This window comes from Alnus glutinosa, chromosome 2 (genome assembly GCF_958979055.1).
Source record: "Alnus glutinosa chromosome 2, dhAlnGlut1.1, whole genome shotgun sequence".
Lineage (NCBI taxonomy): Eukaryota > Viridiplantae > Streptophyta > Magnoliopsida > Fagales > Betulaceae > Alnus > Alnus glutinosa.
Window position 1 is genome coordinate 31524419 of NC_084887.1, and position 273480 is coordinate 31797898.

The following is a 273480-nucleotide window of genomic DNA, read 5'->3' on the forward strand; positions in this document are numbered from 1 at the left end:
CCTCCAAATTTTTTTGAAAACTTCATCAATTTGTGGCAGAAACCATCATGGAGTGGAGCAGGAAAGAACTCATAGCATAAGCATTCCCGGACAGGCCCCTCAAAAGAAAAGGGGCTTGGCTTTTTGTTTTTTTATTTTTGGCCCTTTTATAGTACAAACACATCGCCTAATTTCTTCAAGAAACTAGAAATCATCCAAAAAAGAACCTCAATGGCTCAATGTACGTGTTGATGAAAGGGAAAAGATTTATGCCAGCATTTTCATGATTTTCATAGTAATTACCATCATTATCATCTTCATCTTCTGCTTAACAAACATGATCGAGTGGAAAAGGAAGGCCTTAAGAGCTGAGACCGCTCGATCAGTTACCCACGTTGATCCGGTACTGTTTTTCCTTTAAGAACAATAAAATAAATTTTGCTACATTTGGCAGCTTTGTTTGCATAGCATATCTCACTCCCCTCGATTTTCGCCGACTTTTCCTAGTATTTAGCTGTTGCTTGCGTGTAGTTCCTTATTCATAGGCTCTTGCAAATCAAGATTTCCCACTGACTAGCCATTGCACCCACAAATCCAAGACACAGACCCACGAACCTTAGTTATCTCCCTCTCTTTATTCGGTTAGTTTTGGTGTTAATTTGCTGTCCTTTTATGGAGTTGACCTGTGTGAAGTCATATATGTTAATTATCTCTCTATATTTTCAAGAATAGCGTAGAGAAACACGGGGTTTTATATATAAATACCATAAAGATTTAGAAAGCAAAAGCTTCAGTATCAGTAGGGTGGCCGGTATTATTGCTCTAGTGTGCCTGAAAATGGTTCTCGCAATGGGAAGTGGTGGCGGCTCAGGTGATGAACAAGAAGCTTCCAATACTCGCAAGGGGAAGAAGTCCTACCATCGCCACACTTCTCACCAGATAGAGCAACTTGAAACGTAAGAATTAAATGCCGTTGATTCCTTAAGTCACATTTTGTGTTCATACGAAGAAGATATCAAGTTTTTTTTTTTTTGTGCTGGTTTGATCATTTTTCTGATGTGGGTTTTGGCTCTCTCAGCAAGGATGGGGATTGTTTTTTTGTACATAATTAACTTGGTAGAATTGGTCTTTGATGGCTCTAGGGGTTGATATAATTTTCTTTTCTGATCATATATATGAGAAGTACTAGTCTCCTCTCTTATTGTTCTTCCTGTGCTTTCATTATATATGTTCATGTGTAAGCCTCCACCATGTTTCTGATTTCTTTTTCCTGTACCAATATATGTTTTAGTGTATTGATCTTTGACTGAATTAAGGCTTAAGTTAATGCATTTGATATATATATATATATATAATTGTTGGACGGCTCACATGATTGTCTTTTTCCCGTATACTTATGTTTCACTCTGTCTAATGGTAATTAATCGGGTTTTCTATTGCTCGAATGAAGATTCTTCAAAGAATGCCCGCATCCAGACGACAACCAGCGGCGTCAGATGAGCAGGGAGCTTGGGCTTGAAGCCAAACAGATCAAATTCTGGTTTCAAAACAAGAGGACCCAAACAAAGGTTTTTTTTTTTTTTTTTTGGTTTGGATATCTGGCTTTTAATTTGAATAGTTAAAACCTCAGTTATATATGGTGATTCTTCAATATTGTTTATGCTTTTTAGGCTCAAAATGAGCGAGCAGATAACACTGTTCTTCGGGCAGAGAATGAAAGAATCCAATGTGAAGTCGTTGCAATCAGAGAGGCACTGAAGAATGTAATTTGCCCAGCTTGTGGAGGTCCACCCTTTGGAGAAGAAGAACGGCAACGTAGCCTTCAAAAACTGCAGCTGGAAAATTCCCAATTGAAAGAAGAGGCGAGTTTTCATTGTTGGAACTTCACCCATATCTCTTTATTCGACTGCGTTTGTCATTGCGATTCTAAACGAAATCGTAAATAAATGTATCGTTCACGAGTGCGTTCTTAAAAAAAATTATAAAAAATTTCTTAAAAGCTAAACTGCAATTACTAAACGCTTAATTGCGTTTTTAAGAATCGCCTCGACTCGATAGAATCTAATTAAGCATTTTCAAGTGACTTGTTACTTTTTGGAACTTGGAAGATTCACTTCATTGATGTTTGGTTAGGAATGTTTTGCAGCATGAGAAGGTATCCAACCTTCTTGCCAAGTACATTGGAAAACCGATATCACAAATTGAGTCGTTGATGGCTGCCCCAAGATCTTCATGGGATTTTTCCTCAGGAACTTCCCTGAACCAGAGACTGGGAAGTCCTGCTCTTGATCTAGACCTTGGTTCCACTAATTCTGCATCAGCGTACCAATCGAAAGGAATTCCAGACATGGAGAAGGCACTCATGTTGGAGACTGCTGCCACTGCCAAGGAGGAATTAATTCGACTTTTGCGAATCATCGAGCCTCTGTGGATCAAGTCCCCGGCTGATGGGAGATATGTTCTTCATCGTGAAAGCTACGAAAAGATGTTTCCCAGGGCTAATCACTTGAAAAATGCCACTGCTCGTACCGAGTCTTCAAAAGATTCGGGAATGGTGATGATGAGTGGAGTGCATTTAGTTGAGATGATTATAGATTCGGTCAGTGCTCATAACTCTTTTCTTTTCATATATATTTGAAGTTTGAACCCTAACTCTCGGTCTATTAAATCACGAAGCCTAACACGTGAACTATTTAATTGAAATGAGATGTGAATTATGGAAACAGTGCAAATTCATAACCCCTGCTCTGATACCATGTTGAATTACTACTTATCCCAAAAGCTTAAGCGTATAGAAAATGATAAATTTAATCATTTAATCTATATTATAACACAATCACTCAAAAGGGAAGGGTTTGATTTTGCAGGATAAATGGGTAGATCTTTTTCCCACAATTGTTACAAAAGCAAAGACAATTCAAGTGCTCGAAACCGGAATGTTAGGAAATCGGAGTGGTTCCTTGCAGCTGGTAGCTAGTAGCCTTAGAATCCAACTTCATTCAATTTTTTTTTTTAATTTCTTTTAGAGTTTGTTATTATGAGAACGTTGAGAATACAAGTGAAGAAATTAAATGCAGATGTATGAACAAATGCACATTCTTTCACCTCTGGTGCCGCCTAGGGAATTCTATTTTCTTCGCCATTGTCAGCAGATTGAGCTGGGCATGTGGGTGATAGTGGATGTCTCCTATGAGTGCCCGAAAGAGAATGCCTCCCCTTCCAGCTCTTGGAGGCTTCCTTCTGGTTGCATGATTCAGGAAATGCCTAATGGCTGCTCCAAGGTCAGTAACTTCAAATCTCTATAGCCTTATAAATTGGTTTTGCAAATTTATCGAAAATTAAACCATGGAAATTCACACTCTTCATCTCTTTCACTAAAAGAAGGGAAGCTTACTTCATTCTTAATTACCATAATGTGAAACAATGTGCTTTGAACTGGGTGTCATTTGATAGAATATTATTACATTTGGAGGAGCTGATATCATGAATTTTGGTAGTCTAATGAAGACAGATAGCTATTCTGTTAAATGGATGAAATGCTTTCATCACTTGTATGGCAGAAGGCATCTCCCTAGTACAGCATTCTCGATATATTTCAGCCTATTTGCCATTAACAGTTGTGAATTGCTTGGAAGCATTTATGGATTTCCTTGAATTCCAAATACTTTCTGGCTGTCCTTGTGTCATCGGATTAGGATCCTCTCAATCAATCGGACAGGTGATCCTAGAAATTATTTATGGGACCCACCTAACTAAATAAAAATTAGGATGTCCAACCACTTATTCAGTCAGGTAGGTCCCATAAGTGATCTCTCACAATTATCTACCCGAATGCTCTCAAATTCGTGCAGATAATTTGAGAGGATTCTGATTCGTTGTCATTAATAATCGCACACCATCATGATTATCAACATTTGACGCTTCATTAAAACCACTTTCACAAATTCCTACATTTATTTTCAGTTAAAACAATCATGTTTCTATAAACTACTTTTCCCACCAATTTCTCGCATTCATTTTACACCGACTACCGGCTGATGTGACGTGTTTTTAAGTGATTTTTTATTTTATTTTATTTTAAATAGTTAAAACACGTCAAATCAACTAATGTAAAATAGGTGTAAAGAGTAACGGGTATGAAATGTCATACTAAATAAGTTTTGATGTCAAAAAGCTATCTATATATATATTTTATAGGTTACTTGGGTTGAACACGTGGAAGTGGATGATAAAACTCAAACTCACAGGCTCTATAGAGATGTCATATGTAGTAATACTGCTTATGGAGCAGAACGATGGGTTGCTACTCTTAGGAGGATGTGTGAGAGATTTGCTTTCTCCATGGGGGAAACTACACCTAGTCGTGAACTTGGAGGAGGTACTCTGTTTTAGTAACCTTCCCATATGTCTCACATGCCTTTTCTCTCTTGTCCACCTTTAATTAAGGGAACACTTCACTTAGCTTCCAAATATTAATGATTTTGCAATCATAATCTCGAATTATTAATTTTTTGAAATATTGGTATTCTAAGTTTCGGCGCCTTATAATTTCAGCCACCCCTTCGTTAGGATTTTTTATTAAATTCTGACAGAAGATGTCAAAATATTCAAAATACTCATATTTTTTTTTTTAAAAAAAAAAAAATACTAAAAATACCCCTGGTGACCAACCGCCAGGGGTAATTTTTTATTTTTTATTTTTTAAAAAAATAATAATAATTAGGATAAATTTGTATTTTTATAAATTTTAAATAAGTATAAAGAACATTTCACCGGTTTACCGTTTAATTTAATCCTAATGGTAGGGGTGAAATTAGAAATAGCTAAAAAATGGGATACCGAAGAGATTATTATTACAAAATCATACTTCGGAGGTAAGTGAAGTTTTCCCGTTAATTAATTATGAAGGTTTTTATAATGTTTTAATTGCTCAGTGTTTACTTTGCCTGAAGGTAAGAGGAGCATTGTGAAGCTTTCGCATAGGATGGTCAAGAATTTTTGTGGAATCTTGAGCATGTCAGGTAAACTGGATTTTCCTCAATTATCTGAAGTGAACAACAGTGGGGTTCGAGTCTCGGTTCGTAGCAGCACGGAACCAGGCCAGCCATATGGAATGATAGTTAGTGCTGCCACCTCTCTTTGGCTTCCCCTGCCACCTCAGAATGTCTTCAATTTCTTCAGAGATGAGAGAACGCGAGTTCAGGTCCATGAAACTAGCAAATTCGTTCTGTTCATATTTCACATTTTGAAGCAAAATGCGTTAACTTCCAGTATATTTTCATTCTTCTCCAGTGGGATGTTCTCTCCAGTGGAAATCCAGCGCATGAGGTTGCACACATTTCAAATGGAGCTCATCTGGGGAACTGTATTTCCATTATTCGGGTATTTCTTTTTCTTACTTTTTTTATTTGTACGCAAATATGTAGAAACCAAATAAGTCCATTGTCATGAGGCAATTGAATGCTCTTGTTTTAATATTCATCTTAATGGTTTCTGTGAAAGCAGCCTTCTATCCCCACTGAGAACATGTTGATTATTCAAGAGACGTGCATAGACGCATTGGGATCCTTAGTAGTGTATGCCCCCATTGACATGCCGGCCATCAACATAGCTTTGAGCGGCGAGGACCCTTCAGACATACCAATACTTCCGTCAGGGTTCGTAATCTCAGGTGACGGCCGTCCTGAAACTGAAAGTTCTAGCGCTTCAACAAGCAGAAATACTGGAAGGTCAGGTGGTTCACTTCTTACAGTGGCTTTCCAGATATTGGTATCTGGCCCCTTGTCCCCGAAGCAGATGAACATGGAATCTGTGGCAACTGTCAATACTCTTATCAGCTCCACTGTCCAGAGAATAAAGGTTGCTTTGAATTGCTCTGGCTTGGATTGATCATTTTTGGTGGTTTATGGGCTACTGTCATATTTAGAGACCATATATGGTTCTCTGTATTTTTATTTTTATTTTTTTAATTCAATATAAGAGAGGGAAAAAAGGGATATGGTTTTCAATATTTGCTTTCTCAGTTAGTACAGTTAGTAAACTTCATATGATTATTTACACAATGATATCATCCACAGTTTTACAGAATGAAGAACGACATAAAAGAACCGAGAAACCACACTAATTCTTTGCTTCATTCCCCTTTTTGATACTTTGTATTGTCCGTTCCTTTCCACCTGCCGAAGCTTCTTCATTCCTTTTTTTTTTTTTTTTTTTTTGTGAGATAAATGCAAAATTGGTCTCTCTAATGTGGAGTTTTGATAAATAACTCTATGAATTGCAAAAAAATAATTAAACACTCGTGGTAAGTAAAAAAAAAAGGAAGCAAAAAGTTCCATTATATTAGAAAAGTTAACGGAATCCATTAATGTGCCATATTAACAACTCATAGTGTAACACGTCACTTACAATATATTTATATATATATAAAGGCATAAAGTGATTTAATTAACTACTCTCTCTGACCAGCTTGAGAGTGATTGAACAACCTTCATGATGCGAGCTACTCCCAATGGTTATGGGTAGTTCGACCACCTCTCAAAGGCTTTCAAGGATAATCGTCTACTCCTAAAATCGACTTTTAAGTGTAACTCAACCACCCTAAAGATCTTTGGGTATACGATGCCCAAAAACAACTTTCGAAAGTGGCTAAGAGGTTCTTGAAAGTGGTTGAAATACACACCTAGGTCCTCTAGCCAATTCTAGAGTAGTTGATCATCCGAACCAAGTTTTTTTCTCTCTTTATTTTACTTTTTTTTTAAGAATAAAATAATAATGTCATAAGAACTTTATCAAAAAACAACTTAAATTAGTATGGATAGATCATTTTGATAGAGTTGCAGCAGAGGGATTTATTTCAAAAAATAAAAAATTGAAGCCCCATAGATTTATTTGTTACAAGGCCAAATCCCAAAGTCCAATTTTATAATTTTCCCTCATTATCATTCGACCACAGTCAATTAACAGACAATCGCATTTTAGCACAATAATTGCCAAGACTCACTTAATGAACACTTGAACAGAATATCTGTAGCACCTTTTCCATCCGCAATTACTATCATAACAAATCTTACTCGCAATCCCTTTTCACGTTTACACAATTGATAGTTTAAATACATTGATAATTGTGTGACAGTTTAAATAAAATATGAGTGATTCTTTAAAAAAAGAAAATATATATATATTTTCGCTTTACTTCTAAACTTCCCATCAAATTTTCATTCATAAAACAAAAGGGTAAGTTATAACCTGCCCAAAGGCCTTCCACATTTAAAAACACTGCAAACAAAACTGAGCTTGTATTTTACTTATCAGAGTACAAAGAGCATTGCACCAAAAAAAAAAAAAAAAAAAAAGGTCTGCGTGAAGAGCACACTCTCCAATACTTTTCAAAGCAACTTGCTTAGAGATCCTCAGGGCCATTGATTTCCTGGATATGGAAATTAGATACGCTCAGGCCAAATATCGTAAAAAAATATCTCATGGTACCATATAGAAGATCTATATTCTAGCTTTTTACCTTGTTTCCAAGTACAGCTCCATCAGGTATTTCTAACGTCACCCCAGGTTTTGCTATAATATTCACTTTCCCCTTCAAAAATAAAACCGAAATGACAGAAAAGTCAGTTGCCAACAATCAATAAGAAACAATAATCCAAGCAAAAGGTAAGTAAAAGTAATCTGACAAAAACGTAATATGTGATCAAAATACGCCCATGCACGGACCACACCAGCCACTAACAAACTTTTCCGGTGAATTTAAAATTATTTATGCCTATAATGTTTATTAAATAAGTGTTCGCAAATTGATATTTCGGTAATCATTTAGACCAGTAAAAACAAAAGCATTTTGGCAGTGGCAGACTCCTAAAACAAGAGAAAGAAAATCAGATGCACTCATTGTATTAGGAAGTTACACATGCATCTAGTGGGTTTTCACCCCAGGACCTCATCTTCTACCTCATTCTCATAGTTCATTGGCTTGGCTTATAAGTTAAATAAATGAATGAACCTAAGGCGCTGTTTGTTTCAATGTAAAACATTTTTTGACATAAAATATTTTCAGATAAAAACGTTTTCAAAAATATTACTTATTTTACAGTGTTTGACTACCAGCCTGAAAATGTTTAGGCAAAACAAATGGAGCCTTAGAGATGCACAAGAAATATCCGTACTGCCAAATGCATTTAACACCGGCACAACTCCATTGGAAAACCTTGTTACTTTGCTAGTACGATCAGCAAAGCTAACAGGGATTGTAAAACTTTAGTTTGAATAGGTAAAAGCTTTGCACTAAAAATAATCACAAAAAATCATGATGTTATAATTGTCATCATTTAGAAATTACCATCATCATTATCTTTAAAACTTACCATCAAATCTTTTCAAGCAATTTCATTCTTTTTGACAATAGAAGATTAATTTAAAACTTTTTTAACTGGACAAGTCTCTCTCGCAATCAGGTTTTGTTGCATGTATGTTCAGAAATAGCTAAGAGCCAAACTACATCAAACCCCACTGTCCCACCCGCACTAATTGCACATGTCGGTGTATGCAAGCATGAAGTAATCATTTAGAATTTCTACCGAGGTCCATCCCACAACATCACTTTAGCAAATACATTGTCTTTTTATCAGCAAATGCATTATCTTGGAATTTGCAGAAACTTCAACCAATGCTTTTATAACAGCATTATCAATCAGAGAATTAATGTCAAAAGGTTAGATTCTAAGAAGATCAATTAGATTGATAGAGTGATAGAAAATTTGGTTGCCAATCTTATCAAACAAGAAATAACAATAAATTCCTATGGTTTAATTTTTTGCAAAAAATAACAGTTGTCACTCATTCTTTAGGAATAATTTTAATTGGACATGCTTGCATTTTTCAACTATCATCAAGTAAATTAGGAAAAAAAAATACACTTTTAAATCCTCACTGAAGCACCCGCAATGGGTTTTGATAGAGATTCATAGTTTCAGGACTTCTATGAGATGTTTTTGGAACTGATGCAGTTGGAGAAAAGAAAAAAAAGAGGGGTAAAAATTTTGATCCACGACTAGAAATTGTCAAAGGTTTTTATGGCACCAAGTATGTAAGGAGGCAAAATTGCAAATCAATTAGACTGATTTCAGCAATATTAAAAATCAGAATATTATCTGCTAATTGTGAAATAAAATGTATCTGGAAGTCATAGGCAAACTCTTTAAAAAAAAAAAATGGGCAACTGTAAAGCAACAAGAGTACATATAATACCTTGAGAGTAACACCAGTACCAAACCATACATCACCGGCCACTTTAAGGCTGTCAAGCTCAATGATACTAGGTATAGACTTGAATCGACTCAGGAAGTTGCCAACCTATTAAGGAGATGACAAAATCACTATCAATATCAAGAAGCTTCACACATCTAATAAAACAAGATCACTATGATAATTTTCACCTTCTTAAATTCAGGCCCCAATTCAATGGAAGGATTTGCAGGATTTTTCCTAGCTTCATTTCGGGTAACAAAGCCATCTTCTAATGTATAGAGATCAGACTGCTCAAAAGAAGGAAAGGAAACAAAAACAAAACAAAACAAAAATGGACCTGTAAGTCAAACCTCAAATCACCATTCAAGATCCTATTCCTAATGTCAGAGAAGAGGGTAACCTGGACAAGAAGCAAATCCGAAGTTGCCTTCACTGGAAGGAACCGAGATCGAGGTACATTGATACCAATGGCATTATCAAAGAACTGGTTGACCCAAGATGAAAAAAATAACAAGATCAATTTTCCACTTTTAGAAACATCTTAGGAATAAGTTTATGTACAATAAGTACCTTAATTGCTGCACCAGCTGCAGTTTCCAGCTGAAGAACTTTGATTCCATCCACTTCCTACATACACGATTAACTGTTACCAGTTACTTGCCTGTCTAAGCATCAGAAATCCGAGCTAATATAGGAGCATCACCATAAGAACAATCAAATATACCTTTGGGTTTGGTATGATCTCCATCTTTAATGCATCAGTTTCCACAAGCCTCTTAATTGCCTTCAAGTTTACCCACCTGTGTGAAATGTTGTTAGTATTCAATCAATGTTTGCTAATAGCACTTAGGCCAACATGACTTACAAATTGTTTGTGTTGAAAATTTTGAACTTCTCTATTGACTTGAATTCATTGACCTGTTTCAAAGAAAACCACTTCATGTCAACCACAAACTTGCCAAAGACATCTCCACACGAATTTTAGATTATGGCAACCTCATTAGTGCCAAAAGCATTTTGCTTGGATAATCATGGCCACACTTTTCTGATTGATTGGTGGACATGCACACAAAATTCAAAACTTAACTTGCATGATGTCACCTCCCTCGTTAAATTGATACTTCAATTTTTCTCCTTAACATTTTTCTTCTCTATAGGTAAACACAATTCACATACTATTAGGGAATGATTTTGTTATTAGTTTTATAAATAGTTATAAGTACTTGCACCATTTATTTTCGAACATGGATCCTATACACCTTGCAATGAATTAAAACTTGGGTCTTGAAGGTCTTCAACACCCTCAGAAGTGGGCACTGACCCCTTCTTTTGTTGTTTCACCTCCCAGTTCAGGAAATATCAATTATAAAATTATGAAATGCTGAAGAAATGCCTATTTTTCAGAGCAGTTAAACAGTCCATTAAGTTCTTCAATCCATTTTGCATCGTGAGCTTCTTTCGGTGATAAACCACACCAAACATATAGCAAAGAATTAGCTTACCTGATGCCTCACTGGTTGAATTATGTCAATTATTATATCCATATAATGCCAACTTTGTATTACGGTCTTCTTAATTAGTACACTATTTCACGTGTACAACTGCCTAGCTGGGTGTGAATGAGCTTGGCTATATAGGGGACTCTAGCACCTCAGGTGTACCTCTTGCCTTCTATAGAGAGAATTCTGGATACGAAAAGCAGTACTCGATCTACGAAGTGAAATTAAAATGGCAAACGAAACCAACAGAGGAGGAAAGTGTGGAAGAATAGAACAAGAACTTACATGATCATCAGGAACCTGTGCTATTTCCAGTAGCTGCATCACGTAATTAAAGGAAAAATGTCAATAAATGTCATCATTTATAAAGAAAAACTTGAAACTATCATATATCACATTTCTATGTAGACTTTAGAAAATTGCAGTGGATCGGTGGTATCATAAAGCAGATGCTGATTGCCTACAAGTATAATCATCATTCAACTTCTTTTTAGAAACAATAGCCACTAGGTTGCAGGCATTGAAAGCATTCTCAAGTAAGACGTCATTTACAAGAGAGTTTGTAGTTGGGGCCAGCAAAAGTCCACGAATGGAAGATGGGAAGCATTTTCCTTTCCGCTAGCTAAAAACCTAGCGATCACCAGCCTTCTCTTAAAAATTTATGTTCCTTGTACAGGTGACTATATGCTAATACAGTAATACGTTTATATTCCTTTTCAAAAATTGACCAGAATGAGAAATTTTGGAAAGGCAATTAATACTGGCTGTATAATGACTATAATTTTAATATTAGAAAAATTAAATCTATTATATGAGAAATATCATAGACAAAATTTGGCATTCACAATTACTAGCGGTTTCAAATTTTAATATAGTTCCGCAAAAATTATGCAAATCACAAATCATAGTATAGATGAAAAAATCCAAAAAAACACCACCCAAGATTTTTCAAATTAAGAGAGAGAGAGAGAGAGAGAGAGAGAGAGAGACCAAAACACTACAAGAGAACAATTTTTTTAAGAAAGGTTGCATAAGAGAATTGACTTATGAGCCACTATTTGTAATTAAAAATTCCCTGAGTAGCACTTTGTCTCCATCTGCCAGTGAAATATAACAAAAATTTTATAAGGATCTAACCAGCCAGTGGAAGCTGTGGCAGTGGAGTTCTAAAATAAATTTTGTGGCTTTTTCATCTTTATTTGGAGATCAATATGAATATTCTTGCAGTTCCAACCTGCAAAGTCCACTTGCCATTTAACTTCGCGCCATGCTCTCTTTCTATGTGCGCACGCGCACGCGTGGGTGTGCACACGACACCTCTCACATCTAGTAAGGAGAATAACATACATATTTTATGAATCCAACTCTTGGGGAATAGGGATCCAGCATATAAAAAAATTGATCAAATGGATGTGAACCTAGTAGAACTAACTTCGTTCAAGTTTAACTAATAGTAGCTTGGACATTCAGACCATTTTTTGTTGGACACTACATGCTGTTCACATGTCAAACAGCCCCATGAACATGTAGAAATATTGATAGTGTCTTTACCTTGGTATCGCTTACTAAAAAGATTAAGGGTAGTCCTTCCCCCAATCATTTATCATGTGCATGTTAAAACACAGCTACATGTTAGACACAGCAGCTTTATTTCAATAGAAAAACAAAAGGAAGTTTCTAAGGATAAGATGATAAAGATTTCCCATAAACCAAGGAAACAAATTATTTTTCTAGTAGAAGATGTAAGAACATTTGACAAAATGAGGAGCAATTGAAGGAAGAGTCATGTCTTTGCTGTGTCCATGTCTCATCTTCCGAACATTGATCAGCATTCCAATATTGCATCAAATGCATATTGTCTGTTTCTTGCAACTTATAATTCATTCGTTATATTCCACACAACTAAAAGTTTTTGCTGTGTATGAATACTAGCTTTAGTTATTTTTAACTTTCGGTTAATATCCTTTAGTGAGTGCAACTCGTCTAGTCCATAATTTCTAGCACTTATTATTGATCATATGAAAAAAGATATTGAAATGCAGGGGCTATAAAACTAGTAGAAGCCTACAGCAAGGTCACTATAATCACTGTGACCATTGAAAATTTGACGCTAGAGTAGAACAATGCTCTCTTAATTCACCGTCAACTGTATCATTTTTGTTTATTCAAGTTGCCTTCATGTCAACAATATTCTTTCTTTCATACAAACCTAGAAAAAACTGTAAAGCATGCTCCCTAATGTATTGGACATAATGCAGCAGAATACTGATATACCTTGTTGTTGTCTTTTTAGTTCAAAAAGTCTGATCATCCTACTCCTGCCCTACCAAATCAGTGCTTATACAAGATATGCAGAGTTATGGACTGGGCAAAATCTTGAAAATTTTTGTAGGACATAACACGTTTTTCTTATTTGAAAGCTTACTCTGTAGACAGTCTATCCAGAACCCTTACTTCCACAACAATAAATTCAGATGATACTACTCAATGTTGAATATTAAACAATCTCAAATTATTGAAATTTGTTTGTATAGTTTGGTGCACAGCCCATCGCCATTCTATCCTATGACAAAATTACCTTCTTCAGAGAAAATTTGGCTAAAAAAAGCAACTATTACTTAACAGTTAGTTATCTCATACGCCAAGACCATATGCAACATACCCCTAATGCTTTAATTTTATATTTAGATTTATCCCAAGAAATTCACAATTGAGCATCTAGATAAAAACTAACTTCAAAGCCTCTATCATGCTTCTGACAAAACAAATCAGAAGATTGTAATGAAACAACATTAAAAATGGATGAGAATTATATACCTGAACCCTTCCTTCATAAGAAATGAGAGTACCACCCTTCACATCGGCCAAGGTTTTGGGTGTCACTTCCATGCAGTATTCATTCTTGTTGTGGACCAAATGATTTAAGATTTCTAAGAAATCCAGTTAAGAATAGTGGCAGTCAAAAGGATTTTTTCTCCATGCACTATTATAAAAAACGAAGCTAGAAACCAAAAGGTGTCAATGAGAACCAATTTCAGGATACTCAAGTCAACAACAGCACCCAAGTTATCTGAGTTGGCGATAAAAACATACTCCTTACCCTGATTCAGGGACAAAAAGGAAATACAGCAAAGGATAAAGCTTATGAGCATACTGGCGTCTCAGTGAACATTCAGGTGATCATAAAATGTATCATAGTACTGACCTTTGATAACAGTGCATCAAGTTTGCCACTGTTCTTCAAGGATGGGAATACATCACCATGGCCAGGAGGATACCTTCATGTCACATGCATACAGAAGTCATGAGTGGAAAGGCAAAAAATGAAATAAATAAATAAACCACTGAAGGCAAAGGACTCTAGTACTCTTGGTGATCTTTTCTTTTTCTTCCGTCTTCTAGTCAAAGCAGAACTAGAAACGGAAGCCTATAGTCAGTGCAATATGCTTTCTACAAAGGTGAATATACTGAAATAATTTAATTTTTTTTTTTTTTAAGCAATTTTTTACTCCAAGGGGAAGGGAAAGGGAAGATTCAGACTAAAAAAAAAAAAAAGAAAGAAAAGAAAAAGCAAGAAAGATTGATAAATGATGATTCTATCAAAGTGCGGAAAAACGTGACAGATAAAATATAAGACAAACTTCTACTACCTTTCCTTGATGATATTTTTAGAAGTTTTTTTCATACAAAACCAAAAGGCTTAATTTTGGGGGAAACATGTTTTACATACTCTTATTAGATTTGCAAAGCAAAATAATTTGTCGAATTTTTTTCAATATTTTACAATTTTAATGCTTCAGATGAAATCAACTAGAAAAAGAGCAAAACTCAGTTTACAAGGATTAACGGCCGCATATATCTAGCATCTTGCCAACATTTTGGAACAGTCAAAATTATTCAAGTTTTACCATGAGATGATAAAGTGTAAGCCAGATAATGAATTTAAATAAAAAAATACCATCCATCTTTGCCAGTCTGTCCTTTGCTTGGCAGTGGACTAAAGTCTTCAACAACGAGACGAGGATACTGGCTCTGTGTAAATCCAAAGATTCCGGATAAAGCATAAAATTGTTGTTTTAAGTTTTCCGTAATCAGGAAGTAGTTACTAAAGCAGCTAATAGCGAATCAGTATCACAGACCTGATTAAAAGTATGAATTTCAACATTTGAGCTAGAGTATCTTTCCACGATCTGAACTAGACAACAAACTTGTTAGTACATTAGGACAATCTAATAAAAAAATAGATTACAGTATAAGTGAGTAAAAGTAAAGACACACTTTACCTTCAATGTATCATCATGAGTGTTGAAAGAGTTCATTAGAAGCAAGGGAACATTGCACCCGTATTTTGAATTGAGATTCTATAAACAATTGAAAGTTTAGTTGCAAGCCGAGATACAACAACCGAAAGGAAAAAAAAAAAAAAGTGTAGCAGAAAAGACAAAGACCTCAATCTGGATAACAATCAAGTCAAGAAATGTCAACCCATTCCGAACTTCAATGACAGACCTGCATTTCAATTAGATTTATTTGAAACAAATGTATCAATGGAAAGTCAAGGGAAAAAAATGTACACTGAACAGAATGTAAGCATGGCAGGAGCAAAGCAGACCACCAAGTAATAAGCTATACATGGCTGTAAAAAAACTTGAAAACTTACACAATAAGCAAAATACAAAAACAGACTACTGATGTGTAACAAGAAGGGGTGTAAAAAGAATATACAAGCTAATCCTTAGTAATTACTGCACAATTTTACATTGCAATTTAAAAAGTAAAACATAAAAAACCACCGCATAAATAATGGATTTTTTACCCTAAACAAAGTGAACGACTAAGAATTTTTCAGGAGATATACTTGTTTCGCTGACAGCCCATTATGAGATATAGTTATTAATAGCTTAAAATTTTGACACTACTCGCAACATTATTAATAGGATCTGAACTTCTAAAGCAAAGAACTGAACATACTCCACTCTATTATTAAGCTTCAAGTCATTCTTAATCCTTTTCACAGAAGTTCATCTGAAAATAGAAATCACCTAGAGAATCACAATTTTAATGGAGGCTTTCGGCCAGTACACAAGAAAACAAATATATTGGAAGTTAGACTAAATCACATACTTGGGACCAGTACAACCCATAGTTGTCCCCAAACCTCCATTAAGCTTTAGGACAACAAGTTTGTCCAACAGCTTCTTCGTCTCCACGGGATCTGCATCCATTCAGATATTTAATAAGCTGCTGATACTATTCAAAGCGGATCAATTGACATATGTAGATAGAAAATTAAATTGCACTATTTTTTTTCCAAAAGAGAAAATAAAAAGTTCGTGCAAAGGGAGAAACAGTCAAGATCGCTACCATCGGTAGTGGGTGCCAGGCTCTCATAAGGAACCACTATTTCATCAGTAGGCGTCTGGATCTTACTCCATTCCACATGTTGCGCTTCGCCACTTTAACGCACATAATATCACAACCAGACAAAGAATATGTCAGAACAAATCCATTTTCTAATCTTCAATAATATAATAAGTAATTCCGTTCGGTTGCATGGAAAATGTGGGAACAGAAATTCGATTTAAAATCGAAGTCTCAGATCTTTCGTTAACATATCAAGAATCACATCAACAAAATGCATATCATTTCCTTTCCTCTTGCATCGTTTTCTCGACAACCAAACAAACATAATAGGTGTAAAAAAAAAAAAAAAAACCCTTCCGGCAAGCATGGTTTAACATCACATAAAAATCTAAACGAATTCTACAAAAATTCACGCATAGTTCACCTGAGATAGCGAGCGACGAGGTTGATGCATCCTTTTTTCTCATTCTCACTGCAAAACACAAACCGAAACAATCAAAGAACAAACCAAAACTCAGATCTAAGATATAATGCTCCAATGCAGAGAGACAATCCGAATAACAATCAGAAGTCAAGAAATTCACCACAATTCGGTCCGATGCAGAGAAAACTATGAATCAGAGCGTCTTACAGTAAATGAAGGAAAAAGTACCTGATTTGGTTGAGTCCATCGACAGCAGATTTGAGCTTGTTGAGCTTCTCCGTATCAGCAGCGTTCAGAGTCGCGGCAGCCATTGCTGAAGGTACAGAACTCACACAGACAGAAAGAGAGAGAGAGGGAGAAACGTATTATCTGGAAACGAAAAGTGCGTATAGAAGAGAACGTTTGTCTGTATATATGGGGGGCGATTGTTGCGTGCGGTGAAAATGACTGATTTTGGAGGGGGTGTGCGTAAATAATAAAAAACAAACAAACGAAGTCTAATCGTGGCGGAAGCTAACGGGTGTGGTGCTTAGACTCGAGTCCTTGACACCCACACAAAAATAAACGGAAGTCTATTGCGGAGAGAATATGCACCCGAAGAATAATGATTGTTGTACACCAAGTGTACAACAATCATACAACACCCCTTTACAAGGGGTGGACCTCACACACTGTAAGACCCACCCCTTGTGAAGGGGTGTTGTATGATTGTTGTACACATGGTGTACAACAATCACTCCCCGCACCCGAATATGACGACGCTCTCAGCTTTGGCCCGGTCCAATCCTGTAAAAGATTGGCGCCTCTTTTACGCTAAGGTGACACCTCATCCCAAGTTGATGTCGAAGTCTAGGGGCTCGTGTCAGTAGATTTAACAAACTTTCTTCCTTCTAGTGGCGATGGTGCGTTTCACGCTGTTGAATTTTTAAAGTTAGAATTTAATTTTTATTTGATCTACGAATTTTGATATTTGGCTTCTTCTTTTTTTAAGTTGGATAAAATATAATTTATTTAGAAAAAATTAATAAAATATGATTTATTTTAAAAAATTAAATAAAACATTATTTATTTTTAAAAAATATAAAATCAGAATCATATTATTTTTTAGAATTCTTTTACCAAACACACCATAAGGTGGGTCGAGATCCTCCAAGTTTTAGGAATTGCCCGGGATATAATTAGCAATGAAATGTTAATAGGGAGCCACCTTAAAGGAGAGAGAATAAAAAAAAAATCAAAATAAACAAGGTTTAAGGCTAAATGGGTGATCAGATCACCCCTTCATTTTGAGAAGAGGGCTGCCAACACCCTAAAATATATAGAAGGTGGTCGGATTATTTCCAAACATATTTTTAGAATAATTTTGATCACTCCTTGAGGGGTGGTCAGCCAAACTTGTGAATTGATCCCCCTTCGTTTTGAGAAGGGTGGCTAATCACGCTTAAAGACATTTGAAGTAATCGAACTATCTCAAACATGCTTTTAGGGTAATTTGATCACTCATTCACTCACTATCTTGAGAGGACAGTCGGCCATCCCCAAATCATATTGGGGTCGTTGAAACACCTTCCAAAGCATGTTTTGGGTGGTCCGGCTACTATTTACCTATTTTATAATGGTCAACTATTTTCTTGGTGGCCTAACCTTAAAACTACCACTTCTTCTACCAATTTCTTTTATAAATTTATCATTGAATTTGTTGAACCACGTGTTAGTTTCATGTGGTCTCACATATTCAATTTTGAATTTATCCATCTCTTATATGAAGATGGAAAAAAAAAAAAACCAGGAAAAAATTAAAACCAAACATTTTTCTTTCTTATTATTCCTTCTATGTTCGGGGATATTACTCGCTTTTTGCCGCTCATTGCATAGGAAAGGCTGAAGTTGAGATAATTGCAACCCCTTTAATGGTAGGGGATCTCATCTAACTTAAGATTGGGTTTAATATAATTCAATCTTTACTATTCGAACATGATCGATTTAAGTTTAGAAACTTATATTTGTTTTTTTTTTTTTTTTTTTTTTGAAGGGGAAACTTATATTTGTTGGCAACGTGTTAATGTAGTCTTTAAAATTCGAATTGCTCCAATTTTAATCTCTACGCAAGGGAACAAAAAGCATGTGACTATTAGTTTGCCCCGACAACTAACTCATAAAAAAAATTAATCTTTAATTTTTTGTTTTTATTAGGAAAATAAAAATCTGTCTCTCTGTCTCTCTCCACACCATCTTGCCACCTTAATCGACCACGACCAGCTACCTTTCTTTCTTCCGCATCTAATTTCACCCCATTTCACAATCCAAAAATCCTCTTTTCGCCAACCCAATTGCCTCACCAAATCAATTCGCAGTCATATTTTGCTTCCTCGTACTCCATTTCTTTGTTTCGTTTTATTTTTATTATTATTATTATTATTATATTTTTATTTTTTAAGTGATTTTACACCATCAGATAAATAAATTGAGAATGGATATTATGTGATATTTACTGTACGTCGTTGTCAAGATACGCAATTATGTGATCAGATAATGAGTTTTTAATTAATTAATATCACACTCGTACGAGATTAATTTTTTTCTAATCCACCATTAATATCACACTCACACACATTCCAATTGTGTGTACGTCCAAATCCAACATTTTCATAGTTCCAATATGCGGCCCTTTGCCTCCAAGGTAGAGTCACAACAAAAAATCGTCAAGAAAGGAAAATACAACCACACACAACATAAACAATATATATATCATGATTCAAAACTTGAGTTGAGTGTCCTCTAAATCCAAGCTCCCACCAACCATCAGGGGAGGGCAGATGCGGCTAATGATGCATCGCTTGAGCTATGAGGTGAATTGAGTTGGATCCTCTTCCTTTTAATGTTTTAGAATTATTATATATAGTTTTTACATTTTTTAATTGTGATCGACACGTGTCACAATATGATCGGGTGCAGATGCGTTAATATAACGGATTCTGTCATCTTTTTTAACATTAGTGACCTATTTGTTATTTTTGCTTAAAGAAATGATTGTCGTATGTTCAACTCTTGTTCTAGTGCCCCATATTTTAAGACATAAGGCGAGGCGTCACAGTATGATAATTGATAGAATATTAGAATTGCATATGATCAATAATCAGGCGCTATACTTAAAATCTGTGTCAATAAGTAAAAACTTAGAAGTTAAGTTTTCTTTTAATATAAACATTATGCGTAACATAGTTTACAAATTTCAAGGACGAAATTCTATTAAGGGGGAAGGAATGTAGAGCCCAGATTTTAAGAAATAAAATATAACGTTTTAAAATAGAAATTTAAGATACAGTAAAAGGCGGGGCGTTACACTTGTACAATTCCAACAACTTTTTTTTTTTTTCAAACTAACCATTGAATCTATCTGTATACATGTGAGCCATACATATCTAATGGTTGATCTTAAAAAAAATTGTTAGAGTTGTACCAATATCTCTTTTGCTTATCCCATAAAGTATTGATAAAGGGAAGTGATTCATGCTCAACCATCCCACAACCAAGACACATGGGGTGTGACCCATGCACCTAATGTGTCTTGGGGTAGTAGGATAGTTGTGTAAGGGTTGTAATTTTATCATTTCTCAAATTGCTATACAACTATTGACACAACTTTAGTACAATTCCAACAACTTTTTTTCAAACTAACCATTGGATATATATTTTTTACACTTGAGTCCTATATATCAAATGGTTAATTTTTTTTTTTAAAAAAAAAAAGTGGTTGGAGTTGTACAGAAGTTGTAAATGTATAATATTTTTAAAGTATTTAATCACTTTTTAAACTACAGTGAACTATTTGTCAAAACTTCAAATTATATGCGTAGATCAATTTTGTATTTATCCCTTTCAGGGGCGGACCTGCATAGGGGCCTTGCCCCCTCCCGCCCCAAAAGTTTTCACTTTAAAAAAAAAAAATCAAAAAAAAATAATTTTACCCCTAATTTATTTAATTTTTTTAGTTTTGCCCCCTCAAAATTATTATTTTTTTAATTTGGCCCCTCCATTTGTACAAGCCTGGGTCCACCGCTGAACCCTTTAATTAAAAAATATTTTTAAAAAATAAAATAAAATTAGCCACCCAATTTTCCAAAATACTATACATTCTACTTTATAAATTTTTATCTACTCTATTAAAACAATATTTTAATTTTTTTTTTTTAAATTAATCTTCTGTTTCTCTCTCCTCCTTATCTCTCTTATCGGTCGTCCTCGTACATCCTAATGCTGCCCCAAGGGCGGACCCATTAAGGGGCCAGGGGGACCAAGCCCCCCCCGAAGCCTCAAGATTTTTTTTTAAAAAAAAAAAATCTAAAAAAAAATTTAAAATTAAAATTTTACCCCTAATTTTTTTTTTTTATTTTACCCCTCTAAATTTTTCTTTTCAATTTGACCCCTCTAAATTGTCAAGTCTGGTCTGCCGCTGGCTGCCCCACTCGCCATTGTCCCTCTTTGAAGCTCAATCATGCCCATGCTCAACTCAAACTGTTTTTTTTTTTTTTTTTTTTTTTTTTTTTTTGTTGAAGAAGCCCATTCCGTCCCGTGAAGCCGAAAAAGACCTGTTCCATATATATATATATATATGTATAGAGAGAGAGAGAGAGAGAGAGAGAGAGAGTAAATAAAAAAAATGACAAAAATTATTTGGCTTTGCTATCGTTGCTATAGCTATATATATTTATCTAGCAAGTAGCAACTATGTCAAATGAGCTCAAAAAAAAAAAAAAAACTGTAGATAGAGAGAGTCCAATGTAATTTTTTTTTTTATAGATAAGTCCAATGTAATGTTATTTTTATATGGTACTGACTAATTTTTGGCTTTAAAAAAAAAAAAGCTCTTGGATCAGAGTTTAAACTCTGATCCGGTTGAGCTTCAGATACACCATCCCATAAAGAGATCCTGCAACTGTTGTCAAATATTTATCTTAATCTATTTCATTTCTTCGAAAGCTAGTTAGGAGCTAATTCATATGGAGTTCTCTTGGTAGTACTCACAATGGTAATATTCATCATGGCCACAACCATCATTAGATGCATTTTCACTCTACTTTCACCTTTTAAGTCTCTCTCGGAGTCCCTCCAAAATAATGAGGTGCTAGTTGTTTGTCTGGATTGAATTTTTCTAATGATTTTCTTGTAATTGGTTTCTTTTTTTTTTTTTTTAATGATTTTTGCTGCTATTGTTATATGTTTATGATGTATTTAAATATATAAAAGAATAAAAAAGATAGCAACATTAAGATGACAAAAAGAATTAATTATTGTATGATGGGTTATGCTATTTGTTATACTCTTATTTCGTTAGACTGACATTGTTAAAAAAAGAAAATTAAAAGAAAATTACATTGTTAAAAAAATAAAATTAAAAAAAATCACGTCCTCATCTCCTCCTTTTTTTTTCTTTTTTTTTTTTTTTTCTTTTTTTTTATGAATAAAATTACATCCTCATCTTGATCATCTCACTTATGTTCCGTTTGTTTCGACGTAAAATGATTTCCGTCATAAAATAATTTCTTCGAAATCATTTTCAAAAAATATGATTTTCTCAAAAATATTTTTCGGTGTTTGGCTCGCATGAAAAAATTACAAAAATACAAAAATCAGAGTTTGACAAATGTCGCCGGAATCCGGCAACGTCCGGTCGCCGTTGCCGGATTCTGGCGCCGGCAGGATACTGACGACCGGATGTTGTCGGACTCCGGCACCGATTGGATTCCGACGATCGACAATTACTAAATTCTGACAATCGGATATCAAACGTGCATGTAAAAACGAAGAGTTTAATTTCGAAAAACGATTTACGGTTTTAAAAATCGTAAATCGTTTTTCGAAAATTAAAGAAGCTTTTACGGTCAAACTGAAAACGATTTTCGTTGACCATTATTTTCGCTCTTACCAAACACCGTAAAATGCCGAAATCATTTTTCAGAAATCATTTTACATCGAAACAAACGAAGCATTATTTTATTTTATTTTTAAACACCACCACATCAGTTCAATAAATAAATGAAAAAGAGTGATATACAAGAATAACAAGTAGAATCTTATGGTACAGTTGTGTAATACAAACCCGGTGCATTGTATTTGTAGGATAGCTTACGAGTTGCGATTGAGTCTGAGGTAGTCAACTCCAGGGGTTGACTCCAATGGTTTCCGTTGGGTCCAATGGGTAATTAGGGCACGTCTTAGAGTTGGGCCTATGATGAGATGGATAGGAGCTTGGGTTCATCTAATGGGCTAATGAAATATCTTTTGAGCTTGATAAAAAAGAATATATATATATATATATATATATGGGCTTAGAGAAGTACCAGATTTTTTAAATTGAGCTCATTTGAGGTATTAGTATATAAAAAGTTATATATTTTTTTTTAAAGAAAAATGCTAGAAATACTAAATATTTTATTAAGAGATGGGTACTAAGATGATGTAAAGCTTATTAATTGATACCCGTAGCATTTCTTTTTATTAATTGTTTCCATCATCTCCAATGAATAAGCTCTATATCATCTTAGTATCCATCTCTTCGTAAAAGATTTGGTACTTCTAGTATTTCTCATTTTTTAAAGAAAAAAATGTAAAATCAGTTCGTATAGTTTACTTGATTTATAATTAACTCTATATGGTATCAAAATAAAATCATAAGTCCCTGGAGTATGCAAAAAATACAAATTACTTCCTGCAGTCAAATTCCGTTAAAACACTTTACGGATTCCATTAGCACGCCACGTCAATGCCAATAAAATCATAACACCTATTACTGTTAATAAATATATATATATATATATATATATATATATATATATATATATATATAAAACTAAAAAGTTAAATAAATTTAAAAACTTTATAAATTTTTTTTAAAAAAGTTATTAAGGAAAAAACCAAAAAATAGTTGGGAGTGGCCGTGGGCCACTCGAAGGCCACCCCCAGTGGTGGTTCTAGGGTTGCTCGAAGGCCATCCTAGAGGTAATATTTATATCTTTTTATTAATAGTGACATGTATCGTAATTTTATTGGTGTTGATGTGGTACACTAATAGAATCCGTCGAGTGTTTTGACTAGATAGAGTGATTTGTATTCTTAGCATACTCCAAGGACATTTGATTTCATTTTGATATCACATAAAGTTAATCGTAAATCAGGTAAATTACATAGACTGATTTTGCAATTTTATTTATTTATTTATTTTCAAATGGCAACTTTGAAAAATTTATATTAGAAGGAAGATTGTGACGCATGACCGTTTAGATTTGTAGCATTTTTCTTTCCTAGAGCATCAGAGATTTAGATCGAGTTTTCTGCATCTTGGATTCAGAAGGAGAAACGAAAGAGATGGGTTCTGTGTGGAGTGTGACGGAGATTTGGAGAAGGCGAGAGAGCAAGAAAGATAAGAAAATAAATGAATAAAAAAATATAAAAGTAGGAAAGATAAAAAAAAAGAATAAAATAAGAGTGAAAAATAATATTTAATTAATATAGGAAAAATTAAAGAAATCTATTGTGTAATGTTTTTTTATAAGGAATAAAAAGTGGTTTAGTTCTCTAAATTTTTCAGAAAATAATTGGGTGTTTGCTGCTAATGCTCTCAGTATCTTACCTTTTTTTTAAAAAATTTATTTATTATGATTTGACGAGCTGACTTAATGGAAGAGGTTTTTTGCTCAATAAATTATAGTTTAAGAAGATTGAGTGCGAAAAGTAGTAGATTCTAGGAGCAGCATGTAAATAAATAGTAATTTAGGATAGATTAAAATGTAAAGCTCCTCAGCCTAAGGGGTATTAGCAACCGTTTCCAATTGTTATTCTTTTCTCAAGGGTAGGTGCTTATGCGTTATTCACCCATTTGTCACTGGAAACACCACTTTCCTATGTATATATACAGAGAGAGATAAATAAGAGCACTTATAAATAGCTATTTAAATTTAGTTTTTCTCTAAATTTTTAACAAAACACATAAAAACTACAATTTAAAAAGTGACTAGCTAAATAAACAAAAATAACATTTTAAAGTTAAATTTAAAAAAAAAAAAATTTAAAGACCTCGTTGTGATTGCTTTCGTGCCTTAAAAAGTTAAAAGTGACCATCATATATACCTTTTTTTCTTTTTCTTTTGGGGGGGGGGGGGGGGTTTGGACGAGACTATTAAAAGACCATTCCCTTCAAAGAAATTACGTGGCGGATAGACAGCAGGATAACAATTGTCTATCTCCCTAGTTGGATCCTCTTGCAACTGTTGACTTTCACGTCCTTTCCACAAGTACGTAGTATGAACCCAGTTTAACCAAAGTTCTGGTGAGAGACCAAAAGAGACGTAAAGAAAGCATAGAGAGACCAAAAGAGACGTAAAGAACTCATTGAGTGAAGTAAAATATCATTCTTTTTTTTTTTTTATATAGATATTCTTTTGAAGATTATTAAGTACGTATCATGATAATTGATATTCAGGACTCAGGAGTGTTTCATTTTGAGAAATGCTCAATATTATACTTACTTTTATAATTTAGAATACTCTACAAGAGTAGAAGTTTGGATTTATTTGATAATCCTGAACACTGGCAAGCATTAAAACAATAAAAAAAAAAAAAGATATGTAGTCTAATGATTGATTTAAAAATATTAATTTAATAATAATAATTAAAAAAAAAAAAGAATAAAAGAGGTTATCAGGTGACATAATATCTATAGAATATTGCACCAAAAGTAACTTCATAATATCTAAAGACATGTTGCCAGATGTCGAGTTTTTACGCCCCTTGCATTTTGGTTAAGCTACAAGCAAAATGCTATCAGCAATTAATTACAATTCCTAAAAATAGATACAATCATTAATTAGTTTAAAACTCCAACAATTTAATTTGTACATCTACCAAATGTGATTTTGCATAACCATGGCCCTTGCATTTAGATTAAGATTAATTTTTAACTCTCTCTCTCTCTTTATATATATAGGGATGCCATTTAAATTTTTTTTTATAATTTTATATTTAGATTGTAAGGAATTCTATTGTTGGCCGATTACAAGGGACATATTATAAGAGATTATAATCCAAATTTTAAATAATGTAGTCCCATGTCTAAATGAGGTGGCCCTAATGATGGGTTCAAGCTAAATTCATTGGGTCGACGTGAATACTCCATATTGTAAAGAGTACTAACTCAGGCCTACGCAGTTTTTTTGACCAATTCTCTCAATTGCAGCCAATGATGATAATTAGCTGCGCAATACCGGATCGCTTCCCTTAATTAGTAAAGAAAGTGAGCCAATATCATATCAACAGGATCTGAGAATCATCGCATTAATAACGCACACCACTCCCATTTTCGATGAAACATATAAATGATTAAATGTCTCTCTTGCCTTTCTCATTTAAGGAGTAAATTGAGCATTTAATGCCACATAACTTGTGGTAAGGAGGGGCAGAGATACCCCTTTAGCCAAGTAGGTAAGTAATCCATACGCTTGACAAAACGTGGTAGAAGTCAGCTTGGACACCGGTCCATCCCATGGCAAGCCAAGGTATAAAAAAGGTGAACCCATAGATACTTCAAAACATCTATTTATATTACACATTGATTCTTCTGATTCAGAGCGAGATTGCCATTTCATCCTAAGATACCTCCTGACTTAAATATTAGAGGTATCACTCGCCAGCTAACCCCGATATGCCTCTAGGCCTTTTCTTATTTTGTGTAGAAAATGTGGCGTGTTACATAGTTTGAATAGTGAAGCGTATGGAAGTGCAATGAACAAATTTAGGCTCTATCAACTATGTGCACCATTTTTTTTTCTTTTTTTGTAGCCTTTTTCTTCGTTCAATTAGTTCTCTCTTTTTTTTTCTTTCCTAAAAAAGTATGTGCGCCATTAAATTCGTTGTACAGGCTGTACAGCTTTGAAAAGTGACTTGATCATGTGTGAATGTGGTTGAACAACGGAATCATAAATGTTCTATAATTGATCACGTCTACGAAATACAATTAAATTACATCAAATAAATATAACTAAAAAAATAAAAATAAAAACTCACAATTTTCTCTACAAATTCTAGAAGCACGTTATTTTACGCAAGCGTAATTTGTCGGGGACTCTAATATGCCTCCTTAGGGCATTAGCAGTAGATTTCTAACTATTTTTTCTATATTTAGGGAATAAAACTACTTTTTGCTTCCCTATAAAAAAATACCCCACAATAAATTCCCTTATTTTTTCCTATATCAATTAAATATTATTTTTTTTACTTTTATTTTATTCTTTTTATCTCTTTCCTATTTTTTTTCTCTTCCCTATATCAATTAATTATATTTCTTTTATATTAAAATAATACATAGGGAATGAATAGTAGATATGTATACATTGAGAATCACTATTCATTCCCAACCCCCTCATCTAAATATAGGGCATCTGCTGTGAGAAGTTTTTTGATATTTTTTATGAAATTTTCTTTAAATATAGGAAGGGAACCAATATAGAGTAACTGCTACTAGTGCCCTTAGAGCAGCCTAGAGGGCAAATGCGGATAAAACAAGATCTAAAAAAGGCGTATATCCACGCGAAAGACCTTGCGCCGCACGTTTCACTGTTGAGTGGAACCTTCCACGTTCACCGACACCTGGCGCTGCCTGACACCGCTTTATTACCAGAACTAGAAGCGGCCTATCCCCAGTCCACACACCCCTCTAAAGCGCAAACCCTTCTTGTGGTCGGCAAATTTTCACATTTAATTTAACTTTTTTTTTAAAAAAAAAAAAAAATTATTAGAGTCCAAGTCCCATACGAGTGGTCCAAAACCATCCATATCCCTTTCTATCTTGCATTGGCCCAGCACACGTGGCGTGGGCCGTAGCAATGGGCGGCGAGTGGCAATGACGTGGCTAAAAGCGCAAGAGAGATAAAGTCCACCTGACAGCCAGACACGACAGAACGGGACTTGGCTCTCGTCATCCTCATCTATCTCTAGTGCTTTGTTTTTTCGATCCACAACTCGTGGACTAGCTTGTTTTTGTTATTTTTAGAGGCCGTAGATATTTTAGCTTTTTCCCCTCGTCACAAAATATCCTCGAATTTTTCGAGAGTGGGATATTGTCCATTTATTTGGATATCTCTGTCTCTATCGGAATTATCTTTAGTGCTGCCTCCACTTCCTGGTGCAAGCACTGCTCTTGCTACTCGCCCATGCCGGGACAACAAATGCATGTCCTTTCTACCTACAGCGTGGTATTATTGGTTTTTCACGTCTTTACTTTTACTTTCCGTCCATAAAAAAGCTTATTTATGAGATACGTTAAATCGAATAACCAGACCAAATCCAATCTCGGGATTCGGAACATTTCCTTAGATGAATACAATTTTCATTCATTGAAACTGAAAGAACAAATATTCGATTTTTTTTTTTTTTAAAACCAACAATTACTTTAATTTTCCAAATAATACTAAACGAACTTTTTAAAAATGGTTAAATCACCCGTTATTTTAAAAGTAAATTTAATTATTTTATTTAATATTTTAACATTCATCTTATATGTTGGTTCAAATTTTCTCTCGATAAACAAGGTAACATGTGAGTATTTAACTAAAGTACAAGTTAAAATGTAAAATTATGATTCAAACTCAAAATTTTTGTTATGATATTTATTAGATTATCATGTATCTTAAAATTTAAACTGATAAATTTAATTATTATTCTCAAACGAGTGGTTTGGGAATAATATTAATGCTTGCATTTTTCAATATATTAAACTCATTAATTAACATTATATTGATATTTATTCAAAATATAAGTAATTTACATATGCATTTTGAAAGAATATATATCATTTTAATAGACTAAAATATATATATTTTTTTTCTTTTTTGAGGACGACACATATCTACTTGAAACGGAGAAACTAACATCTACATGTGGACTAGAGGCCACAACACGTGGGTTGGTCAATGAAGCGCGAGTAGAGCGCTCTATTGGCACTCTCTGCGAGTATTGGTTTGTTGTGTGAATTATCCTCTAGGCGCACAAAATTTCCTACCCACCGGAAAAAAAAAAAAAAAAAACTGCAGCGTCATAAAGCGCACGCCACGTGTGGGAGGCCTCCAGCGACGCGAGCCACAAGATGCCATCGAATTCTCGAGCATTCTATTGGCAAAACTCTAAAAAAATTCGAAAAGAGAAAATTAGGCTCTGACGTGGCCACCCTTGCTTTCCTCCTTTTCTTCGCAATCACAAATTCACAACCCAAAGTTCTAGCATAACCCATTCTCTCTTGCTCTCTTCTCCTCCTCCTCCTCCTCCAAATCCTCTTAAATTCAACTCTCTCTCTCTTTCTCTCTCGTGAACTTTTTACAGTGGTTTTCCTGTTAGTTGGAGGCGAGGGATTAAGGAGATTCAGTGTCTCCGGTGATCGGGAAACCGTTGTTTCTTCCACACACAGTTGTGATTTAATATTAATTTTTATACCGGAAAACCACTTCTAAAGATCGTTTCTAGTTGATTTCGTGTTATATTTTGTATCTTTTTCTGTGGCACAGTTTTTTTTTGTTGTGGTTTTTGTGCGAGCAAGTGAGGCAAATTTTTGTTCTCTTGTTTGCTTATTGAGAACGAGAGATTTCGTGGTCTTTGGTTGCTCTCGATCTGAATCAGTGAAGCTTCCGACTCGAATCGGAGTCCTTTGCGGTTTGACTAACGGAGCTTGAACGCTTTTGGATCGGTCAATTCTAGGGTTACTAAGAATTACGAGCTGGGAATCATCCGGAAACATAGAGAAAAAAAAAAGTTGGGTCTTTGGGATTTTTTGGGGTTGATTTGTTTGGATCAGATGGGTCCATAACTTTTCAGAGTTGATAAGGGAGTATTAAATCTATGAAAATATTGATTCGTCGTGCAAAAGGAGTAAGAGAAAGTGGTTTTACTACAGAAGCGAAGGCAAAGAGTGCTTGGCCCTGTTAAGGAAACGGAGATTTGAAGGTTTCTGCAGCTATGGCTATTCAGGTATCAATGCTTTTTTTTTTTTTTTTTTTTTTTTTTTTTTTTTTTCCGTATAAAAGGTTTTTTTTTTTTTTTTTTTCCTGCTCTGATTAGTTGTGATGCCAGTGATTAGGATTTGCATATTTATATAGATCGCTGAAATTCTCATTTGTTGATATTCAGTTGCCAACTATGCTTTGAGTTCCAATCATTTATGTGGATTAATTAGAGTCAAACATGACCATAACTCCAGCTATGTTTTCAATTAAATTTTGACTTTGAACGCATGCTTTTGTTTTTAACTATAATATTATGGACTGAAGAAAACGTTTATAATTTAAAGGAGGTTTATGAATGAAGAGAGTTGGGAAGTTTCTGTTTGAAATTAGGCTTCTTTTTTTTTTTTTTTTTTTTTTTTTTTGTAATTTCAAAGTGATGAAATGATTTGATTTTCTTGTCAATTTATCCATTTTGACAAATTTCTTGTACGTCTGTTCATTTGGACAGTTTTTGCTGGGTACTTCACTAGATCTTTGTTATGCAGTTTTTGGGAGTAATGTCACTGGGAAATTATATTGCAAACTCTGGTAGGATTTTCTAGTTTTTTACTTATTAAAAAAAAAAGAAGAAGGATTTTATAGGTTATTGAATCACTTTCAGGCCTGGTTTGGGCTATTCTGCTATATTCTGTTTCTTTGTCGGGCATAATTATCTGTTTCATACAAAAATGATGTAATCGTGCTAATAGAATGTGGGTGATTTTGGCACTTCATAAATTCCGAAATGCAATTAGTTAGTGGCATTGGAGGGTGGAGTTTTTTTATTCTGTCTTTTGTTCGCTTCTTTAGAAATTTGCAAATTTTTGCAAGGCTGGGGACGGAGGGAATTATTTTTGATGCCATTTGTTTTATCTTTTGCCTATAGGATGAAAGTGTTGGTGCTCATTCACATTCTGTTCTCCAGGCCAGCAATGGGATATCTTTGAGTTCTGGCCTACATTCTGTAACTGGCCTCCAACCAAGGGATCAGTTTTCTTGCGGGAATGATTATGCTACCAAGGTTTTCTTCTTTTCTGCATTCTTCATGCTCTTCTTCTGTCCATAAATCATCTGATTTGAAGACTCTGATCACTCGCTTTTCTACCTATCCATTGTTACTGTTTCAATAGGTTAGGAAACCGTACACGATCACAAAACAAAGAGAAAGATGGTCGGAGGAAGAGCATAAGAAGTTTCTCGAGGCTTTAAAGCTGTATGGCCGAACTTGGCGACGGATAGAGGGTATGATTGAATGCACATTCCTTATATATCAAGCACATTTTTTAACTGTTGTGATTTGCTTAGACTGTTCTTTTTCTGTAACAGAACATGTGGGCACAAAGACTGCAGTTCAGATTCGGAGTCATGCTCAAAAATTCTTCTTTAAGGTTTACTGCTCTTATTCCAGTACCCAATCTCTACCATAATATCTAATAATCCCATATATTAATGTAAGTTGAATTCTTATGGATCCCGAGGTGTGCAACCTTTCTAGATGGGTTCGTGTATTCATAATTGGTGCCCTTCTGACTCCTCTGTTTTTTGTCTTTCTAATAGGTCATCCGTGACTCTAATGGTAATAACACAAGCTTGGAGCAGTTTGAAATTCCTCCTCCTCGACCAAAACGAAAGCCTATGCATCCTTACCCCAGGAAACTTGTAATTCCGCCTAAAGAAACCTACACACCAGAACAGCCAATAAGGTCTGCATCTCCAAATTTATCAGTTTTGGAACGAGAAAACCAATCTCCAACATCAGTATTATCTGCAATCGGTTCGGATACAGTGGGTTGCACTGATTCAGATACACCGAGTGGTAGCTTATCCCCTGTTTCATCTGCAGCTGGTGTCCAATCTGGTGGCTTAGTACCAACTGAACCCAACCAATTGACCGAGAGAAGTGCATCCCCATCACCAGCTCTAACAACTGTTGGTTCAATTTATAATATGCAACTCTCTACGGTACTTGCTGATCCTTGGGCTGACCACATTTTGTCCAATTCAATAAATTTCAATGGAACCTCTTATTTATTTATTTGATATTGTTTTGATGTTGGCTTCAATTCCCAGAAACTCAATTTGTTTCCCAAGGAAAACGCGTATGCAAAAGACGGTGCATCAGAGGAAGCATCAACCCGGAGTCTTAAGCTTTTTGGAAGGACAGTATTAGTAACAGATTGCCACATACCATCTTCTCCCCCCATAGGGACTGGTAAATCAATGCCTGCAGACATGCATGAGGAAAAAGTTGTGCAAGCATTGCCAAGTAACTTATTGCCCGTGAAACCTGTACTGGGTAATACAGAATGTGCTTGGAGTCATATGCTCCATGGTGCACATGGTGGCCACTATTTCACACAAGAGAACTCAAATCTGGTAGAAACTAGTTCTGCTGCACCTATTCCACGGTGGAATTTTTATGGGGGTTTACCATTTCCTTCCCTACCATTCCATAAGGTGGAGCCATCAAAAGCATATGTGGAATCCGATTTAGGAGAAATCCAAGACAAAGAAGTTCGGAAGGAAGAGTCCTGGACTGGTTCAAATACTGGATCGGTAAATGATGGGGAAAATGGTGATAAATGTTCAGAGGCTGAGACCCAGAGACGTCCACTTATCCTTAAAAATGAGAATCAAGAGGCACATCTAGTTTTTCAATTAAGACGAAGTGAACAATCAGCTTTCTCTGAGCTAAGAACGAGCCCTCAAAAGCGTGTGAAAGGTTTTGTACCATACAAAAGATGTGTGGCAGATAGAGACTCCCAGTCCTCAACAACAACAGGTCAAGAAAGGGAAGAGAAACAAATCCGACTTTGCTGGTAGTGTCCCTCCATTGTAGTTTCCCTACAGCAGGTTTCCTTTAGTTAGCATATTAGCATATACTGCATTTGACAGGCCGAGGGACTGATCTGGGTACAGCTTAGTGGACTCTGGCGGTTTCAGCTGCTGGATGGCTGAGGAGAAATAAAATTGTGGAACAGCAGCCATTTTTTTGCAGCTTTGCAAATACTCATCTAGTTCTCTCTCTTTTTACCTCCAACTGTTCAAATCCATAAGCCCATCTCTTCTTGTATGCATAATTTTCTCTTGCTTTTTGTCCTCGGTGTTAACTTTTGTATTCCTTCTAATATATTTCTTTTTTACCTTCTTTGAACTATAAATCACTGGTCTTACTATGTTAATCAAAACTAGCCTCTTGTGATGTTTTAGTCTATCAGCGGACTTCTGAGCTCTAAATGGTTTTAACATAGTATGCGGGACAGGGGACCCATTGCTTGTGTACTGTGGCTGAGGAGATTGGACCATGATACCTAAACATTTACTGCATTACAGCTCATGTTACAGCTCATTCAAATCAGATCAGCAATAGTCAACGAAACTCGCTGTCAAATATGGAATCATGACAGCATCAACCAAATCTATAGCCTAATCTCCCCTTGCCTTTGGACAAAAAATTCACTGCATCATAACTACTTGCAAATATATAGAGCATCATAAGTACTTGTAAAAATACAGAGCATCATAAGTACTTGTAAAAATACAGAGCATCAACGTGGAAAAAGTCTTACTTTAAAAAAAAAAAAAAAAAAAAAACGTGGAAAAAGTGTTTCAGTCAATTTATTTGTTAAACTCCTTTATGATATCATAGATCTCATTCTCCAATGCGACTGATCCTTATTCATCGACGTCCATGGCTGAAAACACCCAGACCAACATAGCCGAACAACTCTTGCAGCCCTTCAGTCGCCCTTCACCCTTGTTATTTTTATTTTTTTATTTTTAATTTGGTATAAGGTAATATAGATACTTTAAATAAAAAAATTTACGTGTAAATCAGTTCGTAACTTACTGTCAATTTTAGTACGAAATGTTAGTTGAGGGTGCCGATTGGAAGGAAATTATAATTTGAGAAGGTTAATTTGAAAAGCTATATGCAAATTGCCTATCAATATATAGGAGGTGCTATTGAGCTTGCGAGAATGAGGGTTGATCGGCTTTATTAGGGAGCACTACTATGACAGTTTTGATAATTTTAAGAGAGATGCTATCCCTCTATCTCCTACTATTTTTCCATCGATCTCCATCTCCGGTGAATTTGAGGTCATCGTCAGTTTCTGATGTGCCGCTAAACCCGCAGGAAAATAATTTCATGGGAAGAAGCGACGTGAGCATGGACTTTATTTTAAATGCAATGAGCAATTTACGCCCAAGTCCCAACCATCGTTGCCAAAAATCCGGGATTCTCTTGATTGAGATAGTTTCAGAGAGAGCCAATAGAGGAGGATAATTAGCCAAAGTGGGAAGCCGAATATGGAAACGTGACACATGATCAAGAATCCATGCGAACCTTAAGCAATCCATGATTATCGTTAATTTTTGGACCTTGAGGATAAGATCCCACTTGGAGGGACTGTACAAGACCAATTAGTTGTTTTGCTTTATTTTATATTTTCTTATCCTGTTTTATTTTTGGGAAAACTATAATTTACCTCCTCCAAAGTTTTACCCAAATTGCAATCTTGCCTTCAAAGTGAAAGAACTTGCAATGCACCACCAAGTTTCTTAATTTTGCAATGTAAACCAATTCTTTCAAAAATATCCCTTAAAAAATCATTTTTTTTTAAAAAAAAATAAAAAATAAAAATTGGGGAGCATTTGGGGGTGGCCGGACAACCTCAAGTGGCTTTAGCCACCCACAATTTTTTTTTTTTTTTAAAAAAAAAAAAATTAAATTGATTTTTTGAGGGATAAGTTAACTTTTTTAAAGATATTTTCGGAAGAATTGGCTACATTACAAATTTTTAAAACTTGGTTGGGGTTCATAGAAAATATTTTTACTTTAAAGGCCAAATTACAATTTGGGTCAAACAATAGGCTGGTAAAATATAGTTTTCCCTTATCTTTATTATCTAGCTTAATAAGCCTTATTTTATCTTGAACTAAATAAGAAAAGCATATAAAAAGGATAAGAGATTAATAAAAAAATTGGAGTTTTCTCCTCCCCAGCATACGGAAACTTTTTCTTTCTTGCCTGCAACTGACTGTACGTGGGTGTTCATCACAAATCAGACCACCATAAGTCAACGAGAACCAATCACTGGAATCAACAACATCAAGCTTAGCTTGCAAATCTTCTCGAGTTCTTCCCTTGTACAAAATATTCATTGAATTATATATACTTGTAAAAATTCAGAGTATTATTCATCCAAAAAGTAAAAAAGATGACAAAAAGGAATGGTGGTCTGGTTGTGGAGCTATGATCTGGGATATAGCATGAGCTATTTAAGCAGAATAAAGGGCCAGCCAGCTTTTGTGTGAAGAAAGCAGCCAACCACGAATAAAATAAAAGCCCATCAGTAGTAACAAAGTTAAATGCCCAAGCCCACTATTGGTATAATCAAATTACAAAAGACAAGAAAAAGCGTACTCCACTCCAGCTAAAAAACACAACAAAAGGCAAAAGCATCCAACGTAATTCATCGCCATCGGAAATCTTTACTCTTTAACGTTCACTGTGTCTCTCTGTCGCTCTCCTCTTCGCTTTCACCCTCTCAGTCTCTCGCTTTCAATAATGTCATTACCTCTAATCCCCACTCTACTCCTCCTATTCACGCTGTCATCAACAGCCACATCCCACTACTCCTCTTCTAACTTCTCGCCCTCCTCATCCGCCCCGTCGCAATCACCGACGCTCTCCGAGTGGCAACCCGCACGCGCCACCTTCTACGCGGCGTCGGACCCCCGGGACACGGTGGGCGGGGCGTGCGGCTTCGGGGACCTTAAGATGGCCGGGTACGGCATGGCCACAGTGGGGCTGAGCGAGACGCTCTTCGAGCGCGGGCAGATCTGCGGCGCGTGCTTTCAGCTGCGGTGCGTGGACGACCTGCGCTGGTGCATCCCGGGCACTTCCATCATCGTCACGGCCACCAACTTCTGTGCGCCCAATTACGGATTTACCCCCGACGGTGGGGGCCGCTGTAACCCTCCCAACAAGCACTTCGTCCTCCCCATTGATGCCTTTGAGAAGATCGCCATCTGGAAGGCCGGTAACATGCCCGTTCAGTACCGCAGGTACTCTCGCACCCTACCCTATCATTTTCCTCTCACAATAATGTGTGCGCGTGTTGAGAGTTTTTTAGGAGATTCGTTAAGATTAGCATGCGTCACAGAGACTTTGCGTGTGGTTGATTGTATGAGATTATCACCCAAATCTCTCATTTCCCACTTTGTCAGTGGCTGGTTGTCTTTGATTTTTGTCGGCTGCTACTTTACTCTTTCGTGTCCTGCTAGGCTGCTAACATGCGCAGCTGCACGTTCACACAACCTTTATACTACGTTCCGGCTTGGAAGGCGTTGCATTTGGTTTGCTAACCAGCCTTAACCTACGCGTACAGCCGTACTATAACTTCGTACTGTGTATTTCCTAGGTGTCAAAGTACAATTATGCCCCTTTTAACCAATAGGAGTCCTTTTTTGTCCCATAGTTTATCCGAACTTACCAGCGATTCCAATGTTTCCTAAAAGAGACGGAGGAAATAATCCTGAAGTAGTTGGTTGTTCTAAAAATGAGTAATTCTTTAGAGAAGCATGTTCCAACTATTTTTTTTTTTTCCATTTTAAACTGCTTCAACTTTATGTGTCAAGATTTGATGCCACTTGGTATTTTCCCGTTTTATGTTTGTGGCAGATTTATCATGTGTTGTTGAGCACTCCCGCACTATACAAAATGGCTAATTAAAATCTATTTTATTTATTTTAGTTAATAAATTTTAAAAAGATACTATACATGCGATTATCTATTATTTCTTTATATTATTTCTTAATCTTTCTTTATTTTTTTTTTCACCCAAAAAAAAGAAGAAGAAAGTCTATAGACGAAAGGAGCGATGAATAATTTAGTAGCTTGAAAAGTTGCAAAACCTCACACTTTGAAGTCTATAAAAAGCTCGTACATATTTCTGAAGTCATACATCATCATCAATACATAGGATTTTGATGCAAGCTCGCTGGGCACATGTCATTTTAAAGAAAACAAGTTCTGATGACATACATCATCTTGATCAACATTTCTGATTATATCTTCAATATTTTCATGATATATAACACTCATGTTATGTTCTGCACAAGCTTGCTGGAGCTTATCAATTGTAATATAACCGTATTCATCCCTGTCAAAGTATCGAAATATTGTTGCAGCAATATATTATCATCTATAAATTCCCCCATAGACATTAACATACATCAACATCGGGGGTTGGGGGGTGGGAAACGAACTCTAAATACTTCGTTTCACCCGTCCACACGATTGCATCGATTACATCTACATGCTCGTTAAATTTCTTGCCAAATAGAGGAACAAAAAACCTTGATCGGTAGCAGATCATTAAGATTGAACCACACTTACCAAAAATAGTAATATTTTCAACTTTCTCCGATTGACATCAAATTTTTACCACTGTGTAGATATCATCGACTAGATTGTGTCTACCAAAAAACTTCCGCAGAAACCAAAAAAAAAAAAAATAGCAACCACATCTATTGTATCAGCACTCAATGCTTGAAGGACCAGATCAGTCCTTCGAACTCCTTCCAACAAAAATGTGGCACTCATAATCCAAAATTCAATACTAAATACTTCCAACAAATTAATCCCAACATAATCAAAAAGTTTCCAAAGAAACAACTTAGAAATCAGTTTCTTTCCCCTTATCAGCTACGATCAACACCCAAAAAATACCTAGAAAATCGACCCACAAATCTTTTTTTGTTCACTCTCCCAAATCACTATATATACCAAAAATTATTCAACCAAAATTCAAAAAAAAAAACACAACAACCAACTCCCAATTGATTACACGGCATCAGAAATACCCAAACAATTATTACTCGTTCAATCCAAAGGTTACACCATCAAACTCAAGCAAAACCCAGCTATCTGCACATCCATTATAGATCCAAAAATCTCCCTAAATGCTCCAGCCATTTTCAGCTAAGACAGAACAACCCCTCATTTAGGAGAAAGGAGAGTGGATTTATTATGAAGGGAAATAGGCGTTGGGAAGGAACTGAGAGACAGAAAGAAACCATAAAAGAAAAAAAAAATAAATGATGGATCCGTGAACAGATGCGTTACACTGTTCACAGATCCAAGAAAAAAGGCATTTTACATTTTTCGGATGGGTGGGTTGTTTAGGAATTTGCTTAGCTATTCTAGCTAATAGTGGGAGATGCATAATCAATTGTGAATGCTCTTAGATTCTTATCTATTGATATATTTGCTATTTCATAATCTGAAAGTGGTTGATTAGATTCAGCATCAATACGTATTAGATCGAGAAGGTTCTTTATTCTATTTTTCTTACTTTCCAAATTGATAATTTGATATGTGCTCTTTGACAACTTGTTAACACATGTCAGTATGTGACTAAAGGGTGTTAATTTTTTTTAGTAGCCAATGTGGCTCTAATCATATAATGCTGACACGTGTAAACAAGTTATTCAAGCCGTGTAAAAGATTTTGTCGGCTATGTTTGTGTGCATAAATAACAGTGTGACTGTGTGTGTTGAGGGTTAAAGTTAGTTCTAAATATAGTTATGATAAGCACATCTGCATCAGCATTTGCCTTATTTATGTAAATTGGTTTTAATAGGATCAAGTGCCGAAAGGAAGGGGGGATTCGATTTAGCATCGATGGTTCAAATATCTTCATCTCAGTGCTGATCACAAATGTTGGTGGTGCTGGAGATGTAGTAGCAGTGAAGATCAAGGGTTCGAGAACTGGTTGGCTTCCAATGGGTCGGAATTGGGGGCAAAACTGGCATATAAATGCCGATTTAAGGAATCAACCTCTTTCCTTTGAGGTCACTAGCAGCGATGGTGTGACACTTGCGTCTTACAGCGTTGCTCCCAAAAATTGGAACTTTGGGCAAACCTTTGAAGGTAAGCAATTTCTCTCTTAAAGTCGCATGATGTTTTTTTGTCCTTGGATCGCAAATGTTGTGCTACAAAGATGTAAGGGAAAGCACATGTATTTGCGGAAATGTACGAGATAACAAATCAATCAATCTACTTCTGAAAAATCTTGATTTTTGTATATGTTTGGTAATTAACAGCCCAGACGGCTGACTGTATCATAATACTACTTTTATCATCGGGTGGACGTGCATATTTTGGAATTAAATTATCAAGTTGCAACATGATTGATCTGCAAACTGACGCTATACTACTTGACATATCAGGGTAGTCTTTGCAATTTCTTTTAGACAAAGTTTTCCTCTGATCTGGGTCGAAACAAATTCTATGAGACTAGAGTAGAATACAACCAGAAATAAGGCAATTTCTTCTTTATATTTTTGTCCGTTGGAGAGGCGTTGAGCTTGTGGGTAATGTTCCCTAAAATCCTCTTCCCGGTAGGGGGTTTGATCTCACGTCTCTTTAACAGCCTTGCATTGCACAGCTGCTTGTTAACAATGTGGGACATTATGCCAGAATTGAATGTTTCTAATATGCCTCTCACAAGCAAACTGAACTCTTGCTTAGCTCTCTGATTTTCGGTTAAAAATAAACTAGCCAAGCCATCCGACGTACTGAAAATTTTTTGCCCGTGAAAGAGAAGAGTAGGGTTTCGAATTTTCGATATAAATGGTTTTTGAACTATTTCATGAATCCTCATGTTGGGTGATGCGACTAAATTTGGTCTCTCAAGCTCAAAAATTGTTGGAGCCACAGCTAAAAAAGTTGAAACCCAAACAAATGGCAAGAAAGCTTTTGCTGGACTTATATCAGAGCAGAGAGTAGGATTTAATAGTTTTACTACGACCATTGAAGTCATGCAGCAATAGCTAGCAACCAGTAAGGGTCGAACATTTCACAAGAAGGGCAAGAATGGGAACCAGTGAAATCAAATGCAGTCGCGCCATCTCTCAACGGTCACAATGAAAAGCTAAAAAAGAGGACGTAAAATACACTTAACTTACTCGTCAACTAAATTCAACACGTCTAAAACAAGTTACAAACACGGGGCATATGAATCCTAATGGGCCATGTTGCTTCCAGTATTTTTTTTTTTTCAGAAAAGAAGGATGTAGAAAGAAATTTTTACTCCCATATTTTGGAGTGTATAAAATTACAGAAACAGATCTTATTATAGAGAAAAAAGAAGAGGAAGAAAAGTCATTATAGAGACCAGCTTCATCAACTCATCTCTTCCTTTCCTAGCCAAAAAAAAACAGATAAAAAACTATAGATATGACAACTGTAGATGGGTTCACCTTGTCTATGCTTCAATTCTCTCTAGAATTACCACTCAACTCACCTTATTCTTGTTCTGTCAACTAAAATCATGTCATCAGCAAAAAGAATATAAGACGAAAGCTCTTCCTGAGTGTTCATATGACATGAGGACAAAGAGGACATAATGTTCAATGCCAGCAATTCTCTGTGGAAAACCATATATATATATATATTCAGTTGACAGAGTGATTTACTGTCCAAAGTTCATCAGAAGAAAAAAGAAAAGAAAAGAAGTTTTAAAATGCATGTTTCTGCAAAATATATTGAATTGACACACGATATGTGCATATCAGGCCACATGCCAAGACCTAGGCTCAAAGGCAACAGTAGGATCATAAATTGGGTTCGCCTAACTATGCCAGATTCATCCTAACATTATTTAGCAAAAAATACAACAGACACAAAAATAAGCCATACACAAACTTGGTTGATCAAAATGACCTATCAACCACATAAAATACACTTTATGTCCCGCCAAGTCTCCCCCCACCCTTTTCTCTCTTTTCCCAAATCCTCAATTGAGGATGGGTCAGGTTTGAATTGGAGTCACGATAATAAGCAAATTCTAAGGAAAGCCAACGCCAATACTTTCTTCTTCTTTTTTTCTTTTCTTTTCTTTTCCTTCCAATGGAAGGTACTTTAGTTGATACAATATAGAAGGCACCCTTGAAAACTGGTTTGCAAGGAGAGGATGTCCAAGAACTTATATACACATGGTTAAAATTACACTTAAACTATGTGAGACACTTAAGATCGTAACATATCACCACACTTATGAATCCAACGTCCACGGCGGCCCACTCTATCCTATAAGTCGCTCCATTTGTGACTCGAATCTGTGACGTGGTGCCTAGCTCTGATACCAAATGATACAAACCTCAGTAGTTCTCACCTTTAAAAACCGGCTTGTAAGGAGATCTGATCAGCTAAACACCTCATCACCAGAGGGAAAAGGAGTCCGACTCAAACCACAATAGACTTCAAAACAGGATCAACCTAAAACCAACACTATTGCTATTCATAAACTATAATTCTAGCAGCTGGCAAATTTGTTTCAAACTCGCCCTTCAAATGAAGCAGACTCAGTTTGAGGCATTCCAATTTAATTACAAACAGGATTCAGATATCAGGTTCAAACTCACCCTTCAAATGAAGCAGACTCAGTTTGAGGCATTCCAATTTTAACAGTATGCAAGGGACCAAACCAACTATTCCTAGCTCAATCAATCATATTGCCAGTAAGCTGTACAGTGACAAATCAATAATGATGAACATGCTAATACAGTTTCCAAGTCACTTGCGCAAAGACTGTTATTACAAGAATAAACAGCCACAACATCAATGCTCATGTACCTTTAACATCCTGTTAAACACCAAGCAGTCCTAGAGAGACAGAAAGGCAACCCTAAATGCAAATACTCTTGGACCACGCAGGCAAGACAATAAATAATCTTCATCTTAGCTATGAACTGCAAAAAAAAAAAGAAAAAAAAAGAAGAAGAAGAAGCAGGTATATGCTAATCATACATAACTTTGGAATTGATTCACAATCAAAATTGCATGTGAGACATTACAAGTCCTATCAGTATCCAATCTTCACAATGAACAAGAGAAAATGAATTTCAATATGTGATTACTATATCGCCAAAAAAATAAAAAAATAAAAAAGTTTCTGCTCCTAAGTTAATCAGAATCAATTTGGCAAAAGTCAATAAAGATGGAAGATTAGAGGGGAGAACTCAACCTCTCACAAGGATCAAAATCCTTGATGAATATATGTTGGGTCATCAAATGACTTAATCAATCTCCTTCCTTCAAAGCCTCTGATGAGACTGAATGAGCAATGCATTGAGCATGATATGAAGAGCAGCCTCGTAAACAGCCCCATCATAGTGCATCCCATCCTCCGTACACCTCACCCCACAATTCCAACTCAACGATTGTATATCCAGCAACAACAGCGGCCCACCGGACCGCATCAATAGCTTGCTACTCCGAAGTGCCTCGTCGTAAGCGACCCGCATTGCGTCGGTCATCCTCGCCCTCTTTTCCTCCGTATTCAGCATCGAGTTTATCAGCGTGGGAATCCCAATCCAGAACAAATGCGGCGATCGGACCGATGCCGACCCCGCCACCGGCCCATCGACACCTAATTCCGGCGGAATGGGCAACAAGGACACCACCGAACTTCTCAACCGCTCTAACCCAACACCGTAATCCGAGGCGTTCGTGAAATGAAGCATGTGCCACAGTCCCGAACCCATGACCAACACATCTGGGTAGTTTCGATTACGCTTGAAACCAACAACCAAATCGGTCAAATTGGTCACGTAAGGAGCCCAAACGAAATCCAACTTCATACCAATCTCACCCGCCATGATCTGATAATCGCTGTGCCGCTTGAACAAATCGGCCTTGACCGAGTCCGTGCGCTTGGAACCCAAAACCAATTGGAGCAACGAGAGCGCGAGCAGCCTCGCCTGGGAGTCCCCCGCTACGACGACCCAGGAGCCGTTGAGCAAATCGGAGGTGTCGGGCGGGGCGAGCTTCTGGAAGCCACACGCGGAAACGGGTCGCGAGGGGGACCAGTCCCAGGACCTATCGCGGGAACGCCAAACTACGTCGTGGAGGAGGGAGAGGCAGGAGACGCGGGAGTCGAAGACGACGAAGGAGGAGACGGAGGAGGCGAGGTCGGAGATGGAGGGGAAGTAGGGGGTGAGGTGGACGCCGACGGCGAGGGTGATGAAGAGGGCGCCGCTGAAGAAGAGCATCTTGTTGCGGCTGAGGTGCCACCCGGCCATTCCCATGGGCACGAAGAGCACCACGCACGCCGCCATCACGCCCAGCTGCACCGCTCCCAACATCTTTTTTTTTTTTTGTTCTTTTTTCTTTAATTGGTATCTTTTGGATCTCTCTGCGCAGTGCAGGCTAGCAAAGAGGCTTCAAGTATTCATTTGCTGGTTCTTCTTCTTGTCGTTGTTGTTGTAGCATTGGTTTGGGCTGAGCCAGAGAATTTTGATTATGGGTGGGTGTGGGGGGTTTTTATGTTTAATTAAGTTTAATTGGCTTGTGAATTAAGGCATTTGTTTCTCTTCTGATAGGAATGTGACAACAGCAGCACCCCGTCTGTACGTGAAAGTGAAAGATTCAAAGATTTCGATTCAATGAGAGGAACGGCCCAGACAAATGGGGTTCTGGTTCACGTTGGGAACGGTGGCTCACGTTAGTGGTTGCCGTGTATGTTTGCTACCGTGCGCCGGATGCCTCGCCGCTTCTTTTTGTTCTTTCCGGTGGGGCGGTTTTTGGTAAATTCGCATTTTCGGCTGTTTTGCGGTAACTCATACCAAATTACTACTAAAGACGGCGATTCCGGCTGTTAATTAAGTGGTAACTCATACAAAAGTACTGATAGCAGATGATGGGTGATACAGGCTTAAATAAACAAGTTACATCGAAGTAAAAGCCTGAGTCTTATTCGAAAGTGCAACTCACTCTCAAACTCAATTTTCCCATTGTCTTCCACCAACCCAACACCACCCTCCTTCTCCAATCAACACAACCCATAACGTGGGAACGAATACTATAAATAATAAAGAAAATTTATTTCAATCTAATGGTCATGGCGAACATGTCCATCACATCATTTAAAAGCTTTAAATGGTACAATTTTAAATTACAGGACACCATATATATATATATATATATATATATATATATACCATCCGGGAAATGAATTTAAGATTGCTGTATTTAAATGGTATCTGCACGTCGGGATCACCTCAAACATAAGGCTTGCCCGAGGCTCAGTTGCCCCTAACGCAACAATCATGCCTTCCAAACACTGGATAGGCACACAAGCCTACCCCACTGGTATTTACGAAAAATATGTGCGACTTTGTACAGCAATCTCGCTTTCCAAATGCTCATTAGCTACTACCAGCATAAGGAAAGAAGAATTTTCCACCGTTTTGGTTGGAATAACTGTTCGACAACGAAAATGGCTAACAAGAGTAATCAAAATTTCAGACCTTTAAAGCACATTTGAATTTTTACAAAGTGCTATAAAGCTACTTTTTTACAAGAGAAAATGAGTCAGACGACACCTTTAAACCAATAATGCATGACCGACCCAAAAGCCTCTACAATGGAAACAACATTTTCCACTACATTTGGAAGCTCTACCACTGTCTTCCTCCTAATGTTTTTGTATCATATCCCCTCACTCCACGAGCAGCTTCAGTCACTCCACATCAATCTATCTACGACATATCCCGAAACCTGGCGAGCGCCTTCTTATGAATGAGAGTCTTGTAACTATCCCCAGCCTGCACCTCAAGGCTAGGATCAACTTTTTTCTGCTGACTACCAAGTCCTGCTCGTCTATCCACGGCTTGTGCCTGGACTGGCTCTACCATTCCATTTCCATCCTTCCCTAATCCCTGCACACCAGAGGAATACCAAAAGAAGAAAAACACAATCCCCAGAGCATAAATGTCAGAATCCTGCAGAATTATTGTACCAAAGAAGAACCAAATGGCCACTGGTATCATTCAAATGTTGAGGTGACTATAAGTTATAAACAATTACCAAGACACCGTGTCTTATACAAAGTCCACGGTTACAAACAAATGGGGAGGGAAAAAGAAAAAGAAAAAGGCTAGTACCTAGAATAAAGAGATGTTTGGACATATGAAAGAAATTTTTTTCAGGGTATGATGATGTCTACATCAACTGCTTTTTATAAAAAAACAAAAGGAATTCTTTCTTTCTAATAAGTAGATCAAATTCCACTGCTCGACCAGCAGAAAGAATAACCATTTCAATTAAACATTTGAATGGGCATTTCAGTTATATATAACTACAAGATCAACAGATCGTATTATTCAAAGTGCAAAGAAGGAAATGATACCAAGCCTTCATGCCAGCCCATGTTACGGAGCATCCGGTTGCCAACATTGCTCTCATCAATCGCTTTGTCTGCAGTAATCACCTCATAACTGTTGATATTAGCATCTCCAAATGCACGCCCTCCACCAACACCAGGGGGGAAAGGCATTGAATCCATAGAACCCTTCCTCAATGCAACATCTCGATCTTGGATGTTCACCAACAGTAAACAAACGGATTTCTCAGAAATCAATACAGAGAGAGAGAGAGAAGTAAATGGACCATAAAGTTGGATAACTAAATTGGTAAATAAAAACAACAAACATTTGGCATATATCCTGAGGTCAGGGTTGATTACAGAAGCATAACATTTCCAAACATATTGGAGCATTATTCTATGTGCTAGATCCATAATCATTTACAGTTATAAAAATTTATAATATGAGCATGTAAGACAGGATCAAAGGTGCCATTAAAAGACAAATTGCTGAACAAAGCTTACTTGAATCACCAAATCCCAGATTAGATAGATCGTCTCCAAGAGAAGATGAACCATACAAGTTCCTTCGCTCAGCAGCACGATCCCTATAGGTAGTTTGAGATTGCTCCTTGTGAACGGCAGCTGGATTAAGTGGCATTTCAGAAAACCTCCTCTTGCCACTCACGGCAACGCCAGGTGGTGTGTAGGTACCCAATGCAGATGCGTCTGTTTTAAATGGAGTTGCAACCGAAGGTATATCTGCATTTACTGAAAAAGATAAACCAGCAGAACTTGCGACGACAGTTGGAGTTGAAACTACACCAGATGATCCTGAAGACATGGTTTCTGATCTCACTGTAGCTCTTCCAGAACCCCTAATGACCCCCATCACAGTCCCCCCTAAGCTGTTGCTCACAGGCCTTGGCTTGACCGGAGACTCCGAACCAACAGATTGGGCTGCAGAGGCTGTGGTGGGAGCTCCTGAGCTGGACGTAAAATTATCTTTTGTTGATGTTGCATCAGTCTTAAACTTGCTCTTTGTGGATTGTCCAACAGAAAAAGGTCTATCATCGGCTGACCCAGATGGTTGATTGTCATCAAGAGCCACACGAGTTGCTTGCCCTTCATGACTCCTTTGCTTCCACATTGACAATACATTATTCATTTTCTTCTTATTAGCCAGAATACTGCTCTTCGAAGCGAGTTTTATCTCTTTTGACTTCTCCTTCTCTTTCTTCTCTGCAGCTATTGCTGCTGTTGCTGCAGCTTGTACTGCATCCGGTAATGAGGCAGCCTTCTCAACTGATGTTACAGTAATAGCTGGTGCAGAGATGACTACTTTTCTATTACTCGAACCATCTGATGCCTTTGGGAGCTCAGATTGGTTACCAGGTGTTTTGTTGTCATTCTGATCAGTGCAAGGGATGTACTGCTGAGTTTGGTGGTCATATGAATACCAGATCCCACCGTTACCATCATAATAAAGACCTGCATGTGGCAAAACATATAAGAGAATCAAGACAGGCTAAATTCCAAAATGCAACCTGAGAGAGAACTTCTACTAAAAAAATCATATTATTAGCATACATATTGGAATATGTTTGCAACTCTCCAGATAATAATGATCCAGTACATCAGAAAATTATAAATCACAGGTACCACATATGTCTGAAGTTGGATAGGGACATTTCGAGGTTGATTGAAAGAAGTCAATAAGTAACCAAATAAAAATTATATTCCATAGTCTCATTCCTTTTTAAGAAACATAATACAAATAGCGACTAGTTATCAGAAGCACTTGGTCCCAGATGATCATTTCTGATACGTATTAATAACACAATAAAGATGAGCCTGGATATTCTGCAATAAATTCTCCCTCTATTTCCATATATACTCGCTGCTAACAAACAGCAATTTACATTACCCAACCACATAGCATGGACACTTGTAAATTGAATTGTGACTCTCAAACCCCAAGTCAAACAAGACATTCCATCATGTGAATGTTGTGTCCTAGACAGACAAATAGCTTCTAAATAAATTCTTTAATATCATTGAGGCAACTTATTTGTGCCTTAACATGATCAGGCACTTCTTAAAACTGTGTATGCATGGCGAAAGGACAACAAACTACACGCTCCAGATAGAAGAAATAACTGTGACAGAATAAGGAATCTAGAGATCATAGCTGAATAAGGCAAAAGGAGTGACTTTTCTTAAGTTGCTCCACTAATAACAACATAAAACCTATAAAGTAAGCAGCAATTGTTGCAGAAAAATAGTTGAGCATCTTCAAGAGTGGTCCACAGATTCGAAACAAGAAAATTCTGTTGGAACTACTCTGTACATGTGTGTGCATGTCTGAATTTTATTTTACTTTTAAGTAATTGACCCCAAGAGGAGGGGGAAGGGAAGATTTGAATTGAATGTATATGCATATAAATGACTTTGTGCATGTCCACGCGTGCGCACATAGAGAGGACATGCATACACATACACAGAGAAAATCATTAGATATGACATTGGCTGGACATTAGACTATGACTTGAAAAAATGCATTCCATGTAGCAGCCAAGTTGACCGATCCATTCAGAGTAAATGACGCCCAAAAAACAAGGGAAAATTTCACCTAAACATAATCAGCTTTTACCCCATTTTGTTTACAATGTCTGCAAAATGATTCAGATTAGACAGCTTCAACATAATGCAGTTATAAAAAATATGAACCTGTATTTCCATCATAGTAGAACCCAGAAGCAGCATCATAGTAATAACCAGACGCCTCATCCCATATAAATCCAGATTGCGGAGCCGAACCATCATTTTGAACTGCAACCTTCCCACCAGTTTGCTCCTTCCCACTGGTTGATTGTTTGTCATCTGGGTTATATTCTTTTGGTGCCCATCCAACAGCATCATACTGAAAGGCCAGAAAGAAAGGAGAACAAGAATGCAATCCCATTAAAGTCAATTATATAAGATTACAGAATCAGCAGCAACTAGAAAAGACAACATATGGTACTAAATAATAAATGCCTATAATGAGTTGCAGGCAGATTATACGCCCCTGTGGAGGAATTCTCTCAATTCGATTGCATAGAAATCAAGCCGAAATACAGGACAATGTTGGTATTCATTAGAAGGGATAAGTTAACATAAAAAAGACCTGCAGCTCAAGCATCAAGCCATATGCTGCAAGATTTCTAAGATTAATGCTTGAAAAAGATTATGTTAGTTTCGAAAGGAAGGGAAGGGTAGATAACACCGCATTTGAAGTTAGATTATAACTGTTAGAAACTTGTTATAATTTTTTTTTTTGATAAGTAATTTAAAATTCAATAAAAAGCGCAGAGGGGCGCAACCCTAATACACGGGAAGTATACAAGAGAGCCCCTAAACAGTAGGAACAACTAATAAATTAAGAAAGTCTACAAAAGTAGAAACACCTAGGTGGCAAATATGGGGTGCTATCCATAGATATATCGTGTTAAGAAGACGCTTCCTTAAAACTACCATAACAGTCTCGACATCTTCAAAAAGCCTCGCATTCCGCTCCCTCCAAATGCTCCACAACACACAGTGAGGAACTAAACGCCAAACATTTTTTGCTAGACCATGTCCTCGAGAAGCACCCCACGTAGTCAACAAACCCAGCACCGATTGTGGCATGACCCATTCAATTCCAAATAAGGAAAACATAAAACTCCAAAGCTCACGGGCGGTGTCGCAATGAAGTAACAGATGATCAATAGACTCCCCCTTCTTTTTACACATACAACACCACTCAATAACCACAATATTCCTCTTCCGTAGATTGTCATGAGTTAAAATTTTACCTAAAGCTGCAGACCATACAAAGAATGCCACCCTTGTCGGAGCCTTAGCACACCATATATTCTTCCACGGGAAAGATGGACCTTCTTTCCTACTAAGTGCTTCATAATATGACCTTACTTCAAAATAGCTCCTTGTAGAGAGATTCCACACTAACTTGTCACCCTCTCCTTGTCGAATCGGAGTGGAGTACATCCGCTCGAAGAAAGAGAGCACCATCTCCATCTCCCAGTCCTGGAGTTGCCGAGTAAAGAGGACATTCCAATGAATATTGCCATTATGAACCGCCATGTTATCTACCACCATTGCCGTTTTGTTCCTCACAAGACTATACAGAACTGGAAAACAAAGCTTCAAAGGTCTCTCCCCACACCACCTATCATGCCAGAAACTGATATATGACCCATCCCCTACCACAAACCGAACATAATTGCAAAACTTCTCCCACCCTTTCCTGATATATTTCCAAACCCCTACTCCATAGGAACCCGACACCTCAATAGAGCACCACCCACCCTTTAGGCTCCCAAATTTGGCATTAATCACCATACGCCATAACGCCTCTCTCTCCCTACCATATCTCCACAACCATTTACCCAAAAGAGCTTGGTTAAACTGGCTGAGGTTGTGAACTCCCAACCCACCTGCCTGCAACGGAGTACATACCCTGTTCCATTTCACTAAATGCAATTTGGCCTCATCCCCTATGCCACTCCATAGGAATAGAAACTTGTTATAATTATAAACCTCTCTGAGGTAATCCACAGATATGAACTTAACACTTACCTTTTGAATCGCATATTAAAAAGAGTAAACAAAGATAAAAATCAATGAAAAAAATTGTATTTTATAGGATATTCTATATGCGCCTCTACCATGTGATAAGACAGAACACTGCATGGCCAATTGCCCCAAGTATCCACCCTTTCGTTTTGTTTCCCTCTTACAAACAAAAGAGAAATAATAACATGCCTATAAAAGGTAAGACCACTTATGTGGTAAGTCCTTAAATTAAAAAAAGAAAAGAAAAAAGAATTAACTCCTGCAGTGCTCAGTGCTTTAGGAAAAATTAGCACCTTCCTTCACTATTCACCAAGTTTGATATTCCTCTCTAAATAGTGTTTCAAAACAAAATACTCCATTTGTCCCAAAATAAATGATGTGATATTAATGAAAATGTAAAAATATAGCGATCTTCCTAGAATTTCATTTATCTTATACTAGAGATGGCACAACTTTTGATAAGAATCTTATTTGCTTTTTGATAAAAGACGAGAGAATATAAGAAATTAAAGTGTGAACTTCCACTTTTGAAAACTTTCATAATTTTTTGGAAGAAAAGCACATAATCTATTTTGGAATAGAGAGAGTACATTTCTTTCCACATGTTTATATGTAATTGGTCCACTAAAAACTAATATTTATGCTAGAAACATAATTTATAAATCACATAAAAAAACCAATCTATCCAACAATTTCAAGCGATAAAACTAAGTTTACAACCTATTAAATCAGAAAAAAAAAAGGAAGGAAAAAGATATTAAATAGTGCAAATACATAGATTATCAACTTATGGAGGATTTATGGTACTTGAAAAATATTTTTTCTGAATGATTCACTCAATTTCAGACTTTGAATATTTAGAAAATTATTCAGTAATTTAGTCCGTGAAGGTGAGTTCTAGCCCTATATTATAGTCTTTGTACCTCTTTCTTCTACCAAATAGATTTTACAAAAATACAAGATGAAATAAGGAATGTGTTCAAAAGCATAAGATCGAAGAAAAACTGGTAAATCTTATTCAAAATCAGGAAAATAACGAAGAAGAAGGAAAAAAAAAACTAAGTTGTAGAACTGTGAGAAGTCCAATTTATTTCCCTTTAATGCTCTTCCACTTGTCTCCTCTGTAACCATTTAGTACAATTATCGTAAAACCCAAAAACCAATAATCCTTCTCCATTACCTGGCTCCACCTATGTGTCCTACTTCCTGATCCAATTTATGACAAGTTGAGTCTTATTTTATGTGTTAGGGTCTTTTTCTTTCCACAGGTTTCAACTTAGTTTAGGAGTCCTTTTAGATTACTTTACTGTTTTACCAAGGAATCCTAATCTGTGTTGCAAAAGGTTTAGCAATGGCCTATATAAAGGCCTCTATATAATCTCTAAAATGCATAGAACAAGTTCAATAAAAATCCATCAGCTTTCTTAAAGCTTTTAGGTGTGATTGCCTTCTCCTTCATAGCTATGATTGTTTAGGAAACCTATATGTGATCGCACGGGGTTCATCTTTTCTTTTCTCCTTCAATTCACTGTCTTAATACTAAACAGCCATCAAATTCCTTCAAAATTCAATCTCTTTTATAACCCAACTAACCATTAGTCCTTAACTTCAAACCCTATCCAAGAAGTCTTCAAGAAATTACAAAGAAATCTAAAAATCGAATAAAAAACTGGTAAAATCACGTAATAGCTTAACATATTAATAAACAAATAGATACTATAAAAGAAACTAAAAATAAACAAACACATGCACACACGTACAAACAAACACACACACACCTACATATGTATATATAAAGCACCTGTTGAGCAAATGTTGCTGCCTCAATTGCAGCAGCAGCAAGGCTACTTGACTGGCCAGATGTGCCTGATCCTGGACCGAGGATACTTTTTGCATATGCCACCCTCAAGATCTGCCCATTTTTTTCAAGTGTTGTTCCATTAGTTGCTTCAAGAGCTTTGGTCGCATCCTCCACCTACAAAAAATGAAATCTACTGTTCTAGCTCCAATCAAAAAACTTCCTGGCAACAACCATACCATAATTCATGTTTCCTTTCATCCCATATGGAGGATAAAATCTTAGAAAATTCTTTTTCTCCTTTTTTTTTTGGTGGGGGGGGGTTAACTACAATTTCTACAAGCCTTTCCGTGGAATGGAGTGCCCAAAGTACCTTTAAAATGAAATCTCTGTTTTACAAATCAGAAGGACCGAGAGTAAAGCTCTCCACAACTTTATAAGGTCAAAAATAATCTCCAGGAGCCACAACATCATGATTTTGTTGACTTTAACAACCTCAACAGGTAATGCAATGGAAGCAATTTATTATTAATAAGCTTCATTCATTTTTTTTTTCCCTTCCTAGCTAACCCAAAAGGAAAAATCCAGATAGTGCTCCATCTCAATTATCATCGATTTTGAATGAAAATTTCCATTTGATTCTCCATTCAAACCATCAAAAAAATTTATTTATTTATTCTTTTTTTGGACTGAACAAAATTTAGTTCGTTTAACACTAGCCTAAAGCACATGCAGTGCCTGAACAGTAATCATTTTAACTACATGGTTGAAAGCACAATTGCATATTCCAAGTACCAAAATAAGAATATAAGCAAAATTAGCAAAAAGAAGAAAATAAGCAATTACTTAATCAAGTTGAGCCACACATTTAACCAGACAATTTAACAGTGCTTCCACCATTCAGTTTAACAACTTGCAAGGTTCCCTTTTAAGTTTTTTCCCTGACAACATAACACCTAAAGAACCCCATGAACACCACCTTCGTTTTATTAAAATCCATCTTAAAATAGGGTCAAAACATGTAGTAAATTTAAATTTAGAATCTATAAGCGTATCCAAAATTTATATTTGTGAGTTCTATACTACAATAGCACGTGTGTTTGCCATTTGGGAAAAGCAAAAATTGAAACCATGCTTCAAACATGAATAAAGGGCAAGGTTAACACATTCAATTGGGCTCAACCACTAACAACGAAATCAACATACCGAATGAAAATGTACAAATGCAAATCCCCTTGAGACGTGAGTAAATTTGTCTCTGACAAGACGAAGGTCCTGCAAATTAATATCAATAAAACTCATGAGCAAGTGCTAAAGGGGACTGATGTTAAGAGGAAGGGGAATGCAGCCTCATTGTTTTAAAAAAAAATTGGAGTAAACAAAACCTTTAAATTATTTTCTCAGCATTTCCATACCTTGATTGGAGCATGTTTTGAAAATTCATAACGAAGCATTTCCTCATCAGCATTTTCATCCAATCCACGAACAACCAAAACATGAGTAGGACCTGAATACATATAAATTACATCAACTTATATGTTGCAGCATATAATGAAATCAAACACCTGCCAGCTCAAAGCAACAAGTACCAACCTGCCTCCAATCCTTTCTTTCCTAATGGTGTTGGATTTGATAAAGAAATATCAGCTGGGGGAGCATCATCACTGCGCGGCTCATTACACTGCAGCAAAGGGAAGAAAATGAAACAACAAATGAAATCTAAATTAAAATTTCAAACACTAAAGCTTTGTAATACACAAGCCTCAATTTTCCACATTTTATCATTAGTTCATGCCTCATATATCAGCTCTGTCCGGCAGAACTTAGTAACACTAATTAGGTTCAATAAACCACCAGGAAAAAGATAGATGAAACTGCAACATAATAAAGCTGACGATTTTTTTTTTTTTAATGAATAACATGATAAAGCTACAAACTGGTCCTGCACATGCATACGAGGCCCAAGCAAAAAAGGAACATAAAAGGCCCCAAAAAATAAATCATCAGAAAATAATAGATAGCTGACAATCTCCTGAAATGCAGGTCCACCCATGAAGGAAAGTGTGCTCACCTATTGAATATAGCGAGCATTGGACCATCATACTACATAGGTAGACTAGTTATAGAGCTAGAGTGTGATTCAGTATTCTGCCAGATAAAGCTGACTCTTTGCAGAAAAATATTCTTTCATCACCATAAACCAAGTAAATAAATACGGTGATAAAATGCAAACATAAAAAAGAAAAAAGAAACCTGGAAGCAAGATGTCCGCCGGGCAAAATTGACACAGCCACAAGAGTTGCACATCCAATCAGATGGTACTGTAATGCCTTTATGGTTAAAGTGACCTGATTTCACAGCATTCTCTTGACCAAACGGTCCACCTGCCCCACCAGTTGGCTTACTACTGCAACACAAAACCGTTCACCAAGTATACTTGCAACAACAAATAAACCATAGAATTGGCATGGATTTAAGATATATAAACTATAACTTTTATCACAATAAAATAATACTAATGGCAAATATGTTCCACTTCAACTGACATGACCATAGTAAAATTAAACTTCATCCAGATTTCACCGTCTTATCTAAAAAAGTGATTTTTCGATTCGCAACTATGATATTAACACAGAATGAATAAGCCTACAAACAACAAGCACAAAAAGTATAGAACACAATCTCATAAGATGGAATAACAAGAACTAAATGACGATTGTAGGAAAAACTACCTGTACTCAAAAAAAAGCTTCCTTCCATCCACAACAAGACCATCATCACCAATCTTGTCCATCATTGAACGCGCTGCTCCCTGTTCCAGAACAATCAGTTTCCATATAAACATTCATTTTAAACAAAATAAATAAAAATTAACAAGTTAAACATAAGAGGTACCACAGAAGGAAAATCAATAAAAGCAAATCCACGCGAGATCCCTGAGTTTCGCTCTTTGATCACACGGACATGACGAAGGGGTCCCCATTCAGCCTAATAGTCACACAAACATTAGTTTTTGTCAAAGAAATAAAACAGTAGTATTCAGAGCCAAATTATCAAAACATTACAAGGATCTGGTACAAATCTTCCTCAGTCGTCTTCTGTGAGAGGCCCTTCACAACAATGGTGGCAGATGGGGCCTACAAGGAAACATTATTCTCATTGAAGCCATCTATCATGCAATAAATAAGAGAGACGATACATCGAATACCAAAATACATGTTAACAGTTAAAGCATACCACAGCATACTGCTCACGATGACGCTTCTCTTCACGCTCCCTTCGCTTATCAGTCCTCTCATGCCGATCATCATCGTAGCTGTCCTCTCGATGACTTCGACCATGGCTTCGACTGCGAGGGGACCTCGATCTAGGACGATCATCATGCCCCCGGGACCGGGAGCGTTCATGTCTTTTATGCGGACTCGGATCTCTTTCCCGACTCAAACATCTCTTATCACGGGATTCACGCCGCCTCCAATTACCATCTCTCCTACTGCCTCTTTCATAATCAGAATCATAACTATGCCGACCATAGTTATAATCCCTGTCACGGCTATCCTCCCTGTTTTGATGGGAGAGGCGGGACCTATAGTCATAATCATCATACACATAATCATCACGTTCACGTTCACGTCCCCCAAACCTACCAGGCCTGTCCAATTCATGATCACGATAGTTATCAATACTACGATAGCCATCCCCAAACTTATCAAATTCCTGAATTGCATCGATCTCATGATCCCGAAAGGTATCCATCTCATGGTATGAATTAATGTATGATTTCTCATGTCGCCTAGATTCCCTATCAAGTGGGTAGTCCTCTTCATAACTTCTTCTCCTTGATGGCGGCCAGAGCCCAATAGCAGGAGGTGGTGGTGGATAGTTCTCCCTATCCAAAACGTCACGATGGAAGGCATTTCTTGGGTAAACATCATCTCTTGAATATCTTTCATCTAAAAACCTCCTATCATCATAGGAAGCACCAACCCTGCCAAAATAACATAAAATGGGATGCAAGAGAAAAGATAAAATGTGATATAACAAACTCCATATAAAAGAACCACAAAACAATTGGTCAATATCAATAAACAAAAAAAAAAAAAAAAAAAAAACCTTGCACAATCGCACATCAAATAAATACCATTAAAACTAACCAATTAAGTTATTTATATTTTTAACTGATCTCCTATACCTACGAGTACTAAATTACCCTGGTGATGATGATAAGCAACTGTCAGCACTCACCGGAAGTTTGGCTCATTTACCGCACCATAACCCTCCAGAGCCTGTGAATTCAAGAGAATAAGCTATGTCAGCCACAAATAATCAATCATGATATGAGCTTAGGCAAATCCAGTCCATATCCTCACTGCCCCACAGCTTTCCCTCATTTTTCTTTAGGGATGAGATGCCCAAAAAAAAAATGGACAATCACATGTGCCCTAATAATTTCTTGTTTTATCATCCCATATAGGTGATTATTAAGGAGGAAACCACAATTACGCTGTTATTATCCCATCCTTGCTGAACACCATAGCGACCAGGATCCATTTCTTGCAAGCAATACCCCCGTCAGCGTCACCCCCTGCAAGGCTCTTGGTGATCGTTCAGAAGATTCAGGAGCAGAATGTATGAAAACCTCTCCTGTAATATATGCACAAACAGAAACAGTTATGCCATGATGAACCAAGAACCAGTAACTCCCATGAGTTGACCTTGGCCCCTCTTTCATAACTGGAATCCTCAAAATCAAACCCTTTCCACAAATTCAGTAACATCCATCTTCGAATTCTCTTATCACACAAAACAGAGGAAGGTCTTGATTGTAGAAACCATCGTCTAATAAATCATGAATACTATCCAAAGTGACGCACAGAAGGATATCAATCTTGAAAAATCAAATCCTAAACCAAATGTCAGATAAACACATATTTCACAACTTAGCAATCAACATCTGTAGCAGAAAAGGATAATTTTCTTTCCATCTTTTTCTGCTTATCATGAGGAAACACATACAAAATAGTACCTTTAAAACATGAAAATGCTTTCAACACAAGATGGGTCATACCGTCTTTGCTTGGTTCCTCCACTGAGCTACTAATTTCTCAGTTGACAATGCATCTACGAGCAGTTACAAAACTTTTGATGTGCGATTTTTAGGAGACCTTTTTCTATCCAGCTAAAACAAAACTCTCATGCTACAAATTTAAAACCAATCATAGAACTGATTACGAGAGAAAAAATTATAAAAATGTGGTATTCGAAGAAATTATGAGTGTATAATTCACGTATATGTGTTTATAACATCTTTGGGGAATCAAATTAAGATTGCGAAACAGTTACGAGAGAAGATGAATGAAAACCCGAGAAATTGAGTCTCAAGAAAATCAGAAGAAAAAAAGAAGAAGAAGAAGAGCGTATTCAACAAAGAAGCCATGGAATTATTGAACAAAAATTGATTTATCAGTGAATCTGTAAAAGGACGAAAACCCTAATTCGCGAAGAAGAAGATGAAGAAGACTCAGGTACATACCAGGAGGACGTGCGTTTGTGGGTCGGATCCGATCCGATCCGATCTAGGTTCGTCTATCTTCTCCTTTTTTTTCTTCTTCTTCCTCTTCCTCTTGTTGATTTCGCTGTTTCTAGGGTTTTATTTTCTCAGTCTCTTGACTCTGTTGCCACGACTTTTCCAACCAAACATCCCCCTGCTTTGGTTTTGGGAGAGATAGAAGTTAAAATTGGACAACTTTTTGGATACTACATTTATTTTGAGGTTTGTTTAGCAAAAAATATATTTTTAAAGGTTTTAGAGTGCGCTTGCTTTTGCTTTACGCTTTCGCATATCAAAATTGATATTTTTAGACAAAATCACCAAAACAAATATCATTTTACATTTGCATTTTTAAAAATTTAAAATTTAAAAATGTTCATTTTCAAATTATAAGTAAAGATATACGTTTTAAAAAAAAAATGCATAATTTTAAATATTAATTACGGTTTTGTTAAACGCTTAATTCCGTTTTAAAAATCACATTTTTAAATCACATATTTTTAAAATCACAAACACAAATAAATCAAAAAAATACTTAACCCAGGGAGTGATTAGTCGAAGTTAAGTTGATATTTAGCTCGTCGTTCTGCTGCCCACCACATTCCAAAGACCCTTTGATTGTGTCAAGCCACATAATGCATAATCGCTTTGAGTTTGTTGACATAATGGTTGATTTCGCATCCTTAATTACCTTCCAAATCATTAGTTTTCCTTCTTCCTCAATTAGACAACTTACGAGTTTGGTTCGTAGTTGAAGAAATATCAGTCTAGAGCTGAAATAAGCCGTGGGTAGTTGAGCTAGTGCTGAAAATTTCTGTTTCGGCAGTACACTCGCGTTGGTGCAATCTTGACGAAGGAAGAATATGATTTGGCCCTTTTAGGCTCGATAAGGGTGTATAAATGATTATAACCGGTAATTATTGGTTGAAATCGTTAACTGTCTAAATGGTTATTACATTTTATTAATTGTAACCGCTAACCGCCTTCTCAGTCTAGGAGGTTAGCGGTTATTTTTATAATCGCCTAGACGGAGAAGGCGGTTATTTTTATAACTGCCGGTTAGTGGTTATTGAGTAGATAACCAGTGGTTGTAACCGCTTTTCAATTTGGGTGTTGGGCTGATTTTGAACCAGTTTTAGTCATTTTTTGGTAGGTTTTAGTGCAGGTTTTAAATTCAAAATAAAAAATAGTAAAAAATCTAAAACATAACAAATCCAAATAACCAAATACAAACAAATCCAAAACTAGATCATTACAAATCTAAGTATAAATTCAAAACATTACAAATCCCAAATTATATATATGATATAGTAATCAGGGACGGAGCTATAAGTTTTTATGGACAAGGGTCAAGGGCTAAAAAAAACTGTTGGTAAGGGCCTGTAGGCTAATTTTTTTTCTTATTTTTGGAATTGAGGGAGGGCCAGGCCCTGCCAGCCCCCTTTAGTTCCGTCTTTTATATATATATATATAAACAGTTAGCGGTTATTAACCGCTTTTCTCAAATCTTATAACCGCTAATCGCCTCCGCTTAGGTGGTTAAGGGGTATTTATAATTGTTTTTTAAAGCAGTTATACAATTATGCGATTAGCGGTTATAAAACGGCTATAACAGTTCCGTTTGTATACTCCTACTAGATTGGACCTTGTTTTTTACATTTTCGGTTGGGCCCCTTTTGATTAAAAAAAAAAAAACTTGGAATGGGCTCATGTGAACTGAAAGAGAGTCTAGCCCGCATGTGTGAGCTCCTTTACCCCTTTGAATCTGCTGGCCCAGTTTGTGTCGAGATGGATCATGATTCATGAGCTTGGATCTGACTTGGATTGCATCTCCTTGTAGGCCACGACTATTCATAAAACATGGTACAGACCAGTGGTCCAATAAAATATGGGTTGGGCCATCGACCCCTCGTGTATGGACCATCTGTAATGGTCTAACATTTGTAACAGCCATACTGTCAATAGGGAATGATTATTCCTCAATTCTCACACGGGCCATGAAAATGGCTATTTCATTGTTAATTCAGTCTATATTCTTCATTTTTTTCAATAAAAACTATTTACTTTCGTAATGAAATAATTATTACACATACTAAACATAACTTAATTATATTTAATAGTGTGTTGATGAATGAACGAATGGAAAAAAAGCGTTGCTTTTGAAAACAAAAACAAAATTACCCTTCAAAACACATTAACAAACATACCTAATATATCTCTTAAATTTCTTGCTTTCATCGGACCATTTGTATTTATTTTTAGAACACTCAATTACTATCATAAGTATTAACTTTTTTTTTTTTTAAGGGACTACCATAAGTATTAACTTTATAATACAATGATTACAGTTAAAACCGATATAGCTTCTATTAAAAAATAAAAAATTGATAAACACTTACTTTGATTTAACCCAATTATAATGACCATAAATATTATAGTTAGAATGATGGTATTTCCAACAGACCAGCTCTATTAATACTCGAGAATGGAAATTGGTATCCAGAACAATAAATTCTAAAGCAGAGAAGCAGTTATATACTTACACATGTAACTTAAATATTTATAGCAAAATTAAAAAATAAATAAATAAATAAAAATGGGGATGTGAGACGTGGCTTATAAACGGCTTCATAATCAAACACGTGTGTGTATATATATATATATATATATATATATGTGATTCACTACCACCTAAATATACAACTTTTCACCACCTTAATTTATTTTAAAAAAATAAAAAAACTCAAAAAGTAGTGGGAAACCACCTTGCCACATAGAAAAGGTGGTGAAAAGTTGTATATTTGGGTGGCATTAAATCATTATTCATATGTGTGTGTGTGGTGGACCGCATGATCTTGATAGCAGGTGCGACTTATCTTTCGTTGGATCTCTTTGTCTCCCCCTCAACCCCATCTCTTGTTTTTTAGCTCATGTGGCGAATTAAACAACGGTGGTGAATATTTCAAGTATGTTCCTAACTCCGGATCCGATAACAGGTGCGACTTATCTTTCGTTGGATCTCTTTGTCTCCCCCTCAACCCCATCTCTTGTTTTTTAGCTCATGTGGCGAATTAAACAACGGTGGTGAATATTTCAAGTATGTTCCTAACTCCGGATCCGAATCCTCTCGGTTCATTATAGCCGGAGAAGAGCCGGTTGATGTTTTGGATCTCTTTAAAGAGATTTATTGCCAAAAATCGGCCACGTGGCTAAAAAAAATTCAAAATTAAACCATCCAGCCTGTCGTCTATCACCCAAAATACACTGAAAAATCCTGTTCTCTCTCCAGACCGCCATTTTCCTGAAACCCATCTTCCTCGTGTATCTCCAGCAGACCCACGAACACAAAGTAGGAAAAAAACTCACAGGGAGATGTAAAAGAGAGACAGGCTGGTTTTTTTTTGTCTTAAAAGCCCTATCCAAACCCCTTTAATTAGAGCATTTTTACCTGCTGGAAGTTGATAACTTACATAAATCAGTTTTCTTTTCCTCATGGGAGATACAAAAATTTGTTTCACCCCCGTGGTAAAAGCCTCATCGGTGCGTGGATCCAATAAATGATTGTTAATTATACCATGATAATCGGGATAAAGACCAGTATACAACAATGGAATAATGGTTAGGAAAAGTCAAGGTCGGAAACCAAATTGGAAGTTTTGAAGTCAATTGGCCGATATTCGGCCTTGAAGTCTTAAACCGGTACCCAAATCGGAACCCATCTGAGGAAACCAGCAAAACCACAGTGCCGTGGATGGTGGGTCTGTTGGTGAAGAAGAAGAAGAAGATGAAGAGTCGGTGTTGAAAGAGAGCAGCGCCGTGGATGGGTTCGATGGGTCTTCTTATTGGGTTGGTACTGGTGCTGGGGTAGGCTTTGTTGGAGAATCAGAATCCATGTTCCAAAAATTGGTCTTTCTCTTCCAACTCTTTTTGGATTGCGTGTTCTGTAATCGTGTTTGAACGGAGCGAGGGAGAGAGAGAGAGATTGGAGTGAGTCAGTGAGACGCAAGGGTTTTGTCTGGCTTTGTTGATTTTTTTTTTCTTAAGCCACGTGGCCAGTTTTTGGCCTTGGCTCCTCTCCCCTAACTTCCTACCCACCAGTCGAGGCAGGCACGTGACAACCCCCATATGATAGCCACCATGCACCGTCAGGCGTCTAGAGCTACGTAAGAAAGTTTATCCCAAGAATATTAGTATTATATTATAGAGATGAATGCTATTATTAAGTACATAGTTTCGGAGTGTTAATAAAAATAAGAGAAATTTCACTTATGTTTCGTTTGTTTCGGCGTAAAATGATTTCTGAAAAATGATTTTAGCATTTTCTGGTGTTTAGTAGGGGTGAAAATAATAGTCAACCGAAAAATAATTTATGTTTGACCAAAAATGCTTAGTAAATTTCTGAAAATAATTTACGCTTTTTAAAAGTGTAAATCGTTTTCCGAAGACGTCAGACGCAGTCGATCTATTTTAAATAGCACAGTCGACCTTCACGTTACAGCAGCCGACTACCATCGAAATATTGCCGGTATCGGAATCCGACAACATCCGGTTAATGTCGCCGGAATCTGGCAACGGAATCCGGTCAGCCAGATTCCGGCGACCAATCTGATCGGAATCTGGCGATGGCCGGATTCCGGCCGGCTAGCCGGACGGATCTGGCCAGATTCGGCCTTTTGTGCCGGATTCCGGCGAAACTGCCGAAATCCGACCACTTTCGCCGGAATCCGACTATTCTAGATTTCGATGAAACTGTCCGGATTTCGGTCCTTCTCTCGAATTCTGGCTATATTAGCCGGAATCAGGTAAAAATAGTCAGAATCTTGTCGGTCAGTGACCGAATCTCGTCATCGATGATTTTTATGTTGTGAATAAAAATTGATTTTTATAAGTTAATATGATTGAATAAAAATATTTGCGATTTTTCATACGCGCCAAACACCGGAAAATGCTTTCGATGGAAAATGGTTTTCTGAAAAATGACTTCCCTGAAACTATTTTACGACGGAAACCATTTTACGTCGAAACAAACGGAGCATTAATATTCCTAAACTTTAAAAACTTTCATATATCAATTTTTCAATCTCGTTAGGTGTTAAATCCTTTTAAAATTCTTAAAATGCCAATATTTTATATATATATATATATATATATATATATATATATATATATATATATATATATATATATATATATATATAAAACTTTGAAAATCACATGCAGTTGAATTTTTACTCCCTGTGAACTTGGCATGCATGTAGCATTTCTGCCCTCTTATTATTTGGGCAATGACTGGGTTGAGCAAATTCACGTGGCAACCCCCATGCTGTCGAGCAGGCGGACACGGAACTCGGAATTTAAAATGTCTTGCTGTAATGCTGTCAAGATAATAACCTCACAGTCACAGCTAGGGGAGAAGATTTCCATTTTTAGTGTGTACAAGTTCAACAGAGTGTCAACTTTCCCAAATTCACGTGGTAACCCCCGGATGTGCGATCGATCTCTACTATATATATAAGAGGTTGGTTCTTCGCCAAAAGGCAATAGCTAGGCCAAGAACCAAAGAGCGATCAGTCGTTGAAACAACTTGCGTTTTAGGTGCGTGGTAGAAGATGGTAGTCAAAGTGTATGGGACAGTGAGGGCAGCCTGCGTACAGAGGGTGCTTGCTTGCCTTCTGGAGAAGGGGGTGGACTTTGATGTCGTTCACGTTGATCTTGACGCCGGAGAGCAAAAGCGACCTGAGTTCCTTGTCCGACAGGTAATTAATTAATGGATTAAATTTATTGCTTTGGTTTCTATTATTCTCTCTCTCTATATATATATAACGGACTCACTGACGGAGATGTTTTCATTCTTTTGTACAGCCGTTTGGGCAAGTTCCGGCGATAGAGGATGGCAATCTCAAGCTTTATGGTAACGGGCGTATCATGATCACCTGACATAAATAAAAGTGTTTCTTAGAGTTATTAAACTGAAATTTTTTTTTAATCAATTTAAACTTTTAAGAGAAAGGTTACAAATCATATTTTTATTTCACAACTATTTCACAATATTGATCAAGTAGCAGTCTCGACCAACATTTGATTTTTCTTGTTAACAATGATTATCAAATGGTTGGTTGGGACTGCCACATTAGTATGGTGAAATAAAAATATGATTTTTAGCATTACTTTACTTCTAATATAATTAATTATGAGTAATGCTACATACTATGCGTCTATTCTACTCTCATTCTACTAAATTTATGTGCTAGTACACTGTCACATAATCTTAGCGGGATAGAGAGGCATAATATTTAGAATTACTCACTAGTGATTTAAAATTTGACTTTATATTATATTTTATAGAGTAATGCTATTTAACATATTCCTGTAAAACTATCATATAACAAGATGATGTGGTAGTAATTATTAATTAATTGGATTAGTACTTGTAAAAAAAAATCAAGTACTAATCCAATAGTTGATTTTTACTACCATTTTGTCATCTAGTTGTATGACAGTTATACATGAGTCCACTAGATAAAATTACTCTATTTTCTATTCGAATAATAATTCAATGCCACCTAAATATACAATTTTTCACCATTTTGCTTATGTGTCACCACCTTGTCTATGTGGCAAGGTGGTTCCCTACTACTTTTTGAGTTTTTTTATTTTTTAAAAATAAATTAAGGTGAGGGACCACCTTGCCACATAGACAAGATGGTGAAAAGTTGTATATTTAAGTGGTAATGAATCATTACTTTTTCTATTCAAATTTCATACAGATTAAATGGTACTAAATTTAAAAAAGAAATAAAAAAAAAAATCGTTTCTCAATATAGTTAACCCTATTTAATGAGAGGCTTGTACTCCGGTGACACATATCATCCCATTTGCAAACATGATTATTATTAGAGAAATATGAATCTTGAGGTTTAGATCTTTTCCTAGATATCAGAATCTTGTAAAATAAATTTTCCATAAATAAATATTAAAGAATTTTCTAATTTTTAAAATAAAATTTTAACTTGAAATGACTGGTAAATTATCATAGAGCAAAATGTAGTTAACACTTAACAAAGAACAAATTTTTTCTCCAAACTCAGTCGAGAAATTAATAATATTTTAAATCGCATATATTTCTCATATGCATTTTAAACACATATCACTTAATAAACCGAGTTGGAGAAAAAATTTCTAACTATTTTGAAAAAAAAAAAAAAAATGTCCCTAGACAAAAGGACATCTTCGATCAATATCCAAGCTTCAGTGGTAATTAATTATTATTATTGTTGTTGTTGTTATTTTATGATAATTATCATCGTTGTGCTTTTTTTTTTCTTCAGAGTCTAGGGCAATTATAAGGTATTATGCAGCAAAGTACGCGGACCACGGTCCCAATCTATTGGGAAGTGGTCTAGAAGAGAGAGCTATGGTGGATCAATGGCTGGAAGTGGAAGCACACAACTTCAACGACTTGATTTACACTCTGGTACTTCAGCTTGTGATCCTGCCGCAGATGGGAGAGCCCGGGGACTTGGCGTTGGCTCGCTCCTGTGAGAAAAAGCTAGAGAAGGTGCTGGACGTATACGAGCAAAGGTTGTCAAAGAGCAGCTATCTTGCCGGAGAGACTTTCAGTTTGGCTGATCTCAGCCATCTTCCGGGCATTAGATATCTTATGAATGAAGCTAAAATGGGGCACTTGGTGACAGAGAGGAAGAATGTGAACGCATGGTGGGAGGATATCTCCAACCGTCCTGCCTGGAAGAAGTTGATGAAGCTTGCTGGTCACTAGCTAGCTAGTCATATATCTATTGTATCACTTTTATTCTGCTTTTACGTACCTGTTAAACTTGTGTAAGACTTATCTCAATTGTGCTGCTTTTTCTTTCATCTTAATTTGTTTTTTCTGTTCGATGTGTGTGAATAACTTTGTGGAAACTTCTTTACTAATAGAACAAGAATAAAAAATTACTTATATATATATATATATATATATATATATATATATATATATATATATATATATATATATATATATATATATATATATATATATATTAAAACATAAAAAATAAACATACATTACTCTTTTTAAGTAGGGTTTTTTTTTTTTTTTTTTGCGCAAGAAACTTCATGGATCCAACTTCCTATTAAATAAAAGGGTTAAATCCCCTTTTGGTACATGTGATTTGCGCTTTTATCAATAAACAATTGCCTTGGTTTTAAAAATTACCGAAAGTGATACTTGCAACTTTTCGATTATTTGTATTAGTCATTTCATTTATATTCTATCCAAAAAATTAACGGTCCGCTACGTTACAATTAACCTATCAACGTTTACCATGTGACTCCTATACCACGTCAGCATTAATTTTTTTTTTTAAAAAAAAGTATCGTTTGGGTGTGAGATAACTATTTTCTCTCTCTCTCATTAATTTTTATTTTTGGCCTAGTAGGAGGTGTTATGCAAAACTGTTGGCTAATGCACAAGCTAGCTAGAGAAGAAAAAGGCAATGACTTTTGGCAACTTTTCTTTAGTGTGATTGAAACTTGTGTTATGTTTGATATGCGAAATGATTATTATGTTATAAAAAAATAAAATAAAAAAGGAATAATTTTTATTTGGAATAGAAGATTGTAGAATAGAATAGCCTTGTTGTTATAGTATATGATAATCATCTAACACTTGAAATAGTCATTCTCATTGTTCATGAGGGAATGACTATTCACAGAATAGTCATTCCCTCATAGGGAAGGAGAATGGCTATTCCAAGGTTATTTCATTATACACTTTTTTATTTTTAATAATAAAAAGAAAACTATTCATTTTTCTAATGGAATAGAAACTTAACATTAATATTAAAAATATACCAACTCAATTTATTGAATTCTATATAATTGTAGAACCGAGTTTTAGCACTTGTATAATTGTAGAATTATAATTGTATAATTGTATAATTTGTTTTTTTTTTCAATATTTATTTGATAATGAAGAGAAAGTTTGATCACACAGCTAACAATAGGATTATATTGTAAATATATTAATTAAATGGTTAAATTTATTATTTTCTATTGGCTTAAACTTTCGAAATAAATTGTGATTTAACATGATATCAGAATAAAAGTTATAGCTTCAAACCCTGTCTATGTTAATCTCCTCTCATTTTAATTAAATATTTCACATGTTAGGCCTCATGTATGTCAATGAAGATCGAGTTTGAACCTACAAACTGAGACAAATGTTTTAGCTTAAAACATCTTCCAAGAAAGGGATTGGTGAAATTCACAGTTCGCTTTCTATTCCTTTTATATATATATATCCTCCAATTTATTGTTATTTCCATCGTGCTTTATGGGATTGTAAATACGCTTGAACTCAAAAGAAACCTATCTTATGTTTTTTGTCCTCCATATCTCAAGATCTTTATAAATATCATATCAAATGATATAGGCCAAAGCATATATATCCAATATGATCCAAAGACATAAATCATAATGTATATTCAATTTATGTAACTCTATTAACCATTTGAGGTTGTACTCTTATGTCTTACAATGACAAACAAAACAAGCGTGGTGATAACTAACACTAGTGGCCCTGGGGGGTTTGGCTTAGGGCGGACGATTTACGTTTCAGGAAGGAGGGCTCTTCGTCATTCCGACAGTCAGACCATTATCCAGAGAAGCAGGTATGGGCGGGACAGGAACCAAGGGTGCTGGAAGGCATTATTCCAGCTGAGTCCAAGTCTCACTGGAACACAGATACTACGGATGATAGAGGGAGGTTTAGAAGTCCGGGTGGATCGGCTGCGAAGCAGGCCGGAGGCGAGAGTCGCAGTGAAGGACCAGATGGAAGTGCTCCGGACGGACCAGTGGGAAAGATGGACGTACAGTGTACGACTGACAACATGGAAAGTGATGAAAATATGGGCGGGACAAGTGGCATTAATGAGAAGGATTCAGTGGAAGATTTGGAAGGAGAAAATGTGGAGGTTAGCAGAATAGAAGGAGGAAATCAGAGAGGGAAACCTAAGACTAAAGCTGGCATAGGGGTTAATAACCAGAATGACATGGAAGTCCGCGAGAGCTCTAAGGAGCACGGTTGTATTGAGCCAAGTGCTGAAGCTAGACTTGACAGAAGGGGAGCCACGTTGACTAATGAAAAGGTGACTACAGATGTCCAGGAGGCGGGAAAGAAGTTTTGTAACACCAAGGTGGCAGCGAATAGTCATGGGCCCCAGCAGGAGATAATGTGTACAGAAAATGGAACCTGTCTCAGGGTACCAGGCCTTCCGAATCCTAAGTACGATCATTACGTGGACCAGGCAAAATCTCAGGAGTCAACGGAGGAGCTCCTGAGGCCCACGAGCAAGGCCCGAAAGTGGAAGAGGAAGAACAGGGAGACTACTAACGATATCACTGGCGAAACTGATCGTAAGAGGAAGCTTGAAGACGTGGAGTGGAGTCATGCAGAAAACCAGGAGCTCTGCCCAAAGAAGAGCCATTCAGGAGGTGAGTTTCTGTTCCATATGGAAGAGGCAGTGGCTGGAGCTCAGCCCCGCCTGTCGCCATGAGTCTCTTGAGTTGGAACTGCCGGGGGCTTGGGAACCCCCGGACAGTTCGTGTGCTTCACCATTTGGTGAAAGAGAAGAAACCCGATATTGTGTTCCTTATTGAAACTTTGTGTAGAAGTAGTACTATGGAGAAAGTTAGATGTAAATTGGGCTTTAAAGGGCTCTTTGTGGTTAATCCGGTTGGGAGAAGTGGGGGCTTAGCTCTATTATGGTCTGAGAATCTTTCGGTGGAGATCTTTAACTATTCTCGACAGCACATTAATGCCATCATCAGTGATGAGGATGGAAGGCCAGATTGGAAGTTCACTGGTTTCTACAGTTTCCCCAATGCGGCTAGAAGATGGGAATCTTGGGAACTCTTGAGATTTCTCAAGTCTTTTCAGCCTTCTGCCTGGTTGTGCGCAGGGGATTTTAACGAAATCCTTGATCAATCGGAGAAGCAGGGGGCAGTGCTAAGGCGTAGTTCTCAAATCGATCAGTTCAGGAGGGCGCTCGAAGATTGTGAGCTGAGTGATCTTGGCTTCTCTGGACCATGATATACTTGGTGTAATAACAGGAGAGATGATAATTTTATCCTGGAAAGACTTGACAGAGCAGTTGCTAATATGGAATGGTGCTCCAGATTCAATTTTGTAAGGGTACAAGTCTTAGAAGCCATTTGCTCGGACCACAATCCGATCCTTATTTTGTTCAAGGACGAACCCTATGAGATTAGGCCCTCACGCAGGGCGTTCAAGTTCGAAGCCAAATGGCAGCTGGATCCTGAATGCAATGATATTTCTAAGGCTGCTTGGGAGCAGGAGACATTGGAGTCTAACAAGCTGAAGGATGTTCAGGTCCGCCTCTCAGCCTGCCAAAGAGACCTTGCTCGATGGAGTAGCGATAAATTTGGAAGAGACGCAGATTTGCTGAAACAGAAGAGTAGGAGACTCTTGGAACTGCAAGGATCCAATAACCCGAGCCTTATTGAGGAGATCAACCAGGTCCAAAAGGACATTGACCAGATTTTGGAAAGGGAGGACATTAAATGGAAGCAGAGGGCCAAGCAGAATTGGTATAACAATGGAGACAGGAATACTAAATTCTTCCACGCCTGGGCAAACCATAGGAGAAAGATAAATACCATACGGTCTATCTCGGATGACCAGGGGAGAATGTGGAGGAGACGTCAGGATATTGGCAGAATCTTTGTTAATTACTTTGAGGACATCTTCTCCTCTAGTAGTGATACCGATGCTGATCTCTCTCAATGCTTGGAAAATATGGAGCACCTTGTCTCGGATGAGATGAACGCATCCCTTTTAAGGCCCTTCATAGCAGAGGAGGTGGGCTTAGCTCTTTCTCAAATGCATCCGCTGAAATCTCTGGGTCCGGATGGCTTCTCCGCGGGGTTCTTTCAAAAGGCGTGGTGTTTTGTGGGGGAGAAGGTCTCAGAGGCAGTGCTGTCCTTTCTTAATGGTGGTCCTTTTGATCCTTCGATCAATGCTACCAATATTTGCCTCATTCCAAAGAATTCTGCTCCGGAATCGGTTAAGGATTATAGGCCTATTAGCCTATGTAACGTGGTCTATAAACTGATTTCCAAAGTGCTTGCTAACAGAATGAAACTTGTCCTGCCGCAGATCATTTCTCCGGAGCAAAGTGCGTTTATCCCGGGCCGATTGATTACTGACAACATTATCGTAGCCTTCGAGACTCTCCATACCATGGCGTCTCGGCTAAAGGGTAGGAATGGGTGTATGGCTATCAAGCTCGATATGAGCAAGGCGTACGATCGGTTAGAATGGGGGTTTTTGGAGGCTGTGATGAGGAGGCTCGGTTTTGCCGAGAGATGGGTCCATTTGATCATGACTTGCGTCCGAACGGTATCCTATACGGTCCTTATTAATGGCCTACCCCACGGCCATATTGTTCCCTCCAGGGGTATACGCCAGGGAGACCCCCTTTCCCCCTTCCTGTTTATTTTGTGTGTTGAAGCCTTGAGTAGAATGCTGGACCAAGCGGCAGGGATGGGGAAGATTTCCGGGGTTCCTATTCGTAGGGGTGGGATAAGAGTCAATCATCTCCTCTTTGCCGACGATAGTATATTATTCGGGAAAGCTAACTTAGACGAATGGAGGCAAATGAAGAATATCTTGGAAGTCTATGAGAGGGCCTCGGGTCAAAAAGTAAACTTGGAGAAAACTTCTATTTATTTCAGTAATAACACAAAGGAGGAGGAGAGGACTTCCATCTTGCAGGAAACAGGTTTAATTCCTACCCAATGCTATGAATCCTATTTGGGATTACCGACTTTTGTTGGGCGATCCAAAATTGCGACATTCAATTATATCAAAAGTCGCATTTGGAATCGGATGAATGGATGGAAGGAGAAATTCCTTTCCCATGCGGGCAAGGAGGTTCTGATTAAGGCGGTTCTTCAAGCCATTCCAACCTACACTATGAGCGTTTTCAGACTTCCTATCTCACTTTGCCGTGATATTAATAGGCTCTTGAGCAAATTATGGTGGGGGCATATGGAGAAGGTCGATCGGATGGTCTGGATGGCGTGGAAAGGTCTAGGGAGGAGCAAAAGCTCAGGAGGTCTGGGTTTCCGGGATCTGGAGAGTTTTAATCTAGCCTTGCTTGCTAAACAAGGGTGGCGTATAATCCAGAATCCCAGTTATCCAGAATCCCAGTTCTCTAGCTGCTAGGGTGCTAAAGGAAAAGTATTTTCCTGAAGGATCGTTGTTTGAGGCTTCCCTGGGCTACAGACCTTCCTATTTATGGCGTAGTATCTGGATGGCTAAACCCCTCTTACAGGAAGGAGTAATTTGGAAGGTTGGAGATGGTACCAAAATCAACATATGGGGAGACCGGTGGATTTTCTCTCCCCACCTAAACTCTATTCAATCTCCTATTCGATTTTTGAATAAGGATGCAAAAGTAGCGGAAATTATTGACCAGAATAGTAGATGGTGGAATATACCTCTGATTGAGCAGATTTTCCCTGCCGAGACTGCTGAGAAGATATGCAGCTTGGCCATCAGTCCAGGCACTGTGCAAGATAGGATGATTTGGGCTTACACGGCGAACGGCATATTCACTGTCCGAAGCGCGTACCACCTGGAATTGGACAGAAAAGCCAGGCATCAGGGGTGTAGTTCTCGGGGGCCTCATCAAAGCCCTATTTGGAAGATCATATGGAAATTAAGGGTGCCGCGGGTTATTCATCTTTTTCTTTGGAGAGCTTGCAACAATATTCTCCCTACGAAAGAAAATCTACATAGAAGGAAAATTGTTACTGACCCGCTCTGCCCTCTCTGTGGCCGAGAAGTGGAATCCGCTGCACATTCTTTGTGGAATTGCGATGCGGCTCGTGCGGTATGGTCTGAAGCCTCCCGAGTTATCCAAAAGTGCGCCATTAATGATTCTGATTTTCTCCGTATTTTTTGTGAACTGTATGAGAGGCTGGAGATTGAGGATCTTGAGCTAGCAGCCATTATTGCCCAGAGATTATGGCACCGAAGGAATCAATGGGTTTTTGAGAATAAATTCATGCCCCCCAAATGTTTGCTGGATGGGGCAGAGGACTCGCTGAAGAAATTTAAAGAGATCCAGGCCCTCCCTTCTATCTCCGGGAGCCGAGCTCCTGCTCCCAGTGCTTCCTGGAACCCTCCCAGCGTGGACACCGTCAAGATCAACTGGGATGCGGCCATCGACAAACGGAAGAACTTGATGGGGGTGGGTATCATTGTCCGCAACAATTTTGGGGCTGTTTTAGCGACTCAATGTGCGGTCCAGAAATTCATCTTCGATCCGTCGGTTGCTGAGGCGATTGGTGCTAAATTGGGTGCGGATCTTGGCCGTTTTCTGGGTCTCTTCTCCATCGTTTTGGAGGGTGACGCGAGTGAGGTGGTTTCAGCTCTCAACCGGGAGGAGGAAGGTTTTAGTAGAATGGGTAGTATTATTGCTGAGGCCAGGAAGGTTCTTAGGGAGTTTTCTGTGTGGAAAGTGGCGTCAGTAAGGAGAGGCTGCAATAATGCTGCCCACCAACTTGCTAAGTTAGCTGTCAGACAGAATTTAAGTCAAATTTGGATGTATTCGTATCCTTCATGTATTTCAGAGATTGTGTTGGCGGAGAGACCTTTGTCTCCTGATTAATGAGAATACAAGCACCTTTCAAAAAAAAAAAAAGATAACTAACACTAGTAGAGTTTCATCTTTCGGCCTGGCTGGTTGCTACACGGCCTTTCCTTTGAACTCCTCTTTTGATTGTCTGTCTTAAAGGCAATTTTAATGTGGCAATTTGAAGCTCTTTTGTTGTGGCAGATGCTGTTATTAGTGATTCTTTAGACAATATTGTTTTGGCAGCTACGCATAAGCTCCCATTCATTGATGTTCTTCAAGGTGAGGCGTTTGTTGCTCTTCTTACCACTAGGTTGGCTGTCTCTTACGGTTGTGTCAATTTCTTACTTGAGAGGGATGCGCTTCTGGTTATTTTAGTCGTAAATAATCCCTTCTTCTTCTTCTTATTTTTTTTTCCCCCTTGGTCTTTTGTTAGTAATGTATCTAACATTAGCTTAGAGTTATCATCTTTTTAAAGTTGGTATGCTTTGAAAGTCTTTAAATGTGCCACTTCCCAACTTGTCATTGAAAGTATTTCTGTAGAATCTCTCGTTATCTCTTCCATTCGAATAAAGAGTGGAAATGATAATTCTTTATAGCCATTTCCAACATTCAATTAGGAAAAATAAATAAATTATGTGTTGCTCCAAAAGGGGTCAAATCAAAAAATGTGGTTCTTCAAAGGTGAAGCTTCCACTAATAGATAATATTAAATGTTTTTATAATTTTATGACCATATCAATATCATGTGTATATCTTTCAAACGTTATACACAAATTGTCTGTAAATATTACCTATTGTCTACCCTTTCCCTTGGCTTTTTCTCTTACTTCCAAAACTCAATATCCAAATATTTGGAAAATGCTTAATCTTTTATTATTCTTCGAAAGAATATTTACACTCTATTTTCCATTATGATTTGATCGACCTAAAGATGGAATTGACAATTTGTACTTAACAAGCCAAAATTGTGTCCATATTTGTTAAATCACCATTTATTTTCAAAAGCTTAAGTTGATAGGAAGAGTAAATTTAATCATTTAATAAATACTTTAACATTCTCTCGTGTGTAAGTTCAAACTCTATTCTAATAGATGATGCTTAATATGTGAAATACTTAACTGAAAGAGATATGATATATTGTCACATCATGACACAACTATGAATTTTTTTTTTTTATTAAACAAAAAAAATCATAAAATAATGTAAATGGCTTGGGGAGTGGTTTTGTGTTTTTTATTAAAAAAAAAATTAAAAAAGAAAGAACTAAAAAAAAGTCAATAGTTGTGTTTTTAGATGGCAAAATATCATTTCTCCCACTGAAATTTGGGGTAAATGACTGAAACAATTTTTAATCAGGATTTCTACTCTGATAATATGTTAAACCACCATTTATTTCAAAAGTTTAAATTGATAGAAAAATATAAATTTAATTATTTAATCAATACTTTAAAATTTTAATAATTATTTTCTTAATTAATGTTTTCACAGAATGTCAAGAACTAGACAGAACATCCCAATAACCAGTATGATTCTACCATCTCAATATGGTCAAATTGCTTAAAACAAGCACGTTCTTTTGAAGTGTCATGTTACTTCCTTATAGCTGCTTTCTAACATACCAAGGGTGTATAATGAGTTTGGAAATCCTATGTCATTGGCCATTGCTTTGCTTGCTTTTGAAGGAACCTTTGGAGGGTGCTTCTAACGATGAATACCATCTGCAATACAAGGTCTGATGATATACAATCACAACTTATGCTATTCATTTTTCTCTTTTTACAAAGTTATTTCCCCATATAATCAGTTCGATCTGCAATTTTATGTTCAAGTTTGGATTCATGCCTTCGTCAACAGAGACGATGTTCTTGATGGTGGGATAAGAGATCTCGTATATGCAATCGGCAAAGCAAGTAACTTCTTGGCTTTGCTTACATAAGCCCTCTTCGTGAAGTTGTTGTAGTCATTGGCTTCTATCTCGTCCAATATTTGGCGGTACAATAGCAAGGACGCCCATACCTGCAATATCCAAGCCTTCATATTACAATGGGAAAGCTCAGAAACAAACTAACAGCCAAAGATAAACCGAACAGCAATTCTTAAATTTCTCAATCACTACGAGAAAAAATAGTCTTCTTGGTTTCTTTCATATGACCAGCCATGGAAGAAAATGGTCTTTTTTGGTTTCTTTCAACATATATCAATCTAGTCATTCTAACTTTTACACCACGGTAACTTTTAACTGTGAACATATATAGCATATTAACAATGGTATTATCATAGGTAAGATATTTGTGAGTAAAAGTCATTATGGTGATAACTTTTGAATCAGATCACAAGGAATTCCCCTTATGCCTTGTTCTATAGACGGTAAAATAGAGAAAAAAAAAAAAGAATGATTCCATGGCTTCTCTCTCTCTCTCTCTCTCTCTCTCTCTGGTTGTCGTCTTGGCAACCAAAGAGAACCCAGTGTAAAAGTTTTTGATTGTTTACCGGCCATCGACTAGCTGCACTCAGTTCTGTCACCCCTTTCTCTGCCTCATCAAAGAACATCCTTGCCCTCTTTATTTGATTCTTCATGAAATTTCTCCATTTGTCTGTCACCTTTCCGACGAATATGTCATCATCTGAAAGCCCTGCCTGAGCAAGCTCGTCCTGTGGTAGATAAATCCTGCCTCTTCCAGCACTGCATAAAGAAGCATTCATTAGAGGACGATGATAAAAAGAAGTGTCAATTACTTGCAAGAGATTTTGTAAGTTCAAACAAGAGACGTTTATTGAGGCATGAGACCAACAATTGATGTCCTATTTGATTCTTAAGGAGACAATGTTTGCACCCGTAGAAAAGAATGAACAATGTCGTAAGAATTTAATGCCTGTTATTAAATTCCAAGTTCACTTTAATCATGATTTAACATCAGTTATCTTAAAAGTTTAAGCTTAAAAGAAATAGTGAATTTTTAATCATTTAATTAATTTTCTAACAAATCATCCTTTCATCTCTAGGCATCTATGGAGCATAAGCTTGTTTATTAAACAGAACTGGTATGTAGACCACTTAGAATGTCAGATTCTAGATGTAAGAAACCTTGAAGCCCAAACTGGACTAGGCAACCTGGTTAAACAGCAAAAACCAGTTTTGGTATTAAATTTTTGGAGATTCCAATTTAGAAACAAGCCTAGGTGCTAACAAACACTGGTACAACATACATCTCTGAACAGGTTGATTGTACCCCATCCGATGAATTAATTATACTTCAGTGTGAATTATATTTACTATTTCAAAATATTTTTATATTATATTTTCAAAATATGGTAATTTATAACTGGATGGCACAACCATTCAAGCCATGAAATATCCTCCATGATTTGTGCATTGTTGTTGTACTACATTGCCAATAAGACTGAAGAATTGCAGCATATCAATTTCTAAAACTCTGCACTTACTCTTCTCCAACATCCCTGAGTATGTTGGTTAGCTGATTTGCAATCCCTAATGCCAAGGCAGCATTATATACACTCTCTGTTGTTGCTTGCGACTCAGGTGCAATGCCCATGATTGGAACACTCATTAATCCAACTGTTCCAGCAACATAATAACAATAGAGATATAGATCATCAAAACTTTTGTATCTTGACTTCTTTAGGTCCATTCTCATTCCTTCAATCATATCTTTGAATGGCTGCAATAATGTAGATCATATAATTGGATTAAAAGTTGGCTAACAATCAAAGCGAGAAACATAAGAGAACATGCTATAACTTTGTCAAGGGGATTCTCAGTGAAATGGAAAAGATTCCATTTAAACCTTAAATGAGATCAGGAATGGTAAGTAAAGGTTATAAAGACGATGTTCCCATGTCCCTTTCCCCTTTACCTCAAAAACATACCGCTTGTTAGACAATGTCAGACCTTTGGGAATGTAGAATATTGACTGCTATCTGAAGCAACAATGAAAATACTTGAGAAAACTGAAGTTTGCAAATTTGGTGGGTCCTTCTAACATAACCCCCTATGCCCTGATCCCCAGAAAAGGTAATGCCAAGCCTAAATGGTTACCCTCTCCAAAGACTTTACTTTAGAGGGAAAAGTTTGAAACTTAATATTACAATTGCTTGATGCCATAACAAACATGAAGCTCAGTTCCTTATAATGCATTTACAGTTTATTGAAGAGTTGTTTTATCTTAGTAGCTTACAACTGCACCTTAGGGCTATTTTATTAACAGGATACAATAGAATTGTGCAAAAATTTCATTGAGACTTGATGTGATATTTCATGGATTTCTCAAAAGTAACGTCTAACCTGGATATCAACAGGGAATTTCACAACTGTATCGGATAAAGCAGCATCAAGCATGTCAAATGGACGACCTTGAAAAAGATCTTCCAACCGTGCCTCCCACCTGTCTAAAGCTGATGGTGTTATGTGTGAAGCATTAGGCCCATCAACAAGCTCATCTGTCCTCCTACACCACACTGTATGTGCAATAACATCATAAGAAATGCACAAACTCAACTCAACTCAAGCCTTAATCCAAATAAATTGGGGATCATAAGAAATAAAAATATGAAACAAATTTAGCTTTCTTCATATTGAAGTCACACATCGAAATTGCTCACAAACACATGAATTATAAGGAAAAAAAAAAAAAAAAAAAAGAGAGAAGGGAAAAAGTCTGTTCACATATCTGGTACAATGACTAAAGCCAAATTCATAAAATGGTAGATCTAAAGGTGACACAATTTCTTTTTCTTGCTACTTTTCTAACATGTGTTTATTTCCACTGGACGAGAAAGCCTATAATTTTCCTGCAACATTTAGCTCTCAGATATTATATGACAAGAACCATCCTCACTACTGTAGCTAGTAGCTCCCATAGTGAGAGTAAACCAATTAGTTTTTGGCTTTTTAATTTATTTTATTTTTACTTTGAAAAGACTTATGGCTGAACCTGTTAGCATGAATATATTGGATTCATTCTCCTTAATAGTGTGATAAAAGAAATTAAGATTTCAAAGTAGTTCCATGGCACATCCAAATGGAGAACAATTATGGGCATCTTCAAGTCCTCACGTCCTTAAATCATTTTTTGGTTTGTATCATAATGACCTACTTTTCTGCTAAATTAACTATTAATTGGGACACACTTTGAAGAGAACTGAAGCCTTCTTTCCAGGCAAGACTCTACTTAATGATCATACATTTATTCTTAGAGAGGCAAGAAGTATACTTCCAAAATGCTAATGAAAAGGCGCCTAACTTCTATAAACTTCCTTGCTATTCAACAAATGGGAAGGAGGACATAAATCAGATAGTTACAATCAGCAAAAAAGTCATTCAGATAAGAAAAGTCCTAATGCAAGAAATGTCAAACAGTGGAACTGGTCCACTAGCATGATTGAATTTGCTTTGACATATTACCCTTGAAAGTTTCACGAAGATGTTCAACACACGTTTGATAATCATCAGAAGTTCATGCATTTGCACACTTAAGAACAAGGAAAAGAGCATTTCGCATGTTTAAGAAACTAGAATAGAGATTCAGTATGAACCCCACCTTAACACAGTAAATAAACAATCATGTATTAAATGGTTAGGGATGTTATATGTTACTCACTAAAGCAAGAATTTCTTATTTAGTATAATATCTGTTCTGCAACTTCAGAATTAGAAGCAAAGTACTTTTAAAAACTATATTTCACTTTATTTGCAATGCTTTGATATAAATCTTGTAGAAAATTCACGAGAGTTTACAATTATAATTATTGCCCTCTTACCTCTTAATTCTTATTAGAGGTAAAAAAATGTTTATATAATTTTTACATTATGATAAGAAAGATGTTTTCTGATTGAAGGTCACGGTCACTCACCATATATTGCCCAGATAGCCCTTCGCCTTTCAGGGGTCATTAGCAGAGTTCCTGAGAAAGGCAAAAGCAAATAAGAATTGAATTACAAAAGTATTACAGATACTGCATTTATATCTCAAATAACAAACCTCATAATTAAAGGATAAAGAAGAGAAGGCTAACCTAGGTAAAATGTCTTTGCATACTCTGCACAAACTTCTCCGCAACGGTCATAAGCTTCGTTTAACAAGCTCAGTGTCCCAGGAAGAACAATATCCAGCTTCACATCAAGATCCCCACTAGAGCTCAATTGCTTCTTAACTAAGGCTGCCTGCTTTAGCACCACATTGTAAACCTTCTGCTCTGATGATATAGCCATTTCTCCTGCAGGGTTTGCTACCATGCTCGATAACACAGGGAAGTTGCTTCCACTCTCTAAGCCAGACCCGCCAACGGATGAATAATTCAAATCTGTACCTAGAGAGCAATGATTCCATTTCTGTTTCCTACTCTTCTTTGCTCTAATTGATCCCCAATCTCGGGATACAGGCATTGATGAATCTAAAAGCCGGTTTCCATCTCGAACGGAATCGAAGAACCCGAAGCTATTTGATATCTCTACGCTTGGGGTGACAATCCATAGGAATGCTACCGACATGATTAAACTTGAAATCTTAGTCACCCAATTATCCTGGGATATACTTCTCCTTCCTGTCTTCCTATTTCCCCGACTTTAATTTATTAGAAAACTAGCTAAACTATATTTTCTTCCAACGAAACGCAGTTCACCTTCCAGGGAAAGGATCACAATATTGCCCACAAACAAAGGAACCAGCTTTTCCAATTGAAACCACCCAAGAATGAAACTTTAGCTATTAAACAGCAAATGAAGCTCAGTCTGACCTCTCTGTAATTGAAACCAAAAACATAGTAACTAGAAGATATATAAATATGTAAACTCAATGCTAAAAGAAACCAAAATTATCAGAAAACCAAGACCCTGCCATTAACAACGTACAGCAAGAACTCACACAATGGGATCTCCAATAGGATAACGTTTCAGAAGTAGTTGAGCAGATGTTTAACACTTATTTCTCTCTTAAGGCAATACAATACAACTTTGGATCTCTCTATAAAGTTCATTACAACTTTTAAACTTCCAAAATCTGACCAGAGAAGAAGAATACAGAAAAAGAAAAACAATATGATAGATACATGCACACAAATATAATGAAAGAGAAGCCTACCTGTTGCTTCAGACCAACTTGAATTAAAACCAAGTTCAACGCATCAACATCATCATGATGGTGGGAAGCAAAAAATAGCTACGAGCAATAAAACCTCTCTCGACAATCTGACCAGAGACTCTTACAACAATGTTTTTGTCTCTACTCTTTTTTCCGTTAATGAAAATGTCTTCTTTCTCTTTGTCCAGAAATTTCTTTCTTTTATTTAAGCTCCTTGTTTTGACAGTTTTTGTTTTTGGATTGGGATTGGGAATTTTTTCAGTTATATGCTATTTTTTATGCCTTCTGGTTTGCTCGTCAATAGCAACTTCTTGTCTGAGACACTGAGAGATGAGTACATTTGACCCGGATCCTATATATCCCTATCCCCAATTCCCAACCCGCCCGCTTTCCAATGATACGGAATCCTTGTAATTAACAATTAACAGTCTCATTATCTATTAAAAAAACAATTAACAGTCTCATTGAATTTGTTATTTCTTAATTAAAATTATTAACTACCCATGAAATGAAACAGAGAGAATCTTGATCCGAGTCATGTTGGCCGTGTAATAAAAAAAAAAATCAAGAAAATCTTCGGCTGTGGACCAAATCGACTTTTACCTAATCGGAATACTTAATATAACAGAACTTTTGGGAAAAGAAGAGGGAGATCCGAAAGAGTGAATGCGGAGGACACGTGGAGAGAAGCACCCAATCAGTGGAAGATAACGTTATCAGCTACGTAGTAGGTTGGTTACTAGTGAGAGACAAGAGCGGTGGGAGGAGGGGGGGGGGGGGGGTGGGCACGTACACGTGGCGGGGGGTGGAAGGTGGTGAGCAGATCCAGGAGGATTGGTGGAGGGTCCCAGCGGAGTGTGGGAGGGGGGGGGGTGGATGTGACTGTCGCAAGTGGGGAGATTGAGAACGGCATTGGAGGAGTTTGGACAGAGGGGTGTGACCGGTGACCCCACTCCCCCTCTTTTGTCTTGTCGTGCTCAAAGCGTGTCGCCGTGTCGGAAAAGACCACATTCATTCTTGGACCTTGGTTTGGGGCCGCGTTGCCTGTGAAGACCACACGTTACGCCTTTTGGTTGGTGGGTCAGCTGTTTGACACGTCGTCCCTTTTGCACTTTCTTTCGGTTTCCTTTTTGTTTTCTTTTGGTGCACGATGAAAAATGTTTACACCTGTAATCAAAGAACAGTAACCCAAAAAATAATTTAAAAAAAATTCCACCACCTCCTCAAACAACTACGATTGATATTTCACGATGTAATATGTTTAAGATTACGTGGCAGTGAAAATAATTATTAATTTTTTTATGAGTATTGATTTAATATGTGATTTTTATTGTTAGATCATCAAATTATATAACAATCGTATAAAAATCTATTAAATATCATTACTAATTTATTGTAAAAATAAGATAACACACGAACAAGATAGAAGTACTCTCACTTAAAGGTGCGATTAATGAATGATGGAATACGGGTATTATATATGCTATGGAGCTCTAAAATACACAGATATGAGCTATTTTATTGCTAATACTTTGTTTTGTTATATTTAACGATGTATATTTTAAATGACGTAACAAAATATACTTCATATGATAATATATATATATATATCATTAAAATTTAATATAGATCATAAAATAGTTGGATTCTTATTCAAAATATAGATATGAAAGAGATATGTTAACTACACAACTTTTACATAATAATTGCACAACAATATTTATGTGTAAGAGAGTTTTCTCCTCCCATAATGTTATCAAGAATTTTTTTTTTTTTTTTTTTTTTTTTTTTTTTTTTTTTTAAGAAAAAATTAAAACTCACTTATACGTAAGCATTATTGTGCAATTGTTGTGTAAAAGTTGTGCAGCTAACATATATCTACATGAAATATGATCCGATTCAAAAAAGATATATTATTTGCACAACTCTTATACAACAATTTCTCAATAATGCTAATGTGTCATTTAAACAAAAAATACTGAACACATCAATATTGTTATGCAATTATCATACAAAATTATTGTAGAGCTAACGTAATAACATATATCTCGATCCAAAATGTGTTCATATTTGGAAGTAGGAGAATCTTCTAGATACTCTTTGAAGTACGGAAACCTACCTTTTCATATACATGCATCAATGTATCTATTTTTTTTTTTTTTTTGAAAGGATCAATGTATCTATTTGGAAGTTCGTCAAATGCATGAACCGGGGAATAAAGGCAGTGAGTGCTCCAAAAATAGAGTAGACTTGTATTTGTTAGTGGCTAAAATAGTTCAATTACTATGATGTGTTTGGCAAACTATTATAATTTGAACTATAAGAGGCACTTAATTAACTGATTGTTCAATAATGATGCGTGCACTCAAAAAATAATAATAATAAATAACGTGGGTCAATTGCAAATGCTAGAGGATGAGTTGGCCAAATACCATTCAAAGTTGTGGTGATTTCAAACTAAAAGGTTTTTTTTTTTTTTTTGTTTAACCTTAAAAAGATTTCTTAATTCGAGAATTTGTATTATGGTGATTTCAAACTAAAACCATTAACCATGTCCATGTAGATATATTAGTCCAAAAAAAGAAAAAGAAAAAGAAAAAAAGAAAAAAGAAAAAAAAAAGGGCTTAAAATGATATTTCATAATGAAAAAGAATGTTACCTAATGGGCTGGATTGGGCGTGGCCCGAAATGCTTTTCCCATTGATCTTGGGCCAAGAATATTAGGATGCGCATTTTAATAATGTCGGCCTGGACCGACCAGAGCTATGGCTTCACCACTCACCAGTAATGTATATTGATTATTGAGAGGAATAGGATCCTCTCCAAAAGAGAGAGATGGAGGAGCAGGAGCAAGACATGAGCCTGGAAAGCTTTCTGAAGTGGGCAGCAGACCTTGGAATTTCAGACTCAGCGGGAACTGTCCCTTATACCTGTCTGGGACATTCTCTCTCCCTCTCCTACTTTCCTCACGCCGGCGGGTACGTGCAATTTCATTTTCATCTCATTTCTTCATCTTGGCCTATCCTCTGTCTCTCCGTTTGGTTGCCGAGAAAATTCCATATCTCAATCTTATGTTATAATTTATGTGTTTCGATGAACGAAATGCTCAACCCAGCGAACCCAAATTGTTGTAGGCTCTTCTGGGTGGAGTTAGATTTGTTTTGTTTTTTTAACTTCCAATTGATGAAGTCAAGATTCAATCTTGATTTTCTCTTCTTGGGTTTCCTCGGTAAACAAACAGGGGTAGGGGAAGGTGAAGTTATTAGAGGGAGAAATTCTTGATACTCAAATGGGTCTATCCTATTTTTCCTGCATATGTTAATGGGAATGCTGCAGTAGAGGTTTGGGTGCTGTGCGTGATCTTAGAAAGGGAGAGCTAATTCTAAGAGTTCCAAAATCCGCTTTGATGACCAGGGAAAGCTTGTTGAAGGATCACAAGCTCTCTCTTGCTGTTAATAAGCACCCTTCTCTCTCCTCTATCCAGGTTTCTTTCTATGAATGAATTTTCATTGGTTTGTCAAATACGTAGACCTAGTTGGACATTAAGCTTATATGTACTTAATTCTATCTTCAAAAAAATTTCCAATGCAGATATTGACTGTGTGTTTATTATATGAAATGGGTAAAGGAAAGAGTTCATGGTGGTATCCTTACCTGATGCACTTGCCGCGCGGTTATGACATTTTAGCAACTTTTGGTGAATTCGAGAAGCAAGCTTTCCAAGTTCAGTTTCTGATTATACAATTTTAGTTTGTTTGATTAGATTAGGTTTCATTATCTCTATTTTAGGATCTATATCAGATGTTATTTATTTATAATTTAAATTGTTTCTGAAGTATTTAAATGGTTGCTAGGTTGCTGATGCTATCTGGGCCGCAGAAAAGGCCATACTAAAGGCTAAATTAGAATGGAAAGAAGCTAATCAACTGATGGAAGAACTTAAGCTTAAGCCTCAACTTCTGACTTTTAGGGCTTGGCTCTGGGCTGCTTCAACTGTGAGTTACTTAGCCTTCTGTGACAACTAATGCATACTAACATAGGTTGCCCATTGATATGCCATTTCTGGTTTTTTAGTCAATGAGCATAGAAAATTCATATGCTTTTTTTTTTTTTTTTTTTGAACTTTCAAATGTCAGAGCACGAATTGTGATTAAACATTCCCTGGCTTCAATACAATAGTCTAATAAAGAGATGGCCCGGGATTTTGCTTGAGGCTATTATACCTGTGGTTATGTTCATCAATTTGATAGTCCCTATCTGTTAATTGTTGCATTCATGGGGTGTCTTGGTTGCATCTTGCCCTAGTTTATATTTGTCAGTAATCTAAATCATTTATATCTGATCCTGCTGAAAGATATCCTCACGTACGTTGCATATACCATGGGATGAAGCGGGATGTTTATGTGCTGTGGGAGACTTATTTAATTATGCTGCACCAGGAGAGGAAACAGTTTGTTCTGAAGAAGTAGACAGTTGGATGAGTGCCCCATCCTTTCAGGTCTCTTCTCTGTCGAATGGGGACTGTACACAGACTTTGAGCATGGAGCAATTTGATGCTCATGATCAGAGGTTAACTGATGGCGGGTATCAGGAGGATGTTGCTGCATATTGCTTCTATGCTCGGCAAAATTATACAAAAGGAGAGCAGGTACTGCAAACTTTCAAGGGCATTATTCAGCATAAAATTTGTGGTTCTTATAGGAGTTATTTGCTGATCTATATTTCAAATGGTTTCATGAATTTTTGTATTTGGTTTAATGCTTCTAGCTTCATTTTCCATATCTAGGAACCTAAATTTTGAAGTGACTTGCCATTTTTTCCTTAAGAAAATTCATTAAATAGTTTGCCTAGGGGTTACAAACCAAGTATACAAGAGAGAACCATGATGACTGTAATTTTTTTTGTGACAAGTAAAAAGAATAAAAATAAAGGGGAAGGAAGAAGAGGTAAGATCAGCCATCCATGATTGCTTTCCATTTTCTTTTCATCTATATCTGATCCTCCTTGAAAGCTCTGTTAGAGAAGGCAAGAGACATGGATTTTCAGCAATGCTTCGCTCTCTTTCTATGGCAAGATTGCTTTCCCCATTTTGAGGAACTCCATTTTCAGCTGTTGCAAGTCTCCTTCCTTCTACAGCAGCTCTTCTCTCTTTCATTTCCCACGAAAAGACTAGCTGGCAGCGGAATTTTCTCTCAGAATGCTAGCAGAATGTTTCATTCTCTTTTTGACACAATTAGCTCTCAATTCCAGCAGAGTAAACTTTGAGGATTTTGATAAGGATTGAACCTTATTTTCCAGCAGTCATATCAAGTTCAAATCTGATTGTTTATCCTTATCTGGCTGGATCCTTGTAAGACTGGCCGGACCTCCTTCAGTTGTAAGTCTTTCTTCTTTAATGAAAGACTCCTGCCAGCTACCTTGTTGGTTATAATCCTTTTAGAACTCCAGGAAAGAAGGGTTATTTATACCAGATCACCTTCAAGGGGTCCATTTGCACCCCTTTTTGGAGCTGAGAATTCTCAGCACATGGCCTGAATGTGGCAGAGGTCTTAAAACCTGATTTCATTTTTTCTTTTTTTTATGCCCATTCTGCACCTATTAACACAGTTTAAGTCTATGGGCCCCTTTTAACATTTTAGGCCTTTTATTAATCAACTTATTTCTAAATATTTGTATTTTAGCTGCCAACAGCTACTGTTGACTAAAGTTTGTTCCTCTGAAGTTAGGATACTTCAAGGTCAGACAATAACACAACTAAGATTTGAGTTAAGAATGTCTGAATTTTATGAGTCCCAAAAATACAGCAAGATAAAGATCAAGAGATGTGTTTCCATGTATGAAATATATTTAATAAATGACAGCCCATTAATCAACATTGCTGCAAAAATAAGAGCCCGCTTGACTCTCTAAAGAATGAGAAATGATAAAAACTTTAGTTTATAATAGATGTTGTATATAGTGATCTTACAACTAATGTAACTATTATTATTCCCTTGCAACCAGTTTCTTAGTTTGAAGATGAAACTGGGAAACCAACACAAGTTATTATTCTCTGCAGGTGCTTTTATGCTATGGGACATACACGAATTTGGAGCTTCTTGAACACTACGGGTTTCTACTAAACGAAAATTCAAACGACAAAGTTTTTATTCCCTTGGAACCTGAAATTTATTCCTCCAGTTCATGGCCAAAGGAGTCGTTGCATATTCATCAAAATGGAAGGCCATCCTTTTCCCTATTGTCGGCTCTGCGATTATGGGCAACCCCATCAAACAAGCGGAGATCTGTAGGACACCTTGCTTATTCAGGTTCTCAACTCTCAACAGATAATGAGGTGCATGTTATGAAATGGATATCAAAGAAATGCAATGCCATTTTGAAGAATTTGCCAACATCAATCGAAGAAGACAGTTTGCTACTAAGTTCCTTTGACGAAATCCAAGATCTCCATACCATTTTGGAGCTCGAGAAGGTGTTGTCGGCTTCTAGGGAGATTTGGGCATTCTTAGAAGCCAATAATTTGCAAAATGTAGATAGTGATAGTAACTTACTTCTCTCCAGGAAAATTAGAAGGTCTATCGACAGATGGAAATTGGCTATCCAGTGGAGGCTCAGATACAAGAAAATCCTTCTTGAGTGCATTTCTTATTGCACTGAAATAAAAGATTCTCTCCTCAGAAATATTTAGCTTTGAGAATTGAACGAGGCCTAGTTTAATGCTCTCTCTCTGTGTAACCGTAGAATGCCCAGATAAATCTGCCACCTGGGTTTGATGGTGAAAAGCAGAAACTGAAACTGAAAGATAATAATGTTGTTCATTTTGTGGTTTTGTAACTTCTCAAAACCGCAAAGCTCAAATAGTTCGCCTGGAGGTGGTGAAATAGGTGGATATGACATCCAACTCGGGCTTTAATTTGCGAGAAATACTACACACCCACGCTCCCAAATACACTTTCTGAAGTGACACCAAAACTCGCCATTGAATTCAAAATTCAATGATAATTTTCGGTACCACGTCAAAGGAATATGCATTTGAAGGTGTAGGCGTGAGTGTGTGACATTTCTCTTAATTTACATACAAGCACAGGCTTGGCATGTTCCTATTGCTTACCAGATGGACAACAAAAACTTATTACAAGTTTTTGCCCTTCACTTATAAAGACAGGCGTCTCCCGTAGGATCCAAATCCAAGAGTCCTCATGTGTACACACCTGTCCAGGCCAAAAATTGCTTGGGCAAAGGAGCTCATATTAACTCTCACATCACTCAATTTGGGCAGAAATTGCAGCAAAATTGTTATTGATCTTTTATCTGCTGATGTTCGATCAGCTCTATTCCATTTAAAATTTAATTTTCAAGGCTTTATCGAAGGTCCTGTTTCCGTAATTAGTGATTGCAAATGATTTTATATAGTCGAGTATACAACATAGAACATGAAGTTTAGAAAAAATTGTATATTCCCAATTCATTACTGTTTAAACCATAATTTGTCAAATACCATAAATAAAAGAGAAATGCCAAGCCAATACTTCTGAGAGACGATCATCCTTAAGACTAAAGCTGCATGAATAAACTTTGTAAAAGGAACATTAAGAACAAATCAGACATTTCCCTGAACTCTACACAAACTCAACATTCTATAAAATTCAATTCTTTGAAGCTCGCTGTAGATCAGACACGGTTCCATTTCAACACTACAGCTGACAGATTGCATGAAGTAGTGCAAGGAAAACACGTTTTCTCCATGCCCCCAATCAGTGAAGCTCTTCGAAGTAGATCTCAGCTGCTAAAATGACACCAATCCAAACAAACACCCGTTTCACATAATCAAGAACGATAAACAGCACCCAAAATCAAACATTAGGGAATGTATTCTAAATGAGACATTTATAACAAGGTACGTATGCAGATTAAAGTCCGGATTTAAACAGTTACCGTTGTATATTAATTAACATGATGAATTACCATAAAACACAAATAATTCTTGAGATAGGTACAGAGTGATTGCGTTGATATGCAGGATCAAAATTAAAATTTTCATTGAAAGATGTTAAAAATAAGATCAAATCACAGTAATGACAGAGATGGATCAGAACATTGGCTTGGTTTCTCAAAAGAGAAAATATCGCTCAGTTTAATCAGCGTCGATCATTTGGGGAAAGAGTCATCACTTCCATCTCTCACAAATTACAAAGACAAAAGCAATATCATTTAAAACAAGATTAGAAAAAATGTAGTAAATTTACAAACATATCGGAAATAGAGTCGACGGCTAATAATGGATCAGAACACTGGCTTGGATTCTCCTAAAAAGAGAATTACAAAAAATAGCACAGTTATAATCAGCTTCGATAATTTGGGGAAATAATCATCACTTCCATCTTTCACAAATTACACAAACAAACAATCATTTAAAACAAGATTCGGAAAAATATAGTACACTTACAAACATAAACGCGATAAAATTGACGAAGAACGGATCAGAATACTGGCTTGGATTCTCCAAAAAGAGAATTACAAAAAATAGCACAGTTATAATCAGCTTCGATAATTTGGGGAAATAATCATCACGTCCATCTTTCGCAAATTACAAAAACAAACAAAATCATTTAAAACAAGATACGGAAAAATCTAGTACATTCACAAACATAAAAGAAATAAATTGACGACGAAGAATGGATCAGAAGACTGGCTTGGATTCTCCTAAAAAGAGAATTACAAAAAATAGCACAGTTATAATCAGCGTCGATAATTTGGGGAAATAATCATCACTTCCACCTTCAATATTGTCACAATTTCATTTTATTTCCTAAAAAACAAAAAATAGAAATTGAACCAAAAAAACACGAAATTTGCCCAAATCTGCAAGAAAGAGTGAGCCACTAGACTCTCTCTCTAGGATTCGCAGAGACGGAGCAACTATGGGCGTCAGCTCATACACAAACGCTCACTGCCATCGCTTAGCGCCGGTAATCAGTATTTGACGCCGCGTGATATTAATTCATTCAAAGGAAGAGAATTGAAACCCTAACGCTATAGTGTGCACCACTCACTGATGTAGCGGAGGCTTCTATCAATGGTTTTGGGGAGAGAGAGGTCGAGGTATTTATAGCTGGTCTTCGTCTTCGAAACCCTAATTTTGACCTGGGTTTAAGGATTGAAGGCTGCTGCCGTGCCACGTGTACGGCCGATGCTTTTTCTCAATAAGCTCTTGGTTTTTTCTTATTACATATGTTGCCAGGCTAAGCGTGGGCCTGAAAAGGGTTCCACAGGGCCGTGCTTAGGTTGCCAATTCCAGGCCTAAAATTGGGTTGGGCCAGAGTTGGTTCAACCCTAGACATGTTATTCCAGAATTTCCAGGGCATTAGCCCCGCCAAAACTAGGGTCAACATGGCCCGTGGATAGTCCGAATACCAACCAATCAACTACCAGTTGGCAGTTGCCGCCCATGATGCACAAAAATTTCTTATAAATTAGTTGGGAAAAATATATATTAGCCCCCAAATTACCACTCTTTTTCTGGATGGCCCCCCAAACTATCAATGCTTAGATTCTGGCCCTCCAAATTACCACTTTCTGAATTTTTGGCCCAATCCGTTCATTTATAACGCCAATTCTAAACGGAATTTCGAAAATACCCCTCTTACACTTGGAAATTCTCACGGTTAAGGGATGAGTATTTTCGGGTTTTTGGCCAATTTCTGTTAGAATTAACAGTATAAATAGACGGATGTGGCCAAAAAATTAGAAAGTGGTAGTTTGGGGGGTCGGAGTGCAAGTGTTGGTAGTTCGGAGTGCCATCCGGAGAAAGGGTAGTAGTTTGGGGGCTAATATATATTTTTCCCTAAATTAGTTTGTATGTTCTTTAAGCTATTAAAAAAGAATGTGAGAAACATATGTACTTAAAAAAATATGTATTTCTCACATGTAATGAACACAAGTTATTATTAGTAGTTGGTTTGTAGTAAATTTCATGCAAATCAGTTTGTAGAAAATTTTTGCCCATGCATTATGGCTGCCCCTCCATCCAACTTGAAGGAGCATATTTGTTAAGTATCCTTGCTATCAAAAAAGGCCACATGTTCATTGATTGGCCGTGTGCCTCCATATATAGTTTTGGACATCCACCAGCATATATGCTTCTACTTGAAAAGTGGACCGCTTTGAAAATTACAAAATGGGCGGCTTCCTACCTTATCTTTGGAAGCAATCCTGCAAATTCTCACTTTCTTTCATCTTTAAGGATTAAGAGCGGGAAAGACCATCATTTGTAATCCCTTTCCCCTTTTCTCATATTGAATAGGAAAAAAAAAAAAAAAAACTACTTGTACAATAATGTTAAGGACATAAATTTCTTCTAAACTGAATTGGAGGAATTTTTTTCAACCTGGTATATAAAATTGACATGTGTCTCTTGAGCATGTGAGAACCATTTGCTTTTCTAATAGTTCTAATTTATAAACTGTGTTAGGAGAAATTCCTCCGATCTAGTTTGAAAGAAATTTTTGTCATAATATAATTTAGTAAAAGTAATGTTATACACCATACTTTTATGTCATTTTATTAATGCGACATTGTTAATCAATCATTTGATTGACCATTGTTTTAAAAAAAATAAAAGTTAATTAACAGTGCCACATCAACAAAGTGAGATAAAATTGTGGTATATAACTTTTTTTTTTTCTTTATTTTATTTTATAATTAGTAATACTTTTTTGGTTTCTTTTTGTAAATTGAAAGCTAGATGTTTATCTAGCTAATTTACTTTTTCACTTTTATTGCTGAAGCTTCTATTACTTGAAAGCTGCCCTGAGGAGCTGGAGCTAGACAATGAGCCACATTTACCGAAAGGAAGAAGTTGACGTGAACCAGCTTGATTGAAACTCAATATGGAGTTTCCAACCTTAAAGACTACAATGAGACAATGGCAAGGTGTTGCCGTGGAGATGGCAGCTTTTTCATATTCCTTGTTATGGTCACAAATGGCATAACGACAGAAAGAAGGAAAGAATGATACCAGTACTTCCGTGCGAGCTAGAAATAGTGTCCATAGTGGCTTTGCTTTTTAACCTGGAATCTCCTCTTACAAATAAATTCTTTTCTTTTCCTTCTCTCAGTTAATTAAGAGAGATGTTCTTTACTTTCACCATCTTCTTTAATTTTTCCAGCCAGAAAAATTCAGAATCCCAAAGGTTGACGAAATCCAAAGCAACCTCCTAACATACCCATGCATGCATTGAGGATAGTGATGTTTATAGCTCTATAAATGCGGAGTCCTAGCTACTGATCCAGCAAGCCAAACAGCTCATCGATCGATCTCCAAACTGGTCTTCGTTTGAACGAGTCCAGAACCTTAATTAATATCATGCCTTCTGAAACTTCTGATCAAAAGCCTTCTGCGGCAACCTCGAAGCGGTCTGAATCAACAGCCGATAACACGCCAGATGCCTTGAGGCAGAGCCGGAACCATATCATGAAAAGGTGCTTTGCAAAGTACATTGAAAAGGGAAGAAGGACAATGAAACTTCACCATTTAATGGATGAAATGGACATAGTCATCGTTGACAAGAACGAAAGAAACCAGGTCTTGGAGGGCGTGCTTGGCTACATTCTGTGTTCCACACAGGTTCTAATATATTTTTCTTTTTTATTCACTGTTTCTTTCACCAACGTTATGATCAGATTGAAATGATAGTTTCATTGAGATTTGCAGGAAGCTGTTGTCATACCACCGCATGTTGCCTTTTCCATAAGACCAAATCCTGGATTTTGGGAATTTGTTAAAGTCAGTTCTGATGATTTATCGGTTGAGGGCATCACCCCTAGAGACTACTTAAAGTACAAAGAAATGATAACAGATGAAAAATGGTATGTCTTCTCTCTTCATTTAGTTCTAATTGTTTGCTTATGTAATTAAGCTCCAGCTAAATGCCATGCATGTTCCTAAAATATCTAAAATCTCCTCATCTTTTTCCTATATTTTTCTGATTTATTTTAGAGAACCAAATGTAATAAGCAGTAGAGGAGGATCCATGAAAAAGGGAAAGAACAATTAATCAATTATTTCGATGACCGACCACACACGTTTTTTTTGGCTTAACACGCAATATTGTTTTTGTCAGATTGTAGTTCAAAGATTGTGTAATAACTGCATTTTACGTTGCAGGGCAAATGATGAAAATGCTTTGGAAGTGGATTTTGCAGCATTTGACTTCTCTGCTCCTCACTTAACCCTATCTTCTTCAATTGGAAATGGATTCAATTTTGTTGCAAAGTTCATAACTTCAAAGCTTAGTGGAAGAATGGAGAGTGCACAGCCTCTTGTGGATTACTTGCTAACACTAAACCATCAAGGAGATGTATGGGAAAGCCAGAGTTTGATTCATTTAAGAAACTTTGATCCAAAAAATGTTGAATTTTCCATCATGGAGAAGTATATGGTTCTGAATGCTTATAGTGATTGTAAATTTGCAGAATCTTATGATAAATGACACCCTCAGTACTGCCTCGAAGCTTCAGATGGCACTAATAGTAGCTGAAGTGTATCTCTCAGCGCTTCCCAAGGACACTACATATCAGAATTTTGAGCTAAGGTGATCTATATATCCAACACTTTGTTTAATTTGTTAGCAGACCCTTAAAAATTGATATCTGGTAACCAAATTATACACAGGCTGAAGGAGTGGGGCTTCGAGAGAGGGTGGGGAGATACTGCACAAAGAGTAAAGGAAACAATGAGAGCAGTCTCAGAAGTACTCCAAGCACCTGATCCAGTGCATGTAGAGAAGTTATTTAGCAGACTTCCTGCAATATTCAATATTGTGATTTTCTCTCCTCATGGCTATTTCGGCCAATCAGATGTCCTGGGCTTGCCGGACACTGGCGGGCAGGTGAGATATTGTTTTGATTTGGCATTAAAGAAAGTAGTCTGCTTGCAACAAATTGTTAAAAGAGGCTGGAAAGAACAGTGTCACACGAAAAAAGAGAAAGTAAAGTTGGCATTTATAAGGTCTTGCTTATACCAAGCTATTGCTTTATAGCAAGCAATGTTTGTGTGTTTGCACTTGATGCGTTTAATCGCATGCAAGATGATGCGTTTAAAAACACATGATTTTAAAGGTCAAACATCACCTAATTGTGTTTTTAAATTACAAGTTTTAAAATCGCAAATTCAAATAGATCCTGATCACCCTAACCCGACAAATAATTTCTTAAGGAAAGTGACTCCCACCTTAGGAGCATTTCTTTTAATGTTTTTTATTTGTGTTCTTACACAATTCACACTCATTAGCAAGCTGGCATTTTCCTCTGTATTTTAAACAGGTAGTTTACATTCTGGATCAAGTGAAAGCTCTCGAAGAAGAAATGCTCGTTAGAATTAAGCAGCAGGGGCTGAATGTGAAGCCCCAAATTCTTGTGGTCAGTATCATCAACAGCCAAGAACAATTTCCCAACAGCGGCAGTTTTGTTTGGAAGTATTATGAATTTATGTACGCGCTCATGTTTTTTTGACGATAACAGGTAACACGACAAATCCCTGATGCCCGGGGAACCAAGTGTAACGAGGAGCTGGAAGCAATCATTGGTACTAAGCATTCCAACATTATTCGGGTGCCTTTTCGGACAGAGAATGGGATCCTCCGCCAGTGGGTTTCTCGTTTCGACATTTATCCCTATCTTGAGAGGTTCACTGAGGCATGATTCTAAACTTCCTGTACTTTCTAACCTTTTCTTTCTGTAGTGGGTTTCAGTTCTTATCAATTGTTGGGTCTCTTTTATATAAACAGGACGCTACAGCCAAGATCCTCGACCTCATGGAAGGGAAGCCGGATCTTATCATAGGAAATTACACTGATGGGAATCTGGTGGCGTCTCTCATGGCTAGTAAACTTGGGATAACTCAGGTGTCTTTTCTTCATCAGTTCATGCAGCTACATATAGAGTTTCTATTAATTTCCATATTTACTAATCTATAGTTTGCTTAAAAACCAGGGAACTATTGCTCACGCTTTAGAGAAGACTAAGTATGACGATTCTGACATCAAATGGAAGGAGTTAGACCCTAAGTATCACTTCTCATGCCAGTTCATTGCTGATACAATTGCAATGAATGCAACGGATTTCGTCATAGCTAGCACATACCAGGAGATTGCCGGAAGGTTAGAGAAAATTACCCACAAAGCTACATATATCCAAGAGAACTTGAAGCTATATATAATATGAATTCGATTGTTCTTGTTGCAGCAAAGACGTACCTGGACAGTATGAAAGCCATGCTGCATTCACACTCCCGGGGCTTTGTAGAGTTGTTTCAGGCATCAACGTGTTTGATCCCAAATTCAACATCGCTGCCCCAGGGGCTGACCAATCCGTCTATTTCCCTTACTCTGAGAAAGAAAAACGATTCACATCATTTCAACTCGCCATTGAAGAATTACTCTACAGTAAAGAGGATAACAATGAACACATGTGAGTGTTTAAGAATAACTCTTATTTTTATACTGATAATGTGAATTACCTAACAATATATATATATATATATATATATGGAAACAGTGGATATCTAGCAGACAGGAAGAAACCTATCATCTTCTCAATGGCAAGGCTGGATGTTGTGAAAAACATTACTGGATTAACTGAGTGGTATGGGAAGAACAAGAGGCTGAGAAATTTTGTCAACCTTGTTGTTGTTGGGGGCTTCTTTGATCCTTCCAAATCAAAGGATAGAGAAGAAATGTCTGAGATAAAAAAGATGCATGCATTGATTGAAAAATACCAACTTAAGGGTCAGATAAGATGGATTGCTGCTCAAAGTGATAGGCGTCGCAACGGAGAATTATACCGTTGCATTGCTGACACAAGGGGAGCTTTTGTACAGCCTGCTCTGTATGAAGCATTTGGCCTAACAGTCATTGAAGCAATGAACTCTGGACTACCCACCTTTGCAACCAATCAAGGAGGTCCGGCAGAAATCATTGTTGATGGGGTCTCAGGTTTCCATATCGATCCCATCAATGGGGACGAGTCAAGCAACAAAATTGCAGATTTCTTTGAAAAGTGCAAGGTGGATGCCACATACTGGAACAAGTTTTCAACGGCAGGTTTGCAAAGGATAAATGAATGGTAATCACTTTAACCAGAGTATTTCTTGGCTATCATACTTCTAACCATATCGATCATTAATTCTGTAATGATTCAGGAAAAGTATTAGTCATATCTGCTCCCCCACCTGCTCTATCACTTCAAATTAACTAGCACAGATATGACTAGCACTTTTTCTTGATCGTTACAAATAGTATCAGAGCCAACTAGTAACGCCATGTGGTACCGGATTACTGCATGACGTGGCCCTGACAAGAACGCTAAGGATTTAAGGTGGGGAGATTGAAACACCCTAATCTTATATCAGAAAGATGAGTAGCCCACATTGAGTGTGTGGTTTATAAAGATATTCATGAGTGCTAAATCTCACGTTGCTTAATTACTTACTAAGTGAAATTCAACTTTAAAAGTAATTTTATAAAAGCTCTAAATTGACAAGTCTTTTTGGGGTGATAGTTCAAATTATGACTAATACTTTTCCTGAGTTTTTACAAATTCATATATGAAATTTGAATTGTTTTTGCTCTCTTTGTAGCTACACCTGGAAGATTTATGCAAACAAGGTGTTGAACCAGGCGTGCATTTATAATTTCTGGAGACAGTTGAACAAAGAGCAGAAACAGGCAAAGCAAAGATACATCCAACTGTTCTATAATCTCCAATTCAAGAACTTGGTGTGTCTTTTATTTGATTGCTTAAGCTATATATATATATATATATATATATATATATATATATATAACTTTCAGGACTTGGCTCCTGTTTCTCACATGTCATTCATTGTTACAGGCAAAGAAGGTGCCTATCCCAACTGAAGAAGCTCCACAACCAGCGCCAAAGCCAGATGCCAAACCAAAGCCCTCAAAAAGGCATGTACTTTAAAGATATAGTGGAAGCTTTCTTAATTGTTAAAGTGTCTCACATTGCTAAGATATCCTTGTCTTGTACGCTTTATAAGCCATAGTATCTCCTCCTCTCTCAAAACGTCTTTTGAGAGTGAGTAAAACCCATTTTACATGGTATCAGAGCGGGTTCCTTTGACAATGATGGGCATTTCCCTCCCGTTGTTGAACACGTGTTTAGCCAAATATGCCACACGTGAGGGGTGTGTTAAAGTGTCTCACATTGCTAAGATATCCTTGTCTTGTACGCTTTATAAGCCATAGTATCTCCTCCTCTCTCAAGACGTCTTTTGAGAGTGAGTAAAACCCATTTTACATTAATGTTATACGACTTCAAATACAAAAATAAATTCATATGAGAAGATTCTTATAATTAATCCATGAAATTATGGGGTGTCAAAACATTGTCTTGCTAGCTCCTTTTATCTCTTCAAATCGTGTAAAACGGGAATTCTTTTGATAAATTATGTAACTATTTTTTTTTTTTTTTCCTCAGGTAATTAATGAAGCGTCCGGAGCTCCTTAATCCCCAAACTAATCTCTGGGTACACATTAATAACCCAAATTACTTGTGAAGTAATTCCAATGTTTCTTTCAATGAGTGCTGTTTGGGTATTATAACTTTTAGTATTACAAGTTTCTTATAAGATGGTATTGTAGTCCACATGACAATTTTCATATCAGAACTAAAATATGGACGGCCACGTGGCAGTTCACACAACATTTTTCACGTCTACAGACTAATGTGATAATTTACTAAAATGAGGACCGTCACATGATCGATCATTTTGTAAGTTATAGTAAAATTTATAGTACTCCAAGCATTTTTGTTCTCTCTCAATTTCACCTTTTTTTTTTCTTTTTTTTTTTTTCCACTTTTTCTTGAACAATTTCTAGATAAAAAGGGAATATATATATGACTTTTACATTCACACATTCTTGAAAGCTGTTTTGGAAAAAATTTCTGTCTATGAGAATATCAAATATTAATGTTTTATATTTCTGTTTTTGTTATGATTTTGTCAAAGCAAAACCATCGGCAATATTTCTTCTCTAAAAATAGCTATTTTGTAAAACTCAAATAATTTTCAAGAATATATAAAAGATTCTTGAAAAACCTAAACTATTGTTTGGTTTATGTTTTTAAATCAAGTAATGCTACTTTTCACACCCACATCATGCCAGTTGATATAACGTGTTTTATATTAACCGATGTGTTGTCAGCATGAAAAATGAGTGTAAAGAATAATATTATTCATCCGCAATATTTTTTTAGAAGAATGAGAGTTAATTCATCCACAATTATTGAAAGCAGCAATAAAACCCGCTACCAAACGTGTTAAGTTTGATTGTATAAAAGATTCTGCATGAATAATTAATAACAAATTGTATTCATTCTCTTTTATTGGTTGCAAATAATGTTTACATTTCATTTATTCTAAACTACCCTTACTTATTTATTTATTTTTTGTGTGTAGCACCAGCCGTACACGGTCCCGACTGCAAAGGGTGTATTTGAATCCTCTCCGGTCCAAAAAAGCTGGATAGTACTTTTACAATAACAGGATATTAGATGATCCTTTTCCACAAAGATTGGTTGGGGCTTGAGGATGTAATAAGGCAGGCTTGCTTAGACTGCGTCCTAGGCCTTCGGACAATGGTGTTCTATGTGTGTTTTTTTTTTTTTTTTTTTTTAAAAAAATGTGGTGTTCTATGTTATGTCTCACATATGTATGAATAAGTATCTATTGTGTAAAGCTTGAAAAATAGAGAACTGGATTTTATGCGTTAAAGATCAACCAGTTCTGTTATGAGTGAGTCTTTTAATTGTTATAATAAGCATTGTATTCGTCTTCTTCTTCTTCTTCTTCTTCTTCTATATATATATATATAATATATAAGTATATTAATAATATGGGGACAAATTTCATGCCAAGCTTGTTGTTTCAGAATGAAATAAATTTATCTGCATTTTGTTATGATCATCTTTATTGTCACAAAAGCCACATTTTCTACTAAATAAATTAGGGGTGGGGAGAATGCCAAACGGTTTCAATGATCGGCAGACGGAATAAAAGCTATTTTGACATCAATTCAGTTTGGTAGGCACTAAAATTTTTTTTTAGGCGATTAACGGAACCGATTCAACCGAACCGTTTTTTGTTTTTTTAAAAAAATCAAAATAACGTCGCTTTGAACTTTAGAACACTTGCTTAGCCCAAAAACAATTATTTCAGGCTAAAAAAAAAAAAAAAAATTATTTTAATTTAAGATATATGATTTTTTACTACTCCAAGACACAATTTTTGACCACTTTGTCCATGTGGCAAGGTGGTCCCCTAACTACCTTTATAATTTTTATTTTTTTTTTTAAAAAAAGTAAAAATTAAAACGTAAACAAAAATAATCAGGAAAATGTGTCTAGGGAAAATGTATTATTACTCTCGAGCCAATATACCATGTGCTCTCAAAGTCCTTCGAGTACATGGAGATCATCAGATCGCAACCTCTTGGACGTACATAACTTTGTGCCGGCCGACGATCAAATGACATGAATGAGACTTCATATGCCGGTGGGAAAGAACAGCTATTAATGCCATTTCTAGAGAATTATGTTAGATCCACTGTCACTTTACCGGTTTCCCTATTTGTTGTTAAATCCTTTTTCCAGTGGGCTACCAGGCCCTGTTTGGAGATAATAATCGACCTACGGCTTAAATCACTGGCTAAAATTAGATTGCGCTTCTTGTCCATCTCATATTAATTGGTTGATGGCCTTCCAATAAAATCGAGGATAATTAAAATAAATTAACAATAGGTATGGAAAAATAAATTATATGTTCTAAGCAATAGTTAAATTTTTTTAATTAATTAATTAATTATTTTTTTAATCTTTCCTATTTGAACTGAAATTCTGCATGATTTGATACGTAGGAGGAAGCGAAGGACCGGTAGTTCTAGTTCCCCTCGTGCGACGAACCGTACAAACCCATAAACAGCCAATGAGCCAATCTGATTTGAGGTTCTCCTACCTCATCTTCCGCAACCGTTCTTCCTCTTCAGTCCCAACAACTTTTTCTTTTCTTAGTTTTCATTTCCCCAATAATTTGTCACAATAAAACAAACGCATGTAACTGAAATAAAAAAAAAAAAGAGAAAGAAAAAGAAAAATCCCCCACCCAAATTACAGTTTCTAACTTTCCTTTTTAATTTCTTTAAAGAACAAAAAAAAGAGAAAAAGATTAAATTTCCTTTTTGATTTGATCTTTTTTAAGAAAATCACCGCATTGTGAGAATTTTCCATTTATTCCTAAGCCATCATTCCCTTCTCTCTTTCTCTGTGTGTGCGTGTGTGTGTGGAGATGAATACCGAAGGAGCAACGAGCTCGGGAGTGGCCAAAGATGGGGCCTTGGATTCATCCTCCACTGCCAAGAGGAATTCCAAGAAACCCAAATGTGAGTAATGGCTATTTTTCTTCAATGGCATTTCAATTAAGCACTGTTTTTCTATATTGGGTGATTGCATATATTTTTATATATGTACATTTGCCTCTTTTTTTTGAGGATACACTGCAATCTAATGAAGAATTTGATCAGTATTAATCTTGGTACCGTTTTGTCTTTTGCCATTGAAATCACCGTATCTGCCCTAAGAATCCCAGATATTCAATTTGTGAGGGTTGCATTTCATAGGAAGTGATCTTGCATTTGTAAGATAAGCTTTTGAAGCCATCAGTTGAATTGCAAGCCGTGAAATATGGTTTTTATGAGATCTCAGCATAAAAGGGTGTTCTTTTTATGGCGTTTAGTTACATTGATTAACACAATGCATTATTTTCTTTATTGCAGATTCTAGGTTTACACAGCAAGAGCTTCCTGCTTGCAAACCAATTTTAACACCTGGCTGGGTATAGCTTAACAACCATATATATTTTTAGTTATAGAATGCTAGAGCTTTTTGGTTGGCTTCAATTTCTAGTGCATTTGCTCATTCTCTACTCATATCATCTCTTTTTCTATTTTTTGAAAAACTTTTGGGGTTCAGGTCATGACAAGTTTTATCTTTGTTGGCATTATCTTCATTCCCATCGGCTTTGCTTCCTTATTTGCATCAGAACGTGTAAGATAGTTTAATGCTTTTAATTTCTCAAGAAGTTCTAGTGTTAGCAATGAATTATTATTGAACAGGAAACTGCCCGTTCTTTGACGTGCAGGTTGTGGAAATTGTGGACCGCTATGATGAGGATTGTGTTCCTCGTAATTACAGCTACAATAAGCTTGCATATATTCAAAATAATGCAACTAACAAGACATGTACTAAGAGATTGATTGTTAGTTCCAATTTCTTCAACACTATGTGTTTGATGTAGCTTAGGCTTTGGTTTCCCTTTACATATTATGTCTTTGAACTATCCAATTTGATAATGTCTACTTCTAAAAGTGTGCAGTAATTTGATAATTTTCAGGTTCCAAAGCAGATGAAAAGTCCCATCTATATCTATTATCAGCTTGATAACTTCTATCAAAATCATCGTCGGTATGCTAAAATTACTTGTAAAAAATTATTAATTTTGTCTGGTTATTCTGTCTTTTGGTTAGGATATGGATGGATGGAATGAATATACCTAGTTCTTCCTCATTTATTTGACATGATATGAGCTCTCTGAGTGCTCCTATCAGAGATTTTTTTTTTTTTTTGTGTGTGTGTGTAACAAATAAATACCTTTAGATGAAGTGCTTCAACATTTGATCATGTGGTTTTGCCATGCAAATTTATGAAATAGTCGAAAGCAAAAGAACAATTAGTACATCCACATGGTTTCTGTGTTCCTGCTTCTGGTTGGTTACTTCATGATTTCACTTCTCTCCTCTTTCTATACTGAGTTTATTGCTTTATATTGAAATCGACATTTCAGTTGTTTAAACAAGGCTTAGAAATGAGGACCTTTTGATTGATTCAGAGGATAAAGGAGCCGTAGGCCAATGGGCTTTAGCTCAAATAACACTTCCTCCCCTATATGGGATGGAGGATGAGGTTGTGTGTCCAAAACGCATAAGGTGTTTGTGTTACTTACAATAACCAAAAGAAAAAAAAGGAAAGAACTGTAGGTTTTAAGCAGAAATGTTGTTCCAGTCACAATTGAAGGCAACCGTAAATAGCTTCAGTTGGTTGTTGATCTGTGCATTCATCTCCTATATGTTTGTGTGGTTCAAGCATGTTTTCATCCGAGGAAATTTAGGCATCTCATTGGCAGATTATAGACATGCTGCTTGTGTAACAACTATTCTTGACTTTCATCAGTCCAGATAGTTGGGCAGTAACACTGATGATGCTTGGACCCTTTTTTTTTTTCCTGATATAGTATTACTCCTTGTTCTCTTTTCCATCACATTGGGGCCCTTGGGGGGGGAGCAGCTCTTATTTTCCTTCCAGATCAAAACTCATTGAAAAGAGAAAGCATAACCAAAACCGTATAAACTCCTATTTGGTTTTTTTTTAGACCTGTTTTTCTTTTAATATGTCTGTTAATAATAGTATAGGTGTGTTGAGGGAAGAAGAGTACACCAAAGCTCTGAAATTTTGAAGATATTTAAGACTAAAAAGGAGAGCAATTTTGACACACACACATTATGTGTATAAAAAGGTCATGTAAACTTCTGTAGAATTTTTTTTATAAGCATGTAAACTTCTGTAGATTTATATACCTGCCAATAGGGTCGTTTCTTGGATAGGGTTGATTAACCTGGAACAGCAATCCAGAACCAAAACAAACAATGGGCAATTGGGTTGCTCGGTTCTCAGTCTATATTGGGCTAAGTTAACCCCCTTCCTCTTGTTTTGAGAGTTAGTTTGACAAATCTTAGAATCTAAATGTGATTGCTTTATTTTGAGGAGAGAGAAAAAAAATACTAATAGAATCTAAATGCAATAAATGTTGTAGAATGATTTCTAGGTTTATTATTGATCATAGTATAAACTCTTGTATGACTGTCTTGTATAGTACTGTTTCCTTAGAAGGGGTACCCATTTTTATTCTCCCTACTATCAACTGAATTTTAGCTTATGCAGAATTTGTTTATATGGAAAATCAAGGGAAGGGAGATAAACTAAAGCCCAGGAAATATCTGTTCTCTTTTTATTAGAAAAATGAAAATTATGGTCCTCTAAATTTCTTAGGGTAAGTCTATGATGGAGTTCTTAGAATTTGAATAATTTAACAAAAAATAATGGTTAAGGTTGTAAGAATACCACCTTTGAGTCTCTTTAAAAAATCTGGAAGATCCTGGTCCACCATCATTTCTGGAATAGATTTTCTTGAATATGTTATTATACACTGAAATTATTGCTGCCTTTATCATCTATGGTTCTTTTTTCTTTTGAACTTTCCAAAAAAGAAAGTGACTTAAAAAGAATTGATGTTAAAAAATTGAAACAAATAAATATCTAATTTCAAATATACTGAATAAAAAAGAAATAAAATTTCTACTTCCAAAATATTGATTCAAGTGAAATTAACACAACTAACCCCCCCCCCCCCCCCCCCCCCCCCAAAAAAAAAAAAGAAAAAAAAAAGAAAAAAGAAAAAGAAAGAAACTAACACAGAGTTGAGAGTTCCACTGAGGTTGAAAAACTAGAAGCGTTAGCTAACCACTTACAGTACTATCTAGTTATTTTCATGAGAATGTAAAACTTTTTCACATATTGCTTTTCTCTTATTGCTCCTATTTCTTCCACTCATACTTAGTTTTTTTTTTTTTCCCTTGAAATATTTGGGAACTTATCTGGAATGTTTGATACTATTATCAGATATGTTAAGAGTAGAAGTGACCAACAATTGAGGAGCACGGCGAGTGAGGATGTAACAAGTAACTGTAAACCTGAAGCCGTCACCAAAAACAATTCTGCAATTGTTCCTTGCGGCCTCATTGCTTGGAGTTTGTTTAATGACACGTACGGCTTTTCAGTGAAAAACAAGGTGCTAGATGTCAGCAAAAGAAACATAGCATGGAAAAGTGACCAAGAGCAAAAATTTGGCTCTGATGTCTATCCAAAAAATTTTCAGAGTGGAAGTCTAATTGGGGGTGCCAAACTAAATGCGAGCATACCTGTAATGTCTTTCTTTACTTCCTAGCTTGTTGCATCTTTCCATGTTCCTTCCACCCTCCACCTCCCCCAGGCCCTCTTTTCCCTTCCTTTTGAATTATGCTCTCTTGTATGTTTTAAAGAAGCAATTTTTATTGGTTTTGCATGTAACAGTTGAGCGACCAAGAGGATCTTATTGTCTGGATGCGAACTGCAGCACTGCCAACTTTCAGAAAACTGTATGGGAAGATAGAGACAGACCTTGAAGCTAATGATGAAATAACAGTAGTAATACAGAACAATTACAACACCTATAGTTTCGGTGGCAAAAAGAGGCTGGTTCTTTCAACCACAAGCTGGATTGGTGGGAAAAATGATTTTCTGGGCGTAGCATATCTTACTGTTGGTGGACTGTGCTTGTTTATGGCTATTAGCTTCATCCTTCTGTATGTGATCAAGCCAAGGTGAGTGGATGGTTTAAAAATCTTATGTATCACTATGTTCAGTCAAAACTAGTTCCCCTTTTTGCTATAAAAAGTCCGATTTAATTTTGTACAATGGATTATATGGTAGCTAAAACTGGCTTTTATATACCTGTAGGCTATTGTGTGCATGGTTAAATACCAAAACCTTCCAAATTTTATGCATGTTCATCAGTGTTGATGAGCTTTCGATAGTATTGATCCATGTTAGCACTTGTACCTCATTGTGTACTTTTCTGGACTTATGGGGATGTCATAATAAAATCTATGGTTTTGTCCTCGATCAATTTCTTTAAAGGTGATGCCCACCCAGATCCAAGTTCCAACACCTAAAGGTTCCCACAAACAAGATACAATTTTAAAAATTGTGCTGGTTCTCATAAGGGATTCATTCTATCATTTTCTACTTTAGGCTGGCAGCCTTAATTTAGAATAATTGGTCTTTTTGAAAACTTATATGTTTGTATGCCCTGCACGTTCCACTATTTCTTCTCCTCCATCTGTACAGAAAATAAAATTTTGGTGCCACCCTGATTCAGATATTGATAATTGGTTCCTTAAATTGAAAAGCTAACTGTTTTGTAAAGTCTAGGTCATTCTTAAGATGTGTCTGAAATTGTTATTGGTTTCTATGCAGGCCTCTTGGGGACCCATCCTACTTGTCTTGGAACAGAGGAACTATGAATTAAATTTTTAAAGATGTGCCTGTCCCTCATGTGCGATTTTTTTAGCATTAAACTCTCTTACCAGGCTGAACCTTATTTATGTTTGAAACATTCAGGTTTGAGTGTATATAAAGCTCTGCTGTTATCAATATTTTTCTCTTTTAAGAACACCAATGCGTTGTTCTAAGTTGGTGCTAGGATCAGTTTTGTTATAAATATTTTATAAAACCAGAGAGATTTACAAGTTCGATTCCCTCCGGTTCCTGCAATGCACGTAGTTCGTGGGTGATTGAACATATCTGTGGTGATAGTCTTGACAATGGATTGGGATTACCCTAATGTAATTTAAAGAAAAGAAACATACAGCTACACTGAACTTTTTAGATGGATTACTTGCCTAAATTTTTAATGCAGAAAATGACTACATGGCACTACTGTTTATTTTCCTTGTGTCTTGGGGATATCTTTGTGCTTTTTGTTCACCATGTGGTTAGAGGATGTAAATACTCCCCTGTTAGTTCCATCAAGTCCTCTCAACTTTGGGTTATTTGGGCCACTCATTAGACTGGTGGTTGGCTAGATAAGTTTCTTCTATAGATTGATGATTTAAATTTATATGACTTAAAATTGTCTTATATTGTAGGCTGCTTTCAAAGTTAAAACTGGTAAAAATATATAGGGAAGGAGATTCACCTAATTTATCTTCTTATATATATATATATATATAAGAAGATAAATTAGGTGAATATATACATGAACAAATTTATATTTTTATTATTTGTAGTTGCTGTTGTGCTATACCATGGTGAACATCAGTCATTAGTCATTTGTGCTCATTGAGGATCACCATCGGTTTTGTCAGTAGTTTTGGAATTCTTTTTTGAGTAATACATAGTTTCTTTCTGACCCGTGTCCAGAAACTCCACTATAGCAATTTCCCCTTTTTTGTTGGGCTCATGAAGGGAATCACTACTCACTAGAGCATCTGATGTACTGTCCTGCAATTGAAGTACTATGAACACATCACTTTATCATGTATAGCTTTAGCCATGTCCTTGACACCAAGATATACTCACCTATCAGTCTATCACCTTTATAGAAGTCTGTGTTTTGTTGGCTAGCCAGTAGCCAGAAGTCCATATGATAAAGACCTCTTTATTTAACTAACAATGATGCATGTCATCATCCTATTAGATTGCTTCAATTTTTTTATTTTTAAAATTTTATTTTTTATTTTTTCTTTATCCTGTTTTACTTCCTCGCAATACTTATTTTGGGTTTATTCTTGCATCACTTGCTATTAATTCGATCAAATAGGAAGATGAATCGTCGTATTTGATAATTGTGAATTATAAAGGTGTTCCTGGTTAGTTCCAACATTAGCGCTTTCTTTGGGTTGTTACAATAATGCAATTATGAGCACGGCAAAGTATATATAAAACTAATGAATGAAAATTATATTATTGTATAACCCATATCTTCAAATTAAGGAAAGTTAAAGAAACTTGAAAAAAATAAATTTGAAATGATTTGTAGCATTATCTGCAAGCTACTAATGTGGGCTGCATTGCTGTGGAGGTCTCTCTATCACACATGTTAGGACCAATGCTTATTACTGCTTCTTCCTGCATGTCAAGATGTATAAATTATAAGAACTATTAACCATAGAGATTCCTTGATTTTTTTTTTTATTATTTTATTTTTAGATAATAATATATCTACCTTTGCAAGGTTTCTAAAGTATGTTGTCGTGTAATTTCCTGTAGGAAATGAAGCTTCAATAAGATCTGCTAAAACTAGTTGAGGCTGAGAGACCGCTCCGTCGAACCAATCTCCACATAGAAATTCAAAAAAAGAAAAACACAAAAAAGAGAAAAAAATTATTCAAACTAGACATTGTTAACAAAGAGTTTAGCTGTAAATTATTTTAAAGAAATGGGTAGAGATAGACATTGTAAAGAGATCTAGAAAGAAGATGAAATTGTTGGGAAAGTACTTACCAAGAGTTGAATTGTAAATTCTCTTATCATATCTCCATAAAGTTTGGTTTGCAAGAAAAGAAAAACAAGAGTGATCTTCAATGAATATATTTTGGAAGAAGGTTGATAAAGTGTAGCCTGCCGGATCGGTAGTATATGTTTCGTCAATGACTACATCCACAGTCTACAAGGAGAAATGAGTTCCAGTAAATGTTGGATCCATATCAATTAAAAATAAAAAATAAAAAAAATAACCCTGAGATTTTGATCTTAATTAGTATAATACATTTAACCCTCAAGGATTCATATCAAAATCATTTTAATTGAAGTAGAAAATTAAATCGTTATTTAGAATCAAATTAATTAAAAAAAAAAAAAAAGAAGGTAAAAACTTCTGTTTATCCATTCGGATATAACATTGCAACAAAGCTTAAACTCGTATAATAGATTCAAACTAACATACAACTTTCAAAGCTTTTTTCACATTAATCGTAATATTGTAATTCAACTTACACATAGGATGGCATGCAATTGATCCAAATCTTCAGGATTAGAGATGTTATAAGTCATCTTATTGATAGAGTTGTCCACGTTCTCTCCGCCTGCATCTTCTGTATACTGCATCGAAAGTTTAAAGAAATACAATTCCGATGAACAAGTTAATTAATAGGATTAAGATTTGAATTCTGTAACTAATAGACTAAGATAGAAGTATAAGACTTGAAATTAAAGTAAATAAGAAAATAAAATAGACGGTCAACTTTTCAAAAGAGTTCTGACGTTAATGTGTTTTGGAGGGTGGTTTTTTTTTTTTTTGTTTGAAAAAGTGTTATGACGTGACATAAATGTGAAAATATGTTTTGAATTGTTTATTAATGTATTTGTTTTGAGAACATAAAACAAAATCTTTAACAAATACGACCATAGATTCTTTCTATAGAAACTGTTTTGTATATTGCATATATTGTAACGACCCGCTCTCAACAACACAATATTGTCCGCTTTTGGCTCTCCCGAATCAGACTTTCAAGAAGGTCACCCATCTCAGTACTATTCTCGCAGAAGCACACTTAACTGCAAAGTTCTGATAGATTCATGACTATTATGGCTTTAAAATGCATTGTATTAAGAAGGATACGTTTATACATATAAGCACATCTCCATTCTCAAACGATGTGAGACGTCACATATATACTTGATTAGATAAACATAATCACAATGATTCTTTCACTATAGATCCAACACTGTTTTGTGCTATTACAAAATGGTTCGATATTATACAAAAATTTCAAAATTGATTTAGTACCTTCAACTTGTATGCTTCCTTTGTAAATGACCAGACACCCTGCAAGGTAAGAGCAAACCTAAATAGTAAGTCGGACATTAGTCTTCCATTTCATTTTCTTAGACTCCTCAATGCTTAATGTTATAGGAACAGTAAAAAGAAGTGTTCTGTTGCTATTGAAGACACAATTTCTATAGGGTGTTTGTGTATATATATATATGGGTGGAACCACATGGTGGCTTGGGGGATGTCTTTCCTAAACCTTTTTAAGAATACTCTTATAATCCTTTTAAAATTAGAGTTTTACCCCCAAACTCCAAATGCTAGTTTCGCCCTTGTATGTATGTATGTACGTATGAATATAGACATGTAAGGGGTATGCATATATACAAACACTTAAATATAATTTGATATGGTACATACATCATAATATCCCATCCAAGCTACTGTCGGTTTGAAGGGTTTCTTGCTTGCTGCAACTTTAGTCAGGCATAAATAATTCTCTCTAATCTGCAGGACAAAAGTTATTTCTTAGCAACAGATACAAAGGCATTTCTTTTGTTAGATCTCCTGAAGGCCATTTGGACTTATGAATTACACATCGATCTAGTTAAAAGTGTTTGTCTTGAGACCAATTGGACTTATGAATTACATGCACATCATCTTAATTGAATCAGACTAAAACCTATGGATGGTATCATAATTAAAGATTGACTAATAAGATTTCACCAAATTGAGCCATATATGTTTCCTCCATGAACATAAGAGGGTTTACTCTTGTGGGTGGATGTGAACATTTATGCATACATGCCCATGTATGTAAATGCATATGTCACATCATCTTAATTATATGATAGTCGTTTAACAGTCTACTAAATATTATTACTCTAATTCAAATCGTCAAAATTTGATGTGATACTTACTGCATCGTAGACTTCATTGGCTGTCGTTTCAAGATTTGCGAAAACTCCCAAAAACTTGATCCACTCTGCCCTCTATGAAACATAAGGAAGATATATATATATATATATATATATATATAGGTAATATCATTTCCAAGCATGAACAATTTACAGTACTAACAAATCATGTGGGATGCTTTTTTCTTGATCAAATCACATGCTTACCTGCAGAGGTGTGTCTTCTACGAAGGGAACAAAAGATGCAATATTGCAACCTTGTGGTTGATCAGTGCTGGTAACAAAGTGTGCCCCGAATTGCACAAGCTGTTGCGGATCACTCTTGTTGATTGTCTGAATTTCTCCACTTTGGTATAATTTTAATACGCATTGAGAAGCCACAGGATCTGATGTAATGCCCTTCAAGTTCCCTAGTAACCCTAAAAGCTGTAGAAACACATTAACATAAACAAAGGAAACACAATTAAAACGTCAATTTGCATAAAGGATATTGTTTAAAAGTCCTTCACCTATTCTGTTGAACCTTTCCTTTGAATGATGTAATTGAGCCCAATTTTTTTTTTTTTTTTTTTTTTTTTTTTTTTTTTTTTTAAATTACAGCAGACTAATTAATAAGAATATATTACACCTTACGGTAGGCCAGTGATCCTCACCTCCAAAAAGGACACTGTAATTTCACAAAAAAGAAAAAAAAGAAAAAAAAAAAAAGAGGAGACAGAGAGAAAATGGTCAGATAAAACAAAGATGAAGAACAAGGAACAAGAATCAAGTGGTTTTTATTATTGTTTGGTTTTGCATGAAGTAGTATGTTAAAATACAATTGAATGATCAATCATGTTTTTGCATTTGCCACTATTAGATGCTAATGATGATGCTATCTGTAATGACACAAGAATAATGTTAGTTATATTTACGTTATCATTTTAAAATTATTAATCAATTTAGAGCTTCCCAGTAATTTTATAAACTATCCAATATTTATTCACTGTGAACTTCTTATTTTCTCGATATGAGACCGAGGTATGTACAGTACTATTGCCATGCTAAACAAGCAAGAACAAAGCCCTATTACTACTATAAATAACACATAGCTTTCTAATAGGCACATCAACATGCCGTTAGAATATTGAATCAATTATTTTTTATCAGTTTTAATTTTTAAGATAAATGGTGATTTAATATGATATTAGAACAGATATAACATGAGTTTAACATTGTCTTCATTATTCGACTTACGTTTCAGTTAAAAATATTTAAAATTTGAATTTAACACATGTATGATAACGATTATATTGGAAGATATAACCCTAAAATAGTAAAATAAAGGAAATTAACATCAAAATGTGTGGTGTTAATAGATTGAGCTAAGAGTGGCTAAGTATAGTACCTGGAAATAATTCGGCATCAATGGAATAGTTTGACAGTGGAATGACAAATGATTTGATCCTTGAGGTGCAATACTTTGTCCTTGCTGCCATCCTCGAATTTTTCTAGTAATTATTATTCGTTTGAAAAGAGCACAAAAATGATAAAACAAGTTATTATATGTATTATTCAAATACTTTCAGTCAAGATACTGTACTAATGAGCCACCTGCCACTGTGTACCAAAAAGCATACAACAAGGAGAAAGATTAGAAAATGAAAGAAAATGCATTGTTTAAAAAAATACACACTAATATTCTCATCAATTTATATATAAATAAATTAAATAAATAAAAATAGAGAATTGCCTTTACAAAATTATGTTAATGGCACTTGAGAATTGGGCCTCGTCTTAGCCCAGGCTACAATAGATTAAGTTCGTATTTATATCAGTCTGGCCCATTTCTTTTTTATTCTATTCAAACTTCAAAGGGGGAAGGAGAAGAAACTCATCCATCTTCCAATGATTATGCTATGGTAATAAAAATTAATCATTGATTAGCACTTATAAAAAAAGAAATAAAAATTAAGTATTGATTTAAAAATTAATTTTTATTGACAATTCACCTAGTTGTATGGTAATTATTTTTTAATATATGTTATTTAAATAAAATGAATTGGAGGAAATTTCTCCATTATGATATTTTTTTTTGAAATGATAAACGGGAAAGAGTAACATTTTATCATAGCAAATAATTTGTACATATTTTGATGCAGATAAAAAAGTCTATTAAGTTTTACTCTTCCACAATAGACTTCTTTAAGGGACGAGGTTTGAGTTCGTTCAAAGCTTATAAAGTCTACAACCCAAGTATATCTTAGCAATACGGGACACTTAACACGCTTATTCATTTGTGGTACTATTGTCTAAACACATGTACAACGGGAGGAAAAGCCTAACATTATCTATGGTCCTGAAGCTTTGATACCATGATAAAGTTCATTAAGTCTAGCTTATTCTTCCACAAAAGGCACATTTAAGGGAAGAGATCTGCTCAAAACTTATAAAGCCCACAACTCAAATATACTTTGACAATGTAAGACTCTTAAGGCAGAAATTGGATTGGTGTTCGCGTAATTAAAAAAGAATATGGAAAATCGTCACCTGAAATTTGACCAAGAAAGAAAGAAAGAAATTAATGACTAGTACCTGGATGAGAAGGTAGCTCTTCCCGTCAATGGCGTTCTTGATAACTTTGAAGGTCTGGCCATAGTATATATGGAAATTGACGGCTTCTTCCACCTTTGAAATGTTACCCACTGTCGCTGCCGTCAACGATGCTGCATTCACACCGTCAAGACACCCAACATTGAAGAAGAACCAAACCTCAACGAAGATGAAGAGTTGCACCCAACAACTTGACGAAGAAGAAGAAGAAGAAGCCATTCAAAAATGAACAAGAAACAAAGTCCTCTTGCTATACTATATATATATATAGCGTTACAGCTAGCTCTCTATAGCATGCTCATGGATATGGGTAACTATTTAGAGGGGAAGCTAAATCTGCTTAGCTTTATATGTAATGTAACCATATATGAACACCTACAGGCTACAGAGAGAGAGAGAGAGAGAGATTTGCAGCTTTTTGGAATGGCATGTAAGAATGGGAAAGGTGGTGGGGGTCAAATTGAATGATATTTTGGAACGTTGCGGAGTATAATTGGCGGAGTAGTACAGTAGGTGATCCCGTGAACCCATGCTTTACTTTTGTCATTTTCTTTTCATCCTTTCCTATTTGATCCGAATTTCTTACCCTTTCTTTCTGTCTTCACCATGATCAACAGGGCCATGTGCGGATGTACTGCATGCGCACCACTCACCAGCTAGTCACTGCCCACCTTTCGCTACAGTTAAAAATAAACCACTGAAAAAACTCATTTCTAAACTCACTGCATGTGATCAACCTACGGATTCGTGTTTCTTGACAAAATTAGCAGCTAGCGCGCGCGCGTAGTCCTTTATCATCAAGGGCCGGGGCAGCAAGTCGAATATGCACTACTGGCTGTCCTCTGCAATAAAAGTTAGGGGGTGATAATTTCCTATTCGCGAGTCGGGTCGTGTTAAGACATGCATGTATATAAGATTATATTAGTCAATTTTAATTAAACTAAATTAATTAAATGGGTTAGACCTTTTAACATTAACCTGCTAATTTTATGTTAGGTCTGTATAGGATTCACAACTTGTGTCAAAAATTGTATTTTCTTATGCTAATGCATGTTGAGTTCGGGTTGTGCCAAGAAATGAGTATAAAACTATATAGGTCAACCTTAATCCACCAATTTAATTAAATGATGTCAAATTTCTCAATACTAACCCACTAATTTTCTGTTGGGTTTGTGTCCAATTTACGTGTCGTGTTTAAAGTTTTCAGCCCTAATAAGATTGCCTATATATATATATATATCTCCCTCTATGAGGAACGTAGAAATTAATTGCTTTCGAAGCTAAGAAAAGACCATGCATGCATATGTATAGAGTTGGGTGGGCAGGCAGGTTAATTTGCTCGCACTTTTGCAGTTCATCAAGCTGTATGTTCACAAGCAACATGCATATATATGGTTGAGGCCGATAATTGTACGTGAAATGATCAAATAATTAATGGACCCTCACCCTCCCATCCAATTGATATATTACGGTATGAAGCATCCCGTGATCATGACCCTATATATGAATCATTACTCGATCATCTTCACCAATATGGCTACGTTATATATTTTCCCCTATCTTTTAGAGTGGATAGTGAAAAAGGCACAATCAAAAAGCCATATAAAAGTATCTCAAAAGCTTTTCAAATTAAACAACATTTTAATCTTTTCCCTTTCTTTTTGGCCATGAGTTGATTGATTAATTATGTTAAAGCTAGTCTATTATTTGTTGGCAAGTTCTATTGATCATCGACCATATTGCTAAGTGGGTCGTGACATTGAAGATTTCTTATATATATACATATATAATATATAATATTTTATGTGACATGTGGGCCACCTCACGTTTTCTTGTTGGAGATGTGTTATAATATTCTCCACTTGACATACATGACACGTCTTTATAATTATTTGGGTAATTAAAACTGAACATGACTATAATATTTAAAAACTACTCAAGCTCTTTAGTTTCACGTAGAGAGATATAGTGATATACTATACAATGAATCATGATGGTTGTGTTCATACATCGACATTTCTCCATGTATACAATGCATGTATGAATCATGATGGTTGTGATACACTTCTTTGCACAAATAAAAACACTTCTTTGACAATGAACAAGTCCTCTAGACAACAAGAACTTAAATGAGCTCACTCATTCCACGCTCTCTACATGTTTCAAAAACATCTTTATCTAAAGGGATTTAGCTTGGGTCTTGTAAAAAAAACTATAGCATATATATATACGTTTTGTAGTTTTTCCAATCGGTCCAAATTTAATTGGCTGACACCCATATATATATGTAGTACTTGTTGCCTATACATATATATCTTGAAGAAAATACACATGAAAATTCCATTAATATAAATCAATAATAATTATCAAATAATTTTTGAGTCAATATAAAGTACAAGTATTTTGAGGCGCATCTGCCTATAACAAGGAGAAGGCTGACTTATGCTTCCCAAATTAGCAACTAAAGTTAGAAATGAAGTGAAAATCATGAGGAAATCAAGCGGTAGCTTTAATTTAATTTATGTGGTTAGCCCACATGGTACAAAGAGCTAAAGAAATGGTAAGGAAGATCCCTACAGTACTCCTGGAAAAAGCACTATTTGTGTTAATTACCAACGAAACCTGTTTTTTCCTGTCACTGATAGACTTCATTCTTCCCGCCGGTGATCTTCTCTTGTTCTTGACATTGTCAGAGCAGCAAGCAGCTAATTCCCCTTCCACTTTCTCTTCTTCCAGATATCCCCCGACATATAGGTGCACCAAAACAAGTGCGACCATTGAAAGAATTGCACTTGCTACATATTTAATCTTTCTAAAGAAAGAGAAAGAACATGATGATCTATTCTCAGACCTTATTTGTACGTCAGCTTTCTCAATTGAGAAGTTTTTCATCATCATCACTGGGTTTTGGTGGACCTTAACTGTCTGCGAAGGAACTGTTTGGTGAAAGAATGTCTCGGCTACCTGGCGAGTGGAAATAAACATTCCGTGATTGACTTTAATTTCCTCAATGACCTCGAAGCTTGGAGAATTTGAATAATCATCCATGTCTCCATCATCAAGGAAGTTGTCGTTTGGTTCGTCGTTGATAAATCCAAGTGGGAAACTGTTTATCTCTGTGTCATTGAATTCGTTGCAGCTTTTGGTATGCCCACTCTCTCCTGCAGTTAATTAAGCTCGATCTTGTTAATTAATGATAAGAAAAATGAATTTGTCAGAATACAAAAGGAAGATATATAAGAAGCTAGCAATATTTAATGATGATTTTGATACCTTGAATCTCATCCTCTTCTCTTCTCCGAAAGCTTGAAATATCTTCTATTGGAACAATCTTGTGTTCTTCCATTAAACTCTGTCCAATATGTGATTTTTATTTTTATAAAACATAAAAAAAAAATTACGTAAAGAACTAGGGCTCAAAATGATATTGCATGGCTTCTAGTGCAAAAAGCAGATTATATTCTATATATCTTTCGACAGTAAGCAGTTAAATTTTGACTTGTAATGCTATTTAATTAGTAGACGGGCATATAATTGTCATACAATCATCATTTGTGGAAGAAAGAAAAAGTAGATTTTTACTGTTACGTCATCCTAATTGTATAGCAGTTCGTATAATATGCAGTCTACTCAATAACATTACTTATGAAATAATAATTAAAAATTAAACAAATCTATTGGCTGAGCAATTTTTTTTTTTTTTTTGGTAAGAAAATGAATCAATTGCTTGTGGTTTTGTGACAAGCTAATTATTACAATCCGGCATATATATTTCTCAAATAAAAAAAAAGGGGTACGTACCTTCTCAAGATCTTTGTCCGACATTCCCACCCATCTTAAATTCTCTGCCATCCTCTCCGACGTCTTAAAATCTTCATCCAGATCTCCAATATGTATGGACCTCGTACTTGGATCCTCCCAATATCTCTCAGAACTCATGTCACTAACTTGAATATTACGGGTATGATCTCTGCCAACCATGAAGGAAAAATCATCATCAGGGGCATAATTTCCACCCCACGTGTCCGGAATGTTTGATTGATTTATTAGTTCCTGAGAAGCTTGAGCTACCGAAAGGATTTCCTGTAAAATATCGGTTTCATTTCCACCTTCTCGTATCGGCGTTGATTGTGACATTCTAAAGTCAGTGAATCCAGCTTGAGGAAAGTCGTCCACCTCTAATGGAGGAAGTGAGAATCGATGCTGCAACCTTGCGCACTCTAATGCTATATCCACCTGCAAAGGGACAGATTGTACGTTTTTTAGGGTTACAGCAGAGAAAATATATATATATATATATATATTTTCATAAACTAAATTTTCGGGACATGTTGCTAAGCACCCAGCTCGCTTTCACCCTAGGGCATGACTGCAAAAAATTGTTTGCACTCAAGGGAGGCCTAACTTTAGACATGATGCTTCATAAGACACTCGAACTAAGTGACTTACCATTCAAGTCAACTCCTTGGAGGGAGTTCACAGAGAACATATATTTAGGATATATAGTTGTGTTTTGATTGAATATCTTAAAAAAAAAAAAAAAAAAAAAAAAGAGATAGAAAATTTTACTTTTGATGGAGGGTATGAAACGGTTGCATAATTTGGAAATGGTGGAGGGGTTAAGTTAAATGCGTCTTCTGATAAGTACTGCATCCATTTCCCATCTCTTGTTGCATTCATATCATGTGATGATCCGGTAATATTCATGCTGGGTGAGGAAGAATCATATGGCATTGGATAATTATCCGATCTATCCAAATCTTCACCTCTTCCCTCGGAATATAAATCAATGCTTGATGAGTGGTTACTTGTTAGTTGATAGGTAGTTGTGGTGGCATAATGCTCTCCTATCTTCGGACCAGGTGTAGTACTCTTCTTGAACACACGACAAAGTGCATACGCGTCCTGCAGTAATTAAGAGTAAATATATATGATTTTAAGATGACCTAATAGTTAAAATCAGCCATGCCATACAACTGGTATGACGTGTATACCTGCAAGCCTGAAGGAGCATTTTCACATTCTCTCTCATCCAGACGATATTCATGCATAACCCAACCGGTTCGAGCGCCGTGAGGTGCTCTCCCTCGATAATAAACAAGGGTTTTCTTCATCCCCACGGCACGCATCTGAGAGTTCACTTTTCGATCCTTTCCGGTGGCCTTCCAATATCCGGCTTTGGTTGCGCGATTAGTCCTTGATCCATTGGGATACTTCCGATCCCGTGGACTGAAGAAATACCACTCAAGATCTTTGCTTGGTAATAATGACTTTCCTGTAATGTTTTGTAATATCATTACTCATTAGTGCTATTATTTTCATGATTTAATAAGCACTTGCATTGACCGAGAGAGAGAGAGAGAGAGAGAGAGAGAGAAAAGAGACCATACAGGAGCAATTATATATGGTGGAAGCCACATAAAAGTATCTTCTTATTAAGTACTTGAAACACTTGCATGCATGCACCGAATGGACATCAGATTATTATAAAAGCATGCATCCTTAACTATGTTGTTCACTTTTACTATATATATATATATATATATATATATATATATATATATATATATATATATATATATATATATATATATATGGTTCATTACTTAGATATATAATAACTTGTTGAAAACTTGAGATATAAAGACCTTGTAGCTCTATTTTTCGTTTCTATTAACTAGAATCCGGACATCTTGCTCATCAAAGAAACAAAAAACAAAACAAAACAAAAGAATATGTATGTCTTGGGAGCTGGGAAAATAAGTTATTGATCATCTCAATCTGTCAAAATGTACTCAAACAGTAAAAGATAGAAAAGCACTAGTGACATTGCTTGAAACTCTTGCCTCTTGCAGAGACAATTAAGGCAAACCCTTCCCTTTTTCCTGTGCTTTTTGACTTGGGTCGCCCGGATTGTCTCACCGCAAATCTTCAAGTTCACAACATTTCTAAAGTAGCATCCAAATTAGTACTTCCTTTTCCAATGAAAGTATATATATATATATATATATATATATATATATATATATATATATATATATATATCGAATATCAATTAGGTGGAATGAGATCGATATATTTTATGCTAAAGTTTGATATATTTTACAAGTTAATTAATTAATAAAGGCGCGTTCAACGCGTTTAAGTAATCTTTCATAAACGTACATAAAAATGAACTTGATCAAAAGAATGCAAATCGTGTCTAAAGGAAGAGTTCAAGTCATTATGTGTGGTCACCTTTTGAAAAAGGTATTGGGACCTGTACTTTGGCCTTTATCGTATAGCTAGCTAGTCAAATTTCTAAGGAAAATGGGTACTTAATGAAAAATTGGGTGATCAAATTATTCTCACGCAAACCCTAAATAAAAGATTTCATATTACCCATTTTGATCTATATTTAATTATAACTTTAATTATAAGTTGTAAATTTTTCAAGAAGCAACAATATACCTTGATTGTTCTTAATTTTACCATATTCCTTAATTATTCCTTTCTTTCCCCAATCTTCATTAGTATCAAGTCAAGGAGTTTTCCCTGTTCTTTTAAAATTGGAATTAAAATATATATAAAATTAAGTTTTGTTTTGTTTCGATGTAAAACATTTTTTTGAAAAAAATTACTGATTTTTCCATATTTTTCTGTCACTCTTAAAAAAATTAAAGTCCGCAATTTAGTTCGCATTGAAAATTTGAGATCATCAACATCCAAATTTTCAATAAAGCTCATTTAAATAGTCCTTCTCATTCTCAACCAACTAAGCATACGGACCCATATATTATAAATCCACTGCATAAAACCACTTTTTTCTTAAGCAGTCATCAAATACTTTCAAGCATATATGATTTTCCTGCCTCAAAATTATAAAGAAAGAGAAGATCGAGAAGAGGCAAAGGACTCGACACTATTCGATCTACTTGTCAATCACATAATTATCAGATCTCTCAGAAGCTAACCATGATCGATCAAACTCAAACTCAATATTCAAAACTAAGATTCGTCGTTAGTGACACAATAGAGGATTCAAAGTTCAATTGGAAATAAATCATATGGACTTTGCAGATATATATATAATCGTACTCGCTTTTTTACAGTTGATCGAAAACTAAGTTTTCCAAAGGCAACTAGGACTAAACACTGAAATCGTTTTACGTTGAAACAAACAAAACATTAAAATAAAATGAAGAAACAAGAATGGAAAATCAAAAGAAAGGATATAGATATATATACCAGGTAACTCCCATGGTTCACATTTGTAGAGATCAACTTCGGGGATGACCTCCAATTCAATCTCACGACCATTAATCTTTCTTTTGAGGTAGTAAGCAACAAGCTCCTCGTCGGTAGGGTGGAAACGAAAACCAGGAGGCAATGAAACAGGAGCCATATATATATATATATATATATATATATATATATATATATAGGATCACGTTTTGGAACTTGTTCAATTCCTCTATATACTTCGTTTAGAAATGAAAGAGGATGACCGGCCTCTCGTATTCAAAAACAACAAAGAGACTGGCCCTTCAAATCAACAACTGTACAACACCACCACTGTACTACCAAAACAAAACGCTGTAGCATTAGTCGTCATATATATTTGATATACAGAACTTAATTAATTCTCCATGCATGTTAATATAACACACACATACAAGTATAGAGAGAGAGAGAGAGAGAGAGAGAGAGAGACCTTAGAGCCTAGGCAGAAGAAGATCCAAGTGAATGAGAGAGAGGTGGAATGTGGGTGTTGCTTGGGGTTTTGATAAGAGGACAAAAAGAAAGAGAAAAAGCAAATGGGAGGCTGCCACCCCCTTCTAGCCCCCTTTAACTTTTCATTTGTTTTTTCACAATCCAAAACATATTCTTGCTATCGTTCTTTTGAAGCCTAATGCGCTCCTCTCTCTCTCTCTCTCTCTCTGCAATTATCCCATCCTTCGTTCTTGTCCTTTCTTGGAATCTAAGGTACCTGATTGGACTCATTTACCGACAATTTAGTATGAAGGATCTACGTTAACGAGAAACCAAGGAAAACGAATTTCGGCGGCGTTGTAACTGAAGAATGTCGCTTTCACATATAGGCTAGATTTTCTGTCCTCCATATCTATCCCTCTAAAAATCGCCGATTAATTTCCTTTTGTTCACGTACGTCCCCTCATCATTAAAAAACATATATATATATATATATATATATATATATGCAAATTCCAAAAGAATATTTCATTTTTTCCTTCGTGATCAATGGGAAAAAAAAGAAAGAAAGAAGAAATTTAATTTGCTCTATGACCGTTGCATGCATCCACGTACAATTAATGTCGATCAGCCGCTTGAAGACCAGGGTCACCGTCTAAAAATATCTCTAGTGTGTATGCATGTCTTTGTGTAAGAAAGTTACAATGATCAGGTTATATTAATTTTTTATCTCCCAAATTTCACTGAGGTAAAATTTCTTTGGATATGTACTTTTAAAGGTACAATCTTTCTAATTTCTAAAGAATGCTTAAATCATCCCCCTCTCCTTAGGGCTAATTACCTAAAAAAATGAATTCTTAAATCACCCATTTCGTTAATTTACCTAAACCCACAATCCTGACATTGATCTAATTAAACTATTATTCCAATTTTCTTATATTGATTTGCCATTCATATAATTATTATGATTAATGTGTCAACTTAAATTATCTCAATTAAAACAAAAAATAGATTGATCGAGCACAGCATATATAGGCTTATTATGTTTCCTCTATATTACTTTTTTCTCTTCAAATTTTCTCATCTCATATATATATAGCAACATGGTAAAGGGCGGAATTAAAGTTTTAGGAGTGGTAAAACTAAAAACAAGAATTTTGGGGGCTAAAAAAAATTAATTTGTCACGTAGAAATATTATAAGAGCTAGTAGCATGAGGATACATCGTAATTTACAGAAGGTTGCTTAAATATATTAATAAAAACTACTTAATTCGTGAGAGCCTCAATCCCATATATCAATATCTATTAAAAAAAAAACATATATAAAAAGAAATAAATAAAATAGTTAGAAAGCTTATAGTCACGAGCTTAATAGGATGGTCTTTATTAACGATAGTGACGAGAATTTGCTACGTACGTACAACTACCAACAAAGATAAAGAAGGGAATTTGTAATAACCAATCATGTTATCCCAATCAAACAACGTGACAGCCAAAAGCTCGCCGTGCTAATGAAAGACTACGGTCCATCTGGACCCCATGTGGGGCCAGCTTTCGCCACGTGAACTAAAGCTAGCTTCCACGTGGCAGATCAGGATCACTTGTAAGTTTTATCATCCTTTTCCCCTTGATGCCAACTCTCTCTCTCTCTCTCTCTCTCTCTCTCTCTCTCTCTCACATACTTTTCCTTTCTATCAATCCAGCTTTTGGTGCTTTTCTCCTTTAGGAGTTTATACTTCTTGGAGGTTTTTGTTATTATCTTTATCTTTATTTTAAAATTGATAAGCCCATGCATTTGAACCTTTGTTTGTTATACGGATGATGCATATTTTTTTTGTTTTCACATTGATTTGGAAGCGATACATTGCCAAGATCGATGATCATGTAGTATAAAGTCATCACCAATTAAGGGATTTTTAAATGTGATTTGTGATCGCTTATATATATATATATATATATATATATCCGTCTTTATTATAAGATGAAAAATGTTAGATTTACAACACCAATATAATAACTGCACAACAACTCCTCACATGAGGGTGGACCTCACACACTGAAGCCCACCCTCATGTGAGGAGTTGTTGTGCAGTTGTTATGATAATGTAGTATAAGAATTAAATCCCATATAAGATTATTTGGATGATTGCAATTTTTTTTTTTTTTTTTTATAAGTATTTTATAGATCAGCACATCGACCATCGAATGTCCATGCAAAGCTATGATTTGAACATAATTCAATGCTTGAAATATATAATTTTAATAGGAAAATCTACATTTAAGTTCTTCAAACTACCAGTCGTTTTTTAAGTAGCCCTTTAAAGTATTAACCCTCTCATTATGGTCCTCCAAACTACCAAAAAGTACCAAAAAAATATCTCATTTATCGAAATATTCCTATAATACATTTGCCACGTGTCATATTTTCAATTAAAAAAATAAATAAAATTTAAAACAACTTAAAAATTAATTTTAAAAAAGAAAGACAGTTGTAAAAAAATGAGAAAAAATAAAAATAAAGGAGGTGGCCGACCACCTCCATTTTGTCCAAAGGGGTGACTGATCCACCCCAAAGGCCGGTTTGGGGGTGGTTCGGCCACTCCCAATCAGCAAAATAGGGGTGGCTAAAACCACCCCCAAGAGCGAGCCACCCCCGTTTGGCCTGGGGGTGGGTTCGGCCACCCCAGACCTGCCGATCGAGCCCACCCCCAAGGGCAAAAAAAAAACAAAAAAAAGGGGTTAGAGTTTGGCCATTGGGGGTCGCCGAATTGAACCCACCCCCAAGCCAAACAGGGGTAGTCGAGCTACTCTCATGGCTCTTGGGATTTTGCTCCTTGACCACCCTCAAACCACCCTTGAACCACCCCCATGTTTTTCTTTTTATTATTATTTTTATTTTTTAAATTTATTTATTTTATTGAAAATATGACACGTAACAAGGGTATTATATAAATATTTCGACAAATGAGGTCTTTTGGCACTTTTTGGTAGTTTAGAGGCCATAGTGCGAGTGTTGGTAATTTTGGGGGGCTACTAAAAAAAAGCTGGTAGTTTGGGAGACTTAAATGTAGTTTTCCCATTTTAATATTATTTATAACTAGATATTACTTGCAGAATATGTGTTGAGTACTTAGAACACTAGCAACAATTTTCCTTAAATTTTTCTTAAATTTAGAGAACTAAACTACTTTTTGTTTCTCTATTTAAATAAACTCTACAATAGCTTCTATTATCATTTTCCTATACCATTTAAATATTCTTTTTTAAGTAAATGCTAGAGGAAAAAAATAAAGCCATTTAAATATTATATATTTCAAATAGATGCTAAGAAAAAGAGGAATATATATATATATATATATATAAGATTATAGGTAGGAGCCATCATTTAGACAGTCCGATCATTATATATTTCAATATAATACCATGTAGAAAATTATATACCTTCTAAGGAGCAATCAATATGGCTAGCTAGTTATTGTTGAGAGAGGGGACTAAAAACGAGCATGGCTTACATGCATTGTCATGCATATATAGTTGTAAGCATTAAGTTCTTGTCAGTGACACATGACACTTGGCAAAAGAGTTTCGGTATAGAGAGAATGAGTAATGATTCACTATCACTTAAATATACAACTTTTCACCACCTTGTCTATGTGGCAACGTGGTCCCTCACCTTAATTTATTTTAAAAAAATTAAAAAACCAAAAAGTAGTGAGAGACCACCTTGCCACATAGGCAAGGTGGTGAAAAATTGTATATTTGAGTGTCATTGAATCATTACTCAGAGAGAATATGGCTGATATGGTGATAGATTCACACGTGGAGGGTTGTTGAGTACACATGTAAATGAAAAAGAATTAAATCCCACGTTTAAAAAGATATCATAAGTGTGAGTAGTTAATACAACATAATTGGGCTAAAATCCATTAACTTAAGCCTTTTAGATTGAGTAATGTTCCAAAATGTTGTATTGTGGCCTCAATAAAACGACTCCTTAATGGATATACAATGTATCTCCTCAATACAATATATGCTACTTTCTGAATGGATATACAGATTGGATGAGAAGTAAGGGGAAAAGGATTTACTTCTGGAAAATCCTGCTAGACCTATGTCAGTGGCCATCAAAGCAAGTATCAACAGTCTATATTTGTTACCAACTCAGCAAGCTGCTTGAAGTTTGAAGCAGGCCAAATCCATCCGCTGATGGAACCCTCTAGGAACCTCATATTTTGATCTGAACTTTCAGTGGCATTGGCAGTTAAAGCAGGGATTCCTTCTGTTTTTCAAGGTGTTGCCAAAGTCAACATGGAAACTGATTTCTTTTTGTTGTTAATATCCTCACTCTCAGCAACCATGTCACCAAATGGGAATTTCCCCAATCCGTCGCGATATAATTTCACCATCTAGTTCGTCAGTCCAACATATCAGCATACAATAATTGCTGTCAAGCAGAGAACATTTCATAACAGTAGTCCAAAGCAATACTCCAAAAACTTCTTTTCATGATAGATCGCCGCCATCTGCAATCTTGGTAATCATCAGTGAATAATCAGCAATTTTCTTGTAAGCTAAGAGTTTGAACTGCATCCAACATAGGGCACATCCTGAGCATAATTTTGCATGTATAGCACATACGCGCGCGCGCGCACAGAGAGAGAGAGAGATGATTTAATTTTATTGAAAACTGTACACAGGATGCCACAAGCAAGATACTTCAAATGAATGGCACCTAAAGTCTTGGACTAGAAGAATTTTTCATCCTTGGCATCAACTTCCTCGTACTGTCTACCATTATCCACCGGCTATTTGTTGAGGTAGACCAGATCATCATCTATAAAGGGCAAGCAAAAATTAGCCCTTCATCTGATTATGATGAGTTGCTATAGCCTTCAATATCATACTTTTGATACACAGTAACTTGATTCCCCTCCCACCATAGCTCTGCTTCCCTCTCAGTGAATTGCTTTCGGCTGCAAAACAAGCAGCAAGTAGCAATTAAAGTTCAGTTAAAAACATACTGATGCAACCGTATCAGATACCAAGAGAAATAGTACAGAAAGAACTAGCGAAACCACATTAGCTAGAATCTTGGAAACCACAACGAAGCCACTAACAACAAGAAATTCTTTAGAATAAACATCTAATTAAAGCCCCTTATCTAATAATTGCGACCATCATGGAGAGCCAATGTCTAATAATTGTTAACATCATAGAGAGCCTAATTTTTTTGACAAGTATGCCGGCAGCTTCACACAAACACACAGACACGTGTGCACACACCCAGAGACACATAAATTCCCATTAATGTAAGTTCAAGATAAGATCCTATTCACATGGAATGGTCAATTTGATAATAGTTACCTAAATCTCACTCTTTTCAGCCCCTTTTGCCCACTTGGCAAATTTGTAAATGTGATAAATACGCCAGGTTCATATTGTACCACCCATTCAAGCTTCGATGCATTCCTTCCGTTCTGTGGAGATCCAGTTCTTGTGACATGTGAATTCTCCATTGATCTAGCGTTGTAATGGCAAACATCTCTGCCGTACTTGGATTTTAGTGTATCAGAGGATATGATAGGAGTATTAGATAGACTATCTACTTGTCTGTCTTTTGGTAATCTTACTTCAGGAGGCAGTTGAGTAGCCACAATCATAGGGCACACCCCCTCAAGGCTATTTGTATATACCGGTGTGATTTGAGGCTGACTCACATGAGCTGCATCCTTCTGTTCTTTATTAGAAGAAACTTTCTCTGACATTTTATGAAGCTGCAACAAAGTATTGGCATCAATTACAACTCTACAAGAAGACTTATAGAAACCCACCATATACTATATAGATCAATGAATTAAGTAAAGGCTTATTTGGTTGTCCGTAAAAATTGAATTGGCCATTTTACTTCATATGGGATGAGTGTGAATTCATCAACTTAAATGTTTAAAACACCCAAATCTATGGTTATCCCTTTGATCTACAATGGCAAAGTAACAATCTAGTATCTTTTCCAACATTGGAAGCTATATAAAGAAGAGACAAAAATATAAACAATCAATTGTATTTATAATATATTAATGATCACCTAAACAAGGATCTCCTAAATAACCAGAATGAAGATAAGTAGTTAGGTGGTCCCCTGTTTAAAACATAAAACAATCCTATTAATTCAATGTATCAGAAATCATTTCCATAAAACTTGCACTTCCCTGAGTATAAATGAAAAAAAATGATAAAATAAGAGAAAGCAGATGATGTAACTTTCACCTTAGATTGGACATTCATGTAAATTTCACATTGGATTGGACATTCATGCAGAAAATGGATATTTGGGCAAAGCTGCCATTCACAATACAGGCGTGGGCTACAGACAAGTTGTAACACCCCAGTCCCATATTGGGAAGATGAGTAGCTCATATAGAGTGAGTGGTTTATAAAGATAGTTAAGAGTGCTAAGTCTCGCATTGCCTAGTTATTAGGTAAAACTGGGCTTTATAAGAAATTCTAGGGAAACTCCAAATTGACTAGTCTTTTTGGGGTGATAGCGCAAATGTGGCTAGCGTTTTTTCCTGGGTCGTTACAAATGGTATTAGAGCCATTTAGTAACGCCAGGTCATGTGGTACTAAAGCGCTGCATGACGTGGCTCTGATGAGGACGTCAAGAGTTTAAAAGGGGGAGTTCGTAACACCCCGGTCCTATATTGGGAAGATGAGTAGCCCACATAGAGTTGATGGTTTATAAAGATAGTTAAGAGTGCTAAGTCCCACATTGCCTAGTTATTAGGTGAAACTGGGCTTCATAAGGAATTCTAGGGAAACTCCAAATTAACTAGTCCTTTTAGGGTGATAGCGCAAATGTGGTTAGCGCTTTTCCCTGAGTCGTTACACAAGTTGCACCAAGAAATGTGTTCAAGTTTGTACATGAAAGTAAGGAAAGTGAACATCTTGGTCAGATGCAATAATCTAAGTCAATATACTCATCAGTATCACACTCTAATCATACGAAGCAGTAGCGAAGTTGGTCGACAGAAGACTGACCGGGGCAGACAACTATAAGGATGGTTCCTACCCTACAAAGAACGAAAGCATACACAAACATTTAAAGAATGTGACAGCAAGAAAAAAAAAAGTTTATCATTAGTTAGCAGTAAGAATGCTGAATATCTTAATCGTTCTGTAGCACTCATTACAAAATAGGCCAAGCAAATCCTTTAGACCTTACTTATGACTTGCCAGTAACCATAGCAGCCCAAATAACAGTTGACGAAGTACCATTTTGACAAAGCAGAAGGCCCAACTTTCTAGGAGGCAAAACTCAGTGAAGAATTTGTACTCCAATTATCATGGGATAAGAGAGCCAACTTTCCATTAGGAAAACCTCAGTGAATTAGTACTCTCAATTACCATAGGATGGTTAAACACAAAGATCTTTATAATTATATTATAAGTTTGCACCTTAACAATTTCTGAAGATGGAATGGGAATATGGAAATTAGTGTCAAGGGATGTAGCCGCAGCTTGAACATCCTTGAAAGCAAGATGAAGCTTAAAATAGGGGTAAAATTAGAAACATGAATGTGTCCATAGTAATTCATAAGAACAACAGAAGCATCAAACCAACCCCAAATGATGACTTACCCTCAATGCCAAAGCTTTTATGACCTCTTTCGCTGCCTTACACTTGGCAGTTTCTTCCCTAGCCAGGGACCAAGTTTCCTCAATTCGTTGTTGACTTTCTTGAATCTTCTGGCTTCTGATCTCATTTTGCTTTTCAAGGCTTCTAGCCTGTAAAGAGAAAGCAGAGAAAGAATACATCAAAGTTGTAAAAAAGCATTTTCAATCACACAACCAAAAGAAAACATAAACATAAAATTAAAAGACTAAAAGAAGGAAAAATATATAAAAAGATCATCTAAAAATAAAAGCTCAAGAGAAAGAGACAAGGATGAGTATAGGGAAAAAGAATGTGGCACAAGTTTATTTGGAAAGAGAAAAAAGACATCTAAAGTTGGCGCTTTGCTTTATGGAAGGATCAAGAGAAATTCCCACCTCCCACACACAAAAAAAGATCAAGTATTTAATAGCGATAATCCAAAATTATGTCCCCTTCACTCTCTCTCTCTCTCTCCATAAATATCAGTTGCTCAATATTATTTTTATTCTGAGTATACACATGCAGAAAGTGATATGGCAAAAACAAGCCTTTTGTAGTGCTTTCGGCTTTGCCTCCAAAACTTGGTTGAACTATTGCTAAAGGATCACATATCCAACCTACAATCATGAACATTAAATAGACCCTTAGATGTTCATTTCTATTGGGATGTTCTTTGGAGTGTAGAAGAATCAAGAACACTAAATGATGCAGAACATATGATGGTTATCTTCCTGCATTTCATTGAAAGGAGGCAGAACATAAAACTTGATTTGGAGATAAAAGATACAGCAGAAATTAGCCAGAGACCTTGCAGATACGTAGGCCCAAATGTATGTGACCAATGCCAACTATCCAAGTTAACTTCAGTGCTAAAATTCAACTTCTAGAGATGCCTAGGACCAAATATTGGAGCAGCTATAAGAATTTTCCTTTCACTATTCAGCCCTTCATGGGATTATATTTTTCTTTGGGATTGGAAATTGCACCATTTTGCGGATCCTTAACCCAGACATCAATGATTATATTCTCTTATTTTCTTTTTATATCTAATCATTTTAATCTTTTTTTATATCAATGGATGTAGGATTCTCTTTTCATTCGTTGTCACATGTAGGTTTTCTCAATATATATTTGGCACTGAATCAAATTTTTAGTAAACAGATGATGAGCCCAATCTGTGTCAATTTTCCATGTAAACCATCTCAGAAGAACTTATCCATCATGAAATGCAGGTTTATTTAGTTTCTCTACCATTTCAGTTTGTACAAGGTTTCTTTAATGACCATTTTATTAATTATTAAGTATGATTGCAAGTATGGCTGTAATTTTTTTCATTTCGACAATATGGTCTTTTTCTGTTTTTTGGTCTTCTGAAAAGTTGAAAGTTGATAGTGTTTCTCTTTTTCATATATTTTACTTTTTTTAATATTAATACAGGTAATAAAGGGTAGTGAAAATCCAAAAGAACCCAGAATAGAGAACTAAATCCTAATCATCTAAGCAAAACAAAGTTAATAATCCACTTTAAATTATGTAATCAGGGAAGGGGGTGTGTGTGTGTCTGCATTGCAAAATGCATGCCTTATATTCAAAAAGTGTGTCCTTGCAAAACAGTCTACCTAAATGCTCCCAGACAATATTAATTTTTTGTCAGACCTGATATTCTTCATTCACCGACAGTCTTTATTTATATATTCCAGCATACTTTATCATGAATTCCCACTAACAATTCTGATGGCAGGCCAATTATATTACGGTTGTTGGGCATACTTCTCTCCTTGATGATACAACCAATTTTGGTAATATTCCATTCAATTGGTGTAGTTCACAAAACAACCTTTTATATATACAAATCCAGAGTTAAAATCCTACTTTTTACTTAAGTACAGCCTTACAAAATATCAACGTTATACGATAAGAACTTAAGAATATTCTAGATTAAGAAATTTAGTTACTGTCCGGCTGGAGACCAAAATGTGTGAACAGGGCTAATAAAAAGTGGTACAATTGAAGTTGGCTAGTACTTTTCAATGTGACACTTCTTCCTGGATGCATATGCATTAACACCGACTATCTTCATAATTCAAAAATTAGGTATACCTTATCTTGTGTGCATGCAGATTCTAAACAATGATAAAGATTGTGTACAACCAAGAAAGCAAAATCAAATAAAAGCAACTTCACTTGAAATTAAAGAAGTAAAAATCAATTACCTCGGCCCTCAGCCTCTGCACTTCTTCAATGAGCATCTCATCTGACTCACATACGCCTTTCTCCCCATTTAGTTCCCTAGAAATATTAGATGCCAAATGAAGTGGGGAAACAGAAGCAGATTGATTTTCCAATAGAGGAATAAATGCTCCAGAATTTTCTGGACAACAAGTTCTAAATAAAGGTGGGCATGGGACTTTCCCCCATTGTGGGAGCCCACCTGACAAAGAAGAAACAGGTTCTAAATGCTGCTGATTTTCCCCTTGATTTTCCAAGGTTTTCCGTCCACCATATTGGCTTCCCCTGTTACAAGATTGTCTAATTGACAACATTTGACTCCATTTTGGAGCTGCATCTCCTTTTTCTTCTTTCTCATCAGGGAATACTTTTCTTTGGGTCGATAGCTGCCTTGGACTGCGACTTTCCAGTTTTGATAGCCTACCTGAATGTGTAATGTTCTGCAGATTATTAAAGCATGGCTCACAGACTCGAAAAGCCTTGCCGGTATTAGGTGCGAGAGAGGCGTTTGTAACCTTCTTACTACAACACGCACGGCAGAACAGGAGACCACAGTTGTAACAATTATGCTTCTTCCTTGTAAATCCAAAAGGCAATTTACATCCAGTACAAGCTGATTGGTCACCAACAGAAATAGATTTGTGTAGACAGATTGCAGCAGTAAAATTTGATCCACAAGCAATACTTTCCACCTGCCTGTCCCTCAAAGCCTCCACTAATCTTGGTGAGTTTCGATCTTCTATATCACCTAATCCTAACTGCCCATTTGCACCCTTCCCCCATGTATACACACTTCCACTAGATGTCAAGACAGCAACATGGTATGAACCTGATGATATCTCCTTAATGAACTCTTCTTTAAGCTTCCCTTCAACAATAGTGATTGATTTATCCCTGGCCTGTGGATTCCCTAACTGTCCATGCACCACACTTCCTATTGTATAAACTGTACCCAAATTGGTAAGCCCAACTGTTAGCATTCTTCCACAAGAAACTTGAACGAAATCATGATCGACAAGTTGTGCAACACATGTTGGTAAAAGCTTTCTCTCTTCATTAGCATGTCCAAGTCTTCCTTTATCCCCATCACCCCATGTAAATAATTTCCCACCTTTAGCATTAAACTTTAAACGGTCAACCATGATATCAACAATAGCAGCTGTATGCCACGATCCACATGCAACAGATTTTACCCACAAACCTTTGAGAGATTCAACTTCTTTTGGCTGAGAAACATTTTGAAGATTACCATGCCCGAGAACCCCAAAAGTCCCATCTCCATATGTAAATAACTGCCCAGAGGTGGACAAGATCGCTGTATGCCATTCCCCACAAGCAACATCTGATACACTTATACTGTCCAAAGAGCCACAAAGTTTATGTGGCAGCCACTGAATTCTATTTCTCTCCACGCCCAATAAATCAGCACCACAACCATTATCACCCCATGTATATAGCTCACCAGATTCTGTCAGGGCACATGTTTGATATTCACCACAGGCAACAGATTTTACACGGACCCCAATAAGGGAGTCAACAATTTTGGGGAAGCTCACATCTATATTAATTTTGTGCCCCAATCTACCCCCCTTTCCCTCACCCCAGCAAAATACTTCCCCATGTTTGGTAACAAAGGCGGCATGTTTCCCTCCTAAAGATATGTTCTGCACATCAAACATCATGGTGGATTCCAATAATTTGGGTAATACAGCATCCACTTGTACTCCGTGATGGTTGCCAAACCCATCCACCCCACCGCCAACAACCCCTCCTCCTATTCCTTCACCCCAAATCATAACATCATTCAAAATATTGTTTTTCGCTCTTTGCCGAGATCCACAAGGCATAACAAGTCTAAGGGGCACATTCTTTTCATGTTCTGCATGAGAGTAAATTGATACCCTCTTCTTGATATTATCTGCTTCAATACACGGAGATTTTGGAATTGAGATACCCATTGCATTCCGCATATTTGATAGAATCGATTCCGACGAAGAAAAGCAATCAGAAGAATATGATAAGCCATCAGAAAAACACCTTTCTGAATGTGACAGAGAAGGACTCCCACATAAACTGCGCACCTTCAAGAAGCATAACAGTCATGAGTAAGGTGGTTGATACAAGTCATTTTCTTTGTTTTGTCTAGACCAAATAATTTTAATCTAAATTTAAGTAATCACTTCTTAGGGTCTGGATTGTTACAAGAAACGGTCCCATCCCTCAATATCATGATTGGGCCGACCAGGCCAGATCATGAGTGAAATATCATGATCGGGTCGACCAGGTTAGATTATGAGTGAATTAAAAAATATAAAACATATATATCTGCTATCTTGAACTAGTTTAATCAAATACCAAAAAGAGAAGAGAATTAAAAAAATATATATGGAAAGGAGATAGTTGTAAATAGGAATTAGTTTATTTCAAGCATAATATGACATATATCAGGGAAAGCAGTGGAAGATTGTTCTAAGATCCACCAACATCCGTCTGATGCATCCCATTTTTTAAGATGAAATCACAGATTTTAGTTTTTCAGCTTCTTTAATTATGCATCATATCATCCAAGCACTTATTTCTGGAAAAATAATAATGATTTTGCATGAAGAGAGAAGTGAGATCAAATTGGACATAACACCAAATTAGATTATGGATGGAAAAGAGAAGTGCATCTAGACTTATGTGTGATAGTTGAATACTAATCAAGTAAAAGGGATCATTAACATTAAGCTTTACAAGTCAGAATGTCCAGCATGAGGGAAAAACCAAGACCAGAAATGGACACTGTGATGGATGAGTGGCAAGACACCAGCCTATTTTTGGATGCTACCAACACTTCATGTTCCCATGCCATGGCTTTGAACGTCCAACCAGGCTATTCGATGCATCATGCATATATGGATCAACATCAAGGCACAGCCCTGTTACTACTAGAAACGGTTTGGGAACAGTATTTTGGTTGACAAAAGCATGAATTGGAATCCACTCCAGAAACCGTTGGATATGACATGGGGTTTTGCTTGAGACACGTTCTCTTGTCCAATGACCTGGTGACAAATGCAAAGGTGTCAAAGGCTTTATGGTCCATTCTTCCCTATCTTTCTCAACATTCAGTTCATTCTATCAACTTCATCTTTATCGAGCATTTACCCCTCTTATCACCTTTAAATCTTGAGATATCAATGCAAAACCCATGGTCTGTACTTCCAATTAAGGGCTCTAATGGAATTAAACTAGCCTAAGTAAGCTCACTAATTCATGACTGTTCACTTACCATGCATGCGCATGCAATCCCCCATCTTAAGGCATGATAGGATGAATGGATTACTGTGCCTTGCAAGCAATCCATTTACCCCCACTTATCCCAAGTCTCTCTATATATATGGGCCTTCAAAAAATTCTCAGTAACTTCTTCCAGAGGCTTTTCACAAACCCTCTACAAAATAACATAACTTCTTCCATCCTAAAGGCTTGCCTTTCCCTGTAACAAGTCCCCATATATTTGCAATTCATGCCCTCTAAGCAATATCACGCAATCCACCATACTTATCCTCATATGCCCATGCACATACTCTTATGTTTTAAGAGTCTCTTTTCTTTACCCTAGCCACAAGACCACGTCTACAAGGTTCAATATTTTATTAAGAATTTAATAAAAAATGATGCATTGGTAAGGAGGATGTAGCAGTAATTGACTACAACATGCCAGCAAAGGGGGAGTTATTTTCCTGAATGGTCCACTATACTAATAAGATATATATGTAAAGTTTAACATATTTATATAGATGTATTATTGTAAGTATGCACAAGGCTCATAGTAGCTAATAGCGTATTCAGTAATCGAATTTAATCGACCCTTTTAACTCAATGGTAAAGTAACACCACTGTAAGGCATAAGTCATTGGCTCAAATCTGATAAGAGGCTTTGGCTTTTTCCATAAAACTCCAGCCATGGTATTCATACTGAAGAGAGATAGAGAAACTATTGATATTTATAGTATAAAGTAACAACCCTCTTACTGTAACTTAATTATAAAATACAAAGATCATAAGTTATGACTAAAATTAAGAATAATATAGTAATCATAGTCACAAAGTGGAACATTTGTGTATTTGTTATACTGTAATGGATAATTATTTTTCTCTATTGTCCCATATTTATACTTCATATTTCCATTCTTAGCTATCCCAAAAATTATTGTTCATGATCAAAAGTTAAAAGTTTTAAATTTTTAAATTGTTACCCCAATGTCATTTGTAATTACATTTATTACAAACAATAGAACATAATTGAATTTGAAATAACAATCGTAATGAAAAGAATTAAACAAAAGTAGGTTTTAAAGCAATTAATGCCACTTGATTAAAATTTGTTCTCTGTCAAAGGGGACTATAATTAAGGGATTAAAAGGAGTACATTATTATGAACAATGGTAACTTATCTCCTTGAATTGCCAAGTTTCCATTGTTCCAATAAAATTAGAAACTAACAAAAGAAAAGGCAAGTGGACCTAACCCATTGAATCACAACTATCTAGGCCTATCATGATATTAAAATTCAATGAAAAAGAAATTATAATAAAAAAATGGACCTGTTTACTAATTAAATATTGTTATTCAAAGATGGTAGATAAGAATAAATTGGCTCCCTTTGTAATGAAAGCAAAATTCTACAGCAAATAGAAGACATTGGCATAACTTAAGAGTAATCGTAGTTTAATTAAAGAATGATATTTATAGTTATTTATCTAAGTCAGAGTCTTTTAATTAATTTGTAGCACTACGGTGTAGAAGTCATTTAGTAGTAGGTTTCTCCAAGTTTGAGTTATCTCCAAGTAATTTATTTGTATTAGGGGTTTATCTTCAAGTAGAGGTAGGAGTTCATTTCCTATTCTATATCTTTGTAATTCTCTTATTTATAGGTGTGAGTGATAAAAAAAAAGTAAGCAGAGCTAAAGCTAACAATTTATCCCGTTGCATGTTTACAAAATCATTCACATAACATTTTGGTATCAAAGCTAAAGCTAAGTTCTTCATAACCCACAAGAGTTATGGAGAAATCCCGTCATGATTGTATAGATCAAGAGTTGAGCTCTATCATCAATCTCATGCAAAAATGGGAAGAGTCAGCCGCCAGATTAGAAGCCAAATTAGACAGTTATTCCACCAAATTAGACCGTTGTTTAGCTGAAAATAATGATGGAGTCGACTGCGAGCCACCACAATCAGTGCTACCACCATCTTCCTCGCAACCGACCAACCACTCCACCATGTAGAAAATCAAATAGCATAGAACATACCGCACCATTGTGTCGTTAAGGCCACACCAGCATCGGCGTCCAAGTTTAAACAAAATGGTTTGCACCATCAACATAGGTCACGACGAGAATTGTTATTTGAGAAGACCCACAAGATGCATCATGTTCCACACCAGTTCTTTGCACAAATCATGACACTTGCGGACAAAACCAAGGTGAAGATGGAGTTCCAACCGCGACAGAAACCGAAATGGCTTTCTAAGAAGGAAGTGAACCCACCTTCAAAATGCCCACCTCGGAAGCGAATGAAAAAGATGAATTTTTTGACTTTGTCCTTGAGGACAAGGACACTTCCAAGGGGGAATGAATGTTATGAAAGTAAAATTGTACAGCAGGTAAAAGACGTTGGCATAACTTGCATTAGTTTATCTTAGAATAATCATAGTTTAATTAAAGAATGATAGTTATAGTTATCTATCTAAGTTAGAATATTTTAATTAATTGTAGCACTACGGTACAGAAGCCATTTAGTAGTAGGTTTCTCCAAGTTAGATTTGGAGTTATCTCCAAGTAGTTTATTTGTATTAGGGGTATATCTTCGGGTAGAGGTAGGAGTTCATCTCCTATTCTATGTCTTTGTAATTCTCTTATTTATAGGCGTGAGTGATTAATAAAAAGTAAGCAGAATTAATCACAAACCTTGTGTTTGAAAAAAGGTTTTAGGTTCCCTCATAATCTAAAGGTCTAGGCTCCATTAAAATTTAAGGTCTAGGTTCCCTTAGAATCTAAGGTCTAGGTTCCCTCAAAACCTAACAATTTATCCCGTTGCGTGTTTGCGAAATCATTCACGCAATACCCTTCTTCCCTAGAGCAACCTTTATTCCAGGTCACAACGTGTAAGCTATTTTAAATATCTTTCTTTAACAAGACATGATCAATTTCTTTCTATAAAGTTATGTAATCACTATATATAATACATACAAATATATCCATGGGAATTTTTTTTATATATAAATGATGCAATACACACACACACACATACACATAATCATAATTATATAAATAGAAATTGAACATGTCTTGCGTTCTGGAATCAAAGAAGATATTCAAAATGGCATGTATATATGTATTTACCCAATGATCCATGTAACAAATATTTTCATATCAATTGTGATATTATTTCATCTGAAAAATGGGATGGGGAATTGGGTGTGAGCAAGAGACACTCATTTACCATTTCTGGCGATTTCATTCAATACAATATCAAAACTCAAGTTGACGAAACCCAAAGAATAGTAGGAAAGCCCAGGAGGGCATGGATAGAAGCCATGAGAAAAGACATTTCCATATAACTAATGATATGGACTTAGAACTAAGACTTTGTCAAGTTGAACCGAGTTGAAGACAAGGTTTAGCAGTTAGATATTGCAGATTACACGGAGTACCATCATCATTTTTGCGGAATCAACACTGTGAAAGGCTTTGGTCCAAGAGAAATTACCTAATTAAGCAATTGGTATATAACCAACCATTATCAACCTTTTCTTTTCTTTTGTCCTGGGAAACTTCTTTTAACAAAATAATTTGGGAATCAATATTTTTCTTTGTGTGCAAGAAATCTGTGAATTAACTATAACTGTAGTGATATATGCCCATTTACAAGGATAGACCGTTGTGCTGCATTTGTATTCATTTAATTGTTTTCTCGATTATCTTTTGGATTATTTGCATATTTTTGTAAATGTGACCTTTAATGATTTTCAAACCCATCCTAATTAATTTGAAGTTTCCAAATTATTTTCAGCATTAATCAATCATGACTCTGTCTGGAAGAAAGTACAAACCAAAATTACTGGAATGAAACACATAAAATGAGGTATTATAAACCTGTTCAAATTCGTTGGTATCCTCCAGAAGTCCTAGATAATTCTTTCTTCGAAAAAAGCCAGCAGGACTATTGACACAAGTTTGTACCCCTCTGCGGCTCCTTGAGCTACATAGTGGTCTAAAATGGTGACACCTGGATATTACAGCTCTCAAGCCTAGATACCAACAATCAGCCTGCAATTTGTCCTTGCATATCTATGAAAAAAAGATAATTAGACAAAAAATGAAGCTATTAGTCTTAGCCAAAGAAAGATAACTCAAACTGGGAAAGTAATATAACTTTTAATGCATAAACCATGAATAGTAAGATTACCAGATCAAGTGAACATTCGCCATAGATAAGAGAAAATGACAGACATTCCTTTTCAGGTTGAAATTGCCTCTGAAAGCTTACCTGAAACAAGTGGAATTACCATTCCAAAGAATGAATAAGGCAATATTTAGACCCCAAAATCAAGGGATAACTTACTAAAGCAAACATGAGGCATTAGAATCTTTTACATACCTGTCCAGCAATTATATCCTTAACTAAGCTTAATTTCAATTGCTTTTCCTTCTTTCTGGAATACCAGATCAAATATTTCTCATCCTGTTACCAAAATAAATCAAAGTCTTGTTTATCTTAGTCTAACATAATGTTGCCCAAAGTGAAGGACTGAAAAGTAAATAAGATAGAATTACATAAAAATTGATTTTTATGGTGTTTTGCCAGGGCATTGAATGCTTTGGTTTAGGCTAGAGTACCTCTACAAAAATCATATAGATATGATTTAGACTAAAGAAGGATAACTAAGCAAACATTTTTTATTTTGGATATTGCTTACCTTGGTCTGCAGAAAAGAAGTAATCAAATTTTATGGTACACAACCAAGCTGAATATTTACTCTTATGGTGTTTTAAGTAAAAAATAAAAAATAAAAAACCAAATACAAAGTGTATAACACACCTTTATCTCCTTTGTTCCTTCGCAAAGTATGCTTTACTACTAAAATGCATGCTTGATCTTATTTAATCTAATATTTCCTCTCACTTGATTGAATTGTATTTCGTTCTGGGATGTCATTAAATAATCAAATGTATGATAGAAAATATGTAAACCTAGTTTATGTGTCCTAGTATAGCTTGGGATTCTTGTATTGGTCAGTCCTGTTCATGTAGAACAAATTCATAATTATGTTCTAATAAGTTGTATCCGCACCATGTGACGAACCATAGATTTCAAGGGCACAAAACCCTCCTTTGTAAATTCTAAAGAACATGAAATAAGTAACATCAGCAATTCTTCACTAAAAGACAGAAGACACAAAATAACCAACTTCCTTGTTCACAGAAAAGAAGTGCATCAGTCCATATAAATACATTAAATTATAAGCATGATGCATAATAACATATCAAAAACTTGAAAGGGATTTAATACGAGAGTGAGAGGGCTTAGCCTCCCTCTTTTATACCCCAAGATTGGCAATCTATCTTCCTATGGATGGATGTGAGGGCATTCTATTTCTATTAGTTTCAACAGGACTATTCTCTTACATCCTATGGTTCCCTATAAGACTCTCAGACACGCATCTTTCATCTTCTCATTTTACGTCTTCTCATCTGCATCTATCTCTTTCCCTCGTCATCACCGAAATTGTTGCAGCATCATCTCATGTTCAAATATCTTACATATGCTTCAGATTGAAATTAGCCTGAAAGGCACTTATATTATACCTCTCATCTTCATCATCTTTCTCAATTGAAGCAGTTCATCCAAAAAAAAAAAAATCTCCAGATCAGGAGGTTCAAATTACATAGATGGACATTTCCCATGTAGGCAACATATAAGTCATGTCCATTTTTATATGCAGCCATTATTGCCCATCTAGATAAGTCACATCACACAACTAACTATATCGTATAATGAAATGCTACAACAGGCTATCCACAAGAAGTGATGCATCAAATGTCTAAAAGCTCCCACACATGTTTTAGGAAAGAAACTTGTCAGAGATTGCACAGCTCTCAATTATAAAGATAATTGAGTTAATTAGGTCTTTCCTTTATAGGGGAACTAGCTGCTCAAACATAATTCATTAGCACTGATCCAGCAAATATCATTGCTATAAATGTGAAGCAATATAAACCTTCATTTACATGAAAGTGTAAAACTCTCATAATTCTAAACAAAGATACAAAGTCATATGCACACACCGTAGAAAGCCTGAAAGGGCACAATTTGGGCTTCCCTCTTTGTCCACACTTCAAAAGATATGCACCCTTCTTTATGGATACAATTGCCTGCACAGACTTACAGAAAAAGGTTTCAGCACAGAGAGAGAGAGAGAGAGGAACCATCCTCAACTACAAGAGTGAAAATTTGTATTGAAATCTCAAAAGTTTTAGATCCTATGATGTCAATCTCATGAACAAAAAGAAGCCACGGGAATTTAAAAAATCAAAGCTCTCCTTTTTACTTTTCTTTTTACCTCCAGTTTCGTTAGTAATAAATTGGAGGGCAAAAAAGCTATTCAAGTCCCCACCTTCCAACTTCTTTTATTATCATTTGAACTCACAGAAAGCTTGAGATCCTTTTATCAAAAATTAATTTAAAATTGATCAAGATTGGAATTAGTTAATTTAAATTATTGTGTGAAACTATAATAAAAAAACAAGAAATGATTAGTCAGAAAATGAGTAAATATGTTGTAAGAAAACATCTCTAAAGAGAGCCCAAATGCCAGTTAAGGCTGAGAGGGAAACCACAATCAGCAATTAATGTCAGCCACAACCTTTTGAAATATGAGAAGAAAAACCCCTTTTTCTTAACCGGAAAAAGGGCAAATTGCAGCAGCCTTATATCAAAAGAACTACAATCAATGTTTGATCTCTGATATGATTTTGTAATCATAATACTAACTTCCATGTCAAAGCTTTGGCAGCTACAAGAACACAACATTTTCAAATCACAACAAACATGTGAGATATTTAAGTTGTATAAGCCAACATTAAAGAATAAAAGATAAAGGAACAACATAAAATTTGAAATTCTAATTAGGCACACTGACAATTCATGAAAAACCGCAAAATGATACTAACCGAAAATTAATGAACTTTACAAACAATGCTCAAAGCAATACCTGATTATACATCCCCAGCACCCCCCACCCCAAATCCCCAAATAAATAAAAAAGAAAAGCAACAGCAGATTGATCCACCCAACAGAAACAACTAGAATATAATAGGAAGAAAAAAAAAAGAAAAAAAGAAGGAGAACCACATACTTGAATAAGCAAAATTTGAACCAAAAATGTGGTGTGACAAGTTTAAATGCAGTTACAGCTGATGATACAGCATCCCATTACATAACAAGAACGGATTTTATACAAAAATAGTGGAAAGAAAAGGAGAAACATATGCATGAAGAAAATTGTGTGAAGGACTAGAATACCGTAACAAGATGGAAAGAGCGAAGAGAGAGGGGGAAGTAAAGGAAGAAAAACTAACAAAGATCAAAATTTTGAAATTAACAAAAACGAAACATCATTTTCTTCAGAGAAAACGAAAACGAAAACGAAAGCGAAAGCGAGAACGAGACCTGTTCAAGTGCTCTGTCAAAGGGCACTGTAGCTAAGGATTCTTCACCCATTTTTGGCAGAGAAGTTCATGGAAGAGAGAAGAATGGCAGAATGAGAAAACCTTGGGTTTCCCAAGAAGGAAACCTTAACAGAAGAATGTGTGAGAGAAGTAAGCATGCAGAGAATAAGATGCTTCCTCTGGCTTGCACAGAGCATAAGTGTATTTTAGAGGGAGTGCGTGTTTCTTTTTACCCTGCTATTTCATTCTCTTCTCTTTATAGTGAATCTGTTTTTCCATCACTGTTTCTTCACTTTGTAAGTCGTGCAAAATGCAGAGATAGAGAGACTCACAGTGACACAAAAGAGAACATGAGAACTCAACCCATATGCACGTGTACTCCATATCACATGCGCTTATATTATATATATATATATACACACTTCACATTTCTATTTCCACATGCTATATTGTCGTTTACTTTCTATCCTTTTCTTCCGGTTATTTCACGTCTGAAATCGATTTTTTTTTTCTTTTTCTAATTAATAGGGCGGAAATGAGCCACCAATATAATTACCCCCTTCGACATAACTAGCGAGATTCTCACCCACTATGAAATGTTCGGTTTGAACCTTAACTATTGCCTTAGAAGGCGATTTCGTTGCCACAATTCCACCAAAGTCTAAGTTCGTAAAACCCTTTCTCAGTACGTAACATCTAATTCGCGGGTTACTATTGCAAGCGAATTCGAATTTGTGACTATTAGAAAAAAAAAGGAGGGGGTAGAATTGAACTTTATCCATTGCTGCTTTACCAACTTAACTACTAACTTAGTGGTAAGTTTTTCTTTTTTAATTATCAATTTTCTAATTTGGTCTCTAATATTTTTAAATGAATCCTGTTATCTCTCTAATTGAGAATCAATAAATATTAAAAGTCCATATATATATATATATATATATATATATATATATATATATATATATATATATATATCCTTGAGAAATACTATTTTGGACGAAACTATTCCTTTCTAACAACATTACAACCAGAAAACAGTTGGCACTTGGCTTGACTCCATGCACATTGTACTGCTTTCTTTATAATATTACATATTGAGTATAATATATTAATATTATTGGTTTTGGAGGAAACTAATACTATAATAGTTAAGTAATCCTTCTTTTCTAAGACGAGCAGAAAGTTCGGGAATCCTATTTAGGCGTGTTTATAATATAGAAAGAACTTGGGGATGTCGTTTATAATTGTATAAACTTTGGTTACGTGAATTGTAAATAGAAAGTGCAATTTTAAATTAAATCACAGAAAATAAATTGTTTGGAATTACGTTTAAAAATAGAAAATAAAATTACGATTTGAAAACGTATAAAATCTATTTTTTCAAATTGCAGGCAATGAATACTTTTTTAAAAACGCATAATTTTAAAAGGCTTAACTGCAATTTATCAAGCACTTAACTGCTTTTTTTGAAAAATTACTTTTTTAAATAACAATTTTAAAATGGATTTGTTTGGTAGAAAACACAAAAAGCACTACAAAAAAAATTGCAATTTGCCTACACGTGGCGAACATTTGTTTTCCATGTATAAATAGCCACGTTGTCATAAAGACACGTGGTTATTTAGCCGCGTGTCTACAGTAACCACTACTGTAGACACGTGACGAATTACAGTTATTTTTGTAGTGAAGTACTTTGATTTTTTTGCTATAAAAATATCAAAACACATTTTTTAGGGAAGTTTGTATATATATATATATATATATATATATATATATATTTTTTTTTTTTTTTTTTTCAAAAGCTCTTTCTGGATATAAAAGCTCTAAGTATGCTAATTAAGTCCAATATTAAATGTTTATAAAGTAGAATTGGACCATATCGATTATTGCATAGTCTCAATTGTACGTGATTGATCCAAATTGTGGCTGACAGTACTTCTTTAGAAAATTATTAACATACGGAACCTAGCTTGAGTTTTGCTGGGAAAAAAAAAAAAAGTAGGTATATTTCATCCATAACACCACTTAATCAAAGTAATTCAACCCTAATTAAGAAGAATTTAATATGCACACCCTTTTTTTCTTTATCCATATTTAATGTTCACACCTTTTTTTCTTCATATCTTAATTAGTCCATTTCCTATCTAGGTTGAAGGTTTTGTGGCCCCTTTTCATTAGTCAAAAAAGGGAAGCAACGAAGAAAGTTAAAGCTAAAAGGATTAAAGAACAAACAAGAACAGAAGAAACATGTTCTCATCTTGAAAGTGAAAAATCTTATATATATATATATATACTACTAAAAAAATGACTTATATCGGCGCATCTTTTCCTGGCACTTAATTTGTGTGATGGGCCAGAAAATAAATAATAATAAATAAATAAATTTGTTAGTATGTACCAAAACAAGTGCCGGAAAACTGAAAACTTGAAATTAATCAAGCTAAACTTCCCAAAAAAAAAAAAAAAAGGCATTAATTTCCTTTAACTTTAAAATGATTAGATTTCTATCTGCTTGTTTTTTTGGCAACATCGTCCAAGAGAAAAGGAATCGAAGGAAAGGAGAAAAATCCATGGTGTTGACTGTGTTATTTCTGTTAATAACTATAGACAACGTTAAAAGGGAAAAAGGTAAGGACATGTGAAGATGTTGGATTCGGTGGTGAATGGTATCCACTACAATGGGACTCCATTGCTCCAATCTATGTAATCCTATTTTAATAATTGGTACGGTCAATATCACTCGATCTATAAAGGGGGAGTAAAACCAATCTCACTTCTCACTTAATTTGTTAATTAGGATTTGGCTTAATTAAGTACCATAAAAAAAATTAAATAAATAAATTACAGCATTTATGCTGTAATTTTTTTAAGAATCTAGATTTAATTACATTTTTTTATCTTTTTTTATAAAAAAAAAAAAAAAAAAAAAAAAAAAAAAAAAAAAAAAATTAATTTAGACTCTTGAAAAAACTAAGCAAAGGTAGGGAAAAGGAAGGCAAGTGCCTGTCTTTCCCCTTTGAAAGAATATTCTTTAGAATTGACTAAAGAAGAGATTTTACTATGCTGGATCTGCCATGCATCTAATTGCACAGTTTGTGCCTTCTCATGCGCCACTTACGATTTTGACCACTATTTGAATGGTCAAAAAATGAATGTCCAAATCCTTACCTAAATCGAATTGTACTTTTATGTCAAGATCAATTGAGTGTTCAAGTGAACAGTTAAAAATCGGTTTGCATCGGTTATTCGCCCGTCTGCATGGGTTGCGGACGGAAGCAAATGTGTCGGTACGTACTGGTAATTAGTAAAAAAGACCGCCCGCACGTGTTTAGTTATAGGTGAATTCTACAAAGTGTAAATACAGATACAATTACTAAAATTTACTATCTGCAAAAAGTAAATGTGAATGCAAAGTAATGATATTATCTGTCATATAATGCGGTTTACACCCCTAAATGCATTGCTACTTGCTTCCCTTTTGTGCTAAAATAAATCGAAAGGGAAGCACTCCATAACAATATGACCGGCCATCCCTATCTATGCAGTACTACTCATATCAAATTGAGGTGAAAATTAATTGAAAAGAAAAAATCGACTAGTACATCAGTACGTTGCTTAGAGTTAAGAGTGACACATATAGATGAGCGAGATCTCGAACAATTTAGGAAAAGCATTATTTATTAATTAAATTATTAGATTAATCATTTTTTATAAGCTTGAATTTTTGAAATAAGTTGTGATTTAACAAGTACAATTTGAAAGCTAAGCTCCGGATCCTTAAATCTCTGACGTCTCCGTCAAGGTCGACATGTCATGCAGTTTTGTAACAACTCAAAAAAAGCATTAGCTATTACGCTATCACCCTAAAATAACTAATTAATTTGAAAGTTTTCTAAAATTACTTATAAAACCCAAGCTCACCTAAAAAAAATATTAATGTAAAACTTAATATTCATAAATTTTTTTAGAATACACTCACTGATCTATATATATGGGCTAATTATCTATTGAACATAAGAGTACGTAGGGTGTTACGTACAGCTCTTATCAATGTATATCATAATCTTCTACAAATAACAAGTAATTAAACTTTTATATTTTTAATTGCCCTCTCAATATATATCTGTCATACCACTCTCGATCTAGACCTATTATATTGTTGGTTCACTCATTCGATCAATTTTTTTTTTTTTTTCCTGGGGACTCAAACGATCAATTGCATGAGAAGTGTGATGAATTGTATGAAATAATAATGTTATTGCACCAATTTAGAAAAATCGCTAGTTATATTTGTATTATTACTTTAAACATATTTTTGAAATTACAAAATTAAGCTGAGCTAGCCTTAGTAAAAAAAATTAATAGAAAATTTAGCACTCATGAACATTTATATATAATTGACTCGCTCAATATGAATAACCCACACACCCAATGTATAAGGACTAACATTTTGAAGTCTCATAATTATATAACTCATGAATGGTGATTTTTATCTTATTGAATTGAAATAAATCTTAAACGATTTGTAGCTGTATATATAAATTAACTGTTTGCCCGGATAGAGAGAGAGAGAGAGAGAGAGAGAGAGAGAGAGAGAGAGAGAGAGAAAGTTGTTAAGTGGTAGATAAAGAAGGGATCGTCTGTGTTTGATAATTTCCAAATGGTTCCAAAGTTAGGTTACAAAAGTCAGAGCTGCTGAAGCCTGGCAATCTGCAGACTGCCACTCACGTTGGACTCTTCGACAGTGCACCTTTACATCCTTATTTCCTTTTCACATTAAATTCAAAGCTTGTCTTTGCAGCTTTGCTTCATGCATATGTCAAACATGCGGTTGATTTGTTTATAGTTGGGCAGTAAAGGATATCTAATCAATGGGAAACTTGGCCCACAAGATAAATATGCGTATCTGATATTGGTGATCGAGCACTGAGCAGAAGCAGAGACACCACACATGCAGCATTAATGTTGGCGATAACAAGAGTTACTGCATGATTTGGTTTTTTACCTGGTTTTTAACTTACTATATATGCTCAAGAAATTTCGAAACAATAGCCAAGTCTAAGAATCAAATACTCAACACGTGGGATTTCTTTCTTTCTTTCTTTTTTTCTTTTTCAAAAATCAGGAGAAATAGTGATGAAAAGGGTCTTATATATTCAAAGAAAAGAAGAAGAAGAAGAAGAGAGGATATAATCTTATAGTGCTGCGGACTATAAAGGAAAAAGGGTATGGAGCTAGGCCACTTGTTGTGCAGCTTGGAGCCATATATGGACACAGCAAGTGTGCCAAGTTAGAAAAGTAGTGCATGCTTCACTTACTTTTACTTATATTTATCTTCTTTTGACTCAATGCAGCAGTGCACATGGGCATTCCTTGGCCCTTTGGTGTGTTTTTTTTTTGGGAAAACGGCAATATTATCATTTGTTTATTAAATTGTGATGGTGGATTTTGTCCTATATTGATATATAGGAACTTATTCATTTTCAGAGATGTGTGAACAAGATTATTTCCATATAGCAAAAGAGTTTAAATGAATCAGTAAATAATAAAGTTCTTCTAATTTAGTTTGAATTAATATTGAAATCTAACGATTTTTTGTATATATATATATATATATGGACAAAAAATAGAGCATTACTTTTATTAAAAAAAGGTTTAACTCAGTTTTTTAACCTATTAAATATCTTTAAAATATTATAAGATGTCATATATAAGATGAAAATGAATAAAACCCGTCGATTGATAGATCGATATATATATAACTCGATCTCATCATAACTTCTTTTTATGAATGTTCTCGAGCACTCTAACTTCTAAGCCAATAATTTATAGTTCAGATTGCGGGCTACCCATGTAGGTAGTCTACAACCATCAGCAGTATTTATGCCTAACCTTGATTAATTTAGTTTTTTTTTTCCTTTCTTTTTTAATTTTTTATGGGGGGGGTAGGTATCGTTACCTTAGGTAGCATGCATGTGCCTAGCAAGTCGTATTAGTTTAAAGCCACTGCTTTTTAGCACGTTTAATTTAGATATAAATACCAGTACGTAAAGCTAGCACTTCGAATTAATTAGTTATGAACAAAAGAAACCATTAATTAAAGATACGTCTCTTTCAATGTAAAATGTTTTTTATTATTTTTTAAAAAAAATAATTTTTTGATTTGATTATTATTTTCGGTCGCACCAACTACCAAAAAATAAGAAAACATTTTTCAAAAAATATTTTACGCCGAAATAAACAGAATCTAATCAAATATGAACAAGATTTCAATAGTCCAATATTAAACAAATATCAAGGAACATTATTTGTGTTTAATTATTCTATATATATATTGCTTAGTTCTATTGATAAAACGTATTATTAATTTCATTTTTTACTACAAGTTGTATAATAGTTTAATGACATAAATGTTTTACAAACTGGGTTAGAAGTACTTTTTACAACTCAATTATATTTGTAGAGAATTTCTATCCCAAAATCGATACCATAGATTAAATTTGTTCATTTTTATTTAATTTACTTGACTCCAGGTGGGTTTTACCTTGCTGGTGAATTCCCGTAAAAGGAAGAAAGTGGAGGATTAATGTATTCACGGGTAAACGGAGAGCTTACCTTATTCTTAGAGAAAGGTAAAAAGGGTGCTGATTGAATAGTTACTTTATATGGGACCGGCTATTTCTTGCGGTAATTATATGACAAACACTGGCTTTCTTTCCCACTTTGGTTGCCTCTGTTCATGCATATGGATTCGCACCTGCTTTTTCAGTTTCACTCAGTCCTCCCCATTCTATCTATCTATTAGGTGAAATAGTAACTTCAAATATTTCCAAAAGTAGTGTGCTCGTGGCGTTTGAGAAGCATCGGGAGACGATAAAAAAATGTGGTCGAGGGATAGAAGCCAATTTGCACTAAACACAAAAAGAGCAGCATCTCTTCAATATTACTTTGTTATTCAGAGTCATTATTACAACAGTAGAAAAAAAAATTACTATGTTCTTTGCCCAAAGATGAAAGCACGAATCTTGAAAGGGTCCAAACTTTTGCTCATTTCAAAAAAAGAAAAGAAAAGGAAATCGACAACCTCTTCTAGTTATTTTACTGTTTTACACTCAAGAGAGACGATACTTAGACATTTCTAGGCTTTGTCCCTAAGCATCACTAGTTTTGCTGCTTTTCTTCCTGTAAGGAATATTCACTGAATTAGGGTTTACTGAAGCATGCATGAGTACTCATAATGCGGACAGGAATTATTTGTAGGAAAAATAAAATTGAGACTTTAAGACTCGATTGTAACGGTTATATCTTTAAAACGTATTTTATTCTCTTCTAAAGAATTTAACAAGATAGTTTACAAAATAGGGAATACAATAAAACCCAGATGTTATTCTAGAATAACAAGATCGAAAACATCATCATGGAGACTTGCATTTGCTTTCGATTATTCGCATGCCTACATGAAAAATTACACTAAAACAATAAAAGTGCCTACGTTGCTTAGCAATTTAACAAATTTTATGGTCTGTTAATGTGGGTGTTGACTGTACGTGTAGAGGCCTAATTAACAATCACATGCTCATAATTAAAGTAGTTAACTTTATTTATATTCTAGTCAAAATAACATATAATATAACGAGATTAGCTAAGAGAAGGAGAAGAACAAGAAGAGGAGGCTAAGAGGATGAAGAGGAATAAGATTTATCGAATACCTAGCTTTAAATCATATGTAATATGTATATATCTTTTAGATAGTTACTTTTTTTACTTGCCGAGACAAAAAAGAAAGACGAAAAATGAAAAGAAAGCTAAGTAAAGAGCCGAGTTATCAAGTAGGGGAGGAAGCTCTGAAGAACAATAATGAGTATGCGAGAAAAGTGTGAAAACGATGCGTCATCTTATGCAATTTTTCTTTTTTGGAATTTTTTATGACTAACGTAGTAGCTTTTGGACTTGGGCCTAAAAAAATCCATAATATATATATATATATATTTTTTTTAAGAATTATATTATGATAGACATTTAATTGCTATATAATTTTTTAGCATGCATCAAATCACCATATATATAATTTCTTTGAGGTAGACCGTAGACGGGCCACGGGGCCACGGGGCTTTGGGAGAAGGGGGGCCATGGCCCCGCAACCCCCCCTTCTCCGGCCACGCAGAGGACAGCTTTTGAAGCGAAAGTGATGGGGTACTGAGTTTGGCACGTGCGTGGGTACTTTTGTATGTTCAAAGTAATCCTAAAGTAAATCAAATAGACAAAAATTTCTTTTCATTTTTTGTTTCATTTCAGTGTTTTGGGAGAAGGGTCAACTAGATTCTCATCATCGCTATGATTTAAGACATTATAGTTAAAGTTACTTTTGGAAGAATGTCCTCTAGTGCTCACTCTCACTCTCACTCTCACTCGTGTTCTAAGTTTTTTTTTTTTTTTTTTTTTTTTTGAGGCATTTAATTAAGATCACTAATCAAGGTAAAGTAGCCTTTTTACGAACAAGCTAACTTATTTGTGAATTTTTCTAAGCATCCTCTCCTCGTGGATCGAGAAAATTTACTAACGGCAATTGGGCTCAATCATTTAGAGAGAGAGAGAGAGAGAGAGAGAGAGAGATGGAGATGGAGATAATTTTATATGTAATAAGACGGCGGGGAGTGGTATGAATGTGCTTTGCTTCGACCGATGAAGTGGTGATATCTAGCTAAGAAAAGACAACTCAACTCTCAAAAAGCTTGAATCTTCAAAGGTAAATTTTAGAATCTACAAAGTAGAGAAATATTAATCATGAATTCAACTTAATTTTCCATTTAGGACAATTTTTTAGGCTTCATATAAACTAATTATTATGGATAATTACTTTTTCTACTATCAACTACCGGTCATTGTCAACATGCTACTACGAATTGACACCTCGTTCAAAAGAGAGCATGAAACTACCACTTTCATACCGTTATCTCCCTTTTGTCAGGCAAATTTGTGGAAAGACTCAAATATCCTAACTTAAAATCAAAATTTACATAAAATATATTAGGTTTAATATTTTTTTAATTAAATTATTGTTTGAGAGCATTTATGTCTTTAAACAAAATTTAACGTCTAAAAATGGAACATTCTGTCCGATTTAATGAGATTCCCTAATGGAATGAGGGAAACGGTATGAAAATTGCAGTTTCATACTCTTTTGTGGTCGATGTGTCAGTTCGTAGAGGTATATTGACAATGGCCGGTAGTCGATGGGAAAAAATATAATTACCCAGTATTATTATGTAAAAAACTAAATTTGTATGGATACTTTTATAAAATTAAAAGTAAAAATATTCTAATTATGTGTATAGCATCCTACATATATTGGACCCCTCCACTTGAAAATAACTCATTGTTGAGTTCTTAACTTCAAACTGAAGCTTTCCATCCCAAATAAACATATACTTTGAATATTTAAAATTTGCAAAATAATCTTCAATACATTCTCCCCAAAACCTAGCTAGAAGCTGAATTTTTTCACTATAATCTTCAATCCAACTGATTTATAGCACTAACCAATATAACTTATTATTGTCAAAACTATAATTTTTCTACCCTAACAAAATCAATGACTTGTGGCGCATCTTTTGTTGGGATCATATGACACGTGAGTTATGGATCCACCACCAAATATATATATATATATATATATATATATATATATATATATATATATATATATATATATATATATATAAAGAATCAGTCGACTGCACCCAAACTCTATGCCGAAAGAATTGAACTGCATAAGTGATTGAAGTCAAGCGCGAAGATCCTTGTTGGATGCTTTGGCAGAGGATTACTCTAATGCTTAAGTCAGTGGATTGAGCTTAGAGAGGAGAATATCCAGAGAGGCTTGAGTGAGTGTATAATGTGTATCTCTTATAATGACATTTTTCCTTTTTACATGGAGTATTGTCTCCCATTTCTTTCACTGGTGGAGCGTGGATTCAAGGGAGTATTAGAATTGAATTCCCATCTATCTATCGTTAGTATTGAGTTTTAACATGGTGCATATGTCCGCATTCATTGATCATCTCATTTGCATGTGTCATACCTAAATTTGGTGAGTGAGATAGGTTTGAAAGGCTATTCAAACTTAGGTAAGTTTTGACCCAAGTATTTAGTGAGTACACACATGTGCAATGTCATGGCTTGTGCATCACCTTTTGCTAAGGTGATTGGCTTGTGTGTTTGTGGTTGTAGTTGCTTGTTTGGCTTATTTTTCAATCATGATTGTTCAAATAAGATATGGAAATTAAAAGGCATTCAAGGAAAAGTTTCAGACGAGAATACTTGTGGTTGAATTAGGGGTAAAGGCGACTGACATTAAGGACCCTTCTTTTGTTTTCATCCTTGACATCTTTAAAGACAAGGGATGGTTAAGTTTGTTTCAACAAATCAACGCTTATCTTATACTTGTTCACGAGTTTTACGCGAATATGCTAATGTAAGTGTCTCCTCCTCATTTCACAACAAAAGTACTCTTAGGCTTCAAAATCCATGTCACTCCTTTAGTCATTTCACAAGTGACACAGATTCCAATTGTGCCTAATCCTGATTATCCTTTTCCCACACTTGATCGCCCTAACCACACAGAAATTCAAGTAGGGTTTAATCCTGAAGCTAGACTTTTATTGCTTGAGCATGAAAAAGCTATTTATAGCTCATCTTTCTCCACCTATGCGACTTCTTGCTCGCATACTAATGCAAAATGTTTGTCCCATTAATTGTCATTCCGAAATAGGCCAATTTTGATAGGGTTAGGTTAGCCTATGGGATAGTTGAGGGGACTCCCATTTGCTTATGTACTCATGTTGTAGTACATATGATAGAGGCCTTTGATGATACTACCACTTTATTACTTTTGTGGCCTCATCACAAAATTGATCAAAGATTGTGAGCTATCCATTCCTCTTAATGAAAGCCTATTGCCACATATGCACTATTAGTTCAAAAGGACTAGTCAAGTTAGAACTTCCCTATAATCACTTGTAAAGCATAGTTCCACCTAGTAAGTAAGCAATGTGAGACTTAGCACTTATGAATGTCTTTATATAAACCATATACCCTATGTGGGCTACTCATCTTCCTAATATGGGATCGGGATGTTACATGTTTGTTGCATATTTTACTGCACAAATGTTAATTGTGAGCATTGAAGTATAAATTATGCGTCTCACATACGCTTAAGTTTCAAAGGAAATTAACTATTTTTTGTTTTTTGTTTCTTTTAACTCGAGTTGACAAAAGGGTTGATTCATTGGTTGACTTAGAACTAACTTGAATGGGTGGACTTGTAGGTTTGACCAATGGATTGACTTGGAGGTTGACTTAGAACTTACTCAAATGGGTGGACTTGCAGGTTGACTTACTCGTCAGGGTAGGGTAAACAGGATGGAGATGATAGCCAATAAAAGCGGAAATGGTGACAGGTGATGACAAAGATGGTGGCCAATGACAGCAAAGACAGTGGTCGGAGGTGGTGGTGTTGGGTCAATTGAGGGCCGATGGATTGGGTCGACAATGCGCCGTTCAAATTGGGCTAGCAAATAGGCCTCTAAAAATAGGTCGTAACTTGCCACTGAATTGGGCTAACAATGGACCATTGAAACTAGATCCATTAACAGGCTGATGATCAGATCGGGTAATATGAGAATCCAATGCACGCATGTGTAGCTCGTGAGAAAGACGTGCACATGTGGAATGTGTGTATATAAGTGTGTGGGACGCGTGAAAGGCTGTATGGAATCTATCACGGTGCGTGAAGCCCATAGGATGAAGAACCATACTTTAAAGTGGCATATAACGGCACATGCGAAGAGGAAATTTTCTTGGTTTAGCATATTGATAGCCTTTGCTTTCGTTTATAGGGTTGAAACACCAACAACAACTAATGACGATGGCACGTGAAGCGTGTGGACTATTTAGATAGATCTTTTAGGGGCACGTGTGAGATTGGAACAGCTTTGCTTGGTCGGCGTAGTATGGATTTGGGCTTGTGCAACTTGTAGGTGTTGTTTCTTGACCAGACCTAAACCTAGAAGCACCTGTATTTTGAGAAAAGTCATGCGACGACGGTTTTCAAATACCTTAGACAAGTTTATAAAAAAATGATTTTGATAGCATAATAATAAAATAAAGGGTTAAATACCTTTTTTGTTCTTGAGTTTTAAATTGCATCACAGATGATACCTCAATTTTGGGAAAAGAACGAATTGGTACCTTAGTCAAGTTTTCCGTCCAAAAACTAACGGTCCGCTATGTGTCAACCTCAGAGGTTGACACGTGACATTATATAAAAAATTAAAAAATAATAAAATTAAAAAAAAAAAATTGAAAAAAAAGGGTGGCTGAGCCACCCCCTTGGCCGGTCTGGGGTGACCGAACCACCCCCATGGGGTGGTTCAGCCACCCCCTTGACAGAAAAAAAAAAAATTAAAATAAAAATAAAAATGGTAAGATCGGTTTTGCCCTTGGGGGTGGCCGAACCACCCCCAAGGGCCACAAGGGTGGTTCGGCCACACCTAGATCGGTTGGTCTGGGGGTGGCCGAACCACTCCCTTGGCCAAACCACCCCCAAGGGCGAAACGGGAAAAACAAAAATTGAAGGGTTTGGCCTTTGGGGGTGGTCCGGCCATCCCAAATGGCCAAAACCGATCTTGAATTTTTTATTTTATTTTATTTTATTTTTTTTGTCAAGGCGTGGCCGGCCACCCCCTTGTTTTTTAATTTTTTTAATTTTTTAATATATATTTTTTTATATAGTGCCACGTGTCAAAATTGAAAGTACCATCTGTGATGCAAATTGAAACTCAGAGACTAAAAAATAAAGTTTTCAAAACTCATAGACCATAGAAGTATTTAACCCTAAAATAAAATAGTAAAAGCAAAAGTAACAAAAGGAGATAGAGATTTGAGGTGATTCGATCTTATAGGCCTATGCGGCTACGCTCATAGTTGCTAATAGTCAATAGGGCTACATTTTGTTTGTATTGACTTGTCGTGCTAACGAAGTGATGGATAATGCCAATTTATAGGCCATATGAATGTACCGTACAAAGAATATAAATTAGGTGATAATAAAAAAATTCTGATATATATGATTTGTTAAGGAAAAGATATCTCTTATATTTAAATATCCTGTAATTAATTTGGATGAATATGAATTGGGATGTACCAGCAGGGCCAGCACGTAAGAGAGGCATACATCTGCTGCAAATGAAAGGGAAAAGAGGGCCTACGAATTATGGAGAAGAGCATCATGAGTTAGTCGTCCTGTTTACATGTAGGCCCACGATTTAGTTGTCTTCCCATTGTCCATATGTCCGTTGGGAGAGAGAAACTTAAGAAAACATTTGTGTTCTGTCTAGTCCTAACCATAACTAACAATTATAGACATGGTGCCAACCACTCGGCCTCTGGCCACCACACCATATGTCTAGGGCTTTAATATGATAATAAACGGCTTGTTTCGTCTCCCATGCCCCGCCATTTCATTAACAAGTATATATATATATATATATAAATTTGTAGAAATTTATGTTTGTGATTGGTTTTGTTCATGCCATCTTCTAGGTTGATCTTACCATTAAGCCAGACCGCCCCCAGAATGTCTAGTTATGAAGCTTTGAAGCTTTCATATCTCTGCTATGATATCATGTTAATCGGATTAACAAAACAAAACAAAGAAGAAGAAGAAAAGAAGGGTGTTAACAATCACCCTTCTTTTCTCATCCTCATCTGTATGGAGCAGAGAATTCATTGTATAAACATCACCATATATATACAGCCAACTTTGACAATAACAAGACTATCATTTTCAGAACTCTGCAGGCCCACATATTCCTTTTTGGACTTCACAAATGTCTGTTATTGTTACATGCTTCTGGTTGGTAATACAGACCAAGGAAATTGAAAACAAAAAAAAATCTGAAATTTGACACAAATTAATGACATTTCAGAAAAAATTTGTTCCTCTCTTTTTCTCAAGCTTCTCCATCGGTTATGCAGCGCACACAAACTGAGAGTGATGGAAAAATATATCTAAACATTTTCATGCTTCACAGCGTCGTCAGCTTTGACAAAATTGTCGTTCCTTATCATAAGCTTCCCCAATCGTTTACACACGGGATTATTTAGCCACCGCAGCCTAATCTGAATGGAATAGTACTTGGAAATTTTTGTATCTACAGGGTTGGCCTCATTAGCGCATAATGACAGCAGTTTCTTGGATTGGAAGAGCAGTTTTGGAGCATGTGAATGGCCAAATGGGGTTCAGTCATCAGTGTGTTCTATCGAAATGAGGGGACATCTTGGGGGCAGAGGTGGGTCATATCGAAAGGAGGGCTCGTTTCTGTCACTCCCCAGAGGCCACCAATGGCATGGGCATTAGTAGACCTCGGTTTTTTACACATCCGCGGGTTCAAACATGTCCACATGCCTAGGCTTGCCTACTTGACAAACGGTAGGAGACATGCTAGAAAGCTGCTCACCATCAACCATATGCCTTGTACTTGACCGCATGCAGGGAAGCTATATATTGATCCCTTTGTCAAATCTTAGCCGAGTCCCCTAGGTGGGGTCTTGACTGGGAACTTGTCTGTTGTTCCATGACATGATTCAATAACTCACGCTCCTACTTGCAAGCACCTCCACCCCTTTTCTTGCTCTGGTCTTTTTCTTAGTTAAAAGTATATATTAAATGATTAAATTCATTGCTGATTTAAAACGCTTTGCAAGAACACAAAAGGAAGAGAAAAAGAGAAAAAAAGATTTGAGTTTAACAATGATGACAAATTGTGCCAGATTGGTCATCTGTGTTGAAAGAATGGGCTATAGCAGAAAGGAAGTAGACACAAAAATTGGCACAGAAAAGTAGTGACAGAAAGGGTAAGGGCAAAATAAAATGGCACAGAAATACTTCCATGCTGTAATGGTAGCATCGGTTTACAAAATTATCCTTGATGTAATTGGCTGTGGCTCTCATTGAGTCCTACATGAAATCTGGCATCAAGTCCTTGTTTTCTGAAGGATTTTTTTTTTTTTTTTGGGTACCTTTTTTTTCCTCTCCTAATCAACACAAAGGAAGTGGGGGGCTGGGGAATACCGGAATATGATACCCACAGGATAAATATAAGGATAAATATACTTCTATTGGATATATATATATATATATATTTTTTTTTTTTTTAAAAAAAGGAAAAAATTACAGACCGCATGGGAAGTAGAGTTATAAGAGTATTCACAATAAACTCTCTACTCAATGTTAAATTTAACTTTGGTCGGTGAGAGCATTTGTAACAGAGTAGTTAAAACTTAAAAGGCTCATAATATTTATTTATTATGAGCTCTTTTTTTAGCTCCAACAGATTAGCTCCAAAGTAGGTAAAATATATTTTTTGCTAAGTGAATAGCAATAAGTTGCTACTCACTGTAGCACAATATCCAAGTTTAACATTTTTTTCTCTCTCCTCACTCTGAAAATCATAATTAAATAAAATAGAGAATAAAATAAAGATTCTGCTGAAGTTTGTATGAAAAAACAATTAAGTAAAATAGAAAAACGTACTTTTTGACCGGGTAAAATACCTCCAACCGCTTGGAGATGCTCTAATGCTCTCTAAATGTGAAGAGTCCAAAAGTGAAAGTTACAGATTTTTTAATATTCTTTCTCTTTCATACTTTTATTTTCTTCCTCTAAATTAAAGTAGATTTTTAATGTAAAGAGTTTAAAAGTTGATTTCATCAATAAAAAATAATATTTAGTTAAAATAGAGAAATATTTAAAGAGTTTTATGTTTATTAGTTTTGAAAATCGACTAGATAAGTCAACTAAAATAGATTTTTAGAGTTCAATTTAGAAATCTTTTTAAGAATTCGTTATGAATGCTCTAATGACTCTATAATACCTTTTAATTATGGGAAAAACTGCGTACATATACACAACACATAGATAGCCATGGCCCATGGGTTAATTTAATAACAAAATAGTCTCAACTCCATCTAAGCCCAATATTGCAAGCAACATCGTCCGGCCCATGAGCCCAATTTGGTGGATTACAGGCCTAGCCCAATCCCTGGTCTCATGAGGTTGTAGTTAGAGATGAGACGGCTGGATTAAAATCTGGATCAGCAGAATTCCTGTTGGTGACCCATGACCCGACCCAATTTGGTTAATATTTGTGTTTTTTTCCTCAAACTAACCATGTAGAGTGTTTTCTTTCATTTGAATTGGATTTTTGTGGGCCGTAGAGATTTAAGGTTAAGATTTCAATGGGCCGAAAATTGGGGATTTTTGTAATATAGTTTTGACTAATCAAAATTGATTATTGGGTTATATAATTGTATGCTAGAATTACATGTTTAATTATTCTATTTTAGTGGGCTATGATGAATTTCTTGATTTGAGATTTGGGGTTAGCCGGTTAGGTTATATTCAAGAATGGGAAGTTTTTAGACTTGAATTAGAGAAGAGACATACTGGACATGGCATCCCCAATGAACTCCCTAAAATTTAAAACTATTTTTCACAAGAATATTCAAATATCAAAGCTCTCCAAATATTTTTATACTTTAACTAAATATTATTTTTTATTGGTTTTAGTTCGTTGAAACTAATTGCTATGGACAGTGATATTTTGCAAAAAAAATTAGAAACCCAATCAAATAACTACCTCTGTTGGTTACTTGGTCTCTGTAATTCATATGCATTGTTGTCTGGTTTTCTTCTTTTTTTTTTTTTTTTTTTTTTAAAAAAACCATTTGATCATATTTCATTGATAGAAAACCATTACAAAAACCCCCAAAGGGATTTAGATAAAAGGAGCAGTTGCCTCCTTAAAAACAATGTCAGGCAGAAAATGAGGGAAATCCTCTAACCATATATCATCTAGCACTTGAGTGGAAGATACTTTAACAAATAAATATGATGCAGAATTTGCCTCCCTTCTCTCATGAGATACACTAAAAGATCGAAATAAGAGTGCTTGTTCTTTGATTCCCTCAATAAAGTGGCCAAATCTACTCCAATTGAGAGACTTCATGTAAATTGTTGTGATTCTTTGCAAGGCAAGACTCCATTGTTGTCTGGTTTTCGAAGGTTTCAAATTGACAAAATGTCACTTTCCCCAAACCCTCTCTAATCTTGCAGCAATGGATGGCCCTGAATGTTTAAAAATTCATCTTAGAAAACCCTCTTATCGAAAAAGGATCATAACATATGAGTGTTATATCTAAGAGCTTATATAAACATGGTTAAATTTGCATTTAATAGACATATGACACTTTGAATTGTAACATACTACTACGCTTCGTAGTCAATGTCCACGACATCCCATCGACACTAATCCAATGGTAATCTTTATCTTTTGGCGGTTCCACTCACTTATCAGTATTCAATGACTTCACATTATATCCATATATAGTATCAAAACATTTTAATTCGACTTATAAGTTTCCCATTTCGTGATTCAACCACAAAGCCGCAACCCATTTGATCACATACTTAACGAGCTGTGTCTAATCTTATACTTGACTTGATGGTTATTTCTGATACCAATTAATACAAACCTAAAGTAGAACTCATCCTTGAAAATCGACTTACAAGGAGAGGGTGCCCAATAACTTATATATACATAATTAAGATTGCACTTAAGACATGAAAGATACTTACGCTCTACAATCGACGTTCACTATAACCCATTTTATCAACACTGTCTCGATGATAAGCCTTTCCGTTTTAGCGGCTTCACTCAAAGCCAGACATGGAGGAGCAATAGTTGGTAAGCTTGAAGAAAATGATGAAAGAGATATTCACTCTAATGGTTGATCAAATCAAAATGCTCGAGGAAATGCAAGCCATATATATGCAAATCCCTACGTCTGGCTAGTGATGGCCATGGCCCATGAGCAAGAGAAGCCAACTATGGAGGGCAATGAGCAATGCAAGCCACAAGATAGGAAGGTTGTGGTCCTTGTGGAAATTCCACAACATCAAATCATTTCACATTCACACAACCTCGACCTGCAAAAACTCTTGAATCGAGTTGAAAATATTTTTGGCTATTTGCGAAGCCCAAAGGACAGACGCGATCACAGCATCTATTCAAATCATGTAGTAATAATATCTAATTAGGAAAAAAAATTGGAGCATCCTTCTTTTCCAAATAATGTGATCTCTTAAATTATGTCATTGAATATTATATTTAGATTAAAATTACAATATTAATTCAAAATTTTATAAAATAAATGAAAAATATGATATATATATATATATATAAAGATTGTTTTTTATTATTTTTTTTTTAACATTTATCATTTCATTGGTTGGTTCGATTTAGTGAATCAACCGTTTTAGTTTGAGTGAGACTAATCAACTGACAAAATAATCTATTGGGGTGAATGTGACATAATTAATGTTTATTCATGCTCCGTTTGTTTCAACGTAAAATTTTTGTCGTTTGGTTCATACAAAAAAATCACCAGTAACGAGATTATGTCATTGATCGACAGGATTTCGGTCACTTTCACCGAATTCTGACTACTATTGCTGAATTCTGGTGATGAAGGCTAGAATCAGGCCAACCCAGGTTCCAGCCAATTTTCCCAAAATTTGGGTTGGCAGGATTTCGACGAAAGTGGCCGAAATTTGGCCATTTGTGCCGAATTTCGGCTAGTTTTGCTGTAATCCGATGATGGTGTGGGACGTCGCTGGATTCCGCCAGACTAGTGCCAGATTTCGGCACCAGCCCTATTTTAGCTTGTTTTGCTGAAATCCAGTGATCAGATACCACCCTTCGGGAACCTTTGGCGGTAGATTCAGGTTACCAATAAACTCTAATGTCCAGCGGTGGCGGATTCCTACAAACTTGTCTACAAGAATGAAGAGTTTAAATCTAGAAAACGATTTACGGCTTTTACTGTAAATCATTTTTCAAAAATTAACGAGACTTTTACAGCCAAACTAAATATGATTTTTATTGATCATCACTTTCGGTTGTACCAAATACCGAAAAATACAAAAAAATATTTTACACTCAAACAAACGGAGCATCACATCAACTAGTTGGATTAGCATCATTGAGAATTTTTAAGTGGGGTACAAAAAAAATCACATAATTTAGAATTTTTAGGACCTTTTTTTTTTTTTTTTTTTGAGAGAGAGAGAGAAGAATTTATAGGACTCAGATATTGAACGTCGACATTATTTATTTCTCAGATGATAACATCAACATAACTAAAAGCAATTAAGTAATGGAAAGATAATATATATAAAACAATAAACATTTTCCCTTTCTATTTCAGTAGCATATCACAAACTGCAATAGAAAATCGAGGAAAATGATTATTTTCCCTTATTTGTAATCCTCCGGTGACTGAGAAAAGGAGGAGGGCCTAAGACCTCCACAAAAGGACGACAAAATAAACAAAACAAAAGCCAAAGAAGATAAGGAAGAAAAGGACCCAGCAGATTTAAGTACCAGTGGAAGGGACTGCTTTAACTGTTCATGCATCAATGCCGTTCATCTTCTTCAACATGAGGACAAATTCGTAGATCTTTTCTGGGTCTGGGATAACTTTGGCCACAGTCTTTCGGTGCATGCACCTGTCCATCCAGGCCGAGAATTTGGGACAGTGGTCGTCAACCTTAAAGCCCCCACATTTCTCATACGCCACAAACCAACTAGTCACAGCAATTGCGATGATGTCAACAAACCCAAAGGCATCACCACCGAAGAAGTCCTTCTCCCCAAGAGCTCCCTCTAGCTCCTTCAAACACTCTATGAACTCCTTCTTGGCTACCTCCTGTGCCTCTCCTTTGTTTCTCCATATGTTGCTGCCCGCATTAAATACCTATATATATATATATATACAAAAGATCATTGAACGTCTAATAATGATAGGCACTAATTCAAGAAAACTAGCAAAAGATTAAATAAACTAATGATTAATTGCTTAGTAAAATGTAAAGAAAAAAAAAATACTACTTTTTGTCACTTTCTTGAACTATATATTAACATATCACAACAGGAAAGTACGTAAGACAATAAAATAGTATATAATCATTCAATATATATATAGCTAAAATTAGCCAAAGGAAGAAGTCGATCAATGCAACAATATTACAAATTTACAAACACACATATATATAACACATAATTTTGTCTTCGATCTATGCAACAACATGTTGCACGTTCTTTGCTAGGCCGGTTTCCCTCCATTAATTAGTTCAAATTAAAACTTATTAGAAGTTTGAAAGTCCTTTTCTAATTCAAATGGTATTTTTAGAATAATGATAAACAATTAAAAAAAATCAAATTATAGAATGGTATTGTAGGAATGAACTTTTAACAAGTGGTTTTGGTGAGTCAATGCTATAAGGAAGATTAACTTTTGTCTCTTCCAAATGAGATATAACTTTTAAAATTATCATTGAATCAAAATTTTTAATAGTGATCCATTCCAAATCTAATGTTAATTTTAAAAACCATATCACTTTTGGGGGATAAGAGAGGGCCAAAAGTTTTTCTTTTAGCATTACTCTGATTTTGATTAGAGAAAAAAACTTCAAAACGAGTTCCGTAAATATGTAATGTGGAGATACCATAAATATGCCTAGGGCCTAAGGCCTTGGGCCCAATTGACACCTAAAGGCCCACTAATTAGAAATGCTAAAAAACACCTAGCTAGGAGCCTCCACGTACAATCACAAGCCCCGTAGGTGGCCGTTAAATAAAAAGTCTAAAATAAAGGAGGGGGATCATTCCCAAATAGAATAAGAATTCATTTTCTCTTTAAACTCTCTATATAAATGTTTTACTGACTTAACCATCGGTAGCTCTATGCCGGTTGTAGATGGTGCCACTCTAGTGACCGTTTTCTTGTCTTGTAAATTGCAGGTGATCGGTCAGTCGGTCCGACAGTGCGAAAATCTGCTTTTGCATAATGTTTGGAAGTACTTATGAGGACAAAGAAAAAGTCATTATCGTGGTTGTGAGAAACCAACCTTTTTGTCGATAAAGTCAGCCCAGAACCGAGCTTGAGCTCGCGCATATGGACAAGTCGGGAGCAGTGGTTGGGAAGGCCAGGTCTCATCAATGTAGCCCACTATGATGGTTGACTCGCACAGGGGCTTCTCCTTATGCAACAGCACTGGCACCTTCTGGTAAATGGGGTTTGATTTGAGGAGCAGCTCACTTTTTCCCCCAAACAAATCCTCCCCTCTGTCTTCATGTTCCACACCTTTCTCCTCCAACGCTATTTTTACCCTCATGCAGAATGGACTGGCCCAACAATCCAAAAGAACAACCTCTGCTTTCGACATCTTTACTACTGTGATATCCCTCTCTAAACCTTGGACTTCTTCCTCTTCGTTTTGTGGTAACAGAAATGAGCGTGAAGCTTATATTTATAATAGAGAAGGCAGTCATCGGCGAAGAGGGTTACAAATACAATGTGTACAACTCCATTAATGGGGGCTTCTTGGTTTGCCCCAAAGTAAACAATTATATTTTCTTGTCATAACAAGACCTTTTGTCTTGAAGTGTACGTAGGGAGCCGGCACATAGGAAGGAACACTAGGCAAATCTTTGTTGGCATCTGTTCGTTATGAAAGAATATGATACAATTGCTAAAGCAGAAAAAAAGAATAACGATTAATCAGGTAATTAATTAATCTATCTTGGATTATAGTAGCGGTAGCCGGCTTATAGGGAGGAAACGGATGGTTTTAATTGGGAAAATTCGGCTTACTCTTTATCTTTTATTACTTTTTTATTTAAGTATTCAAATTTTAAAATGTATTAATTTTGGGTATCTATCTTTCAATTTCAAGTTTTCAACCCTCCGTTAGAATTTTTCGTTAATTAAATTCTGTCAAAAAATTTCAAAATACCCTAAAACACTGTCAAAATTTCCCCTAGCCCAATTGAGGGTGGTTTCGGCCACTCCCATTTTACTTTTTGGGAAAGCCATCTACAAGGGTCATGGGAGTGGTTCGGCCAGCGACAAACCGACCGTATATGGGGGTGGCTATCCCTTGGCCAAAATGGGGTGACTAGTAACCCCCATTGGCAAAAATGGGAGTGGCAATGGCCAAAATTTGATTTTTTTTTTTTTTTTTTAATATTTTTAATGTTTCTTTGATTTTTAAATTGTTTTAATTTTTATTATTTTTTAATTGAATATACGATACATGGTTAGAGTATTATAGGAATATTTCAATAAAATGGACATTTTTGGCACTCTTTAGTAGTTTGGGGGTTCATATTAATACATTTGGTAATTCAAGAGGGCTACTTTAAAAACGGCTGGTAGTTTGGGGAGATTTTTTTATAATTATTCCCAACAAATTTCACTATATGCTTTAAGGGTGCATGATGAAAAGAATAATGGTAATTTTAAAAGTTACATCATTTTTAAAAGGGTACAAGAACGTAAATTTATCTTAAAATTTTTTAAATGATGTGACACTAATAAAATAAAACATGAATGTAAAATGTTTCTCTCAATTTTACTTAAAATGGCCGGAGAGGAACGGCGGTTTATCTCCGCATTTATTAAGCAAATATGTGGATTATCCGATTGAATTAAATTGCCGAGGCCTAGAACAAAACAAGTTGAATCTTGAATAATTCATAAAAGATAACTATGTCAAAAATCAGATTCTTTTTCCGTAAGATTAGACCAAATAGTGCGACCCCATATAGCTTTTTATGGCTCAAGGAAAAATGTTTTAGCTACTAAAACTTACCAATTCAGAATTCTTGTACTATAAATGTTATTTCAAGAATTAATAGGAGTTTCTGTTGTTCTAGGTTTGTTGTTTTGTTGGCCTAGTTTTGGGTCTTTGTTTGTACGTTGTTGTTTGCTAGTAATAAAATGTTCATTTATTTATTAAAAAAATAAATAAATAAATAATGGACCCAAATTTCAAATAATGCATTTTCAATTGTACGTCTATCATAGAAAGTGGTGGCGTGCCCGTAAAAGTTGCCTTTATGTCATTTTTCAACTTCCAATTAACAAGTACCTTTTTTTTTAAAAAAAAAATAATAATTAACAAGTGCTTAAATAAAACAAATATTTTGCCAAAAAAATTTGTATTCGATGTTATTCCCTTATATCTCTTTTATAAATTTATCATTAAATCTGTAAAACCTATAAATGATTCTATTGATTAAATGTTGTACATCTCTTGTACAGAAATGAACAAAACATTATGCAAGAAAATGAAACCAAACATTTTCTTTTAATTTGTGAAAATCATATACGCCACTTAAGGAAAACGCTTTGATGACCTTTATCTGTTGTCGGACTCTATGACCTGGGGGATATTATGGAGGGGTCAGCATGCTCTCTCACTGATCAACCTTTTCCCTTAACCTTTGGCTCGATCTCTACCTTGTCCGCTTCCATCATATCTTATAGCACACTCTCAACAGCTTTCCTAAAGTCAGAAAGTTGTTGAGAGTGTTCTTAAAGTTTTATCATTATTCTTGGAAGCTCTTTAATTACATCAATGTTAGTTAATAATGTATTTAACAATATCTAGTACGATCGATATTAATAATGTTAGTTAATAATTATGTAGTAAATCCAGCTAATTACAAGTTAGTTGGTGTGAATGCATTACGTGTAATACTCTAAGTGAATCATTTTAATTAATTAATTAATAACAAACAGAATAGGCGGCGTACCACCACATCCATTGGAAGTGGAATCAATTTTCCCATATTCTTAGGGAGACTATCTCTGATCACCAAGTTGGCTGCTATGGCAAAGGCAAGAAAACCCATCACAGAGTCGCAAGTATGGATGTTTGTGGCGATCGATGAAATACAATATCTTAAGAAAATTGTGAAGAATTAATTACATATAAGAACTGATTTGTGACCTAATTTGTAGAGATGATCGAAGAGAGAAACAAAGAATTAGATACCTGAGCTGCCGGCCATGCAAAACGACCGCAACGCCAGTTATTGAATCATTGTCGGATATGAAAAAACAAAATCACCAGATAAAAGCTTCCTTAATTTCCCCCAAGTCCCTGTTTGTTTATAGAGAGAAGCCCAAAAAGAAAAAGAAAGACAGGCAATGCACGTAAATAACGACTCGATCTATTGCTTTTCCCCAAGGTCCACTTGTCTCTAGAGGAGAAGAGAAAATCCACACAATAATTTTTGCACGCACACAAAGAGACACAGATATTGCATTGTTGCCTTCCTTATCCATAAGTTTCTTTTTCCTTAATTAAAGAAAAAAGCAATCAAGCACAAATTGAATAATTAAGAAAAAAAAGTTTACGTACACCCTCAAACTACCGTCCCATGCATTAACAATGTATCCCCAAACTTAAAATATATATATATATATATATATATATATATATATATATATATATATATATATATATATGATCCTAAAATCTTTTGATAAGACAAAATATCCCATTAATGCTGAGTCACACTCAGGAATGTCCTGTTGTTTGTTTTACCGGACGTAAGCCGTGTCGAATCCTATATATATATGATATGTATGCGCGTTTTGTGGAATATTGAAGAGTGATACACAATTCTTGGCGCACTGAGCAAGCGTAAATAATAGACGACGGGACAGTCGGGTGTCGAGTAGTTCAGCTAAATCTCGACAGCATCTCCATTATCACTATATGCCTGATCAGGGACGTCAAATCATGGATGAGGACGCACGAGTGATGATCAGGTGGTGGAGCATGAATATGATCATGACAGCTTAAATTGGTTCTTTATTGTCGCCTCCCTGGCCTCGACAGAGTGATTTGGCTTTGGTTCTTAATCATATCGATCAATATTCTGTTGTCGCCTCGACAGCATGCATGATGACCCTTTAGAAGCAGTAAGATCAGTTGATCATGAATATATATTTGAATATCCAAGAATTGTAGAAGTTGAAAGATTTCCAGATTAATATCAAAAAGGTTCAAGAATTAAGTGGGGGGTTGTTATTCGAGACCCCACAATGATCATGAGCTCGAAGCAATGTATGGCAACCTGCATTGAAAGTTGAAACCGTAGAGGATTGATGCTGGCGATTAAAAGTCGATCGACGATAATAATTACTTACGCATGTATGCCAGTGGAATTGTAAGAAAGCATGCATAATATAAGAAAGAGATGAAAATAAGGGAAGAGAGATATTAGATACAGAGAATTAAGGTGGTTCGCCTTATAATCTATATTTACACGTCAAAGTATTTTCTTTGACTACATATTTCCTTGATTATTTTGTTGATGACAGCTTCCGAATGGTAATGCATCGGTTGTTGATTGGGTCTTCGGTTGAGAAAAAATGCAATCTGCAAAACAATAAAGAGTCGTCGGAGGTTGGCTGGCAGCACATCCTCCAATGAACAACTCAGCAAGAGTCTTAATGAAAAATAAATGAGATTAAATCATTAGTTTACCTGAGTAATACTTTCTTTATATATCCTATCTTTCTTGCCCTGCCCAACATTTAATGCCTTAAGATATTTGGGATCTTCTCATTAAATGTTGGCACGTGTGAGTTATCACTGAGGCGGCAATTAGACAGTACTTTCTGAACCTTGGCATGATTTGTGGGAGACAAGTCGGCGTTAGATATAGACTCCTTCCCTTTGCGAGGACTATTCTTGACCGGTCAAGGATAATGTACAATAAATGCTCAAGATACTAATAAATGAAGTAGATACTGAACATTTAATGTCTTTCCCCCTTTTCCTCGGCTTCTTCCTTACTAGCAACCTCGGACTTCCAAACTTGAACAATTCGTTCGAGGTTCTAAATTCCATGGCCCCGTCGGCCCTCCGAACTAACCCCAGCACAGCACGTCGGGGTCCAAGCATCTCTATAATAGTATTAGACTTACCTCGACACCTTATGGAGAATTTGTTACCTTACCATGTGTTCCTGATGACATCATGGCTGGCCCACTTTCTGATGATGAGCTCCATCCCTTAAGTTGGGGGGTGGAGCCCCCCAACATATTTGATTGTATACAAGACTCTATTTATAGAGAAAGAGTACTTTGAACGTTACACGTCTTTTCTATTTAATTTTATATTAACAACAATGAACTTAATTTACACAAACAATCTTGTAACTATTGTCTCCTAAGTGATTGTAACTCTTATCTTTTGAGCTCTTGTAACTCTTATCTCAATAGGAATAAATTAAACCACCCTAATTTGTGATGTTTGTATTAATATTAGGAAAAAAAAAATGTAAAATTAATCCATGTGATTTCACCAATTTACAATGACCTCCATGCACTACAAAAAAACAAGATATTCGCCACGTGGCTACAGTAGACGTTACTGTAGCCACGTGGCCATATAACCACGTGGCTAGATATAGTAGAAAAGATGAAATAGCCATTTGGCCACGTGTATTTAGTACATGTGGCAACATTGCCGAGTGTAATAGATCCACGTGGCCATGTCGCAACGCGTATTAATTACACGTGTCCACATAGCCACGTGGATTAATACACATGCCCATATGGCCACGTGGCTTAATACACGTGGCCACGTGGCCTAATGCACGTGGCCACATGGCCACGTGGCTTAATGCATGTGGTCATTTGGACACGTATAATTATGTGACGCGACCATGTGGCCGTGTGTCTGAAAGCCACGTGGCCAAAATCAACCACGTGGATTAGTGCACGTGGCCACATAGTCATGTGGAATTTGGACACATGGCCATATGTCCTCCACGTGTCATTATGCCACGTGGAATTTTTTTTTTTCCCAAAATAAATAAACTTTAAAGAAAATAGTTCAATATAATACAACTATTTCAACTTTGGATATTATTGTCAAATCTCGTATAAGTCCACAAGGACTTATATATATAAGTGTTAATGGTATATTTTATTTATTGATCCTTAACCAAATTAAGGTTTAATTTTGTACACAATGCATATAAATCCTTGTATTTAATTTTATTTTTTTATAAAAATAAAATAAAATAAAAAACTTATAATTATTACTACATACATGCATGATGACTCGTATATACCCCAACCCCCCAACCTTATATTTGTGCTATATATAGTATGCGTGTATATATATTTAGGGTTTATGACTATATATAGTATATACACTTAGGGTTAGGTTTTAGGGTTCTGTGTTATATGTAAATAGTATATTGGGTTTAAGGCCTTAAAGTATACTTATAAGTAAACCCTAACCCTAATTAGGGTTAGGGTTTACAGTTGTGGACGTACTATAAATAAATTTTTATATTTTATACTTTAACAATTTATATAGTTTCTTTATTTTAACTCTCCTCATTTAGTCAAATCTCGTATAAGTCCTTATATATATATATATAGGGATAATTGCACCGGAGGTCTCTGTGGTATACCATAATTATTTTTCACTCCCTAAGGTTTAAAAAGTTCATGGGAGGTCCCTGTAGTATGCAATAATAACGTTTTAGTCCCTACGTCGATTTTCCGTCCATGAAATTGACGGATTCTGTTAGCCCGCCACGTCAGACCCACTCAGAAATCGACACGTGTATATTTGTTTTCAAATTAGTTTTTAGTCGTTTTTTGGATTTTCCACGTCGTCTGGGGTTGGCCACGTCGGCTAACTAGAGTTTAGGGCTGGGGTTGGCCATTCGTAATTTTAGGGCTGACTTCTTTTTCCCCAACAGTAAAAAAACTCCATTTACTCCGCCACTCTCCATAATCGTACAGTTTTGGTCCCTGATACTGATACCCGTAGCCGTCCGTCTTCTTCGCCAGTTCACGGTCTTCTTCGTCGGTCACGCTGTCACTCGTATTTCTTCGCCGGTCACGTTGCGCAGCCCATCGTCTACTTCGCCGGTCACGCTGCTCGCCCTATCGTCTGCTTCGCCGGTCGTCGACGGTATTGTTGCTATTCTTCGTTCTTTTTTCATTCGTCTTTGCCGGTCACCACCATTTGGGGGTTTTTGTTCCACTGGGGATTTCTGTATGTATATTTTTGTTGAGAACCAAAATCAGTCTGTAGAACAGATTTTTGTTTAGGGTTTACTCTGTTCACCTGAAATGTTGGAATTGGTTTGTGTTGATGTTTAATTGTTTCGGAGTTGGAAATAGATGGGTTGAAGATAGATGAGTTTGATCGGCCACTGATGGGATTAAATAGAGGTTGGAGACAGTGGGTTCCAAAAAGTTTGGCTTGTTTGTGGGGCTTGTGGGGCTTCTTGTGGGGCTTGTTTTCCCCATTTATTTGTCTGCATCCGTAATGATAGTGATGTTCCACTCTTTTTATATCTCTCGGGCATGCTGCATGTGAATTTGGGTGCCAAAGTTACTGAACTATGCTAAAATATTAACCATTCACATATGTGGTCCATGTGGTAAAGCATTAACTATACTTTGTGGTCCATTACCGATTGAACACGTGGGTAGGTGATAGTTCCATATCTTTTTTTTTTTCATTGAAACAGATAATTACAAGTGGGACATGTATTTGACATTGTTTAATTCACGTAATGGAAAGCATTATACTATGTTTTTTTGTTCCCTTTTCCTGTTGTTACTATGACACATACTTAAAAGTTGTGCTTTTGTTTTGTTTTGTTTTGTTTTGTTCATTTCTTTGTCACATTCACTTTCAACACTACTAAAACACCGCAGTTTCATTAGACTATGTTTGATTGTGATGTTGAGGGGGCTGGCTTCAAATTCCTAGGCCCATGTTAGTTTTATTTGTGTTTTGGGAATTTGAACTATGTTGGGAGAAAAAAAAAAAAAAATTAAGAATTAAGTTGCAAGTGTACTCATCTAATAACTTTTTTATATTGTTGCAGAAATGGTAAGAGTACTCATTTATTGTGGCGGTTACCCCGAATATCTACGCATGACCTACGTCGGAGGCGAGATATATGACCAAGGAGAAATTGACGAAGACCTATTATCGATTACGCATTGGGGAAAAAAGCTACATAGTTTGGGGTACAGGAATCATAGTGGGTTTTGGTGTAAGCTTGACGATGAGTGGTCAGACAATGGACTTCATCACATCCGTAATGATAGTGATGTTATTGAGTTGATTGGTATGATACAAACAAAGAATACAAGAGTGTTGCACTTATACGTGGATCATGAAACTGATGTGGCTGATTTAATTGACCCAACTGAACAACCAGCTGATGTTGAGAGAGGGGTTGGGGATGAGGGTTTAGTAGAAGATGGTGGTGTTGAGGAAGGTGTTGGGGAGGGTGTTGGGGAGGAGGAAGGTGTTGGGGAGGGTGTTGGGGAGGAGGAAGGTGTTGGGGAGGACTCATCTGATGATCCTGATTATGAAGCTAGTGGGGATGAAAATTTAAGTGAATATGAGACAACTGATGCTGAGGAAGAAGATCTTTACACAAATGTTGGGAGAGGTAAAAACATAGGGGATGTTCACAACAACTTTGATTGGTTTGGGGTTGGTGCAACCTCTAATGCACCAAATGTGGATGTCATCTCAACTGATTCCGCTGATAGTGAGCGGGATATGGATAGTTTATCCTCAGAGTCTGACGATGCAAATGCCTCTCGGTCTAGGCGCAAGAAGATAAGATACTCAGACTTCACTGAGAATGATTTGAAAGGCAAAATAAAGCTGAAAAAGGGGATCCGATTTCCAAATACAGCATTGTTGAAGACTGCCCTTAAGACTTTTGCCATTCAGAATGGGTTCGATTTTGTGTACCAACACAATGATAAAATACGAGTGACAGCGGTGTGCAAACTAAAGTGTGGGTGGCGGCTTCATGCGTCTCTGTCAAACAAACGAGATGCCATACAAATTAAAACTTTTGTCAATAAGCACAATTGTGGCACGCATCATGAGAACAAAAAAGCCAACATGCATTGGATCGCAAATCAATACCTTGAGGAGTTTAGAGACGATCCCACATGGACTGTATACGCTTTGAGAGAGCGAGTTAAAAGGGACTACAATATTAGCATTCCAAAATGGGTTGCCTACCGAGCCAAGACAATTGCCATGAAGAAGGTATATGGGAGTGAGGTTGAGCACTACCAAAACAGTCGGGACTATGCTGCAGCGGTTCACAAATGGAATCCGGGCAGCATGTGTGGTTTGCTAAAAGACGACATTCATTTTCATAGGATGTTTATATGTTTGGATGCATGCAAGAAAGGTATGATTGCTGGATGCAGGCCGATGATTGCATTGGATGGTTGCCATTTGAAGGGTCCATACGGGGGACAATTATTATGTGCAGTAGGCAGGGATGGGAATGATGACATGTACCCAATTGCTTATGCTGTTGTAGAATCCGAGTGTAGAGAATCATGGACATGGTTTATGGCTAGTCTTCTTGACTGCCTTGGCCCTATTGAAGAGCGTGGATGGGTATTTATGTCTGATAGGCAGAAGGTGATATATTTGAACCATTTTCTTAAAGTGCATGATTCTGAGAAAGATACTATGCTAATGTGATATATTTGTCTCTTTTGCAGGGTCTCATGGATACATTTGATGTTCTGTACCCTAAGGTTGAACATAGGTTTTGTATCCGACATCTGCATGCCAATTTTAAGCAAAAAGGGTGGAAAGGAAGAGCATTTAAAGATGAGTTGTTTGGTGCAGCTAGAGCCACAACCGAACCAGATTTTAAACGGCACCTGAATATGATTAAGGGTATGAGCCAAGAAGCTTTTGATTACTTGGAAAAAATTGATCCTAGAGGTTGGTCAAGGCATGCATTTGGAACCAATTCCAAAACTGATATGATATCCAATAACATTGCTGAGTCTTTTAACTCTTGGATTAAGGATGCCAGAGACAAGCCACTCCTAACTATGTTGGAAATAATTAGGAGACAGTTGATGAATAGGTATCACATTAAAAGAGAAGGAGCTAGTCAAGCCACTAATAGGATTTGTCCAAAGATCCTAAAAAGGCTGGAGAGGTCTAAAGATCTACAGAGAAATTACATTTGTGAATGGCGAGATGGGGCAGCGTTTGAGGTAGACAGTTGCTATGGTTCAAGGAGGGTGGTTAATCTTATCAACATGACATGTAGCTGTGGTAGATGGCAGCTTAATGGGATTCCATGTCCTCATGCATGTGCTGCCATTTTCGCTGACCGGCGTAATCCAGAAGACTTTGTGCATGCGTGCTATTGGTATGATACATACAAGAAAGCATATGCTCCTTCAATTCATCCAATGCCTGGCCCTGATGAATGGCCAAAAGTTACCCTTGACACCATTCTACCACCATTGGTGAGAACTCAACCTGGACGCCCTAAAAAAGCTAGGAAAAGGCAAACAGATGAGCCTCAACACCCATATAAAGTTACAAAGCAAGGGTATGATGTTAGATGTGGGAATTGTGGGTTGATTGGCCATAATGTCAGATCCTGTCATGAGCCATTGCGGCCAAACCGTCGGATCCATAAGCAGAAACCGAGCAAAAAGAAAAGAAATGTAAGGACGAGCCATTAGCCATTTATACATGTTAGTTTTGGCTTATTAACTTAAAACTTTTGTTGATGTATGTTCTCTTTTCATGCAGGAAACTGTGCGTAATCAGGGCAGTGTGAGTAATGAGCAAGTCTCACAACCAAATACTGTATATTACTAGTCTAATTCTATAATATATATTTTATTTAGTCTAATTCTCTATATATGTTACTAAGTGTGGATGTGTTTTTTTTTCCCTGCAGGGGGGGAATGTGACAACAACTAGAGGTTCACAACATGATGGGGTACAGGAATGGAGTAACGTACTTTATGATTGAGTAGTTTGTAAGAAACAACATGATGGTATTTTGTTGACGTGTGGTGGTATTTTGTTAGGAACAATATGATGGTATTATTTTGTGGATGTATAGGGGTATTTTGACGAGAACAATATGATGTATTTTGTGGATGTATGGGGGTAGTTTGTTGGATGGTATTTTGTTAGGAACAATATGGTGGTAATTGGAAGGTATTTTGTTGGATGGTATTTGGTTAGGAACAAGATGGTGGTAATTGGAAGGTATTTTGTTGATGTATGGTTGTAATTATAAGGTATTTTGTTGGATGGTATTTTGTTGATGTATAGTTGTAATTATAAGGTATTTTGTTCTTGTATGGTGGTAATTGGAAGGTATTTTGTTGGATGGTATTTTGTTGATGTATAGTTGTAATTATAAGGTATTTTGTTCATGTATGGTGGTAATTGGAAGGTATTTTGTTGATGTATGGTTGTAATTATAAGGTATTTTGTTGGATGGTATTTTGTTCATGTATGGTGGTAATTGATAATGGTATTTTATTTTTCTCTTGCCACTAGTTAGTAATAAAATTTTCTTTTGCCAGAATGAAAGAAGGAAAGCACGAGTGGGTCATCTTTTTCTATGAAAGCACGAGTGGGTCATCTTTCAATCCAATGTGTATTTAGCAGGCATTCAGGATACATCAAAAAAAAATTAAGCCTAATCTAAGAGCACAAATCAATTCACATGTGCTACATTGCAAATCAATTCACAAAAATTAAGTCTCCTACATTGCAAAGACACAATATTTCAGCATTCAGTTTTCAAGTTACAGAAATCCAATTGAATCTCTGATTCAAGTAGTAAAGAAACTATATTTACAAGTTATATAATTGGAACTACTAAGGATAAGGCTTTAACTACACAAAATGCACTTCTTGGTGCCTTTGGTTTGGGAATTACAATGACATCAATCCAATGGAGTACAGGAAGAGAAGAAGTAGTTAAATTAAGAAACACAAAAAGCATTGACCTACTTTTTCCAAGTCCATATCAACCACTTAGTACAAACACCACCTCCAAGATGAACAAAAGTGATCTACACAGGACACATCATAAAACCAGACAATATATCAACCACTTAGTACAAACACCACCTCCAAGATGAACAAAAGTGATCTAAACAGGACACATCATAAAACCAGACAACATCTCAACCACTTAGTACAAACACCACCTCCAAGATGAACAAAAGTGATCTAAACAGGACACATAAAACCAAACAAAAGAGCAACAATTATTCCCCATGACATAAACAAAATGACATTCGATCGCTTCTCTTTTTTTGCTTGTTTCCGACGTTCTTCTTCCATAGTCTTAATCTTCACCCTCAATTCGTATACAACCTCGCAGCCACGTTCACAAATGCGTGGTTCAAAACATTCAAAATATTTGCAATGTGGGCCTTTGCTGTATTGAGCGCATCCAAAGAACCGTCTTCCAGGATTTTTCCTCGTCCATGAAGTCCTTAAATATGTTTTCATACCACAGTAGCATTCCCGTGCTGGCGCTTCACTGTAATTTTCCGATGATGACCAATTTGAAGACATCTAAATCAAAAGACAAATGACTTCAAATTAACAAAGTGGTTCCAAATCCAATTCCACACTGTTTCTCATTCAAAACTAAAAATTTCTGTCTTTCAAACAAAAAATATTATGAGTTTGGTCAGATTAATTTTCAGGCTTTCTTGAATATTTTTGTACAGAAATAAGAGGACCACAAAGTATAGTTAATGCTTTACCACATGGACCACACATGTGAATGGTTAATATTTTAGCATAGTTCAGTAACTTTGGCACCCAAATTCACATGCAGCATGCCCGAGAGATATAAAAAGAGTGGAACATCACTATCATTACGGATGCAAACAAATAAATGGGGAAAACAAGCCCCACAAGAAGCCCCACAAGCCCCACAAGCCCCACAAACAAGCCAAATTTTTTGGAACCCACTGTCTCCAACCTCTATTTAATCCCATCAGTGGCCGATCAAACTCATCTATCTTCAACCCATCTATTTCCAACTCCGAAACAATTAAACATCAACACAAACCAATTCCAACATTTCAGGTGAACAGAGTAAACCCTAAACAAAAATCTGTTCTACAGACTGATTTTTGGTTCTCAACAAAAATATACATACAGAAATCCCCAGTGGAACAAAAACCCCCAAATGGTGGTGACCGGCAAAGACGAATGAAAAAAAAACGAAGAATAGCAACAATACCGTCGACGACCGGCGAAGCAGACAATAGGGCGAGCAGCGTGACCGGCGAAGTAGACGATGGGCTGCGCAGCGTGACCGGCGAAGAAATACGAGTGACAGCGTGACCGGCGAAGAAGACCGTGAACTGGCGAAGAAGACGGACGGCTACGGGTATCAGTATCAGGGACCAAAACTGTGCGATTATGGAGAGTGGCGGAGTAAATGGAGTTTTTTTACTGTTGGGGAAAAAGAAGTCAGCTCTAAAATTTACTAAACTCTAGTTAGCCGACGTGGCCAACCCCAGACGACGTGGAAAATCCAAAAAACGACTAAAAACTAATTTGAAAACAAATATACACGTGTCGATTTCTGAGTGGGTCTGACGTGGCGGGCTAACAGAATCCGTCAATTTCATGGACGGAAAATCGACGTAGGGACTAAAACGTTATTATTGCATACTACAGGGACCTCCCATGAACTTTTTAAACCTTAGGGAGTGAAAAATAATTATAGTATACCACAGGGACCTCCGGTGCAATTATCCCATATATATATACACACACACAAGTATTAATGGTATATTTTACTAATAGAATCCTAACCCTAGTTTAGTGCTATATGCATATTGTACATAACTAAACCCTAATTTGGTGCTATATATATATAGCACCAAATTAGAGTTTAGTTTTGTACACTATCGCCTTAAAAATCCTTGTATAAAAATATATATATATATAAAAAATAAAAAACCTATAATTAATACAATATATATGCATAATGTACGTAAGCGGTTTAGAAACCATATACATGCATAATGATTCGTATATACCCTAACCTTAAGGTTTATGGCTATATATGCATATTGTACATAACTACCCTAATTTGGTGCTATATATATATATAAAGTACCAAATTAAGGTTTAGTTTTGTACACTATCGCCTTAAAAATCCTTGTATAAAAAAAATATATATAAAAAATTAAAAACCTATAATTAATACTATATACATGCATAATGCACGTAAGCGGTTTAGAAACTATATACATGCATAATGGCTCGTACATACCCTAACCTTAGGGTTTATGTCTATATATAGTATATACATTTAGGGTTAGGTTTTAGGGTTCTGTGCTATATATAAATAGAATATTTAGAGTTTAAGGGTTTAGTTCCTTATATTGTGCATATAATATTTATATACCACCTTAACCTTATATTTGTGCTATATATAGTATGCGAACGTATATATAGTACGAGTTTACTTTTGTGTACTATATATATATATACGTTTTAAAATTATTCACGTTAAAAAATTAATATTACTTTATATATTTCAACATATATACTTTTTATAGGTATATAAATATTTATTGAACTCTAACGTACCCTAGGGTAGTTCTATATATAGTATATATACTTAGGGTTAGGGTTTAGTTTTAGGGTTAGGGTTTATGCTTTAGGGCTTAGGGCTTAATTAGTACTATGTATAGTACATACTCTTAGGGTTAGGGTTCATATTTGCGTTTTACAAATATATATATACATACATTTTTAAATTATTCACGTTAAAAATTTTATATATATAGTATATATACATAGGGTTAGGGTTTAGTTTTAGGGTTAAGGTTTAGTTTGAGGGTTTAGGATTTAGATTTATGGTTTAGGGCTTAAGGTTTAGCACTATGTATAGTACATACACTTAGGGCCGGGTTAGGGTTTGTCTTTGTGTTTAAAAATACATAATATATATATATATATATGATCAATTTATTTAAAAAAATAATACGATGGGCGACGTGTATTACTAATACACGTTGCCCAATTGGGACGTAGCATAATGCCACGTCCCAGATTGGCCACGTGGCAAAAATTGGGCCACATGCGCTGCGTGGGACAATTCTTGCGCGCCACCTGGCCACATTTTAAAACCAAAAAATAATTTTAAAAAAAATACGAAAAAAAATATTATTAAATTTTAAAAATAATAGATTTAAATGGGTAGCTTCCTCTGGAAGCTACCCATTTCGATCATCTCTCTCTCTCTCTCTCTCTCTTTCCGTCACAGCACAACCGTCCAGCAACCCAACCACCGTGCGCCCAACCTTCCCTTCGGCGTGGTTTCCTCCACCGCCCACAGTGTGTTCTACTCTCGCTCATATCCTCTCTCTCGCATAAAATCCCCCTCTCTCTAATATCTCTCTCTCTCTCTCTCTCTCTCTCTCTCTCTCTATATATATATATATATATATATATATATATATATAACCTAAAGGGCCTATCGTCCTGCAGACTTCGGCCGGCGACACAGCTCTGGTAGTGCACTCTCTCTCAGCTCAATTACCTCTCTCTCTCGGTTTGTACAGTAGCTTGACTAACGTTTTTTTTTTCTCCCCAAAAAATGCAAGTACTCACAAAATCCATTGTGAATAATTTTTACTTTTTTTTCTTGATATTTTTGCTATAATGAACTTGGTACATTTAAATGTATTTGTTTTGATATTTTCCTAATTTTATTTCTTTTCCAGTACGTGGATATAGCAATAATGAACTTTTTTTTTTTTTTTTCATGCAACGTTACTGATTTTGTTGGGTTTGTATATATATGATATATATTTTTTTTGGTTTTGCTGCGGTTGGTCATTATGCATGGAAAATATGATGTTTTCTTTATGTGCTGTTTTGTTTTTTCTTTTTCTTTTTTGGCTTAATTGTTGATTTGAGAAGATTTGTGATATATTTTAGTGTGCTATGAATTTGTGGTGCTATTATTATTTTTGGTAATTTTTGAAAAAAACAGAAGAAACAAATTCGCCATCATTTTAACTTAATTATAAAATGATCGTAACCAACAGTGACTAACTAAAATTAAAATCAATAATTGTAATCAATAATTTGTGTTATGAATATATATATATATATATATATATATATATATATATATATATATATATATATATATATATATATGTATATATATATATATATTGTGCTACTAATATTTATAAATTGTGTTGTTTTTTTGGAAACAAATTTTAAACAAATTTGCTACCGTCTACCATTTACAATATTATTTGTATTAAACAATTTATAACGAAGGTCAAAAATAAGCAATAGCGACGAATACGTTTTTATATTTCATTTTTAACTTTAACTATTCATGTGAGGAGACTACAGATTTATAAGAAGAATTTGGTACCTTCGGACACACACACACACACACATATATATATATACGGAAGCCACAGTTTGAAACAAACGCTAAATTCAAACACTTTAATTGGCCACATTATTAATATTTTTTTTCTTTAATTTAAGTTTAAATGTCGATGTGAGAATGTTCTAACAATTACATGGTACTATGAATATAGATAAATTTTATTGTCTACAATGTAAAAAAAATTGCATTTTGACCATGCAAATTTAAAATATAATATACATAATCCACAATTTGAAACAAACGCTAAATTCAAACACTTTAATTGGCCATGTTATTAATATTTTTTTTCTTTGATTTAAGTTTAATTGTTAAATGTGAGAAGGTTATAAAAATTTTAAGGTGCTATGAATATAGATAAATTTTACTGTCCGTAGTGTAAAAAAAATTGCATTTTGACCATGCAAATTTAAAATAATATGCGGAATCCACAGTTTGAAACAAATGTTAAATTCAGACACTTTAATTGGCCACGTTGTTAATATTTTTTTTCTTTAATTTAATTTTAATTGTTAGATGTGAGAGCGTTATAAAAATTTTAAGGTGCTATGAATATAGATGAATTTTACTTTCTTCGGGAAAAAAAAAAAAAAAAAAAATTGACCCTACGACAAGACGTATTTAACATAATATACGCAATTCACATTTTAAAACAAACGCCAAATTTAAACACTTTAATTGGCCAGGTTATTAATATTTTTTTTCCTTTAATTTAAGTTTAATTGTTAGATGTGAGAAGGTTATAAAAATTTTAAGGTACTATGAATATAGATAAATTTTACTGTCCACAGTGTCAAAAAAAATTGTATTTTGACCATGCAGATTTAAAATAATATATGAAATCCACAGTTTGAAACAAACGTTAAATTCAAACACTTTAATTGGCCAAGTTATTAATATTTTTTTTTCTTTAATTTAAATTTAATTGTTAGATGTGAGAGCGTTATAAAAATTTGAAAGTGCTATGTATATAGATGAATTTTACTTTCTTTGGGAAAAAAAATAATAATAATAAAAAATAAAAATTGAATCTTCGACAAGACGTATTTAACATAATATACGCTGTCCACATTTTAGAACAAATGTCAAATTCAAACACTTTAATCGACCACCGTCTTACCCTTTTTTTTCTTTTCTTTTTTTTTTTCGTTTTAAGTTTAATTGTTGATGTCAGAAGGTTATAAAAATTGCAATTGTGATATGAATATAGATGAATTTTACTGTATTCGGAAAAAAAAAAAAAAAAAAAAAAAAAAAAAAAAAAAAGGGTTAATGTCAGAAGGTTCTAAAAATTTAAAACAATACTCGAAATCAACAGTTTAAAACAAACATTAAATTAAAACAAGAGCAACGGCAACGTTATTTTTTTTATAAGTTTATACTCTAAGGAATTTAAGCACTTTAACTGCTCAAATCAAAGATCTTAATTTGTTTCGGTCTGTTAAATCACGTACAGAGAAATATGGACAAGTCTTGGATGTCAGCACGAAGGGGTACGACACAGTATAATGTCGGGTGTAAAGTGTTCGTGGAATTTGCCGTTAGTAACTGTATGGCCGCCAATGGTAAAATTTATTGTCCATGTAAGTACTGTCAAAATAACTAGCGTCACTCTCCAAATTACGTTCTTACCCACCTGACAGGGGGTAGGGGAATGACTCCGGGATACAGTTTGTGGTATATGAACGGTGAGACAGTGAGAGGGTCTGCTGTTCTTGGCCGGTGTTCGAGTCATCCCAGTGTCACAGATTCGGTAGCCGGTAGCTCTGAAAATGGTGAAGGCACAGAAAACAGGGCGGAGGCCTGGAACAGGGTGTTGACATGTGCGCCATGTTGCGTGACGCCTTCAGCATGCACGATGTTAGTGAAGCTGTCAGTAGCCAGCCGCAAGCAGTTAATGAAAGAACCTCTGGAGAGGACGCATTGAAGTACTACGAGTTGCTAAAGATTGCCGAGAAGCCATTTCACCCTGGTATCAAGCATAGTAAATTGAGTACTACTGTACACATGTACAACTTGAAGTGCGTTGGAGGTATTAGTAACAAAAGTTTCTTTGATATTCTCGAGCTTATCAATCAGTTGTTGCCTCCTTGCGATGAGACCTTGCCAGTTAATACATACGAGGTGAAGAAGTTCCTCAGTGACATGGGTCTCCGGTATCAGAAGATTCTAGCTGCCGTAATAACTGTATGTTATTCTGGAAAGACAACAAGGACTTAGATTCATGTATTATATGTCAAGAATCTAAGTGGAGGGCTGATACACATTTAGATGAGAATGGTGAGGTCATATCATCGAGGAAAAAACGTTTAGTGAAGGTGTTGAGGTGGGTTTCACTCATCTCACGGCTACATAGGCTATTCATGTCGGAGCATACTGCGCCCTATATGAGGTGGCATGTAGAAGGCCGCACCAGAGATGGCGTATTGAGGCACCCGACCGACGGCGAAGCATGGAGATCATTCGACATTCTATATCCGAATTTTATGGCAGACAGTAGAAACGTGCAGCTTGGTTTGACATCTGACGGATTTAATCATTTTGGAAACATGAGCACATCCCATAGCACATGTCCCGTAATGCTTGTATCGTACAATTTGCCTCATTGGATGTGTATGAAACGGACGTCGTTCATCCTATCACTAGTTATCCCTGGACTAAGCTCACCTGGTATGGATATCGATGTCTACCTTCAGTCATTGATTAATGAGTTACTTAAACTATGGAATGTAGGGGTATGAACATTTGATGCTACAAAGATGAGAAATTTTAATATGCGAACTTAGTTGATGTGGACAATAAACGACTTACCGACGTATGCAAATTTATTCGGATGGCCTAACAGGGGTGTGAAGGCATGTCTTTACTATATGCATTCGACAAAGTCTAAATATTTGAAGAACGACAAGAAATTGTGCTATATGGGGCACATGAGATACTTGCCAACTGAGTATTTATGACGGCTGAAAAGAAGAATATTTGACGGTACTGAAGAATTAGAATGTGCTCCAAATGTGCCATGCGGGGACGAGATCCTCCAATAGTTGGACGAAATTGTGTTTGGGGATGAGAACGCGGGTAAGAAGAAACGGAAGAAGCGGAAGACAAGTGCAGCAGATTTCGATGATGTAGTGTGGAAGAAGAAAAGTATTTTCTTTAGATTGCCGTACTGGAAAGACAATTTGCTTCGGCACAATCTTGATTTCATGCATATAGAAAAAAAAAATATATATCATGGACAACATACTTGATATTATTTTGGACATCAAAGGAAAAACGAATGACAACTTGGCAGCTCGACTAGACTTGTAGGAAATGGGGTTGAGACCTAAATTACATCCATTCACAACCACAAATGATAAAACATATTTGCTCGCAGCTTGCCACACGACGTCCAAAGATGACAAAGAATTGAAAGAAAACTTTCTTAAGGTTCTTTGAAATGTGAGAGTCCCGGACGAATATGCCTCAAACATTTCACGGTGTGTTCGACTCAAGGAACGTTCGATCTCAAGGTTGAAGAGCCACTATAGCCACGTACTGATGCAACAGCTTCTCCCAATTGCATTGCGTCAATCACTGTCAAATAAGGTGGTTAGACCTCTTATAGAGATGTGTGCATTTTTCAGAGGTATATGCTCAACCAAGCTAACACAATATGAGATGGACCGACTGCAGGGTGACATCTATATTACTTTGTGCAAGCTGCAACAGGTATTTTCCCTAGGGTATTCTACCAGCATGGTCCAGTTAGTCGTGCATCTTGTGTGCGAATGTAGACTCAGCGGACCCGTGCAGTATAGGTGGATGTACCCAGAAGAGAGGTAAAATGTGAATATATATATATATATATATATATTAATTATTTGGATGTATTTGGCTTGACAAACTCAAAATGTCTTTATGTGCATGTATGTACACTAGGAGCCTTGGGGGGTTCGAGTCTAATGTGCGCAATAAAGCGGCCCCTGAGGGGTATATTGCAGAGGATTACATAGCGACCGAGTTGGTGACGTTTTGTTCAAGGTATCTAGATAACGCACCAACCTTCCACAACAGACCTCAGAGAAATCTTGATGGTTCAAAGGGGGCAGGAACGCGAGTTACTCTGAACCGTTTGACAATGAACCAGATTCACCGTTATATTGTGTTCAACTCGGACGAGTTCCTTCATTTTTGGATGTAAGTAGTGTTTATATAGTACGTTGATTTAAATACAATTATGAATAATAATTAGTACATAATTATATCCGCTAAATGTATGATGCACAAGGACGCGCTTAGGCGATCATGCACTAGGGGTCTTATTACGAACGCTCTTATTGAAGCCCAACATCATGAGCTGTTCTGCGAATGGTACCGTGCATATGTAAAAAAATAATGGTATTTCATTATATAGTACATATACTGCGTGTTCAATGTAATTTAAGATAGGATTTACATGCCGTAATTAACCAATGCGGTTTTTAATATTTGTAATACACATATAGGTCGATGGACTGGACGATCAACATAAGGAGGAATTGGGCCACAAATTGGTTATGCATTGTAGAGGGCTGAAGGAGACAGCAGTCAAGTATAACAGGTACGTGGTCAATGGCAAACTATTTCGTACGCTTGCCTATGATGTGGGAATGAGGACCCAGAACAACGGCGTATGTGTGCCAATCGTTGAAGGCAAAACGTACTACATGCAGTTAACCGATATAGTTGAGGTCGAGTACTATGACAGAACTACATACGTTCTATTCAAGTGCAAGTGGGCAGACCCCACAATAAACAGGGGATTCATAATAGACAATTATGGCCTAGTGTTTGTCAACTTCAATCACCTCGTCCATAGGGGAGAACTGATTACTGATGAGCCTTACGTGCTGACATCTCAGTTAGAACAAGTATTTTACGTCGAAGATGGAAGGAACCCAGATTGGGTTTGTGCCGTGAGGACTAAACCGCGAAACGTTTACAACTTTAGTCAGGGGGAAGGAAGTCATGATACAGGTGCAACCTATCACGAATGTGTGCCGCTCGTATTAGCCATTGCTGACCTACATGATATGAATGATGAATTCGAGCACGACAGACCCGACATAGATCCGATTGAAGCTCCCGTTGGATGAATAGATATTAATTGCTGGTACAATTCTCTTAAATTCAATACACATTTTTAATTTGTGACATATAGTAATTAATAAATGCGATCATTGTCTAATTTGCATAAATCTCATTGTATAATTTGCATGCTCATTACTAATATATAATTGGGTAGTTATACTTTAACGTGTTTAATAATTTGTTTAAATTTGTTCACAGGTTTCGATGGACCAGAGACTCCCTCCTTGTGCACACCGGGCACCACGCCTACCCTTGCCCTCCACGACCAAGTCCACAGCCCAGGGGTCATTGTATACTGCGCCATGGCCACACCACCTAGATGGCGCTTATAGACCATTCCTGTCGGGTACGGCGGGGATGACCATGTCAGATCACGAGCAGACCGGCTCCGCTAGATATTCTTGTTCTCCATATTCGGTGCCGCCGACGTTCTCGCAGCTAGGGATCACCTCACTGGGTCATGTGACTCGATGGTGGATGCGAGAGGGTCATGATGGGATCCGCTCACTTTGGGCTAATATGCCGTACACTCCGTTCCCCTGGTTTGAACCTGCGCCATGTGGATCTAATAGTGAGACACAGGACGATAGGTTTCCGTTGTCACAAACTCACAGCCGGGAGAGAGGCAGATGCCGGCTACGGGGGTGAGACAGATGCCAGCACCAGGACGGAGCCAGGCGCCGATTTCGAGGGAGAGCCAAGTGCCGCTTTCTGGGGAGAGCTAGATACCCCTTGAGGGGGACTTTGCAATGTTGGGTCCCGATCAGTCACCCCCCACGGTATGCTTTTAGACAACGACCAGCAGCCTCCCCCGTAGGAAGCGGTTGGCGAGGAGCATGCAGATGACCGAACGACCCAGCGCATACAAACTGACCAGATTCGGTTGATTGGTAAGTACATATTTATACATCATTGAAACCCATATTATATTACCAATTAATATTAAGTTTGAAATAACATAAATTATATCATTGTTTAATATAATTTATTTTTTTAGTATATTAAATTAAATGTTTTATTTTCTTTGGTTAGGGTACAATCCAGACGGGAGCATCTACTATAAGGTAATTAGGGACTCGGAGAGGAATTGGGTGCTCCCAAGAGGGAAAAAGATTGTGTTGCAGTATTGCTTGTAGGACAAGCCTGTAATCGTTTTAGGCTTGCTACAGGAATGCTTGTGAGGAGCGGGTCCCACATACATATGCGGGACGAATGGGCGAAGGTAGATAAGCAGATTAAGAAGGCTATGTGGGATGCGCTGATGGTATGTTTATGAAAGATGTTTCAATACACATTGGCATTGAAACTAATTTATTTATAATTACATATTCGAGACGGTGACACGCTTGAAATTATACGTGCAAGAGTGCCGGACAAAGTTTTTGACAAGTATGACAAAACAGATATGGAGCACCTGCTGAGGGATTGGTGCACTGAGCAAAAAAGAGTATGTAGGTCTTTGATTGTATTACTATTATGTGTATTTTCAATAACTGTTCAATTAATTTTATTACTATTTTAAGTGTGTCAATGCTTAAATATTATGAAATGTTCACTGCGTAGGCGAACTATGAACGGATGAAGCGGATGCGGGAGCAGAACGACCTCCCCCATTGCTTGGGATCGAAAAGCTATGCCAGATTAAATCATGATAAGGTATGAACATATATATATATATAGATGTTATAATATTTGTATCTAATTGTTTTTTTTTTAAATTAATATTACTGTTTGTTAGTTATTTCAATTGGATGGCGACAAGTAACTACTTCTGGCACGGCCCACACTTGAGCGAAGTTGTTCGTGAAGACGCACACTAGGAAGGACGGCACTCATCCGAACGAACGTACACAGGTCCTATGCGTATGCTACTGATCTATTTTACTAATATTTCTAAGTTATGCGTGTGATAAAGTATATATTGACTATATGTGTATTTTATGTTGACGACGTACGAGAGAAGATGACACAGAGTTATCCAGTGATCCTACCGCTACTCAGAGAGTGTTAGAAGACACGGTGAGTTGGACACCGAACGACGCGTACAAATAGGCGTTGGGGAGGGTTCGGCTAGTTGGGCCAAAAGTTACTCCCGTACGTGGAACGTGTTTCTCATACCGGGCTCGCTCACAAGGAGGATCATCCCAGTGTACATCTCGGGGCTACTCCATACATGAGAGCGGGATTGCAACAATAGAGACATTGCTACAAGCTCAGACCGAGAGGAATGACGCCTTGGAGCAGCGCATGCGACACCTCGAGGCTGTGCTTACCTCCATAGGAGTTTCACATGCGAGCCCTAGTGCTCAGCAGTCTCCACCTGCAAACGGAGGTAGTACGTCGTCTATTAATAGTGCATCTGCAGGTATGATTAATATTGTGTAAACTGCTTATTTTTAATCAATGTTATGGACTTGATATGCATATAATCAAATTTTTTAATTGTTTTCATTACTTACAGTTAATGCGACAACGATTGGACCGTTGTCGCCTATTGGACGACAGCTGAGGCAGCACTCCACCATTGGGACACCATCGCCTGCTACACCGTCCCTTGCACAGCAATCACCTGGTACGAGAACTCGTGATCCGCAGGAACGATGGCCTTTAGATTTGTAGATATTTTGTGTAATTTTGTTTTTGTTAATAACAATAACGTTTATTAGTATATAATCTATTGTTGTGTTGGATTTATAATTAGTGATGTACGTAATTTGATTTTGTGTTTATGGTAAATTTTAAATGTTATCCTAATATTTTTGTGATATTTTGGGTTAAAAAATGGATTTATATATATATATATATATATATATATATATATATATATATATATATATTGTGGTTTTTATTTTTTATTTTTTTTCTTTTTTGCAAAAAAAAAAAAAAAAGCATTTTGCCACGTGGCAGATGCCACAATCCACAGTCAGCCACATGGATTACAATCCATGCAGCCGACTGTAGGCGGTCCACGTGGCCACAGTCGGCAACGTGGTTTGTAATCCACATGGCTGACTGTGGCCACGTGGTCTACTGTAGGCCGCTTGGATTGTAATCCACGTGGCCAATGTGCCACGTGGAGTGAGACCACGTGGCTGACGTGTCGCGGTGTGGTCAGGATGCCACGTGGCACAATGACGATGTGGGCAGCGTGGACACGTGGCAAATTATACATTTCGCAACAACCGAATCTACCACGCCGCCCACACGTTGCCAATTACACGTGGCTAACAGTTTGCCACGTGTATAGGCCCCATACACCACTTGCAAGTGGCGACTTGCAAATTTTTTTATAGTGATGGATCTTGGGGTATAAAAATGAGTTGATGGCGAGTTTTGTTTTTTGTTTTTTTTATTTATTATTATTATTATTGTTATTGTGGGGGACATGTGTTATAATATGATTGGTGCTAAATGTGGTATATATTTGATTGTTTCCATAAAAAATTTGGACATAAATTAGGGAGAGGGACCTATTTGTTTTTTCTGCTTACCACATATCGAGATAAGCTATCAGCCAGTTTTAACACCCCATAGAACTAATTAGAAATCAATAAAATCACATGGTGTGATTTTACCTTCTTTTTTTTTCTTTCTTAATTTTATAAATTCATGAAAAATCAATAATATTTCTAGAAAACCGTTTTCCTCAAAAACTCTTTTACATCACGTACAATTAATATATGGGCCATGGCAATGAAAGGATTGTGGAGCTTCTTCGTTCGAGTGTTAGAGAGAGAGAGAACAAGTCTGTGAGTCTGGTTTCACCGGGAGGGGGTGGCCTTGCGCCTCCTTCCTCCCGGTGCTGATCTTTTCCTCTAGCTCCTCTTGAGCCAGGGCGGTTTTGTTACCCCTGGTTGTTCCAGTGGGGTTAGCTTTCTCCCAACCACTAGGGTTGTGGAGCTTTTGTTCCACCCGGATTGTTCCGGTGGTGGCTGTGTTTCTCCTAGCTTTTGAGCTATGAAGTTTGTTTTTTCTTTTTTTGCTTTGCTTTCGTTTTTCTCTTTCTCTTTTCTGCAGATCGGAAGGCTTGAGCTGCTTCGCATGGTTTTCGGTTTCTACCAAGTTAGATCTACTACGTTTCGTCGGAAATCTTGCGTCACGTCCTGCTCTATTGTGTTCGCCGGCTGCTTATGAAGTTGCCTCCTCAACCACCGGCGGGTTTTGAGCTTCCACGCGCGGAACGTGGCCACACGTGCCATAGGCGACCTGCGCGTGTGTGAGCCACGCTCCTTCTTTCTGGCTGGGATTTGGGGGGGTTTCGTGTTGGTGGGGTGTCCGACGGCAGCAGGGGTAGTTCGGGGTGGCGCGTGTGCTACACGCGCCGGTGACCAGACGGTCTCTTCCCCCGGCAGTTTCTGGGCTTTTCTGATTTGTGTTTTTTTCGTTATGTATATTCTTGTCTTTTCACAGTTTACCTTTGTAATGGGCTGTAAATTACTTGGGCATTTTAGGTGGCTTGTAAGCTAGACCAGGTTCTCTCATTTTAGTTGGTTTGTGCTTCAGTGTATAGAGAGGACCAAATTGTATGTTCATGTAATTTTAGTTTGTTGCTTAGGTAGCTGCTTTAAGCTAGGATCTGTTCCTAGCTTAGTGATTAGGGATTCTGTATCTCTATTCACTACCTCAGGCCTACGGCTATGATTTGTAGCTTTGGACTGGATGTTTGCCTTCGGGCTGTTGTATTTTGCCTTCGGGCTTAGTTTATTAATGAAAGTTCCAGTTTGTTCAAAAAATATATATATATATATATAGGGCCATGGCCTTATTACCACAAGTTAAGAGTTTGGACTCCACCACCAATATTCTCCATTCTACAATATACAATACTAATGAAATTTGGATTAGATAATACAACTTCTGAACCCATGCCATTTGCTCTTTCAGGAATTGAATGATCTGGGTTTCGGAGAGTAATTACGACGACACAGTTTTTCCACTCCGACCACCATCCAACGATTCAGTGGGTAAACATTATTAAGCGACCGATTAATGCTTCCCACTAAACCAGTTTATGAGTTTGGAAGCTATTGAGAACTCCTCCATTTGTTTTTGAAACAAAATTAAGACAATAAAAAATTAATAGGTAAATATCATAGTTGATAATTAGTTGCAGAATATATATATAAATTTAATCCATATATAGTTGTTGCATGTATATATGATTTTCTCTTTTGCCTCGACATTAATTAAGAGGCCAGGCATGCTGTTTTTATGCTTATGTAAGTTAATATAGAGCTAGCTAGCTTCTATTTGGTGCTACTCTTATCAGATTTCTCCAACAATATTACAGACATCATTTGGTGTAATACCAACAATTTTAATTTGTATATAAACTAAGAAAAAAAAAAAAAAAACTTAAAACGAATAAATAATTCAATTTAAATTACTGATGCATCATGCATGGCATAGTGAGATCGAAGCTGAATATGCGAAACACAAGATCGATCTCACAAGTACTCTTCTATAAATTTTAGAAATATTCTAAAATAGAGGAAATATGAAGAGAAGAATAGTCTAATCACAAAGTCGCTCGAGCAAACCTATTATTGCAAATCCAGCCGAACAGACCATCAAGTGAATTGTCGGTCGATCTGTTCCTCGCTCCCATGTCATCCACTTGAACGAACTCTTGAGTTTATATGTGAAAAATGCTATACATACTTTAAATCAATAAAACATTGTACACGTTTAATTTACAATTGAAGAGTACGTTGCAAATTAAAGAGCAATAGTGTTCTTCCTCTACGTACGTAAAGCAATGTTGCTCTTCCTCTCTTACCTCGTTGAAGGCAAAGACGTGGACCGTGGACCCACGATCATTGACTTGCTGAACAACTTCATCGATCTTCCTTAACCACGAGAAAAGGGGATCCCTAGCCAGCTACTACTCAACCTCCCGTGGCTAGGGAACATACGTACAATCGCCTAGGTTGATAATTTCTTTTAATCAGGGAATCATTCAGCACAACAGTTGTGCATATGTTATGCAGAGTATAGATATATAGGTGGGATCCATGAAGTGAGTCTCACTATATAAATCCGGCCACCCCATGTATCTATAATTGTGCACATGTTGTGCACAACTATTATACAAAAATCGGTACTGCTCTTTCTTTCCTTTATGTGTTTATCCTTTAAGCTGCCTGCATGCATTTCATTATCAATGTCCCTAAACTATTAATTGTGTTGATGTTTTTCATAAACTACTAAAAAATATCAATACCTCTCAATGAAAAAAAAAAAATACCCTTGATGAAATTATAAAAATTTTAAATTTAGGAAAAAAAAAAAAAAGATATCAATTTTTTTACTTTTATTTTTATAATTTTAAGTTCTTTTTTTAACTTCCGTTTTACTTTTTACTTTTTTTTTTGTTTTTCAAATTTATAAGGACATTTTTATCTTATTGAAAAAAAAAATTTAGGGTTATTTTTGTCTTTTGCTGGTCTTGAGGGAGAGTCTAGTAACGACATTGATACAATTGATAGTTTATGAAAGACATAATAATTAGGTGGAAATTTGAGAGGGATATATATATTGTTCATTTCCATTATTTAAGAAATTTGCTCTAATTTATTGTTAGATCAGAATAATAGAAAGTAGAAAAACGAGATACTCCTAAGATGCGTTACAACGTCGCTTTCCTTAAGAAATTATTTGCCCCGCCAGAAATCGTTTGCAAACAGTTATAACAAATATTTCTCTAGGATACAATGGAGCCCAGAAATCCTCTGTTTTTTAGTTGCATTTTGCACAAAGGAAACTAAACCTTAGATTTTTTAGTCTAGCAAGAAACAAAAACTCCAAATTTAAAGTACATAAGGTGTTAGAGAGAAACAAAAGAAGAGAAAAGAATTTTTCTATGTGTTTTTAAAAACTTGTTTCATTATTAAATGCTAGTCCAACAATAATAAACTGTTATTTTAACATATACTTAATTCTGATCATCAGATCAAATAATTATCTATGATTATTTAATAATAGCCATTAGATCGTAATTATTTAATTTCAACCATTAAATCAATGTTGATTGACCTTACAATTTACTTTAGTGATGGTTCAGTAAATCCAACCACTAGATCTACATAAGAAAAAAGTGCTCCATCAAGGTGCAACAAAAGTGCCACAAGCGCCCTACAACCTAATGCCATATACGCACATGTGGGTCCAGTGCTTAGCACCATACTAAAGTATACAGAAAAAATGCATACACCCAAGCATTATTTTAAGAGTTTAAAGGTGTGTCGGCCTTATAAATGTCAATTACACTTACTTTCTTTCTTTCTTTTTTTTCTTTTTTTTTTTTTTCTTCATATGAGACTCTCTTCATTCAATAGTCTTTAAAACCTTCCAAAACACAATATATATATATATATATATTAATTTTGAAAATGCTTTAACATTTATTTTGTTTTATATTTTTGTTCACTTCGCCCTTAAGTAAATTTCCACTATTGTCACCGGATGAATAAAGATCCATGTTTTACATGATAAATGTTAACCTTTGAGGAATAAATGTATTCTATAACTAGTATTTTTGTTGACTGTGTACGCCACGCTTTCCTTATCATTTGTATTGTAATCCAGTGAGACAACCTCTAAATAATAATATTTGTGTGTAAGACTGATTCCGAATAATTTGGGTGTATTTTTTTAATATGATTACTAATAATTATCAAATATTCAACCTGATAAACGTGCACAAGGGAAGAATAAAACAAAAGAGAAAACCAAACACAGGAAGAAATGGGTGATGTTGAACATCCACAAGGTGATATTGTAAATTTTATAAAGTTTGATTCATTAAAAAGTTTTTTAACTTTAAAAAAAAAAATTATAAAAATAATAAAATTAGGAGAGTTAAATGAAGTTTAAGCCTCTTCAAAGGCGTAAGCCATTTTCTTTCTATACTGACAAATTTTTTGTTAATTCTAAAATTAGTTCTCATTGATTAATATTTTCTAAATTATATATATATATAAGAAAAAAAACTAAATACATAATTGACTTAATACATACATAGGAATCTGTTACAAGTGTCTTTTTTTTTTTTTAATTTCTTTTAAGATCGGTGGAAGAAATTGTTTCTCCGAAAATTCTGCATCCAAGATGGATTTTTTTTTTTTTGTGTGTGTGTAGATTCATCATAAACAAATTACAAGTTGTACCAGAAGAGAAAAAATAAAAACAAGTACAAGGTTATCAACTAAAAAATCCAATATAAACGGACTACAAGCAGTTCAATGCATTGGAAGAAAATTATGAAGGTGAAAGTCACTTGATAATGCAGCTAATGAAAGCCGTGACCCACAATAATAGATGAAACCATTGAGAGTATGAAAACTCTTACAAACTTGAATCTAAACTAATTTCGAAGAAAATTGAACCGATCAAGGATGAAAAGAGCTGTGGAGTCTCCAGCTAACACAAACAGAGTCTACAACCAAACCGATTTGGATTAAGATGAAAGCAGCAAAAGAGAAAGAAAGAAAGAAAGAAAATATATACAACAGAAAAGGTAAACACCATCCATGATGTGGATTGAGTTTTGCATGATAAAGTTGGAAATAGGAAAAACAACATAAAGAAGATCAATAATAGGGGAGGGCCCTGGAAAAATGCTGAAACTGTTAGAGAATATATTCTCCTAACTTCATCACAGCAATCATCCATAGGTGTTAGCTAGTCACCTACCATCCAATCAAAACCAGCATAATTTCTCACCACCATTTCTTGATCTTGGCCATTGTTCATTCTCGAAGTCTGATTGACATTCTGTTTAGTATAAATTCTATTTGAATTTGGTTTGTTTAATTATTAAATGAGATATACTTGCATAAATCCGATTAAACTCATATAAATTGGTGGGATTAGCTAGTCTATCTCAAGTTATAGACTCATACATAAACTCATATAAATTTGTCATTTATACACACGTAGCACACAAAGTTCAGAAACATACATATAAACTCGAGATTGAATTATTTAAAATTCAAGTTAATTTATTTAATTAACTCAAATGATAAAATCTTAACAATAACTAATTAATCAATCATTAGTATTGATTTATGAAGAAAAAAAAATCATGATATTTACTTTATATAACAAATGAATAAGTTAACTAAGCAGTTCGCGTAAACAAGTTCGAGCTCGCTCTAAAAATAAATGAGAAAAGCTTGAACAAAATATCTAACTCGACAATAAGCTCAAGTTCGGCTCGTGTTCAAAATAAACTTAAATGAACATAATTTAAACATGTAATAGTCAACTTGACTCGGTCCGATTAGAGCCCTAACCGTAGGCCGAGTATTGGTAATTTGCTTCAATCCGGCCACGTACAAACTAGCTTTTGTTCAAATAGTGAAACAATCACGGCCTTAATAGAAAGGATCAAATGTAATTTTAACCCTTTATCACAACTCACAAGGAAGAAGAGAAGGATAATTATCTACCAAAAGAGAGAGAGAGAGAAGGATAGTTGTATGGTGGGTCCTTTACAGCTTGTATCCACATGGACACCTGCGGCACAGAGCAAAGAGCCGGTCACTCACTCACCGCTCAGCGTCGCTTTCAAATAGCTTTCTAACACAATTATGACCATTAATTTTCAAACACTTGAAACTTTGAAAGAGACATGGTGGTTGTAGTAGACAATTGCAGAAGGGAAGAGAAGAGGAGGGGCAGTGGGCACCCAATATTAATGCCACCCATTCCCAGTCAATTACGTGAATAACATTCTACATTCCAATATGGTACAAGATTAATTTCTTATTGACCGAAAATTCAATGAATTGAAATTTCTGTGGCCCCTTTTCTCTTTTCTTGGACATGGGACAAGCCATATCCCAACACAAACAATTTCCGGAAATTGACCTAAAAGAGATCTTGTGTCACAAGCCAAACCTCTTCTTCTTCTTTTTTTCTTTTTTTTTTTTTCCTTAATTAATGAAAAAGGCATGAGGGCCATAGCGGAAGGGCTTAACGATGAAAAATGAGAAAATAATAAGAAGATGAAATAAATCATTCCTCTGTTCCTTATACCAATTTTCTTGCAAAATAAAAGTGTTGGGTACAAATAATTTTCAAAAAAAAAAAAAGAGAAGAAGAAGAAGAGAAGAAAACTAACACAAAGTGTGCCAAAAAAAAAAGAAAATTACTCAAACGTGAAAGGCGTTACTTAAAAAATAAAAATAAAAATAAACGTGAAATGCGTGAAAAGGTAATCCAAAATGCAAATGAGCCAATGAACCGCGTGTCATAAGTAATTAATGGACGCAAGAAACAGGTGAACGTGGTTTTGATCAACTCGCCCTCTCGACCAAGTGTAACCTAGAAATGAAAGCTTGTTCTCTACAATATTGTCCAAATGGGCACCGACCACAGATTCCTACCGTAATGATATGGTGTTTATCACGACAAACACCCCCTCACATGAGATGGGTCTCAATGTGTAGAGTCCACCTCCATGTGAAGAGGTGTTGTACTTATGTTGTGCACCTGAAGTGCAAATAACATTTTTTAATAAATAGTTCTCATTGTTTAATTATTCATCATATCAAACATAATTATAATTTTTATATTGTTATATTAAGTAATCAAAAATAAGTATCAACTAATGGGAAATCCAACAAAACTTTAAAACAAAAAAAAGTCTCTCCAAGCTCTGGTGATTTTCTTCTTCTAAGGGCAGCGTCTTAGTTTTGAGCGTGTTTTGGAGGAGGGAAGCGCTGCACTTCCCTCCTCCCCCGTTGTTTGTGTTAGGATTTGTACATAAGGGTAGTGATGGTTGGGGGACGTTTTTAACGTCCCCCAACCGGCTTTTTGAATAAAAAAGCAATTTTTTTTTAATTAAAAGTGGAGGGCATAAATAACAATTTTTTCTCTCTTTGGACATCGTCAGCATCCTAGAGGAGAAAGGGGTTTGTTTTCTTCACCTATTATGGGCTGAAGAGGTAAATTTTCTGTCTTTCTGTTATTTTTCTTTTGGTTTGTTGGGGTTAACGACGGACGATCTCTCACATTCCCCAGCCATGGGCTTTACTACTTGGATTTCTAGATTTGTTCCGTGGACACCGGTGATCTCTTTTAATATATTGGAAGAGATTTTAAAAATAAATAAATGGGAGGAATTTTGTCATATTAATATTAGTATTTATTTACTTTTATTATTTTTATTTATTATCTTATTATTTATCTTAAAAACTAATGAATACGATAAATAATGAACAAAATCTTCTACTTGAAATAATAGTTGTGATTTAAAAATAAATAAATTAGTCCGTAAAATTCTTTAAGAATTGAATAAATTTCTGCCTAAACTCTGTTATAATTGTTAGATGATTCTCTCCTGAGAGTATCCGGACAAGAAATCGTGTGCGATACACCTTATTACTGTGTAGATGCTCTTCGACCTTGGATATATAAATTATCTCTCACTCAAGGGTGATGGGCCTTTTGTTAATTAAGCTATTAGAGCCGGACTTATCTAAATGGCCTTAATTAGTGAAACTTTTGGGTGTATTTGGCAACAAAATTTTTAAAACAGAATATGATTCTGATTATACTTTTTTTCAAAAATAAATTATATTTTATTCAAAATTTTTTTTAAAAAAATCAAATCTCAAAATTTAGAAACAAAATAAAAATTTAATTCTAATTTCAAAAATTGAACATTCAAACCCACCGACCCTTCGAAAGGATTGGTCCAATTACATACCCTTCCGTGATAAGGTACACAACCTGAAGTTATCATAAAAGCTTTTTGCATGAGTTTCGTGAGAACTAAAACTATCTATTACTGGCCATGCCATGGCGGCTAGCTAGCTTACAAAACTTGAAAAATAAATGGATAATGCATGATTAACGTGTATATATTATTATATTCTGTAACCATGCTTAAGAAGTGATTAACGTGTAGCATTAGTTTCTGCTTCTTTAATGGGTTAAACGTAATTTTATAATACTCGCTGAAACACGAGTATTTTTAAATTTAATTTACTTCTAAAATTTATACTTTTTATAATAAAAATAACTTAAAGAGAGTTTTCAGTCATACTTAAGAGGTGATTAACGTATAACATTAGTTTCTTACTTTTTTAGGCCTCATTTGGTTTTCGGAATTAGTATTCTATTAAAAAAAATGAATAGTTATTACTGAGAATGAGGAATAGTAAAATTGAATAAATATTCAAATTCTTTAGTTTGGTGACAACACATATACCACAATTGGAATTGATCCAAAATTACTAAAAACAACCTACATAATTTCTTATTTTCAAAAAAAAAACTCAAATCTTAAATAATAATAATAATAAATATTGGACCATATATATGTGGGTGGCCGGTAATCCATAGATCTGATCTAAATTCGTTTTTTTTTTTTTTAAGTTTAGTTTGGAAAAATTAAAGAAAAATATGATTTTTTTTTTTTTAAAGAAAAAAGAAAAAAGAAAAAAAGATTGTCTATTCCCTTAGGAATAACTATTCATCTTCGTATGTTCCAAAAAAAAAAAAAAAAGCTATTCATCTTCGTAAGGGTATAGTTATTCCGAGGAATAGGTCCCTACCAAATAAATGAATAGTTATTCCATTCCAAAGACTTATTCCCCGAATCAAACGAGGTCTTAATGTGTTAAGCGTAATTTTATAATACCAGCTAAAACACAAGTATATATTTTTAAATTTACTTCTAAAAATTTTCTCTTTTTATAATATAAACAATTAAAGAGAGTTTTCATGACTCTTTTAGAAAGTGTATTATTGGAGAATTTATAATGTCTCTTGAGTTTTAATTATGGAAAATGCTAAAAATACAACTAGTGTATAATTTGTGCACTACTCCAAGACATATTGGGGTGATGGTTCCACTTCGATATGTCTTGGAGTAGTGCATGAATCATGCCCCTTCAATTATTGCAATGTCCATTCAAATTATAATGAGAAAATTCATAAAAATAATTGCGGTGGATCCAATCCCGAATTAAATCGAATAGATTGAGAACAACGCGACCAATAAAGACGAGGTACCACGAGGTTCTCCTTGTTGTACGCCTCAGAATAGCCGAAAAGGGACAAGCTACTGGTTGTTTGAATATGGTTGTGATTTGTAAAGGTCTGAACTGAATACTGATTGACTTTTTTTATCTTGAAAAATCTCTTCTTCTGTCGGAATGCGAACATGGTTGTTGGGAAAGAGGCAGTATTACTTTTTTGCCCTTTTTCACGCCGATTTGGGTGTATTTTTTTTTATTTTTTTTTTGGGTAGGATTGAAATGACTGAAATTTCATACAAGCAAACGAGAAGTATATGTTATTAAAATAATATGTAATTTTTTTCATGTCAAGAGACACATGTCAATCTTATATGTAAGTTCTAAAAAACTTTTGTCCTGAGTTAAAATATTAAACACAAATTAAATCTGGAAGAAAACGATTACGGTTTGCTTAGGAGAAGTTTAACCGGGATTATAAGTTCCCAATCCCACTATTATTTTCATAATTTATACAATACTCGTAAGATTAGACAACACACAATAAAAATAGAGAAAATTTCTAAATTAATCCTTGTAGCATTATCCTTTGAGTCTTTGACAAATAGCTCTTTATAGTTTAAAAAAAGACAAATCAGTCTTTGCGGTATCTCTACCTCACAAATAACTTATTCCATTCAAATTTCAGTCAATTTTATCGTCAAGGTCATTGTAAAATTACACATTTTCCCTAAAAAAAAAATATTTTTTTTTTAAAAAAAAATTTAACGGGAGCTAGGAGCGGTCACCATGCCCAAACTCAACCAATACCCATGGTGGTCAAATATTGGGTGGCATATCCATCTAGAAAGCCATGGGGGTGGTTGGGCGTTCGACTACCCCCTCTAGCCAACTTGGAGTGGCCGACCACCCCTAACTCTTGTTATGTTTTTTTTCTTTTTTTTTTTTAGGGTAATAGGTACGTAATTTCACACTGATCCCGATCAAAAAATTTGATGTAATTTGTATAGAGTGAGTTATTTATCACATCGGGATACCACATGGAGTGATTTCTCACTTACCCTAGGGATTTATTTGTCAAAAGGCTAAACCTCAAGACTAATTTAGCAATTTTTTTGTTAAAAATATACATATATTTCTTAAGATTATAACAACATAATAAAAATATATAGGGAAAAGTACACATACCTCCTCAAACTACCATTTCATTGACAATGGCCACCAAACTACCAATTGTGACAATGTCCCCCAATAACAAAAATATCCTTCATAAAATTATAAAAATTCTTAAAATTATATATAAAAACAAAAACAAAAAAAATGAAAGAAAAAGTATTAAAAAAACCAAAAATTGAAATAGAAAAACGAAATATATATAAAAATAAAAAAAATAAAAAAAAAATAAAAAGGTTTTTAATTTTTTTTCCTTTCTTTTTTAAATAATTTTCAGTATTTTTTTTTTAATTTTTAAAAGATTTTTTTTTTTCCAAATGTATAAGGACATTTTTGAAAAAACTATAGGGTCATTTTTGTCTTTTAATTGGTCTTGAGGACATTGACATTTTTTTTATATATAGTTTAGGAAGGACATCAATATTACAATTAATAGTTTAGGACTTTAAGGAAACGTGAACAATTGAGTGTAAATTTGAAAAAAAAAATATGTGTATTTTTCTTAAATATCTAATAAGGTCTTAATGGTCTTCAAATAAAATCCATGAAACCCTATCTTAAAGTTTGTCCTTAAAACCGTTTATTTTATTTTATTCACAAACTCTATGAACCATGACTCTATCAAAAAACGCTTGCCCGCAAGCTAAACCCACGAGAGCAATATAGGGTACGTTTGGGATTGCGATTTCGTAGGCAATAAGTGCGATTTTAAACCAAATCGCAGAACATAAATCGTTTGGGAACTGCGTTTTTAAAAATTGCGATTTGAAAACACAGAAAATCTGTTTTTTCAAATCACAGGTAAGATGGTGTTTTTTTTAAAACGCAAAATTTTAAAGGCTAATTTGTGATTTTAAATGATAAACTGCGATTTTGCCAAACGTTTAACTGTGTTTTTAAAAATCACTTTTTTCAAATCGCACATTTTAAAAATATGATTTTAATTTGCACTTTTTGAACATAATTGTCTTGATTCTCCTTCTTCTTCTTTTTTTCCTCCCCTTTTTTTTTTCTTTTTCGAGGATTATTTGTTTAAGAGTAATGTTATAAATTACATTTTTATCGATTTCACAAAATTAATGTGATGGTCTCAACCAACCCTTTGATCAGTTCTTGTTAAAAAACAAAAATTGATCAAAACTACTACGTCAGTAAAAAAATTTAGAAGTATTAGTTTTTATACCTTTCTATACAACAATGGAAATATAAAAAAAATAGCAGAATAAGAGAAAAATATAAACAAAAGATTTTACGAGTGGTTCGTTTTTTAAACACCTACGTCAATCACTAAGTTTGAGCCCTACATGGCTATATTATGGTATTATTGTTTGATATGATTATGTACAAGAAGCTCTATTTATAGACCTTACAAACTATTTGAATTTATTCAAATCAATCAATCCTAACCAAATCGATCCCTTTATTGAGGATATTCAATCCTCATAAACTCCCTAAAACTAGGATAATCCATTCATCATTTATTTGAAAGGATTTATATCCTTATCATATACTCTAATAGTCAATAATAGCATTGTTAAATGATTGAGAGATAATAATATAGTATATAACATTACTCTTTCTTTAAAAAGATTTTTGGAAGGGGGGCTCCACGCCTCCTTCCTCCTAGTGGTGGTTCTCTCCTAGCCCTTCTTGGGTTAGGGAGATTTTTTGTTCCTCCATGGTTAGATCTAGTGGAGGTTAGATGTTCACAGTCATTAGGGCTGTGAAGTTTTGTTCTCCCTGAATTAGATCTGGTGGTGGTTATGGTTCCTAGGCAAAAGACTTCACGGGACATTTGGTGTTGGGGGAGTGGCTTTCTGGTGTGTCTCAGGACAAAGTTTCTGACTGTGTTTCCTTTGTGTTTTTTATTTGGAGTCAAATTTATTTACTTCGGCTAGGTCTTTCAAGACATGTACCTCTCCACGATGGTTGTCGGCTTCTTTCGGTCCAACAGCTCCCAGCCTCGACAGTGTCGGTTGTTCCTACTCAGCACTTGGCTAACACGCATTAGGGAGGTCACTCCTTGGACTGGTGCATGAGGGTCACAGCTTGTCTTCTAGGGCACGGCTAGTGGAGTTTTGGTGGTTCTGGTGTTTCTAGTGGTCGTTTGCTGAAGAGGGATGTCCTCGGTGGTGGAGCGTGTCTACACTCGCCGCTTTCCCCGACGCCGATTTTGTTCTGGCTTCTGTTTTTGGGTTGTTTTGTTTTTTTCTTTTTTGTTCACAGTCTGCCTCTGTGATGCTCAAATGTTACTGGACTATTTGTTGGTATAGGTGCTAGATCTGCCATCTTTTATTTGTTTGATTGTGCTTAAATGTAAAAAGTGGCTCAATGTTGTTCATGTAATGTTTGTGTATTGTTTAGGTTGCTGTTTTAAGTCAATTTCTTTGGTTTAGGGTGTATAGGGTCTTGTACAGTTGTACCTCCATTATATGTATTTGCCCTTGGGCTTTCTTAGTAATATATGATAACACATGCTTTGTTCAAAAAAATAAATAAGAATTTTGGAAAACTATGTCACAAAGTCCCTTTGCTTTTGCACCTTTTGACTTTGAAATCCCATTTTATTATTTGAAGATATGAGCTTTTAACATTTGACAATCGAGGCAAACCTTATAGCTAGATGGGCCACTTCCCACTCTGTATATGGAAGTATTCTCACTTTGTCTGTGTCCATCATGTGGCATCCTGAACCGCAACCAGACTTCACTCTGACTGTATTCTCATTTCTTCTTCTGTTTTTGGACCTCCTCTTATATGTTTTGGAAATGCTTCCTCTTTTTCTTTTTTAATTCCTTAACTATGTTGTGTTCTTTTGTTTCTTACTTATAAAAAATAAAAAATAATAATAATAAAAGACTTTTCTTAGCCTTTCCTTCAAATAGATAACAAAAAAGAATGTAAAAATATGATTTTGCCCCTGAGATAAAAATAAATATATATATATAAAAAAAAAAAAAAAAAAAAAAAAAAAAAAAGGGTCACTCTTGGCCGTGGAGGAGACCATGGAGACCAACTTCCATGGCCATGGTCGGGGGTCTCCTTGACCAAAGATCGACCCACATCGCGCATGGGTCTCGATCTGGCCATGGTGATCAATCCAAGAGGTTGACTGATGAGAAAGCGGGTTTTTTTTTTTTTTTTTTTTTGGTTTTTTGGGGAGGGCATAATTGCATATGCATACTCTTTTCGATTAGCTATTTGATAGAAATGTTAAAAAAGCAGTCTCGATAATTATAAGGGGTAAATTTGATTTTTTCTAAGTGTAAAAAAGGAGGGTATCTTTTGAAGGCTTTGGTCAAATATAACTTTTAAATCCAAACAGGAATATTACCGTCGTCGATTCGCGAGACTTTATAAAAAAAAAAATAAAATAAAATAAAAAAAAAATAAAAATAAAATAAAAATAAAAAAAAAATTAGGGATAATTGAGGGGCTAAACTTAAAATGGGGACCGGCCGGATTGCTTTCTAGAAATCTCGTAAACCCATCCGGACCGTACAGTCCGAAGCAAAATGGATTGACTTGTACACAACAACTAAAAAGAGTTTCTAGAACTTTGAATTTTACAATTAATCAAATCAAAAGAGAAATTAAGAGAAAAGTTACGCTGCCTTCCATTCAATTTCTTGGAAACTACACTACCATATATGCTTCACTACTTTTCCAAATTAAAAGATCGACTTTCTAAAATGGTCAAAGCTATGGGAGCACAACAACCTCAATATTAGCAGATTGTTAATACTTTATGTTCCGAATATTCTCTCTCTCTCTCTCTCTCTCTCTCTCTCTCTCTCTATATATATATATATATATATATGTGCTACTAATTAATTGGATTAGATTAGATAACTTCTGCTTTTAAGTTTTCATGCGTGGTCTACGATTCTCCGTCCTCGTATTTGACTACATGCATTTGGTCTCTAGATTCTCTTAATTTCCACAAGACTTTTAAAATATCGAGGGGGTTCAAAACATGCACTTTGAAGAAACCAGCGGAAATTGCTCACTAAATCCTAACTCAGATCGTCTTCGCATATATTTATTAAAAAGAGGGTGGAGGGTGGAATATTCTTTAAGAATTGTAAGTACGTACGTAGCTTTTGAATTTAGGTTTGCTTTAAGAATATCTTAAATCTCTTGTTCAAAATAAGTTGAATCTAATTAAGTTCTCCTTATTCTGTAGAGATAGCCATTGATAACTCAAGATCTAATTGTTGGGAAATATTTCCACAACCATCAACGAATGAGTTTATCAAATCAAATCCATATAACGCTGAAGGTATCTCGAGATTGTCAGATCTTGAGAATACATGGAGAAATAGGCGCATCACATTATTCGGAAAATAGGTATTCCGCATAAAATTTCAATTGATATGATATAAGTAGGGGTGGGCACGGAGCGGGGTGGATCAGATTTTCACCCTTTATATCCTTGCCTTGCACCCCTGCAGGTTGAGAATTTCTCACCCGCAATCCGCATAAATAAAAAAAAAAAAAAGGAGAATCCGTTGTGGGGCGGGGTGGGGAGTGAAGAAGATGAAGTCGGCGCATTGTTCTTCCTTATGCACTTGAAATCTATCGTTGCTTTCCACTAAGGTTTCACAACTTGATAACCAAAAACATACTCAAAATCAAAATCAACCATAAAATCATCTACTTCATCAAAACATAAATAGTTCAAAAGTTCTGTTCAGTTGCTAAGAATGGCGAAGTTTGAACCACTCATCCTTTTTCCCTGGAGGCGTTTTAGTCTAGAAGGCCATGGTCGGGATCGAGAGAGCTCTGGCGAGGACTAGAAATGGGGCCTCCGAGCATGGGCATGGCTGGAAAGGAAGAACAAGTCTAAGGTTAGAGAGGGGGTGACTGAGTTAGGGTTTTGGTGAAAGTTGAAGAAGATGAAGAGGCGAAAAATTGGCATAGCTGCTCAAGGGGAGACTGTGAAGAGAGGAGAAAAATGAAGAGAAGAAGGGGAGCGGGGGGGGGGGGGGGGGGGGGGGGGGGGGCGCCGGGGAGGTGCGGTGCGCTAGGGTTAAGTGGGGTTAGGGTTTTTTTCTTTTTCTTTTTCTTTTTTTTTTTTCCTTTTCTTCTTGCGGTGCTGGGTGGGGTGGGTCCCTGGGGTTTTTCAAAACCCTAACCCGCACGGGCATACTAATTTTTGACCCGAACCTGCAAAATAATACCAAATTCGAGGTTCTGCAGGGCGGGGCGGGTCATGCGGGTTTTGCACAGCCATAGATATAACATCCCAATATGTATGGAGGAAGTTTTAGGAAGAATCAATTCCGAGATTATCGGAACATCCCGAGAAGCATTGAATTCCAATATTAATTCTGATCTCGGAGATCATGGAAAGGAATGTTGGAATCAGCAAATCAACTCCCACATGATCCGGAATGACAGTTAAACCTCGTCTATAAATAGGTGAAAACTATGAGGAATCAACTATAGTTGAATCTTTATACATTTTACACTTGATACGAATTACTATTTAGAAACTGATTTAAGTATCGGAGTGGGATCCAGTTGGCACCTTTGACAAGTTCATTTGTTCATGTTTGTCATTTTGTAGCAATTGAAGAGGTTTTTTATCAAGACTTACGTCATCATACTAGAAACTGTATTATACTAATCATGATTTTTTTTTTCTAGTGAATGAAAATTTTTATATAAAGAACATATTCTCAATAGCTTACCACATCATACAAACAACTAAACATCTCTCGACCAAAAGAAAAACAACCAAATCAAATATAAAACAATTTTAACACAAGGAACAACTCTAAATGTTTATTTTCAGAAACTCACTTTATGACGTGACAATACAAATCTTTATTGGATGCAATAACAAGACAATAGCAACTACATTATTTTTCCGAACATATATATCCATTCTTATTGATAAATCATTGAAAAAACCGAGAGATCAAAACAAAGGGACGTACAACTTGTTCCCTAACAACAATGTCATGTAGATAGGTAGAATATCTTCCATTCAGATTCGATCTACAAACTGCCGGAGCAGTTGAATTGGCCTTCCAAACAAATTAAATTTCATACAATTAGTCTATCTGCAGCAAAGTACAAACAATTATGATCTCGAGACCAGTGTACAACAATTTATGTGGTTGTGGTCTCTTTGTAGTTTGTACAATAAAAAGGTATCCTTAATTTATTTCATCTTTTTGGTATATATATATATATATAAAGCCATTGATATATAACTGCTCAAGGTCTAATTTTCACCACTAATACGTTTTTGTCTTCTTGGCCGCTTCAAACTTTCTCGTCCAGTTTTGGTTCGTGGTTTGTTTCAATCTAATTATATAAGGAAGTCCCTTGTTGCCATATAACTGTTGCATGCAACAACTATTTATGTCTTATATACGTTTTTTTAAATAAATAAATAAATAGAAAAAAAATACTTAAAATTACTTTTATTATTATTATTATTTATAAAGAAAGAGAATACGCATGGATTAATGTGATTCATGCATGGGCTTCTAAATTAGGGTGTGGGATTCGCTGATACAGAATACAACAACGAGAGGAAAATATAGTGCGATCGATGGAAAATATAGACCCCACTACGTAGTGGGGTCTGGCCAGGAGGACTAACGCAGCCTAACACAAAATGGAAAAACAATTAAATAGGCCGGGGAATGATTTATGCATTACTAGTGCACAACTAGTGTACAATTTCAAAATATATTAGAGTGGGATCCACACATTAAATTTTATCCCAATATGTTTTAAAATTGTGCACTAGTTATACACTAATGAGACATGTTACATGCACATCATATATACATCTTTTGTACATTAGTTTTTTAGATTAACTATTGGATCTGTAGGACCCTCATGTGAATTCACATGTGGATCCTACAAATCCAATGATAAGTAGTGATTCAATGCCACTCAAAGATACAACTTTTCACCACCTTGACACATTGGTAAAGTGGTCCCCCACTACTTTTTGAGTTTTTTTATTTTTTAAAAATAAATTAAGGTAGGGACCACCTTGACACATAGGCAAGGTGGTAAAATGTTATATATTTAACTAGTAGTGAATCATTACTTATCCAATGATTGATTTAAAAAAATGATGTACAAAAAATATACAAGTAATGTCATTTTTCTTCCCTAATAGTGTGAATCATTCTCAATAGAATTGACTTGGAAGAGTAAGAGGGTCAAGATGAAGATGCATGAATAAACAAAAAGGTCAACAGTCAGTTATATGTGTTCAAACTTAACTAATATCGCAGCAATTTCCTTACTAATTTCCATACAAGTTTCAAGCGACTTTCCTATTCTCCACCCTCACCTAAAAAAACTGGCCCTACCCCTTATGCCCTTACTACTGTAATCTTTTCACTATATAAACATCCCCCCCCCCCGGCCCATTGCTCCATCACCTTCACGTCCATCAAACAACTCTTCTCGATCTCTACATCTCTCCAGCTCTCTGCATATATATGCTTCTAAACTAGCTAGCGAATTATTAAGCAAACACCCAAAAGAAACTTTGAAAAATGGATCAGTTGCCGAAATGTGAAGCCAATTATACCCCTCTCACCCCTATAACTTTCTTAAAGAGAGCCTCTGCTTTCTATGCCAACCGCACCTCCATCATATATGAGGCTACCCGCTTCACGTGGGGGCAAACATACGAGCGTTGTCGCCGGCTTGCTTCCTCTCTCCGTGCTCTCAACATAGTCAAGAACGACGTTGTAAGTTTATTTGCCTTTCTTGTACTCATCATATATCATCGTCATATATGGTTTACTTTTACTGTTTTACAGTCTACTTATTCTATATACCTTGATTTGTGTACAGGTGTCTGTGTTGGCTCCCAACGTTCCAGCCATGTATGAGATGCATTTTGCAGTGCCTATGGCTGGGGCTGTGCTTAACACTATCAATTCCCGGCTCGATGCTAAAAACGTAGCCACCATTCTCCGGCACTCTGAAGCTAAGGTGTTCTTTGTGGACTACCAATATGTCCAGGTGGCAGGCGAGGCTCTCCGGATACTCGTGGGTGACTCGAAGGTACCCGAGTCGTCCATTCCTTTGGTGATTGTCATCGATGACATTGACTCCCCCACCGGCGTCCGGCTAGGGGAGTTGGAGTACGAGCAACTCGTCCACAAGGGCAATCCGAAGTACGTTCATGCTGAGCTGGAGGACGAGTGGGATCCGATTGCTTTGAATTACACGTCAGGAACCACGTCAGCGCCCAAAGGAGTTGCTTACAGCCACAGAGGTGCGTACCTTAGCACGCTTAGCTTAATTCTCGGATGGGAAATGGGAGGCGAGCCGGTGTACCTGTGGACGCTTCCCATGTTCCATTGCAACGGGTGGACCTTCACGTGGGGCATCGCGGCACGTGGCGGAACCAACGTGTGCCTCCGCAACACCACGGCCACCGACATCTACAGGAGCATTGCTATGCACAAGGTCACCCACATGTGCTGCGCGCCCATCGTCTTCAACATCCTCCTTCAGGCAGAGCCGAACGAGATAACGTTAACATCTCCGGTCCAAATACTCACCGGAGGAGCACCCCCGCCGGCTGCGCTGCTTGAAAAGATCGAGCCGCTGGGATTCCACATCACGCATGCTTATGGCCTCACCGAGGCCACCGGGCCGGCGCTCGTGTGCGAGTGGCAGAGGAAGTGGAACCAATTGCCGCGCGACGATCAGGCGAAGCTCAAGGCACGTCAAGGGATTAGCATACTGACGCTGGACGACGTGGATGTAAAGGATTTGAAAACAATGGCGAGTGTGCCCCACGATGGGAAAACTCTGGGGGAGATAGTCCTACGAGGGAGCAGCATCATGAAGGGTTACTTCAAGGACCGAAAGGCCACGTCGGAAGCTTTCAAGGATGGGTGGTTCGTAACAGGTGATGTCGGCGTTGTTCATCCAGATGGGTATTTGGAAATAAAGGACAGGTCCAAGGACGTCATCATATCCGGCGGCGAAAACATCAGCAGCGTAGAAGTGGAGTCGGCGCTGTATAAGCATCCGAGAGTTCTGGAAGCGGCGGTGGTGGCAATGCCGCACCCTCACTGGGGAGAGAGCCCCTGCGCCTTTGTCGCCATCAGGAACAACTCGGCAGGTAAAACGGAGGACTTGAGAGAGGCAGAGATCATCTCCCATTGCAGGAAAAATCTTCCCCATTTCATGGTTCCGAAGAAGGTGGTGGTCCTGCCGGAGCTGCCAAAGAACTCAACGGGAAAGATTCTGAAAAATGAACTGAGAGCAAAAGCAAAAGAGCTTCTTGTCTCCGTGAATCTTTCCAACAAGTCCAGCAATGTCAATCCACAACCAATTCCTCCATTTGGCGAGCAGAATCTGCAGGCCTTTTCCCGTCTCTGAGAGTTTTTTTTACTAAACTCGGAATAAAAAAACGTGTACAGTGTGCTTGCTTCTCTAAATATAATGTATTATTTGTTTTGCTATAACGAGCTTAGCTTGTCGGAGGTCTGAACTGCTAATTAACAGAAATAAAAAAAAATAAAAAATAAAAAGTTGCTTTTTATGTCCCATTTACTTTCTCGTCAATGTTTATTCTCTAGTATATTTTTTTACTTGCAAATTGCGACTTATATATGAACAATTTGCGCTTTTAAAATACTAGCTAGCTCAGAAAAAAAACAAAATTAAAAAATTATGCTTAAAATAATGAAGAAGAGGAAGAAGAAGACAGTCACCATTTTCATCATATAATAGAGTGAGTGAGTGAGTGACTGACTGACTGGTATTCTCGATCTATAATAATGGCTTGTCCCTCCAAATCCCATTAGATATATAGTTAATTGGTTTTTATGTTTAATTTTGAGCGCACGTACATATATAGCTGTGTGTGAAAAACAAAAAATCAATAATTAATTCAATAATGGCGATCGAGAGGGTGGATGATGATCAGCTCAGGCTTGCAAATAACACAAATGGCGAAATCTATTTACGCACGTACAGAAGATAAACCAATTTCAACACGTACGAGCCAGTGGTGCACATGAGAAATCGTATTGGGCGACACACAAGATAGTGAAGATATCGCCTTCGCCTTAATGAGTGGTTGCCTTCAGGCAATTCGATCTTGATTGAGCCCTGGCCTTGAATGATTTCTTCTTTTCTAGCTTTTGGGTGGTTTTTCCTATTTGTTGATGGATCCATTCCAATTTGGACCATCCCAATCCAATCTAACAAATTTTCAAATAAATATATAACTTCTTTTAATTAAACTTGTGAGTATATAGTACTTTTCGATAAATTAATATATATATATATAGCAACTGACCAGTAGATTTTGACTAATTTTTGTTTACAGGACTAATCAAAAAGTTTAGTCAAATAACCTTTGATTACCCAATAAAAATGGTCCTCGATCGGAAGAAAAAAAAAAAAAAAAAAAAAAAAAAAAAAAAGGATGAGTTAAAAGATTGCGGAATCGTGAGTTTCTATTCTATCGATCTATGTCAGATTCAGCCAAGATATCGACGATTTAAGGGGTCCCAGTAAAAGCATGCCTTCAACTTTCAACTGAATAACATTGGGGATAATATTTAAAAGTTAATTTTTTATGATTTTTTCTTAAAATGCGCGCAAAATGTTAAAAAAAAAAGAATTAACAACATTAATCATATTGAATATATACCTTATATATCTACTGTTGGACAAAGTTTCCTCCAAACATGTTATGTGTAATCTTCCGTGCATTTTTTTAAAAAAAATGCATATAATTAAGTATATATGTATATTATCGTGCATATATATGCTTTAAAAATATATATCAATTTAATAAATTTAATTAGATGATTTACTCTATTTTAATTTAGAGAAACTTAATTGTGGAGACCAGCTCCCATATATATATATATATATGGTGACTCAAAGTGATAACTAAGTGCGACTACTTTAACCATCAAAACACTGTTAAATACAACGTCGACATATTAATTTACAAAGAGAAATGCTCACTGCATAACTGTAGACACATAGGTGGAACCTATATGATGAGACCTACTTGATCATATGGGTCACACCCTATATATCTACAGTTGTGCACAATTATTGTGTAAGGATCACTCCTCGTTTACAAAATGGAGCAAGCTAGTTATGCCACGTAACGTTTTAAGAGAAGCAAATTTCTTTGATTTAACGCCATTTAATTTATTGAGCTTGAAATTTGGTAATTAATTAAGTTAATTCTAAACCTTTTTTGTTTTTTTAACAAAGTAGCCAATCTTCATAGATGTAAACAAATTGATCCCATAACAGGATTTAGGGAGAGGAAATCTCCCTCAGTACAACGTGCACAAATAAAATTATGACAATCTTCGAGCTAAACATAATCTATCTCCTTTGTAGAGGCCTCTTTTGCTAGTAGATGAGCAACATTATTAGCATCTCTTTCTACATGAGAGATAGATACTTGTCGTAGTCCTAAGTTAATTCTAAACCTAATCTTACAAGGCTTTCAAAAGTCACTTCAATATCCATCTGCTTCCATTAATCATGAACGAACCAAGTTACCAAGACCTCTTTTTTCTTTTCTTTTTCTTCTTCTTCTTCTGTTTTTTTCCCTGGGCAATCAGAACATCCATGCACATGCTCCCTGCAAAATATCTTGCGCATTATTCTAGAAGGATGGGCAAAAGGAGGCCTCATTATTCATTACATAATAGCCTCACAAACAAGAGGACATTATTTCACTAGTGCGTTCCCCCATCAGAATTGCAAAAAGTGACGTAATTAATTAATTAATATCTAAAAAATATAAGAATCTCAGTTCCTTCAGCAGGAGAGAAATGGGCAGCTTTTTCATAAATACTTATAATAATCGTTATATAATTGGGGTAAGGTGTGGCCCGAGTCTTATGCGATCGCATAAGGTTCATAATTAACAAATATATATATATTTTTAGAAAAAAAAAAATTAAGGCTAAAAAAATGTTTTAAGGTTCTAATATAGTAAAATGTCAATAAAATACTCTTTATTGAAGGCCCCCGGCCACTTAATAATTATACAATAAATGTTATTTTCAAAACAAATTTTAAGACTCTAATATAGTAAAAATTTAATAAATAGTTTCTAATTAAGGCCCTCAATCATAGTAAAAATAATTACAAATTGAAAGTCTCATTATTTACATTCAGGAAAAACATTCATAAATTATTGAAAAGTCCCACTTATTTTTCTTTTTAAAAGCCCAATTTTTACATTCACAAAATTAGTCCGACATGTATGATTTTTTCTCCAACATTTATTTGAATTGAATGTTTAGAAAAATATAAAAAGGCTTCAAAGTGTATAAATCCATATTGTTTGTGTTGTGCATGCATAATCGATAGAATTACACCCTTGGTGAATCTTCAATGTCCAACAATTTTTTTCGCATTATATATGTTCTATTACAGATCAATTTTTATATAACTTATTCTCATTTTTCTCTTTATTTTCCTTTAAATCTTATTACTCCATGTCTTTGAATCAAGTGATAAGTCATTCTATATCTAATAAGTTATATATAAAATAAAAAATAAAAAAGTTTTAAAATATATTTTAGAAATAAAATAGAGTGCTCTAATTGACATATTAAATTAAAAAATAATAATATAAATATTAAAATTAATTTAATTTAATTAATATTTAAATATAAGAAAAATGCCTTATTTAAACTTGTCGTCTTAGGCTTTTAAATTTATCGAGCCGGCCCTGATTGAGATGATTTGGCAACGAAAATTAACCTTTAAATCAACAAGGGCTTGTAAAAAAAAAAAAAAAAAATCACTGTCACATTATCTCAATTGTATGACAGTTATGTATCAGTATACTAAATGAAGTATCAGTACGTAAAAATTGAGTAATTTTACAAGTCTCTCCTATGTCCCTCCAATAATGAGGTGGCCATGATTTGGCAATGAAAATTAACCTTTAAATCAACAAGGGCTTGTAAAAAAAAAAAAAAAAATCACTGTCACATCATCTCAATTGTATGACAGTTATGTATCAGTATACTAAATGAAGTATCAGTACGTAAAAATTGAGTAATTTTACAAGTCTCTCCTATGTCCCTCCAATAATGAGGTGGCTTTTAAAATCATTATTTGATCAAAATTCAATAATGATCAATCATAAGCTCAATGGTGATTTTAAAAGTCACCTCCCTATTAGAGTGAAACAAGGACTTCTAGCATTATTCATAAAAATTAGTCATTAAATCAACAAGCTAGGTCTAAACAATGAGCTAGATAGTATCTATGGTAAGAGAGAAGATATATATATATATAAAAGGCAGAGGGGGTGACCAAAGTAACTTCTTTACCTGACGTGACCATAATAACCCATGCCTGCTGAGCAATTGCACTTAGGAGCCTAGATGGCAAGAGGAGAGATTATTAAAAAGAGTTTACTTTTTTGATCCTCTGTTTCACACTTTTATCTACCAATTAGTTTTTTTTTTATTAATAGAAATTTTGCTACAAACTAATTTTTTTCCTTTTACTTATTATTATTATTTTACTTTTTCAGTTTTACTTTTATTATTTTACTTTTGTTTTTGTTCATATTCCGCTAAAAAAAAATTAATAGATTCTCTGCCGCATGTGCTAGTCGCTACGTAAAACCAATAAAATACTCTTTATGTGCAGCGTATTACTTAAATAAAGACCTAGTAAATCGCATGCAATCGTACCAGAATCAAGGAGAGGTATCCCCAAAGTTGAGGGTGACATTTCTCCACGACATTGATGGCGACTGAACAGTACGTGTTTCTATAAGAGCCCTACTAGTTAAGAACTTAAGGACAAGGATCCTCAAAGACAACTATGCCTCTAAAAAATTTACCAACTGTGCCTCTAAAAGGGGTTTTGGACCGTACAAAAGATCTTCTCAAGTGATGATGGTTTTCAGTTTTTTTTTATATATATATATATAAATTTTGTACAAATAGAATTGTAGAAATTCTATCAAATTCCAGCTCTAAAAATATTGTGTTTTTTAACGTGGGAGAAGAGATAATTTTTTTTATTAATATTATTAAAAAAAAAATGTCAAAAGCACATTCTAATAAAAAAAAAGAAGAAGTAATGTTAAGTACCACATTTCTAAAAATATGGATAAAAAGGTTTTTCCTTCACAATGAGTGGAAGGCTCACAAAAATGTAAAGGAAAAACTTTTTCATTCGAATAAAAAGGTCATACCAGGGGCAGAGCTACCAAGGGATTTTGGGAGCCTTGGCCCCAACTTCCCAAGCCCTAAGGTTTCTCCAAAAAATTAAAATATATATATATATATATATATATATATATATATATATATATATATATATATATATATATATATATATATATATATATATATATATATATATATATATAAATTACCCCTAATTTTTTTTTATTTTTTTAGTTTTGCCTCTCCCCTTCAATTTTTTTTTTTTTTCAATTTGGCCTCTCAAATTTCAAATGCCAGCTCCGCCCCTAGTTGTACCTAGCATTATTCATAAATAAAATATATGTATTTCTCACATTCTAAAGAACACATGATGTTTTTAGACAGTTGATCAAAAGAATCCATCCAATTTATAAGAAATTTATGTCTATTTTCCCAAGTCAGGGCAGCTCTACTGAAAACCAAAGAGAGTGGAACTGAGATTGGAGCATTGCCTTGTTTGGTTGTGGTCTTTTGAGAACAATTATATATAAAATCTACCCGTTTAAACAATAATAAAAAATTGGAAATACCAAAATGGATCGAGTTGAAGATTTAGCTGATGGTCAAACTGTTGTTAAACCTGTTTTCAATTATCTTCACAGTCATCACGTCTTTCTGAAAGATTTCGATGGAAATGAGGAAAATTTGTATTGTTGGAGAAGTGTAAGCCTATTCTTGATTCTAATGAAGATGAGTTGCAATGCCAAGTTGTGCCAAAAAAAAAAAAAAAAATCAAGTTGAAGGATGGGAGGGAAGCTGGAGAAAAGATTTTGCAAGAAATTTATGAAGAGATCAAAGTGGAAAAGTTGGAATTGTTTGAAGAAAATTGAGAAGATCGTTGAAGATCCTGTTGAACTGCCAAAATTAAAGGTGAATCCATAACCTACAAGCCAAGTATTATCACAACAAGTGGATTATGTCGGGTTTGGAAGAGTCCACTTCTAAATTGATTTCTCAATCAAATTGATTTTAGGGTTCTTGTTTAGTTCAACCGGTTGAATCCAGGTTTGGGAATAAGAAAAAGGGATTGAGGTACTCAAAATATCTACTCTCTTGGTTAGGAAGATCGTTGAAGATCCTGATGTATTATATCAATGGGGGAAGATTTTCACTAAATATTTTTTTGTAATTGTGGGATTTTATTTTTTTTGGGTTCAATTCAGAGCTTTCTTTCCTTGTTTTCAAGTTTTACTCAAATTAGGCTTATTTTATCAAAGCATATCATGATAGCTGAAAAATGATTTTTGTACAACCAAAAGGTCCACAACTTTTAGACAATCACTCACATGGGTGGGACTCAAGTCAAGTATTCATTATTAGTGACTAGTGAATTTGTACTATGCAGTTTACCATATATTGTTGTCGACCAATCCGTCCGGTCCTTTTACCTGCAGGAATGCCATCGTTCTCCGCACTTGCCCATTAAACCAGCAACAAAAAGAAACAGAGCAAAGCAAATGTAGCCAGCTACAGTCTATGTACTCCTCTGAACGAATTCCAACTTTGTTGCTTGTTATCTTGGTGTCAATTTTTTTTTTTTTTTTTTTTTTTTTTTTTTTTTTTTTTTTTTTTTTTTTTTTTTTTTTTTTTTTTTTTTGTCTTTGGGTATGTTCCTTTGCTGTTGTATACTGTTCCCTTTTACTAAAACTTAGTAACAAACTTAAAAAAAAAAAAAAAAAAAAAAAAAAAAGATTCTTTTGACATGATTATTGCTACTTGACAAAGTCTAAGCTGTTGGTGAAACTGGTTTTTTACTTTTAGACTGGGTGGTGATCAATGACAATGTCCCTAGTTCTTAAGCTTTATTGATTAAATCAAACTTGCACCACCTCAAGGCTCAAATCCACCCTCTATTGAGAAAGGAGAGCACGAGCACGTCACCTGAAACCCATCATCCAACCTTCTTTTTTTTTTCTTTTGGTTAACCAGCTCTGAAACTGTCTTGAAGAGAAAGAAGGAAAAGCCTCGATCCTGTAATCTAGTGCCCTGCCCAACTTCACGACCCTTAGGTTTTGGCAGCTAAGAGCCCTATACGTTACATTTCATCTCCCTGTTTTAAACTGAAAATCTTAGGTTGGGACAATTTGCTTAAAGAGTAAAGGCATTTCAAGTAATGAACCTTGTATGAATACAACTATTGTGTGCTTAAAGATGTGCAAACTTGGTCAAAGTGTTTATGGAGTTATCAACAACTATATTCCATCATCCACCAAATGGCAGTATACAAATTTCAGATATCATATATTCTATCATCCAACTGTGTTTTCTTTAAATGCATCATTGGCTCCGCATACTTGGTTCTCTTCCAAAATACAGTGCCATTTAAGTAATTTCCAGATCAAGCAGACCAAAGAACAGACAGAAAACGGACAGACCTAGAACTGATGTTTGAGAATACTTTATGAACAGCATGATGCAGCTCGGGATCCTTCTGCAGGTCTGTCCACAAGAACCATTCCTGCCGGATTCTGAGTAGGCTGAACCCTAGGCAACCTTTTGGCTGTTCACACAAGAATTTCAGGTAAGGAAAAAATATATTCAAAATGCTAAACACGAAAACACAAGAACACTCTGTATACAGTCATAATTCAATGGTGCTGTTCAAAAAATGAGCAATTTATATGATTCCTTAGGTCGGTGAGATGTGCAGCTAAGACCAATGGAGCAAACAGATACACGAAATTCTCAGGTCAAAATATTGATCTGACAGCAGCAGGAAGCCAAAAGGGAAAAGAAGAGAAATGACAATGAATTTTCTATGAGAAGCATGGTAGAAATGTCAAAATTTCTAGAAACCACTGGCAAATAGAAAAAATGGAAAGGAGAATAATTCCCTTTAACACACTCAAAAAATAAGTACCAAAGAATTGAAGGTTGCTCGCAAGGGTAACACCATATAGGTAGGTCAAGCAGCAGGTGTCTAACCCGATAAGCCAACAACTAATGTTTTGACTTTTTTAGTAGAAAGGAAAAAGGAAAAGAGAGAAAGGGTTAGCAAACGAGGCCTTTTTTTTTTTTTTATTGCAAGGCATTTCGTTTTTCAGTTTTATTTCTTTAGCCAGAATCAAAAAATATTCACTAGCGGAAAGCCCTACTTTCCCTACAAATATGTGTTTTGTTTCTACATTGAGACAAACGACAAGATTTCTGTCCACCACAATGAGGGGAGAGAGGGGGGCAGGGGACTTTTAGACCTTCAATGCAAAAGAGGCAGTCTTATCGTATTGATTTAAGAGTTGTCAATTATGCATTGCCCATATCATGAGTACAAAAAAGATTGATCCACTCTTCATCCAACCAACTAGATTGGACTTGAAAACATCAACTTGATATTGAAGTTTGATTTCCCCATAATGTTCGTCAGACATCAGGGTAGGTTTATAAGTTAAAATGAAGGTCAAAGTGTTAGGAAAGGCAAAACAAAGGCATTAATTGTTGGTAGAGAAGTGGAAATCCAGTATACGTAGGTAAACATCCATTTCTAAGGGAATTCAGATGGGGGTTCATTCAAGAAGCAGGGACTGCCAAGTTGGGTAATAGAGTTCTGAAGACTAGTTGAAAGTGTACAGCAAGTCACACTGGCACGTTTATTTGGAGACAAGAATGTGTAAGTTAATGTAAGCAGGTAGAGTGTACAAGTCTTGTACCATCTAAATTCCTGGTAGAGAGATAGAAAGGCTACTCTCATTGTGTTAGTGTTACCATTAAACTACAATATAAAAAGATAAATAAAGAAAACTAAACTAAATGAACAAAAATGATGCCAAGATATAATCCCCATACAGCAGCAATCAAAGTACAATACACACCTATTTCGTAAAATATGTCATTGACATTGACAGCAGTTTTGGCAGAGGTCTCCATGAAAAAGAGTCCATTTTCCTCAGCATATACACGTGCCTCCTGCAGCATCAATTAGGTGAATCGCAATAAACACAAAATTTCAAGAGATTACAGAGTGCAAAACATAGATTAACATATTGAGTAACACAGACACCTATTGAAGAAAAATAAAACAAATCATTAGTGATAAAAGAAAAGAAAAATAATCTGTCAGTGACAAGTTTACAAAATTACAGCATTTAGTAAGTTTTGAATAAAGTGAGTTTGACAATAATGATGAAGAAAAAGAAGAGAAAAATAAGAGGGAAAAGATTCAAAAGCCTCTTTTTAGGTTGTTTTGAAACAAAAATCATGTCAAATACACAAACTTATGTCGAAAATAAGGTTGAATGAAAAGTGAATATTCTGGTCACACCCCAGCAAGTCAAATCCCACATTGGTTGGACAAATTACAAAGGTGTTGCATGGATGCTAAGTCATATATTAGTTATTATTGTGTGAGGCTAGACTATATTTGTGACTTTAGGAAACTCCAATTGTAACATTGACTAGCCTCTTTGAGATATGCTACAAATGTGGCTAGTGCTTTCTTGTTTCATGACATAAGTCTTAACAAGAACATCAGTGATTTGAATGTGGGAGATTGTGACACCCAGAAAAATTAAGTCCCACATTGGGTAGGTGAATTGTGAAAGTGTCCCATAGGTGCTACATCCCATATTAGTTTCTTACTGACTGTACAAGCGACTTTAGAAAACTTCAATTGTAATATTGTCTAGTCCTTTTGGGATATAACACAAATGTAACTAGCTTCCCTAGGTTGTGACAATTCAAGTCACTAAAAAAACACTGATAAATAAGCTTAAGCATGAGAAGAAAAAGGATCTACAAATTAGTTCGGGCTCGTTTGGGTGTGCGATTTTTTTGAAAAATATTCAAAATTGTGAATGACAAGAGAATTTGTTTTTTGAAATTATGTTTTGACGGTTTAGAAAACCTGACACAAAATTAAAAAAAAGTTGGATAAAATCTTAGTAGAATTTAAATTGTAAAAAACAGTATTTGAAAAACAAAAATCAACCAAACATGCCTTCACTTCTAGAATAACCAACCATAAGTTAATGCTAGCTCACATGCTCAAGATATCACAGTCATGAATTATATAGAAATGGCTGGCAAGTAGTTGCTCAAGCCGAATCCTGCAACTAATTCATATATGTGAATGTTGCCTCAACATTATCTCAAAACACTTATCAGCCACAACCTCATGTTTAAGATTACAAAAGCTATGACCCGGGGACGAGGATTCAACTCTTCTACAGCTAAACTGTGTTGAATATCTGGGTCATTCTCATTAATTGGAAAATGCTCAAATTTAAGGTAGGCATTATGTTCGTAACTTACACAAAATACTACATAAAACTCCATCATAATGCGGAGATTCTAAATTGGAACTGAAGTTTTATTGACATTTTAAAAAAATAACAGGTAGGTGCAAATTGAAATTAAACAACTTACTATCCACAAAGATCATGGCTAGAATTGACTGAAATTTCAATTAGTTTTTAAGTCCGGTATTTTGTTTTGTACTGTTCCCAGCAGGCGGTTAGTTTCCCTGGATTATGTGTAAGATGAATTTTCTGGACTTTATTTCTTAAGTTCTGGTCACTATGTGGGCCCCTTTTGTTGTTACTTTAGTCTTATGACCAGTTGTGTTGACTTAAAGAAACTTAGTCCCAAGTTGGGTAGGTAGTATTTTCAGCAGTTAACAGAAAAATATGGAAACGCAGCTGCTTGTTTGATATGTAATGCATCTTTCTCTTGGGTGTGACACTCAAGAACCCTAGGATGATGCTAGATTGATCTTTCTTCTTCTTTCTCTCTACTTCTTTTTCACTCTACTTGCTGTTTGCTATATCCCACACCTTTACTCAGATCAGTCCAGCCCTAAACGCTAATTTCTCAACCCTAAAATCATCTACAGAACTAATTTGTTACAGATCCGAAGATCTATCAGTTTCCCTAAACCAAGGACAAAATCCTCAACAGCTGAACTATCCTGCATCAGAAAACCTAGAAGTTGTGCCAATTAATCAACTCCATTAGAAGCTGCAACTAATATCTGATAAGATTGCTTAAAAGAAGTAGAATCCTAAGAACTAATAACTGGAATTGGAAGAAGGTATTTAAACAGAGAGAGTGAAAAAAAAAAAAAAAAATTCAGCCTTTGTCAGAAAAGAAATGCAACACAGTGCACCAACAAAAAAGAAAATTATAAACATAAGGTATGATAGTGCCCTTAAACACACTAAATAGTATACACTATAGCAGTAAAAATAGAATATAGTCAATTTTTATAAGTAACTGAAATTTCTTAAGAGCGAAAGGACGCAACCCAAATACACGGGAAGTATATAAGAGACATGTAGAAAAAAGTACTATAGCAATAAAAAAAAAAAAAAAAATAGCACTTACTTCAGTCGTCACTTTCCTCTTATCTTCCAAATCAGCTTTATTCCCGGCAAGAGCCACAACCATGTTAGGATTTCCTGCAACAACCCTAAAATGAGTGCATGGTTGCAGCATGTACCACAAAAACTGATCCATTTTCATGCCTTCGGACGTATTAATGCAATTATTGCCATGGAAGTGGGTGAATACAACAAGAGAAAAGCAAACTTATGATTTGGCAAGATTCCCAGCTGGAACTTGCTCGAGGAGTTGAAATATTGCTGTCACATTTTCATTCTTGAATAGTTTTCAAGTAAGGGATACTTTAGTCTTTTCTACTGTTCTTAGCAGCTGTTTAGTTGAGCTTGTACAACACATGCACTGATATTTGCAGAGTCAATAAAAATTGGGTAGGTAAAGGCCTATATAAGACATGTATTTATATGTTCAAAAGTTAATGGAAAGTTGGGTAACTAGAGGTTCATTATAAGGCATGCATTGATATTTTCAAAAGCCAATGAGGAAATAAAAGCTCTTTGTTTGACGTGTGATGCATCTTTTTCTTGTGTAATGCTCAAGAAGCCCAGCTTGATGATCGGTTGATCTTTCTTCTTCTTTCTCTCTATTTTCTGTAATCTTTAGCAGCCGTTTACCATGTTTTCAGCTCTTTTATACAGATAAATTCAGCACTAAACACTAATATCCCAGCCCAAACACAACCAACAAACCTAACTTGGACAGACCTGCATTAGATCTGTTAGTTTTTCCTAAACCATATATATTTGTGGGCGTGTGTGTGTATTTATCAAATCATTAATTCAGATCGTTGCAGACTAGATAAATTTTCATTAGTACCATTTCTTCTATCACGTTTCATATAACCCCAATTTAGGGCATATAAAACTTTTTTTTTTTAATTTAGATGAAATGATAGTTGTTGATCCCTAAAATATAAGGTAGGTTTTACTTTGGTCCCTAGTTTTAAAAAGTTCAAGTTCTGTTCCTATAGTTTTTAATTTTGAGAATTATAGACCTTCGATCCATAAAATTGAGAATATCGTAACAGAAATTGATGACATGGCAAATGTTGAGATAAACATGTCATCAATTTTTGTAAAGGCATTGACAATCTTATTGCCAGAAATACTAGATTGCTCTAAATTAACGATTTCACGGACAAAATTTAAACCTTTTAGAATCTAGAGACTAAATAGTAACCTACCAAAAATTTCAAAACCAAAAGTATAAGATATCAGTATAGTCTTTGTTTTATATTAAAAGTTGTTTCACCTTCAAATTCAGATTAATTTATCAAAAATGTTCAGAGTTCTTTATTCATCTATTTTTTTCTTATTCTAAAAAAGACAGGTTGCCAGAATGAATTAGGCTTCAATAAAGGGTCCTATAGGTCTGCACCTACTAAGGCTGTTTTTTTTTTTTTTAATAGAATAAAAAAGAACCGTATGGTTTCAGACTCATAGAGTATGTGGAGGGATGATTTTATTAAAAACAAAAATAAGACTTAGTTATGAGAGAAAAAGATTTAGTTATAGCTCATGGTCACTACCACGTAACAAATGCAATGTCCATCATTGACTACTAAATTGGAGAGGCTAGACTAGAGTCAGGATGTCAATAGCATGGTATAATATAGATAAGTTCAGAGATAACAAAACAAGAATAAAAGGAATAAACAGCAAGAGAAAACACCAGGTCCTTATCCCTTTTCTTCAACTTAAATAATTTATTTCATCTTAAAATAAGCAAGTTCAACCTTAACTAATAAGCACCTTGCTTCTGGAGCTCTTGCACCCACTTCTTAGCCCGTGCAAATGACTCCTATAATTCAGAAGAAAGAAATATTTAATTGGCAAACCTTGAGCAGGAAGAATAACAAAAAAATTGAAACACCACCACACCCCAGCCCCCACTCCACCAAACAAGGTACAATCTTCAATTTTTTTTTTTTTGTTAAAAGTAATCAAAATATCATTAAAAGCATAAGGAGCTCCCAAATACACAGGAAGTGTTCAAGAGAAAACACCTAGATAGAAGAAAAAATTATAAGAGAATCATGAAAACTTAGGACCAAAGGAGAAATTCAAGCAGCCAAAGATAAAGAGTACTAAAGAAAAAAGACTTAAACTCCTCCATCGTCCTCTCGTGATCTTCAAAATTCCTATCATTTCTTTCCCTCCAAATACACCATAAAAGACAAGAGGACACCCTCTTCCACACAGCACTACAACAGCACTCTAACTACTACTAGAAGTCCATCAACAAACAAACAAATCAATAACTCATTTAGGCATAACCCAAGAGAGCCCAAAGCGACTAAAGAAAACATTCTATAGGGCACACGCTGCCTCATAATGGTGAAGAAGATGATCCACAGACTCCCCATTTCTTTTGCACATGTAGCACTTATCAATCACTATGACATACCGCTTCCTAAGATTGTCCATAGCAAGGATCTTTTGAAGAGCCGTCGACCAAGTAAAAAGAGCCACCCTTAAGGGAGTCTTAGTCCACCAAAATACTCTTCCAAGGGAAAAGAGACTCTTCCCTGCAACCCAGGATGCTATAGAAAGATCAAACATTGAATAATCCCCTTTTAGAGGGGGCCCACTAAAGCTTGCCTTTACCTGCCCGTCTCACTCCAATTGAATATAACAAGAAGCTAAAGAACGAAACAAACACATCCCTTTCCAATCATGAGCCGCTCTAACAAATCTAATGTTCCACTGATTGGACCCACCAGAGAGCTCCCCGTGACCTGCTATGGAAGCATCCTTCACACACACAATACCAAATAAAACTGGAAAGGCTTTCCTGAGGATCTTGTCCACACACCACAAATCATGTTATAATCTAACCTTGGACCATCTCCCACCTCAAATTTGGTATGACTTAAGAACTTCCCCAATCCCTTTCTAATATTCTTCCATAATCCCACCTAATACGCCCCAAGAAGCCCATTAGAATACCACCCACCCCACTAACTACCAAATTTGGAATCCACCACAACTCTCCACCAAGCGTTTCTCTCATGTACATAGCACCATAGCCATCTCCCTGAAAGAGCCCAATTGAACATCATCAAGTTCTGAATTCCCAAACCTCCCTCATCAATCAAGGAACCAACCTTGGATCAGTTTACCAGGTGAAATTTGAACTCTTCTCCTAGTCCATCCCAAAGGAAGTCATGTTGAAGTTTCTCAATACGGTTTGCAACACCCACAAAGAGAGGAAGAGAGACATGAAATACGTAGGCAAATTAGAAAGTGCACACCTGATGAGGGTAACCCTCCCACGTTCAGACAAATACATCATTTTCCAGTTGGCCAACCGACACTCTATCTTTTCAATAACCTCATCCAAAATAGACTTGGCCTTAAAGGAAGCCCCCAACAGGAGACCAAGATACTTCAAAGGTAAATAAGCAACCCCACATCCCAAAATACCAGCCAACCCATCCCCAATATCAACATTGCCCACAAGCACAACCTCTAACTTAGCCAAGTTGACCTTCAAACCCAAGACCGCTTCAAAACATGAGAACACACTCGCAGATGACACATATGATCTGGGTTAGCCCCATTGAAAATCAAAGTATCATCCGCAAACAGTAGGTGAGATATGTCACCTTCCCTTAACCACAAAGCCCTAGATTTTACCTCTAGCTCACCTCCTCGAGGGTGGAGCACTCTAGCTCGCTCAAAACTTCTACCTTCTTCATTCTCTCCTCATCCCCTAAAGCCCTCCCTTCTTCAACGATATCAAGAGCACATAGCTCTTCTAGAAGGATCTTTTTCTTCATCCCCTACATTGCCAAACACCTCCTCATTCTGTTTCCTTAAATCAGCTTTCAAATCCTTGAGCTTGCATGTAATAATGAAGCTTGGACAGCCATAAAAATGATAGGAGTCCCACCATTGTTTCACCCTATCTACAAAAGCTTCATGAAAATGAAGCTTTGAAAGTCACCACAGTCAAGAAGGACCAGAAAATGATCTGAGCACACCCTAGGAAGCCTTCTCCGGGTCACACCAGGAAACTGAGTTTTCCTATCCAGAGAAATAAGAAATCTATCGATCCTGGACCAAGAGGGAAACTCCCCGATTGTTCAATAAAGTAAAAGTACCACCAACAAAAGGAAGGTATGTTAGGCCTTGATAAAAAATGAAGTCAAAGAACTCCATCATCGCTGGGCATGAGCGAGCTTCTCCCAATCTCTCACTAGGGAACCTAGTAACGTTGAAATCACCCACAACGCAACAAGGCAGGTTCCACCAACTAAGCATATTAGCCATCTTGTCCCAAAGCAGTCTTCTATCCCTATCAAAATTAGGGCCATAGACCCCCCGCAAAAGCCCAAGTGAAATGGTCTTCAACGTTTCTGAAAGTAACAGCCATTGTGTAAACTCCCCAACACACTTGTCAATCTTTTCCACTACCTTCTTATTCCACATAAACAAAATACCACTTGAGGCCCCTCTGGAGTCCAAACACCACCAGTCCACATGATTGCATCCCCACAAACTTCGCACAACAGTATATGACATAACCACAAGTTTCGTTTCTTGAAGACATACAATGCCAAACTTCCACTCTAAGAAGGTTCCTCACCCTCAAACCTAGCTTCATTAAGAAACGAGAACCCCCTTCCCTTTCCTTTTCCACAACTTGAACTCTCTACTTTGAGATCATAATTAATGGAGCATTCTAGTCTTTTTTTTTGATAGGTAATAAGTAGGTCTTATTAAAAGCGTAAGGCGCCCCTCAATACACCGGCAGTATACAAGAGAACGCACCTAGCTAGAAAGAGAAAAACGAACAAGAAATTCATCAAAGGTAAACGACAACGGTGACACAAAAGCCACCGTCCAAAGATACAAAGTATGAAAAAAAGAAGCTAAAATTTCCTCCAATGATCTCTCCAAGTCCTCAAAACACCTATCATTTCTTTCCTTCCAAACACACCAGAGAATGCATGTTGGCACCATCTTCCAGATAACAGCACTCCTTTGCCTCCCAGCCGTCCACCAACACTCAAACAAGTCAAGGACTCTTAGAGGCATAACCCAAGACAGCCCAAAACGAGAAAAAATAGCACTCCACATAGCGTATGCAACATCGCAGTGAAGGAGAAGGTGATCCACTGATTCCCCGCTTCTCTTACACATGCAACATCTATCCACCACAATGATATGCCTCTTCCTGAGGTTATCCCCCGTTAGGATCTTGCCTAGAGCCGCAGACCAAGCGAAAAAAGCCGCCCGCGGAGGAGCCTGAGTCTGCCATACACTCTTCCACGGAAAGTGACTTCTCACATCGCAAGTCAGAGAGCTAAAGAAAGACCCTACCTTGAACAAACCTTTTTTGGAAGGGGTCCACCACAATTTGTCTTCACTGCCTCTATTAAGACTGACCGAGTGCAATACCTGGAAAAACGCAGCAAAGGTATCCACTTCCCAATCATGCGCTTCTCTAAAAAAGCACACGCTCCACTGATTGAAGCCCCCCACAGGCTCCACATTATCCGCAACTGAAGCATCCTTCGCACGAGCAATTCCAAATAACACAGGAAAAGCTTCCTTAAGAGTTGAGTTCCCACACCACAAATCATGCCAAAATTTTGTTCTAGCCCCACCTCCCACCTCAAATCTAGAGAATCCTACAAAATTCTCCCACCCTTTCCTGATGTTCTTCCATAACCCCACCCCAAAAGTACATGTAGGCTCTAGGGAGCACCAACCTCCCCATAGACTTCCAAACTTGGAATCCACCGCTATTCTCCACCAAGCATCCCTCTCAATCCCATAACGCCACAACCATTTGCCTAATAGAGCCTTGTTAAACACCACCAGATTTCTAATACCCAACCCGCCTTCTGAAACTGGAGTGCACACTTTAGACCATTTCACCAAATGATACTTGAACTCATCACCAATTCCTCCCCAAAGGAAGTCTCGTTGTAGCTTCTCAATACGAGCACCTACACTTGCCGGGATAGGAAAAAGAGACAAAAAATACGTGGGCAAGTTGGAAAGAGTACTCTTGATTAGGGTAACTCTACCTCCCTTGGAAAGGTATAACCTTTTCCAGCTGGCCAACCGACGTTCAACCTTCTCAATAACACCATCCCAGATATGAATAGATTTGTAGGAAGCCCCCAACGGAAGGCCTAGATACTTCACCGGTAGATTAGCAACCCCACACCCTAGAATATCGGCAAGACCTTCCACTTGAACTACGTCTCCCACAGGGATTAAAGCTGACTTGGCCAAATTAACCTTCAAGCCCGAAGCAGCTTCAAATAGAAGAAAGAGGCTTCTAAGATAACGCAACTGAGCATGGCGAGCATTGCAAAAAATCAAAGTATCATCTGCAAATAACAAGTGTGAGAATGAAACATTACCCACACTAAATCCTTCGAGTAAGCCCCCCCCCTACCGCAGCTGAAATCATTCGACTCAATGCCTCCATCACAAAAACAAATAACAAGGGTGAGAGAGGATCCCCTTGTCTCAATCCACGTGAACTGCTGAAAAATCCATTGGGAGAGCCATTAACCATCACTGAAAATCTCACAGAGGATATACAATGTTTTATCCAAGAGCACCATTTTTCTCCAAATCCACATCTCCTCAATACAAACAAGAGAAAATCCCAATTGACATGATCATAAGCTTTTTCCAAATCCATTTTGCACATGACTCCAGGCTCTCCAGATCTTAATCTACTATCCAGACATTCATTAGCAATAAGTATTGGGTCCAAAATTTGTCTCCCCTTGACAAAGGCGCTTTGAGATTTAGAAATAACCTTTTCCAGAACCGTCTTAAGCCTATTTGCAAGAACTTTGGCAATGATTTTGTAAACACCACCCACAAGACTAATAGGTCGAAAGTCTTTTAAATCGTTAGCACCTGGAATCTTCGGAATAAGAGAAATGAACGAAGTATTGAGGCTCTTTTCGAAAGAACCCCCGATAAAAAACTCCTGAAACACATCCATAATGTCCCCCCTCAAAACATCCCAACACTCTTTGAAGAAGGCCATAGAAAAGCCATCAGGACCTGGCGCCTTATCTCCTTCCATTGCTGAAACTACATTCCTGACCTCCTCCTCCTCAAAAGCTCTCTCCATCCAACTGGCCTCAGACTCTAGAATAGAATCAAAGGATATACCCTCAACCGAAGGCCTCCACCTGCACTGCTCCGTAAACAGCTTCTTATAGAACTTGACGATGTGCACACCGATTTCTGACTGATCAGAGGATATAGAGTCCCCTATCACTAAGGAGTTCAGAGAATTGTACCTTCTATTGGAATTGGCTATAGAATGAAAGAATTTAGTGCACTTATCCCCCTCCTTTAACCACAACATCCTAGATTTCTGCCTCCAACTCACCTCCTCCAAAAGAGCACACTTCTCTAGCTCCCTAACAGTCTCAGCCTTTCTCAAGATCTCTTCTTCCCCTAATGCCCTTCTTTCTTCAATAGCATCGAAAGCCTGAATACCTTCAGTCAGCTTCCTCTTGTTATGCTCTATGTTGCCAAACACCTCATCGTTCCATTTCTTCAAATCCTGCTTCAAAGCCTTCAGCTTACACGCTAGAACAAAGCTAGACGAACCTTGGAACGAGTAAGAATCCCACCATTGTTTCACCAAACCCACGAACCCTTCTTCCTTTAGCCACATGTTTTCAAACTTAAAAGGCCTTCTCCCTCTAGAAACATCGCCGCAATCCAGAAGTATCGGAAAATGATCCGAAAAAAGGCGAGAAAGCCTCTTTTGCGAAACCAAAGGAAACCGGGCTTCCCAATCATGTGACACTAGGAAGCGGTCAATCCTTGACCACATGGGAGGATCATGAGCAATCGACCAAGTAGAGGTGCCTCCAGCTAGGGGAAGATCTATAAGTCTATGGTCTGCAATAAAATCCGAAAACTCAGTCATAGCCGAGCAAAGACGAACATCACCAGATCTTTCACTCGGAAAGCGTGTAACATTGAAGTCTCCCCCTATACACCACGGCAGACTCCACCAACTACACAAACCAGCCAACTCATCCCAAAGACGTCTTCTATCGAACCCAGAATTCGGGCCATAAACCCCTGCAAAGGCCCATACAAAATTATCCGCAACGTTCTTGAATGAGACTGCGAGAGTGAATTCCCCCACACACTTCTCGACCATCTCCACCACCCTTGTGTCCCACATAATAAGAATGCCCCCAGAGGCCCCACTGGAGTCTAAAGAACACCAGTCAAAATGGTTGCATCTCCATAAGCTGCGCAAAACACTGCGAGAGAGACTTTTAAGCTTAGTTTCTTGAAAACAAATAACATCCGCCTTCCAATCTCTGAGCAAGTTACTAATCCTAAGTCGTTTTCTTCTCTTGTTCAGCCCCCTCACATTCCAAGAAAGGATTCTTGGCTTCATAACACAACTTGGTCCCCCCTTACCTTCCTGTTCCTGCGTCTGGAAGAAGCGCCTCTAGCATCGTAATTGACTGCACTTTTCAGATTCTTGACCTCCCTCTTACCTTTCTCCCCAATACTAGACCGCTCACCCATCGCTTCTGAACGTCGTTCCCCCTCCAGAAATGTTAAGAGTGCCAACAGTTGTAGCTTGTGACCTTCAAACGAAATTCCCACAATGGGATAAATTTCATTTGCACACTGAATAACCCAATCAGAATACCCCGAAAAGCCCCCTGATGTTGGAGAATATGAATGAAGGGGAGGCAGTGTACCCAAATCAGCAGCACCTCCCACCTCCTCCGCTACAGTCAACGCTCCTGCCCCCTCTCCAGCAATACTCAATTCCTTCCTACTTCCAGCTCCTTCAAGACCCCGAGTATCCTCCTGAACCTCAGCCAATTCAGAGCATCCGGAACAGACTGCAAGCTGCCTTGGCCGGTTCACATGAGGAGAGATCAGCGGACTCTTCAACCCGTTCTGCCAGGACACTGAAGAACCAACTCCAGCATCCGCAACGTCCAAGCCCAACGACCATGGCCCCGAAAATTTCACTCCTGTTGCCGGAAAACGCATCATCGGCGCCCTCTGAATCCTCTCAGCCCCGAAATCGGTCAAAGTGACCACCGGAAAATGCATCTCCGTCGCCCTCTGACTACTCTCAGCCCCGAAGTCGACCTGAGCTGCGACGTCCTCCGCCTCGACCACCGATTGGAGCAGCTTAGCACATACCGGTGTCGTTTGCTTCTGACCACCGGAGAGGAGAAGAGCTTCAGAGCGGTTCCCCTCAGGCCCGCTCACCGAGAAAGGGCTCCCTAACGGCCCGGACGGCCCGGACGGCCCAGATGACGTCGACGCTCCTAGGTCTACCGTCTTGCCTGTATCCGAGCCATCCAACCATAGGGCCGATCCACCACCGACTTGGCTCTCCGTAACAACGGCCTTTCCTTTGGTATCGGCCTTCTTCATCCACTTAGGCTTGGGCTTGGAGACGTCTTGACCGGCTTGTAAATTTCCTCCAGTAATGGGCTTGTGAGGCTTAGCCTGATCCCATCCCGTAAGCCCAATTTCAGCTGAGCCCAGCCTCTTCAAGCACTGGTCCACATCCTCTTTGAGCTTCAACAACGTCTCTTTCAGATTTGAGATTACGATACTTTCACCGAAATGTGGGATCGTGTCAGTATCCACCCTACCCTTGACAGTTTGCTTGTGCCAGTGTGCATCTTTTCCGTTGGACACCCTTCCTACCATTGGACATCCTTCCTGCGCAGAGACCGTTGGTCCATGCCTGGTTGTAAAACTCTTCACCGTAGGGTAGGAATTCTTCATCATCTTCTCCCTTCTGACCGCCGGAACTGGAGCTGGAGCTAGCGAATGAACCGATACTGGATTCCTCTTCAAGACCTCTGCAAAGGTCCTCTTTCCCCTCTCCGCCTGAACCACAGGCCGTGCCTTCCCCATAGTAGCTCCTTTTCTGAAAAACTCGTGCACCCAACGAAGGGCCGCGCCAAAGAGATCCCATCCTACACCTCTTCTTCCTTCTGGAACAAGAACCACCCCGCTTTTCCTTCGACCATCGTATTCCTCAACCAACAGGAAACTTCCGTGTCGATTGAAACAACGTTGAGCAATGATCCTTGGAAAGCCAGGGCGACCTTGATCCCAGAAGACCCGGGAGTCTTCCACCTCCACCAGTTCCTCAAAGATGCGAACCAACCACGCAATCTCGTCTCTATCCAGCAGAATAGACCTCAACTTTCCTCTGCAAGTCTCGCGTAATCTGGCCCCAGTCTCTCCTCCTACTACCACCAATTCAAAAAACTTGGATTCCACCTCCCAACTTCTGGTGCACGCCATGATAAAACACACCTAAAACTAATCTCTCAGCAAGATCATCTCCATTAGAAAACTAGAAATGATCTACCACCAATGCCTCCTTACAGCAAGCAATACTAAACAACTCCGAAATTTTTTCCTTCAGTGGTTGATTCCCCACACCATAAATCATGCCCAACTTAACTTATTCATTCAACAATTTTGAAAATTTACATATATAAGCACATATAAAGACATTATATCATGACATCTCAATGTAATTATCTTAACATGGAAAGAATAAGAGTCATCTAAAAATCTCATGCATGCAGAGCAGAAAATAAAATGACTCGTTTAGAGGCTCCAAATCCCACCCATCTCCATAACTATTGTGCTTTTGATGAATGATCCCACAGTTCTTTTGAGCTTTATTGGTTGCAAGTCTTTGGTCGGAACATTCTTCATCTAAATATCACCTTGCTTAATTGAGTAAGTATAAAACTCACTACTACCTTTGTTACCAAGTTTAGAAGAGGAAGGCAAAACCTTATGATTGCGGCTCGCTTCTTTCAAAAGAGCCATAAACTCCTTGTCAAAACCCACACAACATTATGGATTTCCTTCACTCTCTATAAAACCCAATCTGAGTACTCATACTGTGAGCAACCAATTTCCCCCAACACAGCAAGGGAATGGGAGCTAAGGGGAGTGCAAACCGAGCCTTCCTCCCTATTGACAAGCAGCACATCCCAGCACAATGTCGAGTCATGTTCAACCTGCCTATTCCCCCCACCACAACCAAATCCATCCCTGCCAAAGCATACAGAGCGGATCCTTCCCGTTTAAGACCAATAATACTATCCTCCCACACAAACCTGAAGAACCAAAAGCCGAGGACTCAAAAGACAGTGAAGGATAAAAACTCCCCTTAAAAATAGCAAGAGCCTTTTGCATTGCTCCCCGAACAAATCCTGGTCGGGAACCACCAATGGACCCAAAGCTGGTAACCTCAGCATCCACAAAATCAACAGAAACAGCCTTAAGACCGTTGGGAACAAACTTGCATACAACCAACAAAGTCTTCGAAGGTTGAGAAGAGGGTTGGGAGGGAGATACCAGGTGCAACACCTTACCCAAAATCACCGGTTGAATTTGAGGCGTTCTGGCACCTTTGCTAAAAACCACAGCATTGCTTGATTCTTGCCAACACCCCACAATGTGCGATCAACAAAGATCGAATGGAAGAATTTCACAACCAAACGAAGCTCCACCACGAATGTTCTCCAATCTTCTCTGTTTCTTCCTTCCAGTACTAGAATATGTCCCCTCCGTCTCCCTCCCCCGTGTTCCTCCACGACCAAGAACCGCTCGTGTTTGTTGGAGCATTGTTGGGCGAGAATAGTAGGGAAGACCGCTTTAGAGCATCTCCAAAATACCTTCGAATCCATCTCCTGCATCAATTCTTCTACATTGGCTAACAACCACTAACCATTGACTCTGGCCAAGTAAATGGAGCAAATATTTCCCCTACATCTCTCAAGAATCCGAACCCCATGAGAACTTCCCTTCACCGCCATCTCAAATACTTTGGATTCAATTGAACAACATCTTAACAACCCCATACTCTAAAAAAACTCAACTCAAGCGCCTAAGCATACACTCACATCAATTCGATCTTCAAACATTACCGAGGGAACATATGCAAAGTACATGTGAATAGCGATCATCATGCCATTGGTCAAACATATGTTGGCAGTTAAATTTAGCTTAAACAGAAGGTATACTGGTTCAATGCAGCAACCCAGAGTTCGGATATAATGGAGGGAACATTTGCAAAGTAAACATATGAGGGCAGTGAAATTTAGCTTAAACAGAAGGTATACTGGTTCAATGCAGCAACCCAGGGTTCAAATATTTCTTTCAAAAGCTTATAAGTTCAACCTGTGAAAACACATTTGCTGCATGTGATTTTTTAAAAAATGAAAAAGAGAAAAGAGGTTGATACAATAGAAGATATCGTCTGCTGTATTTCATTGACACTTTTATTTGCTTATATTGAAAATGTCAGAAAGAACAAGCATTTGAGCTTTTGATCATATGCAACTAAGTCCTTAACATTCAGCAGAATTGCTTGCATTCATTTTGTACATGCACAGTGCTTACATATGTATGCTTGTATATCAATGGGAAAAGAGATCATACTATGGTGGTGATATCGTAAACGATGATGGCAGCAGCAGCACCTCTATAATACATGGGAGCCAAGCTATGGTACCTCTCTTGCCCTGCCGTGTCCCATATCTCAAACTTCACGGTTGCATCATTCACTGCCAGCGTTTGCGAGAAGAATGCCGCTCCTATGGTTGATTCCTATCACCAACATCAATAACCCATAAACTAAATAAATAAAATCAAAATTCAAAGATCAAAAAAGTACTTACCCCTATTGTTTCAGCATAAAACAGTGCCTATCAAACTCTTATAGAAATTTATTTTTCTTTAATGTCCCAATTAATATTAATAGATACTATTAGAAAATGTTTCAGTTAGAATTTTATAGAATATGGCCACATTGACAAGTAACATAATAAGCAATTTTGTGTTCTTTGCCCAAACTATGGGAGCATCTTAGGTACAAGATTGAGATATGGGGCATTTATGTCCAAGCGCAAGAGACGTAGAGGTGCTCACAAGAGCTGGTGAGGTAAGGCTGCTCCAAAGAAGGGGGAGGTGCATTGGACGCACTAATGAGTAACTTTAGAGGCAAGAATGATAAATTCCAGAATGAGATGTTTTAACCATGGGAAACCTGGTCACTTCGCTCATGAATGCACTAAGCCAGAGAACATATAGACTAGCCATTTTTATCACCCATTAATAGCTTTCAGCACTTATAGACATGTTGGAAGGTGATGTAGATCAAGTTGCGTTCGAATTCATGAAGAAATCGAGAGGAGACATGCATCTGGACGAGGTCTAAAGCTCGTCCGAAGGTGCCTGCTGGATGAGCTTCAGGAAGAATTCCCAAGAGCCTCTGTCGGAGTAGCGATCAGTCGGTGTTTGAACAAGGGTCCAGAACTGAGACCCGAGGCATCCGGTCGGTATCGCAGTCGGATCCCGTTTGGCCAAGTAATTAATCCCAAGGTGTTCGGTTGAAGACTCGATCGGTCTACGTCCGACTGAGGATGATTTTTAAAGTGTCCATAGGGTTCCATCGCATTTTCCGTCCAAACGAGATCACAACCATGTTTTTTAATTTCATGTTTTACTATATTTAGGACTCTATTTTCTCCATAAACTCAATAAGGCTGGCTTAGGCCGCAGTTTATGTTGTATTGTCATCAGTTTTTTTAAAAAAATAAAAAATAAAATCCTGAGATTGGTTTTCTTCTATTTTCCCTCAATTCCTCAATTCTTCTTAGTTTTGGGAAGAGTTGTAATTATTGTATTTGTTTGATTTTGCAATCCACCACATCCACGCTGCATCAAATGGTTCGAGTAGGGTTTATCGAGGTCATTGAGTTCACGTAACACAAAGGGTGTATTTCAAAAACCAAAACAGTTATTGACAACGTGCTTGAAGTTGGTATCCACCGATTGAATATGTGGATGGGTGCAAACTATTTCTCTATGACTTGATTTACAGTTTTGGAACTCAAGTCGCAAAAGGCATGGCTAACCAGAGAAGGCCGTTTCAGATAACATGCTAAAGTTCAGTTAACAACGTGAAAGCCTTGCCTTACTTGAAATGCTACTAGGAAACCCTTTGGTTAGGATAGAATAGCATCTTTTGTCTTAAGAGTTAATCCACTCAAACCTAACCAGAGAAGGCCGTTTCAGATAACATGCTAAAGTTCAGTTAACAACGTGAAAGCCTTGCCTTACTTGAAATGCTACTAGGAAACCCTTTGGTTAGGATAGAATAGCATCTTTTGTCTTAAGAGTTAATCCACTCAAACATTTGCTGTCCAATGAATGTGAAGGCATGCCATGATGCTAATTGTTTTAGTACCTTTACAAATAGTTATTCACAATTCGGTTTTTACTTTCTCGCAAATAGGAGGCATTGAATTGTTTTTCAAAAAAATTTCTAAATACAGTCGCCAATCAAAACAATAATTTCAGATTCTCCAAAAAGACAGCGGTCACGATTTATTTGATCAATGTAAGAGAGATATAAATATAAAAAAAATGGTGTGATGGGGTGAAGGAATCGTTTTAGCTTGACAAGGTTTGGTCGATGGGGTAGTCTAGTCTTCCAATTAGTTTGGGTTTTTTCTTTCAGATTTCTATCGAAACAATCGGGGCTAACACCCTCTTTGTTTAACCAAATTCATGATCCATTTTCATTGAAGCCATGGCGATTCAGTGTGTGATACGTTAAATAGAAACAAGCAGACCTTTATTGTGCTAATCAGAACCAAAAAGTAAAAAATTAATAATAAGAATAAGAATCAGAGAGAGAAGAACCTGGAATTCAAGGAAGTGGCCCTTGACAAAGCGCAAGACGAGGCTGGATTTCCCGGCGCCCATGTCGCCGAGCAGAACCTGATTATGAGATCACAAGTCACAATCTTTTTTTTCTTTTTCTTTTTTCTTTCTAATTGATAAAAATGAAGAATTGGAACCCCAAAGACCAAAGAGAAAATTGGACTGACCAGCTTCGCATTGAGATTGTTATGCCCGATCGTGGCCATGGATTGGAAATACGCACGGACTGAAATCCCGAAAAATTCCCAACAAAAGGAGTATTATACAGAGCGCTTGAAGAAGAGGCTTTTGAGACGAAATTGACGTGACTCGATCAATCTAACTCTGTCTATGAAATCCAAGAAAAGGCAAAGTCCGTCTTGGTATTAGTGCTGCTTTTCGCTTTGGTTACGGTGGTTTTTGTTTCTTTGACGCGTTGAAAGGCAGACCGACAATTGTAGACAAAAAATCATTTGTGAATGGGCAGGCTGGTTTTATGGTCATTTAAGAGTTTTTTTTTTTTTTTTTTTTAAATTAAAGAGGAAATGGTCATTTAAGAGTTGGTGCACCAATTGGGTTATCCTTCCTTCCTCCTAATAGCTTAAATATGCAAATTTTATTTATTTAATTATAGTAAGCATTATTATACTTTGCTTTGTACTAATTTTTATATTTTATATTTAATTATGGAGTATTGTATTTTGTATTTAATTATGAAATATACGTTGTCATGAATTAATGAGGTGGATTCCAGAACCTTAGTTATTTCTAGCGAAATCTTAATAGTTTATTGCTTTAATTAGTTATTTTGTTTTGATTAATTACATGTTTAAATTTATTTTTATTTCGGAACAATCATATTTTTCTTGAACTAGATTATGATTTTATTCAGTTTAGATTTGATTAGTTTTCCTACGATTATACAAGGTCATGTGGGTTCAACCTCGCACTTGCTAAATTATATTTTGGTACGGTTTATGCGCTTTCGAGTACATTAAAATTTCCCGACACTTCCATCGGAGATCTTTCCCAATTTTACTGCATATAGTTTGCACTATTGTCAAAAAGTTATTTAGAAAGTTATATGGTTTGGAGTGTGGACAAATAGCAACTTAAAAAAAGTGATTAATCACTTTATAGAGTGACAAAAAAAAAAAAAACAAATCAATTTGTATTATTGGAAAAGTTGATGAAATCCATTAATGTGCTACATCAGAATGAATCAAGCCAGCTAGAAAATGTAGCCAAACCACTCTATCGTCATCAGGAGTGATTCAACCACCTCTCAAAAAAAAAAAATTTACTTTTATTGCCATTTTGGAGTGCTTAAACCACCACAAATGGCTATATGAGGTAGCAAAACCACCTCCATTTAGCACATTAAAATATTGTCAATTTTTCTAACGACATGACCTAATTTGTTTTTTTTTTTTTTTTTTTTGCTTACTTCAGGAAGTGATTAATCAATTTTTATAACTTTGAGAGTTATTTGTTAAAACCCTAAACCACACATACCAAAAATGAATTTTACTACTTGGGAGTTTTATATATTTACCAAATTTTTGATTTGTTAATTTTCAAAGCAAATAGCCACATCATCTCCTAAAAACTTATGCCGTATGACGGTGCGAAGGACCGTATATCTCCACGATCTCCTCGCAAGGGATAGGTTGCGAAGGTCACACCTTTGCAAGCCCTCACAAAGACAATCTCTGTGAATAGTTATAGAGCTCTACATTCTTGTATGTGAATGGTGGATTATGTCGTCTGTGTAACCCTCGCAGAAGTCATTCCTCTACGAGTAGTCGCAGAGCTTCCATGACCTAAGGGAGGATTTGTAGAGCTATGCGACTTTAGCAAGGGGGTAGCAGGACTTCTGCCAGCCACCCCTCAAAGCTCAAGGAGGGGTGGATCTAGATGGCAGGTCATGGGTCTCCGTGGCAACTATGGAAGGAGAGAGAATCATTTTTATTTTATTTTATTTATTTTTTACATAAGGATATAATTGTAATTTATTATATTTAATTAATATATTAAATATTGATGTGGCAAGTAACGCTAATGTGTCAAGTATGAGATGATTTGGTAGGAGATGACGTGGCTATTTACCTACGTGGCAATATGACCCTTATTTTTTTTTTTGGATGAAAAATTGATGGAATAGTAATTTGGTAAACGTGGCAGGTAATAAATTGTCATTTTTGAAAACCCAAATAACTTTTTGACAATAATGCTGTAAACTGAAAAGGTATTAAAATTGGATTTAACCCTTCAAATAAAACCAACTTTATTGTATTGGGCAACAGTCGAATGGAACCACACCGGCCAGTCAATAGTCATATGCTAAAATGAAGGAATCTAATCAAGAATTTTTTTACTCCCGCTACAACTTTACTTTACCTTTTCCCCCTCTTTTGGTGGCGACGTTTTGTTGCCACAAAAGGCGCTATGTTTCCTGCAGCGCTTTGAGAAATACAGCCCTTTTTTCATTTCTTAAATTTGTCAACGTCAGGTATGTTTCAAATACGCGAGATCTGGAGGGGGACAGTGTCTTTGAGAATTTGATCCCTAATAGAGACTAATGGGAGCTTCTGCTTCTCCATGTTACCAAGTTTCTTTAAGAGATGCCTTTGACAGTTTTCAGCGGCCATAACTCCAGCTGAGTAGGCTCCATGCACAGATCCCTGGTGTTCCACGCTAACTGCTTCCCCCGCAAAGAAGAGATTACCCAAGGGTGCTCGAAGCCTATCATATAAATCTTCAGGCTTTCCAACCAAGTCATACGAGTAACAACCAAGAGAGTTTGGGTCTGTTCCCCAACGAGATACAAGATACTGAACCTGTTTAGGAGGACCGATCAAAAATTAGCTCTAGGAAATTGATATTAATCATCAACTACTCTTGGTTGCTTAACAAAAAATATGCAGCATTTTGTCCATATACTGACAATTAAAATACCAAGTAAGCAGGTCAGGTAACCATTGAAACTTTCTCGGCCATCCAAACATTATATTGCAATGAGACGGTAATAGGTAGAGCAATAGATAAACTGGCTGAAAGCAAAACAAATCCAAGAAAAGCAATGAATGAATGTACCGGCTCAGTTGCATCAGGAAACATTTTCTTGAGTTGTGACATCACAAAATTTGCAGCAGACTCGTCAGACAGCTTCTCAAGGTCATATGCAAACCTTCCGGCAGCCATGTAGACAAGGACTGGATGGCCTGTTGCTTTGTGAAGATTGAGAAAATAACCACAGGCATAAGAACTGGGTGCAACAGTGCCTAAAAGTTCCACATTTGGCCAAAACACTTTATTGAATCGTAGAGCAATCTTATTTTCATTTCCCACACCAAGATCAGAGACTGCAGAAACCTTCCACTCGGGCAACTTAGGCTGAAACTCAATTAAATTGGCTTTGAGAATCCCAAGTGGTACCGTTAAAATAGCAGCATCTGCAACAAAGTTCCTCCCATCCTCAACCGTGACCATCACCTTATTATACCCATTGGATATCTTCGTAACTCTACATATAAAGATTTATAAAGCACCGTGAAAGAACTAATTTTTCTTATTCACATAAGCTATGCAAAGTAAAACAAGAATAAATCTATAATTCTTAGGGTCAAAATAGCATGTTGGCTGCACGCGGAGATAGCCACAAGAATTAACAAAATGTTGGATGAAAGTAGGGGGAAAAAAATGATACAAAAACTGAGCTTAGTACTACTGGCCAGAAACTTGATTAATATGTTTGTCGCATAACAAAAACTATATCTATCAACGAACTCCGAGCACCTATTGTAGGCCCAGTTAGCTTACCTAGTAAAGTCTCTCGGCATCATACCAACAAGCAAGGATTATTCCTCAAGAACGGTGTCTAAGTGAGGGAAAGGGTGTCCTCCCATAACATAGCCTATAAGCAGGAGCGGAACTGCATGGTGGCTTAGGGGCTGTCTTTCCCAATTTTTTTTAAAAAATATTCATATAACGTTTTTGAAATCAAATTGTTAACCCCCCCCCCCCCCCTTTTTTTTTCTTTTTAGTTTTACCCCCCAAGCCTAAAATGCTAGTTTCGCCCCTGCCTATAAGCTTAAGTGGTGTTTAATGTGAAAGGGAACCAAAAATGTATTTGTTTTTAATTTATTACTTAAAATCCTGGTTGCAGTAGCTCGATTTTCCTATTCCTCTGCTCCCCCTCCCCCCCTCTTCTTTTTTTTTTTTTCTTTTTTTTTGCTTTCTTTTTCTGCACATAATTTAAATATGTGAATGCACTTCAGTCATCTAGGAAAATGGAAACCATACCGGTGATTCAAACGTATATCAATATCTTTTGCAAGAGCCTTTATTACGGGGTCATAACCTTGCACCATAAGCCCATGACCCCCAGAAAGAACATGCTCCTGTACATCAAGGAATGCCCTTGATCATGTAAGCGATAATCTGAAGGAAAGTAACTTAAACTAAAGATTACCAGTCACCACCTGGCCCAGCAGAGAAATTCCATCAAATTGACATAGATGTATACAACAAAATAATATTTAAGAGCATTTTCTTAATTTAAAGAAAATCAATCATAAAATTCTAAGTATATTTATTCTCTAAGGGTGATCCACCCCAGCCAACCAAAGGAAAAGCTGCCCTCCCTTCTCCATTCTCTCCCTTTTCATTCCTTCTAGTTCAATAACCTACCAAGTGAAGCCTAAGTCAACACAATGCCGACAAAATTCAGAAGCAACTTTCAGGTAAAAAGCAGACAGTCGGGTCCCTAAAGGATAACTTAAGAAGCTGATCTACTAACAGTTTAGTTTGAAAAAGATTTGTAATCCAAGTCATAAAATAATCAAAAGTTACCAAGCTTATTTAAACTCCTTGGTCATTATATTCTTATTAGATTCCAAAGTTGCTTTAAGCATGTGTAAAGAGTCTAGAACTAGTTCAGCTTTATGAATATCGTAATGGATAAAGGATTCTATATCTTCACCATGGGCTAGGCCAATACCGTTTATGGTCTAAATCAGAGTCCATTTCTTCATTATTGAATTTCACAAATATATATATTTGTGAAATCCAATAATGAAGAAATGGACTCTGATCTATATATATATATCTTGGTTTTCCAGGCTGCTGCCCACCTAAGATCTTGCTTTTTGACTTTTACTAGGTGAAGTTTGCACCACAACCAAACAAGGATGGGCAAACCAACTGCACAAGTTCCAATACCTCCTAGGGAGTTAAATTACTTTCGTCCCCAAGGATACAAGACATAAAATTCAATTTATTCCTAGTAGTCTAAAATACAAAGAAAGCTGTAATAGGAAGTGCAGTTTTAGATCTCTACGAACAAAAAATTCGGTGTCCTAAACATACTTCAATTCTCTCTTTAAAATGGAAAGTAATGCCAATCAGTATCAGATTGCCACCAGTTACAATCATGTTGGTATGAGAGTAACTATAGTCAATACTATGATCCAAGAACCTTTTTCTTTAACCTGGCAACTGACTCCAACGCCAGCCAAATATAAAGAAAGGCCCATACAGAAAAAATCAAATGTCTCGAAAACACAGTTGAAATTTTGTGGACAAAGAGGTACAACTGCTTGGAGCAGATTTAAGATATGATTGCCCTGTTAAACAGTAATTATCTTTTCGGATAAGCCTATTTCTAACTTACCAAAAAAAGGCCTATCTCTTATAAGTTATAGAGACAGAAATTTTATAAAGGTTAAGACAAAGATGTATTCAAAACTCATATTCTTTGTTATCTAAAGCATGGGGACTTAGGAGCCACCTGAAATTCACCTATTTTACTTTTCAGTGGCAGACCTACTTGGCATGGGCAACTATACTCCATGCTCATATCATGTGCAACCCTTAGAATGTTGTACAATTTCTATCTAATTATTTTTTAGTTTCTTATAATTTACAAAACTTCAAATCTTTATATACACCATCTATGGTGTCTATCTTGTGGAGGTGTAGCCAATAAGCCAAAGAACTATTAACTGTGAAAGATCAGATACAGAACTTGCCTGATCCCAGGTTTGCAATGATATCATATCAGCATCTGCTGCAAACCAAGCTTCCATTCTACATAGGTACCACTGCAACACTTCATGGGCAAGTCCTTCTTGTCTACAGAAAATGGAAGTTCCATCAGTGAAACTAACAGACCCAACACTTGAAACAGAGCTGTAACTAGTGTTTATACTTGTCCTGCTTCCATACCTTAATTCTGGAAGCCTGTCCAACACAACTGAAATTGCTTGAAGAACAGACATGTCATCACTATGTTCATCTCTTACTTTCCCTGTCTAGTGGTGCACAAAAAGAGCCAAGGACTTGGTGAAATGCCAAGGAGCAGAACACACACGAGAAACGAAAGTTCCAGCCAGAAACATGAAATAAAGGTTTTGAGGGGGTGAAAGAAAAAGGAGAAGAAGTTGTTGCTCTTTGTTTTACCTCTTTTAGAATTCTCTTAAATGTTTCTCCAACTTCAATGACCATCTGTTGAGGAACTTGATGGCCATCCATATCATAGAGTGTATAGCTGAAAGGACCAAATCCAGATCTTCAAGACAAAGTTCAGACTGAATAGACAAGAAACGGTAATTACTTTTATATGTTTGTTTATTCACTACTCCATAGTAAAGGTAATGATCTGACTTCTAGAGTCATGAGAAGGATTTTGCTAAGCCACTAATTATCTGGCTCAGAACATGTAAAAGCAATGCAACATTGAGAAAAAGATAAAAGGCTGCCATCATTTATGAAAACATGGATCAATGAGTTTCATTGCCTCCAAAATGATTATGATGGCCAAAAAGCATTCAGACACGGCACTTTTAATCTTAGGGATATATGCTGTATGCCATTTATGGATGCACATACATCATCAGAAGCATAGTAAAATAGAACTGTTAATCAAAGAAATGATTACCTTTCCAAATCATGGTCATACAACACAGAGTCATCACCACTTGTACGGTACAATGTAAGCCCGAGACCACGTATCAGTGGAGCCAAGGGATTCTCATTGCAAACACCATGTAGCCTGAATAGCATTCATAAGAGAATTAATAATGGCATCTATCTTATGGCTCTTCAGATGCACAGGTTAATGCATGCACATTACAAAGTGGAAGTGATGGCACCCACACCTTTGGACATGGGAAATTCTATGAATTTAAATTTCTTCTTGTTTGAGATCAAGGTTTAGATGAGAGTCATCATTCAAAGAAAACCCATTGGTAAACTCTTCCCCATGCCATGGAATCCGGAATCCAATCCAGTAGCAGGGAATTAAGTTTGCAATGATAGTCCATAACCATGTACAAGAGGGCAAGTAAGCCGTACAGAGCACCAAATGAACTAAAAACACTCAACCCATTTGTATTTATAACATCCAACGCGGGGAAAGGGATCCACAAAAATAAGAAGTGAACTTGCCATGATGCTCCCATATCTACTGGACAGCCAAATGAATAGTCAGTAAGAATGCGACCACCAAGTCTATCCCTTGATTCTAGCAAGACCACCTGAACAAAATGATGATAGTAAGACAAATTATTGCCCATCACTTGTAGAAAACAAAACATCCCATTGCATTAGATATGATCACCTTAAACGACGCATCGTGGAGGATTCGTGCAGCAGCAGTCCCTGATATACCACCGCCAATAACAATAACTGAAGGGATTGAACCCTGTTGCCTCTGAACAGGGGAGGCAATTGTGCCTAGTCATCATGCATAAAAATATCAGTAGGGGCACAAAATTTTCTAACAGAGATCACATTCAATGCAAGAAAGGCGAATACAAATTGTTCCACAATCCAGAGACACTGTAGTCGCTCAAACAGAGATCACATTCAGTGCAAGAACAAGGCTATATTTTCCAATTTTGGGCTTTACCGTATTAGATCGCCAAAGCGAATTGGATGGTCAGAGCGAGTACGAGACTTTTGGTGGTGGGGAGATTGAGTTTTAGGGTTTATGGCTATTTGGGATTTTGGTGAGCGACGGTGCCTTCGAAAAATGCACCAAACAAAAGGCAAAATAATAGTGTGTGTGTTTGTGTGTGTGTGTGTGTTACATATAGAAAAGAAAGGTAAAAGAAGAATGAATATACTGACCGTCTAGCAGAGTGGTGGAGAAAAATTCCTTGGTTTCCATTGAGAAAAACAGTGCAATTTTCACGGCCGAAAATGGAAGAAACGGAGGAGAATATAATATGAATCGATAGGAACGATAAGAAAGCGAGAGTGATGATTTGTTTTAAGGGTGTATAGGAATCAAGAAATTGGAAACTAACTGGAAAGAATGGTAGAGAATGAAGATGAGAAGGCCCGCAGTGAAGCGGCTCAGATTGGAAGAGCAACGCAGCTTGTCAAACCAGCTCATAGCATCGAACCCTTGGACGTCGCTTGCATGGGTCTATCTTACCCGAACAATCGTCTCTCTCTTTGTCGCTCTACTAAATGCAGACCCACTTGGCAGCTCCGAACGCCCAAATTGCTTGTAGGAAGATAAGCAAGAACACAAGCAGAGAACGTAAACTTTTAACGTGTTGGCCGGGGACGATGACAGTGACTTCGTTAAAATAAGGCAATCATACAGATCGTGGAGTGGGTCGTTGGGCGCTTTCCGTGATTTGAAGGACGATTTGCCCTCCCTTTAAAAGGCGGTGGAGTACAATAAATTTAATAAGAAATGAACACTTAACAAAAAAAATATATCACAAATTTAATTATAATTTTAAAAGTCATTTCAAAGAATGTATAAATAATTTTTTGAAAAAATTAATTGCATAAAGAGAAACGTTTCGTTTCATTTTTATTTTTTATTTTTATATTTATTTTCGTGCAAGAATAAATTTGGAATTATTCGACGACTTAGGCTGACATCGGGAACTCTCTCGCAAGTAGTAATTTATACACCTAATTGTTGTACCTAATTCTCGGAGATCTCCACCCATCCGCATCGATCATGCTTTGTGTGTGCTACCCAAAACACTAGTGGGAACCAACGCAGACATGATGCGCTGGTTAGGTCGCTCCTTGTGATGGACATTGATCTAAGTGTAATAATATCTAATATCTTAAAATAAAAAGAAATTCATCAAAAACAAATATATATATATATATATATAGTATTTATTATTTAAATATTTATTATATTCTATCCTTTTTAAAAAAAATTAAAAATTAAAAAAAAAAATAGAAAATTTGAATCCAAAGTCATAACATTTAGCGGAGTCAACAAGACGAATAAAAAGACAACAAAGGAAGAAACGTTTAAATAATACTACCATGCTGTCCCTTGGACCCCTTACGAAAGTAAGAAGACAAAAATGACACGGTTTTCAGAGTGGGCCCCTTTGGTAGCCCGGACCTAATTTATATCTAAGATTCACTGATTCAGCAACAGACTTTGGATTTTTAGTCTTAGGAAACTCAAAAACTGCAATGATTTAATTTTTTTTTTTTTTTTTTTCCAAAGACCCCTTATTCAGATGAGGATCCCTATACTTTTAAAGAAATTTGAGATTCTTAAATTTTGTAAATTTAAATAATTTCATACATCAAACGATATGAAAAATATTACATATTAAAAATGTGACATGTTAACAATGAGAATCAGTATATTTTTATCAAATTTTTACACTTTATATCATATAAAAGTTTTTGAAAAAAAAATTGTATTTTAATTTAGTGAAAAATATGTATCTCTTAAAAAATAAAGAAAAAAATATTTTTAAACTTTCTTTTTTTTTTTTTTTTTTGCTTCTATAATATGCCACATATTAATAGGTAGCATACGACTTGAATTTTTATAATTTAACGATCTTAAATTTCAAAATGGTAGGACACTCCTCCACTTGATTCATGTGATTGTGAATTGTGATAAACGCTGCTTCCTCTCTCTTTCTCGACCAGAAATATCTTCACGCAAGATGAGGACGGTGGAGGTTTGAGTTGGAATATGCCATCTGGCCAGCTCATGGGCTGCTATTGTTTTTATTTTCTTGCCTTCATGAGACGTGTATGTGAGTCGACTTTGACCATAATATTTATCTTGACAGCACGTCTCTTTGCTGTCTGCTGATTACCAAAGCTATCTATTTTTTTTTTTATTATTATTATTTTTTTTTTTTACATGTCCATACAAAAGAAGAATAATGATTTAAACAATGACATTTACTTTATGAGACATGGTTCCAAACCAATTGGTGCTTTCTATTCACTTCTATGGTTTTATTTTGTTGATTAAGTCTACGTATTAAGTTACACCTTTATCTTATTGACCTCACATAGTCACGGCTGAGCATGGAGCGGGGATGTCCCTTTTTTGGCACCGTCCTGCACTCCTACGGGTTGCAAAAATCACACTCATGAACCGCACAAAATGGAGAGAATCCGTACGGTGCAAGGTGATGCGGGGCGGGGGGTGCGGAAATATACGGGTTTAATTCCTAGATACATGAGAAACTAAACCAAAGCTAAATTTTCTCAGAAACCAAAAAAGAAATTTAGATTCAAACAAATCACAAAAAATGATGAGAGGTTAGAGAGGAATCATTCAATACCGGTCTTAAAGCGAGCATCGACAACATTCCCGTCGTTCTCGGTCTCCTCGTCAACCCTGATCTGGAGCTTCATGACGCCCCCACAAGACTAGCGACTCGGCTAGGCTTATCAAGCTCTCCATGGTCATCTCTTTCCAAATAAGAGATGGGAAGAACTAAATAAGATCGAAAGAACTGAAGAATAACGGGGATCCATGGTCATCTCTTCCCAAATAAGAAATGGGAAGAACTGAAGAAGAACGGGGCAGATGCAGGAAATCGTGAAGAAGTCCCTGGAAAACAAAGAAAATAAAAGAAAAATGAAGGGGGAATGGAGGGTGCGGCGCAGGAGAAATGTATTAGGGATTTTAGGGTTAGGCATTTTAATTTTTTAATTTTTTATTTTTTATTTACGCGGGGTGGGGCGGGGATCCGGGAAAAAAAATTACTTAAACCCGCTCCCCGCCTTGCCCCGCACGGGTTGGTTAAAATCCAACTCATACCCGTTAAAAAAACATTAAAAACTGCATTTTTAGGAGCGGGCTGGGGCAAATTCGCTGGTTTTTGCTCACCCCTACACATAGTAGTGTTTATTAGTTTTTTAATTTTTAATTTTGTTTAATAATGACTTATCTAAAGACCGATGGACAATATCACATCAACCAAATGCAATAGAGATGTAATATATAGCATTGGTGTTTATTTTTTGGGGTGTTAATGATATCGTTAGACTAAATATGATAGCTATTCCATCCGAGTAATGTTATATACCGTAGCACCATTCTCCTATGTTGATATATTGTTGTTAATTCACATCGTTTTGTTTTTTTTTTTTTTTTTTTAATGATGATTTATTGAAAGATGCATTGTCACTTTTGACGTCGTTTCAAACCCTTGAATGACGTTAATTAGCGTCGTTTTCTCTAAACGACACTAACTTGAACGTTACCAAAACGAGTTTTTTTTTTTTTTTCCTTGTTACTTATACATCATGGGTACAACAGCCCCTCACATAGAGGTGAATCCCAATGTGTGGGGTCCATCCCTATGTGAGGGACAATTGTGTCCTTATTGTGCCCATGATATGTTACAGTGAGGCTCACCCTCATGTGAGGGGCTGTTGTGCCCATAATGGCCTTGTTTGAAAACCCCCTTCCCCCTCCCCCAATTTTTTCCCCCTCTCTCGGGCCCACTCAACAGGCCTTGCCAGAAAAAATCTGGACATGTTTTGCCCACTCAAAGAAAAGCTGGATGCACAAGTCAAGGGGTAAAAAATGTCCAAATTTTTTCTGGCAAGGTCTGTTGAGTGGGCCCGAGAGAGGGGGAAAAAAGGAGGAAAAAATTGAGGGAGGGGGAAGGGGTTTTCAAACAAGGCCTTATGTGTAAATAACATTTTTCTTAGTGTAAATTGTAATATAGTAGTGGGGTATCACGTCGCATCATGCCTATAAATGTCCTATTATTTTAAGGTCTTAAAAGATGGATAAGTAGTTGGAAAACAGGATTAGATTCTAGCAGATACTTTTAACAATCAGAAGTTAGCAATTGTTGTCAGTTTTCAGACAAATAGAAAGGAATCTCAATAATACGCAAGGTACTTGATTGGAGGGTTAATTAACACATCTAAAGTTGAGGGCCTGCATGATTAGGGCTTAAATATCAGTAATTAAATTAATTCCTATAAAACATATCTTACACTTAATTTCGGTTCAAGATAGCCAAACAACTTTTCCGATATGTTCAACCCATTGAAACCACTTCCTCTGATCTCATCTCAGATGGTGGCCTCCAATCAAGACTATGACTCTATGAGATGGCCTACATGGCATATAAATTGATTGCGGAATTTCACTTCCCTGCAATAAAGACTAGGCATAAATTGAGTGATGCCCCGTGATATATAGCAGAATTTTCACATTTGGACATTTGAATTTTGAATTTAGGAAAAATAATATTTACTTTTTATTTCTATCTATCATTCTATTTACAATATTTCCTAATATTTTAATTTTTTTTTAATGTCCCTTTTTTTACCCGAAATGACAAAATTAAAGCACTCTTTTTAGCTTTTATTTTTTCAGAATTTTTGTTTTTTGTTTTTTTTGGATTTTTGTAAACTATATTTGTTATTTTGGCCGGGCCAACTAAATTAGAACATTGCAATTCTGATAATAAATTGGGGAGGACATGACAAAAATTAAAATATGAAAAAATACATTACAAATAGAATGATAGAAGGAATGACAAAATATCTATTGACTCCGCGTTGTTTTATCACTCTCTATGTCTCTCATATTAGGTGGTGGTAGGTCTTATCTCATTAAACCCAATTTAGGTCGGCTCGATGCATTTTGAGACCTAAGGCAACAAGGTTATAAAGTGAAACCTTTTTTCTTTAAAAAAAAATCTTAAAATTATATTTTTATTTAAAAAATAATTTTCTCACTATTTGGGATGCAAAATTATTGTGCCTTTAAATTATGATCGGAATTTTGGCTGCTCAATACTCATCATTAGACCCAAAAAATCTCTACCCACAACATATTTGAATAATATTATGCTTTTAATTCTCTCTATTATTTTCAAGAATAAAACGTTTAAAGTTAGAAAATGAATTTTATTTAAGAATGACTATAATATTATTTGATTATATTATTTAATACTATTAATTTTTTAAGACTTAATTATTTCAAGAATAGAATGTTGGAGAATTAAATGATATTAATGCATTTTTAATTACTTGTTAATATAATTAGGGTATTAATTAAAGAACATTCACTATAATTAAACCTTCAAATATTTCTTTATAAAAAAAAATTTCTTATTAATGAATTCTTATTTGATTATCTTATTTAATACTATTAATTTTTTAAAACTTATTTCAAGAATGGAATGTTAGAGAATTAAATGATATTAATGCATTTTTAATTACTTATTACTATAATTATGGCCTTAATTAAATAATATTATCTATAATTAAGCCTTCAAATATTTCTTTATAAAAAAAATTCTTATTAATATTCATTAATTGAGACTTATTAAATTTAAGGCCTTAGGTGACTGCCTTATTTATTTTTCTATATATATAGCTGGCATTGAACCCAACTGTCATCCCCCAAAAGAAAAAGAAAAAGAAGTATTGTATATGTTATCGGGTCAAATTCTCAAATAAAAAGTTCCTGTCCGGTTTTCAAACTAGAAATTATTACATGCAGCAAATTAATGCAAGTTCTTCGATAAACAAGAAAACATTCATGAGTTAATTTGGAGGTTCGATCAGATCAATTTCTTCAATATTGTGAATATGATAAGAAGAAACAAAATATTATTAATTGCTTTACACAAACTGATCACATGGGGATAAAAAATGCATCCACACGTACGAACGAACGATCCATCCTTAATTTTAAGCGAACAAGGCGGTTTGGGTAGAGATGCTGCTACTCGTACTGGTGGAGGAGGTGTGAGGAGAGATGGGAGGCCGTCTAGCATTTGCACCGAGGAAAGAACATGAGCCCCTGGAATTGGATAACTTCTTCGAAATGACCCTCGAGGAAGATAACCCAACGTAGCTTTTGCATGACTTCAACTTCTTGCTGCTGTACTCGGCCTTGACAAGATCCTCCATGCATCTAACGCCCGATAATGAAGCAAATGACCTCGACTTCCCTTGGTAATGCTTTGAAAGCCCCCTCCTACGTACATACAAACAATTGCTAGAGATTAATTACGAACCCAATTATTAGCTTAAATGAGAGAAGGCAGGGTTAATATATATATATATATATATATTACTTAATGGGAAGTTGTTGAAGGAGGGAAGACAAGTCACTCAAAGGGCCACCGGTTGCAAGCTGATCCGATGATGATGATGATGACCCAACAGTAGTTGAAACTTCAAAGGATGAAGAGGATGAGTCAAGATGATCATGATGATCTTGATGATCTTGAGCTACCTGCTTAGCCATGACCCCATGCTTGCTTTGTTGCTTCATGGCAGCGGAAGAAGAATCCATTTCGATCTAGGCCTACTATATCAAAACAATTAGTTCTTGAAAAAAGAGATGAGTTTGTGTTGGAGATCGCGACAATAACATCAAATAATGCAAAACATTTTGGTGTTATATATACGTACCAGTTTGTGAGAAGAAACTTCTCGTGTACTTTAAAAGCTCTAAAAGCATGGATATTAATTGGTAAAGAAAGTTTGGGATGAAAGATTCGACGTTATCCGATCCACTCACTGATGCTTTGTCCCTCAAACAAAGCCGGACTTGAAAGCTAGGTTGCGAATCCCAGGCAAACCCGGCCAGTGGAGCGCGTGATTGCACTTCTCATTAGGCCTTCGTCGATAGGGGCAGCACAGCGTACACGTAGCTAGGTAGGAGCGTGAGAGTTGCGCTTTTGGTCGAGGGCTTTGGATAAGCTCCAGTCCATCGATACTCGATAGAAGTTGTTATTGCAAGAGCTGACTCATCCAAGTTGTTATTCTTTGAACTTTCTTTTTCTTTTTTCTTGAATATTGTTAAATTCATCATGTGGTCTGCATGGACTTCGCCGTCCACGGTGGAGTTGCGCGGAGGAACCCACGGAGTGGGTGGAGTTCTCATATATATATATATAATATTTTTTTTCTCTTTATTGATGGTCCTATAATTAAGCGAGAAATTAATTTTAGATAAGTACTATCAATTTTATGGTTAGAATTTAAGATTAATGTCCATGATATTAATGTGATAATCTTTAAATGATATGACATTATATATTTTATTAGATGCACAAACTTTAGATTTTGAATATAAAATAAATATTATTCACTTAAATTAAAATTGAGATGATCAATCGTTGTCCAAAAATGAAGAGTGGAGGGGTCTAATTATAGGTAGGGCTTGGCAAGGCTCGGCACGGGCTCAATTTTGCAAGTCAAACACACGTTTTTAAATAAAATCGCATAAATTGTTTCGTTTAGGAATGCGTTTTTTAAATAAATTGTAGTTTAAATATCTATAATTTTTTGCGTTTTTAAACAAAAGACAAGGTGATGGATCTTTAAAAACATCCGATTTTAAATGTCAAAATAAATTTTATTAAATAATTAATTATATTTTTATTTGAAAATAATATTTGTTATAAACTGTATTTTGGAAATCGCTAAGCTAAATGGTCATTACGTGTAGCCGTGTAGGCCGAGCTTGCCCTTTTTCCTAGTACTTTTCAATCTTTTTAGCAAGCATCTCCAAGAGTACTGTTTTTCATGGCTCATGAGTATGCACCAAACCTTGCTGAACTTTCTTGGAAGCGTATTAATTTCTATATTGACAAAAGTGTTAGAGAATATATATTCTATATATAATTGTGATTGCATTTCATATGAGAATATATGAGATTAATTTGATTATAATTAAATTTAATAGTAATTACCACAATTATTTATCATAATTTTATTATAAATAAGAGTCTAATGTATTGTAAATACATCAAAATAAATAAAATCATAATGTAACTACTTGGACTTCATCATGTAAACGTAGGTAATAGATCGAACCACGTAAATTTATGTATCAATTTATTCGTCATGCATTTTCTTTTATTTTCTTACACGACCATCTTTTATTTGAAAAATAGACTCCAAACTCTTTACGATCAAAGAGGAAGAAAGACCAATTGTTAACGGAATTCATTGTTGTATGCATTTTTTGTATGTCTTGTTTGGTTTGCGGAATAAGTATTCCATTAAGAAATGAAATAGTTATTATCATGAATAAAAGATAGTGGAATTGAATGACTATTTCTACTATTTAGCTTGGTGACAACTAATATACTTTAATTAGAATCCTGGGGGTGGCCTTCGGGCTAGGATGTACAAACCGAGCGATTATAACCGCTTTAAAACTGTTAACCACTTATAACCGCTAACTACCTAGACGGGTGCGGTTAATGGTTATGAGATTTGAGAAAAACGGTTAATAATCGCTAACTGCTTATTTATATATATACACACAATTAATTAAAAACTTGGGAGAGGGGCGTCATTTTGAGCATTGTTGAATCTCAAAAAGACGCTGATTTTAGGGTTTCATTTTTCTGTGTATTTGAGCTCCAATCGAGTGAGTGTTAGTTTTTTTATAGAAATTTTGGATTGATTTTAAATTGCGTCATCTGTACTACGGCTACTGTTATATAATGAAACCTTATATAACAGCGTACACGTAATTGCACTTCTCATTAGGCCTTCGTTGATGGGGGCAGCACAGCGTACACGTAGCTAGGTAGGAGCGTGAGAGTTGCGCTTTTTGTCGAGGGCTTTGGATAAGCTCCAGTCCATCGATACTCCATAGAAGTTGTTATTGCAAGACCTGACTCATCCAAGTTGTTATTCTTTGAACTTTCTTTTTCTTTTTCCTTGAATATTGTTAAATTCATCATGTGGTTTGCATGGACTTCGCCGTCCACGGTGGAGTTGCGCGGAGGAACCGACGGAGTGGGTGGCGTTCTCTAATTGAGAGAGGGATAGGTTTTATATGTATGTATTTTTTTTTTTTTTCTCTTGGTTGATGGTCCTATAATTAAGCGATAAATGAATTTTAGATAAGTATTATTAATTTTATGGTCATAATTTAAAGTTAATATATCTTACAAAGTTACAATGTACATGATATTAATATGACACACGCATCTTTGAATGATATGACATTATGTATCTTATTAGATGTACTAACTTAAAATTTTGAATATAAAATAAATATTATTCACTTAAATTGGAATTGAGATAATTGTTATCTAGAAATGAGGAGCGGAGGGGTCTAATTATAGGTAGGGCTTGGCAAGGCTCGGCATGGACTCGTAATGAAGAGTGGAGTTCATTTAGTCTCACAATTTTGCAAGCCAAACACACGTCTTTTTTTTTTTAAAAAAAAAAAGGGGTATAAATTGTTTCGTTTAATTAGGACTACATTTTTTTAAAGAAATTGTTGTTTAAAGATATTTTTCTCTGTTTTTAAACAGCAGACAAGGTGATGGATCTTTGAAAACATCCTATTTTAAATGCCAAAAAAAAAAAAAAATTATTAAATAATTACTTATATTTTTATTTGAAATTAATATTTGTTTTAAACTTTGTATTTTGGAAATCGCTACGCTAAATGGTCATTACGTATAGCCGTGTAGGCCGAGCTTGCCCATTTTCCTGGCACTTTTCAATCTTTTTAGCAAGCTTCTCCAAGAGTACTGTTTTTCATGACTGATGAATATTATGTGCCACCAAACCTTGCTGAACTTTCTTGGAAGCGTAATTTCTATATATATAGACAAAAGTGTTAGAGAATATATATTCTATATATAATTGGAATTGGAATTCATACGAGTAATTCAGATTTGATGGTAATTACCATAATTATTTATCACAATTTTCTTATAAATAAGAGTCTTATGCATTGTAAATACATCAAAATAAAATAAAATCATAATGTAACTTTTTGGGCTTTATCCTATAAACATAGGTGATAGGCTGAACCACGTAAATTTTTATATCTATTTATTCATTATGCATTTTCTTTTATTTTCTTACACGACCATCTTTTATTTGAAAAAGAGACTCCAAACTCTTTACGATCAAAGAGGAAGAAAGACCAATTATTAACGGAATTCATTGTTGTATGGATTTTTGTTATGCCTCGTTTGGTTTGCGGAATGAGTATTCCATTGAAAAATGAAATAGTTATTATCAGGAATAAAAGATAGTAGAATGGAATGGTTATTCCTACTATTTAGTTTGGTGACAACTAATATACTTTAATTGGTGTTATAATATATTACTATCTTTCCTATTATGACTTATTTCATACCTTAATTAGTCTAGTTATTGTCTTTCCTATTAGGACTTATTTTCTACCTTAAGGGTGCGTTTGGGATTGCGATTTCGTAGACAATAAGTGCGATTTTAAACCAAATCGCAGAACATAGATCGTTTGGGAACTGCGTTTTTAAAAATTGCGATTTGAAAACGCAGAAAATCTGCTTTTTCAAATCGCAAATAAGATGATGCTTTTTTGAAAACGCAGAATTTTAAAGGTAAATTCGCGATTTTAAAGGCTAAACTGCGATTTTGCCAAACGCTTAATTGCGTTTTTAAAAATCATTTTTTTCAAATCGCATATTATAAAATCGTTATTTTAAATCGCACTTTTTGAAATCGCAAACCCAAACGGACCCTAATTAGTCTATGGTTACTTGCCACTCATAGCATCTCTATAAATAGAAGTCTCTTGTAATACAAATAATATACTACTTAATACAATGTAGTCCTTAATATATTTCTGTTTTCTCTCTTCTGCTCTTTCTCTCTTTCACATATATTCTCAATTTTGTATATTTATTTTAATATGGTATCATAGCCAATTCCTTCCAATTGTCTTTGTCAGCCAGTTCATGCCTTTACAATCAGGTTCAGGCCTCCTAAGACTTGGTTAAGTGGGTTTCAGGCCTTATAAGACCCAGTTCTGCCTCCAAATTTGTCGAACCGGCTCGAATTTGTCAACTCGGCCCTACGGTTAGACCTGGTTCCGCCTCCAAATTTGTCAAACCGGGCCAAATTTGTCAACCTAGCCCAGCGGTTAGACCCGGTTCTGCCTCTAAATTTGTCAAACCAGCTCAAATTCATCAACTCGGCCCAACGATTAGACCCGGTTCTACCTCCAAATTTGTTGAATTGGCCCAAATTCTTCAACCTGGCCCAGCGGTTAATCCCGATTTCTTGGCCCAGCTGTCCAAGCCGGCCAAACTTCCCTTTTTTTTTTTTCCAAACTCAATCTTGCACATTGAGTTTGATGGGGGATGTTAGAATATATTATTGTCTTTCTTATTATGACTTATTTCCTACGTACCTTAATTAGTCTAGTTATTGTCTTTCCTATTATGACTTATTTTCTACCTTAATTAGTCTAGGGTTACTTATCCATCACTCATAATCTATCTATAAATAGAGGTTTCTTGTAATACAAATAATATACTACTTAATACAATGTAGTCCTTAATATATTTCCGCTCTTTCTCCCTTTCACATATATTCTCTATTTTATATATTTATTTTAACAATTGGAATCCAATCAAAATTACTAAAAAAATCTCACATTATTATTTAAAAAAATGTAAAAAATAAAAAATTAAAAAAAAACTCAAATTATTGAAAAAAAAAAAATGAAAACCAGTGAGTGGCCAACCACCCCACCAAAGAGTCGACCACCCCCGGAACGCCTCGGGAGTCCCCTACGAGGCGTTTTGAGGGTGGTGCGACCACCCCTGACTCCTTATGTGCATGGTCGACCACCCTACTATAAAGATTTTTATTTTTCTTAAAAAAAAAAATTAAGAAAAAATATAAAATAATGAGTGATTTATTTGTAGAAAATGTAGACTATTCATATTCGTAAGTGAATAGTTATTCCAATAAAAATAATTATTCAAAGGAAAAGACCTTTACCAAACAAATGAATTGTTATTCCTATGAAATATATAGTCATTCCATTCTATGGATCTATTATGCGAATTAAACAAGGCCTTAATGTGTTTTAAGTTCTTTTGATACGTGTTTTTGTTTGGAAAAGTTTTCACTTGACATAATTGTAAATATATATAATTTTTGTTTTTATTTTAAAAATTGGATAATTATACCATTGGTCCCTGTGGTTGGCTTAAATTACAAATAACTTCATATGGTATCAACATGAATTCAGAGATCCTTATGGTTGACTTAATTTACAAATCGATCCCTGAAATCAAATTTCGTTAAAAATTTTGACAGATTATGTTAAACGCCATGTAAGCCAATAAGATGGTGACACGTGTCCATTTTAATAAAAAATAAATAAATAAGCAAATGATTGGTTGCTGGTTGGGAGTGGCCGCGCGCCACCCCTAGAGGTGGCCAGGTGGTAGCGATCCAACCGATGATTAAAAATAAGAATTTTGGTTTTGCAATTTATCGGTTGTCACAACTATGTGAATTTTAATATTTTTAACCACTCGCAATAGTACGGGACTTTGCAGCATAGAACTAAGGAGGGTATCGTACCACAAGGATCGGGGGGTTGTTTTAGTTATGAAATACTTAAGACGTTACCTAATTTAATTATGAAAAAGATGATTTGTTTAGTTTTATCACCAAGCTAAAACAAGTAAAATGGAGAGATTTAAGAGCAAGGAAAGTATAGGGCATTGATTTCACTCAATCCTCATACACATGGCATACTATATTCCTCCCGGATTTCCTTCACAAATGTAATACGAACGCGTAATGATTGTCAATCATACGACGACCTCAACATAAAATTATTTTTGTTAAAGACAATGATAATTCATCTATTTATACAAAAGTCATTCAACTAATATCTATGGTTGAATGATTCATGCTCCCTAGTATGGACTATAAGACCTTTTAATAAGTATACACATCTATGGAAAAAGCATAAACCATCTTAGTTAACACATAATCTCCACATAAAATCACACTAGAATTGAAAAGCATTTAAGCAATAATTAAACTAAAAGAGTGGGGAGTAATATGTGTTCCTTAGCATGAGTTATCAAGTTCACATAAATTGTGTCATAAGTACCATTACATAACCATCTTTAGGCTATGTAATCATTACACTTGTATAGAAATCCAAGAACAACACAATCAAACCATGGCACTTAGAAAGAGTTCATCAATACCCTACAACTAAATTAGCTACTCTGGAGATATGAGATTCTCTTATAGGAGAAGAAGAACCTATTTCTCCAAGAGGTCTAGGAACTACAAATGACACTAACAAGATGAAAAACAATTTAATCTAATGAAGGAATCTAACCTAACAACTAAGAATAATCAAAAACAAGAACTAAAGGAAAGAAAATATAAGAAAGGCATTAAAGAACTAGCTAAAGACCCTGGAATTTTAGGATTTCAAAGTTGTTTTAAACATAAAATGACACAAACAAGAGAAAGAAGAAGAAATAAGTTGCTGGAAAATGTAAAGAACACTTTCATCAACTAGATTTCAACTTTACTTTACTAAAAACGGATTTAAAATAAGTTACAACATCAACATAACCTTTAAAACTAAGCTCTCTGGAAAACATGAAGAAAATAGTGAATCGCATGAATGCACAAAAACTAAAATAAAATTATCCACTAAAAACTCTCTCTCCCTTAGCTCTCACGTCCACCCTCTATTTATAAATGAATTGATGCAACAAATTCACCTCAAACAATCACTCTCAGCCGCACAAAATGATGGTGACAACTTCTGATTAGAACCACACAACTTGAGGATGATTTTAGGCTACACAAAAATTTGCCGACATCTAAAGATCTTTTCAGAAATATCAGAATTCGATCGATCGAATGTAGATTGATCACTTTAAGTTTGACTGAAGAATCGATCGATCGATTTTTCACTCAAGGAAATTTCTATCGATAAAATGTACTTGATCGATTTCTTCTTATTGGCAGGAGCACTCGAACCTCAAATGTCTTCAAACTTAGCCTTGATATTTCTTAGGGTTAATTTTGCTGATTTTTGCTCTTGATTCCAATTAGGACTTAAAAAAAAAAAAGATGAAACACTAAAACACAATAACACATTATTTAACAACACATTTTAGGGTTTAATATATGCAAATTAAGGGGCTTTGAATGTAAACATTCAACGCTTATCACACCTCCAAACTTACATAATGCTAGTTCCTAGCATTACAATTTAAAAATTAAATATAAACAACTACTATAAATCCTCTTTCGTGGGAAGCACGATTGCACTTAGCACGTGCAATAAGCATTTTAAACCCCTAAGTTACCCTAGTGGACGAGTGAAATCTCGTGAAGGTTTAGCAGAAATGCTACTTACAAACATTTTTTACAAAATATACATGTTAACCCTAAGAATGAAGTATCTTCATAATAATGGACTCATGTTCATGAACAATCTTAAACTAACAACCCCATCTCACACAATTTAGAGAATTCATGTCTACTCACTCACAAATGGCTGGACAATATATCATATGTTCAAATCGATGCACTCAGATATTAACATATAACTATGGGGATTCAAAGTATTTCCTACATATATGTGCTTCTAATGTCTCAAATTTCTTCAAATTCCTCACAAGATGGCATAATCAAGGCATAGGCAATGTTTTAATTTTATTTACAATATTAATATGGTTGTGCAATGCTTAACTCCATTAAGCATCTAATTGACCTATGTACCAAGTGTTAGGCCAGTGACTCCCAAACCAGACGGCTTTAGGGCACTAGATGTAGAACATCCCAAAGGGCTTAATAACTCAAGTAAAAAAGAACTACGAAGTCAAATTAACCATTTTTTATTTACTTACATCTTTTGACGCGAACACTCAATGCTTAATGAGACAAGAGGTCCGGTTACTCAATGAAGCTTTTTTTTTTTTTTTTTTTTTTTTTAACTATGCCATTATAATGCCCAAGTCATCCATCCCACAAGACATTCAAATTCCATCTAAGACACTCAAAACAATTATGTATGGTTTATAACTTAAAATCATACCCCATGAGAAAAATGCCAATGTATTTCTTGATTTTCAAATTTTTCAACACGTGCATTCTCATAGCCAAAGGTGAGTAAACAAACTTAGAGTCTCTACTTGTATGATCATGTGTTCAAAAGCTTAAATTTGTCAATGAAACACAATTCATAATTATAAATCAACCGTATTCTAAGGAGTAACATAAAAAATACGCATATGTTAAAACAAAAATTATGGACAAAATTTGAAAAGTGTCTCCATACCCCAAAACTTAAAGGACACATAGTCCTCAATTTGTATATCAAAGGTAAGCACAAGATCAGGTATAGAAGAGAACCTGATTGGGGAAGGCATGGCTTAGAGCATACCCCCAAACTTAAAGGGTGGAAACAGTTAACCTGAGAAGCAAAACTAAAAACAATAGTAATATAAAAGAGAAAAAGAAACAAGAAAGAAACATTTCACATTCCGAACGGCAGTATTAAAACAAAAACGTTGTCTGTTACATCAAAATGACATATTAAAAGTACATTGTGCAAAATATAAAATATCCAAAACAAAACACAATGTCTATCAAAAATACATGTCACAATCAAACAAAACAAAGAAAGATAGGTGCCCAACAACACTCATGGCGCGGCATCCGGAGGTGGTGGAAGACGTCCTAGAATATGACGTAACATGTCCTCCATAGCACTCTGCCGAGCCAGGATCTCCGTGCGAGTCTCTCGCATCTCAGTATGCGTGTCGCGCACTCTCTAGCCAAAGTGTCCAACTTACTCTGCAGTAATGAGAAATCGGTGACAGAGGATGGATCTGAAGCTTGCCCAGGAGATGACTGCTCACTCGCGTGCGTCTCATCTGCACGTGCATCATCGACCTCCATGCCGACCTGTGGCTCGCCCAGCTGGGGCATGTGGGAAATACTCTGCGTCCACTGAGCTAGTCCGAACACGATGATATTCCTATCTAAGTTAGCCTGCTCTGGAAGAGGAATTCCAATATCTATGACGAGCTTGGTAACGAGGCATGGAAATGGAAATGGTCTCTGTGCAGCATTGGCCAGCCTCTTCTCGATCATATCTTCCCAGGACTTATGCATTTGCCTCCAAATCAGCTATGGGATGCTTACCCAATACTTCTTCTCAAAAGCATAAAGAGCAGCTAAAATGTCACATATCCTCTGTGCCTTATGCCCCAATGGACACACATTCTTCTTTAAGACCGAGTCGACAAGTAATAGGTGAGGTGGCAATTGTGCTCGCTTCGCACAAGTGCGTCGAATATCGTCGTAAGCCCCTCCAAACATGTCACGAATAATGAAATGCAAATCACAGTGTGGAGGGTACTCACCAAAGCGGCCTCTCGGGTCGGTAGTAGGGCAACCAAATGCATTGGCAATGTCGTCAATGCTCGCATAAACATGTTGGCCTAAAACAACGGAAGACAAGTAGGCCGGATTGTCCGTGTCGTAAGCGAGATTCTGATAGAAGACACAGACAAACGGCGGGTAGAAGAAATCACTAGTGGGCTTCAAAAGTGGCAACAAGTTGCACTTCCGGAATTGGCGATATGCCCACTTCACTTCTTCTTTTTCTCGGAAAGCACCAACAATGTCGAAACGGGTTTCAACATTGAACGTGCGTCGCTGCCACTCCCTTCGTATGAACTCACCGGGGTGCCCGGGACTGTCGGGGGAGGAAGGTTGGGCAGTTTCCATGGAAAATACTCTTTCGGGACTTTTTACAACACTTGGTGGGCCAAAATAAATTTGCCAAGGAAGGCAAATTTTTGAACTTTGAATTGGTGGGAAATGGAAGAAAAGGAAAGAGGAAGAGATTAAATGCAAAAGAAAGGAATGAAAAAGATCAAAAATTGAGAAAATGGGAAGGTTGGGAAGAAGGTACCGAGAGGAGGAAGAAAACAGCTCTCGGGTGTTTGAAAAAGAAAGGAAGAAATGAGGGAATTGGGGGGGGGGGGGGGGGGGGGGAGGGCACGGGGGTTTTAAAACCCTGTCACGTGGCTATTAGGTGATGTCGATCGATCTACTTTAAAACCCCCGTGCCCTTCCCCCCCCCCCCCCCCCATTTTAAAATAGATCGATCGACATCTCGATCGATCGAAACTAGATCGATCCACTTGGAATTAGATCGATCGAAATTTACCCACTTTTTTTTATTTTTTATTTTTTATAAAAGATCTTGAAAACAAAGAAATAAGAATAGTAAAAAAGAAATGATACAAAACAAAATAAAGGGCGAGGAAACTTATTTACAACAAAACAAAAATACAATCTAATATACTTATGCAATTAACGTACAACATGAAACTCTAATTATCAAAAGTAGATGGGATCCATTAGATCAACGGATTCCACATCTTCGTTATGCTCAATGCCCTGAATGTAGGGTTTTAATCTCTGACCGTTAACCTTAAAAAATATGCCAGTTTTGGGATCCTTCAACTCAACTGCTCCGTGAGGGGATACATATGTGACTATAAAGGGCCCATCCCATCTCGAATGGAGTTTACCAGGAAACAGGCTAAGTCTAGAATTGTAAAGCCATACTTTTTGATCTGGAACAAAAGTCTTCGGCCAGATGTGTTTATCATGAAATGCTTTCGTTCTTTCCTTGTAGATTCGGGCACTCTTATAAGCATCATTGCGCAGCTCTTCAAGCTCACTCAATTGTAACCTTCTATGGGATCCTGCAGATTGCGTATCAAAATTATAAGTCTTAATTGCCCACCAAGCCTTGTGCTCTAACTCTACAGGGAGATGTCATGCCTTGCCATAAACAAGCCGATATGGCGACATGCCAATCGGTGTCTTGAAAGCTGTACGGTAGGCCCATAATGCATCATTGAGGCGCAAGGACCAATCCTTGCGATCCGGCCGAACCGTTTTCTCTAAAATTCTCTTTATCTCCCTATTAGATAATTCCACCTGGCCACTTGTCTGAGGATGGTAAGGTGTGACAACTTTATGAGTGACAGAGTATTTGACAAGTAATGTTTTTATGAATCTATTACAATAATGTGTTCCTCCGTCACTGATAATTGCTCGAGGCATACCAAATCTACTAAAAATATTTGTCTGAATGAACTTCACAACAACTTTATGATCATTGGTTTTGGTTGCCACAGCCTCTATCCATTTTGAAACATAGTGCATCGCCACTAAAATATACTCGAATCCGAAAGATGGCGGGAATGGTCCAATGAAGTCTATCCCCTATACATAAAAAATTTCCACAATTAGGATGGGGTTTAGAGGCATCATGTCCCTTCGGGACATTGTTCCAAGGCGTTGACATCGATCACACGCCTTACAAAACTTGAAAGAATCCTTAAATAAGGATGGCTAGAAGAATCCACTCTGCAAAACCTTCGTCACAGTCTTTTGCGCACTAAAATGTCCTCCACATGCCAGAGTATGGCAAAACGTAAGGATACTATGAATTTCACCTTGAGGTACACAACTGCGAATAATCTGATCAGCACAGTACTTGAAAATTTCAAGATCCTCCCAAAAATAGGATCGGATCTGCTTGAAGAAATTATCATTAGTTTGCTTAGACCAATAAGAAGGGACATTACCTGTAGCAAGATAATTAACTATGTCAGCATACCAAGGTATTCCTTGAGGCGTGATCTCTAGCAGTTGCTCATCCAGAAAGGAATCATGCACTGGAATGAGAGAGGACTCAAGAAATATACGAGAAAGATGGTCAGCTACAACATTATCAGATCCTTTCTTGTCCCATGTCTCTAAATCAAACTCTTGTAATAAGAGTATCCATCGAATCAAACGAGGTTTCGTTTCCTTTTTGGCCATTAAATGCCTCAACGCGACATGATCAGAGTATACAATCATCTTGGATCCAAGATAAGAGTGGAATTTGTCCAAGGCGAAAATAACTGCTAGTAACTCATTCTCTGTGGTGGTATAATTTGCTTGTGCTTCTAATATCCGAAAAGATAAAAATCATACACTTTTGAAATGTTGCAGGTGCATTACTTAATCCAAATGGCATGCATCTATAAGCAAAGGTACCAAAGGGACAGGTAAAAGTTGTTTTCTCTTGATTCTGAGGATCAACGGCCACTTAGTTATATCCCAAATAACCATCCAGAAAACAATAATAACTTTGGCCGGCAAGACGTTCTAGGATCTGATCAATAAATGGCAATGGAAAATGATCCTTCATAGTTGTAGAGTTGAGTCTCCTATAATCTATGCACACACGTCATCCAGTGGTCGTGTGTTGAGGAGTTAGGTCACCAGTAGAACTCTCAACCACAGTGATACCAGATTTCTTAGGTACCACTTGTATGAGACTCACCCATGTACTATCTAAGATGGGATAAATGATACCCGCATCTAACAATTTTACCACCTCTTTCATTACTACTTCCTTCATGTTAGGATTCAATCTCCTCTGTGCCTCCTTGGAAGGCTTAACATTATCCTCAAGATGAATACGATGCATACAAATGGAGGGATCAATCCCTTTCAAATTTCTAGCACTCCAACCAATTGCTTCCTTGTGTTCCTTCAGAACATCAAGTAAATTACTCTTGGTCATCTTGTAGATCAGATGCAATAATAACTGGGAGAGTATCATTTGTACCTAAGAAAACATACTTAAGTGTTGCAGGAAGCTGCTTAAGCTAAAGTTTTGGTGGGGAGATTAGAGAATGAATAGGAGGGATGCCTGACGTGCTAGGTAATGGCTCATTTGGTACTTTCCAATGAGGAAAGTCTATTGCAGCCGCAGTGTCAAGTAATGAATTGGCTTCGCCAACATAATGCTCAATATCAAAGTGAGACAAGCAAGCCTCCAATGGATCTTTAATCAAAAGGTGGGGGAGTGTGTCTTCAATCATGTCTAATAAGAAACACTCATTAGTATCCGACGAATTATGAAAAGCCTTGAAAATGTTCAGCTTTACTTTCATGTTCCCAAAGGTTATATCCATCTCTCCGGTCTTGCAATTTATGCATGCATTAGCCGTAGCTAAGAAATGGAGTCCAAGGATGACTGGGATAAGCCTTGCGGGGTCTGGGACAGGTTCTGTATCAAGAACAATGAAGTCTGCTGGGAAGTAAAACCTATCCACTCTAATGAGTACATCTTCAATTATACCACGAGGTTTCTTTACAGATCTGTCTGCAAGTTGTAAGACAACCGTCGTTAGCTTCAACTCTCCTAGTCCTAATTGCTCATAGACCGAGTAAGATAACAAATTAACACTTGCGCCTAAATCAATGAGTGCCTTGTCAATGGTATAGTCTCCAATAACACAAGAAATAGTGGGAGCACCCGGATCCTTAATTTTGGGGGCAACAGTGTGTTGTATCAAATAACTTACTTGCTCGGCCAAAAGAATTTTTTTTTGGACTACGCTTTCTCATCTTACACTTTTGAGTACACAAATCTTTTAGAAACTTAGCATAAGGTGGGATCTGTCGGATAGCATCAAGAAATTGTATATTGATCTGTACCTTTTTAAAAACATCCATAATTTCTTGATATCTTTCTCCTTGCTTCACAACACTAGGAGGCTCCTTGAGACGTTCAGGGAATGGAGCTCTAGGCTCATAAGGTATCTCGGGAGTGGTTTTCAACTTATCTTTTGGATTCTCAAAGGGTATCTTTGGATTTGATCGGGATTCATCTTCTTCAGTGTCCTTCTGCCTAACCTGATTATCGACTGTCCTTCCACTCCTTAAGGTTGTAACCGCTTGGACTTGCTCATGGGTGGTGCTGCCAGAAGCACTCACATCTGCCATGTATTGTCCCTTAGGGTTAGCTATTGGTTAGGAGGGAAGCTTTCCTTCTTTTCTCTGATTAAAAGCATTTGTCAGTTGTCCAACTTGACCTTCTAACTTGGCAATTGATTGGGAATGAGAATTCAGCAATTGAGTATTTGCTTCCAAGTTGCCAAGTGCAGTTAAAACTGTATCCTCAAAAGCATAATTTCTTGGAGGAACAGCTGACTGGTAATGATATTGATGGGGCCGATAATTTGGATTGTAGGATTGATTAGGAGGCAAAGGATGCACCTGATTATGCACTCCTATAGAAGGTCCTGGATTCCTTGGAGGTTGCAAAGAGAAATTCGGATGATTTCTCCATCCCGGATTATATGAATGAGAATATGGATCATTAATCGGTCTGGAGATGACTGCATGTACTGGCTCATGAGGAACTTTAGAAAATTGTCCTATGACAGAGCAATCTTTTGCCTGATGCGATGGATTTGAGCAAAATGAACAAACTTCCTGTGGAGGTGGAATGTGAGAAACAGTTGTAGGTGCAAAACCAGTAGCCATGATCTGATCTAATTTTCTTGATAAGGCATCTACCTTAGTAGTCACATATAAGGAATGGCTTACTCCAAAAATTATCTCACTTCTTTGGTTCTTAGATGCAGGTGCCCTACGACCGGATGATGAATGGTGTAAAGAATTTTCAGCTAAGTTTTCAAAAAGAATCCACGCATCATCTTCACTTTTTAGCATAAACGTACCCCCACATGAGGCATCTACCATTTGTCTATGAGGCTTTGTTAAGCCATCATAGAAACACTGAATAAGCTGCCACTTGGGAACAGCATGATATGTACACCTCTGTAGAAGGTCCTTCATCCTATCCCAAGTTTCATGAAAGGGTTCCTCCTCTATTTGTAAAAAACCAGTTATGGATTTCCGTATTTGGTTTGTTTTCCCTATGGTAAAGTACTTCTTAAGGAACTCGTGTTGCATCTGAGCCCAATAAGTAATGGAGTTAGTCTCTAGGGAATTCAACCAATATTTTGCCTTATCTTTTAATGAGAATGGAAACAAACGCATACGCAAAGCATCTTCAGAGATGTTCTGTAATCTCATGGTTAAACAAATTTCAAGGAATTCATCAATATGCTTATAGGGGTCTTCGTTATCAAGCCCATAAAAAGATGGGAGCATTTGAATAATGCTGGGCTTAATTTCATAATGAGCTGCCGTAATGTCCGGCAGCTGAAGGCTTGAAGAAGGGGTGTATGTAGTGGGAACATAGTGGTCCCTCAACAACACGGGCTTTTGTTCTTCAGCCATAGGTGTTTTAGAGCGGGCTTTTCAAAGTGAGTTCCGTTCGGATCTACGACGTCTAGGAATCCGCTCTAGGTCAAGGTCGTATGGAATAATAGGCAATCATAACGACTTTCGACCAAACATAAACTAACAAGAATGAAACAATATATACAGAACAAGGATTTATAAAAAATATCGGTTTCAGCAGAGTTCCGGTTGATGCAGCTGTTTTTGCTGCTGTAGTCAAAATCGCTCGATCGATTTAAAATTGGATCGATCGAATCCCACTGTCGCATGATCGAATCTTATCCGCAGTCAACAAATTCTACTAAAACCTAAAAGAATATTATTTGCACAAAAAGAACAACATGAAATATTGACAATTATGGACAAAATAAAAGAAGAAAATTCAGTTTCTGGCTTGAAACAACAGATGGGATGCTACTGAGAAAACTCGATCGATCGATCGATTGAAAAAGAGATCGATCGATTACTTTGGCTTTTGAAAAATAGATTGATCGAATTTCTTCTGCAGAAAACAGAATTCTGCAGAAACAGAACCAAAACAATTTCTAAACCCAAAAACAGTTTTTAGACAGAACAGGAACCGCTTATACACAGAATATACAATATGAACAGAATCAAACTAGATAAAATCCTAAATACTTCATAAACAACCGTTTGCAATCTCCGGCAACGGTGCCAAAAATTGGTAGCGATCCAACCGATGATTAAAAATAAGAATTTTGGTTTTGCAATTTATCGGTTTTCACAACTACGTGGATTTTAATATTTTTAACCACTCGCAATAGTACGGGACTTTGCAGCATAGGACTAAGGAGGGTATCGTACTACAAGGATTGGGGGGTTGTTTTAGTTATGAAATACTTAAGACGTTACCTAATTTAATTATGAAAAATATGATTTGTTTAGTTTTATCACTAAGCTAAAACAAGTAAAATTGAGAGATTTAAGAACAAGGAAAGTATAAGTGTCACGCCCCCGTTTTGGAATATAAAGGGATACGTGAACTTGAGAAAAGTAAAATCATCCACAAATTCTATTTTTTTTTTTCTTTTTTCTTTTTAAAAAAATGACACAATAATCACAAGATGTAGATTAATACACATAACTTCATTTTATATATATATATATATATATATATATATATATAAGTCTTAGTAACATTTCAGCTAATACAAATAGTCAAGGATCACAAAATAATACACTGTTCATATACAAAAAATCAATCCGGTCTTCGAACTACTTCTTGGAGGAAACTTCTACTATCTCCAAACTGGTCCGGACTAGCAGTGTCATTAACTATACATAAACAAAAAAATAAATCCCTGACTAAACGTTATGATCACGGGCTATCAAAACAAACATAAACCCACTGATCGGCATCAATGGGCCAGAACTGTGAATCATCATAGGTAGCGACCCCTATGGGTACGCCCGCTATGAGGATGATGATATGAAGCGCCATCTGAAAAGAATTGTAAGGGTAAGGGGGTGAGTTCAACAACTCAGTAAGTAACACAACAAAACATAAGATATAATATAAAATAAATTTACAGATTTAAAAAATTCAGTAACAATGAGAAATGTGCATTCATAATCATCGTTCATAATGTGTAAGTTTTGTCTACCACTGGTCCAATTCCGCATTTTTACCATGAGCGGTGCACGTTGGGCCCGTCCATAGGACCGATCCCGAAGGACCCATGGCTCATCCTGTCGTCACAGGGAAGAGCTGCCGGGTTAGAAAGCTCCCTAGGTGAGAACCCCCCGGCCGATAGCCCCACACTTTTGGTGTGGTTGCCCCGCTACCCATCATCATAATCATTATAAGATCTGGATCACAGCATTATGGTACCGGGTGACAAAACTTTGTGTGGTGCACATAAAACAAGTATTCAATCATAATTTCATCATCATGTTCATATAGTGCGCATGTAACACATATATCATCATCCTCATTCTCATGGTGCACATATAGCATATAATCACCAGCTTCATTCATTCATGTGATTACAAATAACATATTCATTATTTCATACTTGAGATAATAGAACAAATAATGTTAAAGTGAAAGTCTTTCGAAAATTCCCGACATTTTTCCTTTGAAAATATTTTATTTAGAAATTTGCCGAGGTTTTTAAGGTTGTGTTTCCTTACCTTGGTGGTCCTGAGTGAGGTTTTGGATACTTCTACCTAGTTAGGATCACAAAAAAAAGATTTCAAGGATTTATATATATATATTAGAAATAATTAAATTGGGCGCATATGATACTAAAGATTTAAAATAAAGACATGTTTCTGCAATGAAATTTTAAAATTTCTATAATCACACGGGTCATCACTTATTCAAGTAGTGGTAAAAAAAAATTCCTAGCAACTAAAATATCGTAATATATTATACCAAAAGTTGTTCCTGCATTACCATTTTTTTTTATTTTTTATTTTTTTGGAAGGTAAACCTTCACTTAGGAATTATAGGCAGCATAGTTTGTATTACAAGAATTGCCTTGACTTTAAGAACAAGAATTCTCTATGACTCCTATTGTGTAGTATTTTCAAAACACATTTCTTAACAAAAGTGCTTGACTAAAGATGGGGGACCCATGCAGTTTTATTAAAACAAGCTTCTTGATTTAAACTAAGCCAAAAGATAATCATAAAAAAAATAACCAATACCCATTCTGTTTCTACACTGAACAAACCAAAAGGATTTTACAGTACTCATTTGTTTTGCTAAAAATTATCCTCCGAAATTTTCTCAAAAACCTACCTGATTCTTTACCAACAATTTCACACCCAAGCCCAAATCGGTACACCAATTCCAAATAATTCTACAACAACCAGAAATAAGACCATTCAACATACCCATAAAACCAATTAATTAGCCAATTACAACCGAAAGAGAACATCCAAAATCCAATCAAATTCAACCCTTTAATCCCAAACGGCCAGCATCAACTGAAACAGGAAATCATCAAACCACAAACTGAACCAATTTTTTTTTTACCCAATCAGTCCTTTAACCCATTCTGTGGCTACTGAAATCTACACAAAATAAAACTCAATATTCTCAATAACAGCAAAACCAACCGGACTCAGTATCCTTTTCCAGCATTTCAAACAGAAAGATGGAAATTTACTCAGTATCCAACACAAAATCACAAGAGAAAATTCCTCATAAACAATACCGAAATCTGAACATTTAAAAAGAATCCAACAACACCCATCAGAAAACCGAAAATCAGACCCCCCTGCAGCCTTGCCGTGGCCTACCGGCCCATCCTTCCCGTCCACCCCAACCGGTGGCTCACCCACCGGCTCTTTCTTTCTATTCCCTCTTTCGGTCTCTCCCTCATCTCTTCCTCTCGGTTGTTCAAAAAGAAAGGAAAACAAGGAACTAGAAAGGAGAAGCCAAAATTCTCATAACAAGCAACCCAAACTAAAACAAGATCAAAACTCAAAGATTTCTCAAGACCCATTCAACCCATAATCTGGAAATCAAAAAAACTAGAAGTTTACACTCACAGGGAGCCAGAAATCGCCGGAAAAACGCCCTCCGGTGGCGTCGCCGGCGCGGGGCCGCGATCTGCCGGCCCTGCGGTACCGTCCGCCTAGTCCGGTGGCTAGCCCACCGGCTGGGTCTTCTCTCTTCCCCACCTCCCTCACTCGGCCGGTCTCCCCCCCCCCCCCCCCCCCCCCTTTCCCTTCTTCGGCTTCTCTATATGCTCCCCTCACCCCAACTCTCTCTCAGAAACAGAAAAGAACAAGAAGAGGAAAGGAGAAGCAGGGGAAATACAAGGGGGCGGGGCGTTCAACAGAGAAATAGGAAATAATAATAAAAGCCAAAAAAAAATAATTGCAAGCTATTATCAAAATCAAAGCTTCAACTCAACACATATCATTTGATTTAAAAGCAGAGAGTTCACAGAACTCTGAACCACCATAATTAAAAAGTTTTTACAAAAGAAACAGAAAATGAGGAATACCTGCTGGGTTGAGTGTTTGAACGTGGCTGAGGACTGAATTTCTGCCGATGCATTGAAGCATGGCGTGAAGAGTGATTAAATAGGAGAAGAGTGAGGCTATCGTGGCTTAAGGGGTGATGCATGGGCTCAACGTGGGTTTCTTTGGACTGAAAAGTGGCAAGAAGTGGCTGAAAATTTTGCAAGGTGTCAATGGTTTTTCAAGCCATTCTCTGTAACGTGTAAGGGTATTTGCAACTTGTCATGAGAGAGACGAAAGGTGGAAGACATCGTGCGAGGAAAAAAAAAATATACTTCCTTAATAAAACGACGCCGTTCAAGAGGATTGATGATTCTTCTTTTTTTCTTTTTTCTTTTTTTTTTTTTAAAACATATATATTTATATATTTATATTATTCTTTTTAGGCCCAAAAATATTGAAAAATTTTGGGGCGTTATAATAAGGCATTGATTTCACTCAATCCTCATACATGTGGCATACTATATTCCTCCCGGATTTCCTTCACAGATGTAATATGAGCGCGTAATGATTGTCAATCACACGACGACCTCAACATAAAATTACTTTAGTTAAAGACAATGATAATCCATCTATTTATACAAAAGTCATTCAACTAATATCTAGGGTTGAATGATTCATGCTCCCTAGTATGTACTATAAGACCTTTTAATAAGCATACACATCTATGGAAGAAGCATAAACCATCATAGTTAACATATAATCTCTACATAAAATTACACTAGAATTGAAAAGCATTTAAGCAATAATTAAACTAAAAAAGTGTGGAGTAATATGTGTTCCCTAGCATGAGTTATCAAGTTCACATAAATTGTGTCATAAGCACCATTACATAACAATCTTTAGGCTATGTAATCATTACACTTGTATAGAAATCCAAGAACAACACAATCAAACCATGGCACTTAGAAAGAGTTCATCAATACCCTACAACTAAATTAGCTACTCATGGAGAGATGAGATTCTCTCATAGGAAAAGAATAACCCATTTCTCCAAGACGTCTAGGAACTACAAATGACACTAACAAGATGAAAAACAATTTAATCTAATGAAGGAATCTAACCTAACAACTAAGGATAATAAAAAACAAGAACTAAAGGAAAGAAAATATAAGAAAGGCATTAAAGAACTAGCTAAAGACCTGGAATTTTAGGATTCCAGAGTTGTTTTAAACATAAAATGACACAAATAAGAGAAAGAAGAAGAAAGAAGTTGCTGGAAAATGTAAAGAACATTTGCATCAACTAGATTCCAACTTTACTTTACTAAAAACGGATTTAAAATAAGTTACAACATCAACATACCTTTAAAACTAAGCTCTCTGGAAAACATGAAGAAAATGGTGCATCGCATGAATGCACAAAAACTAAAATAAAATTATCAACTAAAAACTCTCTCTCCCTTAGCTCTCATGTCCAGCCTATATTTATAAAGGAATTGATGCAACAAATCCACATCAAACAATCACTCTCAGCCGCACAAAATGATGGTGACAACTTCTGATTAGAACCGTACAACTTGAGGATGATTTTAGGCCACACAAAAATTTGCCGACATTTGAAGATCTTTTCAGAATTATCCGAATCCGATCGATCGATTTATTTTGCCTTGGAGATTTAGATTGATCGAATGTAGATCGATCGCTTTAAGTTCGACTGAAGAATCGATCGATCGATTTTTCACTCAAGGAAATTTCGATCGATCGAATGTACTTGATCGATTTCTTCTTATTGGCAGGAGCACTTGAATCTCAAATGTCTTTAAACTTAGCCTTGATGTATCTTAGGCTTAATTTTGCTGATTTTTGCTATTGATTCCAATTAGGGTGGGCAATTCGGGTTCACGGGTCGGGTTCGGGTCAACCCGACTGACCCGATTATTTTAACGTGTCAACCCGAACCCGACCCGATTATTAATCGGGTTGTGACACGCGACCCGAACACGACCCGACTAACCCGACTATTAACCGTGTCACCCGTTTACCCGACACGAGAATTCCTAATATTTAACTTAAGCAAAATTAAAGTATTAAACCGAATAGATTAGAACTAAATTAAGTAATTAACTAATGTATCGAAAATTTAAGAAAAATGAAAAACCACTTGAATTCCTAATAATATGTTTTTATTATTTACAATTTTACACTTTGTTACTTAGGGTCCTATATAATATATATTATAGTAATTCTACAAATATTTTATCTATTTCGGTTTATCTATATATTGATTATATTCTACAAATATGAGAGGATGTTAGTAAATTTGTAAATAGTAAACATAGTATAATATATATAGTATTACATATTAATTATAATACTTTGATAACAATATTTAGTATGTTAAATTAACATATTAAGTTATTAATTAGTATATATTATACTTATATTATAGTTACTTAGTTATATAGAATATATTAGACTTACTATTTGTTCACATTATACATATACCATTGTTTATACTTTGTAGTTATATATAATAACATATTATTAATTTGTTACTTATAAACTATAGTTATGTAATATATTTTATAATATGCCTTATATATTTACATATTATATATTTATGTTATTAATAAACGCATAGAGGTTGTTCATAAACTTGGGCTTGAATTCTGCTGTGATCACTCATTGAAACATAGTATAATATATTAGTAAATAGTAAACATAGTATAATATATATAGTATTACATATTAATTATAATACTTTGATAACAATATTTAGTATGTTAAATTAACATATTAAGTTATTAATAGTTAGTATATAACAATATAACAATATTAAATTAAATAGTTAGCATATATATATAAACACATATATCACATCACACATGGTTAACAATATTTATATATTATACTTATATTATAATTACTTAGTTATATAGAATATATTAGACTTACTATTTGTTCACATTATACATATACCATTGTTTATAATTTGTAGTTATATATAATAACATATTATTAATTTGTTACTTATAAACTATAGTTATGTAATATATTTTATAATATGCCTTATATACTTACATATTATATATTTATGTTATTAATAAACACATAGAGGTTGTTCATAAACTTGGGCTTGAATTCTGCTGTGATCACTCATTGAAACATAGTATAATATATTAGTAAATAGTAAACATAGTATAATATATATAGTATTACATATTAATTATAATACTTTGATAACAATATTTAGTATGTTAAATTAACATATTAAGTTATTAATAGTTAGTATATAACAATATAACAATATTAAATTAAATAGTTAGCATATATATATAAACACATATATCACATCACACATGGTTAACAATAATTATATATTATACTTATATTATAGTTACTTAGTTATATAGAATATATTAGACTTACTATTTGTTCACATTATACATATACCATTGTTTATACTTTGTAGTTATATATAATAACATATTATTAATTTGTTACTTATAAACTATAGTTATGTAATATATTTTATAATATGCCTTATATACTTACATATTATATATTTATGTTATTAATAAATGCATAGAGGTTGTTCATAAACTTGGGCTTGAATTCTGCTGTGATCACTCATTGAAACATAGTATAATATATTAGTAAATAGTAAACATAGTATAATATATATAGTATTACATATTAATTATAATACTTTGATAACAATATTTAGTATGTTAAATTAACATATTAAGTTATTAATAGTTAGTATATAACAATATAACAATATTAAATAGTTAGCATATTTAATTGCAGTAAATTCATCTTGTTGGTTAAATTGCAGTAATTTTTGACAATTACATTGGCTCTTGGTAAGTGCAAATTAAATCAACATTATTTCCATTACTTCAATTGTCCAACAAATTAATCAATTTTTTTAAGCAACCCATAGTGTTAGAATATTACGAGAATTGTAGTATATGGTTTATACAAAATATAACGCATAAGTTGTCATATTTATTTATCTTACCAAATTTCTGCATGCCTTGTGAAAGTGACCAACTACCAAAAAATGAAAAAAAATTGAAACCTACTCTACTTAATTGCATTTTCTTTTACTAATATTAGGTAGTGAATCTACCAACTAGGGGGGCAAATTCTGAGTTAATAATCGGTTATATCCCCATCAAGTTCATCAACCATATTTAAGCTTCTTTATCAAATATTTAATATTTAATTATCTATATTCTGTTAAAATTTAAGAGGAATACAAAAAGAAAAATGCTAAGCCATTCCTCTCAAGTTAAACTTAAGTTAACTAAACATAACTAAAATTTTTACAACTATTAACTACTAAGGGCAAGACATAAGTTACATAATTCAGTTTCAGTTCGTAAGGGCAAAACAAAACCCATAATTAAAGAAAACGCATCCACATATAAGCCAATGTCAATGAATATTAATAGAAGCTGTTCCTGATGAACTTGGAACCAAAACATCATTGGAATTGAGATTCAAAGTCAAAATATCTTCTTCAAGCTCTTCAACATTCATTTTTGTCAATTCTACATCAAAAGATAAGAGGAATTAGTGTAATAAAAAATAATAATATAAGTTAATGAAAAAAATAAATATACAAATAACAAATATTACCTTCCTCTTCAAATAACCAATCCCGAGTGCATATCAGTGCCTCAACAATATCAGGTTTGAGCAAACTCCTATATTGATCAATTACACGTCCACCAACACTAAATGTAGATTCTGAAGCAACCGTGGAAATAGGAATGCTCAAAATATCACGAGCCATTGCAGCTACAATAGGATAACGACATTCATTTCCTTTCCAATAGGAAAGAATGTCAAAATCTCCACCCTCAGCAATTATCAGTCTGGGTTCATCGAAATAAACTTCTAATTGACTCTTATTTGCATGAGCATTCCCGCCAGAATTAATAAACGCCTACAATAAAAAAGATAACGTGAACATAATTTACTAAGGAGTTAAAAGTATATATATTATATTCTAAGTTACTAACAATAACACATAAATCACAACATAAACATATAATTTTACCTTCATCGTTGCGGAAGTCTGCTTGACAGCCTTGACTTGTGGTTGGGATGCTTGGGAATTAACATTTCTTGTATCAAGAGATATGGCGCTTGAAGATGTAGATGAGGAACCACCGTACTCCAAAAAAAGATAGATCATTTTGTCACGAACATGACAATACTCTCTACAATTATTAGAGCCATAAAGCCTCGTATAACAGAAATTTACAAGTTCAAGCTTGTAACGAGGATCCAACGCAACTGCAATAGCCAATACTACACTAAATTCTGACCAATATTTCTCAAATTTAGAGAGCATTTGTGCTGACATTAATCTCTTATATTCATCTTCGCTCTCAACTTCTTCCTTCAAAGTTACATAAATATCATAGATCACAGGAAAGTAGAGGTTGGCTGTGGGATACTTGGTACCAGAAAACTCACATGTAGCATGGTAAAAAGGAGCCAAAAAACTACATATATGAGTAGCTTGTTCCCACTCAGGTGCAGTAGGGCAATGCTGATAGTTTGAATCAATCATCTCTAAATAACTAAAAGCACTCCGATAATGAATAGCAGTCTCAAGCATAAGATATGTAGAATTCCATCTGGTTGGCACATCTTGTTTTAGCCCCTTTCTACTATCCAATGACATTTTATTCACAGCCAAAAGGAAATTTTGTTTTCTAATTTGTGATCCTCTAACATACTTCACACTGTCACGGATCTTTTGAAGTGCACTATTAATCTCTTTCAAACCATCTTGAACTATCAAATTAAGAATGTGTGCACAACAACGAATGTGAAAAAACCCGCCTTCACAAACAAGGGCTTTCTTTATGTTCAATTGATTTCTTAATAAACCAACACAAACATCATTAGAAGAAGCATTATCCAATGTTATGCTGAAAACCTTGGTCTCAATCCCCCACTCTTCTAGCAAGTTATACGTCTTTTCACACAAAGATATTCCATTATGTGGTGGGGGCATGAATGAAAAGTTTAACACCCTTTTAGTTAAAACCCAATTCTTGTCAATAAAATGTGCTGTGAGACACATATATCCATCAGTAGTCAAAGAAGTCCACAAATCAGATGTTAAACAAATCCTACCAGGACAACCATTCAACATAACTTTAACTTTTTGCTTCTCCCTCATATGCAAACTTTTCAAATCAGCCTTAAGGGTATTCCTAGAGATAAGAGGTGCATCAGGATGCAAGTATTTTATCATTTCTCTCCAACCATCATACTCAACAAATCGAAAAGGCAAATCATGCTTAATAACCAAAGCAACCAACAGTTCTCTAAATTTTTTGGGACAAAATTTAGAGTTACTTACAGACAGAGATCCCTGACTTTTAGATAAGAGCATCTGCCCAACATCACGAGTGCTTCTCCTCGGACAATTTTCTATGTGGCGCTTCAAATTTCCAGTTCCATAAGTACTTGGAGCCAAGTACACAGCACCACACAACTTGCATTTTGCCTTTAATTTCTCACCCTCCTTACCATGAATGGCATCAAAATGATCCCAAACGGCTGAAGTCTTTCTACGCTTCTGGCCTTTTTTCAAATTTTTCCCTTTCTCCTTCTCCACACAAACAGAGTCGTTTTCTTCTTCTCTCGTAGTCAATTCAATCACATCATCTTCAAAGTCTCCAACAATATCATCAACTCCAAATACTTCATTACTCATCTGCAAATATCATTATTAGTAAATTAGTTCTTCAATCCAAATTAGATAATATATAAAATCTAGCTCACAAAGACAACTTCAAACTTAAAAGGCTAATAATTTTACCTGCTCAGGTTGCTCTTGATCTTGATTCATGATTGAACACAGGTCCTGCGAGATGTTTTAAATAAATTAGAAGAAAACAGCACCATAGAGAAAAAAAATCATAAAGCAAACAGTACTAGAGACTGAAAATTGTAGTTGTTGTAGTAAACAATATTTTAAGACCAGAAATTCAAAGGCAATCAACGAACGGCATTTACTTTCAGAAACTACAAACCTTGGAGTTTTATATATAAAAGTATACAAATTCCTCCTTCTACAAGTTCTTTAGCAGCAATGTTGACATTTTCCATTAGATCATTTTCAACCCATTTTTCTTGCTTTCTAATCATTTTCAGCAATGTTGAATTGAAAATGAAATTTATACTCAGAAAATGAATTGAAAGGAAAAGATAAGATACTGACATTGACGTAAAAAACTAAAAACCATTTACTTTGACAGCAATTGCTCTGTCTTTTAATAGGCACAGTGTATATTACAATCCATCATAAGCATTGGTAAATCAATGCAGCACCATTAAATTTAAACTCCAACACCCATTGGTCTAATTATGTCTAAATATTTAAAATGATATATTAAAAGGAGAAGATAATACAATTGACATATATAATATAATAATAGCCCATTTATTTTGAAAGGAATTGCTCTATATTTTAATGGGGCCATTCTTGAATTTTGCAGACAGAAAATGAAAATTGTAGTTGTTGTAGTGAATTAGGATGTAGCGATAGACAAGAAATTGGGCTGAATTGGGCTTGGGACAATTGCTCGGGATAGTGAAGGAAAGGCATTGGCCGCCCGGAGTACCACCAAAATTACCAAATCGATTAGCATTGAGTCATTGACCCCAAACTGGTCGAAGCATCAGCAACTCTACATGAGGTAATAACCGTAATATTTATCAAGGAAATGGGGATATTTGACATTATTTGTTCTATTAATTTCAGTGGTCATCAAGACTCAAGGCAACCCAACAAACCCATGGTCAAAATATAAGCAACCGAAACCCTAAGTGATCCACAAATTCACAATATAAGCAACCGAAACCAGACCTTGGCACTTGGCAGTTGGCGGAGATGGTGGGGTCCGTGGGGATGGCGTAGAAGGCCGGTCTGGCCGGAATCGGATGGCCCGGATGGTTGGCACTTGGCAGTCGCGCCGGTCGGGCGTGCGGAGTGCGGTGGCCGGTGGGCGGGCGTCACGGGCGTGCGGAGTGCGGTGGCCGGTGGGCGGACGGGCGGAGTGCGGGCCGGCTAGGGTTCCAGACTTCCAGTTCCTCCGTTTCGTGACTTCGTCGGTTTGGGTTTCGACTTTCGAGTTCAGTCTTCAGAGTTCAGATTTCAGTATTTCACATTTTCACTAATTTCAGAAATCAGAATATCATCTGATTTTGAATTTTTGATTTCCAAGATTTTCTCACTTTCGGGTTAGTCGGGTTAGTCGGGTTAGTCGGGTTAGCGTTAGACACTTAGAGTCTTACGGTTTTTTTTTTTTTTTCATAATCCTAATCGCGGGTTGACCCGCCAGACACGAATATAATCGGGTCATAATCGGGTTGACCCGATTATGACCCGAACCCGATTACAAAAAACCCTAACCCTATTTTCCCGTGTCGTGTTCGTGTCGGGTTCGCGGGTCGTGTCAAAAATTGCCAACCCTAATTCCAATTATGACCTAAAAAAGAGATGAAACACTAAAACACAATAACATATTATTTAACAACACGTTTTAGGGTTTAACATATGCAAATTAAGGGGCTTTGAATGTAAACATTCAACTCTTATCACCAGGGGTGGCCGCGCAGCCACCCCTGAGGGAGTTAGGGGTAGCCCCCTCGGGGGTGGCCTTCGGGTTAGGGATGTATAAATGGAGCGATTATACTGCTTTAAAATTGCTAACCACTTATAACCGCTAACTGTATAACAGCATAACCGCCTAGGTGGGGGCGGTTAGCTATTATACGGTTTGATAAAACGATTAATAACCGCTAACCGCACACACACACACACACACACACACATATATACTTAATTAATTAATTAAAAACCTTAGAGAGGGGCGTCATTTTGGGCATTGCTGAATCTCAAAACAACATCGATTTTAGGGTTTCATTTTTTTGTGTATTTGTTTAGGGTTCCAAACACAACGTACCTTCACCTTTTAATGTGAGCCCGTGAGGGGACCATGGTCCATACCAGCTTCTTTCGATCCGTCTATGCTTGAGTTAGTGAGATATAGGTAACCTCTCATACGAGGTTAACAATATATATATACTTAATTAATTAATTAAAAACTTGAGAGAGGGGCGTCATTTTGGGCATTGCTGAATCTCAAAACAACATCGATTTTAGGGTTTCATTTTTCTGTGTATTTGTTTAGGGTTCCAAACACAACGTACCTTCACCTTTTAATGTGAGCCCGTGAGGGGACCATGGTCCATACTAGTTTCTTTCGATCCCTCTATGTTTGAGTTAGTGAGATATAGGTAACCTCTCATACAAGGTTATCAATATATATATATATATACTTAATTAATTAATTAATTAAAAACTTGAGAGAGGGGCGTCATTTTGGGCATTGCTGAATCTCAAAACAACATCGATTTTAGGTTTACATTTTTCTATGTATTTGTTTAGGGTTCCAAACATAGTACCTTCACCTTTTAATGTGAGCCCGTGAGGGGAACGTGGTCCATACCAGCCTCTTTTCGATCCGTCTATGCTTGAGTTAGTGAGATCTAGGTAACCTCTCATATGAGGTTATCAATTGCATATACAATAAGCTAACAATCGTCGCCATCGCCGTCGCTGTTGCCGCACACCGATCCTTTGTATAAAAAATTATTTGTTTTTCCCAAGATTTTTCTTTTGTATAAATCAAATTAAATTTATATGAAATAATAAGAGGAATG

General features: G+C 36.1%; 20 protein-coding genes, 4 non-coding genes and 1 pseudogene across 31 annotated transcripts; 9 read left to right on the plus strand and 16 right to left on the minus strand.

The window, feature by feature from the left end:
- Positions 1 to 436: 436 nt before the first annotated feature.
- Positions 437 to 5958, plus strand: LOC133861738 (homeobox-leucine zipper protein HDG11-like). The gene is made up of 10 exons (XM_062297535.1): positions 437 to 935; positions 1430 to 1547; positions 1650 to 1841; positions 2126 to 2578; positions 2847 to 2948; positions 3057 to 3260; positions 4177 to 4357; positions 4914 to 5182; positions 5272 to 5361; positions 5485 to 5958. The coding sequence occupies exons 1-10, from the start codon at positions 817 to 819 to the stop codon at positions 5866 to 5868; spliced, it is 2112 nt and encodes a 703-aa protein (XP_062153519.1). The 5' UTR covers positions 437 to 816; the 3' UTR covers positions 5869 to 5958.
- Positions 5959 to 7134: 1176 nt separating this feature from the next.
- On the minus strand, positions 7135 to 17014 carry LOC133859466 (UTP--glucose-1-phosphate uridylyltransferase). Its single transcript, XM_062294877.1, has 20 exons — positions 16750 to 17014; positions 16522 to 16569; positions 16098 to 16189; positions 15858 to 15948; positions 15182 to 15242; positions 15017 to 15094; positions 14873 to 14923; positions 14692 to 14765; positions 13939 to 14011; positions 13777 to 13834; positions 13551 to 13663; positions 11019 to 11051; positions 10100 to 10152; positions 9959 to 10034; positions 9805 to 9861; positions 9635 to 9718; positions 9423 to 9521; positions 9235 to 9339; positions 7499 to 7570; positions 7135 to 7408 (listed from the first exon to the last, which is right to left on the minus strand). The coding sequence occupies exons 1-20, from the start codon at positions 16830 to 16832 to the stop codon at positions 7382 to 7384; spliced, it is 1428 nt and encodes a 475-aa protein (XP_062150861.1). The 5' UTR covers positions 16833 to 17014; the 3' UTR covers positions 7135 to 7381.
- Positions 17015 to 28730: 11716 nt separating this feature from the next.
- LOC133859467 (protein REVEILLE 1) lies at positions 28731 to 32707 on the plus strand. Of its 2 annotated transcripts, none has more exons than XM_062294879.1 (6): positions 28731 to 29532; positions 30472 to 30567; positions 30677 to 30788; positions 30873 to 30934; positions 31104 to 31508; positions 31617 to 32707. In XM_062294879.1, exons 1-6 carry the CDS (start codon positions 29521 to 29523, stop codon positions 32367 to 32369), a joined length of 1440 nt encoding a protein of 479 aa, XP_062150863.1. In that variant the 5' UTR covers positions 28731 to 29520; the 3' UTR covers positions 32370 to 32707. The 2 variants fall into 2 exon arrangements, with proteins under 2 accessions (XP_062150863.1, XP_062150862.1); XM_062294878.1 differs by having other exon boundaries at positions 28732 to 29532; positions 30433 to 30567.
- A 2262-nt stretch (positions 32708 to 34969) lies between these two features.
- On the plus strand, positions 34970 to 38744 carry LOC133859473 (expansin-A13). The gene is made up of 2 exons (XM_062294884.1): positions 34970 to 35618; positions 38198 to 38744. Exons 1-2 carry the CDS (start codon positions 35119 to 35121, stop codon positions 38505 to 38507), a joined length of 810 nt encoding a protein of 269 aa, XP_062150868.1. The 5' UTR covers positions 34970 to 35118; the 3' UTR covers positions 38508 to 38744.
- Positions 38745 to 41351: 2607 nt separating this feature from the next.
- On the minus strand, positions 41352 to 42978 carry LOC133860805 (protein ALTERED XYLOGLUCAN 9). The gene has a single exon (XM_062296430.1). It carries the CDS (start codon positions 42702 to 42704, stop codon positions 41655 to 41657), a length of 1050 nt encoding a protein of 349 aa, XP_062152414.1. The 5' UTR covers positions 42705 to 42978; the 3' UTR covers positions 41352 to 41654.
- A 690-nt stretch (positions 42979 to 43668) lies between these two features.
- Positions 43669 to 56878, minus strand: LOC133859472 (SUPPRESSOR OF ABI3-5). 2 transcript variants are annotated; one of them, XM_062294883.1, is made up of 16 exons: positions 56656 to 56878; positions 55626 to 55766; positions 55368 to 55408; positions 54360 to 55110; positions 54188 to 54259; positions 54018 to 54110; positions 53855 to 53934; positions 53376 to 53526; positions 52716 to 52803; positions 52538 to 52629; positions 52329 to 52397; positions 51126 to 51299; positions 47435 to 47627; positions 45230 to 46195; positions 44750 to 44934; positions 43669 to 44279 (listed from the first exon to the last, which is right to left on the minus strand). In XM_062294883.1, exons 2-16 carry the CDS (start codon positions 55671 to 55673, stop codon positions 44100 to 44102), a joined length of 3183 nt encoding a protein of 1060 aa, XP_062150867.1. In that variant the 5' UTR covers positions 55674 to 55766; positions 56656 to 56878; the 3' UTR covers positions 43669 to 44099. The 2 variants fall into 2 exon arrangements, with proteins under 2 accessions (XP_062150867.1, XP_062150866.1); XM_062294882.1 differs by having other exon boundaries at positions 53376 to 53529.
- A 5323-nt stretch (positions 56879 to 62201) lies between these two features.
- LOC133861409 (glutathione S-transferase F11-like) lies at positions 62202 to 64548 on the plus strand. Its single transcript, XM_062297197.1, has 3 exons — positions 62202 to 62429; positions 62536 to 62584; positions 64002 to 64548. Exons 1-3 carry the CDS (start codon positions 62283 to 62285, stop codon positions 64448 to 64450), a joined length of 645 nt encoding a protein of 214 aa, XP_062153181.1. The 5' UTR covers positions 62202 to 62282; the 3' UTR covers positions 64451 to 64548.
- Positions 64549 to 72853: 8305 nt separating this feature from the next.
- On the minus strand, positions 72854 to 78757 carry LOC133859475 (phytoene synthase 2, chloroplastic). 2 transcript variants are annotated; one of them, XM_062294888.1, is made up of 7 exons: positions 78440 to 78757; positions 77376 to 78099; positions 77214 to 77264; positions 75646 to 75818; positions 74787 to 75022; positions 73833 to 74025; positions 72854 to 73358 (listed from the first exon to the last, which is right to left on the minus strand). In XM_062294888.1, exons 2-7 carry the CDS (start codon positions 77848 to 77850, stop codon positions 73179 to 73181), a joined length of 1308 nt encoding a protein of 435 aa, XP_062150872.1. In that variant the 5' UTR covers positions 77851 to 78099; positions 78440 to 78757; the 3' UTR covers positions 72854 to 73178. The 2 variants fall into 2 exon arrangements, with proteins under 2 accessions (XP_062150872.1, XP_062150873.1); XM_062294889.1 differs by lacking the exon at positions 78440 to 78757 and adding an exon at positions 78224 to 78369.
- Positions 78758 to 81209: 2452 nt separating this feature from the next.
- Positions 81210 to 85297, plus strand: LOC133859478 (protein SET DOMAIN GROUP 40). Of its 2 annotated transcripts, none has more exons than XM_062294890.1 (6): positions 81210 to 81417; positions 81776 to 81923; positions 82031 to 82162; positions 82294 to 82434; positions 82794 to 83087; positions 84498 to 85297. In XM_062294890.1, exons 1-6 carry the CDS (start codon positions 81275 to 81277, stop codon positions 85125 to 85127), a joined length of 1488 nt encoding a protein of 495 aa, XP_062150874.1. In that variant the 5' UTR covers positions 81210 to 81274; the 3' UTR covers positions 85128 to 85297. The 2 variants fall into 2 exon arrangements, with proteins under 2 accessions (XP_062150874.1, XP_062150875.1); XM_062294891.1 differs by having other exon boundaries at positions 81277 to 81417; positions 81681 to 81923.
- A 1226-nt stretch (positions 85298 to 86523) lies between these two features.
- LOC133862115 (small nucleolar RNA Z103) lies at positions 86524 to 86616 on the minus strand. Its single transcript, XR_009899138.1, has one exon. It is a non-coding gene; the product is annotated as a small nucleolar RNA Z103 (small nucleolar RNA).
- Positions 86617 to 86717: 101 nt separating this feature from the next.
- Positions 86718 to 86820, minus strand: LOC133862117 (small nucleolar RNA Z103). The gene has a single exon (XR_009899140.1). It is a non-coding gene; the product is annotated as a small nucleolar RNA Z103 (small nucleolar RNA).
- Positions 86821 to 86914: 94 nt separating this feature from the next.
- LOC133862116 (small nucleolar RNA Z103) lies at positions 86915 to 87016 on the minus strand. The gene has a single exon (XR_009899139.1). It is a non-coding gene; the product is annotated as a small nucleolar RNA Z103 (small nucleolar RNA).
- A 98-nt stretch (positions 87017 to 87114) lies between these two features.
- On the minus strand, positions 87115 to 87217 carry LOC133862118 (small nucleolar RNA Z103). The gene has a single exon (XR_009899141.1). It is a non-coding gene; the product is annotated as a small nucleolar RNA Z103 (small nucleolar RNA).
- A 2498-nt stretch (positions 87218 to 89715) lies between these two features.
- LOC133859479 (sucrose synthase 5-like) lies at positions 89716 to 96131 on the plus strand. 3 transcript variants are annotated; one of them, XM_062294894.1, is made up of 15 exons: positions 89716 to 90065; positions 90153 to 90307; positions 90606 to 90798; positions 90914 to 91032; positions 91113 to 91329; positions 91763 to 91858; positions 91961 to 92134; positions 92227 to 92343; positions 92432 to 92598; positions 92684 to 92908; positions 92996 to 93562; positions 94077 to 94215; positions 94331 to 94410; positions 94940 to 94988; positions 95922 to 96131. In XM_062294894.1, exons 1-14 carry the CDS (start codon positions 89805 to 89807, stop codon positions 94941 to 94943), a joined length of 2514 nt encoding a protein of 837 aa, XP_062150878.1. In that variant the 5' UTR covers positions 89716 to 89804; the 3' UTR covers positions 94944 to 94988; positions 95922 to 96131. The 3 variants fall into 3 exon arrangements, with proteins under 3 accessions (XP_062150878.1, XP_062150879.1, XP_062150877.1); XM_062294895.1 differs by having other exon boundaries at positions 95928 to 96131; XM_062294893.1 differs by lacking the exon at positions 94940 to 94988.
- A 1254-nt stretch (positions 96132 to 97385) lies between these two features.
- Positions 97386 to 103105, plus strand: LOC133859480 (ALA-interacting subunit 1-like). Its single transcript, XM_062294896.1, has 8 exons — positions 97386 to 97899; positions 98293 to 98351; positions 98489 to 98563; positions 98658 to 98774; positions 98910 to 98980; positions 101252 to 101552; positions 101702 to 101991; positions 102647 to 103105. Exons 1-8 carry the CDS (start codon positions 97806 to 97808, stop codon positions 102696 to 102698), a joined length of 1059 nt encoding a protein of 352 aa, XP_062150880.1. The 5' UTR covers positions 97386 to 97805; the 3' UTR covers positions 102699 to 103105.
- A 1005-nt stretch (positions 103106 to 104110) lies between these two features.
- Positions 104111 to 109871, minus strand: LOC133859483 (uncharacterized). Its single transcript, XM_062294899.1, has 11 exons — positions 109433 to 109871; positions 108246 to 108348; positions 107512 to 107525; positions 107066 to 107284; positions 106862 to 106933; positions 106362 to 106448; positions 105960 to 105998; positions 105167 to 105271; positions 104675 to 104837; positions 104397 to 104506; positions 104111 to 104299 (listed from the first exon to the last, which is right to left on the minus strand). Exons 1-11 carry the CDS (start codon positions 109667 to 109669, stop codon positions 104213 to 104215), a joined length of 1236 nt encoding a protein of 411 aa, XP_062150883.1. The 5' UTR covers positions 109670 to 109871; the 3' UTR covers positions 104111 to 104212.
- A 1917-nt stretch (positions 109872 to 111788) lies between these two features.
- LOC133859482 (NAC domain-containing protein 54) lies at positions 111789 to 116857 on the minus strand. The gene is made up of 6 exons (XM_062294898.1): positions 116678 to 116857; positions 114445 to 114725; positions 114020 to 114355; positions 113252 to 113686; positions 112724 to 112802; positions 111789 to 112611 (listed from the first exon to the last, which is right to left on the minus strand). Exons 1-6 carry the CDS (start codon positions 116832 to 116834, stop codon positions 111965 to 111967), a joined length of 1935 nt encoding a protein of 644 aa, XP_062150882.1. The 5' UTR covers positions 116835 to 116857; the 3' UTR covers positions 111789 to 111964.
- A 4216-nt stretch (positions 116858 to 121073) lies between these two features.
- Positions 121074 to 138106, minus strand: LOC133859481 (PH, RCC1 and FYVE domains-containing protein 1). Its single transcript, XM_062294897.1, has 9 exons — positions 137749 to 138106; positions 136365 to 136451; positions 134677 to 134760; positions 134485 to 134565; positions 134172 to 134366; positions 127011 to 129107; positions 124782 to 124928; positions 122508 to 122917; positions 121074 to 122116 (listed from the first exon to the last, which is right to left on the minus strand). The coding sequence occupies exons 1-9, from the start codon at positions 137797 to 137799 to the stop codon at positions 122014 to 122016; spliced, it is 3255 nt and encodes a 1084-aa protein (XP_062150881.1). The 5' UTR covers positions 137800 to 138106; the 3' UTR covers positions 121074 to 122013.
- Positions 138107 to 156991: 18885 nt separating this feature from the next.
- Positions 156992 to 159164, minus strand: LOC133861806 (probable glutathione S-transferase). Its single transcript, XM_062297622.1, has 2 exons — positions 158779 to 159164; positions 156992 to 157625 (listed from the first exon to the last, which is right to left on the minus strand). Exons 1-2 carry the CDS (start codon positions 159094 to 159096, stop codon positions 157278 to 157280), a joined length of 666 nt encoding a protein of 221 aa, XP_062153606.1. The 5' UTR covers positions 159097 to 159164; the 3' UTR covers positions 156992 to 157277.
- A 7435-nt stretch (positions 159165 to 166599) lies between these two features.
- Positions 166600 to 169546, plus strand: LOC133860506 (uncharacterized). Its single transcript, XM_062296096.1, has 4 exons — positions 166600 to 168177; positions 168261 to 169232; positions 169321 to 169377; positions 169472 to 169546. The coding sequence occupies exons 1-4, from the start codon at positions 166600 to 166602 to the stop codon at positions 169544 to 169546; spliced, it is 2682 nt and encodes an 893-aa protein (XP_062152080.1).
- A 32138-nt stretch (positions 169547 to 201684) lies between these two features.
- LOC133859532 (trans-cinnamate:CoA ligase, peroxisomal-like) lies at positions 201685 to 203735 on the plus strand. Its single transcript, XM_062294956.1, has 2 exons — positions 201685 to 201998; positions 202105 to 203735. Exons 1-2 carry the CDS (start codon positions 201801 to 201803, stop codon positions 203647 to 203649), a joined length of 1743 nt encoding a protein of 580 aa, XP_062150940.1. The 5' UTR covers positions 201685 to 201800; the 3' UTR covers positions 203650 to 203735.
- A 6862-nt stretch (positions 203736 to 210597) lies between these two features.
- LOC133859484 (ras-related protein RHN1-like) lies at positions 210598 to 230016 on the minus strand (annotated as a pseudogene).
- A 1781-nt stretch (positions 230017 to 231797) lies between these two features.
- On the minus strand, positions 231798 to 238211 carry LOC133859486 (probable polyamine oxidase 4). Of its 2 annotated transcripts, none has more exons than XM_062294900.1 (10): positions 237695 to 238211; positions 237183 to 237298; positions 237011 to 237099; positions 236502 to 236615; positions 236024 to 236111; positions 235790 to 235875; positions 235594 to 235696; positions 233867 to 233964; positions 232658 to 233087; positions 231798 to 232401 (listed from the first exon to the last, which is right to left on the minus strand). In XM_062294900.1, the coding sequence occupies exons 1-10, from the start codon at positions 237732 to 237734 to the stop codon at positions 232081 to 232083; spliced, it is 1485 nt and encodes a 494-aa protein (XP_062150884.1). In that variant the 5' UTR covers positions 237735 to 238211; the 3' UTR covers positions 231798 to 232080. The 2 variants fall into 2 exon arrangements, with proteins under 2 accessions (XP_062150884.1, XP_062150885.1); XM_062294901.1 differs by lacking the exon at positions 237695 to 238211 and adding an exon at positions 237474 to 237654.
- Positions 238212 to 243431: 5220 nt separating this feature from the next.
- On the minus strand, positions 243432 to 244250 carry LOC133859487 (protein OXIDATIVE STRESS 3-like). Its single transcript, XM_062294902.1, has 2 exons — positions 243922 to 244250; positions 243432 to 243821 (listed from the first exon to the last, which is right to left on the minus strand). Exons 1-2 carry the CDS (start codon positions 244140 to 244142, stop codon positions 243533 to 243535), a joined length of 510 nt encoding a protein of 169 aa, XP_062150886.1. The 5' UTR covers positions 244143 to 244250; the 3' UTR covers positions 243432 to 243532.
- A 13096-nt stretch (positions 244251 to 257346) lies between these two features.
- On the minus strand, positions 257347 to 258469 carry LOC133860508 (uncharacterized). The gene is made up of 2 exons (XM_062296097.1): positions 258182 to 258469; positions 257347 to 258006 (listed from the first exon to the last, which is right to left on the minus strand). The coding sequence occupies exons 1-2, from the start codon at positions 258467 to 258469 to the stop codon at positions 257347 to 257349; spliced, it is 948 nt and encodes a 315-aa protein (XP_062152081.1).
- Between the last annotated feature and the right edge of the window lie 15011 nt (positions 258470 to 273480).

Bases quoted from the DNA above. Each gene is read 5' to 3' on its own strand.
- LOC133859472 (XM_062294882.1), bottom strand. From the start codon at position 55,673: ATGGATCCTGGTCGCTATGGTGTTCAGCAAGGATGGGATAATAACAGC. The intron at 54,111-54,187 runs GTAATGTTTTGA...TGTGACTATTAG, and splicing joins AAGATTTGTACCAGATCCTT to GCTGAATGGGGACCCCTTCG. The intron at 52,630-52,715 runs GTTGGTACTTGT...ATATGTATTCAG, and splicing joins AAAGAAAGGATTGGAGGCAG to GTCCTACTCATGTTTTGGTT.
- LOC133859480 (XM_062294896.1), top strand. From the start codon at position 97,806: ATGAATACCGAAGGAGCAACGAGCTCGGGAGTGGCCAAAGATGGGGCC. The intron at 101,553-101,701 runs GTAATGTCTTTC...TGCATGTAACAG, and splicing joins AACTAAATGCGAGCATACCT to TTGAGCGACCAAGAGGATCT. The intron at 101,992-102,646 runs GTGAGTGGATGG...GTTTCTATGCAG, and splicing joins CTGTATGTGATCAAGCCAAG to GCCTCTTGGGGACCCATCCT.
- LOC133859481 (XM_062294897.1), bottom strand. From the start codon at position 137,799: ATGGGTGAAGAATCCTTAGCTACAGTGCCCTTTGACAGAGCACTTGAA. The intron at 136,452-137,748 runs GTCTCGTTCTCG...AAGTCTGTGCAG, and splicing joins TTGACAGAGCACTTGAACAG to GCAATTGTATCCATAAAGAA. The intron at 134,761-136,364 runs GTGTGTGCATAT...TTTTGGTAACAG, and splicing joins GCCCTTTCAGGCTTTCTACG to GATGAGAAATATTTGATCTG.
- LOC133859466 (XM_062294877.1), bottom strand. From the start codon at position 16,832: ATGGCTGCCGCGACTCTGAACGCTGCTGATACGGAGAAGCTCAACAAG. The intron at 16,190-16,521 runs GTGAACTATGCG...TGTGCGTTAAAG, and splicing joins CTCGTCGCTCGCTATCTCAG to TGGCGAAGCGCAACATGTGG. The intron at 14,924-15,016 runs GTAAAGTGTGTC...TGTCTAGTTCAG, and splicing joins CTCATGATGATACATTGAAG to ATCGTGGAAAGATACTCTAG.
- LOC133859473 (XM_062294884.1), top strand. From the start codon at position 35,119: ATGTCATTACCTCTAATCCCCACTCTACTCCTCCTATTCACGCTGTCA. The intron at 35,619-38,197 runs GTACTCTCGCAC...TGGTTTTAATAG, and splicing joins ATGCCCGTTCAGTACCGCAG to GATCAAGTGCCGAAAGGAAG.
- LOC133860506 (XM_062296096.1), top strand. From the start codon at position 166,600: ATGGTAAGAGTACTCATTTATTGTGGCGGTTACCCCGAATATCTACGC. The intron at 168,178-168,260 runs GTGATATATTTG...TCTCTTTTGCAG, and splicing joins TTATGTCTGATAGGCAGAAG to GGTCTCATGGATACATTTGA. The intron at 169,378-169,471 runs GTATATTACTAG...TTTTCCCTGCAG, and splicing joins AAGTCTCACAACCAAATACT to GGGGGGAATGTGACAACAAC.
- LOC133859467 (XM_062294878.1), top strand. The intron at 30,568-30,676 runs GTTTTCTTCTTT...CTGTTTCAATAG, and splicing joins GGAATGATTATGCTACCAAG to GTTAGGAAACCGTACACGAT. The intron at 31,509-31,616 runs GTACTTGCTGAT...TTCAATTCCCAG, and splicing joins ATAATATGCAACTCTCTACG to AAACTCAATTTGTTTCCCAA.
- LOC133861738 (XM_062297535.1), top strand. From the start codon at position 817: ATGGTTCTCGCAATGGGAAGTGGTGGCGGCTCAGGTGATGAACAAGAA. The intron at 3,261-4,176 runs GTCAGTAACTTC...TATATTTTATAG, and splicing joins TGCCTAATGGCTGCTCCAAG to GTTACTTGGGTTGAACACGT. The intron at 5,362-5,484 runs GTATTTCTTTTT...CTGTGAAAGCAG, and splicing joins ACTGTATTTCCATTATTCGG to CCTTCTATCCCCACTGAGAA.
- LOC133859479 (XM_062294893.1), top strand. From the start codon at position 89,805: ATGCCTTCTGAAACTTCTGATCAAAAGCCTTCTGCGGCAACCTCGAAG. The intron at 91,033-91,112 runs GTGATCTATATA...AATTATACACAG, and splicing joins TATCAGAATTTTGAGCTAAG to GCTGAAGGAGTGGGGCTTCG. The intron at 93,563-94,076 runs GTAATCACTTTA...CTCTCTTTGTAG, and splicing joins TTGCAAAGGATAAATGAATG to CTACACCTGGAAGATTTATG.
- LOC133860508 (XM_062296097.1), bottom strand. From the start codon at position 258,469: ATGGCAGATGTGAGTGCTTCTGGCAGCACCACCCATGAGCAAGTCCAA. The intron at 258,007-258,181 runs GTACAGATCAAT...CCCAAAATTAAG, and splicing joins TTATGGATGTTTTTAAAAAG to GATCCGGGTGCTCCCACTAT.
- LOC133861806 (XM_062297622.1), bottom strand. From the start codon at position 159,096: ATGTCGAAAGCAGAGGTTGTTCTTTTGGATTGTTGGGCCAGTCCATTC. The intron at 157,626-158,778 runs GTTGGTTTCTCA...ATATATATATAG, and splicing joins CTGACTTTATCGACAAAAAG to GTATTTAATGCGGGCAGCAA.
- LOC133859482 (XM_062294898.1), bottom strand. From the start codon at position 116,834: ATGGCTCCTGTTTCATTGCCTCCTGGTTTTCGTTTCCACCCTACCGAC. The intron at 113,687-114,019 runs GTAAAATTTTCT...GTCCCTTTGCAG, and splicing joins TTTCATACCCTCCATCAAAA to GTGGATATAGCATTAGAGTG. The intron at 112,612-112,723 runs GTATCAAAATCA...AATTAACTGCAG, and splicing joins AGAAGAGGATGAGATTCAAG to GAGAGAGTGGGCATACCAAA.
- LOC133859486 (XM_062294900.1), bottom strand. From the start codon at position 237,734: ATGGAAACCAAGGAATTTTTCTCCACCACTCTGCTAGACG. The intron at 236,616-237,010 runs GCAAGTTCACTT...AATGCTATTCAG, and splicing joins GTAGATATGGGAGCATCATG to GCTACATGGTGTTTGCAATG. The intron at 235,697-235,789 runs GTATGGAAGCAG...CATTTTCTGTAG, and splicing joins GACAGGCTTCCAGAATTAAG to ACAAGAAGGACTTGCCCATG.
- LOC133859483 (XM_062294899.1), bottom strand. From the start codon at position 109,669: ATGGCTTCTTCTTCTTCTTCTTCGTCAAGTTGTTGGGTGCAACTCTTC. The intron at 106,449-106,861 runs GTAAGTATCACA...TTTGTCCTGCAG, and splicing joins CCAATGAAGTCTACGATGCA to ATTAGAGAGAATTATTTATG. The intron at 104,507-104,674 runs GTAAGTACTTTC...TTCTATGTGGAG, and splicing joins AATTTACAATTCAACTCTTG to ATTGGTTCGACGGAGCGGTC.
- LOC133859475 (XM_062294888.1), bottom strand. From the start codon at position 77,850: ATGTCGGTAGCATTCCTATGGATTGTCACCCCAAGCGTAGAGATATCA. The intron at 75,023-75,645 runs GTTAGACGTTAC...ACATTATTGCAG, and splicing joins AATTCCCTGTTGATATCCAG to CCATTCAAAGATATGATTGA. The intron at 74,026-74,786 runs GTAAGTGCAGAG...TTCTTTATGCAG, and splicing joins CTCAGGGATGTTGGAGAAGA to TGCTGGAAGAGGCAGGATTT.
- LOC133859478 (XM_062294890.1), top strand. From the start codon at position 81,275: ATGGAGGAGCAGGAGCAAGACATGAGCCTGGAAAGCTTTCTGAAGTGG. The intron at 81,418-81,775 runs GTACGTGCAATT...GGAATGCTGCAG, and splicing joins TACTTTCCTCACGCCGGCGG to TAGAGGTTTGGGTGCTGTGC. The intron at 82,163-82,293 runs GTTCAGTTTCTG...AATGGTTGCTAG, and splicing joins TCGAGAAGCAAGCTTTCCAA to GTTGCTGATGCTATCTGGGC.
- LOC133861409 (XM_062297197.1), top strand. From the start codon at position 62,283: ATGGTAGTCAAAGTGTATGGGACAGTGAGGGCAGCCTGCGTACAGAGG. The intron at 62,430-62,535 runs GTAATTAATTAA...TCTTTTGTACAG, and splicing joins CTGAGTTCCTTGTCCGACAG to CCGTTTGGGCAAGTTCCGGC. The intron at 62,585-64,001 runs GTAACGGGCGTA...TTTTTTCTTCAG, and splicing joins TGGCAATCTCAAGCTTTATG to AGTCTAGGGCAATTATAAGG.
- LOC133859487 (XM_062294902.1), bottom strand. From the start codon at position 244,142: ATGGATTCTTCTTCCGCTGCCATGAAGCAACAAAGCAAGCATGGGGTC. The intron at 243,822-243,921 runs GTAATATATATA...GTATGTACGTAG, and splicing joins CTTCAACAACTTCCCATTAA to GAGGGGGCTTTCAAAGCATT.
- LOC133859532 (XM_062294956.1), top strand. From the start codon at position 201,801: ATGGATCAGTTGCCGAAATGTGAAGCCAATTATACCCCTCTCACCCCT. The intron at 201,999-202,104 runs GTAAGTTTATTT...ATTTGTGTACAG, and splicing joins ACATAGTCAAGAACGACGTT to GTGTCTGTGTTGGCTCCCAA.
- LOC133860805 (XM_062296430.1), bottom strand. From the start codon at position 42,704: ATGTTGGGAGCGGTGCAGCTGGGCGTGATGGCGGCGTGCGTGGTGCTC.